We start from the raw sequence: 232003 nt of genomic DNA, 5'->3' as shown, positions 1-232003 counted from the left end.
CAAATTTTGCAAACGAAGGAAAATAACAGTTGGCTTCTTCCCCCCCTGCATACCACATTTGAATTTAAAAAACAAAAGTGGCCGTTAAAATTTACCGTTATATAAAATCTGTTTTTTCCAAATTTTTGATATCGTTCTTCTTCTAGATCGCAGATTGTAGGAATCTGAAATTTAAGAGTTTTTAGACAGTAATAAATAGTTTATTTCATATAATATAATTATTTCGTAAGATATAATTATTTTTCGCAACTCACGCAATTAACCGCTAAATTCAATCATTATGTTAACGGCCCTTTCAATATTTTTCTTTACATCATCCTAAATATATGCAAGTTTTTCGTATGGCAATAAAAGTAATTTCAATAATGTCGTACATACTTAGATTGTTTTTAAGACCAGTATTTTCACTTGTTGAAGGCAAAAGTACTACATTACAAACCATTGGTTTGTAATATTGGTTTACTCTATAATCGAAATTGTTCTGTATAATAAACGAGGCGAGTAAACAAAATTTTAAATAAAAATTTGTTTACTTAAACAAATTAAAAAAAAACAAAACAAAAACATTATAAATTTTTGTGATGCTCTCCTGACTAGTAATTCATTTGTATGATAAGGACTGCACCTTAATAAGAAAAAAAAAACCCTAAAATAACCATAAACAATACTACAAAATAGCAATAAGAAGAGCGAAAATAAAATGGGCACGAAATTAAAACGACGAAGAAATCCTAAAAAAAAAGAAAAAGGAAATTTTTCCATACGCATTCCCTACAATAATTTTTTAAGTAACAAAAAAAGGAAATACAAAAGAATCCATAAAAGATATCACATACATACATCAAATTTTCCCTTTAATAAATACACAATGAAAAATGCATAAGGCACAATTACTCAAGAAGAAGAATGGGATGAGAATTGAATGGTCAGTACACATTATTGAAGATGTTTTTTTTTCATTTTCCATTTTTTCTATACGTACAATATAGGTACACGTACCAGTAACCCCCAATATCAATATAATAAAATATATTAACAAAATAGAACAAAATTTCACATACATTCATTGAATTTGTGAAATCATAAAGTACTTAACTCATACACAATGCAACGTATACAATCTTCATAATATGCCACATCAAAATTTACTTTCCAACGAAATATCCTTAACGTACATATAGGGAGTTTTTCTTCTTTTTTTCATTTTGGAATTCTGCTTCCTCCATTCTTGTTTTATTTTTCTTTTTTAATTATAATCTCTTTTGGAAGTATTGCTAAAAATAAATCAAGACTAAAAATTGAAAATGTGCAAAAGAATTGAAAAAAAAAAAAAAGAAAACAAAAATTATACGTAAAAAATAAAAAGTAGATGAATTTTTTTGATTTTTATAGTGTAAAATTCCCGACTATACCACTTTTAAGAGTGTGCAAGAGGTCTAGAAAAAAAAATTAAAAAAAAGTTACTTAAAATACATGCATTATTATTCTCAAATTTTGTTTTTTAGCAATCAAACTCAAAAAACCAAAAAAAAAAACCAAAAAAATTGCCTACCCTACCACCATTTTTTTTATGTTCAATAATTTTGATTTCACTTATTTTTTTCTTTATCACTGACTGACTAGTCAACCTTTTCACGTTTCATAAGTAAACCTGCAGAGTAAATGGAAAAAAAATAATAAAATAACGGACAGCGATCAAATCAACAAAATTGGTATGAGTAAAATTATCAGTAGTTGTAAGTTTTTTTTGGTGGGGGTATACAAAAACCAAAAAAAAAAAAGAAAGGACAAAATAACATAAAAAAGGGTGAAAGGTAAATTTGTGAAAAATGACGAGAAACGAAAACATAAAAAATTGAAGAAAAAATGAGAATTTTTCATAATTTTTTTTTATTTCAATTTTAAACGTAACACCCATATTATCAATTGGTTCAGTTTAATACCAGTAAATGGAATTTCCAATAAACTCGTATGCTAACTCTGAATAATACTTTACCTGATTAATCAATTTAATTTTGGATTTTTATTAATTTTTATTTTTTTTTTGTGTATTTTTTGAAATTCGAATGAATGTACCAAATTTACCATTTATGGCGTAAATTTGAGTAAAAGGCAAAATGGATATTACAAGTGGAAAATGAACATACAAGAAATTGAATTAGAATTTTACTTTTTTATTTTAGAAGAAAATTTATCCTTTGGGTGTGTATAGCACTCTAATCTACTATCAAATAAAACAAAAAAAAATTAGGGTAGGGAAATAGATGAGAAAACTAGTTAAACGCACATTTCTTCTGATGACTTCAATGAAAATTAAATACTAGAAGTTGGTATTACGTAGATATTTAAACAAATTATTATTAGATATACTAAAATTAATAAGTTTTTTGACACTTTTTATAGAAAAATATCGTAAAAATTATTTATATACACTGACAAATCGTATTTATTATTGAATTATTAAAATTTTAATTCATATACCCATATATCATAGCAAGAATTCGATTGCACATAATAATTGTACATAATATACAAAAAATTCAATCGATTCCAAAATTTTTTTTTAGATTTTATTGCCTATATTTAGGCTTAATTAGATTTAAGGCAATTTTCACAGACTATAAACTGATGCAATAAAAGCAAAATTACCTACATTAAGGCGTTATATTAAAAAACACATTGACTTTCAAAATCATAGAATTCATAGTACAGAAAACTGCTTAACTAATCCGCATTATATTCCTCAAAATTCTTATAAATTATAGCAATACTTTAGCATTTTTAGTTAATAAGCCCTTTTTATTATCCGCACTTAATAAAGTTGGCAATTTTTACGTAAACGAAATAATAATTTTCAATAATGAATTCAATAATTTACACATATACTTTTAATTATAAATACATACATATATAAATATATTATTGCAAATAATAGTCGTTGAGTCCAAATATTTAAACAATATTCTCCATCTATTTCGTTATTGTAAAAAAAAATATTCAACATTTTCTTTTTGTTTTTCATATTGTAAATTTGGTAAAGAGAAAAAATGACGGAATAAACAAAATGAAATGAAAATTTCTTACTCTTATTTTATTACCTACTTGTGTACATAACAGGCACGTACATATATACATTATGTACATACATGTAATATATAATTTAAATTTTATTTTTCTAGCTCTTTTTATTACTCTCGCACTTTATTCAATTTCACCATTGCTGTTCAAATAAAAGTAATGAAATGTTATAAAAATAAAAGTGAAAAAAAAAACGTTTATCCCCGAAAAATTAAGAAAAAGCAGAACGACAACAAAAAAAACGAGTCACATAATATTACGTATTGTTATTATAGCAAATATTGCATCATGCATATATACATACATACGAGTACACATATAATATAAATTAGACTGAAAATATATAAATATGTAAATATGTATAATATACATGAAAATATTATTATGTATGTGCATATGTATGTACAGATGTGTGTGACTAAAATGAACCAAAAAAATTTTATAATTCTAAAAGTATATACGATAAAAAAGCCGATTTTTATAGATTGTTTTTTTTTTTTTTTTTGAATATTTTTATTTTTAATTTTAACAACAACATCGCATGTTTTCCAAATGCAAAACAATCATTCTTAATTCACTCCTCTTCCTGCTCAGTTATTTCTCTTATACATTCTCTCTCTATCTATAATGTGTAGCATAATATAGTAGTATTATCATCTGCAGCAGCAGCATTTGATCCAATCCCAATTTAAATTTATTTTTTTCCTTTTCTTTACTTTTTCTCTCTTATATTTGTAAAAAAATATCCCATTCTTCTTTTGTCCCTTCACTCTCATCATTACACCCTCTTGTGACAAACTCTTATAACTCTCATATAATATGTAGTTTGTTGTATGTGCACATTATTATTCTGACATGGTGTATGGCATATTTATAATGATCCTTATTGCGTTTTTCTTTTATTTGGAAAGAATTTTTTACTTTTTAGTTCTTAATATTTTTTTTTCCTAGCAAAACTTCTTTTTTTTTTTTTTGTTCGATTTCTACTGTTATTACATTGTTCCTATTATTTTTTCCATTTTTAGTTCAAACTCAATTCACCAAAAAGAAAATTAACTAAAAAAAAAAGAAAAACAATTTTATCCAATAGGCCATTTCGTCTAAAAAAAAAATAAAAAAAGTAAAAAAGATTAAAATTCCGAAAAACTCATATGTACCGAATCTATTTTTTTTAGTTGATTTTTTCCCATCGTTAATTTTCTTTTTTGTGTAGAAAAAAACAAAAAAAATTAAATTTCAAAAACAAAAGATATCTGCTGTGAACAGCACATAAACGACTGCAAAGTTTTGGCAAAACTGTTGCGGAATAGTGTGAAAGCATCCTTTAAACACATATTTAAATTTTAAGCAAATTATTGGGCTTAAAAGTTTAATGATAAATAGCGGACAAAATGTAAACTCGGTCCATAGTGAAGGTGGCGTTTCAAACACAGCTCTTCCCGAAAAGTTTTAACAATCGGAGTTGTAACATTAAATTTTAAAGCAATTTATTAGCTATTTCTACATAATTATGGGCAATAATATAAATTTAGTCGGTACTAAAAGTTCAGTTTTATCTGAAATCCGCACAAATCTAGGCGTCATGTCGTGTCACATGAAGCTTATAATTAAAATTCCAAGAAAACATTTTGTTGGTATTTATTCAAAATAATTAAAATAGTAGAAGTAGCTCATAGTAAAGGTCAAGGTTCTAAAAAGGTGACATATTCTAAAAATCCAACATTTTGTCATATGGCCAGACGACATTAAGATACAAGCGCACAGCAGACTGGCAAATAGAAAACTCAACATATGTTAAATTTGATGCGATTACGATGCCTCCCGCGTTCTATTCAATGCAGTCGTTAAAAGAGCAAGAAAAAAAATTAAAAAAATTCTCTTCTCGTATAATTCAATATTAACTCACATCACATTACACTCTTCTATCATACAAATGTATGGTATATAAAATGAAAAACAAAAAAAAAAAAACAAAACAAATTTTCAATTCAATTTTTTTTCCATATTGTGTTATTCTACTCAACTCTCTACAGACCAATGGTCACCTTCTATAATAATAGTATATCATTCAACATGCTTTCATACATGTTGTATGAACAATGTATGTTTACATACATGTTAAAAAATAAAAACAAAGCTAGAGTAAAATATAAAAAATGAGTGAAATAAAAAAAAAGAAAAAGAAAAAAATCGCGACTCAAAATAAATTTTTTTTTTGTTTCTCTCATTTAGTATTTTTTTTTTGCACCCGTTACTTTTTTTTTATTCTTTATATTTGCATGTTGTTATTTTTCTTTTTCTACTCTGAGAATTTTTCTTTTTTGAAATTTCATGTTCAGCAAAAACAAAATAAATATGCAATGGGTGAACGGGGGAACATAATAAGATTTCAAATATTTTTTGTTTTTTTTACTTCAGAAGAATAAGGATGTTTGAAAAGTTATCAATCTATTTGGATTAAACTTTTGTAATAGCTAAGAAATTAAAGGTAATCGGAATAATGTAACCAACTTTGTAATATAACTTGGAAAGTCTCTATAAATATTATGTTTGCCGAGGATTGCGTGAACGTCTATCGTCATCAATACATATAGAGACACTAGACCTGTATTTTAAATGAGCCTTCTCATGTGTTAGTTGGACCTCCGAGACTAGGAAAGCGTTAAAAGCCTTAAAGTAAGAAATACAATCAAAAACAAAAATTAAAATTAACATGAGTTGTTGGAAGCTTAGCTTCAAAATTTACTTATTGCGAACTCTATTCACATGCGAAATTCTGATTTCTATGGGAATCGAACCAAAATTCGTTACATTAACAACTTTACAGGCTTTTATTGTGTAAAAGATTTTTATATCAACAAACAATGAAAATATTTTTTAACCTCACATTGTTCTTAAATACTAATTTATGACAAAAAATACCAAAATAAAAATCAAATTTAAAATAAAATATTATGAAAAAAATTAAAATGAAAAAAAAATTTGAAAAATACAAAAATTCTCCTAAATATTCTCTAACCACTATTGTTAATTTTACACAATTGCTATATATAATAAAAAGACAAAATATTTGGTCCACCTCTTCATTATTTTTTATTTCAGCAAACATAAACAAAAAGAATAAAAAATCTGTTAATGTCCTTTTACTATAGCAAGAAAAAAAAAATTTCAACAACACAAAAATAACATTACATCGGCTCAAAACAATATACAAATAACAGAATCATCACTTCTAAACCATAGAGTTTTCATATAACAAGTACATAATAACACATTACATATGTATATGCACATCATGTATTGTATTATTATTCTATATGCGAGTATGAATGTTAATTTAGTATTTTTATAGAACCTACTAACTCCTTCCTTCAAACTGTGAATTATTCACAATAAATTTTACCAGATAACAGAATTTCAAGTTTTATTTGTTCTTTCTCTATAATTACGGGATGTTCTTCTTCTTTTACACTCTCTCTCTCTCTCTCTCTCTCTCTTATTATCCTACAATTTTTACCGTTTTATGTGATTGAAAAAAAAAATATGACCAACTGATATTTTTACTTTTAAACCTTCTAACTGGACTCAAGTGAAACTGTGTATAATATTTTGCTCTTCATCTCCCCGTATTTCTCTATTAATGCTAATACTCATTTTATTCAAAAAAATATATCAATTTTTTTTGTATAGAAAACAGTTCAATATCATCCAAAATATAAAAAAAATTTTAAATTACAAAAAAAATGAATAAATTTCCTGCCAAACAAAAAACACAGGATAAAATACACACAAAAAATAAGACAATAAAACATAAAAAAATAATATCAACAAAAGCAGGATAGAAAGAGAAAAACAAAATTCAAAAATAGTACATAATTTTTTTTCAATATCTAAAAATAAAAGGAAAAATCTCAAAATATAACGGAAAAGGAGTACCAAAAATTGAGGAAAATTCAAAATAACAAAACATTTTACCATTAAGAGAGACGGACCTTCATTACACCCCGACAAGTTTTAACACTAGCGTAAAATGAAATTCATCACAATTAAAAATGAAAATAAAAACAAATTAAATAAAAGAAAAACAAAATCAAAAACAAAGCGACTAAACTACAATAAGAATATGAAAAACGAGAAAAAAAGAGATTTCGTAAACACAAACATACAAACAAAAGCTAAAAGCATCTCATTTTTTTTTCTTTTTCTCTTGCTTTTTTTCAACTGATGCCGTTATATTTTCCAATTCTTTCATTTTATTTTCTTTTTGATTCACTTTTTTTTTTGGAATTTTTTTTTTAATAAAAGGATTCTATACATCCGGTTGATTCATAAAAGAAAAGTCAAAATTTGATTATGTTTTCCAAAAACAAAGAAAAACAGAATTAAAACGAAAATAAAGAAAAAAAACTAAAATTTGGAAAACCAAAAAGAAATAAGAGAGTTGAATAAAAATTTTGAATTAAAAATGGTAGTAAATCGTTGTTTCAACTATATGTTATGGCACTGTTATAACAATGATTCTGTTGGTAATACCAAAAAAATCTTACAGTTCTTGTTTATAACGAATTTTAAATAATCATTATAACCAGTTGGAATTGAATGTGATCAATATACAGTAACTAAAGATCATAAAACTAAAAATAGTTGATTTAAATGAATGATTAGAGTCACTTTGACGTAAATTCGTCTAATTAGTGGAAAATGAGTGTAAAGTAAGAGCAGATATCAACAACAAATCAGTAAACGTTTATGAATATATCATGTAAAATTTATATAAAATACAACAATACGCCTATATCGGAAACAATGCAAACAGAAAATCAAATATTACTCTGAAATTTAATTTAAATTTTAAATACTTTGCGATGTGAAATTCTGATTTGTAAGTTCATTTTTGTATTTATCAGCCCATTAATAGGCGAATACAGTAAAGTATTTCAAAATAATACACACTAAATACCTTTCAGATTGGTTTTAACAATTGAAATGCTCATTCAACGTATTATATTTAGACGAAGTTGGCAGCATGAATAGACCACAGTAAATTTTTCTCAATAATTGATACAATGAATAATAAGTAGCAATCCCTAATTACATAAATAGTCTATGGTTGTGAGTTTTTAATTTCTTACAATCTATATGAATAATTATTAATAGTTTAATCTAATATTTGTGAAAATTTAATTTATTTATTTATTTATAATGAATTTCTAATTAAAGGGCTATCAGCACAAATATAGATTTTATACATTATTTGGAATAATTAACAAATTATTTCATTTACAATATTTAAAATATTAAAATGATATTATAAATTTGTGAGATTTTGATAAATTTGATAAATTTAAATTTTCATTCGGTGATAACAAAAAATTTTAATTACATTAGCAAGTAGGAGGATTTTCTTGCGGTTATTTAAAAATAATACTGTGTGCAAGTTTACTATGTCAGATTCGAAATCTTGGTTTTTTGAGGTCTTTTACTAGATTAGTCAATACAAGTACTTGAGTTTTTTATTGAGGTTTTTTGCTAGATTTCTCACTTAATAAATTATTATTATTTATGTTAGCCAATTATTTTTTTTCTCGTATTATTTTGTTAATTACAAATTTTTTATCATTATGATAAATTTTAAATTCTGAATCTATAATTTTTAATAAAGAAATTTTAGCTAATTTATCAGCTGCTGCATTTCCTTTAATGTAACAATGTTGTGGTATCCAAAGAATTGCCATGTTGCTCGATTTTTCTTGGAAAATATCTGTAATTTTTTATTGTGGGATGGTATTCATTTTTTTAGCTATTGAAAATTGAAAGTTAGCTATTGAACTAAAAGTAAAAGCACATACAATTTTTCCATTAATTGAAGATCTTTCAGTTTATATTGCACTATAATTTTGGTATTTTTTGATCATTTTATCAATAAAAAGATTTGATTCAGGCTTGATTTTTATTCATCAACTTGTTTCCGGGAACGTTGTTTCACCGTTTTTGTTAGAGCAGGTGTCTTTTAGGGAGAGTTCGATTAACTTGATTCGAACAAAAACACAATCTTTTGTGCGTTTAAATGATAATTGTTTTGACTCTTTCATCCAATATTAATTTGCGTGGCAATTGATGCTTGGTTTAAGCAATTCGTCTGATTAATGGTGAATAATAAATTTTAATTTGCTCTTAATTATATTTAACAAGAAACTTAATTTTCTTAGAAATATCTTTTTCGACTTATAGACTTTTTTCGATTTCAATCCATTTTCTTATTATTTATTTTTTAGTATTAATTTTTTAACCAAATTTGATTTAAAAAAATTTTTATATTGCAGAAATTTTTATTGTTTTTATAATAATTTTGTACATTATTTAAAATTTATAATTTTTTTGTCCAATTTTTTTTTCCTTGCTTGTTTTTAAAGTGGTAAAATTCATTTTTAAATAATTTTTTGTTTAAATAATTTATGAATAAAACCAAAATATTTCCATTAACTTCATTTGTGGCTTTCAATATAATTAACAAGAATAATAATAAATAAAAAATGAAATTAAATAATATTGATAAAAAAAAATAATAATTTTCAAAAAAAAAAAAAATTAAATTCAAAACAATTTGTAATTTTAATATATTTTTATTTTTTATGAAAAAAAACGCTTTATATTATAAATAATTTTGTATATTATTTATTAAACAATAATTTGTAATACATAATGTGTAGTAAAAAATAAACAAGATAAAAAATATAGAATAAAAATAATAACCTAAAAAATCACTTATATGTTCGGAAATGAAATTTACCACAATTAAAATTGAAAAAAATATAAAACATAATAAAATTTTATAATTTTTAATCTATTCTGTAAAATAATTAAAAATATAACAAATAAACAAAAGGACAAAATAATTTAGTCCAATTTTATATTTTTAATAATTTATAATAATAAAATCTACAATTATAATAATAATTACTCACTCTGATTAAAATAATTAAAAATTCACATTTGCATATACGTACAATTTTCTTTAAAAATGTTGGAAAAGCAAAAATATCACAATAAAGTGCAATACGGTTCTAACGAAGAGTTGTATAAGTTGTATAGCATCATTATTACAATTTAGTCAAACGGATCTTCAACATAAATTTAAGCTATATGACCAATATCTTGTATTTTTATACAAACAATTAAAATTTTTAAAATATTATTGAACAATAACCTTCAAAATTGCTTTTTCTTCAATTTTATTGAGATATCATAATTTTTCACATTTTGAGAGATTTGAATTAGAAATGTTGCCGAATATTGATTGTTTTGAATTTCAAATTAGTGAGTATTTTTGGGCAAGATTGACCTACATACTGATTATATCAATATCATTATTGGCTTATAGCATTTGCAAACAAATCAGAATTGAATTTTTAAAATGTTATATTACATTTTTTGATTTGCTGTTTACTATAAGTACATAAAATATTATTAACCAATTATTATATATGAATTTTTATAAATATAATTAATTACGATTTTTTTAATATATTCATTATATTCTTCCGCCTATAATATTAAATATTGTAGATTGTACAGATGAAGTAACAGTGTAGGGATGCATTGTGGTCCCTACTAAGTGGGGAGCAATCTCTCGCCTTACAACGTCCTCTTAAGACCCATCTCCCTGATGAATTCGAGTAACTTGAAAGTGTTCGGCAGACCGAAGCCCCGCCAGAATGAGTATGTAGTTTCCCAGAGTATCCTTCAGTAGAGGTGAGGGCCCCACTTCAAGAAACTCTCTGGCCTGTAGAAGCCCCGGAAGACTTCTTCAATGCTCCAAACGCCATTTGGAATATTGAATATTATTTATTGAATATACCAAGATTTACTTCGAACATATGTCACAAACATACTTAAAATAATAATAATGGACTATTAAATTTAAATGTGCTTCTAATAAAAATTAGAATATTATATTCGTTTGAAAACATTGTAACATCAGTCTCAATTACAGGTAACAAGTAGGGAAAATAGTCGTACCAATTTGTCAATTGCTGATTTAAACAAGAACAAAATATGACTTAGTACACTCTTACTAAGAATAATAATTATAAGTAAGAGCTCAAACTTATATGCAATTTTTAGTTTTTTCAATAACTGGGTGATTCTAAAATTTTTGCGCGCACATTGCGCCGATTCAAATCGATTATGTTAACTAACCATTGATATCAGTTTGTAGAAAATTACAACATGTTTGATTGCTTAATTGCATGCGATCATACGGTTGCATTTGTGCACGCTTTAATATAAACCTGTGAAATAAAAATGAGCAATCAAATCACCATCAATAGGCCCTAGCATAACCTTTAAAATTCTTACAATATCGTTTTGCTCGACAATTTAGGAATAACACCTCATATAAGTTGAACCGTACACTAATGCCGTGTTTATTAGAATTAAGGGTAAATTAGAAAAATAATTATATAATCACAAACAGTTGTTAAGACTTTCATTTCACTTTTGTTTTAAGAGCATTCTCTCAATTTCGGATACAAATATGACAGAATGTTTCATGGATTAGTTTAATCATGCATAAATAAAAATATAGAGCTCAAACATTTCGAATTAAGAAAAGGAAATATGATGAAATAAATTATGTATCTTACGCAAAAACTAAATATTATAATTTAAGTAAATTATTTTAATAAAAAAAAATCATTTTAAATATTAAAGAAAACAATAAAATCATAATAAATTAAATTTATTCAAATGGAAAACATTAGATATACTCATACCATTACAAAAAACAAAATTAGCTTCAAATCAGTATCCTAAGGCAAATATTTGCACTTTTTTTCTATTCTATTTATTCATAATAAAAATTTATACAATGTACGTGACTTAAATCTAATCAAAATATACAATTCGACAAATAGAAAATACAAAAAAAATAAAATTATTTTTAATTTGAGATTAAATCAAATAAAATTTTTAATTGAGAAAAAGCAAAAAAAAAGAAAATTTCAAATTGTAAATTATTATAAGTAAATAAAAATAAATTATTCATTAAAAAATAAGACATTCAAATTTTTTTTTTTATTTTTTAATTTGATTTATCATATCGAATTTTGTATAATTATATAATTACAGGGTGTTAGAAAATATTTGAGTTATTGTAATACAGTAGTTGCGAAAGCTCTCATTTTTATTTTAGATTAATTTTATTTAAATATAATTACTTGTTTGCATAATTTACATCAATTGAACTTAATAAATCTTCCATATACCATAAATCCACCGCCTGCAAAGTGCGGCCCATTCAACTTCAAAATGCGCCCCATAATTCTGCTTCCGAGAAAAAATTTATTCGATTGCGACTACTTAGTTGTTATTTCTTCTTGTAAGTAGATAATGTAAGAAACTTGAGTGACGCATTCTCATACTCACATAATACATATTTGCCTATAACCCATAAAAGCTGGTTACTTTAAATCATTCTAAATATAAGCAATAAAGATTAGAAAATGGAGTATTATAAGAAACATACACAAATATTTGACAAGGTTAAGTAGATAACATAAATTTAATTTTAAAATTAGTTTATTATTCAACTAACATTTTGCAAAAAAAAGTGTTATAAATTTGAAAAATGTTATAATTAAATAATTAAATGTAGAATAAAAGACAGTAATCCTGAGTCTTTATTTTTGTCCTCCCTAAATTTTGGCGAGAAGCGGTACACAATTATATCTATGCGTGCTAAATGCAAGTGTTACAAATTTTTTGGTTTGTTTTATTAATTTGCTTATATAATTATATTGTTATATTTCTATTTTATTATTAAAATCCTATTCTACAATAAAAAATTAATTTAAGTATTCTCATAACCCAAAGTTTTAGTATTAATGTACTACCACATACTTTAGGTTATTGTTGAATTAGAAAGTTGTTGAATTATTTAGAATATTGGCTCCAAACTACTATTTTCATATTATAAGTAATTTATATTAAAATTTTCATATTATGTGACAAATAATAGGAGAACTACAGCTCCATTTTCATAATTATCATTCTATTAATTATATTCAAATTTAATTACTTGCACTGTAAATTATTTTGTAATTACGCTCTAAATATTTTATGCTATAGTGACTAATATTATTAATCATATTTTTTAATTATGGTCACCATATCATTAAAAAATTAATTTCATATAACATTCAAAATTATTTTATTTAATTGGAATTATAATTGTGACAACAATCTGTATAGCTTTAAAATATTTAATTTAAATTTTAGAGTACTCACTAAATATGATATAGCTCACTCTCCACCTCACTCTTAGTGCAAGCACATACATATGCCCATTTTTCTTATATTATCCATTTCCAATACGTATCTACCTCAAATTCCAATTTCCAATAAATCGCTTTTCAATCTCTATTTCACTATATAACAATTTAAACACGCATTTTAAGTAAGTATATTTTTTTTTATTTATTTATTTATAGGCTTTTACATTCTAATAAAAAGTGTATACCTGTACAAAAATGTATGTACATATATCTGTAGCTAAATAAATGAAAATTATCCAAATCCCCAAATACCAATTAACTAAAGTATAAAGGTGAAAATTAATAACGATATTTAAGATTTTTCAATAGAAAAATATTCCTTTATATTCAATAAACAAGTATAGAAGAAAAAAAAATTTTTTAATTAATTCAAAATGTTATACAGAGAACAAAAAAAAAATTTATTTACAAAATTTAAATTTCCAATTATTTATCTTTAACCTAAATTTAAAAAACCGTATAATTAAAGTTAATAATCTTCCAATTTATTTTTATTATTAAATAAACTAACATATATTATACTTTTATATACATAAATGCTGTACATTTAGACAAACCCATACACATTAATTGTGCACATATAACACACACACACATACACACACGCATATAGTATGAATAAATTCTAGTTATACATAAAATATTTATGCTTTCTTATAAAAAAAAACTATCGTAAAAATTTTCAATAGTTATAATGAGCGTTTTTAAACTATTAAAAAAAAAATTGTAAATGTGCAACTTATTTGGTCAAAAAATTTTTTGAAAAAAGTGCTTATTAGTTTCACTCTGTCCGTCCATCCGTCAGTCCGCCCGTCCGTCCGTCCGTCAGTCCGTCCGTGGACACTTTTTTGTTTACAAAACTTCTACACCCTTGAAGATAGAAAGCTGAAATTTCATACATACATAGACCTTAACTAGAAACTTATTTCCGTAGAACAAAATTTTTACCTATCTCCCCCCCTTTAGAAGTTATACCCCCCCAAAACCCTAAAAATGGCCTTTTTATACCCGTACGAACGTATGTTCGAAGGGTATACTAAATTTGCCTTACCGTTTGTAACGCTAAGAAATAACGGTCTTAGATATAGACTCAAGTGTATGTTTTTGATCAGCGTCAAATTCTGAGTTGATTTAGCTTTGTCTGTCCGTCCGTCCGTCCGTCCGTCCGTCAGTCCGTCCGTCCGTCCCAACGATAACTCAAAAACTAATTGAGCTAAGTTCACCAAATTTTCACAAATGATTTATTGTACTAAGTGCCAGAACCCTATTTAAATTGGACAAGATCGGGGTACCGGTTCGGGTAGCTGCCATACAACTTCAAAATTTATTTGGCTATATCTCAGAAACTATAAAAGCTATGGTATTGAAATTTTACACAAATGAATATATTAATAGGGCCGATATGTCTGATAAAAGTCGTTGAAATTACTTGGCTCCTTCTGGTACCTGCCATACAACTTCAAAAGTTATTTGTCTATATCTCAGGAACTATAAAAGTTATGGTATTGAAATTTCACACAAGCGAAGATATTAGTAGGGCCAATATGTATGGTAAAAGTCGTTGAAATTACTTGGCTCCTTCTGGTACCTGCCATACAACTGCAAAAGTTATTTGGCTATATCTCAGAAACTATAAAAGCTACGGTATTGAAATTTCACACAAGCGAATATATTAGTAGGGCCAATATGTCTGATAAAAGTCGTTGAAATTTCTTGGCTCTTTCTATTAGCTGCCATACAACTTCAACAGTATTTTGGCACAGACAGTATTTTGAAAAACACATTGTACTGAAATTTTGCATAAATTAATATACGGCAACTCCATAGTCAGTTATGGCATCTTTATTCGCACATAGGATAACAAATTCGTACGGGTATCACAGAGTTGACAAGGTCAACTCTATTTTTTTCTCGTTTAAATATTTGTTGCAATGAAACCATAAGCATTTTTGAAATTTTTCAAACGCAGAAAGGCAGCGGCTTGCTTCCCCTAGAGCGGTATACTATAGTTAAACTTTAGAAAAACAAAATGGCCGTTTAAATTTACCGTTATCTACAGTTATTTTTTTCCAAATTTTTGATGTCGTTTTTCTTCTAGACCTCAGTCTGCAGAAGCTTGAAATTTTAAGGGCTTTTAGACATTAACAAATAGTTCATTTCGTAAGAAGAAAATTTTTTTCCATCTCCACCCATTTCCATTTAATAGTGTGGTAGGTACACATAGACTGTATTTAAAAGCAGAATTTTTACTTGTTGAAGGGAAAAGTGCTACAATACAAACCATTGGTTTGACCCAACTTTATTTTAATTCAATACATTCACAAAATAATTTGCCGTTACAATTAAATAAAATATTATTTTAAAAGAGATACAAGAAAATTCTCAAATCATATTATTCAGATATAATTGGAAATGAGAGAGCAAGAGTAAAATAAGGCAAAAATAATAAATAATTAAGTATGTGCACATAGTGCGAATGAAAAACCTAAAAATGTTCAATTGATTTGAATTTAATTCGTTCTAATTCTAGTATTAAGATACTTTGAGCTTCTAAATTTGTAACAATTGTTTACAAAATGCTAGTTTGATTTTGGCCAAATTTTAGCGAAATTTGACTAAATTGAGAGGGGTAGAGAGCTGATCTCGTTGAGTTATTGCGACTTGAGGCTGGTGGTTGAGGGTTCTCACATAACATTGTCTCACCACGGTTCATCCGAAAAGGGTGGGCAAGGTGGAGAGTGAGCTTCGTCGCCTGTTCTTGGAAGAGGACGAGACGGCGAGAAATGAAGTCCTTCGGTCAAGGCTCCGGATATACCTTATACTGAAATACGTCAGGAGCCTAGGAATAGTGCTGATGTAACTGGATTGGGAATCACAAAAGATCCTATGGTTCGAGATGAGAAGGGCTACGAGGACTTCGTTTTATTCTTTAAAAAAAAAAAGTTAAGTGAAATATCTAGAATGTCTTAGATTAGCTAATTTTTCAATCAATAATGAGCCGTAGCGTTATCAACTACGTTGCGATAAAAAGATAAACTATTTTCATATACAATGAATGATTTCTATATACATATTTATGTAGATAAGAGGCATGATATTCTTGTCAACGTCCTTGATCGTATAAAATTATAAAAATTTCGATTTCATCCATTTCCGCCCATTCTTTCAGTATAGAAATTCTTATAGTTCGAAATAGAGCTGGATATTCGCCGAGACCTGGAAAATATAAAATGGTTTAAAAGCACAAATATTTGATGATAAAGCATAAACAGGTATACTGTGCTTCAAACAAAAAGTGTTTCTGAAATGTTCGTCCGATTCTAAAAATATGATAACTTTTCCTTCATAATCGGTCATCTCAAACGTAAGTTAAAATTTTTTTTTTATTCACGCATAACCTACTGAAATATTTTCATTACACATTCATATATAAATGTAAATATATTATATATTATTTAATTTTCTATATATACAATGGAATTATAAAATTAAAGAAAAATAAAAAAAAAATTTCATAATTAATGCACATTTTGATTGCAATTTCCAGAGTCAAGATATTAAATTTTATCTAAAATATCACCATTAATATGTTCATACCTTACTTGGATGCCAGCTCATAGTTACTCATATATGCTTGCCTATTTTTTATTATTTTATGTATTTTTTTAGTATATACATAATTGACACATTCGATCTATATACATACCAATAGTAAAAGGCAAAACAAAAATATAAAAAACACGAGAAGAAAATGGAAAATATAAAAAAATTTCCCAAATACGCTTCAGGGGTTACAAGAATTTAATTTAATTTTAATATTAGTAATTAATCGGTATTTAACTGTACTAATCTGGTGTTAAAACAACGTTTATAATCCACTTTTAAATTATATTATACTGATTCAAATACAGTTTAGTAGGTGTAGATAAGCTCAATTAAGGAGATAAGAATAATAAGAATAATTCAAAAATGTTCAAATCAGTGCAGTACTTTGAATTTCTGAATCAAGTAAATTAACAAATACTTTTGAACCCAAGGGTTCATTTTGCGTCGAAATTTAATTACTTACTTTGATAAGATTATAACTATTAATAACTGTATGTGTCATATTTAATTTAAATTTGTTATACCAGTGACCTTAAGTAATAATGATAATAATAAGAGCTCGAAAACATCCAAAATTGTTATACAAATTATTTAAGTTTTGGTTTAAATGATGTCTAACATCTAGTCCTATTCCAGGTTCGAAAAAAAATCTTAACTAAGTGTAGTACTGAATTGTCATCACACTCCATCCTAATTAAAAGATAATTCTGTTAGAAATTTTTAACCACCCTTAGTAATTTTCTGTTACATGCAATAGAAAGAGTGGCTACCCAAAAATTAATTTAATTTTCTTTTAAAAAATGTTCACCTTTAATCTTCTGATCCTATATATTGAAATTTCTCAAAATTTTTTAATTTTCAATTTATTTGAATTTGTTTTCTACATCCTAAAGGCGTTTTATTATAATTTTCTATTTTAATTAGCAATTCATAGAGGAAGAAAAAAAAAACCAGAAAAAATAATTATTAATAAATTCCTTAACTTTTTCTCAAATAATTGAGGCTCTCTTTTAATGGAATAAGCAATTGCCTATTTTAAAGAAAATTTATCATTTTATTGAGTAGAGTAATTGCTGCTATTAGAGCAATTAATTATTTAAGTCTTAAAATAATAATTATAAAAATAAATTAAAAATTTTGCTATATAAAAAATTTCTTGTTTTTTTTTTTAATATAGAAAAGCTAAGTTAATTAGGGAATACGATTTTCGAATAGGGATCAAAACAGCCAATAACATTTCATTATTTATATTAGGGTCTCCTACCTGTTAGTTTTCCTGAAAATTCTGAAATGTTTTTCGTATTTAACAGTGTGAAAAAGAATTCCTCAAATCTATATACGAGAAACAGCTAGAATTTATCGAATTTTTTATTTCTTTTAAACTTTGTCAAATTTAACATTACACTTATGCCGTTATATCGAATATCATGAACAGACAAATAGACCGTAATCAACTGCCTATATTAACTAGTATTTTCAATAACAGAAAATTTTTTATAATTTTTTATAATTTTATCCGATATTTTAATTATAAGCTATCAATATATAATTATATTTACCTTAAAAGAAAATTTATTAGGACATTTGATAAAATAAACGAAAAAAATAACAAAATAACATAAACACATACATAGTTGCTCAACGTACATACTCTTTAATTTCAATAGATATGAACTTAATAAACTTCACTTTAAAAAAAACCAGTTACTTTTACACAATAATTATTTCAGACATCACACCAAATAAATGTAAGAAAAAAAAATCATCAACATAATTAACTAAAATTAAAGTAAGAAAGAGAGAGAGAGAAAGAAAATTTTGTCTTGAAGTTTGAAATTAATTTAATAAATTAGAGAATATATATTTTAAATGTGTAAGAACCAAAGTAAAGTTAGTCCTGTTTTCTTTTAACACCTTCAATTTTCTTCAATCCGAGCGTGTTCATACTACGTAAAAAATTGCAATTTGCTTTGAATTGATTGAATTTGAATTAAAGTGACTACATATCTTTCATTAAAAATACATTCGAACATGTTGGATGATGAAGCAGAGACGTTTGATTATCTTATATATTTCGTTCTGCTGAAATTGGATAGCGCTTGGATTACAAAATTTGCGGACACTTTCATCAAAAAAACAAAAAAGGGTGGATACGATTAATTCATGCGGAAAAGTTAATTAATAATAATTGCCTGAAATTACGTTGTGTTTCAATTTTAAGCATATATTGAAATTTAGATCTCTCATTCGCAAGAAGAAGTTAATGCTGAAGATTTGTTCAATTATAGGACCTAAGTTGCATTTTGGTAAGTTTAGCAAGTTGGTTAAATTAGTTTCGAGAGTGTGTCTAAAAAATGAGTGTTACAGAAGTATTCGTAGCCCTCTAAGCGTGATACAAACTATCCGATAGACTTGGGATTCCGATAGACGTGGTTAGCCGATAGACAGTATATTTTCTTTTTATATATAAGCTATGATCTATTGATTTAATTCGAGACGTCAACTTTTCGACGTGCTACCATTAAACCCAAAGTAATTTATACCTTATGTCGTTGTTACAAAAACTCCTTTCTATATTTTCAACATTATAACATAATTTTAAGCTTCTTAAATCGAATAATATAGAAATACAAGAAAAGAAAAGTCTTAAATAAACTGAATTTGAAAATTTTTTTTTTTTCATCGCTAACTTTTCATTATTTATATGTACAATATTTTTAATATGTTTATTAAATTGGTGTAATATCAATGGAACGCAACAACAAATAAAATATAAGAAAAAAAAAAACAACCAAAACAAAAAAGGTCGCAAAATTTCATGAATGATTAACTGCTATTTTTCAAGGTATTGATGAATAAATGCAAGAGACAGCGATCAATTGGAGGAAAACTTGTGTGGTCAGCTGAAGAGGAAAGCAAAAAAAAACAATTTTGCTTTTTCTTTCTTGTTGTTATTTTTGTTACCGTGTTTAAAAATTTGTTACGTTTTTTCTCTTTCTTACACGGAATTTATTTATAATTTTTTTTTTGTTCATATTACTACTTTAATATCCACTATTCACATGAGTATGTAAGTATGTAACAACCTATTGAAGATTTATTATCGAGGACGTTCCTGTGTGATTTCAGTATTTTTCTTTTACTGCATTTCAGCGTATACCTATGTTTGTAGATATTTTTGTTATTATTATTAATCCATAAGTATGTGTGTATGTAAAATTATATATATATATATATATATATATATATATATATATTAAAAGATTATGATAAGACAATTTAGTTTAAAATGAAATGAATGCTTTTTTTTTATACTTATACTAGGTACTTATATTATGAGTTGAGTACAGTTTTGTGCACAGCTTCTATTATATGATGATTATATTATATTAATTGGATAAATAAATAAATTCAATAAAAAATATTAAAGTAAAATAATAAAGAAAAAAATTAATAAAAAAAGTTTTACAAGTTTTTGTGTAACTCTCTTTTGACTCTTTATAAAAATTTTAATGTAATTTATACGTGTACACATTAAAGTATATTGTGACTTACCTAAAACAAAAAAGGCTATAGATAATTACTATTTATAAAAAAAATATAATTAAAAAAAAAATTGCTAAATTAATTAAAAATGATTAATAGTTAAATATTAATCAACTATGGGCTTACAATAAAAATAAACAATGCGTATAATATAGAAGTATAAAGAGTGTACAGGCAATATTCAATTTACTGGTTAGTAATGTAGATACTTACTTTATAGATTGTTGATAATTAAATGAAAAATATTTATGCGTTGTTTTTTTTTATTAATAAAATTAAAAATTATTATTGGATCAAATATATTTTATATGTATGATAGTATGGTCATAACTATCTTATATGTACGGCTATATTAAAATTGTTATGATTTGGAAATTTTTATAAGTATAATTTAAGAAATTTTTTTATTGCAAGCAAAAAATCGACATTTCTTCTAAATTAAACAGTGGAAATTGTAATAAAAATTTTAATAGAAATATCTTGAAAATTTACAGGCACATTACAATTGATTATATTATGAGTTTCAAAATTGTATACTTTATAAGCCATAATTTAAATATGAAAACAAATTTAAAACAATTTTAATTTGGGCTACATATTTCAAATATCTTTTTTTAAACATTAATTGCGGTTAATACACATTAGAAATGATAAACTCTTGCTATGAAGTATAATTTCGATTACTAAAACAATTCGAACCATGGAATCTTCTATTTATATGTAGGTGTTTTTCAGAACATAATTGAACTTATTGCAGATCATATTGCAAATCAATCGAAGACTCTCAGTCGGCGTGTTATTTCTTTTGCATTTTTAATTGCCAAAAAAAACTCTTACTTATTTATTATAATTTAACTTATTATTATAAGGGATCGAACAACGACAAACAGACAATAATAAACAGACTCTCAAAATTTTAATATAAATAAACACATACATAACACTTAGTAATCAAAAAATTTTAAATACAAAAATTGTTTCACTTGTTTTTTGCATTTCTAATTTTAATAAGACCAAAAAAAAAAATTTTATTTGATTAAATCCAAAATCACACAAAATTAAATTGGGAGTCTTTGATTCTCGAATTCAAAATGAATTATTATTAACGTACAAACATAAAATACAAACATAAAATAAGAATATTAAAATTATAACAGAGACAAATAAATAGAAAAATTACAGCTAAACAGTCCAGCAACAGCTATACAACACTAATAATAACAACAGCAATAGTAGGTATAGGTAAATATAAGCAAGAGCAAGTAAGCGAGTAAATAAGTAAGCAAAATAAATGAAAATAAAGAAAAAAATGTACTTAATTTACATTTTATGCAAAATAATTCTTGTTTCGAATTATCATGATTCCAATTACTGTAATTCAATTCAAGCTTCTCTATATTATATCTATCTCTTTTACACTTTCTACAAAATAATTTTATTTCCCTTTCCTTTTTCACTCTCCTGATTATTTATGCACGCGAAATTATTTTTTATTTATGCTTATTATATTTTTCTTTCTTTATTTTGTTGAATTTCTGTTTAAATTCGGTTTTTAATATTATAATTTTTTTCAATTTTTATTTGTAATTCAATTTTTTTATTTGTATATACATATTTACATATTGTATGTTTGTATGTGTTTGTATATTCCTTTTTAATTCAAAAAAAAAATTTTTGTTCTTTTTTTTTACCAACTATGTTATGTTATTTACTCTTTAACTTAAGAGCCATGTTTTTAATCCTTTTACTTACATATTATAATTTTTTTTTTGTGTTATTATTATTATTCTTATTGTGTTTTTGTTGTCGTTATTATAATTCTCTTCTCAATTTTTACTCTGTTTTTAGTGCTGCTGCTGCTGCTGTTGCTGATTATAATAATTAAACTAAGTTAACCATGGGGTGGCGTAATTTCAACGGAAATTGAAAGATTTTTTTTTTGTTTTTGTTACTTTTTATATAAGCATCAGCAGGACCACAATGAGAAAATTTGCAAAAAGAAAAAAAAAATTAATAAAAAAAAAAGTTAAATTAAAATTGGAAATGACGATTGTCAATTATAAGATAGCTTTTTTTTTTAAAAAAAAAAAGCATTATGTAATTTTCTAATTAGCGACAGAATATGTGTTTTTTTTTTGTTCGTATACAATATTGTCAGATGATATTTTTATATTCTTAGTTAAACAACTTTCCAAACACATAATAACTAGATGCTATAAGGATTCATTCCTCTGTTAAATTATATAAATTTCGTTAATATTAAAATGTGAAATGACTACTATTAATCCTGGACAATGTAAGAGTAAGAGGAATTAAAGAGAACAAAACAACATATAAAATAACAATAACAAATATGAATTCATTAAAAAATTAGAGCTTTACAATTCTAATTAAAGATTTCCAAATTTAATGTGTACATATATTTTCTGTGCACGTATAGATTTTATTTTATATTCGAAAATTCGTTGATCCAATTTAAAAAATTAACCCTTTACAGTTAATGCAAATTATGCCGATGCCGTTTCTTTTCAGCTATTTATAAAATATTTTGTGTCCAATTATGCAAGCTCTAAAATGGAAATATGCATTACACCATAAAGGCGTCGCCAAAAAAATTGTAAACATCATTAAGGCCACGTACGAGAAAACGAGCTCCAGAGTATTGTACGGCGGCCAGCTAAGCACCCCTATCCAAATAACATCAGGTGTCAGACAAGGGTGTCCTCTATTACCGTTTCTCTTCACCGTAGTGCTTGATGACATAATGAAAAAAGTAAATATAACACCGAGGGGTATTAGGTGGGTGTTGACCAGAAGACCAGAAGTTCTTGAGTATGCAGACGATATCTGCCTATCAGCTCGCACATATGCATTGATGTGCCCTATGTTCCCTCCGGGAATGAATAAAATATAAAAAAAAACCATGAAAATATAAATTTAAACAATTACTTCCTCTGATTATTATTTTTTTAATTATTAATTCTTATTTAATTTCTGTGTATTTTCCTGATTTATTATTTCTTTAATTTTGCATATTGAGAGTATTCTGGGCATTTGGGAATGAAAAAGGATTAGCCGATCTAATCCATGGTGATAAATATCAATAAAGACAAAATTTTTAAATTAAGGAAATATTGAAAACGATTGAATTTTATTGCAATGCCCAATATTGCATAAATATATTCATAAAATTGCATAAATTTAGGATGAATTATAAGATTGAATTATATTTTAGATAAGAAGACGATTACTAATATTGTGAAATTATTGCTTTTATAGAATTTCGGTGGGGCTTATAGATTACCTTATAGATTGATGGAGCTAAATTTATATTAAAGCTAAAATGTTAAAAACGAAATGTCATGAAAATAACATTTTTTTTCGTACACTTCAATTTTTTATTTTTTTTTTTAATAAATCCTTTCACATTAAAATAATGATTTAAATTAGGTTTATCAATGAGATTTTTGGAATTGGATGACTTTAGTATTTGGTATCCAATACTTTTTAAATTGGCCTTACAATTTTTTGCAGCTGATTTATTCACCTTTTTCTTTGTATTCTTATACTTTTGTATTTTGTACCTTGTGTTTCCTTTTTTTTTTCCTACATTTCTTTATTGTTGTTGTTTTTTTTTTTTAGTAGAATTAGCATTCTTTTCCATTTATACAAAAAAAAAATTGTATTTTTTTTTTATTTTAATTTTAATTTTTTAATCTGAATAAAATAAATTCTGAATTAATGAGATTACAAACACAAAAAAAAAAAAGAAAAAACCAAGTAACAATCTAAAAAGAAATTAATGAGATGTGAGATGAATACATTTTCATTTCGTCTTGATTATGCATCAATTATATATTGATGTTGCTATATTTTTGTTATTCAATGATGATGATGATGATGAAATTAACGGATGGTGGTAATGAAGATGATATTCTATAGAGAATAATTGTATTTATGTTAGCTGTATTATTATTCATTGATGTTGATGATTATAACAATTATGGTATATAATAGTTGTAATAGTATGGAATGGATTAAAGAATGATAGGTATTAATATAAAAATAAAAAAAGAACGTACATATGTGAGATTTTCTTATTACTGATTAAAAATTTTTATAGATGGACCAAAAATTTTTTTAGTAATGTGAGTGTTAAAATTACACATTTTCTTGACACTATATAAGAAACTGTAAAATGCAGCAACATGAAATTAAGAAATTTGTTTTTATACTTTACTTATTATTTTTTTTTTTGTTTTGTATTCTAAGATGTGAGGATTTCCACTTAAAATCTGATTTTTGCTTAGTTATTTTAAAAGTAAAAGAAGCAAATATTAAAAATAATTATAAAAAAATTTGCAGACTTAGAATATTATGGTATTGAATATAATATTGATATTGAACCAAATTGCCGAATTAGTACCTAAAAACTCATTTCAACATTTAAAGTTAATTATGTTTTTTAAGAGGGGAGAGTGTTATTTGTTAGAATTTTTAAGTATTAGAACAAAAAATTTGATATGATACTAAAATTTCTATTTGGTTGTTTCAGACTGGAAATTTTTTCATTATGCCGGCAACAAGAAAATTTTTCATTTGACTTGAAGTTCATTTGCTAGAAGTTTATATATTATGGCTGAAAAACTGACATAAAAAGGGTATCAGAGGAGTAGATTGCAGATATGTAACCTCTTTAATAAAAAACTTATTATGATATGAGCTTATTATGGAAAAGGGATAACTTATATAGAAAGAATAATAGCGAATGTAAAATTACAATAGTCGCCGAAAAGTAGAATTTTCATTTAAATTATAAATTTTGATTTAAAAATTTCGATTTCCTTTCATAATCTGAACTATTTAATAATTTTTATATTTTTATTCTAAATTTCTCGAGCAAATACTTATTACATTTTACAGAGTTCAGGACGTATCGGCAAACAAATTACAAAATTTATTCAGATTTATATTAACAACAATTTTGGTGTAATCTTGCAAATGCCAGTTTTGATGACCGTATTTTTAAGATGTTATACATTAAACTCTCACGTATTCGAGTATACTAAGTTTGTTTTTTCAATTAAAGTGAGCCGAATTTTAAAATATACTTATAACATTGTTTAATTTAAGACATGAAAATATGTTCAAAATTTAGCAAGTATCAATAAAACGAAAGTAGATTCTTTCCCATATTTTAAATAAATCCAAAAAAGTATCCTTTTTGCTAATATATTATTATTATAGGAAATAAATGACCGTTAGATTTTCATAATTTACTTATATTGGTATAATAGTATTTGAATATGCAAAATACTGTAAAACATATGCTCCTTCGAGGTATATACATTAATTTTCATATATAATCTTTCCATATACATTTACACATTTCTTATTATTTTTGTATTGATATTTTCTAATATAATCTATTGTAATTCTAAATGTACAAACTATGATTATCAAATATAGTAACAATATTATATAAATACAAAAATTCTATTCATTTATATTATAATAATAAGTGCAGGGGTCAATGTACAAGGACAATTTACAATAAGAATAAAATGAATTAAAATTTTTGTATTTAGATTAATTTTAATTGTGGTATAGAATTTAATGTACCAGAGAATTAAAGGAAAATTTTTTTTTTTAATTTCTTTTTCTTCTAAAAATATTTTATACTTTGTCCATTTCTATATAATCTAATATCTTAGAACAATTATAATAACTAACATTATATTATACATATATTATATAATATTGTTATACATATAATAATATGAAGGGCTACTACATAATAATATTGTAATATTTTTAATGTATACCTAATATATAATCTAATAAAATATTATATTAACGTAAGAAATAAATATTAAAAGCTATACAAGAAGAAAAAAAAAAACAAAAAAAAAATAAAAATAATATAAAATTATAAGGACTACTTCTCATTTAATGAAAAATATCATTTTACTCTTTCACTCAATTTTATATATTGAAAAGTAAAACAAAATAATAGATGTAGATACAGGATGATTTAAGTATAGAGATTGTTATATATTTTGATATAGAATTTTGATAGAGAGAAATTTCTACACTTTTCACTTTATATATAATTTGACTTTCTTTACATATACGTATATAACACGTATATATATCTATATAATTTTTATTTCTCTAATTGTATAAATTATGTAGCTAGCAATTTACTGTATTTTAATTTTATAAATATTTCTCTTTTTAAAATTAGTTTTAATATGCAGAAATATCAAAAAATCATAATGCAAATTATACAAATAAAATTTAAAAATGAATACATATAACAATTAAGATGCCTCCTGTAAGCTGGCAATTTTAAATAAGATTACGCTGAGTTTGAATTTAAATATTAAATACAAGAGACTCGGAGCGGAAAGGCAAAGTTTATTCTTTTTTTGTACTTAACTAATATTTATATTTAGTCACTACACACGAGTACAAAAATACTTTGGTAAATAAGAAAATTTCAGAACCAGTTTGCTCAATCAAACAAGCATTTTCGAATAATAGGAAAATCGTAGAACGCATAATGCAATGAACGTATATCGTAGAACGTAACAATTAAAATATCAAATATTTGATTCATTATGAGTAACCCTGTATAATCTACCCAAAACATAAAATATATACAAACATTTTAATTTTAATAAAATTTATAAATATACATATATGTATATAGTAAAGAATAGATATATGTGTATGTAAAAATATATTTATAAATTATAAAGTTTTGATGCTAAATAGTAATAAGTTTTCTGTGTTTTAACTTGTCATTTTAAGAAGCCATAACAGTTCTCTGATTTTATCCCTTTCGTTTATTTTATTTTCTCTTACTTTTTTCCATTTATTTTTTGTTGTTCTTTCTCTTTTTTTTTCTTTCTATTTTTCTTATAATTTTTGTTCTTTTCTTTTGGTTTCTACCTAATAACATGGGAGATTTGCATGTTGAAATTTATACAAAAATGGTCTTGTCCTGGTCCTAATACTTCATTAGCATACCAATATCTTTGTCTTGTATAAATTATATTAATATATATATTATATGATATATAAATGGTTATAATATAATGTATATAAATTTTATAATTATGTATAATATTCTTATATAATATAAATATATATAAAGAGTATATATTTATAATTTTTCGAAATTAAGGCAGAAAAGCATAAAATTATAATTTTTGAATAATGCAAAATGCACATTTATACTTACTTATATTTTGCGAATATTTACATATTAATATAAATATTTGTATATGTGTGTATATATGGTATATAAAAAAAAATATTATATAAAATATTTATACTTTGATATTAAATTAGATATAAATATGTGTGTACACATTTTACTTTTTTATAATGATATTTAACAACCACCCAAGTATTATACATATTTTAGAAAACTAAAACTTAAAAATATTAGAAAAATAAAAAAGAAAATCTATAATATAATCAGAAGGAAGAAAAGTAATTTTATGTTTTCAGATATTGTACATGTAAAGTATAGTAAAATTGGGGCAATCTCTAAATTATTAGACACAATATCCAATATGATAACATAAGTTGACTAATTTTGTGGGTCAAAAGTTGAATCAAATTGGTTATTTGATATTATTATTCATATAGACTAAATTTTTTCAAGATTTTTGTAATCGTTTTTTGGAAAATTGTTTCGTTTCACAAATTTAAAACTATTTCATTTTTAACAAATTCCCGCAGGCGGTGCAAAATTATTAGATGACTAATACTGTTTCGTAGCAGGACCGATTTTCAAAAGAGCTTCGGAATAAAAATTGTTGTATATTTTATCCAAAATTTTTTGTCAGATCCTTCTTACGATGGCTTTGGGAATTAAGTTTTCACAGTAATAATTTTAAAAATAAAGTTGGGTCAAACCAATGGTTTGTATTGTAGCACTTTTCCCTTCATCAAGTGAAAATTCTGCTTTTAAATACAGTCTATGTACACCTATCACACTATTAAAATTATTTTCATTCATATTTAACTATTTCTAGGATTGCATATATTTAGGATGATGCATTTATGCAGTCTTTGAAATTAAGCAAAAATTAATATAAAGAGGGGTTAACATAATGCTCGATTTTAAGGGTTAATTGTGTGAGTTAAGAAAAATAATTATATTTTTTAATGTCACGGAATTTACCGCTAACTTTTTATGTTTATAGAAATTTGAAAACGTTTGCGATTTTGGAAATATAAGGCGCCAAAAATTCAAATTTTACAAATTTCAAGAGGCGATAACTTGAGAGGGGGTGGAGATGGAAAAAAATTTTCTTCTAACGAAATGAACTTTTTGTTAATGTCTATAAGCCCCTAAAATTTCAAGCTTCTACAGGCTGGGGTCTAGAAGAAAAACGAAATCAAAAATTTGGAAAAAAAGACTTTAGATAACGGTAAATTTGAACGGCCATTTTGTTTTTCTAAAGTTTAACTATAGTATATCGCGCTAGGGGAAGCAAGCCGCTGTCTTTATGCGTTTGCAAAATTTTAAAAATGCTTATGGTTTCATTGCAACAAATAGTTAAAAAAGGCCATTTTTAGGGTTTTGGGGGGACAGACGGACGGACGGACGGACGGACGGACGAACGGACGGACGGACGGACGGACGGACGGACGGACGGACGGACGGTCGGACGGACGGACGGACGGACAGAGTGAAACTAATAAGCACTTTTTTTCAAAAATTTTTTGGAAAAGTGCTAAAAATATTTTCAGCCAATTTTGTTGTACTCAACATAAATCTATTCACAGCCACCAGTACTATTGATTAAGTGAAATTTGATTGTGCCCTAATAAAAAATATTCCAAACAATTTCAGTAATTCTTTGAAGTACTCCTTATTTTTCTCCGCATTGAAGGCCATTTGTTTAAAATCTCTAACTATTCTACTGTAAGCTACGTGTTTTTCATACCGTAATGTAGTAAACTCAAAATAACTCTAAATTTTAAGTGTGTGTATTAAGTGCAAATTGTCAATTCGATTTTTCCATTAACACTTTTATGTACGCAATTTATAACTTAGTCATGACGATTGATCATTTAAAATTAAGTAGAAACACAAAATAATCAAAAAAATTGTAAAAAAAGAGAAACAAAAAGAAGACCAAAAATAAAAATAACAAACGTATAACAAAAAAGAAAAGGAGTGAAAAATATTGTCAGAATAAATTTATGCATAATACTTTGACTATAATACGATGTCCTGTGCAAAATATAAGTAAAACAAAAAAACAAACAAAAAAAATTATTCTAAGTAAAAACTATAAACTAAAAAACTTTATACACAACACTACGATGTACAAGATTGTATACAATATTATTGATTTATCTATATATACATAATATATACAGACAATTATATACACAGTTCTTAATACCATTTTTACTCTTCAATGAAAATTCTTAATATGCAATTTATATATTCACATAATAATATGTATACGCATTTATATTATATATATGTCTAAACTTATAATTAATAAAAATATATTGTTATAAACAATAATATTCCAAAATTTTAATATTACATACTTTAAAATATTATAAATTTTTTATATATAAATCTATGTATGTGCGTATGTGTCTTGCATAATATTGTGTTTGCAATTGCATTATAATCTAAAATATATAAATATGCATTAATATTTTATTTTATATGAATAAATGTTTTAATATTCTTCTTATATACAATAAACATGTATAATATCTAATCTATGTATATAAGCATACATTCTAAAATAAAATAATAATTATTCGTTGTTACACGCAGTATTTTCTTCAACATTTAAAATACATGAAATGAATTAAAATAATAATGAAAATGAAGAAATGTGTAAGTATATACGTATGTAAAATGTATAAAATATAATGTTAAAGAAATAGTAATTTGAAATTTATAAAGGAAGAAAAACATTATATGAAATAGAGAAAATTGTATTCTGGAATCCTGTATACATTCTTTTAAAATGCAGTATAGGAAAAATATTCTAACAGGACTCTAAAAATTTTACAATAATGTAGAAATCGTACAGAATAATTGAAAAACAAAAAACTTATTTACTCGTATTTAAAACAACAAATATTTTGAATTATGATTGAAATTAAAATGGAATCACTGTATACAATTTTTATAGCATATTATATTTAAATTTTTTGAATATGACGATCTCAAAGCCGAAAAACACAAACTAATAAATGTTGAATATTTAATAAGTACTTTGATTTTCCGCAAACATTTTCAGGTCAGTAATTACCAAAGTTGCAATGCATTTTATTTGTATATTACCTTAATATCTTGTACGAGGGTATTAATAATAAATTTCCAAAATTCTTAACTCCTAGAAAGATTCTATCATGTCACACCTCTTTGAGTATTCTGCCACGTTAAGCGTGTATTATTTTCCTAATTTTCTTTAATTAAATATTAATTAAAATTAATTAATATTTCTGTGTTTTAATCCATATTTCAATTAGCTGAAAGTTAGTAATCAGTAATTACTGATTATTTACTTATAACATTGTTTAGTAAACAAAAATTAAAGAAAGTTTTCGTTTTGTACTAATCGACATCAAATTAAAAGGATTTAATAGAAGAGTTATCAGAGCTTCTTTTTAATGTTGTAAAGAATAGATAAGAAATGAATTGTTATCCAAGGTAAAACTAATAATTTGATCCATTCATTCGCAATGCACTTAAATATTTTCCGAGCAATTTTTATCTTTAATGATTTTTTATGGTTTTCCTCCTCTTCCAAAAATTTCGAGCAATATTCATTTGAAATCTGATATCAGATATTCTGCAACAAAATAACCCCCTTCTATATATTCTGCAACATTTTCTATATTTGATTTGATCATCTAACATTTTTTTTTTATTAATGCAAGAAATATATAATTATGTACCATTAACATATACCATTGTACACAAAAATTTTCCATGAAATCTAAATGGAAATTCCATGAATTACATTAACATGGCAATAATCAAGCAGATGTCGAAATTCTTTCAATTTTCTTTTAAAATTCAGATTTCGAATCAAATAAATTTATCGAGACCATTACTCTATATAGATTGGCCTTCGTTAAGGAAAATATTTTGTAATTTTATGAAATATAATATTATATCTATATATGTATGTATATAACATTATACTCATTTATTTATTTATGCATAATATTTAAAAATTCTTAAATTAGAAGATATTTTCTTTAATTAATATTTACATTTATGTACAAGCATTTTTGCATAATATTGTATATATACAAATTATCTGTTATATATTATAATAAATTCATTTTTGTATATAAATATAAAATGTAAGATTTGTAATAATGCAAATTTTGTCCTAAATGAATTTTGTACTTTTCCAATTTTTTGTTTTTCTCTCTATATTTTTTGCATTTTTTTGTTCATTACTTCCTTTTTTTTTTTAAATTTTAATTTTAATGAAACATAAAAAATATAAAACTAAATTCTTTATGATAATAAAATTGTACGTTTTTGGGTAAGTATGCACAATATGCCCATAATATATATATATATATACTTATATATATGTATTTATGGTATTTAAATTATACTCTGAATATAAGAATAAAGAATATTCAAATTATATTTAGAAAAAAATATTATAATTTTCATTTAAAATTTTATTGCAACATTCTAATCAATTCTTTACAAAATCAAAAAGACGAAAAAAATATTAAAATAAATTTTTTTATATATTTTTTTTTTGGTATTTTTTTGACAAATTTTGTTGACATTTTCAAAAATATTATGCGTTGGTGTATGTAAGTATCTTTTTTTGTCTGATAAAATTTTGTCATTTCAAAAGTTTGTGTTAATTCTAAAATAATTGCTAAGATGTAATATGTTAGTTTTTTATGTGACTTGGATAACATTTTCGAATTCATTTTGTTTTTAAGGAAAATAGCATGGTTTTCTGTTAGCTTTCCATAATAGGCGGACATTCCAAAAGCAATGCAAAGTTGATTCTATTCTTTAAATCTTTAATTAATGTTAACTGATTCTGAATTAAAATAATTTATTATTAAAATTACTTTCATTCACATACGAAATATTTTAAATATTGCATACTTTTCGGATGAGCAATGTATGCATTGTCTGAAATAAAACCGAAAAACTTTAAAGAGGCGTTAATATTCTGCTTGAATTTAAGGGTTTATTACGTGAGTTAAGAAAAACAGTAATTTTTTTAAGGGTATGGGCCGTTAATTTTCTGCATTCATAGAAATTTGGAAATTTCGAAAGATGATAATTTGATAGGGGGTTATGGTGGAAAACATTTTCTTCTAGAGCGGAATGAACTATTTATCAGTGTCAAAATTTGCTAAAATTTCAAGCTTCTAAACTTTTAGATAACGGTAAATTTGTTTGGACATACAGAGTGAAACTTATAAGCACTTTTTAAAAATTTTTTGGAAAAGTGCTAAAAATTAATTTTAGCACTGATTACGATCTACATCTTAGTGGAAAAGATATATATTGATTATTGCAAGGAATTTTAAAGTATAAATATTCCTGCTCTGCTTAAAATTTCACACCTACGAAGACATTATCCCTCTAACTGTTCGTTCGTTCGCATGATAGCTCAAAAACGAAGATAACAAAAACCAAATTATAGCTCAGATTTATCCTGAAGAAGTTTAAGTGGAATAGTATATTAGATACGCTTTCTTCCTGTTTAGCGAAGAAATAATTGAATTGCTTTTATTAGAAATACTTATAGTAATTTTTTTTACTAGCTAAAAGTAAATAGTGTTACCAAACTTAATAATTAATGTTACTAATCACTACTAATTTAATTAATTTTTTTTTTGTTTTTAACGAAATGTAAATTGAATAAGTTTCTTAATGTAATATGAAATAAATTTCGGCAGTTAAGGAATTCCCGTATTAGTTTGTAAATACCATTAAAGTATATTAAATTCAAATTGGAATTAAATCAACTGATCTCGAAATATTACGTGCAATACTTAATTAAATGAAGCGATCAACTTTTTAAATTGCCGTCAATTTCAAATATTCGCAATTTATTTTGATTTCCTGCAAAACAATTGTAATATTCCTTGAAAATGCGTTATAGAGAACACGATTGTATGCTGTAAAACATATTCATACAGAATGTTGTAGAACAATAATTTTTTATTAAAATATCAAAATTATTTACCAATTTTCAGAAATTTAAAAGATTAACAATAAAAAAAAAATTGTGTATATAAGATTAGAATTTATATAATATAAATTCTAAATTTTTTTTTTTGTTTTTTTTTATATTTTTCTTTTATAATATGCACCTGTAAATAAAGTATATTTGTATTATGGCTAAAGAAAAACAAAAAAAATATCCAATACATAAATTTTGTATGTCCTTTTATATTTATAAATATAATCTTCAATAAGAATTTTGTTCACATGCATACATGCATATATATGTATATATATGGGTATATTATATAAGATATTATACATAATGAATGCATTTATATTATAATTAAAATTAAAATCTTTTCTTAACATGATAATAAATTTCAATTTTTTTTTTCATTTCTCCATTTTTGTTTAATATTTTACATTTATAATTATTGAATATATTATTTAAATATATAAATTTAAATATTGAATATTATAAAGTATATAATGTGTGTAAGTATGTACATATAAGAATCATGTAAAAGCACCTAAATATGTTTATATATATGTATATATTGCACTTATACGTGAATTTATATATTATTTGAAATAATTTTATTATAAATTTTGTGAGTAAGGTATACACGTTCATATACAAAATATATATTAATTTTAATCCTTAAAATAATCTTATATTGTAATATAAATGTGCATGTATATATATAAGTATTGTATATAATATCTAATTTTATATCCGATTCAATATCTTTAAGGATATTTTCATACTAATAAATATCTACTATTATAAGAATACAAAAATATTAAAACATAAGTATTTTTGTAATACCATATAATGTGTATATATGTATATAATAATGTGCATAATGCATTATAACATATGAAACATGCATTTATACACATTTGTGTATGATATGCAATTTAATTTACTTGAATTTTTTGCGATTCGGACGTCTGCATTAATTCTAATTTATGCATAACAACACATTCAAATATTGTTAAACGACACTCCTGTACATACACAAGTATATTATATAGACATCTAAATGAATATTATAGGAAAAAGAAATGTTTTGGGGTTTTATTCTTTTATAATATACATACTTATGTATATATACACATATATACGCTTTTACTTCCTTTTACTCTTATTATTATTGTTATTTTTTTTTATATTTTCTAATTTTAATATTCCTTTATATATATATATAACATTATGTTGTTTTTCTTAATATGTTCTGTATAACCATAATACTAACTAATATACCTTAACTTTTATTCATAATTATATTAAAATATACAATTTACCTTATGAAATATAAATGGCATAGACTTTTATGTGTTTATACATATACTTCAATTATATGTATATATAAAATGAAATATATAGTAAAAAACATAAACAGAATTATATAACAAGTCATTTGTATTTGTATTATTATGTTTTTTTTTTATATAAAAAGAGAAATTAAGATCTTTTAATACAAATTTATTGTGAATATTATAAAATATTTTTTTTTATAAAATAATATTATATTTATATATATCTATATACGCAGAATGTTCAATATAACCAAAGTTATGTAAGGTGGTCAGTTAGTACTTTTGCATATACATATAAGTACATACATACATATATTCTGATGTACATATTACATGTCGATCTATCAATAAGAAGAAGTTGCAGAATTTTCTTTGGCTAATAAAGTTTTCTTAGTTGAATAGTTTTTAATAAATTTTTGCAGAATTATTAATATTAAGATTAATAATAGTTCTTGGATGTAGCTCATTATTAATATAAGCGGAGACATAATATGTCATGGAATTATTTGTTCATGAGTGTATCAGATGAAACCTCAGAAGGTTTCTAATCAAATGTACGCTCATATAAAACTTTCGTAGTCTTTATAAATTTTCGTTTAATTGAATTTTGTTTCAATATTTCCACCATTTTTAATGGCCACTTCAAAGCTGATATTTCAAATAATATTGTGATAAAATAAAAATGACGGAACATCCTTGGATTTTGAACATTTTAAAGATTTTTTTGTAGGGGACTGAATTTTTTTGTACCATACAAACTGATTGATGCTACCTTACCATTTTTCCCAATACGAAATTTGTTTCACGCAAATCGATTTACACAGTAAGGTTTTAGGCTGTAATGAAAAAATACTTTTGTTTTTTTATACGTTATTACTCTTACTTTCGTGTCAAAGGTGTTTTCTTGCTACAAAAGGTACCTTGTTTAGATTAAGTTATTTTTTTTTCCTTTTAATTTATTTATTGAATAAAAATTTTTTATATCCCCAATAATATGCAATATTTTTTTATTTGTTACAGAAAATAATTTTGATTGTACATATGCTACTTCCTCTCAATTGTTTAGGGTAGATAAATAAATCTGTTGCATGACATCATAGAAGTCATTCCCAAGTTTCATAAGTCATTAAGTACGACGGTGACTAATCTGCAGTATAGCTTTTGTTTGCTTTAAATATTAAAGATTATTAATATTTTTATTGTTTTGTTGGTTCAATAAATAATATTACTGATTATGTAGTAACTTAGATTCACATTTATCCTTATTAAGAATCATCTAAAAATGTTGGTTTCAATTGTTTGAGGAAAATGTGATGATTTGCGAACCTAGTTATTTGATCCGAATTTATTATTTATAAATAATATGCATACAACATTTATTTATTGTAGATATATGTGTATTTTATTATATTTATTATATTTTACAAAAAATTAAAAAAAAATGTTATAGAAATTACTAAAAAAATTTATCGAAAATTTTTAAGCTACAGATATAAAAAATTTTTGTACATATTGTATGTTTATACACATATACTTACATAACATGTCAGTTTATTCAAACAAAGAATACTTCTTATACAATTCTCTACCACACCCTCCCCCCCACTTATTCTTTAAGAAAAAAATTTTTCTAGCCGCAATAATTGTTATTCATAAATTGTAAAAAAAAGAGAAATTTTTATTTTAATTTCCATTTTGTTTTATAATTTTTAATTTTTAAATAAATATTCATCAAAAATAATTTATTTTTAAATATGGACATTTGTTTATGTACATACGTATTTATGTATCTATGTAATTAAAATAATTATATTGTTATAATGTGTATATCATGTGTTTACGCATAAGCATTGAAGCATGTGTAAATGCTGAGTTGTATTAAATATTGATTTCTGATCTGTCAGCAAAAATAATTAAAAATTTTTTTTTTTTTTTTTAATGTCTAATCCTAAATATTTTCTTAACTATTCCTGCTTATGTAGGCTATTTTAATAATTGCAAATGCACTGTAATGCAACATAATCATAAGTGTCTCTAACAATAGAAAGCTATTGTAATTTGCAGCAAAAACGTAAAAGGCGTAATTATGTCATTAATATTAACGTAGAACAGAATCATTTCAAATTTTCAATTGTCTTGTGTGTACTTAAAGAATGCAAACTTTTATACGTATTTAACATCATTTTATTTAAGTACTAATAGAAGTTTTGAAAATTTAGATGTGTTATAATTAACAAATATTAATATAGTAATTTTTGATGATTGAAAAAAGTAGGAATTATAATTAGATCAATTAGAATTTATCGAAAATTCGGAATTTTTATTCTCGATATAAAAATTTTTAGCAATATACCCAATATGAATATGCTCTCAAGTATAGATGATTGAAATTGCGAGTGTTATATTGAAATACAAAAATATTGGACGTCCATAAATTAAATGTTACATAACCATATATAACATTGAATTAACAGAAAAAAAATTGTTCTTAGACAAGTTCAAATTAAAAATATTAGTATTGCAAATTGTATACTTAAGAAATATTAATACTTTTCTTCATATATGACTCATAAAAATTGTGAACAAAAATCGAAAAAAATATGCTCAAAATTTAATTATACGTTGGAAAAACGTAGATGTAAGCAAAATATATATACATATATAATACGAGTATATATATATAAATTTTCTTTATGTCTAATAAACATTATTTTTCAAGAATACAAGGGTAATTTCTGTATTTGAAAGATCTTTTATACCCTTTATATGTGTGTATAAATGTTAATTATAACAAGCATAACTTGTACAAGTCCACGTAAGTGAGCATAATAATTTTTGAAGTTCGACTTTGATTTATATATTATATGAACATATCATGTACTGTAGGTATAAGATGTTATTAACACTGTGTTACAAAGTTAGTAACACTTTTTAAAAATATTGTTTGATTAAATGTGGAATTTACAAGTGAGGACCATTATTCGGTAACAATTTTTGAATAAAATCAATTCGAAGTTATGACTTGTATAAAAATGATTTTATTGATATCCTGGGAAAATATTTATTGGAAAAAAATTTAAAATTCCGCTAGTTACACTGTTTTTGTTTACAAATATGCCTTAAAAAATTGCAATGAGTTCCAATTTAACAATATGACTGCAGCTTAAATATTGCTATTTTTGAAAATAGAGTGATACTATTTTAGTAATAATGATGTAATAAAACTGCTGGTCAGCCCACACATGTAAGAAATTTAAAAATAATTTAATTTTTTCTAAAATTATTGTAACATATTAAAATTGCCATATATTGCTAATATTCACATTTATATTTAATATATTTATTTTAAATTTATATATAAACAAATATAGATGAATGTGTACATGTAAATATGTTCTGTTTTCACACACCTACGTTTTTATATTTTTATAAAAATTATTATTTTTCTTTATGGTACTGTAATTTCTATTTAAAATAGTATCCAAATTAAAATAATATAAAAAATTTACAATATTTTATTTATACATTTTTCTTTATGTACACGTATAGGTAATATGACCACATTATAACAATAGTCAGGCACACATTTTGCATATATAGCATAAAGTTACGCATAATATGGGTACATTTATGGATATTTTTTCGATCCTATATGTAATATCAAATAAAATAAGTTTATTTTTTTTTTATCTTGTAAAATATCCTTGTAAAATTGCATTAAAATTGTATATATGTAAGTATTTTTAAATTGTATACAAATGATTTTATTATATAGAGTGATTTCTTTATACCAGGGGATTCAAGTAAAACTATTCTAAGCATAATTGCAACATGCTTCATAAATTTTCATACACCTCACTTTAATAGAAATTCCACAAATATAACAAAATTTTTGTTGTAAGTTGTACGAGAGACTCTCAAATATTGTGTTTGTAGTCGCAGAACCTTAGTTTCTGCATCATTATTTTAAAGTAATTAGTTTAATTAAAATAAAATAATTAAATTTTTACCAGTATCTATTAAAAAATTCTTTGAAATATTTTGGAAAATCTTTATTTATAATAAAATGATAATTTTTTTTTTGCTCTCCTGAAAACTAATGTTTTTGAGATAAAACTGTTGTATCTGGAACCATCGATATTATTGGCTGTTTATTTAAGTATTGAATTCGCTTATCTCATGCAATTTTAAATTTATGTGACCGTTTAGGTATGTTATTAGTTTTATCCGTTTGGGATTGCATTTAAGGAATTTTGGAGCATAAGTAGGTCTTTGTTTCCTTTCCCCTTTTCACTACAGTACATTGTCGCATTTAATTGATATTTCGTGACTAAATTCTTTCCTTAAAAATGAGATTGTTTCTCTTTATTTATCCCACTTGATAGTTTTCATTTCGGAAACTTATAAGAAATTGTTAGGTAATATGTATTAAGTCAATTTTTTGAAATTTTGGTGTGAAAATATATTTTTGTTGAAGAAATTTGTTATAACTTAAAATTATATATTAATTAAGAAACAAATAAAATTTTGATATAAGATGCTATAATATTTCGTTTTATAAAACTTTGGCTATTTTACACAGATATAATCGTTTTATCATTTACATAATTATATATGTATTATATGCAGCACCGGATCTACCATATATGCAAAATAAGCATATGCCAATAGTGCCAGAATACCGGGACGCAATTATTATGCTCAATATGCAATGTTTATTGCATAATGTTCATTTTTTTGAAAATGGGAGGGCGCACGTTTTGGAAAGCACGTAGAACGCCGAACAAGTCAGAACCGGGCCTGATTACATGCACATATAAATATGTACATATTTCGGTTTTATAATTAATTCCTCGAATAATCAATTGCGTAGAAAAAATATTTTAAAAGTTTTATCTATAACGAACTGTTTTAGAAGAACTAGGAACAAAAAAAATAAGAAAAGCACTCTGTTTTGTAATGAAAAATTTTTTTTTTGTTGTTTCGTTGCAGTTTTATTAAAAAAAAAAATTGCTTTGTTATATAAGTAAGTATAAATACTTATACGAGTATTATTCATACACATACATAAACCAAATTTTTTTTTAATATATATGTGTGCAATATCTAAATACAATATTATGTAGGTAGTAGAATATTATATAAGAAATAATAATAATAATAATATTTGAATAAAGTTGTATTAATATTTTATGCAAAATATGCATGTAAATTTCAGACACATTGATTTAAATTTTTCATTAATAAGGAAAATTTCTTGTCATGTACCTTGTGAAAAACACACTTTGTTATTTTATTTTAGTTTTTGTTTTTCCTTTTCTTTCTGTTTTGAATTTTTTTTTAGTTTGAGGTTTTCCCTTTTCCTGTTGTTTGTGGAATACAACTTGTAGAATTTATTACTGTCATACATGTTTGTATGTATATAAATATACAATTTATTCATATATATAATCTACAAGTATGTGCACATACATAATAATATTTAAAATAAAATTATATACGGACAAAATTTAGGTACATAAAATAATTCTGTTTAAAAAAACAAAAGTAATAGAAAAAAAAAATATTAAAAATATTATATAAATTTATTAAAATAAAAAATTTAAAATAAAATTATATGGAAAAAAAATATATGTATGCATGTATGTATAATGCAAAAATTAAAAAAAAAAACCAAAGTCATTTTTAAATCCTCATGATGGATATTTTCTTTCTATTTAAATTTTTCTTAATTATTTTATATATTATATATATATATAAAATATATATATATATATTATAGAGATTTTCAATTTTTAATTATAGTTTGTATCCGAAAAAGATAATAAAATGCATGAAGAAAATTTAATTAATTTATTTAGAAAAAATAAAAAAATTGTATTTTTATCGTATATAATATTAAAAAAAAATGAATATATTATGAAAAAAGTAAAATTTAAATTATTAAATAAAAAAAATTCTTTTATGATTTTATAATAATTTTCGATTCCATAAAGTATTCAGGGTGTTTCGCATAGTATACGGTGTGGATAATAGTTTTAAAGATTATTCTTTGATCAAATATACTCGCTTTAGGGCTACTTAGCCTGTACCTAAACAAGGTATAAATAAATTAATCTAACTTTGGAACCATATAACATAAAACAACCATCGGGAGCTTGTTTTACAGTCAATTGATTGTTCTTTGCTTTTGATTCTAGAATTAATTGGATCTGGATCATAGTTTTCAAAATAAAGCTTGTCAAAGTCATTTTTTTTTTTTTGGTTTTTCTTGAAATTTTTGCAAAAAAACTCGAATATTTCTGGAAAATTTTGGTTTTTATTTTTTTTACAAAAAGAAATTGTGTGAAAATTCTTTAAAATACCTGCACTTTGGAAACCACTGAAGTTTGACACCTATAGTTCTGAACAAAAATTTTTTTTTGCCTTAAATGATGGTATATATTTTATGTCACTAATTACGGAATCATCCTGTATATTAAACAAAAAATATTTAGTGTATGTTATGTTTTATTACGTTAGTGAATTAATATTTTATTACAGAAAACACGATAATCTGCATTGCCATGTTCTAATACAATTTTTTGTTGAAAGGCGATCAAATAATCATTCCTGAAATTATTTAGAAGCTTATGCAAAACAACCTGTATTTTTTATATAGATTTCTATATTATGTACATAATAATATTTTTATATACTTGACATGTATTGTATAGCATAATTATTGACGTAATTTAATTGTAAAAAATTTCAATTGTAATTGATTTATTTATTAGAAAAATATTTTTAATGTAGTAAGAGAAACCATGCGTATTACAATCAAGGAATAAATCAAAAACTTTTCTTTTACAAACCAAACTGGTTGTACTCGAACAACAGAGGCTTTTTTGTTATTTGAATTTCTCTATTAATAAAAAAATTTTATTTTAGGTAAGTTTTGCAAGTATCTTAATTATTTAAATTACTCAAACTTATTTTTTATATAAAATTAAAATTATTTTATTTAGATATAAATTTTGGTTCTTTTTTTAATTGAATTTATGCATCCACTATATCTAGTGAGATTTTTAATCTGTTGATTTACTGACAGTTTGTAATTATAAATAAAATTCCATATTTAGGCAATTGCTTTTATTAGTTAGGTAACATTCATATTAATTAAGCAACTATAATCCTCTATGCTATCAGCTATAATCTAAGATCTTGAATTTCAAAGGCGAAATTAGTTGTAAGTACTTATCGCTAAACATTTAAAAGGCTATCTGGCTTTAGGTTAAAATTATTATAAAATTTCCCAAATAATATTATATTCCCCAAAACACTAGAATTTGATATCAAAATCAGATGATCCAGTATATAATTCAGAATTCAACATAAAATACACATTTAAATTGTTTTATTAAATTTTATAATTATATATATATATTAACAGATTTTAGATTATATTTTATTTTAAAATACTTATTTCGTATTACAACAATAATTTACTCTTGTACTCAGTAATTATTTTGCATAAACCAATTACATTTCCTTCATTAATTAGCGAATCCATTTATATATGCAGAAAAAGGACTTAAGAAAACACTATTTAACACTATAGATATTACGAAGATTTAAAATTAAATGTCACAGCAAAATAACATATATTTTTTTTATTAAATTTGTGCCGGTTATTCTAATACTAATAAACATAATAAATGCACACAAACATATAATATTCATAATATCGTTATATAATTTTTAAATACTAGATTTTCACAATCTAACAAATCCTTGTCAGTTTATTACATTTCTATATACATATACAGAGTATGGTATACGATTTCATGGAATATTTGCCAAAAATAACATTATACTTTAGGTATAATGCAATTTAGGTATGAAAAGAATAAAAAGCAAAAAAAAAATTGTTGTAAATGTTAAATATTATTTAAATTTTGATAATTTTCTTTTCCTTGCAATTTTAACATATTATATGTATATGTGTATATGAATCATCTAAAATTTACAATAATTTCTGATGACATTACTGCCACTTGCAACAAGCAACAACACAATTTTTGAAATATGTATGTGTATATAAATAAATTGTCTTATTGCATAAGTATACATAAACATAAATATATTTACATAAAACTTTATATTTTCCATTTATATATATATACATATATATATATGTGTACCTACTTTTAAAAGTTTTATGTAAAATGAAAACATTTCGTGTTAGTAATAAGGCAAAAAGCTTAATGAACAGGACTAAATATTAAAATATTTATACTTAATGTATACAGAAAACATATGCTAATTTTATTACTTAAAAATTATATATATACATATATATATACTTATACTATTTTCAGATTTAGGTATTTATTAAACTGCTTATATGTATATTAGAATTATGTAAAGGAACTAATTTTGCATTATCCTTACAAGAGTACTCTAAATTAATTTGTAACATTTTTTATTACTTTTCCTCTATCTTTCATTCTTACATACATTTATTATACAATTATGGTTGCATGTTTCTTAAATAACATTATTTTCAAAATTTTAAAAATAAAAATATAAAAATAAAAGATTATTTTCTATTTGGATATGCAAAAAATTAATTTTATTTATAAATAATGATAAAATACAAAATTTGAAAAATGCGAGTAAAATATAATTATGAGATAAGCCTGAAATATGAAGTACAACTTATCTTATTTAAGAAGTTCAGAATCAAATTTAAGATTCAAAAACGCATAATAACAAATTCAATCCATAATATTCAGAATTTGGGGAGCATACTCCTTTTATATTTTCATAAAATTAATATTAATTTCCAAATATTTCCTGTGTATTTCCGAATTTCTTTTTAAATCACATAATTCTGCATGCTGAACTCAATTCTTGCTCTACATTTTAGGAAAAATAATTACGCCAAATGGAAATATTAAAAAATGGAAATTAACTAGAAATTGTTCTCAACAACAAGCTAGAGAATTAAGTTATATGAGGTTTGATCAAATAGGGTTTGAGTGCAGTTGTATAACAAAAAATTATAAATTTAAAAATATAATTACAAAAATCAAATTATTAACCAAAAAAATTTCTTATAATTAAAATTTCATTTTTAATTTTCGTCCAACTCTCAAAAATATCCTTACAAATTAATAACACATACATACATATTACGTATTACATAATTTTAAATATTTAACCAATTTATTTTTAATTCTTATATTATCCCTCTTCCTACACAAATCTGTCTTTGTCCTCAAACATTCTAAGCCTACTACAAAATTTATTTCTGTAGCCAAAATTTCTTCATCCTTATGTTACTATCCTTTTCTTTTTTTTTTGGCTTTTATATAATTCATAAAAAAATAAGAAAAACTAATATATAAAAGAAATGATTATAATTACCGATGACTGACTTAAAATAACTGTTCAAAATATTACAGTGACAACAACAACAGCAACAACAACAATAACATCATATATGTAACAAAGAAATTCAATTTTCTTGCATTGTAGTATGAGTTAACAACACTACAACTGGGATAGTTTTGTAGTTGGAAATTTTTTTTTCTGTTATATTAAAATTTTTGAGAAAAATTATTGTTATACATTATTTAACTATGTAGATAAAATTAACTTTTGTCGTTATATTCAAATGAAAATAGTGTGATAGTGGTCTTTCTTATATTTTCTAAAACAGTAATATGTAATTTTATTCTATATATAGATATATAGATGTATAAGTATATAGTATAAGCAAATAGTCTCTTAATAAATAACATTATGTATATAAGAAATATTTGAAAGAAACTACTACCGGTTGGTATTACACTGTTTATAATTATTTATGTATGAATACAAGTATGTACACGTATAAATGAACCATTTAAATAATAATAATAAATTTCAAATACATATTATATATATATTTGGTACATACATATGTATATTATATATAAAAAATTTTAACAAAACTAAATAGATGATATTATTATGAAAAACTTCAATTACAACAAAATATAAGTGATGACTATACTAATGGAGATTATAAAACATTAAAATATATGTATATGTATGTACTTAAATAAGGAAGTAAGGACAAAAAAATACAACAATAATTATAAAGTATATACATACATACACATATATGCAATGGTGAGTCCCAATTAAGTTTCCAGTCTGCATTAATGAGAAATGCTAATCCAATGTTTTTTTTTTGTTTTATTTCATTTTAAAAACTTTAGATATATAAATATATAATATTCATGTACATATATTGCATATACATACATGTACATTATAATTGTATATAAAATATAATATTAAGGAATAATTTTTTAGATCCTTCTCATAATGTAGATTAATTTCAAAGACTACTTTTCAATATAAATTAAAATATATATATATATACGTATATATATACTATTATGTATATATAGATACACTAAAATTTTATATGAATATTTATGTTCATTATATATTAAATATGGATATGTGTATGAATGTATAATAATGCGTATATAATTTTAGAAATTTTGTATTAAGAAACTTATATTATATAGAATTATTGTATATCTTCTAATACATATTATCTATAATATGTGTATATAAAATTTTATTATAATTTGTGTAATAACAGATAAAATATATGAAGTGATAAAATTTATTTTATATGACATTTTCATTGTAGATGCACCAAAAAGAAAAATTATTGGGTCTTACACATTATAAGTGCCTTTACTTATTATAATGCACATAATATAGAGTTTAAATTAAAAATAATTTAAAAATTCTAATAATTTAAATATAGTAAAATTGCTTAAGGTCAAATTTGTATACTGGCACTGTTAATAAATACAACTCTCCAATTTCGTTTTTCCCAAATATTTTAAGTATGCCAATTAAGTGATAGCGAATACCTATTGCAGATTTTATTAGAAACGTACACAAAATTCACTACAATATCCTTCGTGTGTCACAAAGCATAACCTTCTTTTTATAATTATAAATTACAATTTCCTGTCCTCTGAATCATTATACAACAACGTATAATTTAAATTTTAATATTTCAAAAGCACCCTGTACGTATTTTAGAAAACTTAAAATAAAAGTTTTTTTTTTGTTCAAAAATAAAATTTCCGACATAATTTTAAATTATAATATATACAAAAAAAAAATGTTATGTAAGAATTAAAATAATTTTTTTTTCATTTTTTTTTTTAATTACTTTTAAAATCTTATATACAGTTTTTCAATTTTATATACATACATACTTATATAATATAATATATATTTATTATAATGATAATGTACAAGTCCAATAATAATTTTTTGCATTTTATAATGGAACTTTATAACTAAAAAACAAAAAAAAAAAGAAAACTAAATATACACACATATACCAATGCAATTCAATGTAATGAGTGCTTGTGCAGTTTATCAAGTCAACTTTAGGATATACTTTTAGTTACTGATTTTATTTTTGTTATTAGCTTATTGTTTAGTTCGTCGCTATTGTAATAAATGCGACACGTAACATGAAAGAGTTACAATTTATTTTGCAAATATAAAACCTCAGCCTCAAAACTCATTTAAATAAAAGCGAACTTTCAATTTTCTGTAGCTGCATGTTCTTAATTTAGTATAATTTTGTTCAATGTATCAATCTAATTATATATTATTTATATAGGAAACACGGAAACACGAGACACCGTCAACAGACGTTTGTAAGTCGACTCATAGTTAGAACGAAAAGAATGCCTCCTTTAAAAAACAAATTTAATTCCTGGAATAGATTGAGCAGAAAAATTTTGAGATTAATGTGAATTATGACTCTAGAGTCTAGAAAGATTAATGCACCGTTAGAGAAAAAAAAATTTAAGAGAAGAAATTTTAAAACATTTACAAAATCATTGCCTTTGACTTCCGTCGACTACATATATATTAGACATTAACTTGGCTCATGTTAAACTGTGAACTGAACTTGTATTATGAATGAAAATTGAATTTAATAATTTCCAATTTATTTTAATTTCAAATTAATTTATGCAAATGTAAAACAAGCTCTAATATTCTTTGTTGAATATTACAAACACTTATAATTTATAGAGAATATTTTATAGTTACGAAATTTTTTTTTTTTTTATTTTTGTACAAGGATATTTAAATAAAATGAAATATTTTTTATTAATTCGGAATATAAAAACAGAAACCTAAAAATTAGAAAAATCTTTTTCTATTTTATTTTAATTTTTTTGTGTTTTTTTTTTTTGTTTTATTTTAAAATTTAATTGAATCGAATGAAAATTCATGATGGTAATGTGATGGTGTTTAATAATGTTATACAGTAATGGTATGATTATTTTTCCTATACTACTATTTTAAGTTCTATATAGACATTTATAATAATAATTATGCGAAAAAAGGATTATAAATTTAACAATAGAAAAAGATTATTTAAAAAATTTTACATATATTTTAATTCCTTATCCTTAATCCAATGTTCGTTAGTTTTTCTATTTTTTTTTGCATTCAAATTAAGAAATCCTTAATTTATATTTATTTATTGTAGAATTTTTTCAACAAAATTTTTTTGCAAAAATTTTAAAAATTCTGAAAAATGTGTGCATTTTTTTTAAATTTTTTTATTTTATTGTACAATATTTAATTGTTAAAAATTTTACCTAACTATATTAATTTAAAACATAATATGGAGTGCCTATACCAAGGTTTGTAAAATTATAAAAATATTATAAAATATCGAATCAGTTACCAGTAGAACACTTTTAATATTTCAATTGCAAATTAATGCTGTAATTTTAACAGCACAAAATCCTTGAAGCAAAGAAATGGAAAATTTTGTTATTTTTGTGAAAAATTTCAACATTTTTATAATTTCATCCTTTAAATAATTTAAAATAATAAAAAATATCCAATATGGCTACGTACGCATAATTTGTCTGCATACTTGCTCTATATATTCTGTCTAAAGCACTAAATCTTAAAAAGTAATTACAGCTAAATAAATTAGTAAAAACTCTATTGTTACCATGCCTAATTTTTCATAAAATTATTTTTAAAACAATTTTTTTTTTGTTTTTCAACAATAGTTTATTATAAACTTTAGAATTCTAATTAGATTTCTAGTCAAGACATTTTTTGACCTTCATCAAATTAATCCTATCTATATATACATAAAATTAAATTTTGTTAATTTAAATTTCATAAACATAAGATGTACAATATATGTGTATATGTAGTTATAATCATAATTATTGAATAGCAAAGGAATTTTAACTCATATAGTTGAAAAAAGGAATAGTTTTTGAAAATTCAAAGAAAATTATATAAGAATTACAGGTTCATAGTCTCAACCTTTAATATTTTATTGAATTGCTTAGAAAAATAATTTATTATAAACTTTGAAATATTTGTGATGAAATTTTAGGTAATATTCCAACCAAAATCTTGAAAAATTTAGTAAGTATTTTTTGCAGTAATATTTTTGCATACATGTTTTTATTATAATTTCACTATTCTACTCAATAATTACAGTGAAGATACAAAGAAAATACGAAATTGTCTTTAATGCGGTATTGATTTCTGGACTCCAGTGCACAACTGAATCCGAAATATATCGATTAAAGTTTTCAATAATTTTGAATATGAAAAGTAGCTAGATTTTAAGTAAGCAATTTATTGTAATAAAATAATCTTGAAAGTTAAATATATTATTGAAAAGTGTATATATCTACATAATTATATTTTGTATAATTAAAAAATTTCGCTTAAATTACCTATTATTACAAATTTATAAGCACATATTAAAACATACGCTAACATTGTACACGTATAACACTTTCATAGTATATTATTTTTCTAAAATTAATATTATCGTCCTTCCTTAAGGCTATCCGCAAGAATATCTTGATTCGTTGAACTCAAACATTATTTTAATCTTATTAAATTTACATATTAATCAACGGATTTTAATTACCCTTCTACAACGTATCTAAACCTCTACATCTTGATATTTCATTTTATTTTAACATTTCATTAACTTGTTTTGTTACTTTTCGGTCTGAATAACGTCGTTTATATTCTGTGATATTGTTATCCTTTTCTGATATTATTTTTGTTTTTCTTTTACTTTTTTTAACTTTCCATTTAACTTTTCTTTCTCTATATTGTATACTCTTTATACAACTCCACCATGTGGTATCTAGATAGTTTAATTTTTCATTTTTTTTTTGCCTTAATACATACATGCATACAAGAATATTATGTCTGATCTCTATAGATGGCATGAGATATATGTACACGTATGTACTCCCATAAATATTTGTAAGTGTATGTAAAATTCACCAACAAATATTATATTATAACAAAATTATTTAACTTGTTTATCATATATTGATATAAAACGCTAAAAATTTAAGATATTGAGAATAAATATCAGATTGATTTATGTATTATGATAAAGGTGTATACTATGTACACATTATACACGAAATATGTATATATATATATATATATATATTTGACCTATACCTATAGTAAATATATATATAGATATGGTAAAAAAGTAACAGTTTTAATAAGTGATAATGTTATAAATTTGTAATATGAGAAAGCAATATTTTAACATCATTTCCCCTGTATTTGACAACACTATGTGTTGTGTGTAAAATCATGAGAAATTATAAATTATTTTTTAAGGTTAACTTTAAGATTTATTTTGTAAAAATAGTATGAAGTTGCAGTGATACTATTGACTATTCAAAGCACAATTGCAAGGTATAAAAAAATTCTATAATGGGTTTCGATAAGAAATTATTTTAAAAGTTATAACAGGAATTGGCAATAAGAAGTATTAAGAATTTAATAGTTATTAGAATTGTATATAGTTTGATAGTTTAGTAATCCACTATTATTTGAAATTCAATCATTGTTAATCAACTTATTGGATGCTGCATTTGAACAATATTTCTCATTATATAATTTGGGAACACTTTCAATACTAAGAATAAATCTCGTAGAATGAGTGTATTTATTAATACAGAAATGGTAGCAATTAAATCTTAAAACGATTTGAAATTCATGGAACAGAATTTCAGATCGTTTCAAGATTCATTTATTTCATTATCATAAATCATTAAGATTCATTCATCAACTTATTTAATGTAGTGCAATCAACTTATTTCTGTATTTGAAAGAGAACCGTTTGGCTCGAAAAAGTTTTTCCGAATAATTTAAGTTTGTTTAAAAATTGGTGGTTTTAAAAAGTTTCGTTTCAAAATTTCGAACGTAAGTGAGGTGAATTTACACAAAATTCTAAGAAAATACAAAATTTATCTTCTAGAATCTGAATTTTTAATCAATTTTACAAAATTTATTCACTAATACCCCGCTGAAATATGTAAGATTTCCTCTATAACCCATCGATTAATTATTGCATTATAATTATTTTCGGTATTGTGTCATTTACTATGGATGCGTATATACAATACATTTCTATATTTTTTTCTCAGTTCCCTCAATTACAATTCAAATACCAATACTCACTGAGACAATGTTTTGTAGGAGGAAATTGTGTAATTTAAAATTTCTTTCAAAAATGTCATTTAGCAGCAAAGCACGCATTGAAATACTTGCTAAAATTTTTTCATATTTACTTGAATTTTTTTTTGTTATTAAAATTTCATACTTTTTTTGATTTATTGGGTTTTTCTCAAAGCAAACTACCATACAACTACTCCTCGAAGCTTATAATAATATTTTTTGTTTTATTATTTTCTTCTTTCTTTAATGCCAATAGGAACCAATCAACGGTTTAATGTCTGACTATATGTTTAATTGTTACATATTTTTTTTTTAATTTGAATTTTATAAATTTAACAATTTCATTTTGTACGCTAAATCAAAAAAAAAAATGTTTTCTTGAAAAATCAACTTTTTTACTACTACATTTTTATGTCGCTTGTGTCGCTTTATCAAAAGTAAAGAAAAACTTTACATTTTATACAATCTCTACAGGTTATCATCACCTGTTGTTAATCACAGCATGATTTAAGAAATGTTTTCTAATATTTTGTAAATTAATTTCAATTCTATATAATATATGTATATATTATTCATTTCTAACCATAGAAGGACAATAGAAATGTTAAAAGATAAAATGAATGAATTTTAATGATTTTTTTTTATTTCTGCATACTTTTAAATATGCATTCATATACATGCACAGATACCTATATATAATATTGCTAAAAAAATATAGAAAAAAAATTAATGGAGGTGTAATTGAGCAAAATATAAAAATTTATGCGTTTTTTTTAAGCATTTTGTAAAAAAATTTTTTTATACAAACAATTTGTAGTGGGCATACCTATATTCGATGCGATTAATAAAATACGCACAGATATAATGTGTATGTTTTAAATATGTAGTTCCATGATATTATTAAGTTATAATTATTACATAATAAAAAGCAAATTAAGCTAAATTATGTCGGCGGTAGCTTTTGAGTGCTTGTTGTAGTATGAAGGTATTGTAAAATTAATAAAAATTCAATATGTCAACTATTTTACCCTGTATAAGTTTTTGATTGTATTTTATTAATCTAAAATGAATGAAATAATTTTACATTTAATCCCTTAAAATACAGTTAAATAAAAACCAATATCTTGAGATTACGGCAAATTTTAAAAGACACTATCACTCGGCTTAAACTTCTTCTCAACTACTCAATGATTTGCATTACCTTCTAAACCCCATTATTTGGAAGCATATGTTGAATAATGGAGAAGATAGAAAAAATCCTATTTCACGTTGATATATATAAAAAACAGCTCGTTTCATTTATTATTTTTATTTCAGACGCTAGTCGTAGATGCTGGTCATATTTTACACTTTTAAAAATTACATTCTCATGTACACTTAACTTTCCTAATGTTATTATTTCTGATTATTATTTCAGTTATTATTTGATGTTATTTCTGCTATGATAACATATTCTATTTCTGTATAGAAACAAATTTTTTTTAATTCAAATATAATAAATGAAATGCAATTGGAATGCTATGAAAATATATTATTTGTAGGACTTATGGAGACATTAACTTTTTAGGGTTGTAATTACAACTCGATTGTAAAATCGTTGCACACACATCTAAATTAAACAGTTGTAAAACTGAAAATTGCATATCTTTCGGGGTTCGAACATGCACGCTCAAATTAGTCTTATGTCCAGAAAATTAGGTATAGATTAACAAAATTTTATTTAAACGAATTATTGGAAAAATGATGGAAGGGATAGCTGAGATCATCATTTCAATATTATCTTAAAATCATAAAAAATTACAAAACATTTTAATGAATTTACAAGCTCATATAATTGAAAAAAATATTTCTGCAAGAGAGTATGCAACAATTACATAACAATACGAGTATATGTAAATGTAAATTAATATTTTTGCCGTTATACTCTATTCAATTTTAAATACATTATGTATATTAATAAATTGTTATAAATAAAATCTTACAGCTTAGATCTATACATTCAACATACTAACTAACTGTTACAGCAATCAGAAAATAAATAACAACAGCAACAATAATCAAATATTAAGTTTAATAATATCAAAATAAAAATTATTTATAAATTAATATAATAACGACATATTACATTTAAATTAATAAACTTACATACACATATGCATACCATATAATATACATACTCGTATATACAATATATACCAGAAGCATTGTAAAACAGCACATTCAACATAATTTATTGTAATTGTAAAATATTAAAAAAAAATCGCTTATACAACTTTTATATACCGTTTTTTCATTTTCATATTAACTTTATATATGAATTACAAAAACAGTACAGAAAATTAAAAAAAAAAAAAAAAAAAAAATATAAAAAATAGTTTATGATAATTTATACCGCCTCAATTGATACATCCAATCCAATCATAACTTGTTATTTTGCTTGCTATTCAATACACACATTGTACACCTATTCATATGTGATATTGGTATTGTATATATAAAACAAATTTACCTACGTCATTACCTACACTGTATTTATAAATATGTGTATGTATATATACATAAGTATGTATATTTTTCGACATTAATATTTAAAAGAAAGCTTTTATTTTTTTTTTTTTGAATACCACTACTTTTAGTTGTTGCTTATAATTTTGTTGCTTTTTTTTGTTGCCCCATTATTAAATGGATTCCGAATAGAATGGGTGGAGTAAATTTTAGTTGAATAAATTGAAATTAAAAAAAAAAATGTATAAAATTATATTTAAAAAATCAGGCACTCATATATGAGCCTAATTGACATGGTGTATACATAAATAGATTTCAGTCTCATTTATATTTTTAAGTTTTAATTATAATTTAAACGAAATTACAAAATCAAATCTGAACATTAAAAAATTAAATAAGCAACACTAAATTTAAATAACTGGGTTTTTGATAATGGTTATAACCAACTCTAAAGTACGGAACTCGGAACTGAAATACCCTTAACCAAATTAAAATTCTTTGCAAATTTACTTTGTACTATAAACAATAGAGATGAATGTATATAACAACCGTCAACAAAAAAGAGGAAGGAAGATTTTTGAAAGACAAAAGAGACGGATATCTTCTGTTTCAAGAATATAGTGTGCGGTTTGTCAGAGTTTTACCGCACGAATTCTGCAATGTAAAGAAATTTTTAAGATCATCAGTTCCATAATGGTGTATTGTTATAAATATATTTAGTTAAGAATTTATGAATCAGCTAAATCTTTTTGAAAATACTATAATAACCTCAGTTTCTCTACTCCTACTTGCGGCTTATCACTTTCAGAAGTATAAGTTTGTAAAAGAGTTTCGCAAAAAAATCAGAGTACAATTTAACATAATATATAATTTTGTTTTTCTCCTAACCTTTTATCTGTCTTTCTTCAGGCTCTAGAACTTATTTTTCATCTCAAAAAACACAATTGTATCAAAAGTCTAAAACTTTTGCGAATTGCGAATTCTTGCACATCGGCTATAATCGTTAATTAAAATTCATGCTATCAATAATTCAGAAAATAATCCTTATTATTCTCTTTAATTTTACAATTTTTTTAAATGTAAAATGCTGACGAAATTTAAAGTAAAATTTTATGTGTTTTCCTTTGATTCATTTCAGACAGGAGCCGAAGACCTACATTGAATTAATAAAATACAAATAAAAGATAAAAAATTCATAATTAGGAAAAGAATTATATAAGTATAAAATCTAATAATTAAAATTCTAACAAAATTAATTAATTCTGGTATTAATTATAAAATCAGAATAATTAAAAATTAAAATAAATTCCATTTAATGCTAATAAAATTTATTCTGAATCATCATCATTTCAGAAAATATAGAAGAAAAAGTAAAAAGAAAAAAATACTTTTAAGTTAAAAAAGTTTTTCTTCTTCTATACTCCCTTTTTCAAATAAAAATTTAAAATCAAAGTAAAAATTTATTTATATATAATTATATATATTTTTCTGTGTATAACAAAAATTTTATAACAACGATGTCAGAATGTTAAAATAAGTTTTTATTCAAGTACACTTTCTACAACTATAATAATGTTATAACCTTCTGTCTTATTTCAAAAAATAGAAAAAAAAAATATTTAACCTTTTTAATCTTTTCGGTACATAAGTAGTGTGCCATCATATAATAATATATTTAAATTATAAATATTATAATAAAGTATATATATAATTATATACACATTAAATAGCTATATCATTTTCTATAATTAATTTTCTAACAACACTATCTAGGTATATTTTTATTGTACTTATAAAATATTATAATTTATTACATTAAAATCTAACTTTTTTTTGTGAAGATATTTTGTTATACAGTATTTTGTTATACACGAAAAGCACCTATAAGTTTTCCTTATCATTGACATGAACACACACCTTATATACATCATATAGAGAAAATTTAATATATTCCTATAAATAAGAAGAGCACGATCATTACAAATTTCTTGAATCCTTATATATACATTTAACATAAAATTCATGTCCATCTAATTATAAAAACGTGGAAGACAATATAATGAATAATTGCCTCAGTTCATTTTATATTAATTTATAGAGTCATACCTTTTAAAAAATTAAGTTTTGAAAGAGAACGAAAGGATAGAAAAGAAATTGAAGAATAAAATGAATTATATATAAATTAATATATGAGAAAAAGGGAGAAAGAATGTAGTATAATAACAACAATTTCAAAATATTCTCATTTTATAAAAAAACTTATCCTTTTCAGCAAATTTTTAAGAAAATTCGGAGAAAAAATTATGGTTATTAGTTCCAATTCGTTTGTCAGTCTGTTTAAATGGCAATTTGTAATTTTCTTCAAAGACAATTTGTCTGTTAATCGCTAAAATAAAACGGCAAATGAAGTTAAGCATTATTTTGTACACGATTTTTCAAATTTCATTCACCCTTTTTTCTTAAGCTCCAAAAAGAGAACTTTTAGGTATAGAGCGAGCAAATAATTAGAGAAAGGTTTATTTTGTTTGCAGAATCGTATTTTTTTTTGTTCAACATTCTGTTCCTCCCAGAGTTATCCTCTTTGAAATATTAGCAAATTTTCAATTTTCCGGCCTAACAAGCTTTATTAGATTACTATAAAATTATCGAAATGTCTTCGTATCAGTAAATTTCTTTACTTAACATAAATTAAATCAACTAATTTCTTAATTACCTATGTTAATGTTTAATATTTTGTTCTGCCCCTAGAAATATGCAATATAATTAAAAATCATAATATATACGATATTAACACAATTATGTAAATAAACCGTCAATTTCTAACATTGAAAAAGTTTTTGAACTTCTCCAATTTTTCGAAAAATATGTGCTACTTTACAAACAAGTACTTTGGCCCAACTCATTTATTCTTTGAATTATTAGTGAATTTTTCATCAACACACAAATATAAGATATAAATACTACTCCTTGAGAATAATTTGAATTATTTAGTGTAACTATGTATGTATATAACGAATCTTAATTATATCTTTACATACTAATTAATAGTTCTGAAAATTTTCACAATTTTCGTTGTACAATATTATTACAATATTATTACATACTGACTACTACTTATTAGTTTTATAAGAATTCCTACCTCTTTACTTAATTTAATAAAATTTTTCTATCCAATTTATAATTGGATCATATATTACGTAATTATAACAGTATAAAATGAATTTATGCACATAATTATTATGTAAGACATCCTGTGATATAATTTATGTGCTTATTCTAAGGAAACATTTGTATATTTATATTTAACAATAATGTACAAAATTGCATTAAATTCCCCTATCTTCACTAAACTTAAATTCACTAAACTTTAGTTTTTTAAGATATTTCGAAAATTGTTGTACAATCGTGCTTGTAAAATATTACTTACACGCATCACAAATATATGTCATTACATTTTTAGTGCTTTTAGTTCTCTAAACAATAGAAAATAATAATATTTTGGGATAACCGAAATTAACACTTCATTAGTTTTATTTTTAAAACCATAAATTATTAAGGCGATAGATGAGAGCTTGGTGAACAAATATGCAACAAAATTCTTTTCACAACTAGCAATCCCGAAAAACATGAGTTACTTAAGAATGTTGCATGTTTTACTTTGTCACTGCAAATACAAAATTCGAGAATAACTATGCGATGTGACAATAGAATGATGACTATGCGATTGACAATAGAATGATTTTTAAAAATAAGAGTTTTTAATGTACTCGTAAAAATAAATGGTATGCTCTTCAACTTTCGGATGATTGTAAATCGATCTCAACTACTAAAAAACTGTGATACGCATATAATAATAAACAGTTGATAATTTTGCAAATAGTGTTTCAATTCATATTTTAATTCAACTTTTAAAATGAATGCGGCTCTTACAATTTTTTTCAAAAGTGCCAATTTAAGGGTCTATTGATTGCAATATTACAGAAGTATATACTATTATTATAAATTTATAAATCATAGTTAAGCTCAATAGTACTTCTCAAATAAAGGTTATTCGATCAACTCTTTCCACTTCATATAATTTTTTAAATGATCTTCAACACAAATGTAATTTGAAAAATTTATTAAAAATGGTACCCTTCTAGGAAGGCATTTGTATAATATTATTTGCCTTAATGCTAGCTAATTCTATACAAAATTGTCCCATAAAAGGAATTGTCCCATAACAATTTCTTTGTTTGCTTTGTCTTTTTTACTATTTATTTTCACCACAAATAAAAGTATTTATGTCAAATTTTAAATAACTTAATACATTCATCACGTATAAAAAAAATGATCAAACAAGAAAAAAAACAAAATTATAAAATAAGTAAACCTAATAGAGTTTTGTAATAGGAAACAGAAATTGGGGAAGGAAACAGAAGAAGAAAACATTAATGAAATCCTTACTAATGTTGTAACGAAAATTTTGTAAATTATACTCATATATGCTTTTACAATATAATTTCTGAATCTAAAAGCAAAATATATGAATGTACACACTTACTAAAGTATTACGAATTGTATATTGCCACAAGAACAAGAAGAATAAAATGCAAAAAGTAAGTCCTTTAAAGGTCCTTTTTTTAATTCTTAATTTTACATATATACAATTTAAATTATAATAATAATTCCTTTTGGCGCACTTAACAAACATACATTTAAAAAAATAAGAAGAAAAAAATATTTTAAATAAAAAGGACACCCACTAAATAAGAATTTTTTCTTTTTTGTTTTGAATTTTTCTTTCATAGAGAAATCGTTTTGTTAAAAATTAGTTCAAAATTGAAATTGTGTTTTTGTTTTTCCCTTAATATTATCATGTTCTATTTTTAAAGACATTGAACAATTTACAGAATGAGAATGAGCAAACAGGCTTTATATAATACAAAAAGAAACTGGACAGAAAAAAGTTTGGAAATCCAGATGTTCTAAAACTATTTAAAATGCTCTTTCAATATCAATTTTTGGCAATAATTGATAGATTTGAAAAAAGAAATATATTAGGAGAATTTTTAAACAATGCGTGAATCAAACCGAGTGATTTTTTTATCGAAGTATCAGTCTACTGCAACCGCTTGAGGCTCCGATGAATTCCTGATGAACTACTGACTTGTGGTCTTTTGATTTTAAAAGTTGTTCAAGAATGCCAACAATTGGTTAGTTTCAGTATAGTTCCCCACAAGGTATACTGAGGTCTCCCCATTTTCTACACCAAATCTACAAATGGCTTTGCAGGACCAATTACTGTGTTACCAGAATCTGGCGGATTCCTACAAAAATTCTGAAGATAATTCTAATGTCATTCTTACCAAAGCGTATAATTTTCTTAAAGAGCTTTTAGTTAGAAATTTCTTGTCTTGCCAAAAACCCGAGAATCAGGACTTGTGCAGGGGTTTCAAACGCCTCTTGCTATATTAAAAAGGACACCAATTCTTAAGTTGACAATTAAATTTATGGTATAACAAAAACCGGGTCCCATTCTTTATATTGAATAAAACCTACTTATTGAAATGTCAAGTGCTATCCGACTAGAATTGTCATTTTGATTTAGACCTTTAAAACTGAATTGTCACATGCAAACATCTTGCGCTCTCATTCTAAAAGTGTCTACCCACTTTCGAAGGACAAGTTTTGTAAACTGCGACCAAATATGTGGCTAATTTTTTTAAAGGAAGTTAAAAAAGGTAGGAAGAGCAAACTTAAAGGTATAATAACTAAGTAATAACTAATTTCATGCAAAATAAATAATAACAAAAATAATAAAATTAATTTTTATTTGTTTAGAACATCAGATTAAATTTCACGTATAACAATTTAGGAAAAAATAAAATTGAATCACCCTATATTTTATGCAGGTATAAATATGTAATGTACAATAATATACTACACTATAATATACACTTTACTACACACAGAATTAGAAATATAAGTGAAGAAACAATAATTTATAAAACATAGTGAAAAAGAAAGAGAGAGAAAGAGAAATTTGAAGAAGAGAAATAAATGAAAACGTTATATTATTATAATGTATTATACTCTCTAAGAGTGGTTAAAGAGTGGTGAACTGTAAATGAGTATCATACCTCTACAACATAAAGTATGAAATGAATGAATGAATGAAGTGTATCCTTTTTTTTTTTTTTGTTTGAGTATATTATCCTTTTATTTGGGAAAGGTATAACTTTAGTATTATAACATCATTTAAATTTTTGTTAAATACTATTTGCATATGTATATTTATGTGTGTATTATTGTATTTGTATATAAATATAATTTATAGGAAAAATAGTAGTATGTTGTCGTCGAATGAATCTAATTTGCATTTAAATTAGGAATGAAAGAACATCGGTCGGTAAATATTTTTTATTGTCTTATGATTTTTTTTTCTCTCTTTTTCATTTTTATATTAAGTATTATATTTTATTTTGATATATTTGTAATTTTTCAAGGATATTAGAATGAATAAGTAGATAAATTTTGTTACTATTTTTGTTATTTAATTTTTATGCTTGTAGTTTTGTTGTTGTCCTTTTGTTGGTCTGTATATACTTGTTTCTTTCTCATTACAATGTTTTATAAAAGAGGATGTTTTGGTGCTTTAGACATTGTCTCTAAAATTTTTACAAAAAAGAAAAAGAAATATCTTAATTTTAACTAATAAAATATTTAAAGTAAAACAAAAAATAAAATTAAAAGAAAATAATTTAAAGTTAAGCAAAAAAATAAAAAAGGAGTAAAATTGTCATTAATGGTCCCTTTGGATGCGAAAATCATAGTTTTCGTTTTAGTGTCGTTTGAAATAGAATTTATAAAGAAAGCAATTATAATTTGAAGTTCTTCATTATTTTTGGGCTTACATTTAAATTACTTCACTTATTTAAATTAAAATTCCTAGGTTCTTATTTATAGGGTAATTAATAATTTGAAGTCTGTTTATATTTTATTAAATTAAAAACTGTTTAAAATTAACTTGCCAAATGATGATTTGGTAATTTACTAAAATCGAAGTCACCAATTAAATAGAATCAAAGTATAAGCTGTGAAGTAAGAGAAAATTGAGTAATTTGAAGATGAAATTAATTAGTTTTTAAAGAATTTTATGTTACAATGAAATATTTGTTTATTGGTCGCATGTCTGTGTCTCGAATGTAGTATTTGTGTTCCATTTCTATTTAAAATTTAATTTTTATTTTATCATAAATGATTTGAAATATGATTTACAAAATTATATTAAGGCGAATTAATTCAAAGTTAAAAAATGTTCACTTAAATAAATCATGTTCCCAGGTGATATGAAAAATTTTAGAATTACTTTATTTTATTTTACTGGAATTTGAACTTAGGAAAATTCAAAATATCCTTTTTTTAAAAATGTTCATTAGTTTTGATTAAGTCTAAGTTTGGAGGACTAGCTATATTTCAGTTTGAAAACATCAATATTTCCAAAAAGAAAATTTGCATATAATTAGGCTGAATCATCAAATATTTCTCATACGTTGCTATACAATATTTGCTTGGGGTTATGGTATTGAAATATTTCATTCTTATAATAATTTCAATAATAAAATTTAAAACTTTTTTATCCCCTATTATCAATTGGTATAATACTGGCAGTATATAATACATGTGTCCATCTAGAATCAAACATTATTATTATTGTTAGTATTAAATTTGTGCATATGTTCAATTTAATATTAAAGAATAAAATCAATAATATTACTTTACGAAAGATAATTTTATAAAAAAAAAAATTTTAAATTATAATATTCTTAATTCATTCTTGAAATATAAATGTTATCATGCTAATAAAATTTTAATTTGTATATATGTATGTTATATCTTAAAATTTTGTCCTTAAAATTTTTAAAATCTACAACTTCAAATTTTTATTTAGATAAAAGGTAATAAAAAATTTTTCGAATTGAAAAATTTTAAACTACTTACTTACATCCTACGTATAATTTAAAATCCTATAACACTGATATAAGAACTAATTTCTAGTGTGTATGAATGTACGATAATCCATCTCCTTTTCTTAATGTATATATATGTATGTAATATATAGGATCACATAATTTAATTTTCATAATTTTAACCCTTGTATATCCTCTTATTTTATATTATTATTATTATTATCTGTTCATAATATAAAATTGCATAACAGAACAACACTATCATAAATGATACCATAATATACATATATAATCTAATAATTTTCATATTGATACTTTTAATGTCAAAATATCCTTGATATATTTATTATGAATTTAATTTTTATTATATCGAATATATATTAAAATCGTAAATAGGTACACAGTAATTATAAGGAATTAGATAAAGAAGAAATTTATTTTATATTTTATAATGCATAAGTTTAGTTTATAAGTTAAAGGGTCATGTAAATGAACATATTATAGGTATACAAATTAAACTTCAATGTCACAATTTCGCTAGAAATCGCTAGAAATCAAATATTTCAACAAATTCAATTAGAATGGGTACTCACTTTAAGAACATAATTTTCGTTTGTAAAACAAGCACAATATTAAATTGTACAGCGAAATTTCTCGAAGTTCCAACCCAAGTTTTCGCTTTTATTTTGTGATTTAACGACTTAAGAGTCTAAATTTACGGCCCCAATTTCCCGAACACAAATATAAATAATTGTTTAAAGCTTCTTTAAAGAATTTTCACTAAAAATATTTTAAAACGAGAAAAAATAGAGTTGACCTTGTCAACTCTGTGATACCCGTACGAATTTGTTATCCTATGTGCGAATAAATATTCCATAACTGACTATGGGATAGACTATGACTTTAAGTTGCCGTATTACGATATTAATCTTATTACTATTTACGATATTAATATCAAAATACTGTGTACAAACTACTTTTGAAGTTGCATGGCAGCGACCAGAAAGAGCCAAGCAATTTGAACGACTTTTATCAAACACATTGGTCCTACTAATATATTCGTTTGTGTGAAACTTCAGCATCACAGCTTTTATAGTTTCTGAGATATTGCTAAATAAATTTTGAAGTTGTATGTTTTGAAGTTGTAACAATTTAAATAGGGTTCTGGCACTTAATACAATAAATCATTTGTGAAAATTTGGTGAACTTAACTCAATTAGTTTTTGAGTTATCGTTGGGGCGGACGGACGCACGGACAAAGCTAAATCAACTCAGAATTCGACGCTGATCAAAAACATACACTCTAAGACCGTTTAGTATACCCTTCGAACATATGTTCGTACGATTATAAACATTGAGTACTTTTAATAGATAAAAATACCCACCTTTTCTACAACCAATTTAAAATATTTTCAATGTAATATAATTGCGTAAGTCTAGCTATAAATCGTCATTTAATGCTGATATTTTAGTATATGTGTTATAAAAATTATTATATGTATCTAAAATGTAAGGTAGTCTTTTTAAATGTCCCTTAAAATTACTTGTCTTTATATATTTATCAATGACAAAGAAATTATTTAGCAAAAAAAATATAATAAATATTCTGTTATAAATCCTTTTTAATACACGCACACACAAAAATAACTTTAATATACAAATTTCATTTCTACAACATTTCTCATTCTTTTAAATTTTTTTTTTTTGTTTCCTATTTCTGCTCGTATAGTTATACTATGTCCTGAAATTTATATCTATATACCATGTTGCATGCACGTATGTACGCATGTAGTAAAAAAGAATTTCGTCTATGTCCATAAAAGACAAAATTATAATATTGATAGAATTAAAGCAAAAAAAAACAAAAACCGAAAAAAAAATTAAAATAATTCGCATGGAAAACAATCTGATATTTTATAAAAGGATTGTTAAAGGATTCAAAGAATATAGAAATATATATATGTATATATGTATGCAAAAAATGATAGAACTGATGAAAAAGAAGAGCAACAAGAAAAGCAACATTTACAAAAAGGCAAGACAACATTATTAGAACATACTTATGCATATTACTATCATTTATTAAGGGTACACAATTTTTTGGTCATGTTGAGATTTTTGCAAATGGACTTAAATAGCAAAAATAAGAAAATAAAACTAATAAAAATAATTTAAAAAGAATTGGTATTCATTATTTCATATAATAATAATTAAGGAAGGAGTGCAAGAGTGTTAAGATTGCAAAAAAATTTTAAAACAGAAAGGCTAATAGTTCAAATTGCAGAATTATAGGAGTATGAATACTCTTATAATTTTCATATTTTAGAAATAAGCAAAAATTTTATTGAAGGTTCAAAAGCATAACTGTCGAAAATCTCTACTTAATTATAAGTATAGTTTTTATTTTTTAGTAAATTAAATTTGCAGTAATGGTAGACGAATTGTAATTCAAAAAGAACAATTTTTGAAAATAGGCTGAGACTTAGTTAATATTAAATTTATTAAAGAAATATTACTTATATTAAAATGTCTATTTATCAGTTTTGCATGACCGGTATGCAATCCGTATCTGCAAGCCAAAAAAATTTTATGTTGTCTTAAGTGAAAATTGAGTTAAAGCAGCTCTCTATAATATTAAATATGAAGTGGGTAAGTTCTACTAATAATTGCTTACTATCATATAATAATTATGTCAGACTGAAATTATTTGTTAGAGTTTAGATTTTATGTCAAAATTTAATAATTTTGCTTCAAAAAGTAAAAATATCAGCTGGTGGGTCTTTAAAAGTTTAACAAAATATTAATTATTTTTATCATTTTCTGATCACCCTCCGAAATCTTTGCAAAATATTAATTATTGACTTATTACTATTAAAAAATTTGACAATAAATTTGACATAGAATATAAATATATTTATATTATTTGTATTGTGATGTTAAACTGTGTTTACATACTCGTATTATACAAATTTCATTTGAACCAGATTAAATCTTAAATTTTCCCTGTATGATATTTAAACATTATACTCTAAAGGATTCTCTCGCACAAATTTCTCTCATATACCAAATTTTGCTCTTATGTTTTCTCAAATATTCAAATTTACTCCAACTTATATAATTAAAATTTCATTGCATAAAATATTAAAACAAAATTATATTTATATTTTTTTGCATAATTTCATATAATGTTGATAATTTTCAATACACATACGTACGCAAACACTTCAATACATAAGCACATAAACATGTAAACAAAATTTTCATAAAACAAAATTCTTATTGTATTTTTCTTTTCTTTTTTTTTTGTTCTGTTTTAAATTTATTTTATTGTTTTGTTTCTTTTTTTGGTTTTTGCATATCAATTCAATGTTGTACATAATTTTTAGGAGTTTTATGGATAAATTGAAAAACATTTTACAGCTTTCTGAATTTAATCATTAGAAAAAAAAATTTATTTAATTTTTCTAGTTTTTTTTTTTATTTATTTATTTTTCACGTAGTTTTTCATATTTTCTATAATATTTTTAGAAGAAAAACAAAAAACAACGTATAAGGACTAAACTTCTATAAATGAATATACAATATACGAAATAATAATGTAGATCATTTGTGTACGTTTGTGTTTGTTTTGTATATGTATACGTAATATATGTATATAATATTATACAAACTTTGGTCAAAAAGGATCGGTATATATAGAGTACGAACATGATAAAATAAATATAAAATGTATTCCTATATTGTTTGTATGAATGTAAGTATAAAATAATAAACAATCATTATAAAGCAAACAAGTGCTTTAAAACCAAGCATAATATAAATATTAGAAGAACTACTTAATAACAAGGTTAACCAGATTTAAAGAATTTGAAAAAATATTCTTTAAGGATAGTGTGATTTAGATAGAGCATTTGGAAGTGCAATAAATTATTGGAAATTGTTTCAATTAGATAATTAGACGATTTGATTAACACATTAGTTCTGTGAAATTTTCAGCTATTTATGCGTTTCTATTGAATTTATGTGTAATCCTAGATATTTTAATATTATATTTTACTAAGTACATTACGTTTTCCTTAAAATCAAAATTCCGATATCAAATATGTTAATACTATTTGCTTTAGCACAAGGAGAGCATGTAATACTCATAATTAGAAATTTTGAAATTCAACAAGTCTTTCTCTGCAACAAATAACGAAAATGCTTCTGCAAAACAAGTAGCTGACATAACCAAAGAAACGCATCAAGGCAGAAAAATTAAAAAAAAAAATTTCTGCTCGAACTGGACTTAAACCAGTGACATACCTCTTTTTAGACGGCAACTCTACCAACTTAGCTACAGAGGTAAGAAAAAATTACCGGCAAAGCCTTCCCCTATTTCATTTTCCTTTTATATAGAATTTACTAGGATACCCTGTGAATAATATTTATATTTTTATTTGCATATTTTTAATAATTATATGTATTAAAATTTTTTTTACGTGCTCTTATACATATACGAGTATATGTATGGAAAATAAGAAAAAAAAATAATCATTTTAAGTTGATTTTTGGAGAAATTTTCGTATTTTTCAATGTTTTTAGAGGGATAAATAAAATTTTCTTTTATTATTTTATTTTCCTTATATTTATATTTATAAGTAGATGAATTTTATTCGGATAATTTTGTCATGTTTGTAAATTATTTTCGTTTTCTTTTCTTATTTTTCATGTAATAAAATAAAATTTTGTTCACCATATTTTTTTTTTCTTGCTTCTATATTTACTTGAATTTAATTATGGACCGGATGTTTTCGTTTTTAAATATTATTATTATATAATAAATATGGCTAGTTTTAAATTTATACTGTTTTAATAATAATAATAATTGAGAAAATTCTTTTTAATCTGAATTCTAAATTAAGTTGAATTTTTGGAAAATTTGTACATGTATAGTGATAACAACTTTATTGGAAAACCGGAAAATGTAAAAAGTTGGTAATGCTGAGATATTAATTATTAAATTTTTAATATATATTCACATTTTTTAGCACTTATGTAATGTATATATATATATATGGAAATTAATTAGCACAATATTTGTTTGATTTAATTTTAGGTGTTAAATATTTAATAGTTTTTGTAGAGAATTTGTTTACTTAAAATGGTGTAGGTATACATACAGCTAGTTCAGCTAGCATAAATAAGATTTTTTAAAATATCTCATTAAGGCTACTTTAAAAACAATAAGCTGAAAATTTTCAAATATTACTCTGCGAATAAAATTTGTATATCATTTAAAACCCAATTGAGATCAAAGAAAAATTTCGAATTGAATTTCTGAAGCAATTGTGTAAGATATAAAATAAAAAAAACTCAAAGAAGGTGCAAAATGAAATAGACAGTCATAAGTTTTTTCTAAACTAAGCTCACTTAAAAATTTTGAGGCTTTCTCTTTAAAACCTTTACATCTTATGGAGAAATAAACTACTTTGCAAAACAAATAGTTCACAATGTCAAATTTTGCTTCATACATTAAAATTTTCTTGCGCTCTCGTCTACAGTATGAACCTATAAACTCGTATATATTCTTGTTCAGCGAAAAATTCTGCGTTAATTTAGACATGTGCGTCCGCCCATTCGATCGGAAGTTAAGTCAAAAACGAATAAATCAAACACTACCAAATTTGCACAAATTATTTCTTTTCTGCCAAGGACAGCTGCTATATTAATTGGACCAATTCAGTAAAAGCATTCGAGTCTCCGAACTCAAAGAAGTCTTTTTTAAATATTTCAAAAACTAATAGAGATATTAATATCAAATTTGCCAAGTTGTGTCCAATTACATTTTACATATGTTCCAAAAATTTTAATGCAGTGGCTGCACTGGTTCATATAATTCCATATAATTCCAGACCATAAATTCTATATATTCGGAAAAATAATAAAGTCAGACATATCCACGAAGTTTCTATAGAGTGGTTTGACAGATTGGAGTAATTGGTATACAACAATGAAAGCTAGTTCTAGATATTTCAAAAACAAATTTTTTAACTCTGATTATCAAGGTGCACGGATATAATTCGGTCTGAAACATTTTTACTTGTTTAAATTTAATTTCTATTAAAGTAGCTTTCTTCATACTATTTCTTTAATTCTTCCGCCTTTCTGCAAATATTTGGCTGCTTAAAGAGAATTATTTCGTTAAATATGAAATATTAATTATTTAAAAACAAAAATAACAAGAAAAAAAAGCACAAGAAGAAACACAATTTTATATTCAATAAAAAATAATTACAATATTTGACACACCTCTAGGCAATTTTATTAAAATTAAAAAAAATTTTTCATTTAATAAAATCAAAAATCCTTTTTCCTTATTAAACTTTAATAATTTGAACATTAATTTGAATAAGTTTTTTTCCCTTCTTAAAATTTAAACATAAAATGTAGATAGAAGCAAAACTTTCAATAAATTTTCAATAAAATCAAATTTGAGTTTTCTTTTATTCATTCTGAACACACACATATGTACCCGTATTATATAGAATGTTTGTACTCCACAAAAAAAAAAAACTTTAAAATTAAACAAATATATTAGAAAATATGAAAAGAATAAATAAAAAAACAAAAAGTATGTACCCATTTACATAATATAATAAAAAGGATTTCGTGTCCCTTTTTGCAAAATTTACATATAAACGAAAACGAAAAAACAACGTCTCTAATAATTATTTTGAATATTTTATAATTATAATTATAGTATGCATACACACAAACATGCTAAAATGATGACATAGTACAATGTAGAAATATATTGCAAACAGTAATAAATTACATGTGTAGAAATATGCACATATATACCAATATATGTTTTATGCACACACACACGTATATGTGTAAACTATACTCATACAATATTTAGAAGAAAAATTATGTTGAATTTTTGGTGTAAAGAATGAACATACTGTTTGGGATGAGATATGGGAGGAAGAAACACACTTTGTTTTAATATATATATACTCATATAAGAGTACATAACATTTTGTTGCGCAATAATAATATTAGAAATCCTTGAATTTCAATTGGGGGTTAAATTGATTGCAAAACGTCGTTTGTCGTTTCTTTATATTATAATGCAAATGATACACACAATATAGTTTATTTGATTCTTATAAAATTGGTTCCTACATAATTTCCGAGAACTGTGTATTTCAGTTAAGAGAGAATTTTGTTCAATATTTTTAACATAAAAATATAAAAAGACTAGTAAGTCACTGCTATCTTGAGCACCAATAACGTGAATGCTAATTCAATTATATTCTACTAGATGAGCAATTTTGAGTTGAACAGGAATTAAAAATGATATTATAACGATATTTAAATTAATATGCTGATTTTTTCGGCTTGTTGCCCTTGAAAATTTCGTCAATTTTTAATTACTCATATCATTGAGGTTATCAATTTTATCAAATTTTTTTAAAAATAAAAATGTATATGAAAGCATGTAAATTGAAGCTTGCAAATTGAAGTTCGTTTTTTTTGTCATACGCGGTTTTCTAATTGAAAATCATAGTCATAGTTTATTATCAGCACTATAATTTTTTCTTGTTCAATCATAGCACGTTCAAAATCACGTTTGAGACAAAACACTATATAGGGCGATTGGATCGAAAAAAAACAATCTACTATTTTAATGTGAACAAAGAACGTCTTTGATTCGGAGCTCCTCATATCCAATTAATTTCCACATTTCTTCTCAAATAATAGTGAAACACTCTGTAGAATCACAAAAGTTAAACTCTTCATTAAACTTATAAGTTTATGCATAATACTTAGAAATTGACTATCAAGTTAGGATATCTTAATTTCGTGTTCTTCAACATACACACACATAAATAATATACAACTGCATTATGCATATATACTACGACTTTTTTTTTTTAAAATAATGAAAGGCTGCGAAAAATTGATTTTTTTACTGAACTTTACATATTATTATGTTTTTTTTTTCTATTTAATACAAATTTATTTTTCATTTTGAATCATTCAATTGTTTTAAACTTTTGTATAATTTAAAAAAAAAAATTATAACTAGCTAGTATAACATTATAAAATATTTAGTGGTAGCACTAAAATTACATTAATATCAGCGTAGTTCACCTTATATACATTCAAAATAACAATAATAAAAAAAAAACAACAACAAAAAAATCTAATTAAGGGTTATAAGGAAAAAATTAATAATTGCATTATAGGTTATGGTTAAACAAAAGAGAAAATTAAAATACATTGCATAATATGAATGAAAGAGAAAGAAAAATTAATGAAAAAAGGAAAACAAATAAAAGACGGTCGATTTAATTTTGATATTACAAAATAATATTAAAACTTTTGTTTTAATATAACACTATTAGAGTACAGGGTGTTCATTGTTTATCGCAATATTTTTTTAGAATTTAAAAATTAAGTTTTTTTTTGAAATTATTTAATCTAGCAAAATATTAAAAACTAACTTACTTCAAAAGAATTCCATTAAAATTTCAACAAAATGTGAAGCTTACCTGAAAAGAAATAAAAAGATATATATTAAATATTTTATTAGAGATTAAACAATATAAAGAAATATAAAGTAGAATGAGACAAAAAAAATAAAGTTAGGTTAAACCAATAGCTCACTTGATATACCAAATTTACATAAAACTATTGCATACATTTAGGATGAGCAAACAAATAAAATTGAAAGAAACGTTAACATAATAGTTCAATTTTTATGGCATGACTGTTAGCGTTCTGCATTTAAAGAAATTTGGAAAAGCTTGTATTTTCGGAAATATAAAGTGCGGAAAATCAAGAAGGCAATAACTTAATTTTACAAATTACGAAAGACAATAACTTGAGAGAGGATCGAGATAAAATAAAGTATTCTTCTAGCAAACTGAACTTTATATTAGTATTTAAGAGCTGTTAGATTTTTAGACTCTTACAGGCTTATCGTTTAGATAAGAAATAGACTTCTTTAAAGATCAACAAAGCTAGGTCAAAATTAAGGTCCGACTCCCAAGCATAAGACAATATAATTCAAAAGACAAAAGTACTTTTTCAGCTGTATAATTGTACACTTTTCAAATCAATGACTTGATCGTATTTAAATTAATTCGGATTTTTACATTTTTACTGTTATAAACTAGTATGTACAAATTTAGTTTTATAGGAGTAACGGAATTGTAATAATTTCTAATGACTAGTGAATTTTATGTTTTTAGTAGTTTATTTGTCTATAAGTCATTTCTTAGGATAAAGTGCCCTTTGAAATATTGCGTCAATTCTCTGTTATAAAATTTTATTTGGCTAATTTTATGAAGTAATGCTATTGCTAATATTTGTAACCATGTATCACTTATTCTTGCCGATTTCTTCATTCGGTATAGCTATATTATAAGTTCACGATAAAAATTAATAAAAAAAAAATTTTAAGACACCATGTACTAATTTATATTTAACTTTTCTAATAAAAAAAAAACTTATTTTCCTTATTTTAAAATTAGAAACTCTTATAAAAGTTTAACCTTCAACTGCATTTTATACACATATATAACATTTACCACCAATACACGTAATATATAATTTATTTTTATTTAAAAAAAAAAAACAAAAATGACAAAAAACAGAAAAACAATGTCTTTCGTAGATATATGGAAAATGAAATTAATAATTAATTTTATTTTAAATAGATATGTATGCATGTGTATGAAATACATTTATAATATTATTATCCTTTTATATTCCTTTAACATATTTTATTCCTTAATTATATGGGAATATACAAATATAAGGTATTCTATATAATATTACTGATATGTCATCTATTTAGAAAATTTTTCAGGCTTGAGTTTGTTTAAATTGGTTTTTTTTTTCTTTTTTGCAAATGTAGTTAAAATTAGTGCACAAATGTTCATATAGAAGGCAGTCACAGCGTAGACTATACAATAGAGTACGAATGTTAAACATATTTATACCCGTACGAACGTATGTTCGAAGGGTATACTAAATTTGCCTTACCGTTTGTAACGCTAAGAAATAACGGTGTTAGATATAGACTCAAGTGTATGTTTTTGATCAGCGTCAAATTCTGAATTGATTTAGCTTTGTCTGTCCGTCCGTCCGTCCGTCCGTCCGTCCGTCCGTCCGTCCGTCCGAACGATAACTCAAAAACTAATTGAGCTAAGTTCACCAAATTTTCACAAATGATTTATTGTAGTAAGTGTCAGAACCCTATTTAAATTTGACGCGATCGGGGTATCGGTTCGGGTAGCTGCCATACAACTTCAAAATTTATTTGGCTATATCTCAGAAACTATAAAAGTTGTGGTATTGAAATTTCACACAAACGAATATATTAATAGGGCCAACGTGTCTGATAAAAGTCGTTGAAATCACTTGGCTCCTTCTGGTACCTGCCATACAACTTCAAAAGTTATTTGACTATATTTCAGAAACTATTAAAGCTATGGTATTGAAATTTCACACAAACGAATATATTAATAGGGCCAATGTGTCTCATAAAAGTCGTTGAAATTACTTGGCTCCTTCTGGTACCTGCCATACAACTTCAAAAGTTATTTGACTATATTTCAGAAACTATTAAAGCTATGGTATTGAAATTTCACACGAACGAATATATTAGTAGGGCCGATGTGCTTGATAAAATTAGCTAAAATTTCTTGGCTCTTTCTGGTAGCTGCCATACAACTTCAATAGTAGTTTGGCACAACCAGTATTTTGAAAAACACATAGTACTGAAATTTTGCATAAATTAATATGGTAATACGGCAACTTAAAGTCATAGTCTGCCCCATAGTTAGTTATGGCACATTAGTAATTCGCACATAGGACAACAAATTCGTACGGGTATCACAGAGTTGACAAAGTCAACTCTACTTTTTTTCTCGTTTATAATTTGGAATTCTATGTAATAAAACTATACATATGCATACGATTGAATTATTTAAATATATGTTGATAATTTATTATTTATGTGTAAGTATTATATATGTACATACACATATCTATATATTAAATTAAATTACATTATTATGACGGCGACAAGGCTGATTTCTTCTTTTACATAATTTTTTGTTCTTACGTTTTATAGATGTTAGCTTTTTGCTTAAATGTTAAACAAAAGAAAACTATTATTGGTAAAAGTATGTTCATTTCTTCTTTGTATAAGAAAAAAAATTTATGTTAGAAAGAGATGTAATTATATTAATAAGATAGGTAGAATAAAATATAGTTTTATGGTATACTCGTATTATGTAATTACCTTTGTAAGAAATAAATTTATTTGATGTATATTGACTTAGAAACTATAAAGTAATTGCGGGTTTTTCCGAGTATTGTGAAAACTAAATTGATTATATAACCGTGATTTGCCTTCTCTTAAGTTTCTTTTCATAATAGGCCAAGTCTGTTTTGAATAATACATTCCTATCAAAAATTTCTTTTGTTTTTCCAGCGGGATTTGTTATTGGTAAACTTATTACTAAGCTTATTTGGTCAATACTTATTGCTGGATTTGTTTAAATGTTCGATGTTATGAGTACAAATAAGTAAAGGTTTCGTATTTGTGTTTCTAAAAATTTATTTTAAATGTTTAGCACAACTTATTCGACAAATGACTTTAATTAGTTACCATCCCAATTTTTTTCCTAGAATATCAACGCATCGAAAACTAATTTAACTCTTTCGTATCAAAAATTTAATTAGACTTTAAAATATACCTTTACACGTATGTATTGAAAAATCAAAATGACAATTTTATCAAGGATCAGCAGAAGAATGAGAAAGAATCTTTTCTTGTAAATTTTTTATTTTAATTTTTTATTCTTATTTTGTCTTTGTGTTTTCCTAGTTTTTGTTTTAACCCTTTTATGACTTTTTCCAGTTTAAAATAAAGTGCCTTGTATTTGTATATTTTTATATAAATTTTACCGTTATTTAATAATACCGCATATCCTTATAAAGTGGCAAAAGTATAATAAAATGAAGTGGAAAAAGTAAAAATGAAAATCATATTGTATGCATGTATGTATATTTGAATAAAAAATTGGAGCATGGTAAATTATGTTTGAAAAATGAAATTAGACTTATTATTAGATTTAAGGATATTTTTTATGTCTTTCTCTTTTTAATACTTGAAGTGTTATTTTACTTTATTTGTATATTATAAGCTATGTGTAATTTTATTTCAATATCCTCAAAATGTTAAATTTTTATGTATATGCTTATATAAACTGTCATTTTAATATTAGAATACAACAGGTTTAAATTTCTTTACCAAAACCATTGATGTATATATACATAGATCTTATTCAATATAAATTTCGTTATAATATAATTATTTATAAATAATTAATTTATGTTACATTGAGTATTATTGCAGAATTTCATTTAATTCTTAACTTTTACAACTTGAAAATGGAGGAGGAATAAAAAAAATTTCACTTTTCAACAAAACACTAAAATTGAATTTTGTAATTTTTTCGAATATACACGAAAAAAAATATAAGTGAAGCACCTGTAAATATGCAATTTTTATAATTTGGAAATTGAACTGAAATTGCTTTTGAAAAAGAATTGCTTATCCATAAGATATTGTAAACTCGAACGTCGTTCATAACTCGACCTGAAATATAGATATTAATCTTTTATGACACTGTATTGGTCTCAATTGAGATTTCATTTTGATATAAATACGTAAAAAAATGGAAATACCTGATATAAATCAGACCTCCTTATTTTAAAAAAAATATTTCATTTAGAAAATTGTAGCTTCAGACATAATATTTCCAAAGGATACAAATTTCTCAATTCAAAACTGCAAGTACTTAACGTACATGTACATTTTCTTAATAACGTTATTCAAAAATACTTGTTGAGAATACTTAAAAATTAGTCATTAGTACATAGTCTAATATGCAGAGCTAAAAGAAACGATATTATCAGAAGAACATCAATAAAACGAAATAAAATTATTTCATTATTTTACAAGAACGCATTACAGGTAATTTAAGGATAAATTAAGGATATTTCAACCTTAAATAATATTCATGTAAATGAATGTATCTATTTACATGTATATTTTCTATAAAGTAATATTTAAAATTGCAAAAAAAAAAATAAATAAACAAGAACGAAAAACTTTGTCATCATATTAAAAATCTTTCCCTTTTTCATACACATACATACAAATACAGCAAACACTTAAACTAATGTTAAAAAAAAAGAGTGAAGGAAAAGATTTTTGTAATTACATCTAATTCTCTAAGTTATTAAATTTTAATTAGAAAATTTTCTTTCTGTATTTTATTCAAGGAAATTTTCTATGATAAAGTACGTAATTAGATCTGCAATTTTTCCAAAAAAAATAATAATAATAATAATATAAAAATAAAATAAAAAAAAAATAATTAAATTTTAATAGTTGAATTGTGTTCTTTAATACACAATTTAAGATAAATATTCAGGTACTGAGATATTTGAGTCTATAATAATGTATAAAGAGCATAGGTATGAGATTTACTAGAATCGTATTTAAAAAATTTTAAAAAGTTATGAGTAAAATTAGATTTTTTTTTTTAAGTTTAACAATTTCGAAATTTTTTTGTAAAAACAAAAAAACATTTGACAATACTTGAATAAGAGTATCTATACAATTTCTACTTGTTTAATTAGAAAATTAACATGTTTTTAAAATTCCAATTAAATCAGACAGATAATTTGCGATTATATTTTCGAAGCTATATGCATTTCTATATACTCAATTGAGCTATAGTGAGTAGATTATTATTGATTTACATTTGGTGTCAAATTTGTGTAGGTATTTCAGTTTTTAAATGATAAAATACTCGTATACATGCAGCAGAACCGGCAGTGAGGCAAGCGAGAGGCAAATGGATATGAATCGAGTCAAAATTTAATTTAGAACAGCAATACGTTCGTTACATATTAAACTGACTCGAAAATGCTGCCTTTTTGTTGTTATAAACGTTTTCTAAAATACTTTTGATTAATAATATACAGTATGTTTCGTAAAGGGTGGCAAAAAAATTTCAGGAATGATTGTTTCACCAAATATACTTGTTTTCGAATGCCCAATCCCCTCCTCCCACAGCTATTACGATTTTTTGCTGAAAAGTGATCAAAGAATTATCCTAGAAATAAACCACCTTAAGCCGACATCCTGTATAAGTATGATAAGTCACTAAGAATACTAAAAATAAAATAATTAAAAATTTATAAATTGAAAAAAATAATAATTATTCATATATGTACATACAATCGTACACTTATATATTGATAAATGAAATTAATTAATTTATGTGTATTTGGCAACATCTACAATATTTAAATAATAATATCTTTGAAATTTTTCGAAAAATTAACACATTCACATAAACTTATGAGCATTTATTTAAAGAAAAATTTTAATATCTCTTACAAAATTATAAAAAATATTCTAAATTTAACGATCTATTAAAATATTCACAAAATATTTATTCGCCATATTGCAATTTTATTAAAATTTATACATACATACATAAATACTTTATTTTATTATGGTTAATTCTGTCTGTTCAAATAAGTTGACTCTGACTTATCAATTGAATTGATGCTGATGATTGATGAATTATTTAACATTCTTGTGTTCTTTAAGCATATTTACGTTCATAGCAAATTATATAAGATTATATTTGTAATGATATGTATATATACAAGTATATGTGACGATTTTTTTTTCTAATTTATTTACATTTCATTTGTTTTATGACGTTTACATATCATTATAATATGATTTTATATATGTAAGAGTATGTAAGTACATATGTATGTAATATGAATATTTAATAACCACTAAAACATATTGAATTGTTTCCAAATGAAATAAAAAGAAAACGAAAACAAAACTAACAATACGAGTATAGGCAAAAATTAATTCAATTTCCTTTTTCAATGTTATGAAATTTTTATGTTATTCAATTATATTTGAACCTTTTTTTTTTTTTTTGTATTTCATTTAAAGTAATATAAAAATTGAAAGAAACAACATGTACGAACACATGCTTATACATATATTTTCTATTTGTATAACAAATTGTAAATATAAGAAATTGTGTAATATTATAGAAACACGAATAAATTTATTTTAATATTATATATTAATAATGATGATAATAAAATGTGCATTAACATATGGCCGAATGTATGTATATATAAGTATAACATGTGCCTAGGTATATGTGAATAAAATATGCAAATAATATAATAAGATATGCAAGTACGTAGTATGTTTAACAAGTTCTTGAATATAAAATGTCATTAAAGAATTAATAATAGCAAGTATTTTGATAAGAACTCCTTAATGTATGCAATTTTTTTCAGTTGACAATTTATTGTAACATACAGGCACAATTGCAATTATGTGAAACGGTATGCTTTCATGAATTGCAACACTTTAGTTATTACAAATTCTTCATTCAAAGTAATTCATTGGAAGTAATAAAACCGTAACTAATCATATAGGTACCTTTTTATTATACAAAAATTGTAAAGCATTTCAATAGTCCGGTTTAATCTAAAAAATCTGCAATATTTTCCATTCCTTTTTCCACTTAAACTTGAGAAAGTTCGGGAATTTCAAAATATTTTTCCGTATAATACAATAAAATCTTATACTAGTTATTAAAATAAAATTAAGATTTTGGATAGAACCTCAGGAAAAAAAGGGTTTTAGTTCCTTTAATGTCGAGAATTTTTAGTTTCTATTTTAATTTTAATGTGTTTGAATTTTTACTAGCATGATTGATTACGCGTATACTGTTTCATTTTAAAATCAAAGCTAAGTTAAAACAGAGGGTATATTAAACATACTTTGTATTTTAAAGAAATCAAAGACAATTAGAATAAAAAACAATTAAAATAATGGGAAAAATGAATAAATATTATACAAATAAAAAAACAAAATACGATTATTTACCGGAAATCATCGAGCAAAATAAAAAATTATTTCTTGAAAAGGAAAAAAAGTATTGACTTAAAAATATTATTGATTAAATCGTAACTTTTCTAATAAAAAAAATTTCATTTTATTAATTGATAAAATAGTTTTGAAAATTAAAGATATTTTGTCAATGTTTTTTCAAAATTTTAGATTATTAATGTTATTTTTATTACATTAATTAAAATTTAAAATTTTAGTAAGATAGTATGGTAAATAAAATTCATTAAGTTACTTAATTAAAATTACATAATAAAATGATTTTTATTTTGCCCAGAGCCATTCGAATTGCATTTGAGTATTTTCAAGTTTATATCAAACATGTGCGCTGCGATTTCATTTTCAAGTCCGAATTTGAGAAACTAACATCAAAAATCCCCATTAAATTTTAAAAACGTCAAGAAGAAATACTATCATCCATGTTTCTGTTAGAAGATAATTATATTATAATTTAGGTTAATATTGAAGAGCTACGGCATTGTTAACATTTAAAATTAAAAGCTTCTACATTTCAATAGGTTTTAATTCCACATCTTGAAATGGTTTAAATTTAACTTTAAATGGTATCATGTATTAAGTTTCTCTCGCAAAAGCAAATCTTCTATAATTAAATATAACTTCTGCTTGGTGGGAAGAGTTATGTAAAGGGTTAATCTTATGAATTATTTTCGAGTCATGCTCGACCAGAAGCTCGACTTTAAGGTCAATCTTAATATGGTTATAAATAGGGCGAATTCTAAGTTACGTTTCGTTATTAGGTGGGAAAAGGAGTTTGCTGATCCTTATGTTGAAAACCATCTTTATTTATAATATATTAGGACTCTTTTGGAGTATGTGTGTCAGGTTTGTACTTCTTATCACTCTATTAATATTTTTGGTATCTAATAAGTTCAGAGGATATTTCTCCATTTTGCATTGCGTAATTTAGTTTGGTCTATTATTGTTAGACTTGCAAACGTTGTGTTCTTGTAGGATAATTTTTTGGAAATGTATTTTTTATTCATCAATTTGTTTCGGGAAATTTTTCGCCGTTTTCGTTGGAACAGATGTCTTTTAAGAAAAATTTGAACAACTGAATCCAATAACTTTTTGTGATTTTTGTAGTCAAATGATAACAATTTTGCTAGGCAATTTAATAGTCGCAATTTTGTCCGCCTAAAATATGATTGTTTTGTCTCTTTCATGCAATATTAATTTACGTTTCAATTGATGCTTGTCCCAAGCAATTAGTCTGATATATATATTAACTTTTAAAGCTTTCAATGTGTGGACTAGTATACAGTAAAGGAAAGATAATAGTTCACAATTTATTATAATAACTTTTCTTTTGGTTTTGTTTGAATTGAAGTTTTGGCATATCAAGCTTCAAATAATTTTTAATAGTTTTTATTTTTAATTTTGTTTCTAAACATGAACGAAGGTATAAACTATAGACAATCTATAAAAAATCTATATTTTACTGCATTAAATGCTACATTAAGAATTAAAGAGTTAACAATTAATATTTTTAATAATTATAAAATATCGCCCTTTCATCTCATCTAAAATGAATAATTTAATTAAATAAAATAATAGAAATTCTCTTTAATAAATAAATTATACATGCAAACATTGATTTAATAATGAATTATTATATTCAAATTAAAAAAGACCTTAAACATAAGTGTTTGTACAATTATTTTTATATATATACATTACAAAAGTAAAAAATTAATTCATACATAACTTTGGATTGTCGATTAAAACCATTATGATAAATCTACAGCCATACTCATATAGATTTTAAATATCACGCTGTTACGAATACTTATGAAATATACATATAAAGTATAACATTAAATATTAAATAATCATTCCATGTATGAGATCACACATCTTACCATATAAGAGTGCTAGCATTAAGATATAGGATATTAACAATAAATAATTCTTACATTCAATTATTTAAAATATATACGAGTGTATACATATCATCAAAAATCAAGAATGATGATTTTTTGATGAGAAATTGATGAAATTCTAAGTACACAGAGAAAAATAAAATCAGAAAAAAAAATTAAGATAAAATAACAAAAACAATACAAGTTTGTATTATGTAGAATGCAATATAAAAAAATTTTTTGATTCAAATAATGACAGATATTAAGTGAATTTTACAATAGATTTTATAAAATAATATATTAAATTTAAAGGGCAATCTACAGTTAAGAAAATTGTATCATCTCTTGCCATATATTTCTTATGGAGGAATAAATATTTTATGGAGGAAAGACGAAAGACTCTTAAATACTAAAATAACATATTAAATATTATTAAAAGGCGGCTGGAGTAAGACCACCAAGATCACTCATATTGTTCGGAATCGTTAGTTCCAAGATGTTAAATCGTACTCCATCTGCTACGGGATTAATGAACACCTTTATGGTGGTGTTGTCCTTTATTTTCATATTATCAGTACTGCGGCACAAATTTCCAACATCTATCAGAACATGGTCAATCTTACCAATAGATGATATTCTAATACTTTTACTGTTATAAATTTTTATGTGAAAAACAATAAAATCAGTTCTAAAATTCACGAACGTAGGAGACTAAGTATTGCCCTCGATGATGCCGCCAGTGGTTGAATGAATTCAGCACGTTCAACTGTTTTATACTATAAAATGCGTGCAGAGAGTGTAATGAGAAAACAATAGCACTTTAGACAGATAAAGTGAAAATGCATTCATTACGAAATCGAAACAATTATGTATAAGGCCGCATAATATATGCATTATGAACAAGGCGCATTGATACCGTGACTTTTACATTAATTGTTAAAATTTCATGTTTCTTTTAGTGTAGTTCACCTCTAAAAATTGTTTTAGGCGATACTTAATAGGATTAACCTTAAATTGATGAATTAATCGTTGTGACAACTCAAATATTTCTACACATTTTTAATGCAAGATAAACCATCATAATATGCAAATTAAATTGAAAAATTGATTAAAATAAATAAGGAAAAGAAAAAAGAAAATTGCATACATTTACGTATTTAAAATGTTCGAGTCTCGAAATAATCAATGTCTTATATATGCTTTGTTTCTCTTCCTTTACATTTTGTTTTTCCTTCTTTTTTTTATTATTTAATTCAAATAAATACTTTGAGATCATCATATTATTATTATTAAAATTTATGTGGTATGTTTCTTCATTTTACTTTTTTTTTGATTCTTGTTTTTTTGTTTTATTAAAAGAAACGATTTTGAAAAGTTATGAAACCATTAAATAATAAAGCAAAAAAAAAACAAAATAATAACAATAATAATGTAGAGAAACGAAAACGGAAAATGATACTGAGAACAACGTACAGGAATAATAAATAATGGATAATGTGATATGGTAATGATTTAGTCCTGATTTGGGATTTTTCTCCCTGATAATTTTTTTATTCTTATTTCGTTTTTTTTTTTGTTTTGTTTGTTATTGTTTCGTTCATCTTATTTAAATCATCATCGAATTAATATATTACTTTTGTTTTTCTGTTCTTATTTACTTGGTTTTGTTTTATGAATTCATCCTTATTCTTGGATTGAAAATTATATTTTTATTATTTTTATGTTTTATATGCTTATTAAAACAAAAGCAAAAAAAAAAAAAAGACGAAAATGTCATCCTCCTGGATGTTTGCATCGTTGTTTTTTTTTTCATTTTTTAAATTATTCGATTTCTTTCTTTTACTTTTTTTCTTTAATATTATGTAAAAAATGTTGCTATAGATTGCATGTATGAATTGAATGCATTAAAATTGCATTTATTATTTTTTTTGATTTTGCTATAAAACATTGATGAGAATAATAATGATTTCATATATTTGATTATAATGAAATGATTGATATTATGGTAGTGATATATAATAATGATTATAACATTTTGTGAATTATTACAAGTATATAAGCATATTAATATGTAGCAATTTTCATATTTCATAAATACAAAATTAAAGCCCATTTCTTCTAACTTATTTTGAAAAATTTGCCAAAGGTTGAAAATATCACAACTGGGAATAGAATGTAATTCACTACTGCAATAGAAATACAACAAAAAACGTTTAAATTTGACTATAAAGTTAATATTTTCTTAATTTCTACTTTTTGTATTTGAAAATAAATATTTGAATATCAATTTAGAGCACCATTCCTTTGCAAATACCATATAAATTATTTACAAATCTTAATTAATCCGCTAAAAGCCCAGTTCAGTTAGTTCAGCCAACTGCTACCTCTGATAACATTTAAAATTACATTTAATATTGAATAGGTGCACTTTTTTATTTCCTAAATCAATTATTTTTGATTTTTTGATTAAATATCATTATTGATCCAGGTATTTCTCTTTATGATTGAGAAATTTTTTTGGTATTAACCCCTTTAATTCTGTATAATTTTATATTCCAAATAATATTATTATTAAATATTAATTTACAAAATGCTGAAAGAAATCAATTCCCAAGATTTTAATTTTTTTAAAAAGAAATAATTATACGGTTACCAAAATCTGCTATTTTATTGTTAAAACGATAAAATAGCATAATAAAACAAACATAAATAACAAGCAGCAAAGAACTACTAAAATGATAATCATATTATTGATGGATGATGATGATGATGCATAATAATAATGATTTTTATGATAATATAATAATCATAATAATGATGCTCATCAGTATTCAATAAAAATATATTGATGAATTAAGAGAGAAAATGTTGAGAAATAAGAATAAGAGTATCAAATAGGGGAACGAAAAATGTAGGAGAAAAAACAACGCAAAAAAAAAAGAATAAAAAGACAAAGACCCAAAACGGACAAATATTTTGTCGACATTTTCAATCTTGGAGTTTAATATAAAATGCTGATACCCCTTACTTCTTTTCTTTTTCCCATTTGTTTAACCCTTTAAATACCGAATTATAAAACAATTCTATGGTTTTAACTCAAATTAGTTTTATTTATTTAAGTTCTCCTGTCAGTTTTATCTCGCAGCTTTATACGCGCACCGTTTTATACGGCACCGTCCTTAAAAGGCATTTTTTTTATCTTAATTAAAATTTAAGAGGTCTTCAATAGCTTTTCAAATCAAAAGTTGTTTTCATTTTAAATTTTTTGGTATCATTTTTGTACTATTTATATTTTTGTATATTTTGTAAAACATAGTGAGGCTTTTTAGTTTTATTTAATTAAAACAAAATTCATTTTAATATTTTACCTCTTTCCACTCTTTCAAAGAAAGAACATTGAAAATGCCCTAGATAATAACTTGTCACTAATTGTCACAGTTAATTTGATTCTTTTCTGGTGTACAAACTCAAAACAAGCACAGAAAAAAATGAATTAGATTTTTCAACTAATCGTAATTAGCTGGTTTCAAATTAGGTGTTTTATATAAATAATTAGAAGTATTGACAACTTCTTTAGCTGTTTTAAAATTCACTATTAGCTGGCTCAACTATTTGGAATTAGTTGAATGCAATATTTAAAAGATTAGGTGATTTGTCTACTCATTTAGATGTATTATCTAAAATAAATAGTTGAAAAAGTTCAACTAATTTAATTAGATATTTCATCTAAACATTTAGTTATTTTAGAAAAGAAAACAAAAAAATAAGTTTACAGTTTTTATGTAAATTCCTAATCAATGACTACATTTTTAAATATTTTGACTACAACTTTAGTTGGTTCAGCTATTTCATTTTATTGCCAAAAATTGACTAAAACATTAGTTGAACTACTGAAAACATTGGTTGAGTTATCAAAAGATCAAATGTTTTACTTAGAAATAAATACCGTTACTTTTTTCTTCAATGACTACTTTTCTAGATATTTTAACTATTATCTTAGTTAATTCAGCCACTTTATTTTACTCAAAAAAGAATTAACTAAAACACTAGTTGAAATATCGAAAAAATTAGCTAAATTTAGAAAAAAACACTTGTTTTATCAAGAAAAAATTCAAAATACCGCTACTTTTTTTGTATTCTAATTTTTGAAGTTTTTGAACAGAAATTAGTACATGTTGAATATTGGCGTAGTAAATAAGCTTAGTTTTATTATTGTAAAATAAATTTTTCGTGATTAAAATTAACTTAAAAATAATTATTATAATTTAAAAAAAAAATTAAAAATAATATTCAAAAAATTTACATATTGGACTAAATAAAAAAAGTGATAATCGTGTTAAGAGTAATAAAAACAGGTTCTTACTTTCGAAGATATAGTTCTAGTATGATGTAGAAGTTTGGAAAAGTCAATCATTACATTTGCAGCCTGTAGGTAATTTTAATTTTATATAAATTTTATAATAATTATTATAACTTTAATATTAATTTCAAGTTTTAATTCCCAGTTTAAGAAAAAGGAGACTGAAACTTAAAGCAATGTAATTTGGCTCAAAAATAATATTAATCCTGAATAAATCGTAATTATATAATTAAAATATAAATTTCAGAAACCACAAACCATAAAGTCTTACATGTGGCGAAAAAAACAATGGAAACCTTCAAATTTAGATGTTTTGCATTACACCTTACGGTATTACAATACTTTAAATTTTTTTTTACTCTATTTTTTTATTAACGATATTAAAATTTATAAAATATTTTAAGCACACATTGTTCATCAAATTACAACTCAATGTTATAAAGGAGGAATATTAACTTGTCAATAATTTTAAAAATACAAAACCCATCATCATTGTTGTTAACTTTCGTGTTTTTACATTTAACATAATGTGACATTAACTGAAAAAATATTGGATAAAATAAAATTAAACGAAACAAAACTTAATTTTTAATTTATAGTACCTTTTTATTTTCAGGATTAAACCTAAATAAATTTAGAAACGAGCCTAATTTATTTAGATACTTTTTCTAATATAATAGGTAAAAACCCTATTATAATTAACTAAAAAATAGTTATATTTTCTATTTTCTAACTAAATAATTAGGTATATTATCTATTGTTGAGAATATTTTTTAACTATTTATTTAGGTGAAATTCCTATTTCTTTAGTTAAATTTCAAAAAGGTTTTAAAATAAATCAACTAAATGATTAGGTGAACCGACTATTTGCTTAGTTCTAATCCACCTAAATTTTTAGGTATTTTAGCTAATATTGTAGATAAATCAGCAAATTTATTTGGTTAATTTTCCTAATTATTAAAAAGTAAATTCAGCTAATTTAAATTAGGCAATGTAGCTAAATAGTTTAGGAGGCTGAAAATCAAGCATTTCATTAGGTGATTTATACTATTGTTTTAGCTAAATGTTCTACTCTTTTTTTTCTGTGAGAGAAAGAGAAGAGAGTAGTATAGGAGTGTAGAAAAACAGTGAAAAATGTCAATACAGTGAACACCATACATATGCAAGGTACAACAGAAATATATTGTAAAATGTCCATCGTAATTGTTAAAGCAAAATTCTCTGCCTTATACTAAATCGTTAGTTTTGACAAAATATTTTCATTAATAAACGGTCACAAAGGGTTAATAAAATTCTTCTCTTCAAAAAAAAATTCTTTTCTTTTGTTATTTTGTTGTTCTTTTATTCCTGATAAATAAATAATGCGCTCCAAAAAAATAAAATAAAAAACAAAATTAAATGTTTTTGTATTCATTTTTAAAAATGCAAATTTGTTTAACCATAGCACTCGTAAGATGAGGAGATGATGAAATTCGAAGATGAAAAACGAGGTAGTTGCGTTATTTCGTTACTGTTACAATTTTTTCGAATTAAAAACAATGTTTAAATATTTCTCATAAATATTTTTATCTTTATATAAAAAATATCAGAATATTATTATTTAATCTGTACTTAAAAAAAAAAAACAAAATTAGGACGTCATTATCTTGAATTCATCTTTTCAAAAATTGTTTCTAAAATTTAAATCATCCTTAATGATATTTTAAAGTTCTCTCTCTTTCAACATGGTTTGATTATTTTTGATGCATTTTTTATGATTAAATATTAAAATTGTTAAGAATTTCTTTTGTTTTAATTTCATTTCTTTTATGCTTTCTTAAAATGCATTTCTATACTTAACAAAAAAAATTTGCATTTACAACAAAATTTGCATTTTATTTTTCAAAAGAAATATTTTTAAGGAAAAATGCAAAATAAGAAAATTTTGAATTTTTGTTTTTCGATTTGGTTTCTGATCACATTTTTTTTTTATTGTGAATAGTTTTCTTTGATTTATTGAATAGGCATTTTTTTAATAAATATTTGTTTTCGGTTATATAACAATAATAATGACATTAATTTATTGAATTCAGAAGGGCAAGGATGTAAAATAATTTCAAAATTGAGATTGTTCAACTTCCTGATCATTTTTGTTTTAATTTTTTAAATTCAAAATTTAAGAAGAAAATCCTATATTAATAAATCAGATTGGAGTGTGTGTTGAAATTTGATATTACAAAATGTATTTGAGTAATACTGATATAAAAAAAACGGATTCCTCTGCAAATTTTTTTCATATCTAATTGAAATATTTTAAATATTTTGATTATTGACACTACAAAGTAGTTGAATTCATAAAGGTAGTGTTGCAATTAAATGATATAAGAAAAATTAAAATTTACATACGTGTTTTTGTAAGATCGAACTACTATTTATTTAAAGCTGTAACTAGTCCACTTCAAATTGCTGCCTTAATTGTCTGAAACATAAAGAATAATTGCGGGTATTCCTTCAGTTAAGAATCGCACAACAACACAACAGTTGTTTTAAAGTTTCTTTAACCCTACTTTGCTTTGCAGTATAATCATTCGTGACCTCAATGTTTTTGTTATTTTTAAATGTTATAGCCTAATTTAGGCGGCAGTTCATATAAAAATAATTACTTTTTGTAGGCTGCGATATTTCTGACAAATTTTTCTTTTTCTATTCTAAAAGTGCTAAAAGATCTTAATATTGAATAATTCACTGAATAAGCTTTTTAGGAACATATATAAACCCCTTATTACATACTTATACCGAATTAACCAATAAAGAAGTTATTCAATATTATTTAAAATTCTCAACAATTTTTTCTTTTTATTTTTATAATGTTTAAAAATTATTGGCAGTCTCTACAAATCTCATGTATGCAAATATTTTATAATAAATGATAAAATTATTTTGTACAATCTTATTTAATATCATAAAATGTCACATACTACACACGATTGTAGTCAAATTACAATAAAAATAAAAATCAGAGAAGAATAAACATCTCAGGCAATACAAAATGAATAAATTAATCTGGAATCCAACCGATTAAATAGCTATTGAACTACTGATATGCCAAGATAAACTATAGTTATTTTTTCCCTCCTCTTTATTTTGTCTCTTCTTACTTATTTTTTACCACTTGGTAATTTTCGTTCATAATCATATTTCCCCCTCATATCTTTTCTTTGTGTGTATAAAAGATTTTTACTTATGTTAATTTTTTCCTGCATTTTTTTTCTTTTTTCAGGTTTAATTTTTCCTATTATTTTTATTGTGTCTTTTATTAATTTGGTGTCTTTTTAAGTATCAAAATATCACAATTTCATTTTTTAATTTATAATCAAAAAATAATTATTACCTCATATCACGATATGAGTATTTCTTTTTTTTTTTTTGAACCATTCGCTTCTACACAATAACAACCATTAAATGTCTTCTTTCAATGACATTAACACAATATGAATAACTATAAATATATTATTAAGCTGCATTTTAGCTCATTTGCAAATTAATATTAATATTTGCACTTTTATCCGCGTATACACATAATAAGTATTAGCACAAATCTGCAATATATAAGTAAAGAATTTCAAAAGTGTTATCAAAATATTTTCTTGGCGCGTCTCTTCTACATTCTGGCACATGCGAAAGTACTTAAAAAATATTTGCAAAGGTTAAGATGTAGGTAAACGAAATATACCTACGTTATCGTAATAAACAGGCAAAATAAGAATCAATTTTCACTTCATAAACTCAAAATTAAAAAAATAATAATATAAAAAAATTAAAAGCGAAAAAAAAAAATACGAATGTCATAATATGGAGAAGGAAGCGATAATCCGAAGAAAGATTCTAAATTTTTAGAAATCGCAAATTTGCGGCTCCCGATTAAAAGTTTTTCGATCAATTTTACTTTTTTTTTTAAATTCTTCAAAAATATTTTAAAAATTTGACTTTATAAATAAAATAATATAAATGCTAAGAGGCTTATTAAATATATAAGGAAAAGATACAAGTAAAAGTATGAGAAAATTTATTCGAAAAGTAAAAAACAAGTAAAAAATATTTCAGTCGATCTGAACTGACTGAATTATACACTGCATTTTGACAATATAAAAATTTGTTTTTGAAATATTTAGAATTCATAGTTGGCAGTTATTTGAACCGGTCTAACCATTCCATAAAAAATTCATGGATTTGTTTGACCTATAAGTGGGCGCCGGACTGCCCAGTTTCATGAATCTAACTTAATTATTTTGCGAAGTATATGTTTTTAATTAGCCTTAATGGTTGTGTGGCAGTTACTCATCAGCCGAATTTTTCAAATTACAATAGGGTCCGTTCTTGGCAGAAAAGAAATAATTTGTGAAAATTTTATAGTCGTTTTTGAGTTTTCGTGCTTAATAAATCAAAGCACAAATGGTAAAATCAAATTATTAAGATTAAACATTTGATGTATCCTAAATAAAGAAATGAAATTCCTCTCGATAAGGAGGGATTTAATTTTATATTCTATTCCAAAGAATTCAAGATATCTCCAATAGTGTAATAAAGTAATAGATAGTATAAAGTGCAAATTTTAATCTAAATATGCAAAGACACTAGACTAAATATAGTCATGAAACTAGAACAGTACTAAATATAGTCATGAAGGAAACAAATAAAAATTTTTTGAAGTTCAAGAAAACATTCACTCCATAACTTATCATAGAATGATCGTGAAGTTATATGATCCATGGGTAGGAAATACTTTTAGTAATTAGCTCTCAAAATCTATCGCAATTCCCTTAGTTATAAAATGCGTTGCATAACCGTATACTGAAGAATAATTGATGCGAAGGATTTAATAACATTTAGGAACGAAACTCTTTTGATAACTCAGCTTCGAAAATATTCTGATGTTATACTTCGAAAATTTACTATGGTTATACTACGAAAACTTTTTATAAGACTTTATTATTTTTATATCAATTTATGAGTCAATTCATAATTCAACCGCAAGCACACACCACATCACACCTATACAATAGTATACTTATTAATTATAAGTACGGATGTACAAAAATTATTTTGAACTATAAGAAGGTTCACTTAATTTGTTCATTAAATTAAATGTTCATATATTTGTAAATAATTTAATTATTTAATAGAGGAGAAATAAATTGTGCAATGATAAGTAAGTACCTAAATAGGATAAATTAAAGATCCAATATAAATTATTATATATTAGTATGCGCATAACTACATATATAAAATACAATTGCAAGTAAATATATTTATATTACATAAGTATATAAGTAGATTCTGAATTATTTCATATACATTTTCTACCATATTCATTCCTTATTTTACAGACTCCATGTATACACTTAATGTATGTATGTACCCTGTTATAATCACAAATGAGTATACTTAAAGAAGGATTTAAAACGGAAGGATTTTTTTTTTTTTAATCTTATATTATTTTTATTATTGTATTTATTTCAAATGTGATTGGATAAAAACAGTGATTATTTCACTAGAGCAAAAAAAAAAAAACTCAAAACGAGTAAAATGTTTACTCCTCCCATCTTAACACTTTCCGGATACTAGAATTTTTTTTATAGTAAATGGATTATATAACAGCTAAAAGCTAAAGAAGAAAAAGTGGTGAAAAGCGGATAAGGAACATAACAAAAATCGTTGTATAATATTCTCATATACAGATACATAAGTATGTACCCATACATATCGTATTATAAATACATACAAATTAATGCACTTATATACATAATATGTATAAATTATTCAAGTGGAGATTTTAATACGGTTAATCCGTTTAATTTAAAATATACTTTACACTAAGGTGGTTTTCTCTTCTTTTTTTTTTTTGAATATTTTTTTTTCAAATTTAAGATTGTAATTGTAAAGTACATCTGAGTGTATATTCACATAACAATCATATGAGATTGTACACCACGTTCATCTAAGGTGGTAATTTAGCGATAAAATAATCTCATTTTGTAATTATTTTATTTTCCCTATTAAGGATCATTTTCAATCCTTTATTTTTTTCTCATTTATTTCGCAACAGAAAAGAAAAAAAAAAAACTTTAGAAAGAGAAAAATTGGGTTTATATATTAAAAAAGATTCATTAAACTGTAAGGAATAATTGGCGAGATAAACCTTAATTTGAATGTTGAGCAACATTTGTAAATTGGACAAATATAGAAATTAATTTTGGATCAATAAAACGAGGAGTTTCGGATCAATAATTGTTTCGGAAAATGACATATTGATGAAGGAATCTTTAGACGTTAATGTAGCAATATATTAACCCTTTGGTGGCCCAAGAAAATTTTCAAACAATAATTGATGCTACTTTTCGTCGTAATTCAAAAATCTTGCAATGAATTTGTATTATGCTTGGAATGTATTAAATATTTTATTGAATTAAGATTCTCAATATCCTTAACAAAGCTTTTGACTCTTTTTACATGAATTATGTTCGCTTCACCATAAAGAGTTCTTAAAGTATCATAAATGGAAAAAGAAATTGTTCGATATCTTCAATTGTCACGGGCACACTGAATACAAAACAAAAAAGCAAAAGTTGTACATTTTTTTTTAGAATTATTTTTATTTCTGATTTTCCTTTGCTTTTCCCTCTTCATTTTTTTTTTTGTATACTTAAAGTAGAAGAGAGCATGATAAAGAGTTAAAGCGATAAAATAGAAATAAAATCCAAAAAGGATTAATTATTGGTTGGTTAAATAAGGAAAAGCCTTTAATTTCTCAATTGGTTTTCAAATATGTAGAAATATATTATTATTATTATATTTAGCATATTCGTATATGTGTATATAATTAAAATCATTGAAGTTAAAGTTTAAAGAATTTAAATAGAAATAAAATGCAATTTATGTGAAAATTTTTTGTTTATTTTTAAAAATTTTTATCTAAATTTAATTTTTATAAATTTAAAGTATAAAACTATTAAGTAATTCTTATAGTCATGTGATTCTTCAATAAAGCGAAAAAATTCATCTTGAGCTACTTAACATATTTTCCTTAACTTTAGCATTTAATATTGACATATGAAATTAAGTTTGTAACTCTTTACTGAGAAAAATAATAGTCATGTTTAACACTATAAACATAGTCTTTGACACATTTCTAAAAATTGAAGAAAAAGAAATGTACTTATTATTTTCATTCTGTAATCTGTCTGCCCACCTAATCCTTCGACTATCTATTCACAAAGTTTCAATACCGTATAAACGCAATTATTGTTAGGTTATCGAATTGGATCTTCAAATTTATCGATTTTTCAATGAATTTATTAAAAATCTAAATAACTCTCTGTTTTAATATTAGTTTTTTGGAAACTTTTACTTTAAGATTTCTCCTAATGGTATGCAATATTATGTGGTAATAAAAGAACTTATTTCGTCAAAGTATCGCTCTTATTATTTGGACATGTAAGCTATATAAGTACAAGTTCTAGAATTAAATTATTAAAGAAATATGCTCAATTTTAGTATAATCAAGGGTTGTTCGACTAAATTTTTAATACATCAATTCATAGTTCCGCATAATGGAGAGCAATAATTGGAAAAAAAAATAATTATAATTTTCTGCGTTGGTCAAAATTTAAACTAAATATTTTATTATTTGCAAAATTTTTGTTTGTAAACTTATATCAAATGGTAATTTCAGGATCCTTATTGACGTTACTTTAAAATACGGGAAAAAAAACTATTTAAACCTGTTTGTTTCAATTATATGTCCCTATACAAATTGAATGTACATTCATCTATTTTATTTGAACTTTTTTAATATCCATATGGTTATGAAAATTGATGTCGGAAAAAATTTCTTTCATCTTCGAAATAGAAAAACATACACATTTTCTTTTATTATCCTTTTTATTAAAACAATAGGTTTCAAAAGTTTTAGAATTCAATTTTTCATATCATTCATTGTTTACTATTTTTTTTTTGTTACAGATAGTTACAAATCATACAATTATCACACCATAGAATCATAGAAAATCATAATCTGTTTTAACAAATTCCACATAACATACAATGTATTTGCACATACATATAAATGGATACAATATACATACAAACATTCATATAGATCGAAAAGAATTTTCAACCCTTTGACCTTTTAATTAATGTTCATTTACAAGATAAACCATAAAAGAATATTAGAAAAACGTTTTTACTCTCTATATTTGCATTTGACAAAGTCAAAGTATTCATATTTATTTTATATTCTATATATATTCATTGAAAATAATATATGTATGTATATGTATATAGTATTGTTGATAATTTCTATCACCTCTAACCTCTTCGAAAAAAAACATAAAATACACAAATCAAATTATAATGAACTTTTTTTCTTTTCCAATATTAACATATTAGCCATCAGGCGTAAAAAATTTTGAAATTCTCACCTATTCCATACGTCATAATGTTACTAAATTCTAAAATATTTTGTATAATGGTATGATTTCGATTAAATGTGCGCATATGTGCATTGTGTGTATAAGATTCTATGAGATATATATAGAATAAATAAAAAGGAATATAATTTAAAAGGATAAATTTTGAAATAATATGAAATTGGTGCAGATGTTTTGAAGATCTTGCAAAACTATACGTATGTGTGCATTTAAAAAATGTTTTCGAAATATGAAAATTTTACTTTAATAAATGTGATTAGTAACATCTTCGTTGTTCGAACAAAAATAATGAGATTTTTTGATCTTAAACACTTTAGTTACAAAATCTATAAAATTTCCCTTGTTTTCTTGAATTTCCTTATTTCATTAAAAATAACTTCTATTTGTTAAAAGCAGCTCATTTAATGTTTTTATTTACTTAAAATCAAGAAATTTTTTTCAATTTTTAAACCAACACATGCAGATACGAGTATTGAGGAAAACTATGAAAAATAAGCAAATTTTTTCTAAAATTTATTAAGCAACCAAATTATAATATATATTATATTGGATGAGTAGAAAATAACACTGTATTTGACAGACAATAGTCCATTAAAAACTCTTAAAATAATCTCAGTTCAGTCTGGCTGCATTGGAATTATAGAGAGAGGCTTATCAAAAACCCTCATGGATTGGACAAAAATTATTGTAATAAACCGGTACACTAACATAGTACCGACTACATGTTAAGGTAGTCTAAAAATCTAGTTTAAAAAAAAAATGTATAAAAAATAATTATTAAAAAATTAATAAAATAATTCAAAACGATTAAATTTAAAGTAACTTGTATAATATAAAAATTAATATTGATAATAATTAAATAAAATATAAAGATGTCACCTGTCAAACTATCCTATGATTTATTTACTTCACACAGAAAAAATAAATAGTTTGCGATATCCAGCATAATTTATATTTATGCATATAAATAGACCTATGCGCATGAACTTTAATTAACGTTATCAAATAGAGTTGCAGTATAATATTTGAAATGTAGTTCGACTACTCATTTTATTTTACTCTATTATATAGAAATAATCCATTAAAATAATAAAAAGAATACAATGTATGATCAAAAGGTAAAATTAAAATAATTAAAATAATTAAAAAACATTTTTTTTTGTAGTTCTGTGAGTACTTAAAAATTATCATAAATAAAATCAAAAGCTATTAAAATTCTTTTAAAATTCTTATAATTTTTATACTTTACATAATATTTAGGCGATACTTAAATTTTTTTTTCTCCTCATAGCTTTAACTTAATTAATACCATAAAAATATGTTTGTATGTATTTATATATATATTTATTTTGTAAAAAAGTGACGCATAATTCTTTGTAACAGCATTGAATGTCTGGTTCAATATTATAAAGGGAACGATACTATAATAAATTTAAAATTAATTTACGCCTATATTATAAAGAGTGAAGAAACAGAACTGCACTAACTAATTTTATTGACTTATTAAAAAAAAAATATTGTTTTTAGTTGTTTTTATTTTTGTTTTCTAGAGCACATACAAAAGAAATGCAAATCTATATTTATAAATATATACTATTGTAGTGCACATATCACAGAGTGGCACGTTTTTATAAGTAAAAGAAATTTAGAATAAAAACTTTGGTTTTCTTAACATGACTTGAAAATCTGGAATAAAATTTGTAATTAAATGCATTTGTTACAATTTTGAAACAAAAAATGGAGTAAGAGTCATCCAATTCTAAAAATGTTGAAAGCAGTTATTAAATTTTCTATCAAAAGCTATAAAATTAACCCAAAAAATTAAACTTTTAAAATACGGCACTAAAGGCGAGAGAGATGTTCAAATATATGCTGCTAAATTTTATGCAAAATTCACAAATACAAATCTGACGCGAAAGTAAACAAAGTATGAGGTGTTGAATTTAATAATATTGTGCATAGAATTTTTAATGGCATATTGAAACAATAATGGCTTTGTGGATAATATAATCTTGGGTACATCTTGTTTGTACTTTGTATGTTTGTATACTATGAAAACCTTTGTTACTTTTTGTAACTTTCGATCTAATTAATTACATTATAATTTAGTTGCATAGTCCTCCTCTCCACCTCTTCTCTCTTTCTCGTTTTCTTTTTTTTTCATCCTATATTTCTTATATTGTCGTTTTTCTTTGTTTCATAAATAATTTTCTTCCTTCTACCACACACAAACTCTTTCTCTTCTCTCTATTATTTGCAGATTATACTTACATTTTTATTCCTTTATTAATTTTTGTAAATTTTTTTTTTCTTTCATTTTCATTTTTTGTTAATAATATATATATATATATTTTTTTATATAATATAATTAAAATATAAACACATACCATGTGTTATACCCACATTCATATACATAAATCTAAAGATATTCGCGTACAATAAATTTACTATAAATATATATGTATTTATAATGTTTTAAAAAAATTTTTTACGTGAAAATTAATGCGCTTAGCATAATGAATCTGACAATGTTGTAAATGTTGTTGCATAAAAGTTGAACTGGTATAATAAAAGTTCATCATTATATACACAAATATATAAATATAGAATGTATACAATGTAATAGGCTCATAAATATGATTATAATAATAAAATATAGTGTATGATGAAAATGATGCAGTGAATGAGATGAATTTCATTAAAAAAAAGAAAAGGAAAACAAAAAAAAAATTTTTTTTTTTAAATATTCATATTCAAAAAAATGCTATTTATAATCAGGGTATCACATTATATTTTAAGATATTTATCAAGATTGCCACATTAGATAATTCGAATCAAAATAATTAATTTGGCAAAATCATCATGTGAAACTAAAATGAGAGAGTCCTATAAAAAAACTGATCAATAGAAATATTAAGTATAAAAAACGAACCTAAATGAACAAACCAAAGTGACTTAAAGAATAACAATATTAGGATCCTAACAGAGTTGATAAAATTTCAACACTAATTCTTTCTATTAGACTACAGTCAAAGGAGGTAAAGAATGATTCTCTTAAATTCCAAAAGTGGCTATTATTGCAGAATAGCCATATTTGAAGATTTTAGCTTTAGGTATATTGTGAAGAAATGAAGGACATTCGCACATTTGCCGTCAATATTAAAAGTATGGATGTCACGGAAATTTACTTAGTTTTGCCCTGTAAAATTTTTATCATCACACAGGATGAATCAAATATTGTTCAATTTATGCTTTATTACAGTTGATTTGGTAACCCTTTAAAAATTATACTTAATAACAAAACACTTATTTATACAAAAATTTTTTGTTATATTATAAATTCAAGTATTGGTTATGTATGTTAAGGATATCGTAATAAACCAGGATAATTACGATAATTTTAGTTTTTGCAGTTTTTTGTTTTTTTTTTTTTTTTTTGATAAATTATTTATGTATATTAATGCACATTATAAATTTTTTTTAACAATTTTTTTTTTTTGTTTTTTTTTTTTATACTTTCTTACAATGATGCAATGCCCATATTTATACAACATATTAAATACCATAAAATAATAATTTTTTGTTTTCTTAAAAAAAAAAAGTAGTTATAAGTTTTGTTGTTTTTTTAATTTTTAATGAATTTTATGGTATAATAAGAGTAGAGGATATTAATATTTTATTATATGTATATGTATGTACTAGCAAAAAATGTTAGTTGATAATTTTTGAAGGCATCAAATTCACATGTACCTATATTTACATTATATAAAATATTATGTATAGATAGCATTTGTAAAAGTAGATATAATATATATATTGAGGGGGTAATATTATGCATGACCGCGCGTAAATGAAAAAAACTACAATCATAATATCTTCAATTTTTAATAAAAACAAAAACCAAAAAAAAAGAGATGAAACTATCAACATAAGCATTAATGTTTGTGTACATAAAAGTCTAATAATATATTTGCATGAATGTATGTACGTAACTGCATAGAACGCATCTAGATATAAATATAAATATTATAATTAGGTATTTTATACATTGTATATATTTTTTATAATTTCATTTACATTTAAAACAGTACATACTAAAACATTATGTTCCATTATTGTACACACACTAACCAACAATAATAATAATAATGAAAATAACTTGAATTTTTGTCTTTTCTTATTTTTCATCATTTGTTTTTTGCTTTTTAATAATAATACTACAAATAAAGCAACATTGTATTATATTATGGTATACAATGTCATACACAATTATTATGCATATTTATATAATATTATGTATATATGTTATTTTAATATATAAAGAACAAGTTTATTATACGCCTATTTGCATTATAGTCTTTTATTATATTTATAATTAAATAATGTTGTTTTATTATAGTTTAAATAATATTTATGTACCTACATAAATACAGAGTGTACCTACATTAAAATATTTATGATAAATAAATTCTTTTGTATAATAATTAGTAGAATTTGATCAATATCATATTACCTGCATATCATCTACGTATTTATATTCACATTAATTAACAGTTATTCCTTTCGATTTAATATAATTTAAATACGCTGGAAGGCGTACATAAAAAAGACGCATAAAACCATCAAAAACACTTTTTTTTATTAAAACAAAGTTTATCTGAAACACAAAATTTGGCATTACATTTCATTTATGTATCACCTTGCGTACATGAAAATTCCATTGAAATTAAGCTCGTATATGAAAAGCAACTGATACGAGCTGATATGATATGAGCAGGCCTGAGTGTACATTTTATATGTATGTAACATATATAGAACTAAGAATAACTATTTTTCAATTCAAATACAAGCAGAAATCATACTATGCACATTATTAATTTAAATTAAATAATATAATATTGTTTAAGAATATAAGTCATTAATAATTAAATAAAATATTTGTAAATCAATAGCATATTAGCAACTATTATTAATATTTTGTTTAGTGAATTAGGTAATTTTCAAAATAGAATAAAAAAAATATAGAATAATCGATATTGAACAATTATGTATCAAATTTTATTATTTATAATTCAAATGTTATATTATAATATGCTCAATTTTATATTATAATATTGTTAATCATTTATCCTTAGGTATAATGGCTGACTATTATCTACTGTATCTGTCTTATTGTGAGTGAGTTAAAAAAAAATTCTAAAATTAAAGTATCAATATTTTTTCATAACAAATCATAAATTTCAATAACTAGATTCTTATATTTTAATATTGTTATACATATATAAATTCAAAATCAAAATTCATAGATTTTAAATTAAATATTGAAATGACTGACACACTCTGTATAAATTTGATTTTAATTATGGTATAATATCAAATTATAAAATTTTAAGTAAGAGAGTGCAGGATGTAATTTTTAGCACGATTTTAGATACTTAAGATATTATGTTTCTAGATTAAAATAAAAATGTATAAGTTTCCTTGTTTTTTTTTTTCTGTTTATTGCCTCTTACTTTTTTTTTTAGTTTTTAATTACTAATTATTATTATAAGGGTAACTACACGAACCAAAATAACACAAACTCTATAATGAGAAGGAAAAAAACAAAAACGAAGAAAAATATAAGAGTAAAAATTAATTTTTTTTTTCTCTCTTTTCAGCTCTCTATTGAATAAATTAAAATTTTATTACAATGTTTTATAATTATGTATGTAAATTATATAGTAAATTATAATGACATTTTTTTTTATTTTATAATATTGTAATAATTTCTTTTCTTATATACTTGCATTATAGTTTAAAGTTCAAAGATGAAGACGAAATTAAAGGAAATTAGAATATTTTATAAATTAAAATTTAAGTTGCATTTTACGTTGTACGTCGTGTTTTCGTACAATAGATTTTAATTAAAACGTGCATAATTTTTAGTTTTATTAAATATTTTTGAAGTAATTATATTATGTATGCATATTATGGTGCTAATGCATGCAGTTCCAGAAGAGAGTTGTTAATTCAAGTAAAAAATGCATTTGACGCAATTATAATATACAAACACAATTTATGTGTTTAGTTTTTAGAAAGATTTCACTGGTTATGAATCGGTAAATGGCACCATAAAACCATGGTTTTAAAATTTGCATAGTACCTATGCATGCGCTTCAAAGTAACACAATGATTTTTATTACGAAACAATAATTAATGTTGCGAGAATAATTTTGGGACTCAGAAGAAAATTGACTCCGAGCTCCCAAAATTATTGCTTTTTGTAAAGGTTAGGTCGTTTTACTTCTGAGCCCCTCAATTATGAAATTGAAATTGAACAAGTCCGTAATATGTATACAGATGTAAACTATGAGAATGAAATTTTTTATAAAAGATTTGCTTGAACAACTCATTTAATAGTTGCTTTTCCTAATCATTTCAGTGCCAGAAAATATTTTTCAAAATTTCTGACAATTAAAAAAAAATTAATAATTTTCTATCAAATTTATTCCCTTATTCTCATACGAAGTAGCTGCATTATGTAAATTGATTGAACAACTATAAATTTGCAGTAAAAAATTATAAGAGAAATTTTAATTTTTTTTTTACTCTCCAGCCAATATTTCGTTTTTTTTTATTTTTTATATAAATATCTTCAAGGTGGTAACCAATTTTAATTAAATAGTTTCGCAAATTAAAACAAGAATAAAGTAAAAATGAAAAATTAAATGTTTTGCCACATAAATGCTGGTATAAATACAACAACCAAATTTACATAACTATTCAAATGAACGTCAAAATATAAGTCATTTATGTACTTACATATATGTACATATGTATGTACATAAAACAAATAAATGCACATAAATAGGTACTTTTAAAATGTTGACATAATTACAGAAAGTTAAAAAAAACCAATGTAGAATCACCCATTTCAAAAGGCAAATGTTCTGTTTTTTTTATGTTGGTGTTAATTTCACCACTAAATAATGAAAAATCGCCTAAGGTGAGAAAAATTTTACGCTTTCATTTTCAATTCGTAAAATGATTGCATTTAAATTTCTGAAAATAATTTCGTTTTATTTTTTTTACTTTTTTATCCCACAGAAATTTTGAAAGCTCTGCATCGAATTCTCTGTTTGTATCAACTGTAATTAATTTTTTGTCTTTTCTATACGAGTATGCCTCTGACGAGTAAAGTTAAAATAATATGATGATAACACTTTTAGTTCTTTACGGTATAAAAGGTCAAAAACAAAAAAAAATAAAAATAAAAAACTGCGGTAGGAAAAACATTTTTTTTTTTATCTCCCTCCGTTTTGAATTTCGCTCTTTTTTCAATATTCGAGCATTTCATCAACGATATTTAAAGAATTTTTCTGCAACTATACACATTGTGTATATATGTAGCTATGTACAAATAAGGATTGAAAAACATCCTTCAACACCTTTTTTGTTTTAAAATTATTTAAAAAATAAAAAAAAGAGAAAAAAATAAAAAAAAACTTAAATTTATTCGCAGCATGTTTCGTGTTATCTACGAAAGTATGGTAAATTTTTTTGATTTTTTAATTTTGTTATTTTCACCACAATATTATACCATAATAAGTTTTTCTGTTACCAAAATATAAACCGTTACTTCTGATCTCTAGAAATGTACTGTTTATTTATTCTATAATTTTCTTCTTTTTTTTATTTGTGGTTCTTCTGCATTTTGTTATGAATTCATAAGAAAAAGGGAACAAAAAAAGTGAAAAGAAAAATTTCAATTAAATGTCGCACAAATGTTTAATATAATATAACAGTTATAATGAGATAAATTTACTGTTATTTTTAATTTGTGGTGATTATTAAGAAATGCAGTATTTTATTTTTACTTTTGTTTATTTTTTTTTAATTAATAAATGATATTCGATGCCCAAAATGAAAAATATTTTTGATGAGAAAGTATTTTTATTTTTAAATAAATCAAAATATTTTTAAATGAATTTCAATAATAATTATGAATTATTTTATAAAATTAGTATTTTCAAGACAATTGTGTTGAACTACCAAAAGAAAATTTAAAATGTAATTTTTGTTTTCTGACGGGAATGACTGCAATCTAAGAAGAAATTAAATATAAACTCATCTGATAAGATGTAGTGTTTTGTAATGTATTGTAACCTACACCAAAGAAGTTTGTGCTACATGAGAAATATCTAAAGCAAAACATCACCATAACTTAATGAAATATGTATCTATGTATATATGTGGAAAAGTAATTAAAGTGTTTTAAAACATGGCGAAACAAAACATATCGTGAATATTTAGCAAATTGCCACATATCTTGAATGTTTAGCCAATTTCCATTTCAATAGAATTATGTAGAGTATTCTCATAATATTTCAACATGCCAAAAATGTCATAACATTTCTAACGGAAATTAGTCATTTTTGCCATAACACTCTGTGTATATAGTGACAATTTATCATATATGTTATTGCTATACAAAAATTTATTTATAATACCGGAAGTTATTTGAACTCTAAATCTTGTACTAATTTAACATCTTATAATGCAGACCAATGTAGTATTACATGTACTATTAATATTTTGCATAATATTAATATGTGTATGCATACAAAAGTATAGCCGCTATTTTAAAAATAATAATACGGGCAATATTAAACTCCTATAATCATCAGAAAAGCTTATTATCTTAATTATAAGCTGTAAGTAAAATTCATTTCATGAGACATAAAATTGTACACAATTATAACGGTTGTTCAATGTAACGCCAGAATTTCTGTCATTTACACCTAATTTAAAATTGAAATTTGAGGCTGCGCAAAAAGACATAATTTTATTACAAATTATTTTTTTTATTATCATTATTATTGTTATTATTATGAATATTATTATTATTACTCGTATTATGACATGCTGCTGCAACATTTTATGTAGCCTGGAGGGCGTAAATTTTAATTCAAGATTTTTTCATGTACCTTTCTTTTCTTTAAGTTTTTCTCGTTTCATTTTTTAATTTTTTTTTTTCCTATAACTGTTATGTACATTCATACATACAATATATGTAAATACATTAGACCTCTTTGCCGCTCTTCTTTTAACAATAAAAACAAAAGTATGATGTTATTGAAACGGCAAAAAATTATTGATTCACTGTAGTGGGTACTAAGTATATTATTATTAATATGAAATCATTATTACAGTATGCTCTGCAGAGTTACAGTATACCCTATGCACTGCATTCTTATTAAAGGCAAAATTAACCGTGACTATAGAGATACCAATATACCATTATATATACAAAGCAGTCGTCACCAAGCTTGTTTTAATTTTTTTATCATGTTATAAACGGTAGGGAATTGAAAATTTATTCATCAGAGATGCCATGAAATTGAAATCTATAGTGAAAGTTTACTCAATAGTTTACCTATTTTTCAATAGTTGGAACCAATTACCCCCAATAACTTACAATTGTCAAAAAAATGCAGACTACCTCATAAAGCTCTGCAAAATATCGTAACTGCTTTGTTTCATGAAATTTTTCAATAAATTATTAATATTGGACCATTTTTGCAAAGTAATAAACATAATGTGTTGATAAAACACCATAAATTCTTTTTAAGTGGATGTGTAATCCTTTCTCATAGTTTATTAATATATTCAAAATTACTGTAATTATTTGCACATACCTACATATGTACATAAGGCAACAAAAGGTTAAAATTATATATGAGTTATGTACACATTCATTTATGCACTATTGACATTTACATTAATAAAATATATTATAATAAGAATTCGTGATATTCTGCCGAAACAAGCAAAACCAAAAAAAAAATAAAAAGTAATGATTAAAGGCTTTTAATTATTAAAGTAAAACATAATTATGACAACAACGAAAGACCGAAACTGCGAAAACCCCAAAAATTAAATATCTTTCTGGTTTTTTTTTTATTTTGTAAATCCAGTTTGAACAAAATCCAACACAACCAAAAATTTTTTTGATTTATCTTTAACCTTTCTCTTTTAGTCTGTCTGATTTCTTAAAAAAAACGTTCAAATAACGATAATTAATTAATATTAAACATCTTTTTTTTGTTACTAAAATTAAAATCAAAACCTACAAGAACGGTCACATTGGCACCTTATAAATGTAGAGCCTTTACTTTGTTTTAATTAACCTCACTCGAAGTTACAGTGTTGAGCAATTAGCATAAATTGAAATTACGGTAGCCGCTCTATTTAAAGAAAATCTAGAAGTATGGATGCTAAATAAAAATATTTACTAATTAATCATTCTAAAGGCTTAATAATTTGAAAAGCTCTGCTACAACAGTTTTTGTCAAAGAACATTTTTCTTTTAATCTAAAAATGCAAAAAAAATCTATAAAAGACAACTCTTTAACTCCCTTCAAAATAGTTGCGTGTACTATTATGAAGGTCCAGTAAAACGTAATGCCGCTAAAAACCTTACCATTAAATGAAATCGTTACTTTCATACGTATTTTCTATTTATTAAAATAACAACGTATCCCAAATTGCCTAGTTTTAAAATATAAATGAGTGATTAAACAATATTTAATTTTATATACTCTTGAGTCACCCTGTTTATTATTATAGAATATTATATTCAAAAGTATACATGTATACACAAAAAATTATTTATTAATGTAAAAGTATAAAAGAGAACAGACAAAATATGCAATAAGTATTAATTGGTTTCTATATATATTTACAATATAAAACATAATATAAAACTAAAATTATTGCTTCAATTGAATTAAAAATCTGTGCAACCAACGGTTAATACAATAACCATTTGTAAATTCTAATAATAGTTCTAATAAACGGACAACTGTTAAAAGAAATGGAAAATTTTAATTATAATATTGTGCAAAACTTTTAATGTTACGAAAGTACACAAAATTTTTTTTCCATACTTTTAAGATTGCATATCACATTATTGTAGTATTTAATTGTTAACATTATTGTAGTATTTAATACGTAGTACTTAGCAATAGTCCAAGGTGGACTGGTGCAGCAATTTTTTGGGGACTCATCACAGCGGAAATGAATATTTCACTTCAAATCAAGTGGGCGAAAAATAGCCGGTTTGGATCATTCATACTCTATGAGAAGTAGCATTCTGGTATATTGTTTCTCGATATAATCCATACGAATAGAGTGAGCAAACTGCATATCAAAATCAAAAAATTTTATTAATTTTAGTAATATTGCGAGTAATATTAAGAACTAAAGGAAACCACTGGCCTTACTATGTAATTCGATTTTCGTATTTGCAAAAATGGAAAGGTACTACTCGTACTATACAAATTGATTGGTACTACGTGATACTTTTTCAGAATACGAAAATGGTTTCACGAAAATCGCATTACATATTAAGGCCCGTGGACACCGCTTCGAATAAAGAATTACGCATCGCGCTATGATAATATTATATGTATATACAGGGTTTTTAAATAACATTAAATAGTTTCTTAAAATTTTATAAGAATATTTTTTTGTACCATTCACACATGTATAGTATTTATTTTCTTTCCTTGGAATTTATTTATTTCGATTCGCTTTAAATATTATTCGCAATAGCTAATAATTCGTAAATAATTATTGATGTCAGACTTTAATAAAATGAATTTAAATATATCTACAGTATTAATGTGTGTTATATAAGGATTTTTATATTATGTATTAGTATGTATATATAAGATACAAATAACAAAGCGATAAACAGTGAATTCTCTATTTATTTTTTCATTTCCTTCAGTTTTGGAAATTAACTATTTCAATAAGCTTTAGATTTTCTATACAAAAATACTTATTACTTCTGATTTCAAAAAACATGGCTATGTTAGGTAGTTGAAAAATACATTTGGGGTACATTGACTATCGAATCACTTCATAAATTCAAAAAAGAATTAAAATAATGTCATGTTTTTTAAAGCAAAATACGATTTTTTTTTAAAGCTGGTTTCAAAATAGTGGAGTTCACTGTATTCGAATATGCATGTTTTAAAATATTTTTAAAATTAAATGATTATTTTAACCAATTATAAGCAAAAAGGAAAAATTTTTATACATTTTTTTTTTTTTGGAATTGTAAAATGAATGTTCAATTTATAATTATTATTGTTTTTTTTTTTTTATTATTTTTAATTTGAAATATCTTAAATATAAATTAAAATTTCTTGCTTTATGAAGAGAAGAAAATAAAAGTAATTAATCTTTTATTATTTTTTTAATTTTTTTTTTTGTATTTTTCTCTCTATATTTGTGTGATTTTGTTAATTTCTTAGGAATTGTTAATTTACATATATTTTTATGTTCTGACTATAATTTAATATACTGTAAGTATATAATTTAATATCTACAATAAAAGAAAAATAATTGAAAATCTAAAAAAAAAAAATTTGAATAAAATTTTAATTAATTTTACTTATTTTTTAAAAGTATTACGAATTCGAATGAGAAATAAAAAAAAAAATTTTAAATTTTGAAGAAAATTAAAAGAAACGTAAAGGGTGTATCTATGTATATAATTTTTCATTTTTGAGCTATATATTAACAAATAAGAGTATCTTCCTTCCCCCTATATAGTTTTGAATTAGTGCCATGTAACCAACCCCTACTAGTTTCAAAACAAAGAAATTATTAGCAAATTATTCTTAGATTTTTCTAATAAGTCATATGTATAGTGGCAGGTTACTGAAAAATTCATTTTTGAAATGTTAGTGCCTTAGTTATTAATTTGAATTAAAATGTTTAAATGAATGGGGACGCCTTGACATTATCATGCTAGCCATTACACCATCCTTTTTTAATTCATTTTTTGATTTTCCACATTTCTAATATGACATTGAAGAGTGTGTTTCTGTGAAGAAATTAAATATGGAAGAATTTATTTTATGTAATTTTAAGAATATTGCTACCACCTTGTGGTAGAAATACCTAATTGCTGAAAATTGTATACCTCATACCGCCATAATAAAAATTTTATCGAAATTTTGTACAGCATTTGGTTGTTGTTTTTATTATTCTGATAATTATAAGATTTGTTTTTTATTCTGGTTTTCATCATTATTACAAGTCCTTTTATGAAATTCTTTAAATCAATGTTGCTGATGGTAATCCTTTATATTTTATTTATTTATAAATTATTATTTTTTTTTACGTGATTTTTCTGTTTTACTTTCATATTTTTTTTTTAATACAAATTTTTACTTAATTCTGGTTTTTTAATATATCGTCTTGTTTTTTTTTTTTAAATTAACAAAAACTTACAATTAAGTATCATTAAAACTGCCACACCCTTAAAAATATTTTAAATAAGAAAAGAATAATACTTAATATAAATTGTCTATAAAAATTATGTGTACATTTATGTACATATGTATATGTATGTATAGTGCGTATGTATATAATGTATATAATGAATAATATTTAAAACAATGTAATAATGTATCGACATTATCTCCCTGTTTTATTTGTCTTCTCCTGGTTTCTCCTGCCTAATTCTCTCTATATCTTTCATTCTATCTGCGTATAATATTATTTTACCTCTTTGTATAATTACAAATGTACATACTCGTACATATAAGCATTTGGAATTTTGTTTTTTATTTTTCGTAAAAAATTTTTTTAATATTATTTTAATAACAAATAATATAACCCCTTTTTTTCAAAATTATTTTCAATATTAAAACTCCTAAGATCCAATTATTAATATGTATAATAGTTATAAGTATGTAGTAATGATAATAATAATAAAAATTATAAAATAACAAAAATCGAGACAAGAACAACAACAATAAAAGTTAACTAAGGTTTAGCAAAACTGCAACATTGTGTAATATTTCCAACAAACTGAAAATGTAAATATAAATAAAGGGAAAAGAAAATTGTAACAATATATTAACAGAAACAAGTTATATTAAATGTAAGAAAGAGACAATTAAAGAAAAAGAATAAAAAATAAATATTATAACAACTAAAAAATAAAAACGCGAATTAAAAGAATAAAAAAACAAAAAAAAATATACCTTGTACTCTCTTCTAACAATACACACACACATACAAATCTGTTTTCAATTTCAGATCGGTATCAATGAATCAAGAATCGTGCGTTAACAAAACTTAATAAAACTCAAGTCTATACTAAAATAATATGTTATACATTATTATGTTATGCATGTATATATAATTATAAATGTATGTATGCATGTAAGTACCAATAATTTATTGTATTATCCAAACATATAATTATAGTTTAGAAATAATAAAATTAATATAAATATGTAATGAGCAAAAATTATAAATTTTAAATATTTTAACAAATATATAAAAAACACACAAACATTTATAAAGAAAAGAAAAATAATATATAAAAGATAAATGAAAAACGAAATTTCTATCAAAATGAACTAAAAAAAGACCACCTTAATTGAAGGTATTTGATTAATAAGTTTGGTATCCGAGATTCAGTAATACTCTTAAAATAGAATGAAAGAATTTGATCCAAGACGAGTAACAAAATTTTACGGGATATATTTCTTAGTTCTTGTTTCGACTTACTGTCGTTTTAAGTTATTGCAAGTTGAAGTTAGTCTTTCTAACTTCAAGCATGTATTTTTAATATTTCTCGCTATAATTAAAAGATTAAATATGAGAGATAGAATAAATTTGGTAAAAATCTTGTTAAACATAAATCTCTTTAATAAAATGATCACAAAATTACATTGCTTCAGAGAAATTTTTCAAAATATATAATTTCTTATAATTCTATTTCGGTACATACACCATAATTTAGTATTCGACTTGTACGTCAATGGTTTAACCTCTATAATTATCTAAATTTCGAGAAATACGCAATACACAATTTAATTAATAACATTAGTAAACAAATAATATGATGTGTAGAAATTGTGTAAAATACCACACAAAATTCATTCATTAATTGTAATTTTTTTAGGTACATTTTCAACTTATTGAAATTCCACAAAATAAATTGTTGTTGATTGCATACTTTTAGACAATATTTATAATTATTTGTAAGAACATAGCTACATGTTTACATTTTATTTATATAATTTGACATTTTAGACTGAAACGTCGGTAATGTCAAAAGGCATGGCAGACAATTTTATTTAAAAAATCAAATTCCTAATTTCTCTTTTTGGGGATAATTTATCCTTAAATAAATAATATTTCCGTCTTAAGTAATTTTTCACGATTTCCGTTTTTGTTTTTATTTTTTCATTTTATTTATTTTTTGTTTTATTAATTTATTATTATTATTTTTTTTATATTTCATTTAATGTTGCGCTCAACTTTCTTTTGTAGATTCAAGCAAAAAGGAAATTATTAATTTTAATCCAGAAAATAATGCAATTTAATATTATGAGCCATCCAACAACAATAACAAAAAAAAAATTAAAATGATTCAAGACTAATAATCAGGCTGTTTATGAACATTATATATATATACAATTATACTTATATATATTACAAATATATAACATGCATATAGTATAATGAAATTTTATAAAAACGCTAGAATACCTGAATGAACACAAAAAAAAATATATAAAAAAAATAAGAAAAAAGACAGCAACTCTTTCTGAATAAAAAATAAGGAGACCAGTTTTATTTATTTATTTATTTTTTTTTCTTGTTTTTTTGTAATTCCTCTTTTACGTCCAAATCCAGACGTAGGCGTTCATAATTTATAATTAATAATTAATGAGATGCATATGACGTTTGAATGCAAGCGAATGAACGATCGAGTAAAAGCATACCAAACAAACAACAATTCATTGGGAAAGAGGAGATACAAGAAAAAATTTTAGCAATAAACTGTTTTGTATTTTTTTCCTTTCTTTTTGTTTTTTTGTTGGTGTATTGAGCAAAAAAAAAAGGAAACAAAATTAAAAGGAAACATTCAAATAAAAATAATTTGTTGTTTGAATTTAATTTCGAGACTTGAAATTAATAAAAGTGAACACATATAACTTAAAGCGAAAACAAAAACAAAAACGATTATAATTATAAGAAAATAAAATTTTAAGATTATAATTTGTTGATAACGAAATAAAAAATAAAAATGTAATTTGAAATTTATTTAAAATGAATTGATTTTTGGGTCGCTTAAAATTTTTTAGAATTTTTCAAAAGTTTATTTTTGGAAAGGATAACGAGTTTAATAGTTGTTCGAAAAGAAGAATTGTAAATTTCATACGAGTCGAATCCTCACTCTTGTTGAGCTGCTTTTTGTATATGCGATAACTCGATTTTGTCTAATTCTCGCCTTAATCAGATCAACTAACTTTAATCAGAAGGCGCACACTAGATCCTTATACGTGGTCGCGGTGCATTGTTGCCCCCGTTGCACAAATCTACAACTTTAATCAGAACCTTCAACTTATTCAGGTTAATCAGAAAATTGTATCTGATTGCCATGAATTAAGTTTAATAAAATAATAAATAGTATTAAATATTTGCTTTCAAAACTTCGAAGCGATTTCAATTTTTTAAATATCATTCTTCTTAGGCCTAAATAATTATGCAAGGTTTAAATAATTTTTGGTGGTCATATAAAATTGGTTATATCAAAACAAGAGGCGCAAATTAAGAATATTTTCATCCAATTAATTTATTTTATATTTTCATTTAGTTATTAATTTTTTTTCTTGATTATCTTAAAATCGTCCGAATTCGATTTAAATTCGGCTTAAATTAAATAGTTTATAATAGAGAATTTAAATATGTATTAACTATATGTTAACAGAGTTTGGGTAGTGTATAATAATATTGAATAATAATACCTATGTATAATCATATTTTTTACCCAATTTTCGTAAAATGCATAATTGCGATGTATAAACAAATTTGAAGCGTATATACAATACCTTTGTTATGAATTTCTTTTCATTACTTGATTTTTAATATTTCAAAGAATGTGTAGAACTAATTCACTTAATAGCTGCATGCATAGATTATTATATTCAATTTAAAATACCATTAAAAACAAATTCGTTTTACAATTAAAAATTCTTTATATATGTATGTACATATTATATTATAATATATACTATATTCATCAATATTATTACGAAAACCAAATTTCAATGGCGCCTGAACATTAATGAATTTGAAATATTTTAATCTTGTAGAATATTATTTTATTCACCTTTTCCATTCAATTTATTTTTTTTTTCATTAAAATTCGATAAATGTAAAAGTAGTAAATGTAAATTTTAATTTATTAAGATATTATAAATAATTACTATACATTGTACATGTTAAACATTTTTTATTATAGCTATATTGAAATAGTTTTAAAATGATTTTAATTGGTCAGCTTAATAATAACAAAATATACATATATAAATATATTCGAATATATGTATATAATTATAATAATAAAATGTATTAATAAAAAAATAAATAATGTAATAATGCCATGTCCTTAAAATACAACATAGACAGTCAAAGTGATCATCTATAATTATTATTTCATTTATTTTTTTTTTAAATTAAAAGACTTAGAAATATAAAATAGTATTCTTAACACGGGGGAACAAAGAAATATAAGAAATTAACAAAACGATTATAAGCGATTATAAATACTTACATACATACATATATATCCATTATGTATATTAATATGTATGCACGAATTAAAAGAGTGAAGAACACGCAATTAATTCCATTAAAAATCGTCTTCATTTCAACTTAAATTGCAATTTCATACAGACAAACAACTAAAATTAAAGTTAAAGAAGAATACCAAAAAAAAAAAAGGACACTAAATATTAAAATAATTGACAAAAAGCTACAATTTCGTATTTTTGTTATTCTTTTACTACTATTTATGCTTAATGTTTTATGTTAATACAATTTTAATTGAAATTTTAAATGTTGTTCTGTATTTCGTTCTACGATTTCAATTTAGCGTTTAAACATTTTTAATATTGCGTTTTCTTTTGATATGGCACGCCAAATATGGGCTTCGAAAACTTACAAATGTTTTAGATTTGATTAATGCTTACCGATTGTTTTAAATCATTAATCTTCCAATATTATTTAAACAGTATATACTACTTAAGATCTTTAAAATATGCGAACCGCAGCAAAATAAGCTTCGAATATTCATTCTTCAACAATATTTGAATAATGAATCAATCTTAGATTGAAAATGTTACACTTGTGTATAAGCTATACAAATTGCTAGTAACCAATGAGCTATTCGAAAATCAATTTTATTTAAAAATATAGATTTTTAAAAGTTTATAACTGCACCAACTGATTTGAAAATTTAATTTCAGACTATTTAATTTGATAATATCGTTATTGAAATTTTTAATACATTGATAGCACATTATTCCCATTTAAGAGTGAAAAGACTGGAATATAAATAAAAATTCTAGTAACTTTATTTAAGTTATATATTTTTTTACTATTTCAAAAGTATCGGGACGATTTCGAATCTCCTTCGGATACGTCCCGTCCTAACTGTGTCGCTTCGACCGTTCTCTTAGTAATTTTGTCTCCCTAAAATTTTCGTCAACTTTATTTATTTATTCTTCGAATATCCTTTAGATGCAAACGCATTCCACATATTTATGTGTAAAATTTTTATTTTCCACTTAAATAACAAAAACTTTTCTATCTACTTAGTGCATATCTATATTCTTATATATATGTATGTATGTACATAAAATGATATATGTATGTAGATCCATACATAATATTATTATTTGTTCTCTCGCCTTACTTTTTATATTATAATTAATTTCCATTTAGATATTCGCTGATATTTTTGTTTTGCCGCTTTTTTCTTGTTTTTTTTATTATTCTCATATCTTTTGCTTTATTTTAACTTTTTTTTCTCTCTCTTTTTATTTCGGTCTTTTTCTTTTTGTTATTATTATTTTATTTTTTTTTTTAATTTTTCTTTAGATATAAATTTAAATGACTTACAAGATATGCTCATGTACTAATAGATTTATGAACAGGTCATAAGTAATGTGGTCAGTTAACAGCTGCAAAACATATTATAACTCTTTAGGAACGCAAAATAATGAAATTAACATACACAAACAAAATGTACAAAAATAATATTGTAAAGGCGAAATTTAAAATACAAAAAAAAAAATTAAAAATGTAATAATAATAATAATAATGAAAAATATATAATAAATAAACTTGCTTATGCATACACACATACATACATACGCATGCATATGCCTCGCATAATTCAGGCATATGCAACTATATAATAAAATTAAACGTTACTTCATATAAAATTTGCGAAAAAAAAATAACAGCAAAAAAAAACATTAGTAGCAATAATGATAAAAGAAGGATAGGAAATGTGGGAGAGAAAAACGAAGTAAAGAGGCTGAATGTGAACTAAAGAATTAAAGAAATAAATAAATGAATAAAAAAAGAAGTAATAATAACGATAATATACGAAATATGCTTGAAAAATGTAAGGGAATGCAACAATAATTAAGAATTATAACCCATTCATCATTTACACTTAAAATATGGCCTTAAAACAGCCAAATTAAGGAGCCAGTGCGATTCATTTTAATTTTCAATTTGTTTCGATAATATTATTAATATTATTAATTTTGTGTTTAGTTCTACTTTTTTAAATTTTTATACCAAAATCTCTTTTATGTGTCTTCTTTTTCCTAGGTCCTTTATGTAATGCATTTTAGAAGATAATGCTCCAAATTTAAATTTTCCCTTCTAAGATATTAGTTATACAAGAGAAAAATGTACTTTTATTATGTATTTTTGTTTCGAACAAAATTGTTAGACTGGCTTAATTATTGGTCTCGTAAAAATATCGCAAGATTGTATGCAATAGTTTTAAGAGTTGCGTTTAGAAGACAAAAATTATTTTGCTCACCACTTGCTTATACCTGCGATTAAGATAACACATATGCTAGCTATTCTTTCCTAGTTCATTAATATGTTTAACTTGGAATAAGATCAAAAACTTGGCTCCTTTTGCTGATGCTCTCTGATCAAGCAATAATATTTGTAATTCTGATACACAGTTTACAAACATACGAAAGCATACCATTTAAATTAAAAATTGTGTTTCATGTAGTAAGATCAATGATTAAAACTTGTCCTTTTTACCATAATAAATCAATTTTATTACTTTCAAAATTTTGATTTCTATTTATAAGTCTTATAATTATTACGCACCCATGATAATATCTTTCTCATTTTTTGAATTATAAAGTCAATATACCTAAATTAATATAATATTTTAGCCAATTTTCAAAAATCTTAGATTTTCATAAATGAAATTATGTTGAATTAATTTAAAAATACTATAAATTGCGAGATTAAAATTTAACAAAAATTTTAAGCTTAATTTATTTGTCATATAAGAATACCTGCAACGTATGCCTTTACAAAAAAGAGGAAAAGTAGAAAATGAAATCAAGTAAAATCATGTACAATTATGAATTAACTGCTTGGGTTTTTTTTTTTTTTTGAACACCTGGAATCTATAAAATTCAGCATATATTCGTATATCACGAATAATATACAACATATTGTGTACAGATATTACTTTAAAGTTCCTTTTCTCTTTTACTTATTAGTAATTTTTCATATATTATGCACACAATCATTATAACAAAATTTTCTACTTGTAACTGTATCCCAAACTTCAGTAATTTAAGCAGCTTAAGTTAATTTTAAGTATGATTACTATTATAAAATGTATGATGAATTATTATAAATGGAAATAAATATATGTATACCTATACCAACAGACCAGTAACGCGCACACATTATTATGTACTCATATGTATAGGCGCATTACCATTTTGCACTTATTCTTAAAATATGTATATATATATATATGTATGTATTTATCATTGGTATTGTACAAATGCGCGCATATATTCATAAATTCCATTAATTATTTTATTTAAAATAATTGAAATAAAAATTAGGACAGCATTATTGCCATATTTGTAAACGTAAATTAAATTGATTTGAGTTCAAAAATATTTTAATAAAAAAAAAATGTAATCAGGAATGCGCGAGAAAGGGAGAGAGAATGAGAAAATACATTAATGAGCTAAAAAATTGCAGAAAAAGTAATAAGCCGTGAATCAAAGGTAATATCGTAAATTGTTTTCTCAACCTTTCGTCGTTCAATTAATATTCCTGTCTTATACAATTAATTTTTATGTTTTATATGTATTAGTTTAGCCATTATATTTTGTTCCAGTACTTTTAGAGCCGTTTATTGGTAATATGATGGTCACTTAGTTTTAATAATATTCGCCCCAGAATTTCGTGAAATAATAATTATTAAATTTTTTATAAGAAGACTCATTACTCTCATTTTCTTCTGTTGCCTAAAAAATTTTAGCTTTAAAAGTGAAGCAAATACTTTTAAGTGGTACTGAACAATATACTTGGATAAATAAATATTTAAGCCTAACATATTTCAACTTTTCTTAGACATATTTTCTTAGACTTTAATCTTTCTTTTCTTTACGGGTTTAATTTTCTCTTATCGTCAATCGTTTCTTTTCATGTTTGTTTTCTCCTGCTAATTTTTTCGATCAAAAAATTCAAAATTTTCTAGAATCACAATTTATTTATACAATAGTTACACAACCCTCTGAAATTCATATTTATTGGCATATCCCAAATTTCAGACGGATAACCTACCTACATCCTTGTTATTCTTATTAAATTAAATTTGGTCATTTGGAAATATCTTAACTTTTCTTAACTTATCATTTGGAAATATCTTCAATTTTCCAGAGTGAAATACGACAAATACCTACTTGTAGTTAAAAGTACAAAAAAAAACGAAAATAAAAAAAAATTTTTATATTTTATTATTAAAATTTTTAAACTCATTTCAATTAATTCCTTTTTACAAAAAAAAAAAAAATAAAAACAAAAAAAATTTCTTTAATTTTTCAGATTTTTTTTCTGTGTTTTATTTTTCTTTTTTTTTCATTAAATATTTTCGCCGAATATTTCCTCAAGGCATTTTAATATTCATTTTATTTATAATCACGATTTTTATATTTTTATTCTTATGTTTTTTTTTATATTAATGAGTTTAATGTTTTTGAATTTGAAAAAAAAAAAAATTATTTTTACATGCGTTACAATCACGGATAAATTATGAATTTATTGCCCAAGCGGGATATTTTTACTTTTTTTTTCTGCAAAATAAAAAAAAGTAATTATCATTGAGCTCAACAATATTTAAACGTTTTGTAAAGCAAAAAAAAAAAACAATAATAATAATAAATAAATAACTAAATAAATAAATATGGAAAAAATTCATATTTAGCAGAACGCGCAAATCATAAAACATAATGCAACTACACAACGATACAATAAAAATATCAATAAATCGAGTACAAAATACAAAAACAAAAATAAATATAACATAACATTTAACATTTAGAAATGTTGCCTGGTACACCAACGAAAATATGTAACATATTTATGTTTCGCTATGTATGCAGTTCTATATTAAATGAGCATAATAATATAAAGAGAGATGGAGAGAGCAAATCGAAAAATTATAATTGATATTGTAACAGTTAAAATATTTTTAAATGCTATTTTGTAAGTATGTAGATATAGGATATTCAATTAGAAGAACATGATTTTGTATGCTAAATTTAGCAAATTTAAAACTGACTTAGAGGCACTTTTTTCTTAAATAACAATATAGAAATTTTTTTGAGTTCGGAAACAGTGCTTCTCGGATTAGAAACTAGTTTTTCAATAGACTCGTTTTCCCGATTTTGTAAAGGCTTGTGTGTATTATTTATATGAAATATACATCGTGCGGATCGAGAATAATTTTCATTTCATATTTCTATAACTGGACTTGGGAATACTTTTGCAATAATTCCTAAGAATATTTTAGCTTGCAAGTAGTGCTGGAAATATTTCAAAAGTTATGCTGTTTTTAATAATTGATAAGATGTCTCAATAACAATACAACAGAAAAAGAAACAAGTAATTGAAAAGAACTTTATTTTAACTGATCCCAAAATTGAAAGACAAACAAAAATAATGTCAATTAAAATTTTGAATAGTGTTGAACTAAGAGGTATATATTGAACAACTCTGTACATAGGCATATTATGTGCGCATATTGAAAATATTTAAACCAGAGTATAAAAAAAAAACAGAAGGTTTTCAGGAATATTTCAAACTTGGTAACTTTTAACAATTATAATATGTAATAGTAAATGAAATGTGCTGTATATCTCCGAGGATCATATTATTATACTTATTTATAATTTTATATTATAGGTATACAAAGAGTGATCAAATATAGCGAGTAGCGCATTAAAAATTAGGAACATAGTTGTCATATTTTTTTCTTATTTTTTACTACATAGCCTTTAAACATTTTTTTCTTTTATGCACAATAATTTGCTTTTTTTAATAATATTTTTATTACTCTACTTATTATTCAAAAATAATTGACTTGGTCTGCGTATTAACACATTTTTATGGTTATCATATAAATTTGTTTTATTAATGATGTCGATTTCTACATCTAACAAATCTAACGTATCTAAATATATATGTGGGGTGTTCTGTGAAATAGAACTACCTATGTCCATCTATACAAAAATACAAAAAACAGAGTGTTACGCGTTCAGAATTTTTAAGATTTAATAATTTAGGAATTTAATGACAATTTTACAAGTTTACAATATATATAAATTTTAGCTTGGGAATAGAAGAGAAGGCGGGCATATCTTATTCAAAAATTTTTTAATAAAGTTTCAGAATCTTATCTTTTTTTTAAAGAAGATGCTAAAATCTTGTTGGCAAACAGTCAAATAAAAGGATAAACTGCGTAAAAGTAATAACTACAATTTTAATTAAAAATTTTTTATTTTAATGTGTGATAAAGCTTAGTCTTTGCAAATGCTTCTCTGCCTTCAATTAGAAGAAGACTACATTTTATACTAATATATTTATAATTTATGTACACACTAAAATTTTTGGTACTGCACATTTGAATTTTTTGATATTGCAGTCGGAGTTTCACGATGTTGTAAGACATACCTATACAGTTTGAAACGCGCTCGAATTCGAAAATTTTATATTATAGGTTTTTCTGCAACTTTCGTTCTTTAATTTTTTAATTATGATAATCAATTTAACATTTCTAAAATTAATTACATTAAAATTGTTGACAGGAATTAGATTAAGTAATAGTTTAGAATTTCAGGACAACACTTCTTTTGTTTGAAAACCACAAGAGTTTATGTCTTATTTTATGCCAAAATTCATGCAAATACATTGTAATACTATGTATTGCACATTGACATACGATAAAATTATAATCAATTAAATTTTTTATAAAAAATTATAATAAAAAATCTATCGTATTTTATAATCAAAAAACGATATAAGTGCCCAACTTTTAATTGATCTAAGAGAACATTTTTTTTTCTTCAATTTTCTCATTTCCTTAACTAATTAATTTCTTGTTTTCGCGCAGGAAAAAAAAACTTTTAACGAAAACATCAATGTGAACTAAAATAAAAATTATAATTTCGATTAATATTTCACTTCTCTTTTTTTTTTCTTCCTATTTAATTTAAATCATTTCGAACAATCATTAATGAATTATTACTTAAAGAGTAATTTAAATTTTGCCTTAAGCTAGATTATGCTAAAGTCGACATAAAGTATGTAAATGGAATTAAAGGAACAGTAAATGAAACATTGCAGAACAAAGAGGCAGTGAGATGGAGAGAGAAAATTAAAAGCAAAAGAGATTGTATCTTCAAAATCCTGAAACAGGGAGAAATTATTTTTAATTTTCGTTTTTCTTTCTTATACTTTTATTAATTTATCTTAAGTTCAGTCAGCGCCTCTTAACAAGAAATCGATTTACATTAAAATGCGTAATGTTAACTGGTATTCAAAGAATGTTTTGGTGATGATCGCGGTAATGCTTCAATTTTTAGTTGTGTTCAGTTATTCCAATAAAGAAAATATTATTTTTATTTTATTTCTATACTCAACTCCCTTTCAATGATAGCTCTAACTATGAATGTACTTATGTATTTATTTGTTTGGAACAGATAGTTTGCTTCCATTTGTGCAATGATTCGTTTGAAATACTTATGTAATAAGCAACACGTTTTTCAAAATACTTTTCTTGTTAAAATTGTATATGTAATTCTTGTACTTTAGCTTATAATTTGTATTAGATTCTTTTTTTTTTTAGAATTACTTTACAAATCAACCTATAGTAAACGTACAAACGTATTTCTTTTTCTCTTTTGAACAACGTGTTACCTTTTATTAACTTTGTTTTAAGAAAAAATATGCACATATTTATATGTGATATTGTTTTCATTTTTTTCAATTCAGGCAATAAAATTTAAATGAAAACAGAAAATAAAATTTAAGTAAAGAAATTGTGACTTACCTCTGATTTAAGATTTATTGGATGATGTTGCTGTATTTGATGATGTACATTTCCTGATGTTGATGATGCTGTTCCTACTCCAGGTGCTGTTGTTACTGATAACGATAATGATGACGAAGATGATGATGATGATGAAGACGCTGATGACAATGATGTTGTTGATAATGCTATTGATGTTGCTGTTGATAATGGTGGGGGTTGCGGTGATATTGAAGATCTTACTTTATTACTTGTACCTATTGTTGTTGATGATGATGACGATGATATTGTATTAATATTACTGTTAATATTATTATTACTACTATTATTTAAAGATGTTGGTGTTGGCATATTAGCAGCATTCATTGATTTTGATATAGATGTTGTATCAATTGACATTGATATTGGTGAAATAGTGCCATCTTTATTATGTATCATAGATGATGGTGATGATATTCGACCATCATTTTCACGTGTTATAAGGCCAATACCAAGATTTCCGGAACCGCTACCGCTAATTCCCATGCTACCGCCGCCGCCACCACCAGTATCAATACCACTACTATTACTAATTGAATCAAATTCACGTTTCATACCGCCTAAGGCAGCTGTTATAGCCTCACATGGTATTACTGTTCCTAACATAGCAGGGGTATCGGCACTACTACTATTATTTTCTGTCTCTTCAATACCCTCCGCCATGTCAGATTCGCATCCCGACTCGTCTGAAAATAAAATAAATATTAAAATTAATAACAAATGAATATGATGAAAGCTTTAATATTGTTTCAAAGGTTTTCAAAAAACTTTTTCTGAAGAATTTAAATATGAAAATATAAAGTAATTCCAAATTAGTTTTGCGGATCACTAGTACAGTTTTACGGATTCCGCTGTTTAAAATGTTTATTTTTAAACTACCAAAATTAATTTGAGTGAGAACTTTAACCGCATTTGCCGACAAAAATATAAGAGATCCTAGGCGACTTTTAAGTTCTAGTAGAATAGATTAAAAAACTTCACCAGTTATGTAAAAATAAACAAACAAACTGATTACGTCTGACGTTTCCGATTGCTAGAAAATTATATAACCAGGCAATATTTAAGTATAATTCCGGTGAAGGCAATATCCCAATTTTTCTACCGTAAAATTAATTCTTTAAGTATTGGGTTCCACTCTACTTAATAACATTAAGCTCCCAAAATCTAAGCACAAAAGAAGTAAGAATAAAAGACTGACATTTAGGATATAAAAATCGAGTCTATATCATGTAGATAATGAACGAAAAATAACAGCATAAAATCGATTTGTTATAATAAAGTCATTTGTCCCTTTCTACTTTATTGAAAATTATATTTTGCAATCAATGTAGTTAATGAATTTTATTTCATTTTACGCTTTATTTTAGCCTCTTTCTTTTAACAACTTTTTGACGTAAATAAAGATCGATTCGTTTATTATTTTTCGCAAATCATGTCAACAACGTGTTACAATTGCACTTTCCTACAAACAACCTCAACACAAATTTTACTCACCCATTGTTATGTACATTTGCGCACACCTATATATTTTCACCACATGCTTATATATGATTCTCAAATGTTGTACGACATAAATAAGGTAACAAACAAACAAGTAAAATCAAAAACAGAAAAAAGTAGCAAAAAAAAAATAACAGGAAAAAATAAAACATGAACCGACCGTAAAATAAATAAAAAAAAACAAGAAATTCCATTAACCCTTCATTCAACTAAAATCAACTGAATTCAATTCGACCCCTATATTTCATAAAAATGCATTCCTTTATTACAAGAACTCATATTATATCTACTACATATTGTGCTCGTAATTCAATTTTTTTACTACAATTTATTCATTCATTCTTTCATTCATCAGAAACAGAACGGCAATGTAATTTTTACAACACCAAACGCTCTAATGTTTTTAAACTGAATACAAGAAATTTTTTTACTATAGATGTCTTTTATACACATTTTTGTTTTTGTGTATATTAATTGAAGATATCTGTGTATATGTGCTTCAAAAGATTTTGACTTAAAAATCATTATATTACACCTGCGTCTGGTGAGAAATTACATATAGAAATGTAAATAAGGGTGTTAAAAATAGGAAATCTATTGAAATAACTAATGATCTTTGGTACTATAGAATAAATTTGTTTTACAGTTTAAAAAGCTTATTTTCCAAATCCAAAAATGTAGACTGAATTTTGAATGTTATTTGAAATGTACACATTCCCCGATTTTAGCTTACTAAATATTTGTAATTTTGACCTTTTTCCTAACAACTTTTGGGGGAAATTGAGTTTTTAAAGCATTATAAAATATCGAAGAATCAAAACTTTGTTTAATGTTATCTAGCTCTAGAACATTTTTATTTTAATTCTTATGGTACGCAACGTATTTTCCTGTTGCATAGCATAAGAATTAAAATTCTCATACGTGCATAAATAAGTTGTAGATTCTGCTGCTTACTTTACCCATGAGATTTCAATAATTAAACATAATGTCTACGCAGCTACATTTACACGTAAAATTTTTTAACCTTCCCACTTAAATTTTTACATTTGACCCTATATAATTAAACTGCAAATGGATTTCTATTTTTTTTTACTATTTTCTGTATATTCACTTGTTTTATACTTATTTTCATTAAATAAAAAAAAAAACAAAAGCATTTCATAATTTAAAATCATCGTTCCAAAAAAAGTATTGTGCGGTCTGACCACCACGTGTACCAAGAATACACTTACATAAGGCGATATTACAAGTATTAAAAAATTGCTTAAAATAAAAGTAATAAGTAAGAGTTAAATTTTGGGGTATATGAAGCATCTGAGACCTTAGACAAGAAGAACCATTAAACATACATAATTGCAAATGCATATATATGTATAAGCAGAAAAAATAAGGCAAACACCAAATAACCGCTTTAATTTTCTGCCGTTTTGTTTACTGCATTTGCTATTTATTACATTTTTCACAGTAATGTTGCATCAATGTCAAAACAACATTAAGCTTTCCATAATTAAACATGTCAAAAATTTGAAAATAAGATTTTTTTGTGAAATTTAATTATTTGAGGGTAAACTCTTTCAAATAAGAGAAAGAAATATTCTTAAATAGTATTTGGTATTCGGGACCTTACTATGTAGCTCAGTTTTTGTAAAAAAATTTTCGGATTTGCTGGAATGGAAAGCTAATACTATATTAATTTATATAGCGAATACGAAAATCGTATTACATAGTAAGACCCCTGGTTAGGTAGCATTACTAATATTACATTTATAATTATATACAATCAGTTTCAAATAGGAGGCTGAGCTTCTTAAGTGTTGAATGAAATAAAAATTATGGTAGTAAAGGAGTAAGTGTACTACTTTTTAATATTATTAATAGCTATGGTATAGCAGATTACTTAAAAAGCGGGACCATTCTGTACCACAAAATTCGTTCAGAACGACTGACAAAGTTAAAAAAATTATTAGTGAATTTTACATTTTTGAAATATTTAGACTACCGCTAATTCATATCATACGGTTCATATTGTTCCCACAATAGTGTTTTTCACAACATATTTTTCGTAAGCACAAGTTTGTTTTTTCGTATTTTTTTTAATAATTCAGATTTATTTTAGCACTAAAAATTCGAATACAAAATATTGAGTGCCATATTTTAAAAATAAATAAATTGCACGATGCCTGACGATGTAATATTATGTTCCTTAACAGTCCGCTAATATGAATTAGGGAATGTATAGATTGCAGTGGTCCTTGTAAACTCAATTATCAGTGTAAAAAGGAATCGAACTGATTGCGATTTTTTATTACTATTTGCTTTTATTTTGGTTTTTATTTTATCAGAATCTACTAAAATAAAAAAAAAAAATAAAAAATTACAAAAAATAAAAAAAAAAATTTCGACCCCCATCGAATATATAAGAGTGCCGTAAGTAATTTACGACATCAAAATTATAACGGTACATTATTCTGCAACTAAATTTTCTTTTTCTTATTCTGTAACATAAAAAACAAAGGAAAGTATGTGCGTGAGTACTTTCTGTATATGAGTTTAATTATTACACATATGTACATTTATAAATATATACATATAGATAATTATAAAATATATTTTTTCTATTTTTTGTTAGGAAGGACTCACAAAATATTGATAGTAAGCGTGGGGAAATGTTTTGTACACATTTTACATAAACAACTCACTCATATACATTCAACTACTACGATGGTACAATAAAAGAGTGCAATTTTGCGAATAATTAATGAAATTATATTATCTGAAGAATTGTTCCGTCCATATTTTGTACCCTCTACTTTTCATTCCCAGGCATTGATTTTTTTTATGCCTTTTTACCGTTTATATTCTTGGATACAATAAATTTAGAGCTCCGTTATGCAACAACATGGGTAAACGATAAAATAAAATGTAAGGGAGGGGGGGGTAAATGGAGGTGTACCTCTCTTATAAGTTACATACATTAAAATCAAAATACGTAAAGGATTTATAAAAAATAAAAAACTTACTTGCTGAATATTTATCAAAAAGAAAAATAAAAAAATGAAAATAAAAGGGAGAAGGCATTTGCATAATGGTAGACTGTACATAGTGAAAAATAAAAAGATTAAGAAGAACAAATTGTTATGCATAAAATTGCGAAAATGAAAAAAAAAGTAGAAAAAGACATGATCGAGAATCAAAATTAACCAAAAGAAGAGGGTGGATAAATATTTCAAGGATAATAATGACAACATAGGTGCACAACAAATTTATAAACATAAAATGCACTGCAGTTTTTCCTCGTTTTTTTTTTTTTTGCTTTTTGCTCATTTTCGTGAAAATATGTTTGCTTAACTGTAAAATTTATTGCAAATTATTATATAATTTGCAATGTTCCGATATTTTTACTTTATTTTTGGGAAAAAAATATAAATCAATAGGTAAATGAGTACATTTCCGTTTAATATTGAATTTTATATTTAAATAAAATTAAGTTTAATCAGCGGAATCACAACGGGCCCAAGTGGCCTAGTTGTATCCTCGCATAGCCGAGTCAACCTAATCTACCCTAACCTAAGTTTAATTTTGAAATAAATTTGGAATGGGCTTTTAGAAGAATTTAATTTTATTGTGGGGGCCATTTTAAAAATTATTACTAAATTAATTATTAATTTTCATATATTATCAATAATATTGTACATTTTAGGTCGTTCCATTAAAACTTTATTCAGAATTTAATTCAAACAATTATTCTCAAATTTTTTTCAATTAAAAAGCAAGTTCTTCAATTTTACACTTTCTCTAAACAGTGACACAGAACTACATTCAGCCAGAACATTGAGTTTGAAAATATTTTTAGGCGAAACATGAGACTATTGTCTTTCTTTTCTTTCATATACAATTTATGAAAATTAATAGTGCGATTATTTTTAGTCTAAATCAGCTAGAAAGCAGATATCAAAATCGGAGATTACCGAATGTTGTCGAATAGGACAGTCATCAGTGTTCAAACCTTTTAGAATTTCATTATTTTCCGAGCTTTCGCATGTATTTCGAAATTACATGATCAAAGATAATCTTACAAAAATCAAAATCCTAACAAATTTCCATTGAACAAAATAAAGAAAAAATTGCACACAAAATTGTCGTATTTTTATTCGATATAATTGGCCCACATTTAGTCTACTAATTGTAGTAAATTCCTCTCATCGAAAACCATCATTTTCCAAATTTTCTCGGAGACCCATTTTTCTTACATGTATTTCCGCGAATAAAATAAAGTGAAAATTTTGAAAACAACAATTTTACATCATTAATGCGTAACAACAAAATTTTTCGACAAAAAGAAAATTGTATTACTTCTACGTTCCACAATACCCTTACCATTTTCAACAAATATCAATAAATTGTCCGAGTTAATGTACCCAACATTAAAATTTGATTGTATAATAAATATTAGATACTTAAGCCTAAGAAAAAAGATTATTATATTTTACAATTCATTTTTAATGGGTTAAATTATGAATTTTTGAAGAAGAACAAGTACTGTGATTGATTCAAATAACACAGGAAAAAAAAAGAAAACAGAAAGCGAAAAATACTAAGGGGGTTAAAAAAATGCTTGAAATTGATATAAAACATTCAAATTACTAGCAGAAATGAGTAGAAGAAAACAACAATGTATATGGAAAATAAAAAGAGAGTTTAATTGCATGCAATATGAGTTTCAAATTAAAGTCCATTTCATTTTATTAATATAAATTCATAATAGAAATAATTTGATGGGTACGTACAGCTTATGAGTGACGATATGATGGACGTCATCGTCATCATCATCGTAATCATAATCATCATCATCATCATTATTATTAGCGTCAATGAACAACAGTAAAAACAATAATAATATAAAAAACACACTCTATATAATATCTATAACGGAATACTAATTAAGGATTAAAATTATCGTCGTTTTCTTTTATTCGTGTGATACATGAATGTGTATTACTTTCTCTTTTTTTCTGATTTTTCCCTTCTCTCTTTTTTTTCCTTTATATAAAACATTTTAAATTATTCTATTGCTTGGAACATTCTTTTGAACAATCATTTTGAGTTGCATAATTAGGTAATTTTTGGTGATTAGTCAACAAAGTACATGCGTGCATACATATATACCTATATAAAATATATGCGCCATAATTACACAAATACATAAACGCATAATTATAATAAAGAAAAGTGCACATTTAATTAGGGTTGCCAAATCTAGAGTGATTATCGAAAACTTGTGTATTTCAATGCTGTTGGGTAAAACATATAATGATTTTTATTTTTCAAATACATAAATACTATTATCAACAATAATATAGTCGCAGATAGTGAGTGCGACCTCATCAGACCTAGACCCTGTTGGGGACTTTAAGCCAAACTATAACGCACCTGACCTGATAATAACTTATATATTAATTAAGCTTTATGTTTTTTTAAATATTTTGTTGTTGTTTACCTTGTTATACAAAAATTTGAGTAAGTTAGATCTAATTTTAAGTAATTTTTCATTTTACATTTTGGCAACTCTACTACATACAACCGAATTTTTTTAAATTATTTTCTTTTTTAATTTTTGCTATGGTTTTCAGCTTTGCATTAATGAATTTAATTATCTAAATTAACATTTTGTATTTTATATGTTAAGAAAACTGCCTATTTCATAGAACCCTGAAATACAATGGTCGATTCGTGTAAATAAGAACATGGACTTAAATGCATTTGTTATATACAAATAATACGTACATAATTATCTTAATGTCCTATAGCTATTCTTTAATTGAAATTTTAATTTTTTTTTATATCAACTTAATGTTTTCTGTTATAATTATTATATTGTATTCGTTCAATAATAGTATTAAATCAATTTAATGAGATACATAAATGAGTGAATACAGTGATGGCAATATAGATTAAAAACAAACTTAAAGTTTTATCAACTCTTTTTATTAATCTTTTAATTTATTAGGCTTTTAAGAAAACATAAAATGGCAATCGAATTGATCACGTCGGTCCTTTCATTGAATTCGCAATCAAATTGAACCCAAATACCGATGTTGACATTCTGGTAGGAAGTTTTTATGGATATTCAAAAAAATTGAACTACGCAAAATATGTAAGTATGCATAAAAATTTTTTACTCAATGATTTGACTACAATTTTATTTGAAGCAATCAATGAACAGCACTATATGTGGAAGGTTTTCAATCTGTCAAATTTTTTTAAAACCCCTTAAGAATATCTCTAGAAAATTTATTATAATATTTAGGATTCAATATGAAAATTCCAAGATATTAGGCATAGAAAAGCAACTGCCAATGCAAAAGTACAAAATTTATCCAAACTTCAAGAAAGTCTTTAACATAAAAGTATCCTAAATTTTTTCGAAAGTCCTACCACTGCAACTTAACTTATGATTCATTATAATATAAAAAGTATTGTGAATATTTATGTATGTATTTGTAATGTTGAGGACTCTGTTTTTTTTTTGTCTTTAGAAAAAAAGATGCTGGCATGGGGGATTTTAATAATATTTCTTCTGATGGCTGCTATATTTTTTTTTGGTTGCGTGATTAATTCAAATATTAAATTTGTAATTTCAATCATTTTTTTTTTCAATATTATTTTTATTAAATTATACTGTGCATTTCGAGCTTATATCTATATATGTATGTATGTCTGTGAAGATTTGTATGCATATTTGTAAATAAATTCATGTTTAAGTACACAAATTTGTAATAATAATGTATTATTGCTATTGTTTAAATATAATCCGTGCTAGATATGTTAAGTACATACACATACTTATTCACGTTCATACTTACATACATAAATACTCATTATATATAATTATATTGAATTTTTTTTTTCATCTATTATAAAAATTTAATTACTATGTCTAAAGCGTATTTTTCTATTTTTTTTTTTTTTAAATGTATGTAATGTCTTTTTGATCGAAAAAATGGGAAGGGTATTACTATACCATAATGTATTTCTTTGTTTAATTATAAATTTTAACATAATGTTAAGTTGATTTGCAGTTTTTAATTTTGAGGATTAATTTAAAAAAAAAAAGAGGGTTAAAAGGCAGCACCGCACTCACATACACATTTATTTGTAAATATAAGCGGATTTAATATATAGAAAATGTATAATGATGTTATAATTATAAATATGTAAGTATATTTCATTATAATTATATGTATGGTTGTTTCAGTGTAAACGTACATATTTCTATGTCAGTACAATGTTAAGATAATTATCAAAAAAAAAAAAATAAGTACAAGAAAAAAAAAACATAAATTGCAATTTAAAAAATTCATGTGATATGGTCATTACTTTAAAAATGACAGTTTTTTACAGCCTTCTTTATCGATTTTTTAGACAATACAGCAAAAAAAAATTAAATGTATTTTACACTCACACTTCAAGCAGCTATATCTTTCAAATGCATGAATCATAATTTGATTTTTGTTTTTTATTATCCTTTGTTATATTATTATGTTCATAGATAAGGGTTAAATTTTCGATTGATTTTCAAAAATTGCACACACATAAAATTAGTTACACAAATGTTACAATTTCTGTGATTCAATAACCTACCCAAAATTTTTTTAAAAAGCTACTACGAAGTATAGATTATAAATTTTAGAATTTTAAAGGTAAATAATAACTTGAATTGCAGTCATTATACTTATGAGATCATAATAAAAGTAGCATTTGTTGTTCGTTTATCAAATATCTTAAGAATTTAATAAACTCTTACTAAATTCTCAAACTACTTTATGTATTAATTTAAAATCATCAACAGATTCATTTCAAACATAAATATTTTAAAACTAATAATTCAATTCAAGTTGAAAGGGAAATAAGCTCAAAATTAAAATTGAGTCCGTTGCAGCGAATAAAGTGGTACTAAAGAACTTTAATATAAATAAATATATTAGGAAAATATGAAAAATATTGCTTAATATAAATAAAAGTAAAATTGAAAAAAATATGTTCGAGTTTACTATGAAAAGCAGCTTACTGTACAGTTAAACGGTTTAACTTACAGCCCTGTAACACAAAGTGTTTTACTGAATTTTGCATATCTCCATAAACCTAAATTTTCCCTATAACATCAACCATTTTGACGTTGTTTTGATGTCAATTGTCTCTTTCGCATAAAATTAGCAAACAGAAATTCTCTTCAATCTGGAAACAACTTCTGCAAACGAGATTTTTGATTTGCAACTAAAATTATTGTACTGAATTATTTTTAATATAAAACATAAACAAAAACACTAATTTGGAAAAAAACTAAATTAATTTATTGTTTTTGACAACAAGAAATGGAGAATAGAAGAATGAAGAAAAAGTTAATTTGCCAATAATCGAAATCAAAATACGTTAAAAAAGTGCTTAGGACTTTGAAAACTACAAACTTGTAATTTATGGCAAGAAATTCACTAATGAAACATATTGTATGGAAACCGTGTAAACTTTACTGATTTCTATTACACATTTAAAATTTACCTTTTATCATGCGTCAGTAACTTTGTGCAAAATGTTTACGACTTTTCAGAACATGCACATTTTTATTGAAATACCAAAGTACGAGTACAATACGACTTCTCACTCCAAATATTTAAAAAATTTTATTAAAATAAAGAAATCATTAAAATTATATTGTGACCATTTCTGATTCTTTTAATATTAAAAATTTTTTATATTATCATAAATTTATTAAAATATTATAGGCAAACTTACATTTATACATACATACATATTGTGTACATTAAATAAGTCAATATTTTTTGCATTACCCAAGAACATAAAATTATAATTATGAAAAAAGAAAAACAACAAATATAAATTATTATTCTTTCGATATAAACCAAATGTATAGAAAGAAAACAAAAGAAAATTATGAATCAATTATTCGCGATAATTTATGATAATAAGATCAATATAAATATTAATAATAAAATAAGCTGTAAATATTTCAAGCGCATTGGGTGCATTATTTCACCTTTTGTTAAAAAAAATAACAATTCAAAATCACAATAAGAAAGCAAACACATAAAATAGTTTTGCAAATTATGTCAATCACCAGACGCTCCTTAATTAATACAAAAAAACAATACTATTAATATTCCTGTGCCTACAACGAGAAAGATATTTCTTGTTACAAGCTATACACATACATATTTCTTAAGCAGCATTAAGAGCTTACATAATTTTAACTTAACGGAAATTTCTTCATACAACTGCAGAACAGATGGATGACGTAATCAAAGGAACGAGTTAAAAGCAAAAAAATTAAAAAATTTTACTCCTCGAACTGGACTCGAACCAGTGACCTACCGCTTTTTAGGTGGACGCTCTACCAACTGAGCTACAAATGTATGAAGAAATTGCCGACGAAATGTTCTTCACATTGTTTTATACTGTAATCCACATGATTATTAAGTATTTGTTTAAATTGAGTTGCTACATGCAACCTACTATTTGAAACACACAATTACAAGAACATATGTATTAATAGGTATTGTGCCTATTACACTAATTAATTGTAGTTGTGAAATTGCATAATTTTAAGATAATTCTATAGTTCTATTACAGAGTTGTTTTTTAATTTGAGCTGAAAGGTCTGTTGGTATATCTCACTTTTTTCAATCGGCTTCCAAAAATGTACCAAATTTTTCACAATTCAGTAATTTTCTTTTTAAGTCCTTAACTCTACTCGTTGAGTTCCAGTCAAGAACCGGAATACATTTGTGTACTTAGATCGCCGTACCCGAAACCTAAGTTTCTCTAAGGATTAAGTGTATCATATGTAAACTACAAATTGTGCCAGAGTCAGAGCACAATGCTGGTTTTGCATAACAAGCTTAAGTTAGAAAAATGTGTTTCTGCAAAAAAAAAAAATTCATTTTAAATCTAGTTTCGGACCATCGATAATAATAAATTTTAAAATATTTCCGTAGTTTAAAAAGTAAATAAAGTAGGTATTTATGCATACGTTATATTGTAAATAATAAAGATAAACAGTTATTTAAATTTGTATACATAAATTATTGTGGTTTCATAATAATAATGATATTAATACATACATACATACACATATGTAAGTACATATATACTTATTTGTAATCTAAACTTTAATATTATTTTCGTCTCTTCATTATTTTACACGTCGTCGCATTACTCAAATTTGTAATTGAGTAATTTATAATGTAAGAAAATGAAAAAAAAAACAAAAACAACAATATTTAAATTATTAATTTTCTATTCATATTGTTGTTTATGTATAAATAATTATCATTCATTCATTATTCATTCATACATACCTACATACACTTATACATAATTATAATATTATAAGTTAGATGTATCTTTTTACATTTTTTGTTAATTTAATTGCAGTTAAATGTCAAACATAGTGCTTCATTTAAATTTAATAACGTTATTGCATTGTAATATCGCATAATTTATTGATTTTATTGTCTCATTTGTTGACTCCGGTTTAATTATTTATGTATGATTTCTAATTGAGAGAATTTATAATAAATTTTTTAAGTTTTAAATATTAAAAAATTCTTAAATTGTTTATTTGCACAGTGGCATAATTTACTCTTGAATGATTAAATGTATACAAATGAAATTTCGAAACCGCAATATCCAGAATGTTACAAATTACATGATGACCATCGTTTTCCAAATCTGAAATGGATACAGCTTGGTCGCATTATGTATAAATAATACATCTGGCCAACTTATTATAATAGAGTACGAAAATATGAAATTATTCGCGGGACGAAATTAATTTTACATTTTCAGTAATTCAAAAATAATATTAATTGCAGTATCTTGTTGTCGGAATGTCAAATCAAACTTAGTCAATTTGACGTTGACAAATAGAGTGCATAACAGTTGAATTGTCCAAAATATAAAAGCATCAAAAAAGTACCCTCTTCCTTCTGATTTTTAAATTTAAATGTTATTTTAGTGAAAAATATTATTTAGTTACTTTTTTCAACTTAAAATGCATTTTTGATTGAGCACTGGCATATTTTTTACACACACAATTATTATAGGATGGGGTTAAATTATAAATGCAAGAAAATATTTAAAAAATATCATAATTCATAAATCAAAAGTAAAGTTTAGATCTTTAAAGGAACGTTTTCGTTTGCATTCATTCTTTTAAATGATTATTTACACAGAATAAATCTATAACAGATACAGAATTGCATAAAACTATAAAAAAAAATTTTGTTATTATTCTTTTTTATTATTCTGTATTCATTCAGAAATATGCGAAAATATGTAGTACCATTTACATTATTATAAATATATACATATATATTTATATATAAATTCAATCTTCACCGATCTCTACACATTGTATGACAACTCAAATTAACAAACACACATGTTTATATTCAATCCATACAGAATATTATGTTTATGCGAATATTTCTATATTGTACCGGGTACCTACTAATGTAAATGCATAAATGAATATATCTGTATACATATACAAATTATTATTCTACACCTGTATTATACGCAAACGTACATGTACATTTTAACTTCATATATCAGACACAATGTTAAGAATTTATTATTTTATGTTTTTAAAAGATAATTACAAGATGTGAAATTAAGTGTAGGTTTATAATCTCATAAAAAATCTTATAATAAAAAATATAAGTAAAATAAAACAAAAACTCGCGATTAATTTGCTTGGAATGTTTTCGCATTTCGCATTATAATTCGCAATTTTATAGTATATAAAACTTTCGCGTATTCAATCGTATATAAGTAGATGTAATATGTGTGTTTGTGTTTACTCGTATATTAAAATTATATTTATGAAAAATAAAAAAATATGCAATGGAATTTTTATTTTAATGTTAATGTTGATATTATAAAATTCAAATAAAATTTATAATATTTTTGTATTGCTGCAAATTAAATTGTAAGCGGTTTCTTTCGTAGTACCACAGATCGCAAGATTATATCGTGAAATAACACTTTTAAAAGGTTTATACAAAATTTTATTGTATTTTTGTTTTAATAAACAAGAAATTTGGGCAATTATGATTCACAAATTATTTTATTAAGCGAACTATAGCAATTATTTTTTAGTTAAATCTATTTTCACTACTGGTATTTTAACAAAATTTCTTTAATTAGAAAATGTAAACGGAAACTAGACAAGTCTGCGATGTTGTTGATTCTATTGTCCTCACAAAATCGACTTCGATCGACTTCTGGTCTCGGTCGGTTTCTGCGACAATGGGCAACAATTGCCAACTATGTAACATCGATAGTATTTTTATATTAAATTTATACTAGTACTAAATATCAATTACACTTTCTCGTAATATTGGTAATTCAGTTACGTAATATTAGAATTACTTTTTATGATTTGACCGAACGGATTTATTGAGACCCTTGGCTTTGGAATTAGTTATAGTATTGTGTTTCTAGCCAATGTTTTAATTGAATTCTTCAAACACAAAAATATTTTCGTATTATAAAAGCTAAGCATTTACAATAATAACTTTAGTTCGAAAAACAATCCTTAAACAACCCAGTGAAACCCTCATACCAATATGGATATAGCAATCTTTTTTTCTAAGTAGTTCAACAAATACACAACTTTACTATTAAACTATCTGTGTACGTAACTGAATGTCATTCACATTGTTAAAATATCGTATTGAGTTCAATACCAAGAGTGTATTTTAAAATACAAGTTCCTATAATAGCCAGATTTGAGTAACACGTCTTTCTTTTGTGAAATCTGTAGAAATTTTAATATATGGACGTATGTATGTATGTGTTATATTATAATATTATTATTTTTGTTGTTGTTTGTTTACTCCTTTTCGTGAAAAATTAATGCATCGCTAAAAGGAATTGGGCAAAATGATAATTAGTTACGAATAAGTAAAATTTTTAATTATAGATCAAGTTTGTTGTTTTTCTTTTTTTTTTATTTGATTTATTTTTGTTATTACTTTTTTTCTTTTTTTTGTTAAAATTAATGATGCTTAACAAAACGATGGGAGTTTATAGCATATTAGTATGTATTAAAGTAGACACACAAACATATGTATGTGTAGAAATACATGAATTAATGTCTGAATATTAATATGCAATAATAAAAATAAAAAATAAAATAAAAAATATTATAATAAATGTGAATAATTTTAGGAATTATTTTGATTATAATCTACACATTTATTATAATTTTTTTTAACATTATTGCTATATAAATTTATACAATATTTATTATGTATATCGAATGTATATACAGGGTGTTCTCCTCAAAAAAAAATGTATACCAAATTAAAGAAATGGAAATAAAATTAAAAAAAAACGAATATTGTTCATAATATTGAACTTTTATAGTTCGTCTCAGGAACCCGTTTACTTTGATTGTTGCTATTTAAGTTCGGTTCATGGTTTGGTCCATAAACTTGTACGTGACTGCATTTTTATTATGTAATAAAAACGGAATGATAATCAAAATAGATATTCGGATATATCATTACAACTTATTATTACATATGTATGTATGTAGAAAGACGCAATATGTATTAAAATATTTGTCTAATATCAAGAGCATTCAATTATATTTGTATGAGTAAATTAATCATAAGATGACTTAATATTCTAGATTTTAGTTAATTGAAAAATTACAAATAATGTTTACTTAATTTTTATAATGTTTTTCTAATAAATATGCAAAGTACGTTCCTTAGCAGAACCTTTGATCGTGCGAGATCAGATACTTTTGAAAATTTTTGGCACTTTGAATCTTTCCTTTTTGAAAAATATTTACGCTCCCTTCTCTATTTCTTATAGCGTATTATAGCATGCCCTTACTACACTCAACATATTTGTAAAACTCTATCTATAGGTATTTTTATAATATTAGGCTATGCGAAGGAGTATTTATTCCGTTAGGTGGCTTCATTTTTATATTTATTTTTATATTTAAAATAAACTTCAAATCTTTAATCTTTAAATTTATAATTTTTTTAACATTTCAATTTAAAAAACCGTTTCCATTTACAACTACTCCAAATTAATTTTAAGTTTTGTGCTATATTCGATAATGGGATCGCAACATAATTAGTTCACAATCGTTTGCAATTGATTTTAAGAAAACCTCCCCTGTATTATAAGTTAACGATAACATTATGGTATTTATAAGGAGAATTTAAAATAATTTTTTTTGCTATAATAACAAATAATTATATGTATATGAAATAATTTCAGATAAAACAAAAATAATTTTCTTCTCCTTATGAAATTTTAATTTTATGGCAATAAATTTTAAAAATCAGATAAAAATAATGCGTACACAATTTATATTTTTTAATAGTTTTAGCTTAGTTTTAATAAACTTGATGAATTCCCATATTTAGTAAGACGATCAGCATTTTCATGAAATCTTTAAAAAAAAATGTTTTTTTTTCTTATTTCTAAAATAAAATTAAAATTGCAATTCTGTGGTCAAAAAAATGCGTAAATTGAATTTTACAGTTAAAAATCCTGAAGCATTAGAAAATTTTTTTTTCTACAAAATTGAAAAATTATAGTGTTTTATTAGAAACCAACATATAAGTATAAATTAATGCTTAAAAATTAGTTTGATAGTATTAAAAATTAATAAAAATAAAAAAAAAGAAAACTACAATTAATTGTAGAAAGTGATCTTGTAAGAGTCCTCTTTAATTTTCTTTTTTACAAATTGTTGCACTTTTGATATGATCGGCATACCTTAAATGTGATTATGAAAGTATAACAAGTAACAACGTTTCATAGTTGATATAATAACCGGTTGAATAAACCCCCTGCACCTTTTATTGTTGCATCACAACTAGGTATATGTGACCTATAATTCGACACACAAATGCCAAGTTTCATGAATCTTACTTTCTAATTTTTTCGAATATTTAAAATTAGCTTTTGAAGTTGCATGGCAGCTACCCGAAGTTGTTGTCCGGATCCAATTACAACAGCAGCCGTCCTTGGCAGAAAAGAAACAATTTGTGAGAATTTGGTATCGAACGCATTTTTTATTTTGAGTTATCGTGCGATTGGACGAACGGGCGGACATGCCTACGCAGAATATTAGGCTGAGCAAGAATATATATATATATACATATATATACATATATATATATATTGCAGAGGACTTCTTAAAGTCGTTACAAACTCGAAACCGCAAAGTTCACGAAGGTGCAGGGTATAAAAATTTCAATTTATTCAAATTTGATTATAAATTTGTGTTAGAAAAATAAATTAATATCTTTTGTATTAAAAATTGTATTTCAGATATTTGTACGAAAAAAAAAAAGAAAAAATATTAAAAATTTTTAATACATTAACATGCGTAAAGTTTAATTAAAATTGGCTTAATTTTCGTACAGGCTGATATTTGAAGGTGGTTATACAGCCAGTTAGTTGCATATTTAAGTTCAAGTAAGAAACATAATTGTTGTTGACACAGTGTTAGTATGATAAAATTGTATTACAGCAAATAAGTTTGACATTGGTATATCTAAAAAACAATAAAGAACTATTCAAGGGATCGTAACCTGATATAGATTAATATTAGAGACCATTACAGTACAGTAAAAACAACCAAAACCACTTAACTAGTTGGGCATACAGATGACGTCACAGCAAATCTAATAAGGTGAACACAAATATAGTCAACCAAAACAGTGTGAATTACACACATATTAAGCTAATGAATAATCAAGGATTTTAACTGAGGCTATCTAAAAGCTATGAGAAATTGTAATATTAACCAGAGTGTTTAAAGAAATTAAAAAGGATGTGAATAGCGATCCCAACTTGAATTGAATATTGGTAAAAATTTCATTGTCATCGGATAGTGCTGTCGAAACACCAAAGGTAAATAAGAAGTAAAAAAATTCACTATTTTTGAATTAAGATTTTTAAAATTACCGCAATTTTGTTAACTTTTTCAGCATAAGGCACAAAGTCTTTCTTTGCTAAAAAAGTTCCGCTCAAAAATTTTTTCCCTTATATATATTTTCTTATGATTGTGTGTTTTAAGTAGAAGATTGCATCTCAATGTAAAGAATATTTAGTAATCATGTAGATTACAGTATAAAGCAAATGTGAAGAACATTTCGTCGGCAATTTCTTAACACCTCTAGAAAGCGGTAGATCACTGGTTCGAGTCCAGTTCGAGGAGAACAATTTTTCAATTTTTCTACTTTTAACTCGTTCCATTGATTACGTCATCAATCTGTTTTACAGCTGTATGAAGAAATTTCTATTAAGTTAATATTCTTCCTTTATTTATAGTATTTATTTTTATCTTCGTTAAACTTATATTCGTCATAATTTAATAAAAGATCTTTAAACCACAACATTGTATCAAAAAGAAGCTGCAACATTTCAAACAACTTATTATTAATCAAATTAAGATTTTGTATTTTATATTAAATGAGTATTAAAGAAATTATTATTTCTCGTAATCATTATTCTTGGAAAATTGTTATACAAAAAAAAAAATGTAAGTCCTCCAACATTAAATTAATTTGTCGAAAACTAATTCACCTTCTTATATGATCTTCAATAAATAAAAATAATTATATCTGATGTTCAATTTTATAATTCAAAAGAAAACTTAATTCAAAGCATAATACAATTTAATCAAAGAAGATACAAAAACAATAACAAAATATAAAAAATCAACAACTACTAATTCAAGTTAATAACAAATCTAAGCAATATATTCGTAAGAATAGTAAAATTAAAAAATAATGTTATACACAATCATAAATTTTATGATACTATTAAATTAATTTTGTTAAAATTATTTTACTATGTGCAACAATATAGTAATGTTATACAGAATCAAGCTACAAAAAAGATATCGTAAATCAAATTGACCTTAATGAAATAAGATTAAGACTTTCAAGCAATCAATAATTTTAATATTGTATGCAGATCATTAGAACTAGGAGAACAACTATTAAATATAATTAAATAACATCTTCTGGACTTTTGTTTACTACGTTTTCAAATCCTTTTTAAAGTGAAAGCTAAAATTTTTACTTAATTTGTTTTTCATAAATTCGGATTCTTTTTCAATTCCAAAAGGTTTCCAAAATGAGCTTTTTTCACAATTTTTTATGTCAAAATTTTAGAAACGAATCGTTACGTAAAACCTGTTTCATGTTATAATTTTTTGTATAACGTGCTTTTGAAATTTTTAACTATATTAAATAATAATTTAATTTAGAGCAAAATTTGTTTACCTCCCCCTCTCCACAGTTAAAACAATAATATTAACAGTAAGTCTATTGTATCGCAAATATAAGTATCACAAATTTCTATCACTGAAAAAAATGTGTGAGTTTGCAAACCATTCAGTTAATGCAAGAAATGAACATTTAATAAGACTATTTTATTAATTTTATGTTCTTCAAATTATTTTCCACTTTTGATCTATAAATTTAAAAAAACCATTGTATACATTAATATCAGCAAGTCCTATAACTTGATGCTGATCATGTGCATGTGTATATCGTATATAAGCTCTCATTTTCATATTATTCTTTTTTAATATTAATATCTATGTATATCAGTTTTTTTCTCTAAAAACATATTTAATTTCAAATCATAATTCTGCAGTTTAAAAATAAAAATTATTTCTTTTAACTTTAAAGCAAATTGTTTTGAGCCCAAATAAAAATAACAACAACAATAAAAAGAAATAATTTTAAAGAATTAAAATTATTGCATGAAACAAAAATACTCACTGAAGCAACAAAGTCATCACTATCATCTTCATTAACAACAAAATTTCACATTTTGTTCAAGATACATCATTATAAATTAGATTTCATTTTTCTTTCTTTTTATATACATTTTAAATTGCATTGTATCCATACCCTTTCACTTCGGGATCCTTCAAGGTGGGTTTATAACATTAAAATGATCATTAAATATGATACCGACGAAAAACAAGCAGCAAACAGAGAGAAAATACTAAAACAAAAAACAACGCGCTGAGAAATCATTCCTTAATACATTCTTCATAGAGACGGAATTGACGGGAACAAGGAAAACAATGAGAAAAAATATAAAGAGAGAATAAGAAGGAATTAGAAGGAAATAAAGGAATAAATGGGATAGAAATATTATTGTACTAATAAGCAATAATTGTAACTACTTTCAAAATGAAAATTACTAATTTTATTGGTAGCGCAGGGTAATCAAATCATAAAATAGGTATGCAAGTATATGAAGTTTAATTTCAAAATTATTCGAAAACCAAGTAAATTATTCGAATCAAGTAAAAGAACGCAAAGAAAGTCTTTTTATTTTTTATTTCATTTTATTTGGAAATTTCAGCATGAAATAACAAGGATTTTAATAAATAGAATTACACTCAGTTACTTTGTTATGTTGCTGAAAACACAAATCATTGGAAATTTTCGTCTACATCAAGAAATTTCAAGAAAATTTCTTAACAAACCATGTTGTATTTTTCAACTTCTCAATCGTACTCGATTTTCCATTGTTTCTGTCTAACGGCAATTTCATTTATTGCAACTATTTTAGAACAAGTTCAATGCTGCTTAATTCAATCGAAAAAGTTAGAGATGTTCCATGATAAGGCAATCATCAAATATGTAAGAGCCTTTTTCTTGCCATAGAGCAACGCAAATTCTTAAGATGTGATTCGTCGATTATATTGTTTTCCGTGACTTTTTTAAAAAGTCCTCAAAATTAGGCAGTTTTGATTGGAAGCTCCATCGACCCAAATTCAAAGTGCGACATAATATAAAAATGGTTTTTGAATCCTGTTATAAGCAATGCGCGCCAAAGTTTATTTTTTGTATAATTTAATTTTATTTGTTTTTCGATTTTATTTTCGCGTATTCTAGATTTAAGGTAAAATCGTGATATTTTAACGTACACTTACTCTATATCTAAATCTAGATAGGTCTAATTTTTTTATATAATATCATACAATGTATGTTTTTAATATATACAAATTTTATAATGCAAAACTATAATTTAATTTTTACTTAGAATAATTTTAAGATTAATGACTTTGTATACTTGGTAAACAGCACAAAATGCAATTAGATATCAAACTAGTTTATAAAATAGCACATTTCGCATTAGGGATTTATGTCCAAAACTTTAGATGTAAGTAACGTAACTTACAATTTAAAATAAAATAATTTATTGCAAAATAATTAGTATAAAATAAAGTAAAAAATTGCATAAACTTGGGAGAAATTCTAGATTAATATTTCTTGAAAGATTCATAATTATGTAAAGCTCGGACGTAATTGTTAATATTAATTTAGTTAAGGCGTAAAGTTAAAAATATGCTTACCTTTACATTTTATAGAATTTTAATAGCGCTTATAATGTGGATGAAATATCAAGGACCAAAAGTTAATATTGAATAAAGTTCGAGTGATAATGACTACGCGTATAAAATTTAATCATCTTCCCGTGCAAAATTTGAACGGTGTGGAAAGGACGGCAGACGAAAAGGCATAAATAAATTAACACGCAATTTCTTTTTTATTTTTTGAAATGTGCTAAAAAATCTATATCGATGTATAAATAAATAAATACCTATATAATTTATAGACATACCAAAATGTGTTTAAATGTAAAATTATAAATAAGTACTTGATTTAAGTTATAATTTAACTTTTATTGTAACTTTAAAAATTTATGAGCGTACCTATGTACTTATATCAACATAAATATTATATACTTAATAATTTGTGCATAATACTCAGTCTTATTATAAGAAGTTAAATTAAAGAAAAATCATAGCAGAAAAAAAAAATAAATTAGTTCGTTGGTAATACGCAAAACATCAATGACTATAGATTCAATTATAAACAATGTTGCTAAACTTAATCATTTTCGTTTTATTATTATGTAGCTATAGACTAGTAAAGATGTAGATATTATATACAAATATACAATAATATTTTGTTACTATGCACATTTATTATTCATTTATTAGCTTAGTTTCTCTTAATATATGTATATACATATTTTAATATATAAAAATTTATGTAGTTAAAACAATTTGTTGCTTATATTTAATAAACATTTCAATAAATTATATAGCTAGTAATAACTAAGTAGGTATACGATATGTACAGCATACCTTATTTGTAAATGTATCTATATACATATCCATAAATATAATAGTGGAATTTAAGCGTAACAGAATTTGACATATTGATTATTATTTAATAAATTGTTGTAAAATTCCATTGGATGTCAACTATGTACTTATACTTAATTATAATTGTTACAAAATGATTTATTTCAGATGTCAATATTGTCAATAATTTGTTGTTAAAAATGTACTCGAAAGTAAAACATTTGTAGTAAAAGCTACTTACATGTATAATAATATATCTAACATATATCTTTTAAATTTGAATTTTAAATTCAAATCAAACTGATCTGGATCAAAATGATTAAATAAATTAAAATGAATAGAATTTTAAGAGTAATATTTCGAATGAGATTCTTTCACCTTCTTAATTGGATAGCTCATCAGGAGAACCGCATATTGAAAACTTACAACAAACATCGACAAATATGATGATGAAGATTATGATTTGATTGCAAAAAACAATTATGATCAAAAACAATTTATAATTACGAAAGTAATTTAAAATCATTCTTCCAAAATCTACACAGAAAAAAAAGAATAGCAAATCTACCTAAAAAAATAGTACATTTAACTAAAAAAAATGATTGATTTTCAACTTACTAAACACGTTTAGTTATTTTACCTAAAGTGAATTAGTTGTTTAACTTTTTCACTAATTACCTAAAGTTTTCATAAATTTAACTAATTCAGTAGTTGAATTTGCCACTGCTCAAAATAGAGAAGTTTACTAATTTTTTACAAAAATTAGTAAATTTTACTAAAGTTTTAGTAAATTTGGAAAAAGTTTTTACCTAATGGTTTAGTTAAATCAATTAAACAATTCGTAAAATTATCACAAAAAAAATTAGAAATGTAACTATTTAAATAGTTAATTTCCCTATTTAAAAGTAGTTAAATTAACTTATTATTTCGTTATTTATAGTAATATGTACTACTTTTTTAGTTAAATTTGAAAGGTCTCTATAGTTAAATCAACTAAGGGATTTGGTAAAATTACCCTTGGAAATGTGAAAATTAACTACGATGGTAGTTAATTTTATGTATTCACTGTTGTTAAATTTACTAATATTTTAGTTATTTATAGTAGTATGAACTACTTTTTTAGTTAATTTTGAAAGGTCTTTTGTCTGATTATTTAGTTATCTCAACTAAAGGATTCGGTAAAAATACATTCGGAAGTGTGAAAATTAACTACGCTGGTAGTTAGTTTTATGTCTTCTATAAATTTAAGTTTACTGATTATTTTTATTATAATAGATCCTGCTTTGCTAGTTGGTTTCAGATCTTTTTATCCTTTAGCTAATTTTCAAATCTTATTTAACCTAATTATGTGAACGATAAATTAACTATTTAATAAAGAGATAGTAAAATATCTAAATAAAATCATTTAATTATTAAACAAAAAACTATTTTGGCAGAAAAGCAATCTTTATTAATTATTTAAATTAAGTAATTACACATTTTTTACATTTAACATCGTTTTCTAATTTTCGAATTTAATTTAATTATGCTTGTAATAATTCTTGACTTATACATATTTAAACCAATACATAGACGTAATTATTTTTAAGCTTATTACTTAAAGTTTACTAAAAGTTTAAATCAAATAAAAATTTTTAAGTTTAAAGTTAATTATATGTACCTTATGTTTGTTTTATTTTTTATCAAATTATATACGTATTACGCTAATCTGTGGTTATAAAAATTTCAATAAAATAAATTAAATAAAAAAGAATAATATATCTACCATTCTACTGTTTTCGTAAGTAAGTATATGAAAACTATTGTATCTTATAAGTGATCGTAATAATTTATAGCGATATTAGTAATTAAGAAAAAAAAAATTAATTTACGTACGATACTGAATGAGAATGATCAATACAAAGTTTAGCATTAATACATATAAATTTTAATAAGCCATAAAATGTATACCAGTGTAGTAGAATCAGCCATAGAAGGACTCGAAGGTGCTGATATAGTATTAATCCAACTTGAAACTTTAGTTATTCCACTCACTGTATCGGCTGTTGCTATGATTTTCTGAAATATAAAATTTTTTTATGAAATATAAAATTATTAAGAACAAAAAGTTTCCATTACATTTTTGCTTTTCCATTCAAAAAGTCGAGTCCTAAATATAATTCTTTGAGCAAATTTCTCTGCAGGTATAAGTAAGTTTATATCCTCAGTCGTCAGATTTTTCAGAACCTCTATATTGATTTTTTTTTCCTAAAAAAAACTGTTTTGTTAAGTTTAAATATTGTAAGCAAACTTTACCTGAGAAAATATTTACATTTCAAAATGTAAATATTTTCTCAGGTAAAGTTTAAAAAACATTATAATTTAAGTTAGTTGCTCGTGTAAAAATGTGGGTGTTACATACAAAATTATTATATTGTATATTACGAGATATTAGATTGAATTCAAAACAACTTCTTGAAGGCAAGTATTTTTAACTGATATCTTATATGTACATACATATATGATTTCAATTTATAGTTTTAAATATTAAATATTATTAATAAACTTGTTTTAGAAAAATAATAGTATTTTAAAAGTTCCATTTGTACTAAAAATACATATGCTGATATATGTAATAGATATTATGTAAATAGTTGTGTATATACACATTTTTATATAAAACTACAGCAGGGAATGCAGGATATATACTTATTTTATTATATAATAATATGTATTTTTAAATCTATACATACATACTTGCAAAATCAAGCGCCAAATCCTCCAAGCCCCAACTTAATAACGTGGATTCTGTTGTTTTGCAAAGTTCTGGAACTATTTCAAAGGGTATTGCATTCAAAGTGCATTCTTCCAATATTTTACTCATTTTTACGGAATAATTTGTTTTTTAAGTACATGTGTATGTATCAGGAAAATTTTCTTCTTTAAAATTATGTATATGTATGTATGTGTAATATATGATACTTATGGATGGATGTTTGACGGAAGCTTCAACTTGATGTTGAAATTACTATTTATATAAAAAAGCAGTGATTACATTATATTGAGGCTACAAATCCACTTTTTACTTACATATTATTTTTAACAAAGGAGTATATTTATATAAGAAAGCAAATTATATAATGTATGCACATAAAGCATTCAGTAAACACACTTTATTTTGTTTAAGTTATGTATTTCGCTTTATTCAGATACCTTATAACTTTTACTTTTATATAATTATCAACATTTATTTATTACACATTTAACTTAAAAACAGTTTAAATTATTTATTTAATTATTTAACGAAAAATAAAAGCACTCTTACACTTTAAAAATGCGCGTCAATATTTTAAAAGAATTTTACTTAGACTGATCGCGTCGTATGTTTTTACAGTTATAAATTTTGTTTTTTTTTATTTGTTTAGCACATGTCAATAAAAATTGTTGCCAAACTTATTTCGTCTATTATTTTGCTATTGATCATTACCATAGATGTAAAATGTTTGATTATAGCTGCTGAAGTTAAATTAACCAAAAAAGCTTAAAATTTATTTAAAACTTTTACAGAAAAAAGCAAATACATGTAAAATATTAAAATAATTATTATTTGTGAAAATATTTTAAAGAATAAAGGCGATATTATTAAGGAACCAGAAAGTTTGCAACTGTTTATACAAAGAAATTTGTATTATAACTTACTAAATTAAACTAGGTAACTTAATTTGCAATAACGCTAAAGTAAATAAAATAATTTACAAAATGAAAAATTGCTATAAAATAATTTCGGCAATTTTTCGATCCAAAAGCTTGAAACAAAACTTCTGCCAAAATTGTCTTTAATGATTTAAGTATATATTTAAAAACTAAAGAAAGTATTTTATGAAGCTTAACTGCTTCAAATTTTAAATGCGACTCAAGTATGAATCGAAAAAACATTATAAAAACCGAATTTTCGCTCATTTTTACAGTCTCGAATTTATTAGCACTTTTACTATGGATTTTAGCTGAATTTTCGTCAATTCTATAAATGATAGTAAAATAGTTAAGTTTACTGCATTAAATAGCAAAATTTACCAAAGTTTTTGTAAAATTTCCTAAAACTTTAGTAAAATTAACTACTTTTCCAGTACTTGATTTTATTTTCGTGTTAAAAAGTGTCCAATTTGAAGTCTTTAGCTTAAAATTAAAGGAGTAAAGAGACATATCATTTCCAATAGGAAATCTTAAAAAGTGATTTTAAAAAATTCAAAAAGCTATCTTTCTGTTTTAGCTATGAGGTAAATGTAGCTTACACAATACTTACGAAGATTATTAATTTTTATATATTATGTAAATCCACAAATTGACATGAACATTTTGATGTACAAATAAGAATCGGCATTGTGCGAACTAGAATTTGGATATGATTAAATTTTATGTGCAAAAGTGTAAAATTAAGATATTGAAAACAAAAGGAACCTTTTATTGTAAATTTAGTATTACTTAGATATTTTTACTAAATCTTCAGAATAATTATTTTAATAAAAGAAAGTTTTGGTAACTCGCTAGAAATTGTGCACCTTTTTATAAATTGATAAATTTTGTTCTTAGGCGAATAATTGAAGCTACTTAGGAGTTTTAATACTTTTTAGTAATAAAAGTGAAAAGCTATTACTTTTGTTTGTTTGAATTATTTTAAGGCAGAGAAGTAACTTATATTTTGCACTTTAATACAAATGAATAAAATTTCAGTTTTGAAATCAGTTCACCACAAACTAGTTTTAGGTCCCTAATTTTTCTTACACATCAAGCTAGGTAAAATTTTTAATGTTATGATCATCTAATCAAAAATATATAAAGTCAATAAGTGTTATGTTAATCTGCAAACGGCAAGATGTATTTCTATGAATGCATGCGTATGAAACTACATACAAACTGAAAAATTAAAAAAAATAGCAATACGCGAATCGACGTTTGAAAATAAATAGTTTTAAAATAGAAAACAAACGGGATTTCACCAACAGTAGTCATTTTATGTTCTTTTTATTTTTGTGAGTTAATAAATTTTACTAAAAGTTTAAGAAATTTTACTAAAACTTTAGTCAATTTTACTAAAGATTAAGAAGTTTTAGTTTTTTATTTAACACGTGCAGTAATCTTTACATGTAAATACATGTCTGCAGTATACACAAACATGTATATATACATACGTATATATCCATAAGAAATTGCTAGAAAACGAACTCCCTTACATACTTACACACACATATATATGTATGGAAATTTCATTGCGTCGCCTTTTCGGAGCTGTGCTCTTTTTTAAGTCTTTTATACATGGTAGTTAATACATACATACATATGTATGTATAACATACATACATATGTATGTATAACATTGAACTTAGCAAGCAAATTTAAATACGTAAATAACCTTAGTATGTATTGTAGTGGGAAAAGTGACTACTGCTTTAGTTAATTTAATATTTCAAGAGTTTTTTTTTATGAAATGTCAAAATCACCTAAAATTTTAGTTAATTTTACTACTTTTCTAGATTTTTTTAAGAATGGAAAAATCACCTAAAGTTTTAGTTAATTTTACTACTTTAAAATTAAAGCAAATCAATGATAAGTGTAAAACAAATTTTTGGGAGCATTTTGCAATGTAAAAGAACATAACTTTTTTTTCAATTTTACTATATTTCTATTGCTACGTAGACTGTGCAAGTCATCTTAACTTTTATATTTACTTGAAGTTTCATGCAAAATTGTTTCTAATTTTGATATTGCACCTAAATTATTTCAACTCAAGTTGAAATTTTACAACAGCTTAAAATTTATTGATTCGTTTCCGATTTTTCTTTAAATAAATCACAACCCATGAAGCTTTATTTCTTTATATTTAAATAATAATTCCAATTATGTATTTCATCAATTAATATAATATTCTGGCCCAACAAACGATTCAAAATTATTAACTATAACAGTTAGGTTATTTAACTAACACTTTAGTTGAAATTTGGTATAACTTTTTTTTAAAAAGGAAAATTTAACTAAAGTTTTAGTAAAATGAGGAGTTTTCTATTTTTGTTTAATTTTAAAAATTTTCAAATATTTCAGTAGTTACAATTACTAAATAAATAGTTGATTTTTTCCAAAATTATTAACTAATTTGGTTTAGTTGAATTACCTAAACAGAAAAATTCATTTTAACTAAAAAAATGTGAAAATTAACAAACTCTTTAATTAATATACCTAAAGACAAATTAACTAATTCAAAATAGTTGAAAAAGCTAAACTTTTTTTTTCTGTGTATGTTACTCTTTATTTGATATTTAGAGCCTGATCGTGTATTTTGCTATTTTACTCGCCAACTGATATAAAAATGAGTAACTATCATATATTCGCATAATATAATCTTCAAGTGAGAAGAATTGTTTCGTATTGTGCATCTCGTTTTTTTTTTAAATGTATATAAAATTTATTCACTTTGAATTAAAAAATGTCTGACCTTCGTCCTAAAATTCAATTGAAAAAATGAGTACTCTTATTGAAAATATAAAATATCCATTTGGAAAACGGGGATTTCTGATTGGAAAGTGAATAAAAAGTGAGATGAAAAAGCGTGATACACGATTAGGCTTTAATTATTTTGTTCAGTTAACATTTGTTTTAAACATTAATCGAGTTTGAAAGCATCTGAATACGCTATGAACTAAGGATTAAAATATTTTTCCCGTAAACATAATTAAAATCATAATGATCTGAATAAATCAGTGACACAATAAAGTGATAGCGGTCCCTATAAGAATAGTTAAAAAAATTTAAAAATTCTAGCTTTATTTTTCTAATTTCTTCTTACCAATATCTTTTAAATTGAATTTTTTTCATTGTATTATAAAAGATATTGTATGTTATTCATTTAAGATTTTTGATCTGAGCTACAAAATTATATGTATCTGTGCTTGTATGCATGCATATATATAATTGATGTAGAATAACCAATAATAATAATAATATCTATAGCATTTTATCTCATGAAGATCATTTACTGGTTTTTCTCATCTTACCTTTTGGTTTCTGCTGTCTGCTATTTTTTCTCTATTTTTTTTTTTTTCGTTAATTTTTTTTTTTATTAACAGATTGATTTACCTTTCATTTATCGTGCTTATAACAAAAATAAAAATTTAGAAAAAAATAATAATTTTTTTTTAAAGCGTAACTATTAAAGTAAATAAATTTTAATAAGTGCTTATATATTCCTCTTTTATGTTACCTTTAATAACTACATTCTTATTTATACATAATATATAAAATTTTATAAGTATTGTTAATAGATTTGTGCACAGGATTATAATGACGTATAGGAATATATACATACATATATTATAATAGATAATTTAAATTTTAATAGCATCTTTAATGAATAAAATTAATGAATAAATTAATAGTCCTGAATATCACATATGTAGAGAGAGAGAGAGAGAGTAAAGAAAAATATTTTTTCTTAATTTTTTCTTAAATAATTTTTTCTTAACGTTATAATATTAAAAAAAAATTTTTTTTATAACCTGTATTATTTTTTTAAATATAGCCTAACATTGTTCAGTTACATACAATGTTCAATAATATTGCGAATAGAAAAAAAATTCCAATAGATTTTTTTTTTTTACTTTACTCTATTATTAATTTTACTCAATAATATTTTTTTTAGTTAAAAAAAAAATAATGATATTAAAAATAATGTGTAAAAGTGTGTATACGTATAATATTTGTATGTCGTAAAAAATGTTATTTTAACACTTTGTATTCTCACGTGTTATTTTAACACTTTGTATTCTCAAATAATTTATACTTATATTATGTATGTGGTAAGCAATCATTATGTTAATAAGTAATTTGTATAGCCGGCAAAATGTAAAAATTGAGAATTTTGAAAAAAGAACGTTTATACTAAAATGAAACGTCAAGTTATGATCTACGAAGGTATAGATTCTTCCTGCTCAGCCTCAAATTCTAATTGGATGTAGCCGAACATAGATGTCTATTTATTTATTTATTTTGGTAAGGTTTAATTGAGAACGAATCTCTATTCGAAGACTAATAGAAGTTTGAGATAGATTTTTATTTTGATTGCAAGTTAACACCCATATAAACATTAATGTTTAAAAACTCCTTGGTTTAAATAGTTTAAAAAATATTTTATAAGTTTCTTTAAATTCAATTAGAAAAAATCATTAAAACTATGCCTTGACTTAAATTTTTAAACTAGATTCGATCCCGAAATTTCTATAAGTAATACACTGAAATATTGAAAACACTATCTCAAATATCTAAATACAATTTTAGAATTGAATAAACTTTTTAGAGCCTTATTAATTCAAGTTCTGTTTTATAATTTTATTCACTAGAATAACACTAGTAATGAATTCTAGGGTATTTTTAATATGAAAGACACCAAACAAAAATTTTTTATACATTCATGTATTTGCATTATACCGTTAATAAACATCCACACAAAACTGTTAAGTTCTCTTATATTTATCGTAATCCGAAAAATAATATACTAATCAATGTGCACGCGATCGAATTGCCTGTACTATACACATCTCTATAATATATTAAAAATTATGTGAACCGTTTATTTATAAATTAGTACAAAGTTGAGGCTATATGTATACAAAAGAATTTGCTATCATTGAATGTAAGAAAATAATGTAAGTTTTTAAATTTAATGACAAATTTTATAGGATAATTTTTAATATATTTAAAAATAATTTCAAATAATTAGTAGTATACGAAAGCAATCACATATTATACATAGTATAATAAAAAAAATAAAAGGTTTTTGTAAAGAGATTGGTCTTTAGTAGATATTATTTAATATAAGTAATTGAATAATAAAAATTTAAAAACATAATCGAAATTATGTAACATTATTCAAAAGAATAACATTATTTTTCATTAGAATATGAGCAACTTGAAATGATATATATTCGTACATGGACCTTGATCATTTTTAAGAATTAAAGATCAAATTCAAGAGATTTTATTGTCTAAAATAAAGTTTAACTATTACTTAGTAGCGCTTATTTTAGAATTAATTGATTTTAATAACAAGAACTATAAAATTAAATTTTGAGAATAATTTATCAATTAGATAAAAAAATTTAAAATCGATATAAGTATTATTTTTTTTTTTAAAACACGTGGAAATTAATATTAATGCAATTATTAATTTGAGATATAGGCCTGAATAATATGGCCGTTCACTCCTCACACCGATAATTCAATACGCATTATCAATAATTGAATTATTAGCTGATCCCATTTCCAAACGTAATTTAAAAACAATGAAATGCCAAAACTCAGCCAAATTCGTTAAATCTCATATTTTGAAAAATTTTTACGACTAATCAGAATTGATATTTAAAAAATCTTTAAGAATCAAAGGTAAAATTTAACGCGAATTATTTAGCTACAAATAAAAAGGTATTAGTATAACTCAGAGAATAATTCATTCGAACCAATATTCAAAAGGTCATACCAAAAATTCAAAGCCACCATCTCTTTCTTTTCTCATTTTTGTTTGCATATACGAGTACATACAATGTATATAATTATTAAACTAATAACAATGTCTTCTCTCTGCAAGGTTCAAGAAGCCATTCCCTATATTATTATTACGTTGACGACTATAATATAAATATTTTATATATAAATTAAAAATTTCAATACAATGATGTATGTATACAACAATAATTATGAATAATTATATCTAATTATTAATATTTATAAGAAATGCAGTTTTCATTTATAAAATACATTATACAAATATGTATATGTATGTACTTATACGTATCTCATATATGCCTATATATACTTACTAGTCGTGTGTGCTTGCATTGCAAGCCTTGCAAGTATTATGCCTGTAGTTTTGAAATTGTGTTCCATTCTGTGGCTGAGATATTTTAAGTTTACTTTATTTCTTCAAAAATACACTCGTAATATAGATACATATAGATATGTATCTTTTGCCTAATAAATAATAAGATAAAACTTAAAATAAGAAAAGTTCTGAAAAATAATTACCCAAAAATACATAAAACCAATAATTAGTTCCTTTGAGATCTAATACCTTTTGAGTAATATATTTTAGAACCTCGCTTTAAGTTATATCTCATAAAATCGTAAAATACTTTTTACAATAAGCACTTTAAGCGATAAATTACTGTATACGCATAAAATAATTCGCTACTAAAATGCATGCATGTATGTATTTGAAGTTTATAATACTTGCGAATAAAACGTGTGACTGTAGAATGAGTTAACACCAATACTTTGAGCCATAAATTATTGTTAATTATAAACCACAATTCATGCACGTATGTATTTGGAGTTTATAATACATGCGAATAAAACGCGTGACTGTAGAATGAGGTAACACCAATACTAACGTATGTAGGGTAATACGTATTGCATACGATTTCTATGCGAAAAGTCTCAGGTTCGAACCTTGCAAAATGCGATTTGCCAGATGAACTTTTTTTATTGATAATTTTTTTTTTTTAAAATGAAATTAAAAAACCTTCACCCTTACCAAATCAATATCAATATAAATATTTTTTTTGAAAATACCCTACTTGTAAAAAGTTTAATGCAATATAATAACATTTTCTTATAAAATTTTACCCTGAAAATATATTGTCAAGGAGTTTAATGCAAACTTATGTTTTGCTTTTTAATACATATTGCAACAGATCGCGAAAAGAATGCATAACTAAATACATATGTACACACTTATTATAAAATTATGTACATTTTATTAAAACATTACAATTTTCTTAAGAAAGTTTTCACTTTTTGTTATAACTCACACTTCCAAAAATGAATTTATATACAATATTAATACTTCCAAAAGTAAGTAAAAAATTACCCCTACATGATGCAGTACCATTTTGTGAAAAACGGTATCAAAATATCTTGGGAGGGGGCGAAGGGGGAGGGCGAAGGGGGAGGGCGAAGGGGGAGGGCGGGTGGAATTCTTGCTTTTTCAGGGACCCTGGAGGCAAAACTCTATCTAATGCCTTTTGTCCCATGTAGAGCCCTTCTAGAAGTACCCGTACTTTTTACCACCTGAGAAGTAGCTATATATATGTATATAATGTAAAATAGGATGGTTTTTGAAGAGTTATACGAAATATGAATAAAATATAGAATTAATAAGAGAAATTCAATGTACTGCGTAGCCTAGTGGTTAGCGTGGTGGTCTCATAGCCAGAAGGTTATTGGATCAATGCTTGCCTGGATGTTGTATTTTTCTTTTTTTTGGATTATTTTAAAAATTTTTTTTTTATTTTGTTTAAATTTTGTATTTTATTTTTTTTTAATATATAACAGATAAATGTTATATAAAAGTTTAAAGAAAATTTCCAAAAAAATATTCTTATAATAGTTTGGAAAAATTCGCAAAAATTTTAAGTACATAAATATGTATGTATGTATATTTTTTTTAAAGCTTCCTGAGTAATTTTTTTTAAGCTTTCTATATGAATTTAATAATATTCAAAACTGTAGAATATATAGAAATAAATTTTAAACGCATAATTATTAAATCATGGGAGTAAACATACAAAAATTAATTTTTCAAATAAAGAAAAGGTTTAGTCAAAAACAAAATAATAATTTTATTCATATATATGTATGTATGTATGTATGAATATATGTGTGTATGTATATATGAATGGATTAGAATTGAAGATTTTGAAATTTTTCGTTCCAACATATGAACGTATGTACATATGAATCTATTAGAATCGAAAATTAAAAAAGAAACAAAAACAAAATAATAATTTATGTATGTAAAAATATATGTATGTTTGTATATATGAATACATGTGTGTATGTACATATGAATGGATTAGAATTGAAGATTTTAAAATTTTTCGTTCCAACATATGAACGTATGTACATATGAATGTATTAGAATCGAAAATTTTGAAATTTTGCTGTTGGAAAAATTATAAATAAAATTATAAATGCAAATATACATAATTATGAATGGATACCTGTTTTTTTTAAACTGTGGGTAAACATATAGGATTGAATTTTAAACATAAAGAAAAGGTTTAGTCAAAAACAAAATAATAATTTATGTATGTAAAAATATGTGTATGAATGTATAATGATATATATTCGTACATGGACCTTGATCATTTTTAAGAATTAAAGATCAAATTCAAGAGATTTTATTGTCTAAAATAAAGTTTAACTATTACTTAGTAGCGCTTATTTTAGAATTAATTGATTTTAATAACAAGAACTATAAAATTAAATTTTGAGAATAATTTATCAATTAGATAAAAAAATTTAAAATCGATATAAGTATTATTTTTTTTTTTAAAACACGTGGAAATTAATATTAATGCAATTATTAATTTGAGATATAGGCCTGAATAATATGGCCGTTCACTCCTCACACCGATAATTCAATACGCATTATCAATAATTGAATTATTAGCTGATCCCATTTCCAAACGTAATTTAAAAACAATGAAATGCCAAAACTCAGCCAAATTCGTTAAATCTCATATTTTGAAAAATTTTTACGACTAATCAGAATTGATATTTAAAAAATCTTTAAGAATCAAAGGTAAAATTTAACGCGAATTATTTAGCTACAAATAAAAAGGCATTAGTATAACTCAGAGAATAATTCATTCGAACCAATATTCAAAAGGTCATACCAAAAATTCAAAGCCACCATCTCTTTCTTTTCTCATTTTTGTTTGCATATACGAGTACATACAATGTATATAATTATTAAACTAATAACAATGTCTTCTCTCTGCAAGGTTCAAGAAGCCATTCCCTATATTATTATTACGTTGACGACTATAATATAAATATTTTATATATAAATTAAAAATTTCAATACAATGATGTATGTATACAACAATAATTATGAATAATTATATCTAATTATTAATATTTATAAGAAATGCAGTTTTCATTTATAAAATACATTATACAAATATGTATATGTATGTACTTATACGTATCTCATATATGCCTATATATACTTATTAAAATATTATTAAAACATTCATAAACCTTATTATATTTCACGTGCATGTACATATATACATAACATCAACTTGTATAATAGGTATTAAATATATATTTATAATAATTTTAGAAAAACATTGTTGCAATATAAAAATATAAAATGCTAATTTAATATTATGCCTTTAAGAATAATTATTTGCAATTTATATTTATTCATTGTATGCCTATAATATATCTTATTCTCTATCTATACTTACATATACAAAAATTAATTTTTTTTATTATTTAAAGGGGTAATTTACTAATTAATATGTAAGTACTTACACTCATACCAAATAGCAGTCGTATACAAACATATGTGTACCTTCATCAGCGCTTATGCACTTAGAAACAAAAAAAAATAACAAATTTAATTAAAATTGCTAATTATATGTTATGTCATAATTAGTTGCAAAAAACAAAAAAAAAAAAATTTAATATAAACTTTTTTTAACTGCATCGGCTACAATGTATAAAAAATTTTTTATTTTTTTTCATTAATTTAGTTTAAACAAGGGAACGATAATTTAATTGTTTTTCATATCCTCCTTATTATTTTCGTTCTTAATAATTACATATACCTACTCAATGTGTATTAAAAAATTTTATATGAACTTATTTAATTTTTGGTTAATATCTACCAAGAAGTACGGGCCCGCATATATCATATGTAGGTAGCTATACTTATTTTGTAACTTCATTTACAAAATTTGTAATTTAGAAATACGGGAAACAACTTTGTATATTAATAAAATTCTTCCGTTTTGTTTCTATGTAGTTTTACGAATTGCCCAGTTCTACTTAATAGAATTTGAAAATATGAGGTAAAATTTTAGGTTTAAATGACAATATAAGACACAAATAATTAAAAAGTAAGCAAATATTTCAAAATTGCACACTTTTTAAAATTATTGAACAATGCCGCTGTCATTATTTAATATGCTATTTTCCATTTATAAAATGCCGAAATCTGATTATTTTATACCCTTTGTTCTTGAACGGTGAGGTGTGATTTTGTTTCTTTATTGTCATTCATGCTTCTAGGTAATATTTTAATTATTCAATCTAAATCCTAATTTTTTTTTACTAAATCAAAATGATAATTTGTGATCAATTAGAAATTTTGAAAGCTGTCCAATTTAATTCTATAGCTATAGGGCAATAATACTCGTTATAATATGTATTATAGATAAAAGTACGTAAAAATTTACTTTTGTTCTATAGTATAAATGTAGAAACATTGACATACTTAATTTGTTTATTTGATCAAAGATAACCTAAGAGTGGAGATGAAAACTCCTGCATACGAGGGCTGTCCCAGAATTAAGTAGCCTAACCAAGAAAACACAAAAATTTTGACAAAATTTATTTTTAATTCTCAACATATAGTCTCCTTTTAGGTCGATACACTTTTGCCAGCGGTGTTGAATCGCTTCGATACCACTTTTATAGTAAGAACTAGGAATATGTAAAAATATTGTAAGGAATATAGTAAGAACTCGTACATATGCATATGAAAAAATAATTTGACAAGAAATTTTAAGAAAAATAGGGAGTCTACTAATTATTATTTACATTGCACTTAGTCATTCACAGACATATGAGTATATAAATTATTGAGTGAGAATATATATTTATTAACTGTACATTTATAAGGGTTCCACATAATTACAGAAGAATTAAATAGTATGTTACGCATAGGTACATAGTATTATTACAACAATTTAATTTTTTTACAATACAAACAGCATAGAGCTACTTTTATAAACAGTATATTATAGAAAAAATCATTGTCGATTAAAAATAAAAGACAATAATATAATGTGGAAGACTAAACTAAATATATAATAATAAAATATATGGCGGTAAAATATAATTTTAAGTAGAGCGTGACCCATGTTCACATCCTGAACCTTATAATTAATATAATTTATAATTTCTTTTCAATTTTATTTTTATTATTTTTTTATTTTTATTCACATTTTAATATGTATAATAAAACGGTTGACTTTATGTGAACAAAAAAAGTTAGAAGAATTTAATATTCTTTGCAACTATGTAATAATTATAATTCAATATAAAATTTAAATGGAATAATGTTTGAGCATTTTAAAAGAAAAAAAATTTTACTATATGTAGCTTTAATGTACAAAGATTTATGCTAAAAATTCCTAAGAAGATGCTTAAGCATATACAAAACCACAATATTTTTCTCATCTTTTACATAATAATTAATAAAAAAAATTGTATACTTGCAACATTGTTGTAAATCATTATGATATCAATATTATATTCTAAAACTATAATTTCATTTAAAGAGTAATTTAAGATTATGCAAATTAAAATAATTTAATTTAATTGAAGAAGAAGAAATTACCAATAATAAGTATATTTTGTTTCCAATATTTTAAAAATAGACAATAATTGCATTACATCCAAGCATCTCTGGTATTTCTAGACCCCTAGTACAATAAACTATGTATATGAACTGGAAATAATAATTTAGTTACCAATAGCTATTAACAGAAAACCTGTACTTTCTGACAAAATAAGCCGAAATTTATAATTAGAGGAACAAAAGTGTAGTAACCCCTTTTAATAGTATGATAGGAACGAAGCGTCTGCTTAAACAGTTTAATTTATAATTTATGTAAAGCACATTTCCCTTTAATATTTGGTTGCTTACTAGGTTGCATTTGAATTTTGTTACTTAATTTTCTCAAATTCCATATTAGTGATAACTGATATACTTATATGGAATTTGATAATTCCGGATCAGGTAAATTAGTATATTAGATAACTTGAATTGAAACTAAAAAACCGACTTTTATATTAAATATAGGTATACATAAATTCAAAAAATCAAGTGTCATTTATAATTGTTATACTCGTATTAAAATAAAAACAAATTGTTATTTCACGAATTTTGAACAACATAATTACTTTATACAAAATCAAAGGAATAATGTAGAGACTTTGACATAAATGTGACTTTGATCTATGTCAAAGGTTTAGTCTTTATTGTCTTTGTATATGTACATACATACAAATATACGTTACAATCATAATGTAAATTAATTCAGGCATAAATAAAATAATTTGAACACTTGAAATTCTAAGACCTGGTTTTATATAGAAGTTGTTCAACTATATTTTTAATTATTAAATTTAAATTTCATATTATAATTATAACATACCTCAATTTTTTCATATATTCATACTACATTCTTACATGTTTGCCTTTAAAATTATGTTTATTGATTATGTATAATTAATTTAAAAAAAAATAAAACATGCTACTATAGTCTAATGTATATAATTAAAAGTATGTTTTTTCTTATACAATCAATTTATTTAATTGTAATTTTTTTTTTATAAATAAGGCAAGCAATAAGAAGAATTTGTTACTGCAACATTGTTTTCAAATTCATATATAAATTTTTTTTATACAAATTCTTTTTGAAAGAATTTTTTACTTTTATACTTTGTGACAAATTTTTTATGTTACATTAAATCAATAAAAATTTAATTAAACTTGTTTTATTAATTTTATAATTATATTTACGTTCAATTTAAGATGCAATTATTAATAATTAAAATAAAATAATAAGCTTTTAATTAGAGAGAGTTTTTTTTTATTCCCCCTTTGTATAATTAATAAAAAATATAGTTAAAGATTAAGGTGATGAATACACATATTGCGTATATATACACATACAAATATGTATTTAATATATTTATAATTTTATATTCATTTGATCATTTAATAAAAATATTATCACATTGTAGTTCAAAATTAAGATATGTAATTAGTAATTTAAAAATATAAAAATATAGAAGAAGGGGCAGGAAATTAAATGTTGTTTTAATTAATTTAATTATAATATCAGAATTGTTAATTAACAAATAATTAGAAAGTTTATGCTTTTTAAAGTAAAGATTAAGTGTTAATCTAATAAAAAATGTTAAAATGGTAATTTAATTCTTACAATGTTGCAAAATTTAATTTGTATTTGTTCTATAGAAAAATCAAAAACTAGTTTGTTACAAGCACATTATTTTATTATTATGGTATAACAATGTATTTGCTCACATAATATGTATGTGTAAGTTTGTGAATCGTCTAAATCGCATTATCAACGGATTTTAAGATTAAATTATTTCAATGTTTATTTTTAAAATTACTGAAATGTTACCCATATTATACAATAAGGGAAGTTATTTGATGGCACCAAATTGCGGATGTCGAGTTTTCGGTGGAAGCGTACTTCTCCATGGTAAGTTAGCGTAAAAAAAAAACTATTTTTATAAAGAATATTTGCCTGTCATAATTTTTTTTTTTAAATTTTATATACGAGTATATGTGCGTATATATGTGCATATATACTCATTTTGTAGTTAGATATTATGTTTTAAATTTTAAAATAATTATGTAAAAAGAAACAGTACGAGTATCAGCTTAGCATGAAACCTGATTAATAAACAATTAAGTATATTAATCAGCTTTCGAAATCTAACTGAGCAGGTTACAATCACTCTGGTAAGAGAAAATGCGCGTTGGTGCGCTTAAATTGCTTTCAGACTAGGAAAATGTTTACACAGATAGAGCACTGTTAGAGCACTCAGACTTGTCGTATTATCTATCATGGTGAATTTTGAGCGATTACTTGATGAGATTAAAGATCTTTTTCGATATAGTTTCTTATTCCCCTCTCTAAATAAAAAAAAATTTTTAGGACTAAAACCGAAACTTACACAACTGAATTTTTAAATATAAAATAGTAATTTTAATCCTTAATTTATTAATGACATAAAAGAAACGCTAAAATAATCTTAGCAAAAATATTTGTAAAATTCCAGTTGTATTTTGAATTTTAATTAAATAAATTATAAAAATTTTTTTTATAACTAAAATAAAAATATTTAATTTTAAAAAAAATAAAATTGAACAACTTTCTATAATGTATTTACTTATGCACATATGTGTGTATGTACATAATGGCACACATACTTATATATACATGTATTTAATTATAACTAAATGCATATTTTATTATCCTTCTTTTTTTATTGAAATTTATAATCAATTAAATTTTTTATAATTACAAAATTTCCCAAAAAATAAAAATTCCTTATAAATTTATACTAAAATTTAATATTAATCAAATTAAAAATAATTACGAATATAAATGCATATGTATATGTGTACATACATATTTATACAAATAAATTAAAAATCAGCAATTTACAGCAAACTTATTAAAATTTATTTCTTTTTCATATTCTCTAAAATGCATGTGGCATTATTATTTTAGAGTTAAATTATGTGGTCGATATGTTGAAAAAAATTTTATATGAAAAATAATGATTTAGGCAATTTCCGTTTACAAAATACACATTTTAATATGATAATCACAATAAACTTATTATATACATATTATTTATGAAAAAAAAACAGAAACAACGAAAAAAATTCAAATTAAATATACTTAATTTTTATTAATATTAAAAAACAACATTCAATGATCATATTAAATTTTTGTTGAAATTTTCTTGTTGTTTTCTCTTTTAATTATAATTATATATTTAACAATCCATACGTATAATTTCATACATACATATGTATACAAGTTATATACATATATATTACACACACACGTCAATGAATTTTTTGTTTCTCGCTTTTTCTTGTGTTTTTGTTTTTTTTTTTTTCGAAAAAAATTTTTCAAATCCAAATAAGTCTTTTAAAACGTAACTTAAATCATTAAAAATCATGCATATTCGAAACAAAATATTTTTAATAATTTTTAGAGTTACCTTATGTTTTCAATTTTTTTTTTGTAAAAGAGTATACAATTTCTTAATAGTATATATAATTTTATAAAATGTGCATTTTTGTTAATGGTCTTTGATTAATGACATTTTTTATCAGTAGTGTAGTTGATTTAATTTAATGGAATTATCAACAGACTTCCCTGAATGGTTGAATGGTATTTCACTAAATTTGTTTAGTCTATCATTGCCCCTTATTATATAATGTTCATAAAACTATTTAATTCTTGTGAAAGTTTTGGTTCTTAATTTCTGATTGTGAACTTTCATAAAAACAGATGGATGACAAGAACCATTTTTTTACAGTAATCATCATAATTATACATGAGTATTGCTTACAGACGATCTATTAGATAGATTGTCGTTAAAATATTTAATCACCAGAGCATAATATTAAACAGGATATTACCTACTACAATATATGGTAATAATATAAGCATTAAATTTACCTACATAAGTGCAAATAAACAATAGCAACGTGTACTTAATTCTTTATTTTTATAGCAAAGGAAATTTCTTCAACTTAGTAACTCAGTAATAAACTTTTTGAATTGTCGTAGATTAACATGGCTCAGATTATTCCTGTTGTAAATTTTATCGCAATAACAAGATTAGAACCAGTTTTCAGATTCGCCATATTGAACCAGTTTGTATTTTAGTATTATTTATGTTATTGTTTTGACATTAAGTTGTCTAAATTACTTTCTTAATATAGCCTGATTGCAATAATTGCAATCCAATTTCATTTAAATAAGATGTACGTATTCACATTCAAATGTCCAATTAATACAAAAACTATGCCGTATCAATAATCACAAAAATATTTAACAAATTACATAAGACTTTGATTGTTTCTATAAATTTGAAAGCTGGCAACTCTAATATTATTTAATTATCCAGACTTGTAAAAATTTATTTAACATTTTTGTTTTTCTTTTCTTATTTAATTTTCAATTTTTATTTCGCTTTTTCTCTTGTTTATTTTTTTTTTTCAGTTATTATTTTACTTGCTTAACGATAATTTTTTAATCATAATCAATTAAAATATTCTTATAAGATAATTAAAAGTAATTATAGCAATGAGCAAAAACAACAAAAAGAAACAAAAAATAAAATGAGTAAAAAAGAGACAAAAATATTGTAATCATTTAAGAAAATTACATTAAAAATTATTGTATACTTGGCCGAATCGTTTAAATATACGATTGAAGACTGGTCTGTAATACGAATAATGACTATATACATACATATAAATAAACGATCAAACGGCATGTTATGTTACTTTATAATGTTATATGTTATGGCAAACGAATGATATACGACGAATAATAAAATGACAAAAGATACAAGTTAAAAGAGATGACAAAAATTAATAACGTATAAGCAATATCATTTAATATTTATTTGTATGACTACATTTTGTGTATTATGTTCATGTTTAATAGTATGTTTATTATGTGCTTTATAATGAATGTATATATGTACATATATGAAAAACGGTTGTTGATGAACGACAAAATAATCCAAGAAAAATTTTTTTTCAACTTTTGACCATTTAATTTTGTAATTATTTTTACGTTATTGTGCGTCTCTCGTTTTCATTACTTATTATTGGTTTTTTTGTGCTCGTGCACTTTCCTCTAGAAATCATCATTACAGTTGCCAGTCACAATTTTCAAATACAAACCATATACATACCTAGATTTCGGTTTCACTTAACATTTTTAGTATTAAATCATGTTATGTGTGTATCTTGAGCTTAAAAACACCTATTCTAGCAGAAAACATGTTTAAAACGTGTGAATTGAGAGGATGGTTCACCATCAAAATCACACTAAAATTTTTCCGAAATTTCCAATTGCTCTTTAAAATATTAAATACAAGATAATATACATGACGATGAAATCTAAAAATTTACATAATATAGTTTTGTATAAACCTAATTTATTCGGTATATGTTGAAAATTTTAATTTCATTGCTTTAAACTGATTTCCACCGCGTTCTGTCAAAAGAATTAATTACATTTTGTCAATAAATATCATATTTTTTTGTTTGATTGAACATGTATGCTTATAGAGAACCCCTTAGAAATTTAGATCTAATAACGTTAAACAATTGTATTATTAACTTTTATACTCAGACAAAACGAAAATCTATCCCTTTTTAACTAAATCTTCTATTCATTTCATATACTAAAATAATTTAATTTAAAAAAAACTTAATTTTACCCAACATATTTTTAAAATTATTTACTAAATTAACAAAAAATAAGCAAACGAAAACCCAAGCTTTTTCTGAATCAGTAAAACTGTCACAAAATATCATTAATAAGTTGTTAAAAAAATTTTTTAAGGTGTGATGGGTTAATTTTATTTTAGTAGTCACCATTAAAAATTAAGGATAAAAGGTATTTTAAAAGATTAATGGCCAGATCATAATATTATTTTCTATCATTTAAAAAAAAAATAACTATAACATTAGTTTATTGAAAATATTTTGTCAGATTAAGATTATAAATAAATCAATCAACACAAAATTATTGAAGTATTGATATATATAATAGATTAATATTTGTAAGCATACATGTGAGTTTAAAATAGTGATATGGCAAATAACAAATAACAAATTTTTGGAAAATTAACGAACAGAATGGGGAAAGATAGTGTGAGAAAGTAAGGGGTTCCTTTTTTACAGTTCGTTTTTTTGTATTTTTATATTTGGCTCTTATGTTTTACGCATGAATGTCTACAGTGTGCAACATCGAATCAACTTGCCATAAATGGCATTTCACTAAGAAGATATTTGCGCCTGAACAGCATTTAAAATATGGAGCATTACTCGTAATTCATTAAATTATAGAACATATGACTTGTAATAAATTTCACTTTTTTGTCTTATAGTTTGGCGGTCGAGATTTATACGTATGTATATTACTCGTGTATTTATGAAATCTGTTGCTTATTTTATATCATAAGGCATCAAACTCGCATTTTTTGAAAAAAGATATTAAAAATGTAATTACTGTTGATATTTTAACCGAAATGTTCGTAAATTATTCGAATGAACCTGTAGGAAATCTTATTTAGTAAGTAATTTACTTAAGTAAATTAAGTAAATTAAAGATTCGATTTAAGTAAATATTAGAAATGCACATGCATTGTGGTTTTAAGGTATATAATATTCGATTTTTTTTTTAATAATTATTAAAAAATGGTATTTTCAAGAATTTCATTAACCGCGCGCATAACACTCATTTGAATTGCATATTATTTAATTATAAAATGTAAATATTTTGCAAACAGGATAAATATAACCTTAAATTTTCTCTATTTTGGTTTTTAATTGACAACAAATTATTTACAACTATTTATAAAAAAAATTTGTTATTTTTTTTTTGAATTAATTTGAAATTAAACTAAATTTGAAAAATACAAAAAAAAATGTAACATATGTAATGTATAACAATAATAATGCAAAAAGTATTATATTAAATAATAATTATGCCATTTACCCTGAATGACTTCTAAAACGCCTAAATACAACACCTTTAATTTGCAAAAAAAAATGTGAAAAACAAAAATTTGCAAATAAATTTTTTAATAATAATTCAAGGCTTGTCAATATTCCATATACTGATTAACATTTATACGCACAAATATAATTATAATAAAACTTACCTTATATTAAAAGCATAATTTATACAGAAAATGTATTATAATATGTTCATTGAATTAATATGTACAGAGAGTATCTTTTGCTATCTGATTGTAAAACTAGATCTGCACAAATTTGTTAAGTTAATAATAAAGTTAAGTTAAAGGTATCATAACCGTTAGCTTTTTACATAGAGTTTTTATAAAAATAAGACATTACTTATTGGAGAATTTCGAATTTGTCTCGAAGATTATTCGCTCAAAATGCTTATAATTTTTTACGCTTAAGCTGAATTCAATATACATAAAAAATTTTGTCGTTCTCCTAAATCTCAAGTGAACTTCTTCATCATTTTGGAATTTTGAACTAACTTTTTGGTATATCATTAAGAAATACCAAATAATATCAAATAATTAATGAGCTTTACAAAAAAGGGCGCAAAACTTAAGTTAATCAATAATAGTCATAACATTTTGATACACTCTGTGCAGTATTATTTTACGAATTGTAAAACAAAGCCATTATAATAACATTTAAACTATAAGTTTTTCACTAATTATAATTTTTTGGATCTAAATTACACACAATACATTATACATGGTGTGCACCTATGCCTTCATAATTGTCTACACAATTCTTACATACATTTGTACGTAATGTTTATATATTTAAATTAGGCCATTTGCAGAATTATTAATTTTATATTTTTTTCAGTTTTTATGTTTTTTTCATTATAGTCTTATTTTTTGAGACATGATTTAATTTAATCATATTTATTTTTTTATTTTCATTTAATTCAACTTTACACAGCTTTTAATTTTAAAATTATAGATAAGTACGATATAATAATTAGAGTTTATGTAGTCACTTAAAAAAAAATTTCATCATGTAATTTTAGATATTTTAAGTGTCGGTAATTTTCAATCGAATTTATTAACGATACTCGAATCGTATTTATTTTATAATATATTGTATAAGATAATAATTATACATATAGTTATAATTTGTATGTATATTATGGTGTCGCATATATATGCATATATATATATATATATATATTAAATTGACGAATTTATAATTAAGCTGTTGCTACTATAATCCCAGTTATTCTCAAAATTTTGAGGAAAATTAAAATTTTAAAGTAAACACTTGTGGTAACCATTGTCATAATACACTGTACACTGTATGTCATAATACAGATGTAAAATTTAAAGATATTTAAATTTTGCAACATCTGTATACCGTAAACATTTTTACTCTCATAATTATTTTAAAACAAATCAATTGCAGCTTCCTTACTTTTAAGCCTCTAATACTTCGAATAATTTTCAATTTCTCACAATAAACGGAACCACTATTCGTATAAAAATTTAATTGATCATAATATTTTTATTCCTTAAAATAAGACTAAAGATATTATGCTACTAAAATTCAGTTTTTTTAAATATTTAAATATGAAATGACCGTGCATTCAACTCCATTATAGATCAATAAAAAACGAAAACAAAAATTATTTTTAATTGCTAATAAAAATTGTAATGAGCCTAAGCTGAGCTATTTCATATTTTTTATAGTTTAGAAATTTTAACTTGTTTTTTTTTTAATTAAAATTTTATTAAATATTAATTATGTTTTCAATAATATAAACGCACCGATATTATATTTAAACATTCACCTAATAAATTTATAATTTTTAATTTTATTTTTTTTCTACTCCTGCAATTTGAGTGCATTAAACTTTGAAAAATGAAAAAAAAAATGTACATTATTATTTATATCAAATTATATCCAATCAAATAAGAAATTCCTTTTGAAATATGCACAAGATCATATATACTTACAGAGAAACTTATTTCATATCAGTGTCGTATTTCTCTAAATTATCAACAGGCAAGACAGACTTAGAAAATCAATGATTTTTAAATTTTAGTTGTGGAAGTATATAAGAAAGATGCACCAAGGTACGACCTTTAGGTATGCGACCGCTTTTTTTTCTTTTTCTTGTTTTGCTGCCATTTTCAGGTTTGGGGAGAAATGGAGTTGGAATGATCGGAGTGAGGTATCAAGATTGTCTTATCAGGGAGGTTACGCTGCTATCGATGCCTAGGGACGACATACTAACGCGGTACAGCTTCCAAAAAAATTTTGACTCGTTGCTAAGTAACAGGAGGAACTGAGAGCGAGACTTTTCAGGGTGCTCAGTGGGAACACACGTTATCAGATGGTACGCAGATGGGTCAAAATCCAGTATGGAGACGGAGGCGGGGGTATTTGGACCAAGAACTAAATTCTCCGAACCTATGGGAACTTTTCCGAGTGTGTTTCGGGCTGAGTTGCACGCCATTGAAATATGCATGGGGTTTACTTTCAATTTTTCTTTCCAAAAACTAAATATGCACCACTGACCTTGTTTATCGCTGGTTAAACATTTTCACCAAATTTATTCGTAATTAGTCTAGGGATGCTGGAGCTACTTAGCCGGCTCTGAATATAATGCTTTATATTTGTTATGATCTAGTATTAGTTAATTGTCTATTAAATTAATTATTTATACCGAGGTAATTACCGAACAAAGCTATCAAAATTAAAAAAAAAAACAAAAACCTACTTTAATAACCTTGTTCTCTAAGTAAAAAAAAATATAAGATTGAGACTTTAATAAGATTTTTATAGCCTTTAAGTTTATTAAAATTAATTTAAGTACTTTGTGCAAAATTGTTTCACTTTTATAACAGTAATGTAATAGCAGGTTGTGTATATATATATAATTAAGGTTTAAAATGTTGCACACCTTTATGCACCAACTTATACGAGTATGTTTTTTATAGCAACATTGTCTCTTAATAATTTTATATTCGATTTTATTTGAAATATGTACTTAATTGGGATATAATGTTGCGCAAAGAAAATTAAAATAGCATTTATAAAACCTCTAGTAAAAAAATTTATTTTATATTAAAATTAACTTACATAATAATGCAATATTGTGCAATCATTTAAGTTATTAAAATTATCTATTTTATAGTGAATGGCTTATATCTTATGTACAAATAATTAAAGATTAATTTAATATTTTAGTAAAAATTAATTATTTAATTAATTTTACTGTCGAATTTTTTTATTATATAATTTTAAGCAAGTAAGAAAACAACATAAAATGACTTAATAGATTTTTAGGAAAAGCAGTATACAAAAATAAACTTTAAAATATAACAAAAAAAAACTCTTACAAACATTCACCAGAACCAAATAACATGCATTGACCAATTTTTGACATAACATAATCATAATGTTATCTCATATATATATATATCATATATTATATATATATCATATATATATATAATCATAATGAGTTATAAAAATTTTGAAAAGGTGCTGTATGAAAGGTATGAATACCACAAGATGATTGGTCAGTCCTTGAATGATATTTTTAGAAACTGTTAAGATTCTATTAAAGTGACTTTTATGATCATTTGAGATGAAGAAATCAATGGACTCATCTCCTTTCCTCTTGTGCGACTCTACTGCGTTAGATGCAGATATTTTATAAATAACTGTTTTTTTTTAATTTTAATTGGTAATATAAATTCTGAGCCGAATCCAAAAATCCAGAGAATAATCTAGGTCAAACTATTGAGAAAATTAATTTACAACAAAACCAAAAATTAAGAAAGTTGACTTGCGCTGTTTTTCCTTCTATCGACATTTTTAATTTGTATATAATGCATTACCAAATTTCCTTCGATCCGATTTAAATTAATTCAGATGGTATTGTTTATCGCATGACCTTTCCATCAGTATTAAAAATTGAATTGCTATACTTAAGAATACCTCAATGAGTATTAATTGCCTCAATGAACCTTGCCGAAATGAAAATTCTCAAGTTTATTTCACCTTACAAGATCATCAGCTGAAGATCTTATGATTTACAAGATCAACTCAAACTTTTTATTTTTAATTTTCTAATTTATTTTTTTTTTGTTCATTATTTTGTTATTTTATCATACAATCTCAAAATGTTAATATAATTAATTTAATTAAATAATTAGTGTTAATCCGGTTTAGTTTTTTTTTTTTTTTTGAATTGCTTATACATAAATACACTTATATACACTCAAATAATATTTAATTATAAAATTATGTAAATTATACCTATATAAGAATGAAATGTTGCAAATAAATTTTAAAGCATAAACTTGGGGTACAGCAAGTACAATATTTTTTAATATCACAAAATTTGTATGTTTGCCTCACACATAATATGTAAGTACATAATAATTACCATATACAATAAAATACGTTATATTTGTGTAAATATAGTAATGTGTATATATGTATGTATGTATAAGTACTACATACCATAATTTTTGATTTTTCTTTTTTTATTATTATTAAAATTAGAAAATAAAAATTATGAATTACAAGTTATGATTATATTAAAACGGCCTACGTAATTTTAATTCATGGAATACATTAAATGATCATGTTCGATGGAAGATTAAAATAATATTTAGTTATATTGAAATAATAATGTCAAACCTTAAGGCAAATTATGCTCACATAAATCTATAAACATATAATTTTTTCTCTTTTAATATTTAAATTTATGCCTGTAAACTAATTGAAGATAAATTTAAAAAAAAAATAAATAAATTGAAAAAAAATATTATGAATTAAAATTTTTTTTATATTTAAATGAAGTAGTAATTGAATGTAATGTTTTTATCTCAATACTAGATTGGTCGGAGCAAGAAGTAGCACATATTCATAAATAAAGTGTATAGCTAGCGTAAACTGAAGTCTTCTTTAAATAAAACCCAAAAATATGTGAGCTTAAATACTTTTAGTCTTGAGTATAAGCCCGAATACTACAGAGCTTACATTGAATTAATGGTAAGTACACACAATACAATTAAATTCCAGAAATATTTATAAAAAAAAATAAATATTTACTCGGCTTATTAAATACCATTTCTTAACGATTTTATGAATGAAAACATTAATTTTTAAAATGGAATAAATTTCTATTTATTTCAAAAATTTTTGCTTTATTTTTAATTTATTATAATTTGTATTCTAAAGCGAACTATATACAATTAAAATACAAAAAGTTTATAAATTACAAAATTTAACTTAGTTAATTTATTCCTTAATTAAAATTAATATTTTTTAAAATTAATAGAAAAAAAAAACACAGATATTTTTTAGGCTGTTTTTAATTCTTTAATTAAAAAAAATGTTCCAATTTATTCTTAATATAACAAGATGTTGAATTTTTTTTTTATTATTGAGTTTGATTACAAAAATAATAAAATTAATTTTAAAATTGTTTATTCAGAAAAATATTTGATTTATTGTTGCCAATCTCTAAAAAATATAGTTATTATTTTTCATAAAATTTAATTTTCAATTTATTCTTCAATATTACTAGTCTATATTGCATATTTTTAGGCTTGCTTCTAATAATAAGAAGGTGGAAAACGAACATACTATCTAATTTGTAGCTCTTTAATATTTCTTTGAGTTAGTGTCACAGAAGATACCAAACTGCTGAAACATAAATTAAGCAAAAATTTCAATTAAAACTTAAAATATTTGAGAATTATCGGAACTTTAAGAAATTTAGTATTACAAATTAATAAGTGTTGAAAATTGGAAAACATGTTATTCATATCAGAAGGAGGGTTTTTATACTTTCATCGTATAATTATTTCTATTAATTTTTTCTCCAAGATTGAGTTAATTATTAAATGTTAAAGTTTTCCAGTAATTTAGAGTCTTACCCGAATTAAAATAATATTTTCTTTCAAAAATCAGAAAAATTATTTGCATAGCCCAAGATTTTAAGCGGTATAAAAGCAAACTCTATTTATATTATTGCTATTTGGGTTCCATTTTCTCTACCGAATAATTTAATAATTCAAAACCCGTATGAAACAAAAGTAAACTAAAATTAATGACATTTTTAAAACATTTCTTAGGCTATTAAAGAGGATCTTTTAAAAATATTTTAAAATTTCTCATAAAACTTTCTAATAACATTTCTATAACATACAAAGAAAGTATTTGTATAGTAACTACATAGACATATTGTGGCGTGTAGCAAAACAACAATTTCAACTTAATATTTTTTCAGGAATAATACTAAAAATATACTATATTTAATTATGAAAAAAAAAATAAAAAATTTTTTCTATTAATATCAATTAAAAATAATCATCAGCAATCATTGCCAATATAATAAATATCTGATATTTTTACTTATTTCGATCATTATTCACTTAAAAAGAACTAAGTATCTACTCTGCATATAGTACAAATTACATAATAAAAGAGGAACACAGCGCACATACATGTATACTTATACATAAATTTATAATAAGAAGACAAAATATAATTTTAAATTCATGATTTTCTCTTACATGATATAAAAATTTTAATAAGTTAAATTAAGAAAATAATTTGAGCCCATATTATATTTAATAGTTGCACGCAGAACATATTTACAACTTAATATACAAAATTATATGCTATATTATATGCGCTCATTACCTACATATATATAGAAACATTTAAAATATTAAATTTAATGAGAATACATAAACAATGTTATGTATATTTTATGAAAAATTTCAATAAATATTTTGTACTTATAAAGCCAATACGAGTACAATAAAGTGATATTTTTTTTTTAAATGTAGCCATATTATGAGTTCTCGTAGTGATAGAACCAAACAAAATTATAATCGATCGACTTTATCAACTCGATATGTGCAAATAATTTCAAAAAAATTAACTTTTCTTGGACAAATATAATTACGGCGAGGGTTTTTTAGAAATTATGGTCATACTAATTCTACAATTCTATCATCTAGTTTCAGCGGCTTGAAAAATTTTTAAGTAATTCTGTTTATGCATTCGTTTGTTATAATATAGTCAAAACGACTAACGGAATGTTTAGAAATAAACATTCAGAATATGGTTAAAAAAACACACAGTATAGATAAAGCATTTTCTTTCGGGTATCGAAAAGATTTATTATAAGTACTTATACATGTAAGTATTTAAATTAGTTCTCTTAGTTATGAGATAATTATACATCTATTATGTGTGTCGGATTTTCCAAAAATTTTGATAAATGTGATAATTTGATTATTATACTCGTATGTATGGTGAATTCGCCAGATTTAATTATGAATTCGTCAAAAATATCACGAATGAAAATGTAATATAATAGAAACGCCAGTTTATCAAAAGTATGAAGAAAATTCTTGTAGTAGTTTGCTTTAAAATAAAGTGTCAATACTGTACAATGCTGCCATTGTTTTAAAAAATTGGCGAATAAATTAATTATTCGCCATAAACATAATACCACAAGTCTGTCAAAAGAACTCGACAAATTGACCAATTCGATCTACATAGTAAGTTTTTTAGATAATGCGAAAAAAAGAATATTTTCAGGAATTCTTTAACATGTGACATGTAACATTACTGTTAAAATAATATGCTGATATTATATTTTATAATACTTTCAAACACTTACTTAGTTTCGTGTACATATTATTTAGTTTTCAAAGAAAATTGAAAATTATAAAGTAAATAAGCAACATAAAGTAAATTTCACTTAAAAATTTTTCTTATTGTTGTCATTTTATTTCTTTTTCTATAATAATTTTCTAACTTATAAAATATAATATTATACATTAGATGTAATTAAAATAAATTACGAAGGTTATAAGGAAATATGTGTATGTATATTTTTTTTGAAATTTAATTTAATTAAATAGAAACTATTAAATAAATGACTTTAAGGTAATGGAACAAGAAGATTTAATATAATGATGTTATATACGAAATTTTATTATGTTGCTATATTAAAATGGACAATATTATACGGAAATAATCATGAGCTCTGAATTTAAAAGAATATTTCTAACATTCTACATAATATGTACGTACATATATTTTTAATTTAACTAATTTAATCATTAAACTTGTGTAAATCTTACTAATAGTATTTAATTTCAAAAATCGCAATCATTTTGTTAAGAATCAAAAAAAAACTACTATTCACTACTTTCAATTTTTGATTTTGGAATTTTCTTAAATTACTTTAAAAAATTTAAGATTATTCACTTAGAAACCAAATTTTGAAAACTAAATGGATTACCGTCGGATAAACACATTATTCATGATCACATTTTTAATTATAGACTGAAATAGTGAATTTTTTCGATATACATTTGAACATAATTAAACACTATATATATTATAACAATGCATTACAAACAAAATTTGGATTTAAGTACGCGTCACTAGATCCACACCTCTGCTTTAATTCAAAATATCTATCATAAAAATAAATAATTTTTGAGAAGTCAAGAAGATGTTACAGCACCAGCATTATCAAATCAGAGCTAATTATCTAAAACTTGGTTATTTTTGTTACTGTAGTGTAAAACCTCGGCTAATTGTTATTTACATGAATTTCACGTTCTAAAATTATTAATTATTTAGAATAATCAGACAAAATCTAAAGTTCAGCAATTTTTGTTGCAAATTTTTTATCACATCTAGTTCAAAATATTTTATAATATTTTAATTTATTTAATGTTGACATAAATGCTGCCCATTCCACATGGTACTTCATAATGGAAATATGTTAATCAATATAGTCACTTACATTTAGTCGGGTAATTTAGGACTTCTTTCGGTAATGTTGCAATTTTCATTTGGCAACACTGTTCAGAACACAATAAAAACTTGGCATATATTTGTGTAAGGTCAGGTTTTTCGTAATACTCAAAGAGTATTATACGAGTATTATGGAAAATAGTAATTTTTGCAACATTTAAAATTATAGTTCACCAACATAATTGAATAGTAATAAAATACTTGCATTAAATATTTAATTAAAATTAATTACAAATTGAGCTTGTAATCAAATACAATGTATTTGTATAAAATATTAATTAATATTAAAAAACTATACTAATTACTGGAATGTATACATATCTTATGTTCTCGTTTGAATAACATAATTATTATTATGTGTGTGTGAAATTACGCATATGACTTATAAGAAAAACTTTTAATAATTGTTATATAACAAATTAAATACATTTTAAAATAAAGGTTAATTATATTTTAATTAATAGTTTAAACATTTCAATGTTATTTGTTAATTTTTAGCACATAAGTGAAAAAAATTCTTAAAAAGTACATAATATGATTTTAATAAGTAGTTAAACTATAACATTATTACATACTAAAGTATTCAAATAAATTAAAATTACCTACACAACATGGCCTATAATCAAAACAAAAATCTGTTTTTAATAAAACTAACAGTTTACAATATTTTAACCATATCTTGCTTCAACTAAGAACCTGGTTATTTACTGAAATAATTTTTATATTATCATAAAATTCCAGATAAATTCAAGAGAACAGAGAGACATAAATTTTCCAAAATTTTTTCGGAAATGTGCCAAAATATAGTTTTGAACTATTTCATGCACCATTAATTTAATTTGGTCTTAATATTAATTTGAGCATTTCAATTTAAAATACAAATATGAAAGTACAACTGTTCTCTTAGAAAATATGAAACTCCGCGAGCGTTCCCTTCACCGAATACTTATGAGAAATTCAAAGCCCTACTAAATTCTAATCCTTCAATTCATTTTTACCGACCGTATTGTGTAAACAATAGGTAGGTTATGTGATGGCAACAAATTTTACATATCGAGTTTTCGGTGGGAACGTACTTCTCCATAGTAGGGAAGTGTAAATAAACTATTTTTAGCAACCTGTCGGTCTGTCGGTCTGTCGGTCTGTCGGTCTGTCGGTCTGTCGGTCTATCGGTCTGTGTGTGCACGCGTGTATCTCAAGTTCGGCTGAACCGATTTTGATGAAATTTTATATGTAAGTTTGTTTCCACCATGGCACGGATCGATCAACTTTTGGTATATATCAGGCCTCGGGAACTGCATTTTTTAGCGGGCCTGTTTTACATTTTTGAACATTTTGAAGAAAATATTCAACCGATTTACTTGAAATTTTATATATAAGCTCAGCTCGACCGTCCGCAAAAATTCGTATGTTTTGGAAGAAATCAGGCATCGGCAACTAGACGTTTACTACGGGCCAAATATACATTTTTGTGTATATAAAGAGAAATAATCAACCGATTTCATTGAAATTTAATATGTGAACTCCTCGTATTAAAACAATGAACATATAAATTTTTTGGAAAGATCAGGGCTCGAAAACGGATTTGCGGGCCGATTTTACATTTTTCACCATTTTGAAGAAAGTATTCAACCGATTTACTTGAAATTTCATATATAAGCTTTGCTCAATCATACGCAAAAATTCCTAACTTTTGGAAGAAATCAGGCATCAGCAACTGGGCGTCTACTACGGGCCAAATATACATTTTTGTGTATATAAAGAGAAATAATCAACCGATTTCATTGAAATTTAATATATGAATTCCCCGTATTAAAGCAATGAATATGTAAATTTTTTGGAAAGATCAGGCATCGGCAACTAGACGTTTACTACGGGCCAAACATACACTTTTGTGCATATAAAGAGAAATAATCAACCGATTTCATTGAAATATAATATATGAATTCCTCACATTAAAGCAAAGAACATATAACTTTTTTGGAAAGATCAGGGCTCAAGAACTGATTTGCGGGCCGATTTTACATTTTTCACCATATCCACAGAACGAATTGATGGAATTTCTTGAAATTTGATATTTGAGTTCTGGTTGTTACCGAAACTAACTGGCGAGCATTTCAGGGAATTCGGGTAGCACAAAGCGAAACTCTACTAAGAGCCAAATTTATATTTTTCTAAGTATGTTAACTATAAGCTTACTAACGTCCTAAAAATTGGAAAGAAGTATTTAACAGACATTTTTATAATATTCTGTAACACTTTCATTTAACTAGACAATACACAATGCGGTCGGTTATGTGCTGACCACATCAGATTTTTTTTCTTCTTGACACATTATTTATTCATTATTGTTAATAAATTTTATAAAATTTCTTACAATGTAGTTTATATTACTTAAGATTCTGAATTTATACTATTCCAAAGCAAAAAAGAACACAAAAATTTTACAATGTATTTTGCTTATAATACATGAGGTGTGCAAATAAAAAATACTTGTATACCTTAACATTTTGTTTGTATAATTATCAAGTATTTATTATTGGACAACATGCATTTAGTAAATTAAATTTATCTATTTATTTAAATAAATTTGATAATTTTATATATAATATTAAAGGCGCAAGGTAACAAATTCTTAAAGCAACAATGTATTAACCCCTAATGTAAAAAAAAATAAAATATACACCTATAAATATTTTTTTGTTTATTGTTCCTTGTAAGGGGCAACAAATCAACCAAATGTTATTTTATAAAATAACAATTGTGTATAATTATTTATACCTAAATACATTATGTTCGCTAACATTGTATATAGATATGTTTATTTAAGTTCCTATGTAAATAATTTGCTCTTAAAAATACATACCTATGACAGAAAGCAACATTGTCAAATTTATGTCCTTGTCAAATAATAAGGTCTAGGCATTATTTATTTTTATTTTTGAGAATTTAAACCGAAAATTGAAAACAAATTTAAGATAAACTAGTAAAGAGATTACTAAATTCATTATTTGTTATCCTATAGTGATAATTCAGCAAAATGCTCCATGCAACTCATAAAAGAACTCAAATATTGGGTATAATATGAATTTTTTATTTTATAGTTTTAGATGCTATCCCATTCCATGCCTTCGAATTTTTTAATAATTCATATAATATTTAAGTTATTTTCCTGATTTTATTAAATTGAAAATTTAACAGAATAACATGTAAAATAAATAAAGGTTTCCAGCAAAAGAAGGAATTCACAGACAAAAAATTTACCGAAAATAATAACTTATATTTCAAAGTAAAATCAAAAAATTCTAGGAGTTGTTTACATATTTATATTTATGCACGTATTCCTTTTGAGTGATGACGAAATTTCCCGAATTAAATCTACAGAAAAAATGGTTAGTTTAATTACATAATATTAAAATGTTATATGTGTTCTTATACTGCTTCTTAAATTTTCTTTCAAAATTAACAATATAAAGATTAATATTTGTATAAAATAAATTCTTGTAAAAAATCTTGTTAATTTCAAAGATTTTTTGTTATATTAATTATGTAAACTGTTATAATTTAAGAAAAAATTTTAGTTTTATAAAGATTAATTACTATTTGAAAATTTATATGTATGTATGTATGTATGTATGTAGATACATACATCCTTTAATTATTTATGCAACCTATTGTAAATATCAATTAAAAATATATTTGAAATTGTTCTTTTTAATTCACACATACACACACAATATTTAAAGTAAAAATTTTAAATTAAATGCAATATAATTATTTTACTTTGAATAATATTATTGGAAAAATTTTCGAATACCCACAATATACCATTGTTTGTTGGAATGTCATTAAAATAAATTCACCAATACATTACCAAGTAATTTAAAATTAACATATACCAATGTAAAATTAAAATTATTTTTTATAAAATTAAAAGCCTATGTATGTAAGTGTCTGTATTGTTGTTTTTTTTTTCTTAATTTTTTTATTTTTATTACAAAACAAATCACTTAACCTTAATTGAAGAAAAAAAAAATTTTTTTTTAAATCATTAATTTATAATTTTTGCCCTCCCTAATTGATCTACATTCATTACTTTATTTAAATTTGAAAAATTCATATAATTTTATAAGTATGTTTGTTTTATGTATTGTACATATATGTCATATGTATTCATACATGAACATTTGTATGCAAATATTATAAATTTGAATTAATTTTCTTAAATGATGTATCATTTGAATAATGAATTACGTTTCTTTTTTTTTCTTTTCTTTTAATTTGGTAGAAGGTCATCTAAAAAAACTGAATTTCTTTCCTCATCTTTGTTTTTGTTTGATCTGGTTCCCGTCTCTCTCTCTCTGAACGTCTTTTACTTGACAAAATTTTTACAATTATTAAGTATATCTGAAGTCTCCAATGATATTATTATTTAGTCTCCAATCAAAAATAATTTTCCATTTAAATTATTAATTTAAAATATTATTATTATTATTAGATTCTTGGAATTCTTTTATTTTATTTTGTACTTTACGTATTAATTAAGCAGATACGTACAGTATCTACAGAAAAAAAAAAATTCGACCGCAAATTGAATTGTCTAGTTTAGTAGAAATGTCTTCTTTAAATTTTAAGGACACCAGGTAACTTTTAGTTAACATGCCGAGAAAAACGTCATTTTATTTCTTAGTATAGAGGTAAACTTTATGTCATCTGGATTCCCTGCAAAGTTAGTCAGTTCTTCTGATAGCAAGCCAAACTCAAATATTAAATTACAAGAAATTCCATTAATGTAGTACAATGTAAAATGTAGTACAAAATGTAAAGTTGGCCTAGTTCATTACTTTCACACTCTAAATTTAAATAATATTAAATTTTAAGGACATTTGTTGATTATTTCTCTTTATATGAGCAAAAATGAAAAAATCGGCTCCCAAAATGGTTCGATTCCCGAAGTCTAACACATCTTAAAAACATCACATAAAATTTTATCAAAATCGGTTCAGCCGAATTTAAAATACACGCAGACAGTCACATACAGACCGTCAGACGGACAGGTCAATTGTCAGACAGTTCGACATCTCAACGTGCCCGCTCAAAGGATGTACACCTATTCAAAAATTAGATGCGTATTTGCTACACTAAATAAAAGTTTGTTAAAACTTAGATTCTTTTATTATCTCTATTTCCTCAAAATTTGATGTAACTGGCTAAGTTTCAAAACTGGGGTGAAACGACAGACCCTAGACAAACTCTATTTTCATAATATTATCAAAATTATATGATCTTAATTTACTTGAAAGAAGTTTTTAGTCTTTCCTTAAATGCACAGAAAATTATTTGGAAGTAACTATACTCTTTCATACTTAAGTAATTGAATAACAATAGTTCGTATTAATAATGTAAATTTGTAGGGTGAGAAATTAATCAATAAATTTTATTATTTCTTTTTTCGTTTTTTTATTAAATTAATAATAAATTCGTAAAATATTAAAACTATTGTTACATAAAATTTTTCGAGTTTTGCTCTTATAAAAAACAAAAATTTTGTACTTAAATTTGTTTTGGTAATTGATATAAATTTAGTAATAGCAAACATAAGAGAAAAATTAAAATTAATTGTCTCTGAACTCTGTTAATAAGCACTTTAAAAGTGTTAAGTATGGATGCAGCAGATTCGATTATGCTATGTCGCTGGTTGAATAACTACTAAATTTTCTAATTTTACAAAAGACTAAATTGTATTGTTAAAGGTAAAATTTTTTTTGTAAATTATATTTAAATAAAATTCCCATATTAACAAAATTCAATAAAAATTTAATTATTATTACTAAACTATTAATATTGCAATTACTATGACTTAGTCGTTCGAGTTGTTTTTGAATTAATTTTTTTAGGTACAAATTAAACCCAAAAATTAATAATATTAAATTTAATTAAAATTCATTTTTAAAGAAACGAAGTAAGTATAACATATATTTGGTAAACATATTAATTTATTTGAACCTATTTTCTTATAGCTTCTAAGTGCATACCAACAGAGGTCGAGCCATTTATAACAATTTGAACTGAAGAATCTAAAAGCTCTTAAAGTAGTCTAAAATCAAAGTATAAGTAAAAATCTAAAGTTCTTCAGCCCTGCATGAAATTTTCAGAATATTGTCAAGACACTTTAAAATTTTTAAATTCATTCTTCATTTTTAACACCAAGCTGAAATTTTTCGAGTGCCCTTTTCTTATACTGAGGCACTAACGCATACATGTACGTATAATAGTAGATTCGCGACTGCATAATCTATTTCTTGTGAATTAATTTATGTATATCTGTAATCCATTTAAAGTAAAAATATATTATATATACATATATGTATATAATATTTTTACAATTTATTTTTCTAATTCTTTACAAATTTTCCAAGTTTTTGAATATTATGTAAGTTTGTGTGTATGTGTGTATTTTAAGTTAAAATTAAGTTATAATTTTGAATTGCAGTTAAAATATTTTTCATATTAATTTTGCCACGAATTAGATAATCGATAATACAACAAAATTATATAAAATGATCAAACGATAATTACTATGCACACATTCACCCTTACACATACATATCTACATACTTCCAATATACTTATATTCTTTAAAAAGTAATCGTACCTAAATAAAATTCATGAAACTGGTTATAAAAATAATGGTTATAATTATGGTTAATTTTATTTTTAACAAAATAATTTTTGAAAAATTTTAATAAGTAATTACAATCGTGCAAATCTAGACTAAGGCATGAAAGCTTTAAATTTTTAAATACAGACGAAAAAAAAATTAAAAATAAAATTTAACATTAAAATTATCTATTATTTTTCTTTCGCTTCAAATATACATACATACATACCTATGTTAAACAAGTTTACCCATACAAACATATTTTTAAATTGTTAAATTATTTTTTTTTAAATTATTTTAATAAAATCAATTTCGACAATGACAGTATAATAGATAGCCTCCTTATAGAATAATAACCTTTTTTTTGTTTGGTTTTTATTCAAATGCATGTTATATAATTAATATGCACGTATAACAGTATGCATGTTATGTCGTGGATATACACATTTTTGGTATTGCATTACAAACGCCAGTGGTGTGAACACATTTTTAGATTTTACGATTCATTGCGGAGTCGTTAATAGCGATCATAATTGTAGAACAATGAATTAGACTTGATAATTAATAAATTTATCTTTATATGCATTTTATGTATTCTTTATTGATTGAACTAATACGAGAAAATTTTATACTAAATTAAAACATTCACTTTCGTAATTAGAACTGACAATATTATATGCATTTTAAAAGGGGTTGAGTTATATTATTATACTTATCAGAAGGATTGACGGATCAAAAAAACAGAAAATAATGAGCTTTTCCAGAAAAACATTAATGAATTTTTGTTTAATTTTTAGAATTCAAAATATATAATTAGCTACTCTGAAGTACAGCCTAAATTTCCTCTTTACTCTTATAATGATAAAACACGATTTTTCATACTTAATTAATACTACATGAATTTGTAAGTAAAATGTAAAAAAATGTAAGACTTTGAAACATTAAATTAAAAAAATTAAAATAATAATTATAATAAAACAAAATTTTTCTTGAAATCTTATTATATAATGTCATTGTATGTACATATTACGTGTGATTGGTTTGCAAAGATAATTATTAAGACTCATTAATGTCCCGATTTATGTTGCATGCAGCATTAATTTGCCGCGGGTGATATTATTTTTATATTTAGCAATACATTAACATTTAATTATAACTAATGAATATCACTTATATATACGCAAATACATGCAAATACATATATGTACGTAGGTCTATAACAAATACAATATGTTTTAATGAAATATAGCATAACTATAACCATATGGTACGTATGTATTTTCATATTATATCGGCAAAATGTACATACTTCTAAGTGTCATATAAAAAGACACGATAATATTGTTTGAAAATGAAACTTAATAATAATAACGTGAGTCAATGTTAGCAGACAACATTACCAAATTGAAAAATTATTTTACATTTTATTAATGATATAATAACGTATTAAAGCTGCTAAGTGATTGCGAGAGGATCAAAATAATTAGAAAAAAACAAAACTTAATAAGTAATTAGAAATAACAATTGAAAATACCAGTAGATTTGTTGTTATTAAACGTTTGTTATATAATATTTATAGCTATTCTACAATATGAAATTATATAATGATCTATAAAATGTTTAAATTTATATTACACTTATATAGCCACGTATACTTATGTAGAATTCTGGAGCATACACGCATAATTAAAGAGCGATTGTGAGAAAAAGAATTTTATAATAAATTCGGATTAAAATGATGGATTGTAAGCTAGCACATTTCCTTCGAAAATTTTTTTTTTAAATTTGTGCTCTTGTTATATTGTGCATTATTCACCAATGAATAAATATTGCATACTTTTAGGTGAATTAGCACAGCGATGAAAAAGGTGAGTTAGAACACTTAATAGTGGTTTTTGATATTTTTACCATTTTTTTTCTTATTTAATAGCGATTTAGAATAACATACATTTTTCTAAAATAAAGAGTCAAAAATTGTGCTAATTTATTAAAAATAATAAATCTTTTCTTAGTTCCTTCAAACTGTTACGATATTTCACTTTACGATACATTATCTAATAGAAGTATATGTCAAAAATTTAAAACACATATTTAAGATGACCTGTTCATTTTAACAATTATTTTGCAGTTGAAATTTTTAATATGAGGCGTCATAACTTCTAAAGGGGTGATTGGACGTAAATAAAAGTTTTTTGCTAGAGAATTAGATTTCAGGGACAGACTAATTGATATATAAAATTTCAGTTTTCTATCCTAAAGGGTGCAGCTTTGTAAGCACTGGCAATATATATTATTACAATATTATGCATATATGTAATATATGCATAATATTGTTATTCCTCAGTAATCTCTTTAATTTAGAAACAGCATGTTTAACACTTTGTTTTCTTTAACTTTAATATTAAATTTTAATTTTATTGATAAGCAACAATTCAAAAAATTATTCAATTTGATATCTCAGAATGTATTCAAACTGCTCATTCTCTACACTATTCATATAACAGCCAAAAATTCACCCTAAACCATTTACACCTACTCTTTGTATTTACAATTGTAGTTTACATCATTAAACCACATTCTTAAGCTTCATTTCACACCCTCCTTCCTACAAACTCATGCACCAAAAAATTAATGTGTAACATAAAATTTTTGGTCAATACTTTAGACACGCACACTTACAAATATAAATTTTTTTTTTATTATTTATTTTTATTTTATAATTTTCACTTCATATATAAATAAGCCAGAGAAATAAAAAGCAGAACCTTTTTGTTAAAGAATTTTCGATCTTGCTTAAACATTTAGAATTTTCTTTTAGTCAACACTGTAATAATGAAAAATAATTCACAACCAAATACATAAACCAAAAGAGTTATAGCAGTTAAACCATGATGCATGTAGGTATGATAAAGTAAAACTGGGTCAGAAAACCGGGTGAACATAGATCGTAACATTTAGGAATTGAATCAATTGCATGATAACTAAATAAATTTTAATTTCCAATTCTATTTTATATGAAAATAAAATTTGAAGAAACCTTAAAATATAATTAAATTTTTATGGAATTTAAATATATAATTTTATATATATATAAATTTAGATGTAAAATTAAGTAAACTTACCTGAAATTCCTTCCAGTTTAACAACAATATTGTTTAAACTATTTTCTGTTATCAGATCCACAACTGCAAAATTTATTTTTAACTTTTAAGATAGAAAAAATTACGTACTTTTATTTATATATATGTCTATTTTGTGTACACAGTTTTATTAACGCTTAGAGAAATGAAGCGTTAAATATTTTTTATATTTTTTATTTTTAATTTTTTTTTTATTTTAAGATTTTGTTTTTATAATTTCACGATAAAAACTCTTTGATTCTCTTTATTTTTCTCTCTTCCTGTCTCTCTCCACCTAGTTTCTCTCTTGCAATTTTCAAAATTTAATATTTCAAATGTTACAAAAATCCCAGATTATTTTCAATTTTATAATATTCAAATAATGTCCTTTTTCATATTTTATTTAATTAAATTCACAATAATTTTTAATGATTAAGCAGCCAATGGAAATCACATTTCCTATTTTTTATAATTTATGTATTTATGTATGTATACCTATTATTCATATAATATACACATTTATACTGATTTATGTATGTATATGTAAATGTTGATTATATATCCTTTCTTATATTTTGTAAATGTATGCATAAATATTTTATGTAAAGAATTTTTACAGTTTTACACCTCTATTTTTAATGTTTTTGTCCTTGTTTTTTATGTTCTCTGCTTTTTTTTTTGTTTTAATTTTGTCAGAAGAAGTGTTAAACTTTCCGCACCTAAATTATCCTAAAATTGTTTGTAAAAAAAAAAAATCCTTTTTATATTATTTTATTTTTATTTTTTGTTGTTATTATTATAAATAATTTTCTGTATACGTATATCCTTTTTGGTTGGAGTTTTTGGTTTTTAAAATTTTTTATGTTGGTTTATGCTTTTTACTATATAGGTTTTTTGTTTGTATAGATTTTTTTGGTTGGTAATGCACCAGGACCGCACATTTGTGCAAAAAAAAAAAATAAATAAATAAAACAAGGAGATTAAAACCTCAGAGAAATTCACTTGGCTTTTTAATGATATTATACAACATCAAGGAGATATGAAAGGAAAAAAAATTTAACAAGGATATAAAATAATTTCAGAAAAGCAAAAAAAAAAATTTCTTCTATAGCAAAAATATTAACCAGTAAAAATAATCATTGCAGTAAATGAGAGCAAAAATATATAGAATCATGCAAAAAAACAAAAAATATTGTCGAAAATTACCTAGTTAGTTAGTTTTCGGAAAATGTACGAAAATTTTTATCAATTACAATAGTTTGAGAGTCAATTACCCTCTTATATTATATTTAGATTATTATTTGTTTTAATTTGCCTGTCCCGTTCAAACCAAACTCTAAATAATAAAAACCAATAAATCTGCAAACGCAGAAAAGTGATAAATAATTATTTGCATCTTAAAATATCATAAGTGAAGTACAAATTTTCAATTTTCGGTCACATATATCTTGAACACTTAAAACCTCATACCTTTCCAAACTTAAATCAAACAATCGGACACATAGAGACTATCAAATTCAATTTTCATGCTAATTTTAAGAAGATTTTGTTTTTATAATTGTTACTTTAGGATTCCACGTAAGCTCTATGTCGGATATTTTGACTTAAAGCAGCTATAAAAATACAAGCTCTAGACCTGAATTGCCTTATAACGACTGATTTGGTCAGTTTACATTATTTGATTTTCAAAAAAAACCAAATGCCGAAAATCGGGGTAATTTTTATTTAAACCTATTAATAAATAGCCGCAGATGGGTGAACAATAAACTTAATTTTCTAGATAAAATATTACGAACTGGAACAAAATGACAATACAATTACAAGACAACATTAGGAATAAGTAATCAAGGCTCAAAAACTAAATTCACCTACATGAGTACGATAATACTTTGAAGAAAGTCAAAAAAAGGGGAGGGTAAAGTGGTACGCTTAAAATAAAAATGTTATCAGAGAGAAATTATTCTTTTTTAATTTTACCTATGTATATAAACGAAATCCTTTGGAAATAAAAATTTTAAAAAGTAAAATCAAAGTATTTAAATAAAAACAAATACTCATTTTATACTCGTATCGTACATTTTTGTATATTTATATCCCTATGTATGCATAGATATATACAGAAATGTATGAAACTAAATTATATTATGTAGCACATACATTTGTACGATATTTGTCTAAATGCAATCTGTATATGTACGTACATATAACAGCTATTTAAAATATATAGGTACACACCTGTAAATCAGAAACCTATGACTAAAATGTTCTTTAATATATTACATTTTCTATATGTATGCAAGTATATGTAAACCAAATAATAAAGAAATTAAGATATTAAAGAAATCCAGTCGTATATAATATGTGTATTATATATATATATATATATATAAACCCAGCATGATAGATAGAGCAAATAATAATAATAACAATAAAAATATAGGAAGAAAATATTAAAACAAAATAATAGAAAAAAATTCGCTTTATGCCAAGAATAAAACACTTTATTACTGAAGCAGTGGTATTAAACGATTTTGCTTCAGTTTTCTATTAGATGAGAATTTGTCGAATCTGTACTAGAAAATAAATATATAAGAATTATATAAAATATTTTTAGAAATTTATCAAAAGGTATTCTTTTTTAAAACTATTTTTAAAACAATCCAGAACACTGTTTTAAACTATGGTTTAAAGGAAAGGATGTGGCAATTAGTTTGATACAATCATAAATAACCTTGTTCTTCGTGAGTATAAAATTTAAAAATATTATTATTTTTGCAGTCACTTGTTTCTTTGAAGTAACAAGCGTTATTCAACTTTTGCAAGCAAGAGTGCAACAATACTTTGTCTTCTAGTCAAAAAAGCATTTTCATATATGCACTTTAAAAGAATTGAAGCAAATAAGTAAACAGCAGAGACGATAATGAAAAAAAGTGTCGTCTGAATTTTCAAATGAAAGCAGCTAAGACTGTCAAAATGATAGCAGCTAATACCTTTTTAATGCAACTTACTAATAAAAGGAATAAAAAATTTGAAAGAAAGAAAAAAAAATAAATCTAGAATTAGTTAACTGCGAGATAAGCTTATTGCTTTCAGATTTCTCCTAAATTTATGCAATTTTTTTTATTTGATGATAAGAGAGCTATTTCACATGCAACATTGTTTTCAATGTTTAGTTTTAGAACTATTTTAAGATTAGATTTTGACTCACATTGTTAAAAATCATGGACTTAGTATAAATTTTTAGAATTCGTTTTTCCAATCTATAGAACTGGCATTGCATTTTTTGTGGCCCATTATAATTAAAAAGTTTATCAACCCTGTAATTTACGTTAACTTTAACTCTTTGCTTATAAAAAAAAAAAATAAAATTTTTGCTAGTTACGTAACTTTGGGATGAAAAGTTTTTCACATTTTTTTCTGTTTGTTTTCGTTTTTGGTGCTTGCTTTCTGTTCGTTTTTTTTTCAGACACTGTGAAAATCTTTTTTTTTATTTCATTTTAATATCGCTTACTGTTTTTTTTTTTCCTGTTTTACTTATTATTATTGTTGTTTTTTTTTACAGAATTTTTATAGCTGATTTTTATTTAGCTTGTTAACACTAAGCTAAAACGTTCAACACCATATCATCTTTAAACGTTTTTCCTTACTTCTTATACATTTTTTTTGTGCTGTTTTTTTCTTTGGTTTCCCTGCTTTCGGGTAATTATAATAATCAAAAAATGTGTTCCCTGTTTATTTTTTTTTGTTATTGTTGTTGTATCTTTTATAACGTGGTTAAAATGAGTAATAAAAAAGAAAGAAACGAATACCCAGAGTTTTTACAAGAAAAAACGAATTTGATTTTGAAAAAGGATTCTACTGAAAATGAAGAAAGATACCATGAGCACTTTTATATAAAAAGTTCGTATACAGCGGTATATTGTAGATGTTCAAGAATTGTACAATAAAATTATACTTTCATTTAGTTCCGATGTCTTTAACGTTTTCTCAAATTGTATTTCCTTATTATTTCAGTCATTGAAAGTGAAAATATAAAGGCTATGTTTTGCATGCCATAATATTATTGTGGGAAATTTATTATACTGCCTATAGTATTACCTATCATGCAAATTCTTCCCATTTAATAGTAAGAAGTAAATGAGCTCAAATTAAATATATTCACACAAGAGACGGAATAATGAAGTAAGTGAAAATCAATTATTATAAATAACTAATTTATTACAAATATATATCTAGCACTAAATTTGCTAGGTTTATGTTGAGTTCGTTATATTTTTATATATGGATAATGTTTTAAACAGTATAAGATGACTAGAAAACGCGAGCATATTAATGTGCTTATGTACTGTTATATGAAATTCAAGGGTTTATAATACGTGCGAATTCAAAAAAAAAGCGACCATAAAAGTAGACCAACCATAAGAGTCAAACAATTATTGCTTCTTTTGTAATTAGCAATAATTGTCTCATCACAAGAACCCTTTTCATGCGGAATCCTACGTAAAAATAACTTATTGCAATTATAAATTATCATTATACAAAGATTTCCGGTTCAATACAAATACCCTACGTTGAATAATTTTACCGTCGCTTTCAATCACTTATTTTAATTAAAATTGGAAGCAATTTCTTTAGAAAATTTCTGTCTTATCCAAAAATTTGAAAACATTTACTACCGTACCACAGATAATAAAATTCCAACTTTATAATATTTTAGAATTGTACAACAAAGAGTAAAGAGTAAAAACAAAATTTTTTGATTTTTTACGATGATGTTAACGATGAACACAAGCTGTTATAAAGGTATCGTATAAATAAAAACAGAAGAAAAATAAAACACTTAAAATGATAACGGAATTATTACATTTTCACATTTATGATACCGTCATTCCAATTCAGTTTTTCTCTTCTTGCACAAAGTGAAGTGGAACAAAAATAATAAGAAACAGAAAAATTTTAGAGAGTAAAGAGAAATAATATTAAAAAAAAAAAAACAAAACTCCAAGAAACAAAAAGAAACAAAAAAATAAATGTGAAATTATTTGTAGGTAATTAGATAAAGTTATAAGTTATAAGCTGTCAGTTAATGAGATTTTTTAGTAGCATCAAAATGTCAAAATGGAATTATTAAACAAAATTAGTTAACTATCATTTAATATATTGTAAGAGAGAAGTAAGCATGTTATAAATATTTTAAATGAGTGCAGATAAAATGGAATTGGAATAAAATTAAAAACACTTATAGTTGAGTGAAAACAAGTATTTTTGTATACTAACATAATGGTGTAGACTTGTAGAATTTTATTGCATTTATCTTATTTATACTGTGAAATAAAAATTTAGAGTTAACACATTATAGGTAGCATTTAATATTTTAAGGCTAAATTCAATACATTAATAAAATAAAAATATTATTTATTATTAAAATTCGAGTCTATGCATTATTCGGACCAACTATTTTGAAGAAATAAATGGTAAAAACATGAAATTTAGCTCTGAGACGATAGCTCAGAAAAAAAAAGTTTTTATTGTGTGTTTTATATTTATAATCAATTTAAATTTCTAAGCACTACGATTTGAAATTTTGTAAAACTTATTTGACATTCTGACATTCTAATATAAATTTTTCGATCGACAATGTAATCGCATAGGTCCTTTATGTTTTCGGCAAAATAATCTATCAGCTTTGCGTTTCTTTCTAAATCTTCTTTCTGAATCATTAAAAAGCAATTTTTGAATTCGAATTCATTTCCGTATAAAATGTGTAAGCATTTATTAAGAATGTTTCAAAAAATTAAAAATTTCTTGAAAAGAAAGTTAATTTTTCGCACCCTAAATTTCTTTTACATGCAATTCAAGGGTTTCGCTAACTTTGTACTATTGCGTTTTTTTTTTCATTTTATTCCATTCATTAAGGTGGCATGAAAAAATTATGTTCCAAAGAAAATAAGTCTGCTTTGATTTACTCTTCATCTCCCTTTATTAAAAATTTTATTTTGTGTAGTCAGTACGAGTACGGTATACGATAATGAACCACTGTTTAACAGGGTCTTCATATAAAGAAGATACTGTGTATAAAATGAGTAGCAATTTAACAAATAACAAAACGAACCACAGTAAAAAAAAATTATGCACAAAAGAAAAGTGAGTAAAATAGAAAGGAAAGAGTAAGAAAATTGTTATGGAAAAAAAAAGAAAGAAAGGCAGCAATAACAAACAAAAAGAACAATTGAAAAGAAAACATTTTTTGTTTGTAATAAATGTGGTGTGGTGAAGAAAAAAAAAATAAATATAAGAAAAAAAACACTTGTGGCAACTTCTAATATGATAATTAAAATTAAATGTTAAATGGTGTAAAAATGTTTGCACGTTTTTTAAGCGTTTCATTTTGTTTTTGTTTTGTTTTTGTATAATCTCTTATTAGTGTTGTTACATTTTTTGTTCTTCTTGTGTTTTTTTAAAGTTCAAGCTATAATTTTTTTTTTCTTCAATATTTTTTTTACTTTCTTTAAAAAGTTTTTTATTCAATGATTCGGAATTAATTTTTAATATAAAGTAAAGTATTTTAAAAATTTTTTAAAAATTTGCTCTTTATAACAATTTTTAATTATAAATGAGTATTCAATGGGGGCATAGGGATTTTTACTGCATTATTTAGTGTTACTAATAATACTAATTCCTATTTTGACTACATTAACGCTGGTATTCTAATTGATTAATAAACATAGAATACCGGTTTATTAATTCGACAAAGAGTATTATGTAAAGGGTAGATACGAAAATTTCTATAAACTCAATGACTAAACTGTTTCAGAATAATTTTATTTTAGAACTAATAAAATTAGGTATAATGGTTCGATTATATGTATAAGAAAAATCATAACACTGAAAATCATTATAAATACATTTCTTTAACGTAAAAATCGTTTAATCCAAAGAATTCAAAATGACAATATTCAAATTAAGATTCGATAATTGATATTTAAGGATACGTATATTATATTGTAGCCAATAGTTCAATTAATTTGTTCTTAAGAAACTTCATTTCAAACATATCTGTTTTAAGTATAAATTATCATAAAAATAATTTCCTTAAGAAACATTGAAAAATCTCAAACACTACTTGCTTTAATTGCTTTGAATTAATCACAAAAAGAAGAAAAAATTGCATAAGCTAAATTAATTTCAATTCTTCAGTAGAAGCGGGGAATAACAACAATCAATTCAAGCGTACTACCATACAGGGTATCGTAAAGACTCTACTTACCTATGCAAAGCTTAATATACACCACCAGAGAAGATAATATTTTAGGTTACTAAAAAATATCTAGAAACTGACCATATAGAATGAAGTACATAATGAACAATGAACAGATTGATAATTATGATTATCAGTAAAGTAAGTATAGAAAAAACACAAATTTTGAATTTGTGAGTAGCACATTTGATCTAAAATCACTTTAATTAATTATAATTGTACTTTTACATAATAATAATAGCAAAATTTTTGAATTGTTCCGGCTTTATGAAACATTTTTTAATTTTATTGAAATTTTATTTAGAAAATTTCGGAAATATCATAAATTAAAAGTTGGAACAAATAACTATCCAATATTCGAAATTTATAAAATATGACAATGCAAAATAAGGAAATTCAAAACACGTTTTATTAACATACTTCTTCACAAAAAAAAAAAAAAATACATAAGATAAAACGATAATCTATAACTAATCTAGTTTTTCTAAGTATAATTTAAGTGAGTGTTTAATTAAAAATTTTAATAAATTAAAATTGAATTCCCTTTTCCATCATCTTTGAATTTCAATAAATTAATAAGCTTATAAAGTGTTGTTGTATACATGATTACGATATTAATGAAAATAATTAATTATGGAAAATTTATTGTTTTTAGTTACTTTTATTTTTTTTGTAAATTCATTAAGTGTAATTATTTTCTCATAATTCTGATAGAGAAAGAATATAACTATAATTAACATTAATTTTTTTTATTTTTTTGCCTTCTTTTTTACAATTTACTTATTAATTATCGTTTATAATAATAATTTTTTTTTTATTTGTTGGATTATTATTCTATTGTAATTAATATTATATTAAAAGAACATCAAATATTAGAAATACTATAAGTGTTATAGAGTAATTTCAAACATTATTAATAAGTACATCAAAATTCTATGAATTATACTCGCCATAGCTTTATTTTCATATAGAATTTCAATAATTACATTTAAATAATAAAAGTACTTATAGTTAATCGTATTTAACATTAATAACATACGAGTATATACAATAAGTAATTATAATTATTTTAAATAAATTATACTGAGTTAATGAATTAATCAACAATATAATATTTTAAATAGAAAAATATTCAAAACATATTAAGTAAAATACAAAATTATAAAATAAATCACATAAGTAATTTATATATATATATACACACAAAAATCATGTATAAATGTATATTATATAATTTTAATTTAGTAAGCATATAAATTCATAAATTTCTATATGAAATTGAAAAATTCTTTCGTCTATAGAAGGTAACAAGCGTAAGCAAATTAAGAAACTAATTAAAAAATAATTAAATATGGAAAATTTCATATAATCATAATAGCATATATAGTTAAGTAATAAGAATATTATTATTTAAATATATAAGTATACGCATATTTTATGTATAATTAAATAATTTTAATTAAGATTCAAGTAAAATTATTTAATTAACATGATAGTTAACTATTTTACAAAAATTAGATTTATAATATACTTACGTATACATAAAATATGAATAAACATTAAAAGATGAATAATATCGAGTTATAAAAGAAATAATAATAATTACTTATATACCATTATTAAAATAGATAACTTTAATTTAATTACATTATAAAGTAAAAAAAATACTTAGTTAAAAATGACAAATAAATTTTATATTTTTTTAATTAGAAAAAATACTATTTATATAAGTATATTTACTCATGATATACATTATAAACATTACTTATACTAATTATATTTAATTACTTTAAAGGGACGTACTATAAGTAAGTATATACATATATAAGTAAGTAAATTTTAATAATTAAAGTATAATTTATTATGTTATACACGGTAATTATAAATACTTAGTAAAGTTTTGTTTTAATTATTTATGGAATTACTTAAGAATTTTATATTTAATTAAAACAAAGTTAAAAAGCTTTTTTGTCTTTTCTATATATAAAATGTAAAATTTTACTTTGTCAATACTTAATTTTGTATATTACTTATTAATATTTAATTCAAAAAAATTGGTATATAACAATAAACATATACATATGTATTATGTACAAATTAAATAGTATACTAAGTAATTGTTTTAATTGTTTAAGTATAATAAATAAATTAATAAAATGACAAAAAAAAAATTAAATTGATTTTTGTAGGTGTTTTCGTGTTATTTTCCGACTTTTATTTATAAATTAATAATTTATAGTAAAGATTTTAATACTTAATTGAATTTGTAATTAATTACTTATGTAACGTAATTATATGCATACTCAATAATTATAATATCAACACAGAGTTGGTAAGGAAGTAATATAATTTATTTATTTTTTTTATTCAAAAATATTATAGAATAATAAATAATAAATGTATTTCTTAAAAAAATTATCTTAAAATTAGTTGTTATTTTTTTTTAAAAACACAGAATATACTGAAACAATAAGTATAAATACTTAAGTATATCGTAAGTAATTATAAGCTACTTATAATTTCATACTTGAATGTATTTTTTAATTAGAATAATAGATTTTTGAGTACACATAAGTAATTATTAAAATCTGAAGATTTTTAAGAATATTTAAATAAAATTATTTTTATAAAATATTTAAAAATAGTGTATAAGTACTATTATTTATTAAGTATTTTTTTATTCTTAATATCATTTTTTAAGAATTTAAGGCACATCTTTTGAAATTATTAAAATATAATATTGGAATTTATTTCAACTAAAATTGAAAGTGTAATGCTTTTAAAATTAGGGAATAAAAACCCACAATTTGTGTTTTTATTTAAAAAAAATGTTAAAGGGTCTTAGGAAATATTTCTCTTTGTTATATTTAATAATAAAATTTACAAAAGACAAAAATATAAAATTTAACATAAAAATTAATTTATTCTACAATTATTAACGATAATGCAATTTTTATATCCGTAAGTGCAATTTTGCCAACAAAATTTCTTTTTTATGAATTTCTTATTTTTTATAACCTTTGATATACTTACTTTTATGACCATACAATTTATTAATTATGCAACATATCAATTATAATGCTAAAAATATTCACTACACAATTTTTTACATGTTATTAATTAAAAATCAATATTAAAAATTAATAATAAGAAATTGTACTACCATATACGAAAACTACGACATATTAATTTTAAACAGCTTAAACCTAAAATTCTCAAATTTTATAAAATTCATATAAAATTCATAAGAACGTATAATAAATTCAATTAATTAAAAAGTCTCGAGTACATTCTATATGGTTTTGAAATTAAAAAGAAAAAACAAGGATTCTAATTTAAAGAAAATAATTAAATTGATTACAGAAATTTTCAAAATTTAAATATATATTTATATATTTTTTTTATATTAGACCTTTAGCCAAGTGAAATATCTCAGTATTCCTAAGCATATTCTCAAAATTATGTTATTTTTACAAAAAGTTTGAAAAATAATTTTAAAATATAATTTTTACACTATAAAGCCGGGTTCTATTTCTTTTGTTTTTTACACCAAAAAGGAAATATTTTTAATTTAAAAAAATTATTTTAATAAAAACAGTATAACAGTTTAAGAAAATTGTTAATGAAAACCATCATTATGTTATATTTTATTGTTATAATCATTAATTTCAGTCCAAGTTTAAAATTGCAATATTTAAAAATTAAAATTGTTAATTACTTTAAGTAGTTCTAAAACATTAAAATTAATAAAAAAAAACAATTCTGATCCAAAGTTTATGAAAAATTATTAAAATTTTTTATAAAATATATTTTTTTCAATTTTCTTATATTTTTATAATTTGTATTGTTATTTTATTAAAAAACATAAAAATTAATATAAGTAAATTAATTAAGGTTTTTTATTATCTTTTATTTATTAATAATAATGACTGAACAATTAATTTAATAAAGAAAAAATTATTAATAATTCACAATTACTTATTTTGCCCGCAAAATTTAAACTAGATATTTTCTTTAAAGTATTGTTTTTTAAGCACTAATACATGAATTTTTATAATTAAAATTAATTTTTATATATATTTAAAATTTAAATTAAAACTTGAAACCATTTATTTTTTAAGTTTAAAATTAATTTATTTTATTTCATTAATTTATTGTTTAAAAATTAATATGTTAATAAATAATCACTAAAATTAAGTTTTCAAAATTTAATTAAAATAAAACTATAACACAATTTCTCTTTTTACTTTTAATTTATTTAAAAATTATTAATTTTGAATTTTTTATTTATGATTAAGTCCAGTACACTTTTTTTTTTGTTTTTTTATGACAAAATTACATCACTTATTTTTTTAATTTAGTATAATAAAATTTTTATTATTAATTATTTTTCATTAATAATTAACAATTCAATAATTTTTTTTTCTTCTTTTTTTTTGTTTTGAATATTTTATATTTTTGAATTAAAAAATAATTATAATTTTTTATTTATTTAAAAAAATTAGCATTGTCTTTTATAAATTTTTTATGCCATAATTTTGCTATTTTATTTTTTTCTTTTCAGTTGTATTTTAATTTTAATATAATTTTTTTTTTAATTAATTAATTAGAAGAAACAAAAAAACCAAACCCCTCAATAATGGAATTGTAATAATAAAGATAAAACAAAACAACCGACATCTGTCTTATTACAATTGGCGTTGTTAACTGACTGATAGACATTCGAACATTTTTTTAATTTTTCCTACATAACACACATTCATTATACATTACATATAATAATAAGAAATAAAAAAAAAAACACATAATATACGGAACAACCACATATAGAACAGTACAAAATACAGCACATCAAATAGCACGTTTTTATATTTTTATTATATTCTCTTGTTTTTATTAATTTTCTTTCTTTATATTATGTTCTTATTATTATCATTATTATTATTATTATTATTATTTTTATATAAAATTGATTCATTCTTTATGCATACTTTATTAATTTATTATATATAACTGTTTATACATTTACACATAGATAATAAATATTATATTTATTATAATATTATATTTTTTTAATGTATATGTATATGTTTGCATTTTACACAAATACTAGCATGTACTAATTAAAAAACAAAAATTAAAAGTAAAAAATAAATAAATAATTTTTATAAAATGCAAAAAAAAAAAAAAAGAAATGAGAGGGCGCCAATATTATTTTAGCTTATAAATTTTCGTTCGTGAAAAACAAATTTACGAAAGAAAAATAACAGCAACATTGTGTTATAAATTACTATACTACTTAGTTAACATTAACATAACATTTTTTTTTTGGTTTTTATTATAATTTCATATGCGTTTGTATAAATGTTATAGAGAAGGAAAAAAATTAAATTAAATACTCGTATAACATTATGTATATCGGTTTGACATTTAAGAAGATAGGCATTGTAAGAATAGGTAGAGAGGACATTTTCTATGTGTGTATAAATATGTATATAATTTTGCGAGAGAGCATTAAATTGTGTATTTTGTACTCTTTTTATCCTTCGTTTTTTACTCTCTTTCTTTAAAGAATCGAATGACTGCCTCTCAAATTCTTATTATGTTTTTTTTTAATACATATTTGTATTATTGCAATGCAATTGTTGTAGCTTAACATAATTTTTTTTTTGTTTTTATTTTGTTTTATTGCATTGCATTTTGTTTTATTTTTACTTAATAAGTATTGTGAAATTTTAATATCAACATGCGTTCATTTAATTTTGTAGATAGTCGAATGTATTCTCACCAACACATTAATATGAAAATGTGTAACTGTTATAATTTTGTACACAAATGTAAATTTTTGTTGTGATATTTTATCTTTTACTTATTGCTATTAAAATTTTTTAATTAATAAAAAAGAAATTATAGTGATTAGAGGGAGAATGTTGAAGAAAAAGAAAGAGAGAGAAAAAGGTGTCAATATTTCGTGCTGTTTAATATATTGTAATTGTTATATTTTATTGTTATAATTTCACATATGTATGAATAGATTATTTATATGTATATATACATATGTACATAAATAGATCATTTAATTATATTTACGATGTGTATTGCAATATATGAGTACGTTGTAATTTGAATTTTTATTTTAACTTGTTTTTAATTTTATTTGTTCTTTGTTCAATTATTTTTTGTAATTTTTGTTTTTCATATCATTTAAATTTAATTAATTTTACTTAAAAATTGTTTTTACATATTTCATTTCTATTTGTATATATATATCGTATGTGTGAATGTATGCATGTAACATTAAAATTTTAACGGTATATTAAGCAATGTTTGTGAATTTACAATTTTGTTTTTATTAATTTTTAATTTAAGTTAAAAATTAATTTCATGTTCATAGTGTGTATGTATGTATGTGCAACGAAATTTAGTATTAGGCAATGCAACTGTGTTTACTCAATATTCATATTTCAATACCTTAAAGAATTAACCAAAGCTATTTTCAAAATATTTGAGTTTCGAAAGTCGATTTTATAATTAATTGAATATTAATTAGTTATCAATTCTAATTAAATTTTATAAAAATATTTTTAAAAATATTTGTGCATAACTTTTGAAAAATGTATAAAACAATATTTATTTCACCTTGCAAAAAACGGGAGTATTACAGTATTTTAAATCCGAAAAAATGCTTTTGTAGCCTTTGTATTAAAAAATTGAGTTGTGCGTTTTTTTTCTATTTTGCACTCAAAGTACATACATATTATATAACACTTTATATGCTACTCCCAGAGTTGAAGAGCCTTATTAATGGAACGTTGTTGTTTATCAAAGAGATTTTATATAAGATTCAAAACTCTTTATATAAGATTCGAATTTAATCAAGATTAGCAAAGATTTAATACATTTTCTAAAAATATAAACCTATCGAGCGGAATAAATGTGCGTAATTAAGTTTCTTAATTTACTGCTTTGCATTAAACTATTATATGAAATATTTAAAGCATGTGTTTTGAAAATGTACATACATAATTTTAAGCGGTAAATAGCGATTACAATTTTCTCACTCCTCTACATATGCAATATTTCAATAAACTTCATATTTTACTTTTAATCTAGTATTAAATCTTGGCTAAACCAAATTAAATACTATAGCTGTTGTAATTAATGTAACACTTGCCTTAAATTCTATTGCTATACGTTCATAGCTTTTACATCATAAAAATCTGGATTCGAATTTTAATTGATCCTCTAGATTCGAATGCATGTGTTGCTTTTAACTAGTTTTTTCAAAAAAGTATTTCATTATAATGCAAGATTAATTTATCGGCCACTTCAACACGAACAGTTTTTCCTGCAGACCGAAGTACAAATTCTTTAAAAAATACATGGTAATTTTATTATGTCTACTTATATGTATACAGATTAAACTAACACATATCAAAAATAAATTTATATCAAAGAAAAAAAAAATTTATTGTAGCAGTAATTAATTGTAAGTTTTAGTTTGAATATGAGCTAGAAAATTAAAAATAAAACGAAATAATAATTGCTACCATAAAACTATAAATCTTCAAGTATATATCATTAGAGTTAAATTTCATACAAGAAAAATTACAATTCAACAACAACAACAACAAAATATTGCAAAATTATAAAACTTAAAATTCAACTTTCTCTAAAATATAAGGAACAAGCATATGTGCTGCACATATACAATTTTTTTTTTTTATTTTTAAGGAGAAATTATAATTTATTAGAAAAAGAAAATAAAAACCATTTAATAACAATTTTTTTTTATTATAAAATTTTTTACATTTAATTCTTATCATGCGTCTAGTATCGTCATTGGTTCACACACTGCAATGAAAATAAAATCAAAAAGGAAAATTAAAGTTAAGGAAAAAACAAAATACAAAATTTTCATCACTTTTAATTTAGTGATTTTCCTTTGTAAATGTTTAGTGTTCTCTATAATTATATATACAAATATATATGTATATGTACATATTTTGAAAAGAACAAAAAAAAAATTAATGCACATTCTTCTCATTTTTTCTAGCTTTATGATGACAACAAAAAATAGTTCATAAACAAGTAAAAAAATTTCATATCGAAAAAAAAAAAATTGCACGCGGTCGAATTCTCATTTTATTATTATATTTTGTTTGATTTTTTGCAAGAGAAATATGCAATATGCATTTATACTCAATTCAACAACAAAATCTAATAAGAATAAAGAAAAAAGAGAATAAAGAGGAGAGAAAGAGAAAGACCGTTGAACTAAATAGTTTCAAAAATTTTACTCAAAATTCGAAGAAAATGTGGATTGAGAAAACATAAAATTGAGAAAATATTTTAATATGAGAAATGACAATGAAGAATATAAGATCAAATTGAGTATCTCCTTCAAATTATTTTCATTCTCACATTTTATTTAAGTGAAAGATTAACAAAGTCATAAGATTAACATTCTTAAATTTATGATTCTGTAAGAAATTTTCACTCACATATTTTATTTAAATAAATATAACTTTGAATATAATATAAAGTTTCTTAATATTTTAATTTAAATTGAAAATTTTATAATTTATTTTAATTACTTATATAATTTATATAAATATTTTCATAATTATTTTCATATTGTTATATTTCTATATAATAATTTTCTGCTGAACTATATTTGTTTTAAGTGAACCACTGTTATTTTTAAAATATAGCATTTACTCAATTAATTTGTAAGCCCACTGCAATGAAATACAATGCAATGCACAAATGAAACATCCTTCTAAATATAATACTCAACAATGTATGCATATAACAAACACACAATAAAATTTAACATTTTCTCTCTCTTTTTATTTTGAAAAAACTTCTCTTCATTTATTTTTTATTTTTCTACTTCTCATAAAAGTAATCATATATAAAACATGTTTTCTCTCATTTTTCTTCTTCGCATGTTTTTTATTTTCTTTCTCATTTTAAGAATTTATAACAGTATGTAGATAAAAAATAAAAATTAATTATTATATTAAAATTTTCATTTTTATAATTATTTTTTATGGAAAAAAAAACGAAGCAAAAAAAAATATGTAAAGTAAAAAATAATGTTTTAAAAAATTTTATACTTATTTTTTTCTTCTTTCTTTCATATTTTATTGAATTGCAGGCATCGCATACATACATCCTTACGTATATAATTATAAAACATACGTTCATATAAATTTTTATTGTATTTTATAATTATTTTATTATAATATTTTTGTAAAGGCATTTTCTTTTAACTGGATCTGCGCGAAAATTAACTACAGTATACACTTATACCACTGCAAATACACACCCGCAAGCAAATTTTCTTTTCTATTTTTCTTACATTCATTATAGAAATTGTTGTTGCTGTTATCATTACTGTGCTTGTTATACACATTTTTATTGTTAACATAACAGTATAGAAGAAGAGGAGTGATTTTTTTTTCTCATTTCTTTTTCCTTTTCTTTTAATTCTTTATTTGATTTCTTTTTTAAAAATTAGAAGAAGTAAAAAAAGAAATTACAAAAAAAAAAATACAAAAATGATAAATAAAAACAAAATCTTATAAAATAATATAAAATATATAAAAAAAAAATTTACTTTAATAATAAACAAAATAACAATAAAGATGAAAATAAATAAAAAAGTATGTGCATACTCACCTGGATTTTTGCAAAAGTATCCGCCGATAAGGATGTATGCATGTATATTGCAAAATTAAAAACAAAACACAGGGAAAACAAAAATCAAATGAATAAAATATAAGAATATATACATATGTATATGTATGCAAAATTTTAATAAAGTACACTACATACATATACATACATATGTACTATAAATTTGAATAATATTTTTAATTTGCATGCATACAAACGTACTTTACATGTACACAATATTATAATATGTATATGAATAGTCTTACATACAATATATTATTTATCTATGCATACGTATATGAGCATATGAATATATTCATATACATATATTGTTTTTTTAATTCTATGCAATTTGAAAATCGAAAATTATGCATAATATTAATTTATATGCAATTAAAATTAGTATTGGATCATGATGTTGTAATTGGGATATTGTTAAAAATTTATTTAATACACAAAACTTATATATATATTTTTCTATATTTTGAATAAATTTAACAATTAAAAATCAAAATATAAAAAAAAAATATTAACATGCAAAAAGAAAAAAAAAATTTAGAATTTTGAATTAATGATACGAGTAATAAAAAAATGTATAAATTTATTAAATGATTTTAACAAACTTATTTCCATATTTCAAAAAAAATTTTATTTTAATTGAATATATTAATAAACTTCTTAAAACTTATTAATATTTTTTTTTAATTTACTAGTTTTTTGCAATTTTTTGCTATTGGCTGACAAATTTAAATTCTGAAATGTGAACAGAATACACCTTTATATGAAACTATTGGTTTTAAATTCAGTTAGAAATAATTTAGTACTTATTACCATTGATTAATTAATTATGTTATACATATAACGCATCTCTCTATATGTTTTTCTCGCGACCCAACGCTTATATGTATGTATATCGATTAGTGTAGGCCGAAACAAAAGTGATGTTACACATAAGTAAGTTATGCAAAAGTAATGTTACACAATGTTTTCCAAAAACTATAAAACTGAAAAATTTTATTGTTCGGATTATAAGAGTACATTCAATTTATTCAATTTACTCTTAAAATATTATATTAGCTATTTTTATTACTTTGTAAAAACTAGGGAAAGTAAAAAACTAGGGATTTACTGAAAACATTATTTAACAATTAACCCTTTCCACTCCAAGGCTGTTTTTGTTTTTATTCCGCCAGTTCCACGCTAACAGATGAAGCATAGAGATAAGTTGCTTACGACGCGAACATATAACGGTGCGATAACAGCTAGTTTTATTATGTAGTATCGATAAAATTTTTACATTTGGCAGGTATTACACTATGCCGAGTGTCACTTGACAGTGAAGCTAGTGGAACCAAATCAGTGTCGAGTGAGTGAAGTGGAAAGGGTTAAAACGTTAAACGTAACAACGTAAAGCTTACATTTATTGCAATATCTGGAAATTATATGTAATTTATAAAAAAATTATTAGTTTAGAAACACTAATTGACGAGTGCAATATAAGTTTCGAAATAAAACAAAATATTTTTTTTATACGACATAAAATTTATAACAATTATAATATTTTAAAATGCTTTTCAAATTTATATTTTTTATGCTTGTTTCAGAATATATGGAATTGTAATTTAAATAATATAGAAAGTTTAATTTCGCTGTTAATGGTCTAGGAAATGAAGTCAGAATTTGAATTTATTTAAAACAAATTATAGTAAAAATTTCAATGTAAAGTTTTCAAATAAAATATTAAGATTAAAATGTATAAATTTTTGATTTTGGTCAAATAAGTCATCATTTTATAATTTTTATACATCTTTTTCACATATCAGTGTTTCTCGATACCAAATATTATATTCCCGACACCGAAAAGTTCTCTACCATAAAGTTATAGAATCGCCATAAGCATTATTTTGTTTAATTCTTCTTATTTGAGATATTTGAAATTATAAATTTAGGTTCACCCTTTAAATAAGCAACATTGACCGTATTATTAATAAAACTTAAGTCAAATATCATAACCGGACTACGACCTTCATAACAAAATATAAAACTAAATTTATAATAAACACAATTAAATATTTAAACTCTTATACTATAAAAATTAAAAAAATTTCCTAAATTGACCGCTTGGTCAACACTTCTAAATAATTTTTTCAACAATGGCAACAACAAAAATAAAATTATAAAAACTAGAAATGTGAATAAAAGAAACAAAAAACAAGAACTATACACTAACAATAACAAGGAAAACATGAAATTAAAAATTATAATGTGTTATAAATCCAATATACATAATAAGTAAGTATGCATAATATGTACATATGTATATATAGTATGGGTATAATACTTATATTTAATTATATGTTATACATTGTAGCATAAAAATGTTTGTTGTGTTTATAATGTGTTTTAATTTCTTATAACATTAAATTACCGTCTTTTTCACATCTACAGAATATACTGTGAATTTATGATGTATAATACATATGTATATATATATATATATATATATATATATATATATATTATATGTTATATATAATTATTTATTTATGTAGTTAAATTTATGCATAAGTAAATCTGCAATCTGCATATTATTTTATCCTTTCATTTCATTTTATATTATAATAATGTATTATGGTCTTAACGTAAAATAGAATGGACAAAGTTCGATGAGTATATTTTGAGAATTATTCAGAAAAGAAACATGTACATAATGTACATATGTCATACATTGTATATATATATGTTTATATTCAATAATAAAAACGCTCTCAAATAACACCATGTTAAATTCAATACATTCCTTATACTTAAATTTTATTTTTATTTTTATTATTATTTTATAATATGTGTAAATATACATATACATATTATATATATTATTAATCGTATAAGAATTTATTTCTCCCCCTCACTTAATTGTATTATTATATATATAATGCATATGTGCATATTCTTATTACATTATTTTATAATGCTTTGAATATTTAAAAGAGTTAAAAAGATTTCAGAGTACGATTTTACTCATTTACCAGTTCGTTGTGGTGTTCTGGTTTAAATTTCTTGATTTTTCTTTTTCTTGAAAATTAATTTAACAATTTATAAAATGTTATGGTGGGCATTATAAGAATATATAATAATATACTTATAGATTTCTCTATATATACATACATATTGTATTATGTTAATTTTTGTATAGATTTATATATCAAAAGTACTATACGGTATACAATAATAGAGGTTAATATCAAAGTAATCTTCAAAATGTAATTATTGCATTTAATGCAAAGCACATACATACTTGCAAGTGTTCGATTATAATTTTAGTATTTTTTTTTTGTATTTGTATTTCTTGTTTTAATTTTTTCATTGTTGTTTTTCTTGTCATTCTCGTTTCTTTTTTTAGATAATATTGTCGATAAATGAAAGTATTATGAAACTTAGTAAAAGTTTAAGACTTGGAAAATTATACTCATGTGTTCAAAATCCGCCAATTCCTCAACGTAATTGGTAATATTATAATATATGTTATAATATCAGTATCTTATAATTTAGTCCAATAATATTTTTGTCTCTATTATATAAAATTATATAAAAATATTTGATAACCATAAAATATTAAAAATGAAAAATTTTTAGAAAATTTTAATAATCTCTCAAATTCCGCCTTAATAATGAGAGTGTTTTTAAACGAATAAAAATTCACAAAAAATATATATATACTCAGATCTCTTCAAATTAATCGAATGCAGTCATAATTTCATTTCGCCTATTATAATAAAGCACGCTATTAATAGAGCATGTTAAGTTCGAGTAGTAAGAACCATAATCATACTTACATATGAAATAGAACTTTCCGACATCTCCGACACCATGTACATATCACTTGCAAAATTTTTTTTTTCCTATAGAAAACTGTTATACCATCTTCATTAAACTCTTTATTTTATTACAATTTTTCTTTTACACAATTAATTATAATTCTTGCATTATTTTATTTTTTTTTTTAACTCTTTTATTCTCTTTTTTTTTATTTTTATTTGGTTTATTGTTACTTTGTTGTATGTTACTTTTGCTCTGTTTTCTCTGTGTTCAATACAAAAAGTACAAGGAATAAATAAGAAAAATATCAAAATAAAAAGAAAATGTTTTCTTGTATTGTAGGCGAAGGAGCACTAATTGCATGTAATTAAATGCGCACGTACATAATTTTTATTTTGAATAATTTTTTCCTCTCCTTCTTATTTTCTTAATTTTTTACATTTTATTTCTCTTTTTTTTTTTTGTTTTTGAATTTTTGAATTTTTTTTTGTTGTAATTTTATGATTTTCTTTTATTCTTTTATTGTTACACTGTTCTGTTTCATATCTTCTTGTAATATTCTTTCTGTTGTTCATTTGTTTATACATTTTTGTTCCTCTGTTTTCAATATTTTGTTTTTTTTTGCACACTTTTTTTTAATGATTCGTGTTATTTTCATTATAATTTTTTATATTATTATATTTACTGTTTTTATTCTTGTTTTTTTTTGCATTTATTGCTTTTAATGCATTTTTACTTCAAATAAACTTACATTTCTGGTGATATGTTGCTCTATAAATGATGATCGGGCTGCATGAAATTTAAGCAAAATAAAATTTTTTGTTAAATTATAATTCTAATAAGAAGTGTATTATGTGTGTACATAAAAATGAATTATTTTTCTTTAATAATTATGAATAACTTATATTGAAATTTAAAGGTATGAAATTTTTACCTATAAATAGTTGTTTATATTCCATTTTCTTGCATATATGTTTATAGTTTCAGATGTGGTTACAAAAACGCAGACAGGAACCAAACGTGTTAGAATAGGAATTTTGTAATATCATCGACAATCTGATCAGTTATTCATTGCTTATAACAATTAATATTCCTAATATCAACATAACCTTATATCTAATTCTATAATGTGTAAGATTAAAATTAAAAAAATAAGCACTACAAATCAACAATAGTCAATTACGTTTGGCTCAAGAAAATAACAGCAAGTTTGTGTATTCACACACTATTCTATACAACTACTCCGCCACATCGAACCATTATAAAAATTCAGCACCGCACCAACTTAAAAGATTCTCTTGCGAAATATTTATCTATCGTTTCCCTGCGAAATATTTAACTAAACAGGACAATCTTTAATCCGATTGTCCAGTTTAGTTAAATATTTCGTAAACAGATTGAGTTGATAACTACCGCATGTAGTGTAGGCTAGTTACACGCTGAAATAATAACGATAATATAAAAAATTTAAAATAATAAAAAAAGATTATATAATATATACCTTATGTTTATCAATTACAAAAAATTTTTGTGAACAATTTCCATTGGGATTAATTTCATATTACTCTAAGAAAACTGTTTATTATATTATTTAATGCAATATTTTATTCATTTTTGATTGACATTTATAATGTTTTATAATTTAAGTGGTTTATATCAAATGTTAATTTGTTGCTTTTGCTATAAAATAATTTTTAATTTTTGTTGTTATTGTTCCTTCACTTTATATGTAATTATTATTATAGACGACGGTAACAATACCCAGGCTATTAAATAGCAGTAAAAGTAAAAACACCAGTAAAAATAAAAATACATTGAATCAAATGGAATAAGCATTAGGTGTAAGTATTAAATGAAGAATAATAAAATAAAATAAAAAGAGCATAATTATAAAGAAATACAAAAATATATGAAAATAAAAGAAGGGTTGAATAACGGTTCAATACAATATTATTGAGTGAATGTTTGAAATTTTATCAAAAGAGAAAGGGTTCCTCATCTTATTCTCTTCTCCTTATTCATTTATTGTAATAATGATTTCAAACACATACTTATTAGTGTTACAGTTATGAAAATTGTGTTTCGGTTTAGTTTTACATAGTATTAGTGTATGTTGTATTTTATATTATAAGATTAAAATAGTTAATTGCAGTAAATTCATGTTATATACATTTTTCCTTTGAAGTAATAAAATTTAAAATATGTATGTATGTATGATAGAAAAATAAAATAGCTATGTATGTATATGTATTATATGTACAAAATTTTATATTATTGCCATTTTAACGATTATCGTTACAGAGTGATCCAGGTCAGTATTTCTCATTATAATTATTACTCACAACACACAACTAACGCAAAAAAGTTCACAAATTTAGTTCTTCAATTTATTCAGCTAAACAATTTTCACATGTACATATATACAAAAAGAAGATATGCAGTAATACATACAGTTATACTTGCAATCTTTTTATGAATCTATAAAGCGTGCTTAGAGTAGTTGATTGCACTTTGCATATGGAAAGCCGTCTTATTTGAGAACCCTATTATACAGGACTGAAAACTAACTTATAATTTTAATAATTAAGTTAAATGCATAAATTGTAATAAATTGATGCCTTTAGTTCCGCTTGTGCGGCTTAATCCGAATTCAAAGAGTACCCACAGAATGTTTGGATAATATTTCAAGATATGGTGTTTTATAGTTTACATTCATAACTTAATGTACAAGACCTGTACTGAATCATCTTCTTTTTTAAACATACATGTATACATATAAACATACGAGGCCATTTAATATTATGAATTAATAAAAAAGATAAGAAAAAGGGGAAAACAAAGGGTATTTGGGTAAAGAACCGAAGAAATGAGAAGAACTAATTAGAAAATACATGTAAAACTTTAATTAGTAATGAGGGTATGGAAAAATGAAAAAATAATATACACATACACAAACCTATAAACAGCAAATTTAAAGCGTTGCTGTTTTTTTTCACTTTATTTTTTATTATTTTATTTTTTATAACATTATTTTCAATGTTTTCTTGTAATTTTCTAGGGAAGTATTCATTAATAACTATACACAGAGTGAATATAATTATATTTAGTTCAATTAGTATAAATGGTGAATTTTTAGCTTTTTATTTTCTCCTATACATTTTTGATAACTTAAATAACTTATAATTTTGTTTTTGTACTTTTTAATATTTAGTTATAGCTGCTATTTACAAGCAATAATTATTACTTTGAAATATTTTTTTTTAATTGTAATTATGGATCATTTATATTTTAAGAATAAAAAAAAAAATTGTATTACAAAGTATAATTGCAACTTATTTTTCCATTTCAGTTTACATTGTTATGATGCATTGTTATAATTATAAGCAGTTTACATAAATATTACATGCAATATTATTAATTAGTCTCCTACACCATATTATGTTGTAGTGTGTGTGTATTCAATAAAATGAACTCAATTAGAAATTTAATAAAAATGTAATATAGGAGATCTATTTAATTGCCCTTTTCAAATGTACATACATATATTCTAGTTTCTATATTTATACAATAACCAATTTATAATATTATTAATTATTTTAGGTTGTTAGAATTTTTTAAACAGACATATAATTTTGTCTATGTTAAAAATTATTAATAAGTGATTTTACGACAATACCAATTTAAGCAAGTAAGCCTTCTGAGGTGATGTTTACATACACATACGACAAAATCTAAGATTAAATCTAGAACAAAGTTATATATGAGACTGAAATTATGTGATAAAACTCAGACTTCAAGTAAAAATTTAATAATTTTGCCACAAAAATTATAACCAAAATAAAAATCAACAGATTTCTGTTCAAAAATCTTTCAAAATATCGATTGTCGCAATATTACTTCAAAAAATCTATATTAGAAAAACTAATGAGAGTAGAGAAATTTCTGCCAGACAAAGTCTAATATCTCAAACCGTGTTTACATGTATACAATTTTCATTTGATTCAGATTAAATCTTAAATTTTGTCGTACATGTTAGTACCTATGTAAGTATGTGAACTATTTTGCCTAACCGGTTAAAATGCTTTGCATTAAATTATGACTTTCATATTTACGTGTGCATGGACGTATTCAAAGCACTTGTGATCACATGAATCTTATATTAAAAGATAAATTTGTAAAATCAATTGAAAGGTATAAACGCCATATAACATTTGTTGTATTGCGATTTTACGATATTGTATTGATATGAAGGCTTGACCAGCAGCTAATCAACAATCGCTGTCAATAAATTTATTAACTTTTCGTTTTAATATTACTTCGTATTATAGAATTCACATATTAAAAATTCATTATAAAATTGAAATTAAGCTGGGTCAATTATTTTTACTTAAGAAGTTTATAAACATGAAATTTGTAGGTTCGATTTCCTTTTATACATATATATTACGGTCATTACAATTTAAATTAAAAACAAAAGTTAATTTACTGTAATCACTTCTTATTCTTTGTAATTCATATAAATAAAATAAATCAAAGTATCATTAATTATTTATATTATAAAGAGAGCACTATTAATGCAATATTTCAACAACTTGGTACTTTAATTATTACAAATTAATTGAAAAATAACATTAAGATTATTTTGAAATATTTAATGCAAATTTAATGCACATGTTTGTATATGCGATCATTATAATAATAAAGACAACTTTTTAGTTAAAAAGTTTATTAAATTGTAATTACTTTCTATATATATATATTAATTAATGCTAATTGAGAGAGCACACATTACAAAGATGTTTCAAAATAAATCAAAAACGTGATTATTCCGGAAATTTTTAATTATGATCACGTTATGACACCAGGATCAGATTGTATATGCATATCTTTCAGTTTTCAATAATCATTAAACATTTTTCCGTCTATATTTTATGTCTGATTATCATTCGGTGTCTTTTTTCTCACCTAGTTTGTAACGATTTTATTAGAAATCTGAAATATTCTTGGTGTGCTGTAATGTTTTATAAATAATATCTTAAATTCCTTATAAATTCCCTACGAGTATTATGCATTTATGAAAATAAATCATCACATAAATTTTGCTAACAGTAAGCTATGTACATAAAAATTATTTTCAAATAAGAGAGTTAATAAGAGCTATATGTGAATTTTTGAACTACTTGGCTTATCAAACTATTAAAGCTCTGTTTAAATTTCTTTTTTTTCTAGCGGAGTCGAGACAAATCGGGGTGGAGTGGTCACGAACAGATTCCCAGTTGTAATTTAAATATAATTAAGCCCGGAAGGCCATAGAATTAAATATGTAATACGTATGAATATGCTAACCTGATCATTTCTGGGTGTAGATAAAACGTTTGCGAATAAGAATTTTGCAACTTATTTATAACTTTTACAAGCATTTATAACCATATTTGGTTATAAATATCAAGAATTTTATAAATTTATCAAGAAATATGACACTTTGAGAATGATTTAAGAAGTGAAAAATGAGATGGTAAAATTATGTCCTTGTATATAGATATAGAAGTAATCGTTCTTTATGACTCATCAGCAGTGTTAAAATAATATTTTTGAATCATATTTTGTAAAATCAAATTATTGTACGGAATATCAGCCATAAAACTTCAATGATCGGTTATCGGTATGATAATTTTGTTGTTATATATGTACACGAAGTTTTCCGATATAATACGAAACCACTCTAAGCTCAAGTTTTGGATCGACTTGATTAAATAATTTGCAAAACTTATTTAATTGTTTTCCATTATTTATCTTTATAACGTCAATTTTAAAATAAAGCATTGCTGTTTAAAATTGAAATATTAATGTAAAATTAATTATTTTCGATTGAACTACCATACTTATTTATACTACCATACTTATCATATTATACTGTATCATTATATGTATAACAAAGGAATTAAAAGTACATTATTAATGCTTTATGTACAATTTATTTAAATAAAAAAATTAGCACTTAAAATTTTGACTTCATATTGAATTATGAATGAATTTTTAATATTAATGTTTATTTCATTTTATATAAAAATAAATAAAATAAAAAAAAAGTATTTATAAGTAATCAATAATCATTTATTTGTGTAAAAAAAAATTATAAATTAAATATTCAAATAAAATATTATATTTAAAATGAAAACAAAAAAAAAAAACAAGAAACAAAATAAATACCATTAAGAAGAAGAAAAACAACAACAATAATATCAAAAGATAAAATTTTTGCAAATAAAAATGAAAATTTACGTTAAAATTCCATTAATTTAACGAAATTAACTATGCGACTCAACCTACATCCGTCTGTATCGAGTATAACTCTTTTAATAAAATTAATGAGAATATTAACCCTTTTGATTAATTTCTCCCCTTCGATTGTTAAACGCTTATATAAATGAATACACATACATATGCAAGTATAATAATTGTATAACACAATATATTTGCGATATAGGTACCATTATATAACAGACGCATTCATAAATATTTTGTGTATTGCACATATATACCATATTATATACCTATTTGGGTATACTTATTTTTATAATGCGTTGTTAAACATAATTAAAATTCGACAAGGAATAAAATTTACAAATATTAATACGAAATATAATAACATTAGTTGCAGTATAGAAAATGTTAAGGTTTCCAGCTATAATATTAAGCTCTCTAAAAGATTTTAGCAAGAATTTAAAAAATAGTGTTAATCTTGACTTAAAATATATGTGAACATTAAATTATTTTAGAAAAAATTTTCAAAAAAGATAGCATTTTTGTAGAACAAGTCTCACATAATTCGACTCTCCGCCTTTAATTAATTCAAATATTAATAAAATATCGAATAAAATGTTAATATTTAAATGAAAGTGTTGCGTCTATATAAGCCCAACCCATAACTTTCAGCTATTATCACTTTGCAGCCATTATAAGTATATGATATACAGACAGATATACAACATTGAATTAATTTACAACTTAAAGGATTTGGGCTCTAGTAAGGTATAGACTCCAAATATGTGTTGTTCGTTGAACAAATGTTGAATTTATTGAGCAGAATGAAATTTTGATGTCTTTTACAATAACTATTTATTTTCTTTTTGCATTTCAATAACAATTTCCTTTTGCACAGAAACAAAGAGCTGATCTTAAACTTTTTCATAAGAATATAACCCTGAAGTAAACTAATGCATCCCTCGAATTCATATAATTTTTACATTATGTCTACAATTTCAATATATGTACCTAGTTTTAAATATGGTTGATAAGTATAGATACCTTAAATATAACCATCGCAAAACACTGTCGTAAATTTTTTAATTGATTAAACATTCGGAAACCCTAATAAACAAGAGCAATATAGCAATATATAAACAAAAGCAATATTTTAATTTTTTTTTCGAAAATTACTTAAATTTTTTTTTTGTAAACTTATGCAAAAATATGACTTTAAAGCAGAAGAAGGACCCATGACTAAAGTACTGAACAATAAAACGTATATACTTTGTTTTTATTCGAAATTAACCTTTTCAGCAATAAAAATAATAACAAATAAAGTTGGGTCAAACCAATGGTTTGTATTGTAGCACTTTTCCCTTCAACAAGTGAAAATTCTGCTTTTAAATACAGTCTATGTATACCTATCCCACTATTAAAATTATTTTCATTCATATACAAAACTCTTTCTAGGATTGCATATATTTAGGATGACGCATATATGCAGTCTTTGAAATAAAGCAAAAATTAATATAAAGAGAGGTTAACATAATGCTCGATTTTAAGGGTTAATTGTGTGAGTTAAGAAAAATAATTATATTTTTTGATGTCATGGAATTTACCGTTTACTTTTTGCGTTTATAAAAATTTGAAAAAGCTTGCGGTTTCGGAAATATAAGGTGTCAAAAATTCAAATTTTACAAATTTCAAGGGGCGATAACTTGAGAGGGGGTGGAGATGGAAAAAAATTTTCTTCTAATGAAATGAACTATTTGTTAATGTCTAAAAGCTCCTAAAATTTTAAGCTTCTACAGGCTAGGGTCTAGAAAAAAAACGACATCAAAAATTTGAAAAAAAAGGACTTTAGATAACGGTAAATTTCGACGGCCATTTTGTTTTTCTAAAGTTTAACTATAGTATACCGCGCTAGAGGAAGGAACCAACTGCCTTTGTGCGTTTGAAAAATTTCAAAAATGCTTATGGTTTCATTGCAACAAATATTTAAAAAAGGCCATTTTTAGGGTTTTGGGGGGGTATAACTTCTATAGGGGGGGATATAGGTAAAAATTTTGTTCTACGGAAATAAGTTTCTAGTGAAGATCTATGTACGTATGAAATTTCAGCTTTCTATCTTAAAGGGTGTAGAAGTTTTGTAAACAAAAAAAGTGTCCACGGACGGACGGACGGACGGACGGACGGACGGACGGACGGACGGACGGACGGACAGAGTGAAACTAATAAGCACTTTTTTCAAAAAAATTTTTGGAAAAGTGCTAAAAAGCAAGCGAACCACAAAATAATTTGTTCTATATGCGGACCCAAAAACAAAGGTATACCAAAATACTCGTTCTCTTTTTTTTGATTCGCTGATTTTTTCTTTTATTATCCGAAATTTTCTAATTTAAAATTGTGCAAAAAGAATATATTGACAAGATATTTATGTAAAGCTGTCTACCTACACATAACATACAGGTATAGAGAGTGGGGATTGTAAAATTGGGACTTCTAACTTAATTTTCATAATTTGAATTTTGTTTTCGCGTATAAAATTTGCATGTTTTTGATTAATTAATTAAAAAGTATAAAGAATATTTTTTTGGGTTTCTTCTTTATCCAACTCTAATACTAAAGAGATCTTTTTAGGTAAATTTTTAGATATTCGAAAAGTTTAAATTGATATTGAATCAATAAGGAAGAAAGTGTTCCGAAGTTCTCAGAAGGCAATTTATGTCTTGATATTTAAAAAAAATTGTCAATATTTCCATTTTCTGAGTGTATTCATCAGTAAATTCAGAAATCATGACTAAATTTAACAGTTACCAATAGAAAAATGTAAATTATGTCTAGTACCATAGGCAGCTATATTTTTATTATAATTGCATTTACATTACAAATCTTATTAAATTATTAAAGAATATACTGTTATCAAAATGCAAATAACTTAAAAATATCAATTATATTTGTTCAAATTGTGGCTCTACGGTTCTCCTCCACCATTATATGTTTAATTTACCTCTTCTAACTCATATTGCTTTGGCTATAGCAGAAATGTAGCAAGCAACTCATTCTGATTCACTTTGCTCTGATATTATGTACATTTAATATAATATATGTACATAAGTATGCAGCAATAATGTAAAACCTAAAAGCTCACATTTAAAAAGGCTCACAACTTCTTTAATATTAATATTTATAAAATTATATTTAAGTCAACTGTTTAGATGATAGTATACATATGTGTGACATTTATGTATAATAAAATCTATAAAGTTTTCTTTTATGTACGTGATTTTTGAAAATACAATAATTTTAATAAAATTTTTTGATTTGATATCAACATAATTTTAAAATTAAATTGTCTTCGAAAGTGATTCTTAATTGAACAAGATTCAATCATAATTAAATAAGTTATGGTCTTGATATTTTACGAGATCTGATAAATAAATTTCACAAATCAAATACCTATTATAAAATTTGAAAAAAAAAAATTGAAAACGAAATTATTTTATATTTGTTTTCTGATTTCTCCGAATTGTAATAAATTGTGATCTAAGAACAGTCCAACTCCATTTAAAAGAGCATTGTGCAATATGAGAACAGTTCGTGTATTAATTAACAAGTTATAATTCAGTCAATAATAAAAATTTTTAGTTCTCTTGTATTTAGGTAAGATCTTTCGCCTTTTTTTTAAATTTTAGAATTTCCATATTGAGTAAGTTATTCATTTTAAGCCACAGAATCGAACTAATTTTAAGCAAGAAAAACTGGTAGTATTTTTTAGTACTTTTCCAACAAAAATTTGAATAAAAATTATTATCACGTCAGTTTTTCTGGTATAAAAATTCTAGATTTTTCGAGATATAAAGCTGAAATTAATCTTTTGGAACATTTCAATTTTTGGCCCCTTATATTTTTGGCCCGAAACTGCAACCTGTTTGAAGATTTCTATAGCAGCAAATTGTAACGGAAAATATCTTGCTACTAAAAAATATTTAAATTTGTTATAATAATTAACGGTAAACTTTCCAACCATAACACTTTTTTTTTCTAATTTTTGTTTTTTCTCCAAAAAGTATGCAATATTTGTTTTTTTTTTCTAATATTTATAATTTCGGTAAATCAATGAAATAATTTGAGAAGACGATTTGAGATTTTTAACTGAATATATAGTCCCTCTTCTAGGAGACTTGACAACCATTCGCTTGATCCAAATTTATTATACTACATTTTATGTCACAGTATGTTTGTATGTATGTATATAAATTAATAAGCTAAAAAATAAAATTACTATAATGTTAGCTTATTATATTTTTTTTTTTCAATTTTTTTTCTAATTTTATCAAATATTCCTTGTCTCCACAAATTTTATACACTTTATTCTTAGTATAATTTTTACTTATTTAGTTGAAATTAAAATTTTTCCAGACAATAGCAACAAAAAGAATAACAGCCAATATTATAACAGCAAACAGCAACATCAATAATCATTTTAAAATTTAAATTAAAATAAAGAGGAACACAAAAAAAAATTATGATTTCGTTGTATCTATCATTCTAATCATTCTAAGAAAAATAAGAAAATAAGAACAACAACAAAATTACGATAACAAAAAATACACAGAAAATAAAAAAACATTAAAAATTGAATGACTCAACCAGTCAGTCATCAACCAATCAACTTTTAAACCTCCCAAATATAAAATCCTGGTAGGTTGAAAAGTCTCCATTTCAATATTATAAGAGTTAAACAAAAAAAAAACAAAAAAAAAACAAAACAATATGCAAAAATATCAAGAAAACGTAAAATATAAGAAATAAAATAAAAATATTTTGTATTTTAAAATTAAAGTTACAAAATGAAAATATACGAAACAAAAAAAAAATTAGCATGAACATGCATAATTGCATTTATAAAGAACTAAAAAATTCAAAAAAAAAAAACACAGAGGAAAAATATGAAACAAAATACCTACATACACACTTATATACAAATACCTAAATATTTACATTGGAAAAATCAAAAGGTAAAAAAAAAATGAAAGAGATCTGAGATTCATGTTTGGCCGAAATAGCATTGATGCATATAAGTACTTGCATTCATCTCTACATCTATACCCATACATAAATATTTATGCCTACTTTAGATATTTTAAAAATAATAAGAAAATTAAAAAAAAAAAAAACCTAAAACTCGCTTACAAAATAGCGCAATTAATGGATTTACTGGGTACCATAATAATACAAGATTCAATCAGAAGAAAAAAAAAAACATAATTTTTTTAAATTTATTAACAATTTATAAATTAAGAGTAAAAAAATATCAAGTGGTCCACATTACTGTTTCTATACATTGTGTAATCTCGATTGTTTTAGAATTATAATTAATAAGAATGCAAATTTGAGCTGTAGCAAAAATATTATAGAAAATTACAAAATAAAGTTTCCAAATAAATAAAATAAGGTTACCTTTAGGTGAGTATTTTATAGAGTTTAAATTTGTAATGGTAAGATGAAAATTGCATATACGGCTTTCAAAATGTCTTCATCTCTTAAAATTTTTTTAATATTAAGAACAATTTATCACTCAATTATATTATAACACTTATTTAAATTGTATTAACACTTTCGGCTTAGCTTTCGAATAGTGTAATTAGCACATGTTTTTCATGTAAGATCTATTATCTTTATATAAAACAAGCTTTTTTGTGATGAAAAAATTCATGTTAAAATTTAGCTGGCCGAATCATGATAAAACGAAATGGTACAACAGAGAACCAAATACAATATAATTTTTAACTTTTTGGGATGTTTAGACTTTATTGGTACATATGTGTACCAGCCGGATCGAAAACGTTAAAGTAATGCGCAGGTTTCAATACAAAACACAACAATGTTTCTAAATACTATTATATTGTTCTTACTGTAATATAACACAACATAATATCAAAATAAAAAAATTAATTACGTAATTAAAAAAAAATAAACAGAATGTAATTTTAAAAATGCTTTCCCTCCCCTCTTCTTCTAATATAATATTATTGTCAAATTACTCTCACGTACAATAATGATACAATTAAAACATCATTTCCTCTCGCGCTAAAGAATAGAAGTCTGCTGTATTTTCAGACCATTTGTATATTTGTTTTAAACAAACACCAATGTTTACATTAACGCGAATGCGATTATTTTTAGGACCAACTCCTTATAGTAATTTATTTCCTTTGCATATCTCGAATTTTTTTTAAAATCGGCTCTTTTCACTTAAAATAATAAAATACAAGGAGAGGCCAGTGTAAATGTAGCCATTAGACTTATTAAGTGTGAATCTTGGTTTCTAACATTTATTCATTTTATCATCGGAAACTAAATATTATTTAAATCAATATTTTAAGAAAGCATAAAAATTTTCAAAATAAATAATTTTTACTCATTTTATTTTACCAGATACACAATAAATCCAAATATAGATTGAATATTTTTTCTTCGACCAATAATCCATAAAAATATATAATATTTAAATTTCATATGTGTACAATATACATAGAGACTTGTGGAGATATATGAATAAATATGCACAATATCTCTTGTAAGCTTAACTAAATTTATAAGAAAAATTTTATAAAAACAAAACTAGTATAAATTATTTTCATAAGGTACATATACATACATACATTAAAACGTATTTCAGTATATATCTACATCTTCATATGCTTGCTTACCTTTAAAAATTGTTTTATCTTAGCGAGAACTATGTGGAACAAATTACAAGCCCTTAAAAAAAAAAAATTTTATGTTAAAAATGAAGGAGAACACACAGTAAATCAACACCGAAAATAGTCGAAAAGTAAGAAAAACAAAGAAAAACAAAAATACAAGATGAAACAATACAACGTTAGCATAGAGTGGGCTATGGACATTACTGTATACTTGCTATTTCATCTATATCATATAATAATTATTATACAATACTGTTCTATATGTAGATATCCTGAACGATGGATAACCCATTGACCACTACGTTTCGTAGAACATCAAATGTGAATTAGTGCACTTTGATGTGCATTTATAATGGCCTTAAACATAATTTTTTTCTTTTTTTGTTTTATTTAATTTTTAATTCTTTATTTTTTATCACATTATGCAAAAATAAATGAAGTAAGTAAGTAAGTAAGAAAAAGGGAAGAAAACAAATCTGTTACATGCATACATACTTACATACATGGATAAGTGTTTAAAGTGTTCTTCTTTTTGGTTTCTGTTTTAATTTTTTAGTTTTTGATTGAAATTGTTGGAGGATATTGTAGGTACTTGGTATTCACAAATATACGTAGAGAAGAGAAAAATCTTATAATCCTTTCTTAATTTCATTCGGGCTTTTTTTAGTTCTTTGCATATTTTTTCTTTTTTTGGTTTTTAATTATTTTTTTTTTTTGTATTAAAATTCTCTTCATCACTGGATATTTCACCAATAATGTTTTTTTTTTTCTGTTTTTTTCTTTTCACTTATTTTATGTATGTTTGTGTAATGAATGACCTTTTTAACCTTTTCAATTTAACTTATTAATGAAAATTATGTACATAATAAACAGAGAGAAAAATACATGAAAAAAAACGAAAGAAAGATATAAGAGGAAAGAGGGGAAAGTAAGGCAAACTTCTGAAAAATAAATAGAATGATAAAAATAAATTAAAAATTTATAATATTAAAATTTAAATTAAATTTGCTGTGATATACTCACTTAAAGTAACAGCAATACACTATGCGTTTGTATTTTATTAAATGGGTCTATTCCAAACGCTACAAAGCCTTACATTTAATTCAGAACACTCTTTGCTTGTAAATGCTTCATTCTCTTTCTAAAAGTTTATAAGAAAGGCAGAGAAAAATTAGATGTAAAGTTTTCAAGATGTAGATCAGAGAAAAATAAAATAGTGTGACTTACTGGTTGTTAGGCTGTAAAAAATTTGGAATAGAATGATTGAATATTTTTTAATACGTATTTTTGTTCAAGAAAAGGCATACCATAGGTATTATAAAGTAATTTAAGAAAATTTTTAGAAAATTTTGCAAATTGTTTTATCTTTGCTTTTAAATAAAATATTTGTGTTTAAGATTGATTTCTGCTTCGTATAGTAGAAGCGTTTGTAATATTATTCAATATCGGTATATAAAACACAACATCATAAAAAACTATATATTGTGAGATTATAAATTTATAAACCAACATCATCATTTACAAAAGCAGTTTAAGATCCTTCAGCTTTGCGCACATATACATTCCAAACTCCGTCACCATCAAAAAGACGAAGCCAACGAAGTTTCTGCGTCAAATTCATTTGAGCATCGAAGGAGTGAATTCTTCACAGAATTTTCCTGCCTCATTTTCAGGAATAATTGCAAAACCTGTTTGAAGGATCTAGAGTAGCATGTTTGCTAATGCCGTAATGTAAAAATTGGAAACCATATTACAACACTTTTCTCGTCCAAGTGGTAACACACCTCTTATTTAACTAGCCCGAAATACCATTTTTCTTCATCCCACACCAAATTTATCTCGTGTTCGGAGAAAACTAATTAAATATAAATTTTATATATCGTCAGCAGTAATAGTGTTATCGAAATGCCGTTATAGTAAAAGGGTATAATTGCAGATTGCGATCAGAAAACATTGAGTAGTCTGGCAGGCTACTAAACAACTGGCAAATCAGAATATATTATGCAGAAACATACAATATGTCAAGGGTTTGCGTAAGAATAAAATATAACGTCCCACAAAAGCATTACCATTCTTTTAATTTTGCTTTTTCATTTCAGATTCATAGATATGCGGAATGCTGGTATTACAGTTCTTCTAAATAACTAAAATATTACTAATTAAATACAAAATTTTTTAGTTGCTGAATGTAGTTTATATGGTGTTTATAAAAATTTTTGCATTTGCAGGCATATTTAAATTTTATATTTGTTCCAAAACAAAAATAAACATTTTATATGGGAATTTAATGAACTTCAATTGTTCTTACATTTATACAAAATATTATTTATATTTGAAGAAAATTAACTGGAAATCTCTTAAAACTTAAATGTTACATTTGAAAGTGTGTTATTACATATTATGCAATTTGACGACTATTTAAAATATAAGAATTTCAAAATAACATTTCCCTCTCTCTCTTTTTTGTATGCACTTAATAAATTAATGATAAATTGTTCTTGTTCATTTCGCTTAAAGTATTAATACCATAATGTAGTAAGCATTAACACTATACGAATATAGAAAGGATTATATTCATAAGATTACATATTTTTCTATTAAGCAAGTCCAAGTTCAATTTAACCTAATTTAGTGTATATGAACCGAACAATTAACTAAATTTTAAAACGTTCATTATGTGTAAACGCTTATAGTTGCATATAATATGAACGATTTTATTTGAACACAACTTTCTTTTTATCTAAATTTAAATGACTAAGTACAGATTTGTATATACATAAGAACCTATATGCAATATATTGGATATGTGAATGGATCAATATCATGTAGTAAAAATATTTTAAGCATATCTTAAAAAGTTTTATATAAGGTATATTGTTAGTTAGGTGTTCTATACAATACCATGTATTATTTTATATATGGGTGTACGAATATTTCTTTATTCTTATCCTATATAATATATATATATAGTAAAAAACATCAATGTATATAATTCAATAAAATTTAATTTTATATAGAGAAAACAGAAGCGGATTCTTTAGAGTAAATTTTTATTATTTCTATATAAAATTGATTTTAATTTATGCGCGATTTCTTTCAATTGTTTCTTTTTCAATATACTGTAAACATACATAACATGTGCTACATGCATTTACACATTCACATATACATATTTCATGATTATTTTTATTTCATATTATATTCGAAAATTTGTATATACATTTGTAATGTATGGAAAACTATTTCCAAAATAAATATTATTTTGTTGACATAAACCTAATGTTGATGGAATTCTACACAAACTTCTAAATTCAGAAATTTTAAAAAATTAAACTTATGCTGTGTAACTAATGCCCTGCTTTCAAATACAAAAGCTTACAAGATTCGCAAAAGATCACAAAAATATAACTGACTAAAATTGCTAGAATTCAAAAATCATATTTGTTCACTGAAAAATAGAATAAAGGCAACACTAGACAACAAACAACCATCACCCCTGTATGTTGTTAGATAACAATTCTTATTTCGTGAAACCAACTCTTTATAAAATACCATCAATATAATTTTGATCATATTAAAATCAAATTTTACAAGTTCGCAGCACAGCTTCTTAATTCTTGCAAATATAAAATTGTACATAAATTTATTTTGAATAACGTTTTTAGAATAACTTAAATAGCTTCTCATCTCACTGATTAATCATGAGAAAACAGCGTATTCAAACGATATTTTTTTTAAAATCTCGGAATCAAATTGGTTTTTATAGAAATTCTTAACTATTTTTCTATACTGATCACTTAGAGCTGGCTGTGACAACGTTAATTCAAACAGCTATTTAATATACCAACGAACAATGTTGGTGGTTATCAACTAACCACCTTTATACAACTCTAAAGTATAATTAGTAATGAAATCTTAAGGATAGTGTTGTTGCTGTAGTACACAAAAAAGTGAAAAATTAAAATATTGGTGTGGGGTAAAATAATTTGTTTATTTTGATTTTTTTATTCATTATTTTTGTTTTTAGCTGATACACAACGTGTTATTAGTAATAAAAACAACAAAAAGAGAAAAACAAACTCAAATATTTCCATAAGAAGATAATCTAGGACGATTTTAATTTAATGATGCGTTCAATATTTTTTTGTGTGCTTTTTCTTATATTCTTAAGAGATGGCAATGTGAAAATATTCAAATTGAAAATGATAATTTTAATCTTCAAGTTACTATAGCATCATCCACAAGCATAACAGCTTCTAAATTTGGTTTTAACATCACATATTTGCATACACATTTATTGTTTGTTATGGCTAATGGCAAGAATTTTAAATTATTCTTATTTTAAAACATAGCAAATAAATTAAAATATGTGCTGTCAAATAGCGTACGATAATTGTATATTGAATCAATTCTATTTTTTTTGAATTTATTGAACTTCAGTATGTTTTAAACATCGTATTTTTAAATTATTGTGATGATATAAGAAGGTTGAAATTTTAATATTTATACGAGTAGCATAGTTTTACTTTTGCATATTTTTAATTGTTTGCCTTATACGCAATTCCAGCTTATTAATGTAAGGTATATTAATATTTAATAATAGTATATTGTTATTATAGAGAAGACATACCAATTCCACATTTGGAAAATTTTAATTAATACAATATCATGTATACGTATTTGTGTAATTAATTTTATGGTTGAAATTTTGAATAGAATTTAAGAATAATTTGAAGTCATTTTAAAAAAGTAAATTAAAATAATGTGAATTTCGGAATTCATACGAGCTTTATAAAGAGCTTTAGCAAAAACTTTTCTGTAAAAGTAAATCTTTGCTTGTTCCCCCTCCCCTTTAAAAATATAGGTCATTAAAGTTTTAAAAATGTAATTTTTTGACTAGTTTTTGTAACAAGAACACAAAAATTTTTCAAATTCCACAAAGTTAGGCACGTAGCGAATATGGTTTTTTTACCGCGTCGTAGGCTATTTAAGCATTAACAACACAAAAAATTTGTAAACAGTTGTTAAAATTAATCGTTATCTAAAACCTGTTCCTTTTCTTTTTGATATCGTTTTTCTTCTGGACGGCAACTTGCAGAAGTCAAAAGTTTTTCAAATTCAAGCTTTTTCGAATTAATTACAGCCATTAGAAAATATAACTATATATTTTTAGCTCACATACTTAACGCGACCATTGTGATAACGCTTCTTTCAATTTTTTTTCTTTAGCTCATCCTAAATATATGCAATAAATCAACTATTATTATAAAAGTATTATTGAGCTTAAAGACACAAAGTTTTTTTCAATCTACTTGAACTACTCAACATTGAGTTGTCCAAGGGGTTTATAGTTTAGAAAACGGTTTATATATTATTTGAAAAGAATCACAACAATTTTTAAAGAGCTTTGAAAATCTGTAAAATACTCCATACATCTACATTAATAAATTTATAAAATGTTTCTCCTAATAATATTAAAAATTTCCTAAACACCATGACCATGGCAATACAATTTCGCTATCCTATTAAAAGAAAAGTTGTATGCAATTTACTTGAATTTCATTCTTGAGATTCCTTTATATACATAATATTCATATATTATAATGCAATTATGTTGTGTGACATTCCAATAATTGTAGCAAAATATATGTACGTACAATATTCTTGTATTTTCTACAATTTGCATTATTTTCTAAATGTTTCATACATGAAGCACAATATTCTTATACAAACGAATGTTGAATGCTCCTTGGTACTAGTATAACATTTTTGAAACTATAATTTCTCACTATTTGTATAATATTTTCCACAATACTCATGATTTATTGAATTTATTCAAAAAGCATTAGTGTACAAATCATTTAATTTATATTTTTAATCTATTTTATACAAAATTACTTATTGCTTTTCTGCATTGAATAAGCAAACTGAAAAAAAAATAACTTCTTTTCCTTTTCAAATATGAAAATGAAATTAAAATTAAATATTTAAAAATAATATGCTTTATAGCTGATTAGGCTTTGAAAAGGAAAATAGTATAAGAAAGATGTAATGCGTTCTGTAGCACATATTTGAGTAAAGTTTGTACAGGAAAATTAGAAAATTTTAGCTAAATCAAGTTTTTCCCTCGCTTTAAAACATCCATTTTTAGCAAAATGGCTAATATTAATGACTACATAATGAATAGCTTTGAAAATGTTAAATGTACTCGTATTGTTTAATGTGTCAAGGTAAACATTGAAAAACAAAAATTTAAATTAAAGAGAGCGCTGGAATAATTTCAGGAATGCTATTTTTTTGCCCAAACACGTATCTAATTGCACATTTTCCATAAAAAGAGCGTTCAAATGTTGTTTTAGCACTGTTAAATGAAATAAGTTAACATTTAATTTATTTGTTTTTCGAGATTTTTAAAGATTATTCATGAACATAGGCATTACATTCTTTGCATTCCACGTTAGTTCACTTTGAATTCAAAAGTGTAGATAATTTGTACTAATGACTACGATTTATTCACTTCTATCATACCCGCTTTATTTACTACAAAATCTGCATAAAATATGCACACAATCAATGGAATTTATCACTAGTAATATCACCTGTCATACACATCTAGTATATTAACACCCTCAATAAAAATACCATTTTTTGTCACAAAAACTCTATTGTCACAGTTACCACAGTACCACTCTATTGTCAGTTATCGTACATGGCTAAACGTCTCCAACTTCAAATTTACTGCGGTCTATTCGAAAATTTCATAAGGTTAATTGAATACATAACCTGTTTTCAACGATCAATTACGTTATAGATGGAAAAATCATATCCCTATAGCAACATCTAGGTTAATTCCATGTCGATTCCGCAATCTCATGTCGGCAATATGATAATTTGAATAGGGTTTTAAATTGAAACTTGTTAATAGCTTTATTTTTCTTGATTTCACTTTGGTATGTGAAAACTCGGAATAAAACCTAATTTGAATTCCTAAAACGAATATTAAATAGAATCATACGTTTAGAAATCGGTTTCAATGTGAAAATCAATGTTAAAAATTAATTGACTTAAAAAATTTTGCAACTAATTCCAAAATTTTTTTAAATTCATTCAAATTGCAAGGCTACTTTGTTTTTTGATTAAAATTTGCGAAAAAATAATTATCGCAATAAATTAAATTTTTTTTTTTATTTAAACGTTTTGTTTCCAAAGGGTGTATTTAATTTAGAGAACAAAAATTCAAATTAAAAATGAAACAAAATTATTGAATTAAGACCGTCTTAAATTGCAAATTATCTTTTTCACTGCTCTTATTTCTTCAGATTCATTTTATTTTTTAAATTTTTTCTTTTATTTTTTAATTTAGCCTCCTTTGAAAATACCTTTTTAATTGTTGTAAATCAAAAAATTTTGATTTATAATCCCGATATCCCAGCTTAAAATGTACGTATTTTTGTACATGTGTATATATATGTACATTTGCCACTCTCTCTTAATAGCTAATTTTATTATGTTAAGTTATGCATATAGCCCTATTGTATAAAACATTATAGTATGCAACTTAAAAACGAATTATAATTATTATTCGACCTGTTGAAGGATTTTCTTTTCTTCTTTTTGAAATTATTAAAATTAAAAAAAAAAAATTAAAAATCTGGTTTTATTCCTCCACAAAAGAAACCAGAATTAATAGGACTTAAATAAAATTATCATTTTGATTCCGCAATATAAATTGACTAAAAATAATCAAGAAATTTCTAAGATAATGTGATATAAATTTGATTTTCACATTAAATCTGTACCTTGTTTATGTATAGAAAGTATTTTTAATTAATTTAAGCCGCCTAATCGCCTGAATATATTTACAACAATCAGTTACAATATTCTGACTGACTAACTACAATGTCCATTTTCGATATCGACAGTCCCACATTTGACGGCGGGTAAAATGCAATACTTGCGAATTCAGAAAAAGTTCTTCATTTTAAATTTTCGAACTGCCTACTTTAAAATTCTTCGCCATATCTCCGATTGTTGTTGATAAGGTCTTGATAGCGACTAACGCAATAGAAAAATTTTTAATAAATGCGTGTATTTTGTAATTTTAACAAAATTTCAATTTCTTTTCAATTACTTTTCAATTTAAAAAATTAGTTTTTGTCTATTTAACCAAATTTCGGTTTCCGAAGGAGCGAGCTACTCCTTCAATATCAAATAATTTTGAGTTCCCAGTTTTACTTTAAGCCTGAGTTTTACTTAATTATCATTAAATCCAAAAATTTTACTTAACAGTCCTGATTGTCAAAATTCGTACATTTTAAATTTTAAAAATTCAAATCCTATTTAAATAATTTTAAATTTGTAATAAAGCAAAGAATATCTGTATGCATCTACATACATATGTACAACAAATCCATTCATAATAACATTTTGAATTATTTATTCATACTCCCTTATATAACATGCATTTTTATATATAAGTGTAAACCTACATATGTACATGTTAATATTTCACGACTCACAAATTTATTACATGTAAGTATGTATATTTCGCATCTTTTAGCAACATTAATTCCAAAATCATTAATCAGCATATAATCGCTAATGCGCACCAAAAAAAAAAATACATTTTTTTTATATTAACTTAAAAGGTTGAGCCAAATATAAAAAAAGGAAAGAGCAAAAATATAAGTAGTTTATCGTTATTCAGTAAACACAACTTAACAGAAAAGAGATAGAACGATAAATAGAAGAACGCAACCAGTAACTTGAAAAAAAAAGAATGAAAGAGCGATAAAGAGCATTTTACTAGTAGTAATAGTAGTTCTGTTCTGAAACAAACTTTATAGACCTGATGGAGTATAAATGGCCATAATTAACAATTAAAAAAAAAAATATGAAAAAAAAAAACTGCATTTGCAAAAAAATTCAGGACATCAAAATATAAGAAAAAGGAAAAAAATATTAAAATCCCTAAAATAAGAAAAAAAAATGAAAATGTTAAAATTAAAGAGGTAGAGGTGAGAGTAATTTATTGCTCTGAAAATTTTAGGGTACTGAGTAACCAAATAATCAAACAGCGAAAAATAAATTCACATACAAATAAATACACTTATTATCATAAGTTTAGTTACAGTTTTTTGAATAAATCGTGCTGTAATAAATTCGTTTTCGATTAGAATTTCATCGTATAATTCTATCACGGAAATCGAATTCCTATGTAATTCAATTTCCGTGAAACGAATTTCGTATTCGAAAAAATGGTAAAGTAGTACCAATAAATTTGTATGAAATGAGGTACAGAAAAGTATAATTTCTCGTTTTTATTTCCATTTCTGGAAAGATAATTTCTGCAAATACGAAAATCGAATTACATAATAAAGCTTTGAAGAAAAAATTATTGTGAATTGTCATCTCCACACAAAATTCCAACATCATAGCTGAACGAGAAGAAATTTGAATTTCAATTTTGACATTAAATGTGTTCACGATGTAACGAAACATCATTTATAATGAATCAAAGACTTAACATATTATGAATTAAATAACAATGCAATTGATGTCGAAAAACAAATGTATTAAAACCGTTTTTAAAATTTTTCGACTACCTTTCTGAAAAAAACCTCTACTTTAAATTTAACCTTGTGAATTTTAATATTGTTTAAGGGCTAAATTCCGACTATTTACTAACTTATTTTTTGTTAATGAAAACCTCAAATACACCATAATTCTTTTTTATTATCCCAATATTTTTGGCATGCACTGTACAATAAATTAATAAATCAGAACGGATTTCGAATCATAATATTTTTTTTCCCCTTTTCCTTGCACAGATTATAAATGAGACCTGAAATGCTTTTAAGTGTGTAATTATCTCAATTTTTGAATCTTATTTATTTGTTTTTGTTGTTTTATAAAATTTCAATTTTTTTATTTTTTATATGCTTTTGAATAATTTCGTTGAAACATTTAAAACAGTTTCATTTTAATAAATTGGTATTATAATTAAATATTTTCCGTATAAAATAGGAATTTTTAAAAAATATAAAATAAAATATTGGAATTCAAATAAAAATAAAAAAAAATTCTTAACTTTTGCAAATGAGACGTCATAAATTATTTTGTAGAAAATATCAAACTCTATCATTTCAAATAAGAGTAGGATGACAGCTTTTAAAATACAAAATTATTTAATAAAGAGAACTGGGATCTAAAGGAAAATAAAAATTTAATGAATAACTTCAATAATGTCAGAGGTTTTTTCATTTCAAACCTGCAAAAATTCATTTCGTAAATGAACAATTTTAACAGAAATTTCTGTTTTAATGCGGATCTAATTATTTCATGAACCAATAGAAATTTAGGATGAATTTTAATAATGCATTTTAAATTTGATTTCACTTACCTTTAAATGCCAATTAAAATTCGGGATTTTGAAACTTATACATCTAAAATATTGACTAAATTTGATCGGGAAGTGAAATCTCGAGAACTGAGACTTGTAACTTATAAAAATTGTTTTACTCTTAATCAAACCCATTAGTATCAATGTAAATTTAAATATTCAATTCTTTCACCAATGGTCTTAATACCAAATTCAAAATTTTTATTAATTATACGTTTTAAAAATTACCCAAAAAAATAAACGCGCAACTTAAATTTTAAATAATTTTCTTAAGCTTTCATTTTATAGTTATTGATTTATTAAGGTTTCTTATAATTCGTGATAATATTTTAAATATTTCTAATCAAAATATTATACTTACAACATTTAGAACGATAATAAATCAAACGAAATAAAAATTATTAATCACTGGTAGACTAGCAATTTTATAGTTAAAATGATTATAGGTAGGGTAGACCCGCTGAAAAATAATCATTTATTAATTTCATAAATAAGCACACATGACGAGCAGGAAAAACAAGATTCTGTCTGATTAATAAGAGCGTCTTAATATATATTTCGTATTTCTAGACTAATCATTTTGATTAAAATTTACATCCATGTTATTCTGAACAAATAAAAATGAGCTTGAAAGTTATTTGAAAAAAATAAATCAATAGAAATTTGAAAATATTTTGAATCCAATACAAATTAAACTTCCGACAAAACTGAAGACATCATTCTGGCAAACTCCTTTGAACTTATTTCAATATGCCCATTCAGAAATTTTAAAGCCAAGTATCGCATTATACTTTCTTTTCAATGTTTCATTCTCTGCAATAGATTTTTCAAGGAAATTTAATAATGTACTAAAAAAACCTTTTTAATAACAATTGTATGATAATTATGTCAATTGTAAATATCGAATTAAAAATTGTCGTGACAGTAAATTACCATCTTGCAAATTGACAAGAGATATACAAAAATTGAATGGTTTCACAACATCAAGACCATTACTGAATTTTTAATTTAATATCAATTATAAAAAGTTCATTTGATTTTTAATTTTACAAAAAAAAAAAAAATAATAAATTACAAATATAAAGTTTTTATTTTCTTTAAAAAATTTATTAAATCTCAATTAAAAAGTTCTCGTTTACAAAACTTTATAAACTTTATAGCTAAAAAATATAAAAGATTTTTACCTTACATATAATTTTGCATAAAGAAAAACAGAAAAATTAAAGAAAAATTTTTTAATTAAAAATTTTCTCATCAATAAGAAAATTTTCATATACGTTCATATTATAAGAAAATTAAAAGAAAATTTTATTTTATTTGAAAGAAAAGTTTTGATTTTCGTCATTACAACAAGAAAAATTTAAAAAAAAAATACAAAAAATCTATATGGTCAGTAAGAAAAGATGAAAAAAAATATCAAAAATTTTCCAATATTTTCTGTAAGAAAAAACAAAATTAATAAAAATATCTTTTACGAACTTAAACCTTAATTTATTAAAAATAAATATGTAAGTACACTTATTAATAAAGTAATGCAAAAATGAACGTCGGCTCAGAATCATTGCTATAAATTAACATGTTCCAAACTGCTTCACAACTGGTTACATATTTTGATTGAAAATATTTGTGGTGCTAATTATACTCGTACAAACAGCCGGTGAAAGAGTGTTGTAAATTAAACACTGCGTTTTGTAATACTAAGAAATAGACGCCTAAGATATAAACGCATTTATGCGTGTACATTTTTGATCAGCGTCCGAGTTCTAAGTTGATATGTCTGCTGTTATTTATACCAGTTTTGTACAAAATATGATAATGCGTTATTTAAAACATTATACTGCGCGAGAATAATCTTTAATATTGATTAGATCGAATCACTGGTTCGAGTACTTGTCATACAACTCCATCTTTTCATCTTCTTGTTTGTTTTGCACTATAAATCATACATCAATCAAATTATGCAAAAATTGAGTTCAGTCATAAAATGAGTTGCCCGAAGAGAGCGGAACAGTAAGACGAAATATATATGACAGTTTCTTTGACAGAAATGAATAAGATTTACGCAATTTATGCAAATAATATTTTACCGGACAATGCCCAGTGAAGAAATCGGTAATGTTAACCAGTGAAAAAGTCCCATTTCAATCCATACCAGCAACTCTTAGATATCCTTTCTTGAGTAAAATGAAAGAAATAACTTTCCTTGATGGTATCCCTCCGTAGTCCACTAGTGCAGACTCCCGCTCAAACAAAACGCCAAGTCTATATTATAAATGGGCCCATTCTTACTGCCTTTACCCAAAAAAGGGGTAATTTTGCCCACATATACACATTGTATATGCATTATATAAGAAATATAAAATACACATATAGATTTCGAATTTATGTAGAATCAATAGTTATAGGTAACGTATGTATACAATATATCAAGAAATAAGGTTCGTATTATATTATTCTTAATAATATATACATATTATTATTCTTAATATTATACATATATATGTATATATATTTATATAGTATATTTTTCATACATTATTTTTATGTACAAATTATTTTAATTAAGTTAAAGTTTAAAACTTTTTAAGATTATTAAAATAAATCAATACAAACTTTGCGTTATATTATATGTACATGTATACATACATACATATATTAATGTAGTGTTAAAGGCACACTCAGTCGTATATCTACTATATATATCAGTCTTACTATAAGTATTAAAAATAAAGTGTAGACACAATTTAGTATTATTGTAAGGCCAACCAAGTACCTATTCATATATAATATGTAATTCTACTTTATTGTAGCTTGGCAAAGCACCTTGATATGCACCGAAAAACAAATACAGAACAAATCTCTCCCTTTTCAAAATTTTATTCACACAAGAAATGTTTCTTTATTAGGTGGTCAAAATTTCATTTTTACTCTTCTCTCATACAACAATTTTATATTTGAAATTTTTTTGTTTCGGCATTTTGTTTCATTGTCTTCACAAATCTTTTCGTATTTCTTGTATATTCGAAATTATTTTATTATAATTTTTATTTTATATTATTAACTTTTATTCCTTTCTTTGAGTTTTATTTTTCTTTTTTGCTAAATTTTAAACTTCCGATAAATTTCTCATTTTGCTTAATAGTTTTTTACATAAATTGATTATAATTTGCATTTAGCTTGCATACATCTGCATATATGTAAGTACATATATACAAACATTCTAAAAAATATGATCACATAAATGCCAAAGCACGTAGAATTAGAATAAAGAATATTTAATTACAGTTTTGTAATAACATTTGAAACACATGTCAATTCATTTTTAATTCTATAATATGTTCATGTATAATATAGCTGTGTATGTAAATGTATATAAAATTATTTATTTAAGTATGTACTTTAAAAAAGATTTTAATATAAAAGTATATAATTTATATTTAATATAAATTAATATAAAAGTATAATGTATATAAAAGTTCGGAAATTGATTATAAACGAAAATGACAATCTTAAAATTTAAATAAGACTATGAACGGCCGATATATGAGAGCAATTTTAGAATTTTAAAAATTCTTTGTTCTCAAAAAATTATTTTTACTTAAATTTTTCATGCGAAATGTTTAAGTTCAATATGTTTAACATCTATAAGACTGAATGTCAAACGAGCTGTCATATCGGCTGACATTTAATCATATAGGCGTACTAGGTATTAAGTTATCCAAAAAGTTATAAAAGTAAACTAGTCAAGAAGTCACTAAATAAACGACGTATTGTTGCCAAATTTCATTAGTAAAGAAGATTATTTTTGCATTGCAGTGCGAGAGCGATCCACAAAGTAGCCTACAAATTACATTGCGTTTCGATATTTGTATCATTTATTTCATCATCTTAAATTTGGACCATTATGTGCCACTTGGTACAATTTACCTGCAACAACTGTTACTACTAACTTATTAGTTAGTTGAGTTTTTTTGCTCGGGGTTTGCGAAATGCACTATACGCACTATAAGGTCATGATATTTAATACCTATCTCATACATCGGTACTCAACATCTTAAATTGTTTTAATGAAATATATTGAATTTGTATTACTTTATTATCTCATATAATTTACAAAATCTCACCTAAATACGATAAGAATTTTTCTTACATTGCTTAAAATATACAGGTATTCAAAAGTATGTACTTAAATAAATATGTTCGAGCTTAGGAAATTTCAAATTCAGCAATCATTTGCATTCTATTATATTTCAATTTCAAAATTAAAGGCAATTTAATTATAATTCAATAAATTATTGAAAACTTATGGCATAACCTTATAAAACAAAAATTTATTTTAAAAAGTCTCCAATGACCAATTTCTTAAAAAAGTTTTTAAAGATATTTTCAAATTATAATAAAAATTATAACAAATTCACACAAACTGATAAATTTATAATTTTGGTAATTAAATTATTTATTCATCACCAATTCTAAATTAAGAAAAAAAAATGTAAATTCTTCTTCTCTTTTTTTTTTTTGCATGTCTCTTAAATGACGCACTGGGATTTTTAATATAAAATAAAATTATTTTTTTTTGGTTACAGATGCATTCAGAAATTTATTTAGAAAATTTATTTTTATTATTTTATTATAAAAAAGAAAAAAATGTAAGGATATAGAAGCCCCCGTAAAACTAATTCTAATTTTCTTAATTCTAATTTAAGGTACAAAAATTTTCTGAACTCATGTACAATACATGTGCCTATATTTTTTCCAAGAATTTGAAAATTTAAAGATTCATAAGGAAAACATATATATATGTGCATATGTGATAATAACTTTCAATATCATAATTATTATATTTTCTACTAAGAAAATCCCGTGCAACATTTTAAGAATGCTTTTATTTACATAACAGATGAGGGACTGCAACCAAGAGAGTAATGAATTAAATGAAAAGTGCTGAACAATTTCTAAGACAAAGAGGAATGACTAGTAGCAATATAGATGCCTGATGCGATCATTTTTGAAAATATTATTTGAAACATTCTATAGCCTCTGATATCTAAATGAGTCTATATGTGTAATTATTTTGTGAGCTAGGAGGATTAATGATATAATATGCTAATTAAGAAACAATATGAGGTATTTCTGAAAGGTGCTAAGGTTTTATTACATTACAGGCTCTTTTAACAAATGATTCTAAATTATTATGTGCTCTGCAATATACCTGTACGATTAATTTTTACTCGGTCTAATTTTCTAATCAGACCACAAGATACGAGTAGTATAACCTAATTTTCTCTGTAAATAAATTTTTAAGAATAAAACTTTTTAAATATTTATTATATGCATATATATGTATATGAAAATAAAAAAAAAACAAAAGAAAAATAAACTGTAAAAAATTCCAATTTTAAGAAAATCTTGTACACAATAAGGATATACTAGTATTTTTAATGTAATTAAGAATATAATATAAATGTTCATTTTATAAATATTATGCACAAGTAATAAAAATTAAGATGAAATTAAATTAAATACAGAGTGTTCAGTATACGAAAACATTGTGCGCATTCGGCAGATATTTCATAAATGAGAACCGAATAATACATTTTAAACTTTAAAAAATCCACTGTGGAATATTTTAACAAGCTTCTCTAACAGAACAAATTTATAAAATCAATTTTATTCGATTATACTTTTTTCAAAATTTTATCTAAGCCCTCAAGCATTAATTTTATTTGTTGGAACTACACTTAAAGATTTCACATCACATTTTGACAAAATATTGCAACAATTGGTAAAATGTACAATTTCCATCGAATGAAAATAACAGAGCTCATTTAATTTGGCAATAATTCCAACTTACATTAGAATGCTTTTATTTTCCTTTATTGAATACTTTGAATTTCCGCTACATGTCTATTTGGAATCTTTCACTTTCGCATTATGTCTTGCCAATTTCAAACAAATACTAAATATTCTTCATTTTCTGATTCCCATTCTAATTTTAGTAGGACAATGTTACAAAAGTATATTTAAGGCGTGCTGAACTGCAACTATTACAAATTTTGCAACTAAATCAATGAAATCAACAAGAACAAAAAAGTGTGCCAAAATTCGAATTCATACATTCTATGACATAACTATTGACTTTTATTCATTAAATACAAGATTTGAATTGAATAATCTCGTTCGATTTCCTATATAATTGCTTACCATTACAACCATTTTAAAATCTAAAATTCCTTTTTGGTGAACACCCTGCAAATCAAATAACAAAATTATATTAAACTCGTAACCACATCTTTTGTAGTTTTAGGTGTTTGTACAATATATTTTGTATATATATACATAAAATACATATATACAATAATTATATCTAAGTAAAATTAAATTTTATACCTTGTGCACATCTACATAAATACACTCTCTCAGATGATCATAATATAGTGTGATTCTTTTTCCATATAATCATTAGATACATATTGAATAATAGCAAGAAAAATGTGGGGAAACGCCAAAAGTAACAAGAATCTTTTTCTTGCAGGTCTTCTTTCTATATAGGTGCTCTCATTTTCAATTTCTTATAATATTTTATACAACTTACATTCTCATTCTTTCTTTTATTTTTCTAAACCTTTTTTATATATAAAATTATAAAAAAGGATCAGAAATCATTATCAAAAAGGATGAGAATGGAAAATTTCAATTTTAAATGAAAGCTAGTTTTATAAAATATAAGAACAACAAAAACAAAATTAGTTTATTTTTTAATATTATAGTAAAATTCATACATATACGCACATATATAAAGATACTTACAGTGTACGTGATGTATAAAATACTGGTCTTTTGGTTTATACTTCTTGTCCAGAAATACAAAATTGTGGTGTACCTTCTTTATGATTTTTCCTTTTTTATTCTTTACTCTCTAAAACTCTTTTATTTTTGTTTTATATTGTAAAGTTAAAAAATATTTCGACAAATTTTCTGAAAACTTTAAAACTTAATTAGTGTTCAATCAACAATTTAAATATAATATTTTTCTTTTACTTAAGTTTTAATATTTTATTTTAATTTATTTCTGTTTTCGTCTTTCTGTTTTTGTTTTTACTTTATAATAAATCAAATTCCAAGATCTTTAGCCAAGGAAAACTCTAAGAAAATGGAAAGAAAAAAAATTATTTCATATTTTTTTATTATTATTTTTTTTTTCGAAGAAAATTATTAGAACAAGAATGTTTTTTATGGTTTTATAGAAAACAAAATACGAGTAAATGTAACAATATAAAATCAGGATTATTGACAGGATTCGGTTAAGGGTTGAACTAATCTAAGTGATTTAAGTTAGGCACTTTCGCTTGTACATTTCCAAATTTGCAAGTATTCACCTCTTCTCTCAAGTTCAACTCATAAAATGTTCATTTTGCAATGTTGTCATTTTAAACTTGAGGTGACTACATGCGCCCTACTATATGTAATTTGATTTTCGTAAAACAATTTTCGTATTGGGAAAAATAATAAGGTAGCACAAATCAATTTGTATGGCACTATCTTTCCATTTCTGCAAATACGAAAATTGTTTCATGAAAATGGAATTACAGAATTAGTAAGGGCCCAGATCGAGGATAAATAATTGTAAAGTGGCAATCAACATGTTAATCTGACATTGAACTTTTCTGTAATATGTAAAATCTTTCTCTAAACTTCAGAATAAATTTCAGGAAAT

At 23.8% G+C, this 232003-nt stretch overlaps 1 protein-coding gene across 3 annotated transcripts; it reads right to left on the bottom strand.

Moving 5' to 3' along the window:
• Window positions 1-69445: 69445 nt before the first annotated feature.
• On the bottom strand, window positions 69446-192122 carry LOC129606382 (uncharacterized). Of its 3 annotated transcripts, XM_055516689.1 has the most exons (4): window positions 191398-192122; window positions 180165-180890; window positions 117376-118079; window positions 69446-69682 (listed from the first exon to the last, which is right to left on the bottom strand). In XM_055516689.1, the coding sequence occupies exons 3-4, from the start codon at window positions 118054-118056 to the stop codon at window positions 69662-69664; spliced, it is 702 nt and encodes a 233-aa protein (XP_055372664.1). In that variant the 5' UTR covers window positions 118057-118079; window positions 180165-180890; window positions 191398-192122; the 3' UTR covers window positions 69446-69661. The 3 variants fall into 3 exon arrangements, with proteins under 3 accessions (XP_055372664.1, XP_055372662.1, XP_055372663.1); XM_055516687.1 differs by lacking the exon at window positions 69446-69682 and having other exon boundaries at window positions 116599-118079; XM_055516688.1 differs by lacking the exons at window positions 69446-69682; window positions 191398-192122 and adding an exon at window positions 190932-190948 and having other exon boundaries at window positions 116599-118079.
• Window positions 192123-232003: the final 39881 nt, after the last annotated feature.

The sequence above is a fragment of the Condylostylus longicornis genome, unplaced genomic scaffold (assembly GCF_029603195.1).
Source record: "Condylostylus longicornis isolate FDR11 unplaced genomic scaffold, ASM2960319v2 ptg000018l, whole genome shotgun sequence".
Lineage (NCBI taxonomy): Eukaryota > Metazoa > Arthropoda > Insecta > Diptera > Dolichopodidae > Condylostylus > Condylostylus longicornis.
Note: the sequence above shows the minus strand (reverse complement) of the source record. Positions and strands in the feature narration are given on the sequence as shown.

Bases quoted from the DNA above. Each gene is read 5' to 3' on its own strand.
- LOC129606382 (XM_055516687.1), bottom strand. From the start codon at position 118,056: ATGGCGGAGGGTATTGAAGAGACAGAAAATAATAGTAGTAGTGCCGAT.